At 41.8% G+C, this 216,846-nt stretch overlaps 17 protein-coding genes and 2 non-coding genes across 36 annotated transcripts; 9 read left to right on the top strand and 10 right to left on the bottom strand.

Annotated features, from left to right (window-relative positions):
- Positions 1-1,164: 1,164 nt before the first annotated feature.
- LOC118099849 (serine/threonine-protein kinase pim-3-like) lies at positions 1,165-2,769 on the top strand. Its single transcript, XM_035144627.2, has 2 exons — positions 1,165-1,324; positions 1,892-2,769. Exons 1-2 carry the CDS (start codon positions 1,165-1,167, stop codon positions 2,767-2,769), a joined length of 1,038 nt encoding a protein of 345 aa, XP_035000518.2.
- Positions 2,770-3,553: 784 nt separating this feature from the next.
- On the top strand, positions 3,554-4,021 carry LOC118099697 (glutamic acid-rich protein-like). Its single transcript, XM_035144412.1, has 2 exons — positions 3,554-3,615; positions 3,735-4,021. Exons 1-2 carry the CDS (start codon positions 3,568-3,570, stop codon positions 3,930-3,932), a joined length of 246 nt encoding a protein of 81 aa, XP_035000303.1. The 5' UTR covers positions 3,554-3,567; the 3' UTR covers positions 3,933-4,021.
- A 1,342-nt stretch (positions 4,022-5,363) lies between these two features.
- Positions 5,364-10,295, top strand: tcp1 (t-complex 1). Its single transcript, XM_035143600.1, has 12 exons — positions 5,364-5,521; positions 5,986-6,071; positions 6,157-6,285; positions 6,742-6,839; positions 6,955-7,065; positions 7,226-7,407; positions 7,790-7,916; positions 8,249-8,424; positions 8,560-8,683; positions 8,874-9,066; positions 9,172-9,335; positions 9,872-10,295. Exons 1-12 carry the CDS (start codon positions 5,449-5,451, stop codon positions 10,083-10,085), a joined length of 1,677 nt encoding a protein of 558 aa, XP_034999491.1. The 5' UTR covers positions 5,364-5,448; the 3' UTR covers positions 10,086-10,295.
- A 49-nt stretch (positions 10,296-10,344) lies between these two features.
- Positions 10,345-14,560, bottom strand: acat2 (acetyl-CoA acetyltransferase 2). Its single transcript, XM_035143603.2, has 9 exons — positions 14,280-14,560; positions 13,186-13,320; positions 12,895-13,076; positions 12,639-12,756; positions 12,403-12,546; positions 11,838-11,960; positions 11,593-11,747; positions 11,397-11,507; positions 10,345-11,117 (listed from the first exon to the last, which is right to left on the bottom strand). The coding sequence occupies exons 1-9, from the start codon at positions 14,326-14,328 to the stop codon at positions 10,947-10,949; spliced, it is 1,188 nt and encodes a 395-aa protein (XP_034999494.1). The 5' UTR covers positions 14,329-14,560; the 3' UTR covers positions 10,345-10,946.
- A 926-nt stretch (positions 14,561-15,486) lies between these two features.
- LOC118099211 (WT1 associated protein) lies at positions 15,487-21,964 on the bottom strand. 2 transcript variants are annotated; one of them, XM_035143601.2, is made up of 8 exons: positions 21,763-21,964; positions 21,163-21,200; positions 20,993-21,048; positions 20,831-20,889; positions 20,567-20,694; positions 19,294-19,472; positions 16,821-16,975; positions 15,487-16,701 (listed from the first exon to the last, which is right to left on the bottom strand). In XM_035143601.2, the coding sequence occupies exons 2-8, from the start codon at positions 21,190-21,192 to the stop codon at positions 16,052-16,054; spliced, it is 1,257 nt and encodes a 418-aa protein (XP_034999492.1). In that variant the 5' UTR covers positions 21,193-21,200; positions 21,763-21,964; the 3' UTR covers positions 15,487-16,051. The 2 variants fall into 2 exon arrangements, with proteins under 2 accessions (XP_034999492.1, XP_034999493.1); XM_035143602.2 differs by lacking the exon at positions 21,763-21,964 and adding an exon at positions 21,582-21,747.
- Positions 21,965-23,169: 1,205 nt separating this feature from the next.
- Positions 23,170-25,699, top strand: sod2 (superoxide dismutase 2, mitochondrial). The gene is made up of 5 exons (XM_035144518.1): positions 23,170-23,326; positions 23,818-24,023; positions 24,120-24,236; positions 24,850-25,029; positions 25,128-25,699. The coding sequence occupies exons 1-5, from the start codon at positions 23,298-23,300 to the stop codon at positions 25,271-25,273; spliced, it is 678 nt and encodes a 225-aa protein (XP_035000409.1). The 5' UTR covers positions 23,170-23,297; the 3' UTR covers positions 25,274-25,699.
- A 10,840-nt stretch (positions 25,700-36,539) lies between these two features.
- Positions 36,540-37,681, top strand: LOC118099446 (E3 ubiquitin/ISG15 ligase TRIM25-like). Its single transcript, XM_035144076.2, has one exon. The coding sequence runs from the start codon at positions 36,540-36,542 to the stop codon at positions 37,578-37,580; it is 1,041 nt and encodes a 346-aa protein (XP_034999967.1). The 3' UTR covers positions 37,581-37,681.
- Positions 37,682-48,060: 10,379 nt separating this feature from the next.
- fndc1 (fibronectin type III domain containing 1) lies at positions 48,061-81,556 on the bottom strand. 4 transcript variants are annotated; one of them, XM_035143740.2, is made up of 22 exons: positions 81,414-81,556; positions 74,918-75,112; positions 72,923-72,991; positions 69,044-69,289; positions 68,767-68,865; positions 68,447-68,564; positions 68,169-68,356; positions 67,507-67,614; positions 66,679-66,867; positions 64,218-66,587; positions 63,945-64,063; positions 63,382-63,493; positions 62,889-63,233; positions 62,317-62,391; positions 61,215-61,364; positions 57,546-57,782; positions 55,238-55,346; positions 51,416-51,495; positions 51,139-51,168; positions 49,595-49,756; positions 49,340-49,462; positions 48,061-48,827 (listed from the first exon to the last, which is right to left on the bottom strand). In XM_035143740.2, the coding sequence occupies exons 1-22, from the start codon at positions 81,484-81,486 to the stop codon at positions 48,712-48,714; spliced, it is 5,313 nt and encodes a 1,770-aa protein (XP_034999631.2). In that variant the 5' UTR covers positions 81,487-81,556; the 3' UTR covers positions 48,061-48,711. The 4 variants fall into 4 exon arrangements, with proteins under 4 accessions (XP_034999631.2, XP_034999632.2, XP_034999633.2 ...); XM_035143741.2 differs by having other exon boundaries at positions 61,215-61,361; XM_035143742.2 differs by lacking the exon at positions 62,317-62,391.
- A 3,546-nt stretch (positions 81,557-85,102) lies between these two features.
- otofa (otoferlin a) lies at positions 85,103-151,007 on the top strand. Of its 9 annotated transcripts, none has more exons than XM_035144754.2 (48): positions 85,103-85,448; positions 92,265-92,323; positions 105,216-105,304; positions 113,459-113,558; positions 116,676-116,875; positions 126,756-126,829; positions 127,026-127,152; positions 127,421-127,475; positions 128,905-129,036; positions 130,417-130,479; positions 130,849-130,933; positions 131,102-131,261; positions 131,391-131,577; positions 131,689-131,875; positions 132,645-132,868; positions 134,252-134,360; positions 134,465-134,654; positions 134,894-135,014; positions 135,200-135,300; positions 135,758-135,848; positions 136,428-136,544; positions 136,695-136,847; positions 137,597-137,789; positions 138,171-138,295; positions 138,402-138,536; positions 139,226-139,387; positions 139,786-139,857; positions 140,167-140,286; positions 140,375-140,536; positions 140,683-140,845; positions 141,325-141,491; positions 141,690-141,719; positions 141,821-141,958; positions 142,050-142,125; positions 143,143-143,288; positions 143,381-143,515; positions 143,605-143,742; positions 143,861-143,988; positions 144,140-144,310; positions 144,617-144,777; positions 145,002-145,144; positions 145,222-145,310; positions 145,870-145,968; positions 147,996-148,237; positions 148,374-148,552; positions 149,105-149,205; positions 149,655-149,842; positions 150,824-150,961. In XM_035144754.2, exons 1-47 carry the CDS (start codon positions 85,367-85,369, stop codon positions 149,833-149,835), a joined length of 6,162 nt encoding a protein of 2,053 aa, XP_035000645.1. In that variant the 5' UTR covers positions 85,103-85,366; the 3' UTR covers positions 149,836-149,842; positions 150,824-150,961. The 9 variants fall into 9 exon arrangements, with proteins under 9 accessions (XP_035000645.1, XP_035000642.1, XP_035000646.1 ...); XM_035144751.2 differs by lacking the exon at positions 145,870-145,968 and adding an exon at positions 145,574-145,672; XM_035144755.2 differs by lacking the exons at positions 145,870-145,968; positions 149,655-149,842 and adding an exon at positions 145,574-145,672 and having other exon boundaries at positions 138,402-138,533; positions 150,824-151,007.
- A 2,488-nt stretch (positions 151,008-153,495) lies between these two features.
- LOC118099848 (dynein light chain Tctex-type 1-like) lies at positions 153,496-157,176 on the top strand. The gene is made up of 6 exons (XM_035144626.2): positions 153,496-153,510; positions 153,827-154,015; positions 155,937-155,981; positions 156,473-156,596; positions 156,696-156,773; positions 156,986-157,176. Exons 1-6 carry the CDS (start codon positions 153,496-153,498, stop codon positions 157,054-157,056), a joined length of 522 nt encoding a protein of 173 aa, XP_035000517.2. The 3' UTR covers positions 157,057-157,176.
- On the bottom strand, positions 154,222-154,412 carry LOC118099963. Its single transcript, XR_004694395.1, has one exon. It is a non-coding gene; the product is annotated as a U2 spliceosomal RNA (small nuclear RNA).
- An 86-nt stretch (positions 157,177-157,262) lies between the features above and the next one.
- On the bottom strand, positions 157,263-157,453 carry LOC118099957. The gene has a single exon (XR_004694389.1). It is a non-coding gene; the product is annotated as a U2 spliceosomal RNA (small nuclear RNA).
- Positions 157,324-160,578, top strand: dynlt1b (dynein light chain Tctex-type 1b). 2 transcript variants are annotated; one of them, XM_035144766.2, is made up of 5 exons: positions 157,324-159,202; positions 159,380-159,421; positions 159,878-160,001; positions 160,101-160,178; positions 160,391-160,578. In XM_035144766.2, exons 1-5 carry the CDS (start codon positions 159,176-159,178, stop codon positions 160,459-160,461), a joined length of 342 nt encoding a protein of 113 aa, XP_035000657.1. In that variant the 5' UTR covers positions 157,324-159,175; the 3' UTR covers positions 160,462-160,578. The 2 variants fall into 2 exon arrangements, with proteins under 2 accessions (XP_035000657.1, XP_035000658.1); XM_035144767.2 differs by lacking the exon at positions 160,391-160,578 and having other exon boundaries at positions 160,121-160,176.
- A 3-nt stretch (positions 160,579-160,581) lies between these two features.
- On the bottom strand, positions 160,582-168,953 carry tmem181 (transmembrane protein 181). 3 transcript variants are annotated; one of them, XM_035144760.2, is made up of 17 exons: positions 168,600-168,953; positions 166,567-166,670; positions 165,520-165,587; positions 165,232-165,322; positions 164,977-165,095; positions 164,679-164,795; positions 164,461-164,541; positions 164,203-164,302; positions 163,905-164,035; positions 163,723-163,814; positions 163,566-163,623; positions 163,161-163,263; positions 163,023-163,074; positions 162,854-162,936; positions 162,676-162,765; positions 162,521-162,587; positions 160,582-161,890 (listed from the first exon to the last, which is right to left on the bottom strand). In XM_035144760.2, exons 1-17 carry the CDS (start codon positions 168,731-168,733, stop codon positions 161,806-161,808), a joined length of 1,575 nt encoding a protein of 524 aa, XP_035000651.1. In that variant the 5' UTR covers positions 168,734-168,953; the 3' UTR covers positions 160,582-161,805. The 3 variants fall into 3 exon arrangements, with proteins under 3 accessions (XP_035000651.1, XP_035000652.1, XP_035000653.1); XM_035144761.2 differs by lacking the exon at positions 168,600-168,953 and adding an exon at positions 168,329-168,503; XM_035144762.2 differs by lacking the exon at positions 168,600-168,953 and adding an exon at positions 166,980-167,126.
- Positions 168,954-170,337: 1,384 nt separating this feature from the next.
- tulp4a (TUB like protein 4a) lies at positions 170,338-196,530 on the bottom strand. Of its 3 annotated transcripts, none has more exons than XM_047338049.1 (14): positions 196,345-196,530; positions 194,219-195,138; positions 183,696-183,824; positions 182,622-182,783; positions 181,999-182,179; positions 180,463-180,570; positions 180,112-180,278; positions 179,579-179,803; positions 179,111-179,345; positions 178,034-178,178; positions 177,200-177,371; positions 176,933-177,026; positions 173,390-176,826; positions 170,338-173,283 (listed from the first exon to the last, which is right to left on the bottom strand). In XM_047338049.1, the coding sequence occupies exons 2-14, from the start codon at positions 194,468-194,470 to the stop codon at positions 173,167-173,169; spliced, it is 5,424 nt and encodes a 1,807-aa protein (XP_047194005.1). In that variant the 5' UTR covers positions 194,471-195,138; positions 196,345-196,530; the 3' UTR covers positions 170,338-173,166. The 3 variants fall into 3 exon arrangements, with proteins under 3 accessions (XP_047194005.1, XP_047194007.1, XP_047194006.1); XM_047338051.1 differs by having other exon boundaries at positions 177,200-177,344; XM_047338050.1 differs by lacking the exon at positions 196,345-196,530 and adding an exon at positions 196,035-196,107.
- A 623-nt stretch (positions 196,531-197,153) lies between these two features.
- On the top strand, positions 197,154-199,677 carry mrps10 (mitochondrial ribosomal protein S10). The gene is made up of 7 exons (XM_035144764.2): positions 197,154-197,294; positions 197,479-197,531; positions 198,074-198,143; positions 198,250-198,389; positions 198,506-198,614; positions 199,085-199,174; positions 199,295-199,677. Exons 1-7 carry the CDS (start codon positions 197,223-197,225, stop codon positions 199,373-199,375), a joined length of 615 nt encoding a protein of 204 aa, XP_035000655.1. The 5' UTR covers positions 197,154-197,222; the 3' UTR covers positions 199,376-199,677.
- Positions 199,678-201,343: 1,666 nt separating this feature from the next.
- si:ch211-51e12.7 (uncharacterized protein LOC336335 homolog) lies at positions 201,344-206,662 on the bottom strand. Its single transcript, XM_035144765.1, has 6 exons — positions 206,474-206,662; positions 204,197-204,282; positions 203,706-203,855; positions 203,410-203,547; positions 202,998-203,123; positions 201,344-202,458 (listed from the first exon to the last, which is right to left on the bottom strand). Exons 2-6 carry the CDS (start codon positions 204,280-204,282, stop codon positions 202,368-202,370), a joined length of 591 nt encoding a protein of 196 aa, XP_035000656.1. The 5' UTR covers positions 206,474-206,662; the 3' UTR covers positions 201,344-202,367.
- Positions 206,663-206,898: 236 nt separating this feature from the next.
- msgn1 (mesogenin 1) lies at positions 206,899-207,998 on the bottom strand. The gene has a single exon (XM_035144266.2). It carries the CDS (start codon positions 207,789-207,791, stop codon positions 207,360-207,362), a length of 432 nt encoding a protein of 143 aa, XP_035000157.1. The 5' UTR covers positions 207,792-207,998; the 3' UTR covers positions 206,899-207,359.
- Positions 207,999-209,382: 1,384 nt separating this feature from the next.
- On the bottom strand, positions 209,383-216,515 carry LOC118099071 (flap endonuclease GEN homolog 1). Its single transcript, XM_035143338.2, has 13 exons — positions 215,988-216,515; positions 215,696-215,894; positions 214,868-215,044; positions 214,409-214,519; positions 214,249-214,322; positions 214,066-214,151; positions 213,650-213,800; positions 213,415-213,451; positions 213,253-213,333; positions 213,031-213,161; positions 212,879-212,940; positions 211,758-211,907; positions 209,383-210,855 (listed from the first exon to the last, which is right to left on the bottom strand). The coding sequence occupies exons 1-13, from the start codon at positions 216,146-216,148 to the stop codon at positions 209,495-209,497; spliced, it is 2,781 nt and encodes a 926-aa protein (XP_034999229.2). The 5' UTR covers positions 216,149-216,515; the 3' UTR covers positions 209,383-209,494.
- Between the last annotated feature and the right edge of the window lie 331 nt (positions 216,516-216,846).

Here is a 216,846-nt window from a genome sequence, read left to right as displayed (position 1 = left end):
TGTCATCTAAACAAGATGGAGATAAAAAACACTGTAGCTGCTCATTAACTTTGTCATGTATTATTTCTTGTATTTACTTAACAATTTATTAGAACAGAAAAATGCACACACTATGACACACTCCGCGTGCCAGCGTGGAAATAACTGTTGGAGTATCAGTGTTTGTGTCTGAATCAGCTGTCGGGAATGTGAACTCGTGGTGGACGAACGCTGCATGGGGCTCACCTGCCGCCACGTGTGCTCTCGTCTTTGTTAAACTTTATTTCATTCGTCCTTTGGCACTCACTGTCAACAGAAACCCAGCAACCTGTCGCCAAATAAAGCACCCACACATTTTACGGGTTTCCAGAGAGGAAGGCGGATTCGGATTTAATTATTATTCATCATCAGTAAAGGCAGCTTCAGTGGGATTCCTGCCAAGTTTGGACTTATTGTACGTACATACTTTTTCGTCGTACCACAAAAATACCACACAAACATTTTGTAGTACCACAGCCCCACTGCAGTTCCATTTGTTCTCCTGCTGTAATGGCCTCGGCCCATAAACCACTCAGCAGCCAATTTCTTAGAAACACAAACCCCATATATTGAATTACATGTACTATAGAATACCAAAGAGTACATGCCCTGTGGTGTAGGGTTAGTATTCAGAAATATGCGGCACTAGAAACTAAATTGATATCATTTCTATGTGATTTTTAATCATTTTAAATTATTATATTTAAATTTAAATTTTGATAAAATATAAATGCTGTATGTTTTCTACACTTAGAATAGGGAGGCTAGTTATTTTAAGGAGTGAAAGTCTAGGATGAAGAAGTGCATTATTCAAATAGTGTAGCATCATGACTTTCAGTGGATAACCCAGACCCATTCAAATAATACAAAAATATATTTTTTGTATAAAACTAAGAACACTTCAAAGACAAATTTTGTTTGGGTTCTTAGCGTGGCAACCAACATTAAAGTCATCACAGTCAATGTTGGCATGGCGATCAACATTAAAGTCATCACAGTCACCTTCATTCATTTGCCTTTGAAGATTTTCCTTTAAATACAGGCCGACTGGACTCGGTTGGCTAACTTCACAAGTCTTCGTGAAAAGTGTTGGACTTGACAGAGATGGATCCTGATGATTCCCCTCACACACTCCCGACAGAAATAATGGCCAGTCCTGAGGCTGATGAACCCGCTCTGAAGGTTCCCAGTGTTAATAAAAGGAAAAGGACGGTCACACAAAATGGAGACAGACAAGCAAAAAAGAGAAAGATAGAAGCTGACGATGAGTCGGCGTCCTGCTTAGTGGACATTGCCACTACTAAAGGTAAGCTCATGATGTGAAACTACAGTTGGGAATGTATCATCGTTTTACATAAGGGTTAGAAAGTTGATTAACTATTGCAGAGAAACTGGAGTATTGGAATACGTCTAAATAGACTTCAGTTGGTTGTGTCTATTAGTGGAGAAAGTTTTGGTTTTATTTGTCTGGGTTCTGAGATATCTGTCCAAGACCTTTTTACATTGACCTTAGTGTAATGGAGGTGAATGAGATTCCATCTGTGATGCTCAAAACACTGAGAAATGACGTTGACAAATGTAAGAGCAACATCCATTCCCAAACCAGTCTCCTTGTTTGAGTGGGATATCCAATGAACCCACTGCAGATAGTTTTCTTTGTGATTGTTTCTTTTCTCTCACTCTTGAAAATAAAGTGAATGTATGCTTTCAAATTTATGAACCAAGCTAAGAAAAGACTGGTGTCATTTTAGGAGGCACTGAAAGTTAATTTACATTGAATGACTCATTCAATGTAGGAACATCAGCTTGTTGGCAGCGAAAGGCACATTTCGCTGCCAACAAGCTGATGTTCCTTGTTTTTGTGTTTCCTCAGCTGTAGAGAGAGGCAGAAGGTCTGGAGTGAAAAGAAGGAAGAAAAGGAGGATTGCCTCAGGAGACCGCCGAAGAGCTACCTTTGAGGACAAATACTGGCAGCTGGATCAGCTTGGCGAAGGAGGTTTCGGATTCGTGTTTGCTGGCTTCCGCAAAGCAGATTATCTGCCAGTGGCCATCAAACACGTAGAGAAAAAATGTCTCCTCAAACCAGTGTGCCTACATGGGAAGGAGCTCCCTGCAGAGGTGGCCATAATGTTGAAACTAGCAGCTGAAAAAACTGACTCTGCAGGGATGTCTGCACCAATAGAATTACTGGAGTGGTATGACCTGGGCCACGAGGTGATACTGGTGCTGGAGAGACCTTTCCATTCCAAGGACCTTTACGATTACACAATTGACAAAGGGCCTCTACGGGAGCGGAAGGCCAAGATCCTGATGAGACAGCTGGTGGATGCTGCTATTGGGCTGGAGAAGAGGCAAATCTTTCACTCCGACATAAAAGCCGAGAATATCTTAATTGATATAGGATCTCGTGTCCCAGGGGTTCGCCTCATTGATTTTGGTCTGAGCAAAATTGTAGAAAAAAAAGACACAATTTTCACCGAACTCGGTGGCACCGAAACTCACGAACCTCCAGAGTGGTTCACGCAATGTTTCCACAGGGCTGGTCCAACCACAGTGTGGCAGCTTGGGATTGCCCTCTTTGAAATGATCCACAAAGATGAATTTACTACCGAAGGCTTTCTCAAAAAGACACTGAAAATGTCCTCTAAAATGTCCAAAAATGTCAACGATTTCCTTCAACTGTGTTTGAGGGAAGACCCTGCGCTGCGCTCCACCCTGACAGAGCTCAAGCATCACCAATGGCTGAGATGAACTGCACCTCCCGACCCTGATCCCATCCACGGCCAGGATTCAGCATCATGCTGTGAGGATGCTTCTCTGTACAAGCAGAAGGTTGAGGATGTCGACAGGGAAAAAGATGAAGTAATTGCCACTTTCCAAAGTGAAAAGACCGCGCTGGTCGATAAGAATGATGAGCTCATGGCCAAACTGAAGACCACACAGACTCAGATCCTCCAGAGCGAGACTGACTGTAACCTCAAAGTCAACGCTTTGGAGAATCAGCTAGGGAGTGAGCAGTTGGAGAAAGACGTCTGCGTTCAAAGAATCAAGGAGCTGGAGGGTCTGGTTGAAACCACAGAGAAGAAGTGGCTCAACATGCAGGAGGACTTGCAAAAGAATGTTGAGCTCACGGAAAAACTGACGGCCATGCAGACTCAGATCCATCAGAGTGATACTGACTGGGACCTTAAAGTCAACACTCTGGAGGATCAGCTCAGGAGTGAGCAGGTGGAGCAAGAGACCTGCCTTCAAAAAATCAAGGAGCTGAAGAGTCTGGTTAAAGCCACGGAGAAGAAGTTGCTCAATTTGCAGGAAGACGTGCATAGGAATGTTGAGCTCACGGAAAAACTGACGGCCATGCCGACTCATATCCATCAGAGTGATACTGACTGGGACGTAAGAGTCAACAATCTGAAGAATCCCCTCAGGAGTGAGCAGTCGGAGAAAGAGACCTGCCTTCAAAAAATCAAGGAGCTGAAGAGTCTGGTTAAAGCCACGGAGAAGAAGTTGCTCAATTTGCAGGAAGACTCACAAATCAAATCTCAGAAGATGGATGAGGATATCAAGTTCCTCATTGTGAAGACTATTAAGCTTCAGGTAAGTGACCTGATCAGCTCAGTTTTATTTGAACAATAACTTGTTGGATTGTGAGTTTGTTTCAGATTTAGACTTTGAGACTGAAAATAATGAAACACGTGTCATCTCTGTCTTTTCAGGAGCTGGCCCTCATGTCAGACAGCGACAAGGCCAGAAGAAGAAAGGATGAAAGAAAAGCTCAGAAGGAGGAAGAAAAGAGACTGAAGAAGGAGCTGAAAGAGAAGAAGGAGCAGGAGAAGAGAGAGAAAAAGCAAAGAGAGAAGGAGGCGAAGGAGGAGAAGAGAAAGACAACTTCTCACCTCCCTTCACCCTGTTAACCCCCTTCACCTCTCCCATCCTTCCACGCCCCTAATCCTGTCTCCCATCCCCTCATCCCAACTGCCCTCCTCCACTTCCCTCCCCCCCACTCCACACAAACTTGTATGTATCCTCACTTTAAATAATAATAAATAAAAATGTTGAAATCACTGAAAAACGAGTCACACGTCAGCCTGATGTACATTTTGTTAATTATGGTTCCATTTGGAGTGTTGGGGAATGGGCAGGATCATTTGCTGAGGTCTGAGACGTACTTGTTTTCAGAAATACATATTTTTGAGGCATTCATGTAATCTGTAAAAATCTGTATAAGATACATTACTTTACGTAACTTTACGTTACGTAAAGTTACGTAAACTCAACTTTTACGTAACTTTACGTAAAAGTTATGTTAAGTTACGTAAACGTTACGTTATGTAAAGTTACGTAACGTTACGTAAACGTTACGTTACGTTACGTTACGTTACGTTACGTTACGGTACGTTACGTTACTCCGAACTACTGACCTATGATCACAATCCTGACCTGAACACATCCATATATTAATATTAGTTCAGGGTCACAGCGCCACCTACTGATCAGCGTGAAAATTAAGTTGTTGTAACATTGTCCAATTGACACAAAATTGCTCACGCTACATCAGAGCCCCTACTTGAAGAGATATATTAGTCTGTAGGTAATAATAGTGATGGTGCCACCTACTGGCAACAGGAAGTAAGCTTTGTTTTACAACTATCATTCGATTTACATACAATTTTGACAGTGTGATGTGCAATTGATAGCGTGGACCGTAATGAGCAATTAGCAGGCAAGGATCGACATCGCTCGACGGACACAGGAAGTGAAGCGTTTGTCCTTGCCGCAGTGCGCAACACACATGCAACGCGGAGACGTGCGCTTGGTCATTGATCGCTCTCTCCACCGACCGCAACAGGTTTCAAAATGCCTGTGCTCGGGCCCGTTAGTGCTACAACATAGCCCTAGTAATCCTTACAATTTCAATAGGGCCTCCCACTCTGTTCGGTGCTCGGGCCCTAATTAAAGCCCTCAAATTCACACCAAAGCATGTGCTCGGACCCATTATTATTATTTATTTATTTGTTCTTTCTTTGTTTTGTTTCTTCATCTATATGAAAATGTTCGAAATAAATAAATAAATAAAATAAAATCGAAATGTGCAGCAGAGGACGCTCTGACCAACAACCACAGTCTACACAGACCAGTCACAGAACCACGAAGAAGACGGGGGAAATGGCGCGGTGGTTTGGTTGCATGCTGGGAAATGTAGTCTTAAAGTAAAACGTGACAAACAAGTTATTTTCAGATTCTTCAAAGCAGCTGATTAAAGGAAAACTTTATTAACGCGTGTAAACTCGACCTTTGTGTAATCATCTGACGCGTCAACACTTTATAGTTCCTCGTTTTTTTTCCTTCTCGAACCTTCCGGTTAACGCCGGCTCACCCATAGTGCACCGCGCCGCTTCCTTTCTTCTCGGCTTCTGTGGTGTTTCCAAGATGTCGATGTTAGAAGGTCCGTTAAATGTGCTCGGCCAGAGGACTAGTGGCGAGTCGATTCGCACTCAGAATGGTGAGTTCTTCGACTTCTTTTCTCGCAGTTTGGTAAAAAGCGAACATCTTCTCCGTGCGCGTCCGAACTCGCTGCAGAAAACCCCGATTCATTCACTGCATGCGACACACGTGTGGCTAATGCTAATGCTAACGAGGAGTGACGTTTTCTTTTACTCGTTCCCCTGTTAATCGTCCATAGGGATATTCAGTTAGCTCGTGATGCTAACAGCAGCAATTGCATGTTGACGCGCCCGTGTTGGTACCTTTCATTCGCAGCTCTCTGAATGAACGGCTATGCTAATGGGCCAGATTAAAAACACTGTCATGGTCTGAAGGTGTGGTTGCTGTCTGTGCACCCCACTAAATAAATTGACAGACAATCTCAGCAGCAGCAGTGTTGCATGAAGTTAAACTTGCAACAGAAAGTGCTGTTAGTGTTTAAAAACTGCACAGCCACTATTAGCATCCTGATTTTCTCCCCAGTCATGGCCGCATCCGCCATCGCCAACATCGTCAAGAGCTCCCTGGGACCCGTCGGCCTCGACAAGATGTTGGTGGACGACATCGGGGTAACATTTAATATCCTAAATCGATATTTTATTGATTGTTTGACATGATCAGACATTTTTCAAAAAAAGGGTGTTTTTTTGACAGGACGTGACCATCACCAACGACGGAGCAACCATCCTGAAGCTGCTGGAGGTGGAGCACCCAGCCGCCAAGGTCCTGTGTGAACTGGCGGACCTGCAGGACAAGGAGGTCGGAGATGGGACCACGTCTGTGGTGAGTAAGGGGCTACAGCTGCTCCCGTCATTTAAACAGCCCCCCTTTTTTTAAAAGGCTGCTTCAGATCAGGGAGAATGAGTGTTGCTTTGTCCAGTTTTACTTATTTCTGGCTGGACACATGCCTTGATTGCTGTAAAAAAGAATAATCCTGTTTTAGTACCATGCATCTGCTGACCTTACGGGTGTGTGGCTATGCTAACAGGAGAGAGGAACTGTCCGTCAGTGTTTGAAGGGGTCGTGCAGCCTCATTTCTGCCAACCCTAACAAAACGATGGCACAGATTTGAAATCACAGCAAGACGTAGACAATTATTGTTGATGTAATGACCCTAACCATTGTTCTTGTTGAGGATTAAGGACAGAGGATGTCCCACCTTGTTAAGTCCAATGAGGCAAATTATGATTCATGAATATGTGCTATACAAATTTGATTGATTCACGTGCATTCTTTCAGGTGATTCTTGCCGCAGAGCTGCTCAAGAGTGCCGATGAGCTGGTGAAGCAGAAGATCCACCCGACGTCAGTCATCAGTGGATACCGTCTGGCTTGCAAGTAAGATACTAATGTTTCGCCCCACTCTTACATTCGCTCATTGATTTGCATGGAACGTTGGATCTGTTTAGGTTTTTCTGACATGCAAACTTGTTTTTTTCACCCCACTTTCCAGGGAGGCAGTGCGTTACATCAATGAGAACCTCACTATTGGGACAGATGACCTGGGCAGAGAGTGTCTAATCAATGCAGCCAAGACCTCTATGTCCTCTAAAATCATTGGAGTGTATCCTTTTGTCTGTATGAGGCAGGGTTGAAATGTTTTGTCAGGACTTAACCTCCAGATTCACTGGCTTTTGTACTTTTGTTTTTCCTAATTTCACAAGGATTTTCTTACATGTAAGTTTCTCTTTTCTGTGTATGTACCTTGACTTCTGACCCATCAGTGATTCAGACTTCTTTGCCAACATTGTGGTGGATGCTGCCCTGGCTGTGAAGTTTGTGGACGGCAGGGGTGTGGCTAAATACCCCATCAACTCTGTTAACGTGCTGAAAGCCCACGGCCGCAGCCAGAAAGAGAGCTTCTTGGTTAATGGATATGCTGTGAACTGCACCGTCGGCTCACAAAGTGCGTTTGTCATCAACTTACATTCACAAATGTTACTTTAAGTTGTGTGATTTCTTTTCCAAAGCCTCATTTTGTAATGGTTCATACATAATTGCAGCTGGTCAAACTCCCATTTACATTTACTGCTATGTCTTGTCTCATGGTGTATGCAGTGATACGCGTGGGAGAAAGAACATTGGTTTTGAAAAGAATAGTCACAGTAGTTTTCTCTACTGTGGCACCTCTTTTCTGGCCATACAGTTGAATGTTAACCTTAAATGATGCTATTTGTGTTTGGACACCTTAAGTGATTCAGTACTTGATTGATTTGTGTGGCTAAGTCAAATATGATTGCTCTTTGGTTATTTCTCATTAAACATGCTGTTTTCTGTTTTTTCCAAAGGCATGGTAAAGCGCATTGTTAACGCCAAGATTGCTTGCCTGGACTTCAGTCTTCAGAAAACCAAAATGAAGATGGGAGTCCAAGTCATTATCAGCGACCCAGAGAAGCTCGACCAGATCAGACAAAGGTTGGTCATGTGATATTTTCATGTTTTGCTTTCTCACACGCATTTCAAAATCTTCCCATTTAAATTTGCTGTGATGCTGACTCAATAGTTTACACAGTGATACGCGTGGGAGAAAACCTACACAGCCACGAGTCAAGGCAGCAGCTTCTCTCTGAACTGTTGGACGACTTGTGGCCTGGACACATTTCCTGCAATACTTTTACATGTGTACAATAAATCATGATTTAATCATTTTGGAAAATCTGCACAAATATTCCAAAGATTAACGGTATATGTTCTGTCTGATATTTAAACATCAATGATGACAGATAAAATATGTTTTGTTGCTTCAGGGAATCTGACATCACCAAGGAGAGGATCCAGAAGATTTTGGCAGCAGGTGCCAATGTTGTACTGACCACGGGTGGCATCGATGACATGTGTCTTAAGTACTTTGTGGATGTAGGAGCCATGGCAGTGAGGAGGGTCCTCAAGAAGGACCTCAAACGCATCGCCAAGGCAACAGGAGGTAAGAGGAGAGCATACAGTGTTTTTGTTTTGTGGTTTTTAAACGATTGGGCTCTGTATCTCAGCATGTGTTTGATTTGTTTTTTACTGTCTAGTCATGTTGTGATATTGAATACTTAGTTATTTCCATTCTCAGCTGTCGTCTGCCCATCCCTGACCAACCTGGAGGGCGAGGAGACGTTTGAGGCCACGATGCTCGGCCAGGCTGAGGAGGTTGTGCAGGAGCGTATCTGTGACGATGAGCTCATCCTGGTCAAGAAGTGAGAATTGCAACTACTTGAATCTCTTTGCTTTTGTAACATTAGATGGTAAAGAGTGTTGAACTGCTGAGCAATGTCGAGAAAACGGATTCTAACAAGTGCACCTCAACTGTAGCTCTGGCAGCAGATGTGAAAACCTGGTGAATTAACTGTGCTGCTTCTGTTTTCTCCTCTAACTTTTACTCCTCAGTACCAAAGCACGCACATCAGCCTCCATCATCTTGCGCGGGGCCAATGACTTCATGTGTGACGAGATGGAGCGCTCTCTGCACGATGCTCTCTGCGTGGTCAAGAGGGTTCTGGAGTCCAAGTCTGTAGTACCAGGAGGAGGCGCTGTGGAGGCAGCTCTTTCAATCTACCTGGAGAATTATGCTACCAGCATGGTGAGCTCTCAGTATATGCTGAGATAAAAACGTGCTTTCTTTGTTCGGTTGTTAACAGGTAAACTATCTGAGCTGAGATTTAACTCATCAGCTTTGTTTGTTCAGGGTTCTCGGGAGCAGTTGGCCATCGCTGAGTTCGCTCGCTCTCTCCTCGTCATCCCTAAGACGCTGGCTGTGAACGCAGCACAGGATTCCACTGATCTGGTGGCCAAGCTTCGCGCTTTCCACAACGAGGCTCAAGTTAACCCTGAACGCAAGCATCTGAAGTGGTGAGTATTTTGTCCCAGTCACAGTAATGTGTGTTTACAAATTTCCCCTTAGTTTCCATTTTCTGGAAAGACCACAGATTTAGCCGTCTCTACTGTGATTCTTGTGACTTGAGTCGATGCTGTTTTTCTGTTATGTTGCGTTTCTAGTTGTAAGGACCCCCTTGAAAACGAGATGACCAATCTCAAGGAGTCTATCCTGTGACAATAACATTTATTTACTTATGCTCGTAGCAGCTGGAAAGTAACACTGCCAAGTAGACCTAGATTAATACTTTGCAAAACTTGGTTGCCCATCAATGATTAATCAACAAAATATAATTATTAAATGATTTTATGTAGTTTAAGCAAAAAATAATTGGTTCCAGCTTCTAAAATGTGAATATCTGCTATTTTTAAAGTCCTAGGATGGTAAATCTTTGAGTTATGGAGTGTAAAATAATTTAGTTTCAGCCCCCATCATCAACCTCTTCACGGTCACCTGTTTGTAACTAAAGTGGAGGCTGTAGATGAACTATTTAACGTTATGTGTCCTATAGGATCGGTCTGGACCTGGTGAACGGCAAGCCTAGAGACAACCGTCAGGCTGGCGTGTATGAGCCCACCATGGTCAAGACAAAGAGCCTCAAGTTTGCCACTGAGGCCGCCATCACCATCCTCCGCATTGACGACCTCATCAAACTGTTCCCAGAGCAGAAGGAGGGCGGGCAGTCGTACCAGGAAGCCATGCAATCAGGATCTCTGGATGGTTGAAGAGGCTGCGATTGGTCCTGATAAGTTCAACACCTGTATTTATACATAAGGAGCTCTTCATGGCTGTAGCTCTAGTGTAGGCCGTGCACTTTGCCTGTTTACTGTTGTCTCTCTGCGCTCGTTCCCAGAGGAACTGTTAAGTGATTTGTGTTTTTGGACACTCAATAAAGCTTCAATGGTTGTAAATGACCACTGATTTGTTAATTCAAATTGGCTGAGTTGTAATTACTTTGAAAACGTGTAAAATACTCTTTGACAATGGCTTTTCATTTTTTTTATTCATATGTTTAACAGCTGGATGACAGGAGACATTTTCACAAACATCTGGTTATGTACAGGAAGCACTAGGTTAAAGAAAGGCTGGTGTACTTATCCTTATGGCACTTGACTGACTTAAGGCTGCTGCACAATTGATCAGAGGAAGAGGGTTGAAGATACTGGAATGTTGATTAGGTTTTTCAGAGCAAGCAAGATCTATTAAAAACTTGTCAAGATGATCAATAAATTACAGGTTAAAAATTAAATTAGGCTTTACAGAGAAAATACTATGTTTGCTAAACATAAGGATCTAAATCTTTGCCTTTACAGTTTTAGTTGTACAGTTAATAACTGAAAACGGCTTAGTTAGTTTCACAGCTGAAACCTGAGAATAAAAATTCACGGTGAGCTTGATGATCTGTTATTGAACATCTATCATTGCAACACATATTCATCACATCTGCCTCTAGTACAGTGAATGGAAGTACCCAGGTAAACCACAACCCTTTGTCCTGTAGTGTAAACAATGAATGTTCCCTTTGTCCTTTTTTAAAATAAGATGAGAGAAAAGTGCGATCTATATAGCAGCGTTAAATACTCCCCTCAGACCCTCTCCACACACATGGCGATGCCCATCCCCCCTCCGATGCAGAGGGACGCCACTCCCTTATGTCCTCCGGTCCTCTGCAGCGCGTGCAGCAGCGTCACCAGCACTCTGCAGCCAGACATGCCGATGGGGTGGCCCAGAGAAATGGCGCCGCCGTTCACATTCACCTGAGGAATGGACAAAAAGATTTGAATGTAATTTCAGTGTTGCCATGTGTAGATTAACTCCAGAGAGACACACACAAGAGAATAAACAATCATTTTAATTCACTAGATCAAGTTTTTGATAAGATTTTTTTCATGATCTGATCCAGATTGTCCAATTGTATGGATTCTTCCTTAGGTCATCCTCCACAAATCATTGGTTATGTAGTTTTTGCGTAATCCTGCTACATAAATGTACAAACTACCACAGACGAGAACAACATCCTTGGCTGAGGTAATTACCTTGTCAACATTCAGGCCGAGCTCTTTGACCACAGCGATGGACTGAGCAGCGAACGCCTCGTTGATCTCGTATAAGTCGACCTGGTCCAGCTGCCAGCCTGCTTTCTCAACCTGTCAACACGATAATGGATAAATATTAGGAACAGATAATCATCGTCTAGTGTGGTTTTACATTTAAGTGCCACCAACTTCTCACCGCTTTCCTGATGGCTGGTATCGGCCCAGTTCCCATGATGGATGGGTCGAGACCAGCTTGAGCCCACGATACAATTCTGGCCATTGGTTTGATGCCACGCCTCTCAGCCTCTGATTGGCGCATTAGGACGGTCGCTGCTGCTCCGTCATTTATACCTACAGCAAGAATGTCAATTATGAATTTAGTCATCTTCAGCCCAGACATCTCAATGTACATCATAGTTCACAAGCTTCCAACTCTCAAACCTGAGGCGTTTCCAGCGGTGACAGTGCCACTGCTGTCCTTGATGAAACAGGGTCTGAGCTTGGACATGCCGTCCATGTTGCTGCCGTGGCGAGGAAACTCGTCCACCTTCACCTTCACTGGACCTAAAGCAGAAGCACAGTGATTTCCACATGCAATGACTGTCAGCCAAAAAGCGAGGACTCACTGAATTCCAGCCCGTTACTTTATTAAGGCTCGTTGGGGCCTTGTGATTCTAATCCTCTGTTTGATTTGTATAGTAGGCCATGTTTTACTGTGTGGGAGAGAATAAAAGCCACCAGATGTTTAATAAGCACCTTAATAAATGTTAGATGTTAAATAGTCACCTATCAAACGCCACTGGCACGCGAGAGACAATAAGTGCATTTAATAATTCAGACATTAAGTGTGAGCCAAATGCTGTCGACTCGCAAGACACCAAGTTATTGCCCCCGGACTCCCATGACTTGCTGCTCTACATCTTTGTGGAAAGCTCAGGGCTGATGGGGTAATTTATTGAAATATAAGTATAACTTTAATTATAAATACAAACAAATATAAATAAACCTTTTCTGGACGGCACCATGACGGGGACAATCTCCTGATCAAAATGTCCCGCTTTCTGTGCAGCCTCTGCTTTGTTCTGGGACTGGACAGCAAACTGGTCCTGCTCCTCTCGACTGACGGCCCACTGCTTTGCCACGTTCTCCGCTGATGAAACAGAAACAATACATATCATCACGATGTCAACATAAAACACAAACCACTGGCTGCTTCGTTGGAAATACCACACAAATCCAGACCTGTGATGCCCATGTGGTAGCTGTGAAAGGCGTCCGTCAGCCCGTCGGCCACTATCGAGTCCTGCAGGGAAGCATCACCCATCCTCAATCCTGCTCGCATGTGCAGTGTGTGAGGAGCCTGAGAAGGTGAAGGAAACAGTAAGGACCTTTACACCCAAGGCTGACTGCCATTAGTTTTTTGCTTTTTAAATACTATTGCCGATTTAACACTGAACCTTTTAATACACACCCTGACAGTTTATGTCTTGTAACTTACCCTGCTCATGCTCTCCATGCCTCCTGCCACCACCACAGTGGAGTCTCCAGCCTGGATGGACTGAGCTCCCAGACACACAGACTTCAGCCCAGAGCCACACACCATCTGACAGCTCCATGCCGGGACAGGGTACGGGATACCGGCCCCAACGCTGGCCTGACGCGCCGGATTCTGCCCTTGACCTGAAGTCAATGATTGAATAGAGTTAGGTTCAAAAGAAACGCGGTCAAAGGTGACATTACTCAACACAAATGATAACATGACATGTGGATATGTGACCCTTTTATCTACCTGCAGTTAGGACGTGTCCCATGATAACTTCAGAGACCTCCTCCGGCTTCACACCGGCCCGCGTCAGAACGTCTTTGATCACCACTGAACACAGGTCATGCACAGGCACCGAGGACAGGGAGCCGCTCAAAGACCCTGTGTGGGGAGAAAATATGGTAACATGAGCACATGATAAGGAATGTTATGAATCAAAGGTTGTACAAGAGGAAAGAAATTAAGAGTATTATCTTAAAAATGTTGGTTTTTAGCCAATTAGTGATTATCTACATGTATAATTGTTGACTTTACTGAAAGAAATGGTCTAAACAATTATATTTATATTTAATACTGTTTTTCAAATGTTTTTATGCTTCATATCTGTACTTGTTCCTGCTTCTTTTATTCCTGTAAAGCAGGTTGAGTGAGATCTATGTATATATATACATATTTGTCTTCATTGAGGAACAATTGTCTCAGATTACAGACAGTACACGATACACATCAGGTCGTAAAGTCTTATCATTTGCACAACTATGGACTCACCACATCTAACTTGCATGTTGGGAACATTCACTGTGAAACTTTTATCATCGTCTATTTTAACACTGTGCAGCTCTTTACACGTATACACAGACACCCTTTTATCGTATATTTCTACTTAATATTTATAATATGATTTGTAACCATTTTTTACCACTTGATTATTCCTTAAATACGAATACAAAATACTTTGAAAGGGGAAAAACTACTTGAGTTTGATTCTGTGACTGTAGTTTTCCAGTCAGCCAATGACAGGAGGCTCGTGCGCTGTGGCACTATGACCAGCCAGCCAATCAACAGCCAGAGAATACTCCGGACACAAGCGCGAACCAATCAGAGCTCAGCGGCACTTGACGTGTTTACTTCAGCCACTTTAGTTAATTAGAAAAACAGAAATTAAACTAAAAGCGGCTCGAGCGGACACAAGCAAACACGAGGAGACGTTTTCGTTGCGGAAATAATTAATTACCGGCGCAGCTTTATTAGCAACGAGCTACAAGAGGATAGCATGAATCAGGAAGTGATGTTTCTGTCATTATGAATTAATAGTGGACAGGAAGATTGTGCGGATTTACCGATGGGTGTCCGGGCGGCGGAGACGATGACCACGGGATCGGGGTTCATGTTGGCAGGAGGCTGGTTGGAGGTGAGAGTCGCTGCTGCTGCTGCTGCTGGCGCTGGTGGTGATAGTGGTGATAGTGGTTGTGATGGGGTCCGTCCTCTGACTGAGCTCTGTTGACACCGTCTTCTTCTTCCTCCTCTCTCGCTTTACTGGCGGATTGCAAACAACTTCAGGTGCATACCGCCACCTACTGTACAAGAGTGTGTAACATCCCATCATGCCGTTTAACACGTTCCCTTAAATTCTACCTCTAAGCCTTGTGTGTTTTAAAAAGCAGTGTCTTCCTGATGTCTGTTATTCCCCAAACCCCCATTAGATCCCACACGTTCTGCTCTTTGTCTTTCTGCTTCGTTACAATCATCAATAGAAGATTACATGTGCGGTGTTTTCTTTAACCCAATAGTTACTGTTGTCACTGTTCCTCTTCCCCATTATAAACAAAGGTGTCCTTTAGTACTGTGATCTTAGTCATGTTTTGAGGACTTCCTCCCTTCTGTTTCTTTCTATGTAGTTCTTGGTTATGACTGTGTTTTGTATATTATATCTCCTTCCTAGCTCCAAATTTAAAATGTTAAATAAACATACACAGTAGATCACATTCTTGTAGCTGCGTTATTGTTCATTTTATGTAATTTCTCCACAGTCATGCTTGATTTTATTTTACAAACTAATGTACAACAAAAAATATTTATTTCAAATGTACCGTATTTCCTGTGGCATCAGAAAACTACACACTCTTACTTCCTATCAGTATTGCACAATTTTTCGACTTATTAGTAAACTGTTCCTGTATATTTTTCTGATCCTCTTATGCTGCTGTTGCTCTTGATTTCTCTTCAAAGAAAGTTTGCTTTTATTTAACACGGCAACATGTTGTATTTATTTGAGATTCATCTCTATGTAGGCCATGGTGAAAAAACATTTACATTTTTTTATATATAGTCTTTCATAATTCTTTGGTTGCAGTAAATGTTAATTACTTCCAATAAATACTGTAATTATTTTTCTTTAAAAACAAGAAGCTCAGGCTGCTGGTTTTCACACAAAACCTTTTTCATTTGTATTCTTCAGCTAAGACAGCAGCTTATATGTTTATATAAAGTACCGCCAAGTTTTACTACTACATGTAGTGATGTCTGGTAATAATGGCTTTCACTCTACTGTATTAAAAATCTTTATTGGTATTTGGTCAGTACATGAAAAGGACTGAAGTCAGAATAATATGAACATCGCATATAAACTACTCACAATTCAACTGAATTTTTGAACAGAATTTTTTTTTGTCAATGAAAAATTAAAACTGTATTAAAAAAAAAAAGAACACAGGCCAACATCTAAAAATGACCTTGAATACTGCGAAGCTACCGTAATTAAGTGATTTTACTGACTTTTGACGATGAGTTACAACACCAGATGCCTGATTTCAGTGTGAAGAGCTCAAACAAGAACAGCATAGACGTGCTCAAATAAACAGCAGAGAGAAAGGAACTAGTTTTAAATCATACACCCACGCAATTCAAATCTAACATTAACCCTGTCCCATTATATCCCCCGTTTAGCAACACAAATGTGACAGAGGCATCACGATAGGCAAAGGGGCGGAGGGTGAAAACAAAATGTCTTGGACAGCAGCGCTGTGTTACAGACTATGCATTTGTTGCCTTGTTTGTATATTGTATAAAAAAAAATTTAAAAAAGGAAAAGACAGGTACATGTCAACGTACATTACAAAACCGCACTGTCGCTCGTGCTGGAGTCCAGGCCGTTCTGGGCATGCCGTGACCCTGTAGTCCTCGTGCCCTTGGTCACCACGGCAGCCTTGTCCTCGTGGGGGTCGGTGGTGGAGTCTGTGTCATTGGAGTGCTGAGTCAATGATGTCTCGCTGCCTGTCGGAGAGTCCACGCTCTCGTATCCTGCACTCAGCTGGCTCCCGAAACCCACAGGTCCTCCAACTCTCCCCGCAGCAGTCTGATTCCCTGACGCCTCCTCTGAGTGGTTGGACAGTTTGGTCTCAGCTTCGCCGGGGCTGCAGACCATGGGGGACATGGGAAAGTCTTCCTCTGTGCTGCTCACCTCCCGATACAGGCTGGGTGTAGTGGTCTCACTCCTCTGGGATGAGTTGCCGTTGCTTGGTCCATTGGAGACCCTCCCGTAGTCTTTGCCCACTTCAGAGGGCGCGCTCACCTGCTCGGGCTGGGCGGACGGTTCAGTGGATGAGCTGGAAGCAGCGGGTGAAGTCCTGCTGGGTCCGGCCACAGCACCCTGAGTGTGAGTCAGCTGCTGTCGGCTCTCTTTTAACTGCTGCTGCAGGACCAGGATGGTGCTTTGCATCCCTTCTACCTCCTCGTCAAGCTGGATGATAAAGTCATTCAACTCTGTGGGGTTGACCAAGATCAGCGACAGACGCATGCAAAAGTCAAAAATCAAATAAATCAAATCAGAATTCAAGAAAAACGATGAGGGTGTGAGATGCAGATGTTGCTCTTGTTCTCACCGTCTTGACTGCTCTTGAGCTCCTCGCTGTACTTCTTCTGCAGGGCCAGCTCAGCCTCCAGCTGGGCAATGCGTCCCTGGGACAGCTGCCTGCCCAGCTCCTGATTTTCCTGAATCAGCATTCGACACTTGGCCATCAGTTTCTTCCCCGTTTGGCTGTAAGGGAAACAAGTCTCACATCACACAGTGAACCAAGGGACGAACACAAAAGGCAGAGATGGCATCTGATATGTTTCAGCTGTATGACCCGCTTTGCAGAGAGTCAGCACAAACCCTTTAAAAAGGACCATACCTTAATGACTCTCGTCACAACAGTTTTCCATGTTGACCCGACTCCAAATGCAAAATATAATTAGCAGCTACCAACAGACAGAACATGTATACAAATAGATGTTAATTACTTACTGTGAATGGTCTTAACTGACCTTTTCTGACTAAATCAAAAGCGCTATTATTCATAGTCATAATTTATGGTCCTCAATGTGGCTCACAACCCAAACAAGCAACCTAAACCCACACGTCTGTAAAACCAAAACACCCGTTACATTATGTATACATGTTAAAAAAAAAGAGACCAGTTGCAATTCTGTTACTATCAAGTTCTGAAATGCAAAAAAGTGGACTCGCTACATGACCGAGAGTGAAGCACAAGCAGAATAATATCTGAATGAAATACTACAAATGTAATTTGAAAGAGGACCTGTGGCTATGTGTAACAAAATAGGAGATACACACTGCTGAAACTAGGTTTGAGCAACCATCACTTTAAATACATAAGAGCAGGTGTTGGGACATTAAAATCAAATTGCTCAGGAAGCTTCTTTCTCAACTTTAGTCCAGCATGCCTCTTAATTCTAATTTTAAGTATTGTGATTAAGCTTTAAGGAGCCGTCATCAAGTTGCTGAATTTACACATAAATGAGATGCAAACAATTTAAAACCATAGTTAACTGCCACCTATAAATGTCTATGGAAGTCATCTGGGATGAAATATGAACAATAATGGCAAAGAATTCAGCAGCTGCACCATCTGAAAGCAGAAGTCATTAAACTGGTTCTTTCAAACTTGTTAAAATCCATGTATGTACATTACTGATTGTAATTTGCAATCATGCACCACATATCTTTAGTCAGTTGCTTGTACAACTTGTCTCCGCAATTAGTACTTATAAAACCATTAATATTATCCAAGATGCTGGGTAGATATGTGTCAACAGGCTGTACACACTACCACCTCAAATCTGAAAGATCTGAGTATAAATAAGTGTTTAAAAAACTGTAAAATGTAAGAGATTCCACTGTGTGCTCTTATTTTGAAAATAGTGGCTAAAGATTTGTGCCACACTGGTAAGAAATCTAACTATAAGTGAAAAAGGCTGAGGGAGAAATTGTGAGGTCAATCACAAAAATACACAAATACAATTAATACATTCTCATCAACTCATAACATGACTTGTTAAAAGACATTTGCATTCACAGCTTCAAACAGGACTCATTCACCTACAGCAGTGTGTTTCAATGTGCATCCAAAGAACTAAGCAAAGCTTAAATTGTAAATAGAGTGCAAATTTTACATTAAGTGTAAACAATTAAAGCCAATTGAGCACCTTGATTCACACACACACACACTGCAGTAAGTGTTTGTTTGAGAGAAACAAGAGAAAGAAAAATAAATACCAATAAAAAGAAACAAGTCACAAAATAAACATGTAAATACACTCTACCGTGACTGGGCCCCTGTTCAGAGACCTAGGCGACTGGACTCTCGTGCCTGAACCATAGTCCCCTGTGGACCGAGGATCTGGCTCCACCACAGTCTCATCATTTCTAGCCGCTCTTCCCCCAAAAGTCTTACTTTTAGAAGCCTAGAACTTTCCTCATGTTACTGCAATCTGACTAGACTGTCCAAAAAGTCTTTACGGTTCTCAGGCAGACTAGCAGGTATGTGTGTGGTGTAATCCACAGTTAAATGTCTTTATAAACCAAGTATAGGGATTGTCTTTAAAATGTTCAATTGCTGTTTAAGGCTAGGGATGCTCCCTGCCTGACTCAACCTCCACCATAACCCCCCTATTAAATATGTGAACTGTCTGGTTTGAGCTGAGGGGGCGGGGAGGGCATATCCATGTCGGGAAGTGAGTGACCACCTCTTCAGGAACAGTCCGGACTCCTTCGGGCCCTTGGACGGTGAGGGGATGCGAGGGGAGAGAGCTGAAACACAAGTGTCACCTGACCATTCTGTCTTTTCACGTTAGGTTATGTGATATGTAGCTGGCACAGTGCAAGAGTACAAAAACAGTTCTGTTCTGCAGTGACTGGCTTTCTGTAAAGTCTGAGTCTCGTGGTGAGTACAGCATGTGTCAGCCTTCCCCCCCACCATTGTTCCTGCATGCCTGCAGTGAGAGTGAGGGGCGTGAGGAAGTCTTGACTTTTTTTGTTTGAAGGAGGGGGGGGGTTATTTTGATTGTCTTTACCTATCAGGTGTAAATTTCCAGGCACTCAGTTCATTTTGGGCCTGCTCCAGTTTGTCTTTAGTCTGTTCCAGTTCAGCCTTCATTTTGAGGAAAAACAAGTTGATGGCTGGGTCCACCATGGATGACCGCAGTTGGGCCGCACTCGGTTGTTGGACTTGCTTGAGGTACTGGATCTGGGTCTACAGGATAAAACAAACAAGTGTTAGAAAGTTGTGCGATGGAGCGACATTTGCAATTTACCCAAAATCAGATTTGGTATCATTTTGATACGTTTTTCAAATTGTTTCTAAGTTCAATACTTGTAGCAATAATGTTGTAAGTTGTCCTTCTTGGACACACCCAGCAATTTATTTTGATTTAACACAGAGCTGACAAATTCAAATCAACAACAAACAAACCAAAACTCACCTGTCAGAGTCATAGTTAAACAAATAGTTATCTTAACCTTAACATTTCACTGGGCAAAGGGTGCAACTAACGTGTCAACAACCACTTCAGTCCCAGACGATCTCCTACTATTTACAGCTCACTGGTTAAAAGGAAAACTACTATCAGGCGTCAAGGTTACAATCTTTCCAACCTCTACCAAGCAGTGTGTGCTCACCTCAGCTACCCTATAAGAACGACAAACGCTGCTGTAAAGCCACAGGGTGATCTACTACTGATCTGTCAGTCTGATAAGAGCCGAGAAAGCCCTCCTCGTCCCATGAATGAATATTACGTACAGCACAGCGCTCGAGTGATGTCAGGTAATTGATTAGGTGCCTCGTAGGGGAGAATTTAAATTAGGATACATGACTACCATTTTAAGTTGCTGCATGTATGACACAAAGCTGGTTAACTGTTGTTTACGCTTTTGCATTTACATACAAGACACTTGACAGCTTCTTCTAATTGATCAGACTGAGACAGCAGATTCAACACTTTAGAGAATGTGTGCATTTGTCAAGAGTAGCAGTTAACACAAAATTAATTAAAACATAAAAATACTAATGGTGTAAATGATTAATAAAGAATGGAAGTGATGGTTGGATGCAGCCTCAGAGCAACTGGACTTCACTTAGTATTAACAAGTGGCCAAGTCTTCTACACTATTAATAATTCATAGGGGATCATGAAGGCCAGAGCATCACTAACTGTGGAGAACACAAGTTCAGTTCAGTCAAAGAGGAGCTGAGGGCACCAACAACTCATAGTGGAAAAAAAGACCCCAAAAGCAAATTCCACACCATCATATTAAAAACACTGAGAGAGAAGAGGATTAGAAACATACTGTGCACTCTTGCATCTCCTGCTCCTTGGTGGCAAGTCGCATGACCAAGATGTTCTCCCTGCGTGCAGACTCCTGCTGCTGCTGCTTGAGCTTCTCCTCCGACTCCTTCAGGCCTGTGACATCATTGGCTAAGACGTGGAAGAGGGGCAGAGAAAGCCAACGTGTCAAAAGAGAAATCATTCTCCCAGAAAACAGGCAAATATAGAGATGCGGTGTGATCACTCGCCATCAGAGACGCTGGCGAAAAAGCAAATGTTTACTTACAACACAGCTCAGCATATTTCGCCTCCAGGACCTGGACATATGCTTCATGCTGTTTCCATCTAAAACAAAAAAAAAAAAGGTGCAGAAGATTTATGTGCATTTGCTGCTCAGTTGAGCTTTCCCACAATTCAACTCACAACAAGAGACCGGGCAGTTATCTACCTTGTGCACAACTCCTCCCTGGTCAGGGTCTTCATGTCAGATTCACTGAGGCGAACCTGTGCGAGGAAAATACAAAAGCAGGGACTAGTTAGAGACTGATCGACATTAGGAGATAAAATGGCTCATTACACGTGACAAATCCAGGAGCAGAAAGCAGAAAAGACTCCCACCTTCTTCGGTAGAGGTTCCTCGTTGGTCATTGTGGACTCTGGGGAATAAACACGACATGAAAAACATCGTTAATCGCAGTTTGATGTCGTGTGTTTAAATCTGCTTCTTCTTCTTCTTTAAACAACAACGCAGTGTGTGACAGCTAATGCTAAATATGCTACATAAGCTACAGCTTCCAACCACCTACTGCAGATATATAAACACGCAGACACCAAGTTAGCAACACGAACACGTGAATTAACTTCAACATAAGCGCTTAGAAAGAGCTGTCGAGCCGGGGGTGTTAGCTAGTGAGGCGGGCAGCAGCGAAGGATTGGGAGGATTATCAAAATAAGCACGCCAACGTTAGCTATCGAGTGCTAACAACATACAGCATCCGTTGGGGGAACAAACGGCGGTTCCGAAGCTAACGTGTTACCCGGTGATAGTGTCTTAATGTCCCGCCTGGCAGCGTGCGATTCCTTGCTCTGTTTTCGGCTCCTTGTTATCACAAAATGGCGGTGAAGGAAATGACCCCCCTCCCCTGCGCTCCTTTTCCTGAAAGTAGCGGGCTCTCGGCTGCAGATCGCGGGCCTCGACTCCGCGGGAGAAACACTCACCAAGACGCGGGCGCTTCGTTGACTCCGTGACGCCCGTTGGCTTCTGGCGCGACTTCGGTCAAAAAAAACACACACGAGCTGTGGGTTTAAACGTGAGTGACTCGCTTCGGTGTGTCCACCATCGTCCTCCTCTCGGCAGACAGGACAGATCGAGTCTGTGCGCGGCTGCCGCTGCACCACAGTGCCGCCTCCACAGCTGCGAGCACAGACAGGAGCTCTCACTCCGCGGCGAGTTGCTGAGAACAACGAGAGAGGAGGGGGAAACGCTCCTGTTAAATGAATATTCAAATGTAAATAAAAGGGAATTGTTCGGGGATATATGGGACATGAAGAATTCAAGGTCTCACTTTGATTTAATTTCATCTTATTCTATTCTATTTCCACATTATGCTGGTTAATATTTTATCAATAGAGTTATATGAACACTTTATTAACATGTTATCTTCACGGTTCAAATTTCACATTAAAGACAATATACAAATACAGCACACTTTTAATAATATAACGTTGCTTCCTATTTTTTGACTTAGTGAATCCTTTAGATAGATATATATATAGATAATATATAGCTATAAACTGTTCTTGCTTTGCTGTCAGAGCACTTTGTAAACTCTTTTTAGTGCTACATAAATAAAGTTTATTCTATTATTGTTATAATTAATCAACTTAAGGAACAAACTGGCTGCATATATTATAAAGTAGCTCTAGATTTTTCTACACAATGAGTACTTGCAGCTTATACTACTTCTGTGTTTGTTACTTACTTGTGATCTTAACAAAGGCCTTATACTTGTTATACAGTGTGGTATTGGTACTTTTACTTGAATAAAAAGATCAGAAAATATCTTCATTCACTGTCGTTATCAATTTTGATAGTTGATCAATAGTTGTGAATATAAACTTTTGCTTGACGTCATTCTTCGTGGATTTTGGACTGGTCTCGTTGGTTTATTGTATTGAGTGACTCATTTGCCTCGACCTGGACGATCTCTGGCGTTACCTCCTATATGGCAGAAGAGGCGTTCACGTGATTCTTTGCTGTTTGTTTAAATACTAACTTGTGCTAATACATTAACATTTATTACGACTTATATTTTATTTTATTACGCACTGATCATCATTATCTTAACTCCGCGTGTTTCAAACCACAAACACTGTATCATTTTAAATGAATCGCCTGTACAATAACAGCCCCGCTGCACTTTTCCTGATGTGTCGAAGAATATCATAAAGGAGGGAGGCTTAAAAAACATCATCTATTATATTTAAGCATATTTTAACACTTTAAGGCATTTTCACCATATTTGTATTTATTTATTATGTTTAAATATTTCTGAGAGTTGCCCTGGCTTCGGTTGGAGCAGCAGATGTTTATGAAAACCCTGCACGCTCTCGTCAACACCCCCGCTTAGAGGAGAATGGTGCGGTCCACTGCACCGTCAAGTTGAAATAGCTCAGTTCAAGGGCAGTGATCTGATCGGTAGTTTGTGTGCGTCCCTCCCGTCTGTGCTGCGGACACTGACACTGACACCACCATGCTCTGCAGAGTTGCTCAGATACGCAGGTAAAACTGACACCGACATGACAGCTACTGACATCAGTGAATGAGCAGCTAACTCCTGCTGGCTGTCGTGGCTCATGCACTCCTGACAGTTTGTTATCAGAGCTAGCAGCTAGCTAGGCAGGATGCTAACTTGGTGCAGCAGCTCGGCTAGGTTAGCCTGTGGCGCACAAAATAAAAGTTGTGTTGTTATTTAACTGTCATTCATTCACTGGCGTGTGTGTGGCGTGTTGACATTGATCATAATGCTAACACAGGCTAATTTAGCTAGTAAAATAGCTAACAACAACATGAGGACACACACCGGTCACTTCCACACAATTGCACAAGCTCAACGAACCTTCAACTGATAGACCCACATGTGCGAGGACTAATGTTAGCTTTAATTGGAGAAGTTCTAGGAACCATGTGTTGTCTACCAGACAAAAAACCTCTGTGGTAATGTTGTGGTTGGCAAGTCATTCCAGTTGTTTCCTTTTATTATTGTTTTCCAGGTGTGCAGCCGGCCTCAGCCAAACCATAAGCCAGGCCACCACAGCGAGGCACAAGCACACTCTGCCTGACCTGACCTACGACTATGGTGCCCTGGAGCCCCACATCAGTGCAGAGATCATGCAGCTGCACCACAGCAAGCACCACGCCACATATGTGAACAACCTCAACGTCACGGAGGAGAAGTATCAAGAGGCACTGGCAAAGGGTACGGACGATTAATAGCATGAAGTAATCAGCCGGTTGCCACTGTTAGAGCTCGTATCCTTTTATTCACCTGGATGTTATTTGTGTTATATTTCAGGGGACGTGACGGCACAAGTTGCCCTCCAGCCGGCTCTGAAATTTAACGGAGGAGGCCACATTAATCACACCATCTTCTGGACAAACCTGTCTCCAAATGGTGGAGGCGAGCCACAGGGTGAGGTAGAAACATATCAGCGGTGGGATCAGCGTGTTGTCTTTAAACCTACACTGGTTTGTTGTGCAGTTAACTAACATTCACTTTTTATGTAAAAACAATGAACTCAAATGACCCTGTATTGGCACCATGTACAGATTGTTAAAGGGATAGTTCACCCATAAATGAAAATTCACTCATTATGTACTCACCACTATGCCGATGGAGGGGTAGGTGAAGTGTTTGAGTCCACAAAACACTTTTGGAGTTTCAGGGGTAAACGGCGTTGCAGCCAAATCCTATTCAATCAACTCCATACCACCAAAATCTGGTACCTCAGCATTTTGTTACACTTAAGCTGCTATATATATTTTTTTTCAGTCCCCTAGAGGTTAAAAGTCCTTTAACAGATTATCCAGGAAGCTTATTTACATGTCTGGCAAACCCGAAAGTAAATATTCTGTATTACAAATAAATTTCATATCAGGGATGATTTTCAGTAAATTGAGTCTGACATGGCAGCTCTCTTCTGAGGAAAATAGAAAATATAAACAACTAGAATGTTTGATTTCCGATTTAGCTTCTTTCTGTTAATGTTAAATATGACTCTACTTGTCTCTTTCACTTCTTGTAGGGGAGCTATTGCAAACCATCAATCGGGACTTTGGCTCCCTCCAGAAGTTGAAGGAAAAGATGTCCGCTGCTACCGTGGCGGTGCAGGGCTCAGGGTGGGGCTGGCTGGGCTACGACAAGGAGAGCGGAAGACTTCGCATCGCGGCTTGTGCAAACCAGGATCCTCTGCAGGGGACGACAGGTCAGTGACAAAAGAGCCATGAACAATATCTCTCTACATGTATTTATATTGTCCCCTCTTATTGTCACAGATGAAAAATTATCTTTTACATCCCTCAGGTCTCATCCCTCTCCTTGGTATTGACGTATGGGAGCATGCCTACTACCTTCAGTACAAAAATGTGCGGCCGGACTATGTTAAGGCCATCTGGAATGTAATCAACTGGGAGAACGTGACTGAGCGTCTTCAGAACGGCAAAAAGTAGAATCTAACCCTTGTGCATCCCTGACAACCTCTCCCATCCTGACCTGGACCTGGTTCAAATAGTCGCTGCAAATAATTCTTAGTTTTCTTAGTTTCAGTGGTGGTGTTCTGTGAATTTGAGATTGTCAGTTGCATTATCATCATTAAATGCTTTCTATATTGAAAACATACAAGTTGAAACTAAATTAATAATCATTTGCAAGTGCTTTTTTAATCTCAGGTCTGTCGTCAAACACCAGACTCTTCAAAGCGCACAAAAATGGCCGCCTTTCACGGCTTTTGTTACCCAAATACTAGCTGTCAGGTGACCAGAAAGCATGTTCAGTGAGCTGCGTCATTGTCAGAATAACTCACATTGAAATCAGACAATGTTATTGCAGTCCATGTTTTTGATGTAAAATAATAAAATTATATGATTTGAATTGTACAAGTATGATTTCTTCATTTGTGGCTTCACATTTACATGTAATGTATATTCTAAGTCTGTAAGATGCACTTTAAAGGTGCATTAGAGAGGAAAAAAACGGGGATTGTAGTTGCAACAGTGACCAGCACAGAGTAAAACTTCCTTCAGAGGACAGTAAAGTCCACTGTAACTGAGTGTTTTAACAAATCCTCGATGTATTTTTTAATGTTGACGTCAACCACCATTAGCAATTTCTTACCAAATTGGGCGAGGTATGTAAATTAGAGGTTGAGAAACATGTCCACAGTTTTCCCAAGTTATAACGCTCAGCTTTCATCTCTACTGCATGATGGCCTTCAACACTTATTTTGTACTTTTTAAGAGATTTTTCTAAACCACGGCCAAGTTGGCTTCGATCTAATCTAAAGGTTTTGCTGATGAAGTCAAGAAGATGTGCAAACATACCTCATACTCTGAGGTATTTACAGTGTGTTGATCAATGTAAAGTAGATGAATTAAGCCGCATAACAATCAAACTCTAAATAGTTAATCTTATGATCACTGTGCTGTGCTTCTTTACAGTATCACCAGAAGAGGTCAGTGTTTCCCAAGGTTTACATCTGGATGGTGATGCTTCTTGGGTCATTGAGTTGTGTGCACACGAAACAATAAAAAAAATCATAATCATATCACGTGCATTTATATTGATACAAATATGGGGGTTGTGTATTCATGCCACGGACATGGACATTCATTCATACCTCATGCTTATTGGAGAATTAACATTTTAAAGGGTCAACTTTTGAGTTTGTTTATGTTCGATAAAGGAGTTAAGCTTCAAAACAATATCGAGGATAAGTCTACTGTTTTTCCACAAACATGTCATCCAAGTGGCTCCTCTCTTCCTGTCACTGATTAGGATCGACTACAGTTTGCCAGCGGGGGATGTCACATTCCAGGGATCTCTCCCTTTTCCTGGAGGTGCTGTCATGATATGGAGGTGAACTCATTTTCGTTTTCAGTGGACGCAGTGGGTTCACGCACATGGTGACCAGACTCTTTTGAATGGAACCAGCCACCTTTTGAATTATGTGTCATTATCGCTAGGAATAGTTACTGAATGAATCAATAAAAAAGAAAATGTGTCATTAAAAGCCAATGTGGATTTAAACACTTTGTAAACAGTAAATTATCACATATTGGCGGAGCCTGACTGTGTCTGACCTACAAGCCTTCTGGGACTTTGCCATATCAAAACTACTGATGTGGCAGGAAGTCTGTGGGAACAGACAGAAGTAACGACAGCTCAAATTTAGACTCAGATTTATCAGAGCCATGAATTCGAGCACACAAACTTGAAGTAGTTTAATTTAGGAGACGCTGCCAACCGTAAGTCTCCCTCACTTATAAGATGATGGTTTTGTATAAATGTGGCCTACTTTTTCTGCATAAAAATTTGGGTGTGCCAAAAAATCATTTTCCTCTTCCACAACTCATAAAAAAGATGGAACTCGCTCAGGATAGAGTTTCTTTAACCTCTGGAAGGGAAGAGAGGAAAATATTGGGGAAATGTCTCAGTCACTGAGTCTAAGTCTTTTCTTTCTCCCTCGTCTCTGTTTCACTTTGTCACACTAACCAAAAACCTTATCCCTAAACTTAACCTAACCACAATTCACATCTTAACCTTAACCAGGACCTCAGAAATGACATTTAGCATCATTAGGACCTGGCTTTGGTCAACAGGAAAAGGTCCTAACAAACACGAGTACACACACATACACTGTCACAAACACATACATACCTCATAGGAAATATGAGCTCTGCTGTTGCGGTTTCTCAGCAGTTGAACTCAAGTATTCAGTGAGACTCACATGTGGCTTGGTTTTCCCGTCCTTTTATTTTCATTGTCAGTTTATAAGTGGTGGAAGTGCCTGCTCGTCCCATGCTGGATTCTTTACCGAGTGGAGTTGAGGCCTCGTTTGTTGTCCCACATTTCTGAAATAACTTTCATGCGGCTGAGAGAGAGAAGAAACACAGAAACCTTAATAAAAATAAGGATGTAAAATGTGGGTTCCTCTGCAGCGATGATTCCTAACAAGGGACACTAGATTACTTTGATTGAGACTGCATGGAGCTATAGAGAAGTTCAGTTTGCAAAGATAAATTCATAGAGATATTGGATAAAAGCTAATAGTGGATAAATGGTTGAACTGATATTGACCAATAATCAGCTATTGGTTGAGAGTCAGAATTCAGCTTCTGCTACAAACTGACCTTAATATCAAAAAATGTCATACGAAAGAAAAAAAGTATTTAATAGTGTAACGTAACATCCAGTTTTCAGGTCGAATCATAGATTGTAAATAAAGATAGACGACACATCCAGAGTCAGTCTCAGCTGTCAATCATGACGTTTCACCCCCCCGTTTTTACAATTGCAATCAAACTTACTTCAACATACGTCAGTGTGGTAAGAACTTGCTAAAATGACAAAAACTGTCTTTGTGAAAAATGTATTTGACCCGTAATTAGATTTCTTAGTTTGGTTCATGTCCCATCTACTAACATGGAGGAGACAGGGCTTATGACAATTCAAATGATCAAATTTGGAACTGGACAAGCGTCAATCAAAGGGTACTTATAGGCTTGAAACCACAGCTGTACACTCTTCTCACGGGCAGTAACACATCAACCTCCTACTATGCATAGTTGTCCCATGACTCCTTCCTGCAGGAACGTCAACATCTTCCATCTCTCTGTGCTTTGCAGCTCTGTCATCACATTTCTGGGCTCCACCAGACCGTCCTCCGCCCTGTTGAAGAAGCCGTCCCACATCACTCTCTGACGTGAATCAGCCTGAGCTGTTTGCTGCCATTGTCCCATTTGGACTGAAAAGCCATTAAAAAAAGTGAACATTAAGGAGGTAAAAGTTTCCAGCGCTCGCCGTCCGTTGTTCCTGGCAGGGAGGGTGACGGAGCTGAATCCAGCGCACCCGTTTGGGCCTGAGCCTGAGACTTTAGCGAGAGAGAGAGAGAGAGGTGCGAGCCAGGAACCAGACACCAGACATTTCAGTGGGTCTGGGGCAGCAGGGTTCTGTCGTAACCTCAGGTTGACAGTGTGATTGATTGACCGTGGCTGCTGAAAACACCAGACAGACAGAAAAGCATCCTGAAGGGCTCGGATAAAGTGTGAGTGCATACAGTACATTTCATCGACTCTGTGAGACTTGTTCTCTTCTGGTGTTGCATGCAAGCGATCAACATTTCCACACCTGAAAGCCTCTCTCTGGAGAAAGTCCTAAGAAACGAGAGGGAGAAGATTGTTTTAGCGAGAGGGCGTGACCGTGTCTGGATAATTCTCCTCGCTTATGTAACAGTCACTCACAGCCTTCAGGAGAAAAGGCTCGTTCAGGCAGCAGAGTGTGATAAATAACCGCTGGTCTGGGGTCATTTGGGTTTGTGTGGGATTGATCCAAGCTCGACAAATCCACATGGACATAACTGACTTTTCTCTTTGAAAAAATGAAAATCTCTGGCTCACAAGCTGAGAACTAAGACCCTTGTATTAGACGATTAAACGATTGCGTCGATCCATGAATAATTTTACAGGCTTGTGAATTTGTGAAGCTGGATCTAAAAAGCGAAAAGCTCTGTAATCCCAGCGCCTTGTTCAACACTTGTCTGGAAATTGTTGCTTTCTCTTTCCATATCCATAATTCCTGAAGCGGCCTCTTCCATTTCTGCACTGTTCATACTTGGCCACGACGCCTGTTGGATTTTGGTGCAATAATCCCTTTGGATTTAATCAAGAGAGCGGATATGTTTTTCTGTCAAAACCTGGCCCTCGTCCTCTCCCATCCTTCATCGAGAGTCAGCACTCTGGGGATCTGCTTTGGCCTCGGGACATCAGAGGGGGGAGAAGATGTGAAGAGAAGCTGGAGGATGCCCAAAGACTGTATCATCATGCAATAAGGTGCATTCACATGCTGTCTTCTTTCAGGGGTGATGGAGCTGCTCTCACTCCACAACCTTCCCACCGGGCTGAACTGAAAGAAACAGGTAGTCATATTTTAAACCATATCATCCTCTCGAGGTGGCCTCTTACAACAACAGACTTCCATAAACACATACAAAAATGACCCTCCTCCTTCTCGTTTCCATTCAGGTGTCCTCAAAAGTGCGTGAAGATGATAGACAGTAGCCAGACAAGAAGCTTCTTTGGTTCCTCTCGCCAGGAAAGAACCAAAATTGCCAAGAATCACCTGGTGCCTGAAGGATTTCCTGCTGATTTACTCAAATACAAACTAATTTAGGTGGAGATTATTGTTAAATGCTTGGTATGTATCATTCAACACAATGCCGGGTCTGAAAATAATCTAATAAAAAGATTAAAAATCTAGTTTCCGTCTGTATTAACTTCTATAGAAAAGACTAGGGACAGATTTTCTCATGTGTGCCTGCTCTTGCTCTCAGCGGTTTCTGAGTGAACAATCGCGATGTTGTTTTGGCTCCGTTACTTCAGATCACTTACACGCACATGTTGAGCTACAAAAAACGAATCAGATGGAATTTTTGGTTCCAGTCCAGCACAGAGTGAAGTGTGAGCGAGAAAATAAAACACCTCATCGTTTGTATCTGTGTTTTTTCATGGTGATTGGGCAACAGTGACAGTGCAGTGACATTTTGAGGGACCTCTATCAGCTCAGAACAGCAATACTGTGCAAACATGACAAGTTGCACCATGTTTTGGGAGCTTACATGTAGATTTTTATTGGATTGACATGTCAATGTTCATACACAAATAGTACATTTTTGTTTTATCTGATGGCCTGGATGATATGATATTTTAATAACATTTTTCTATAAAGATTCCTGAAATTTGATTTTAAAAGAACTTATTGAAGAACTTTATTTTATACTTCTTCTGCTTATTTTTATATATACTTTATCGTATTGGTCGTTATAACAGGCACAATTGGATTAGAGGATTACACATTTCATAATTACATCGTGCTTGCACAGTGACAATAAAGTTCTTGAACATCAAAAATATCTGCTGGTGGACACTCCTTTGCCAACATGATACACTAAATATAATATTATAACATTGATTTATGCCAGCTATGCTCTGGCTTTAAATATCAACATATGGAATAAAATGTTTTTAAAATACCCTCGCAACAAAAAGTGTTCAGGTAAAAGTGATGAATCTCCAAAGAACAACTGAATCTGAGCTGATTTCTGACATAAATCCTAAGTTTTCTATGTGTAAATATGAGCATCCTGCAGCTTATAACACAAAGCAACACAAATAGCAACTCATTCCAGTCCAACATACCGATGACTTTAACAGACGTGTCGAGATGTTTCAGCTTTGAACTCGACCTGTGGTATGCAGATCATAGTTACATGTTCATGAGATGAAACAAGACATAAATTCCATTAGCGGTTCCTGTGCACGCCAGCACGCAGCTGCGTCTGTACATTTTCTCTCTTAACCTTTACCAATGCACGGTGGAAAGCTGGCGGTGTTAGCAGCAGCAGCAGCAGAGACGTGGAATGAAGAAAAATCTCTGTCAAACATGTTGGCAGAAAAAACAGGCGCTTTGACAGATATGCATACAGGAGAAGTAAGAACATAAAGTGAGCTGAAGTTTACTGTGAGTACGTACATGTCAGGCCTTTGTCCTTAAACCTGAATCCTTTCCATTCTGTGGGACTATACTTTGGCAATGGGGTGCCATGTAAAGCACAGACTTTATTTAAAGATGGACGACGTGTCTCCACCTCCTGCAACTATCCTAACTATAACCGTTTAATGAGAGAGGTGCTAACAAACAGTAAAAACTACAGCTTCACTACTGTTGATACATGGAGCAGCCATCTTGTATTTCGAACTCGTGGGCGGTGAGGTTCCTCCGACCAGCCGAGTCGAAATTCCGACTTGAGGGGGGCGTTCCAGTTGCAACTTCCAACTCGGGGATCGGTAATTCCGAGCTCATTTTGGGGAGCTGTCATTTCGTCCATTTTTACATACAGTCTTAATTTCAAAAATAATAAAACCTTTGAAGTCGAATTTGTAACATGTTTTGATGCCAGGACAACAAAGTAATTTGAAAAAACGTCTCCTCGGATGCACGGTGAAGCATCTTCAAGATCAAACAGCTGCTCCAGTTGACGTCCAATCACTTGGACAACTGAGAATCTTCATAGAAAACGATCAAGTCATTATCTGTAACCCTGATGCATAGTGGAATTCAATAATCATAGCAAAACGTTTAACTTTGAAAGAGGCTCTTAACTGACTTCATATGTCATGTATGATGAGATCATGCTGGACAGCAGAGATGGTTGTCTGTTTTTTTTGCAAGAATCCATCAGAATCCATTCATCATTCTGCTCTGTTATATTTCATTGTCAGTCCAAACACATCTCCACATGGAAAACTAGGAGCAGAGAGCAGCATGGAAAAAATGACTGGGTCACAACAGAAGGTATTTTGAAAAGAGAAGAGAAAAAAACAAAAAAAAGAGGTCAAACGCTACTTCAAATGTCACAGTGGTAGGTTTTTCACCTCTTCTGCACAGATTTTGCAAAAACAAAGAGAAAAGATAAGAGACTTTGAATGATTATTTAACTCATATCCCTTCCTGGTCTTTATCCACCTGCTGTGGGCCCTCATGAGTGCTGTTTGAAATCAAGACAGAGAGAGTCCAGGATGATGAAGAAAGTCTAGACTGCAGCTCTGTTACTCAGGAATTGACTGTCGGTCAATTTAAAACCTGTGAACGTGGCATGAAGTGATGGTTACATACAGGGAACAAATGTGTGTGTGTATGAGGCCAGAGAGGATGTGGCAGGAGATGAGATCAGTGACGTGAAGGGGCAAAGGTCAAAATTAGAGTCACTTATATAAGAGATCAAAACCTAGATACAGAGAGGGTAATGCTCCGTATCTGTGTGGTGTGTGTGTGTGTGTGTGTGTGTGTGTGTGTGTGTGTGTGTGTGTGTGTGTGTGTGTGTGTGTGTGTGTGTGTGGGTGGGTGTGTATAATTCTTCCTGCCAGGGGATTTTCCATAGTCACTGCTGTGTTCAGAACCAGATGCAATATTGGCAGTCAAACCAGTAGTCGGGTAGAAAAATAGGCCCTCAAAGCATTCTTCCCGCTGTCCCAGCTAATTTCACACTCACCCTCTATCTTGCTGCCGTTCCCTCTTTTAATGCCACCTCATCAGCTCACTATTCTACTCCTTCTTCTCTCGCTCTTTTGCTTTTTCTTCTAACCATCCGGTTCAGGCCTTTTCTCTACAGGAGCAGCTCAGTTCAAACAAATCTCTGTATTCATGTCAGTATTTAAGAGACACATTTCACGCACATTATTCATTTTATTCACGCTCTTTGATTGAACTAATAATCAATTCACACTCTCACCTTTCCTCCCTGCTGTCTGTTTCTATCACTACTCCTCCCCCACTCTCTCTCCCTCCCTCCCTCCCTCCGTCGCTCTGCTGCTCTCCGTCCATGTGAGGTGATTCAGCATCAGTGGAAGTTATGAAGGCAGCACGTGAGTGACCTCATCCTCACACATGAGTGTTTCACCAACCAGGGCACCATGAAGGGCCCCAGCACTCTGCAGGGGTTTTGATCAACACATGCATGCACACACACATATATGCAGACTGCACAGTGGAAAATGCATATAGCATATGTGCATGGACACATTGTCATACACAGACACACACGCACACACACATAAATAATTACTTTCATATTTGCTGTTGATTTTCAATGAGGCTTTCAATGAGGCTTTGTATAAACAGTCAGAGTACTCATATAGTCAACATTACATCAGCTTTTTAATGCCTCATTAGTGTGTGTGTGTGTGTGTGTGTGTGTGTATCAAGAATGGTGCGACTGAAAAGCCAAAAGGGCAAATACCAGATGGGTTCACATCCCTTGAAATCGACTCTCGGCTGATCGCACCATTTCCTATCCATCTCTCCCCTATACTTTGATATATGGTAATGATTAAATAATTGAGCTGTTAGCAACATAATATATTCAGTTTCATATCAAAGTTATGAGACAAGAATTTACGTCATAATTATACGATAGGATGCAGGTTTTTTAATAAAGAAAATGCAATTTTATTGGTCAACTTTAATGCCACCAGGGGGCCATGAAACAATTGGATGTGCAAAACACAACATTGCCACATAAAGAGGGTCTGGTGGGTGTGTTCGCAAACAGTTAGCTTTTTACACATTCATCAGACATGGAGAATTTTTTCAGATTCTCTTTCCAAAGAGTTACAAATGTTTTTTGTTTATGTAAAAGTTATGAAGTCCACAATAAAGGGAACACTGAAGCTCCTGAAACACCCTATCGGTAGTGCGGCCAACACTTCTGCACCAATGAGACGTCACAATGACTGGGCTTCATCAGGAGGGGGGCCTTAAAGAGGCAGGATCTAGTGTTTCAGACAGAGGCTGAAAAGAGGGGCTGCAGCAATGGACAGTGAGAGAAAAGTGATGTGTTTTCTGGACATTAGAGCATTTAATTGTTTCAAGTAATAACCAAAATTAGAATTGTGAACCCGAATAAGAGCATTAAAGTCCCGTTTTTTGTAAAGTTGTATCTTTTGACCCCAGTGTGAAAGTTTGTTCAAAACCCTTTTGGCTCCATTTTGGTGTGCCATGATATTCATCCATTCATTTTAAGCCTCTAAACACTCGTGTTTTCTATCTGCTTTTTATTGCTGAAAATTGATTGGTTGATGAGAGCAATGAGAGTGTGCCAAACCAGTACAGTTGCGATCTGTAAAACTAAAACAATGAGCTGAAAGACGCTAAGAATGCTTTGTTGAACTGAATCAAACTGAAGGGACAGTGACTTTGATCCCATGTTCATATACAAATACTGACTCACAATCACATTATCAGAGTTGCCTTGCCCACTTTTAATGCATGAATTCAAATAAACAGGCACAGCAGGCGTCTTGTCACAATGAAGTTGCACCAGCAACATTCATAAACATGCAGTGTTGTGCTCCTTTTTGTCCCTCTATGTGCCTCCGTTCATTGGCCGTCGTCTTGCCTCAGCCAGCCAGTTCCGACGGCTCCTGTTGTGATGTGACTTTTCCAATCCAGAGCTGTGGGACTCAGCCAATCACCAGACGGAGCGGAGGGCCTCACTCTTTCACAACATCTCCTGGTTCCACAATCAAGCATGTTTTTCAATGCAGAGTGATTAATAAGACATTAAGTTAAATATTGCCTTGGACGCCTCCTTGGGAAACTGCATTCTAAATTTTCCATTTATGACTTCCCTTTAGTACGAGATGGCTTTTCAAGATGTGATGTTTTTCTCATTTTAAATAAAAAATCCAGATTTAGTGGTGATGATGTTTGTTGCCAACAGAGGAAGAGACCCGCAAATATCTCCCATCCCCAGTTTCAGGTTTATACAACATTGGACAACTATGATGTCTGGGTCAAATATCACATCCTTTGACTGAGTGGATGAGCGTAGTCAGGTTTGTGTTTGTGCTTATGTATTATTTTCGTGTCTATTTTGTTTGTGTGTGTTCTCTTTGCAGGCGCTCGGCCAGTGTATGCCTGCACACAAGGAAGCACTTGTCCTTCTGTTTATTCCACATCTGTCATTGTCCCTCTGCGTATATAAATAAATCACGTCCCTGAAGAGCTTTCCAACCCTGCTTTCTTTTCAATGAGTTACATAAAAAGACTCACATTTGCTATGACTTTACTCCTCTGTCTGAAATGATGATGGTGAGAAGCTGTTATTAATGTATCATTAGCCAATTAATGTTCGTGCCTTGTGAACTTCAAATATGTTTTAATATTAAGGTCACTTTAACCCAGTCCTTACAACAATACCTTTGCTATCTTTGATACATGTAAAACCTGCTGTATGTGTCTGTTATTGCAGCTCTGTAGCCCTTCTCAAGGTTCCATTATAAACATTTACCATCACTGACACAAAATATCATAACAATAGACAACACTATGATTTAATGCTTTAATTTAGTTATTATGATCTGCATTTGCACAATTTACTAAACTTAAAAAAATTAAAGGCGATTATTTACACATTTTGAATGTCTGTCATCAAAGCAGCATTTTGTTTATTTTTCAAGTTGTACTTGCTAACCTTGGTGGAGATGTACTTTAAATTACTGGTTTGCTTCAATATCAGTTCATTTCACTTTATTTTAACAGGATGCTTCAATATCAGTTCATTTCACTTTATTTTAACAGGATAAGCCAGCCTGTATCAATACTGCTGTCCATGGAGTCATTGTCAGTTAACTGAATTCATATAAATACTGAAGACACGAGAATAAAAATTGGTTAAAAAGTAGTAGGTCAGTAGCTGTTTGTTGTGTACAGATTCGTTTGTCATTTGTCTAGTATATGCACTGATGCTTTTACACCATATAGAAGTTCATAACACATAAAAACATATTTTGAAGTTGAAGGAGTAACAATAAGTCTATTTTAAATGTTCTTATGGATGTTAGTGTATTTAACTAAGAGTCCTTGGAGAATGCCTATGAGATCCTGTCATAAGGAAAACATTTGGGCCAAAGTCAACTTATGATAGTCAATTAAACTGTTAATGGTTTATATGCAGTCGCCTTTAAACAGTGTGGCAACAAAGGCAGCCGCCTTTAAACAGTGTGGCAACACTGGTGGGGAGAGGTAAGACCATACTGTTGCTCTTTTCAATAGTGTGTTAAAACGTGGTAAAAAGAGGAAGTGAACGAGAGAGGGAGGAGCAGAGATCTGTTTCTGTTCAGAGGAAGTGAACCTATTCTACAGTCACTGGCACCAGCTGAAATGGAGCAGCAAGAAAATGAACTGGACAGAAAATCATTCAACTGTTCGATCTGTCTGGATCTACTGAAGGATCCGGTGACTATTGGCTGTGGACACAGCTATTGTATGAGCTGTATTGAAACCAACTGGGACCATGTGGATGTAATAGGAATCTACAGCTGCCCTCAGTGTAGACAGACCTTCACAGAGAGGCCGGTCCTGGTGAAAAGCTTTGTGATAGCTGATCTACTGGAGGAGCTGAGAAACATTGAACTCCTAGCTGCTACTGCTGATCACTCCGTTGGACCTAAAGATGTGGCCTGTGATTTCTGCACTAAAAAAACCTGTAAAGCTCTCATGTCCTGTTTGGGTTGTTCGGCCTCTTATTGTGAAAAACACCTCCAAACTATTTTTCAATCACCTCAATTTAATATGATGGAGCCATCCGAGAAGCTCCAGGAGAACATCTGCTCTCGTCACAATGAGGTGAAGAATATTTTCTGCCACACTGATCAGCAGTGTATCTGTTATCTCTGCGCTGTGGATGTACATAAAGCTGCAGCTGAAAAGAATAAGAGGCAGAGAGAGCTCTGGCTCAGGAGAAAAAGAATCCAGCAGAGACTCCAGGACCTAGAGGAAGATGTGAAGATGCTTCCAGAGGATGAGGAGGTCGTCAATGCCAATGCTGATAAACTAGTGAAGTGGAGTAAGGAGATCTTCACTAACCTGGTCGAAAAGGTGGAGAAAAGAAGCTCTGAAGTGAAGCAGCAGATCAGATCCCAGAAGAAAACTGAAGTGAGGCGAGTCAGAATGTTTCAGGAGAGACTGAAGCAGGAGATCACTGAGCTGAAGAGGAAAGACCATGAACTGAAGCAGCTCTCAGACACAAAGGACCACATACAGTTTCTAGACAACTACCCCTCACTGTCACCACTCAGTGAATCTACACACTCCAGCATCACGATCCATCCCCTGAGGTACTTTAACGACGTGACAGCAGCTGTGTCACAGGTCAGATATCGTCTACAGGACGTTCTGAGTGAGACAGAGACAAATATTTGACAGATACAAGAATATCAGAAGAGCAGAGAGGTCAGATGAATGTGGATTTGGATACAATGATAAATCTTTATAAGTCGTTATATTATGTTGGAAACAGCTATAACTTTTTTTACAACAAGATCTTCAGTCCAGTGTCAGGTCCTTGGTCCTCCAGAGTAGGAGTGTACCTGGATCACAGTGCAGGTGTTCTGTCCTTCTACAGCGTCTCTGACACCATGACTCTCCTCCACAGAGTCCAGACCACATTCACTCAGCCTCTCTATGCTGGAGTTACAGTTGATTATGGATCCACAGCTGAGTTAGGTTAACTCAAATAGACTCGAGTCATTAAAAGCAGTGATTTCGATTCTGTGTTTAAATCTTTAACTTCTTTTGTCTCCATGTTTGTTGCTCAAAGTTCGTCGTGGTGACGTTTCTGCTCCGCACAGAGATCAGCTGTTAAATAAACACTGACCTTCCTTTATCACACATATTTAGTTCTCGCTTTGTAAAGACAAATCTATAATTACACTGACATGAATGTGTTTGAAAGAACTAATGTTGCTGTTGTTTTCTAAATCCATGTAGAAATAAGGTTCTCTGATGTCTCTGTCTTTTCAGGGTAGATCACAAAAATACTCAGGTTCTAACAAAAGTCCAAATTTCTACAAGTGCACCTTGAAAATGACAAATTTTACCAGCCACATTTATCAGTCTGTAATTTCAGTTTTCTCCTCTCCACTCGACCGTGATGAAAGATAAAATACTTCTTATTCACCATTTGCAGAGTTTGATCTCACACAACAATCAGGAAACTTCCTCAGTAGATACAGTGTGTTTGGATTAATTCAAAATGAAGTCAGTTTTCTCTGTGAAGTGAATGAGTCTGATGACAGCTCAGAGACACTGAGGACAGCAAAACTAACGGCCATAAATCCACATGGCCTCAATGAGTTGTTGTGCTGTCTGCCTGTTTCCTCAGCCAGTGGCAAAAGGGTGTAACATTTACAACCAGCAAGTCAGACAGGGCGGGAGTGAGCATAAAAGTGTCAGTGAAAGAAGGAGAGCAACGTGTTTAATTCACCAAGCCGAAGGCAAGTGTTGTGAGAAGCAACTCCTTGTTTGTCTTAACTTGCGAGAAGCAGCAGATGAGTTTTGACATGCGGGAAAACACAACGTGCCCTGAGTACGTCAGCTCACCCAACAAAATCTGAGTTGGACTTCTCTACCTGTGTGGCGCGCTGTACCAGTTTGAAACAAATGCTGATAATTATTTGCAGCGATTGTTTCTGTCCATTTCAGGCCGAGGGGGATTGACTCTGAGGGATCAGCAGCAGCTGTGAAGCAGCGCTCACGAGCCCAGAGACATATGGGGATAAATTCCAACAGTGTAACGCAAATATTCCACTTTAATCTAACACATGGCAAACAGGAATAAGTCAACTTGTCAGATTTTCTCGGGTCTATAAATGAGCTGAGAGGGAGACAGACACAACAACCCAGAACTGTTTCCACACCACACTCTCCCAGGCATGTCTACTTTATGTTATACCTGCTAGCCATGCCATGCCGTGCTGTATTTTACTGTGTGTTTACAGCTCGACCGATTCTAGTGACTCACTCTGTCTTACTGTAAGCACAATATATATTGTAACATCACCAAATGTGATAAAAGTTTTATCACCAATTAAACAGTGAATAAGAGTCTTTGCCTTAGACATTAGTCAACTACATAAAAAAAAGACAACCTCCTCATTCATTTCAATGAGACCACTGTGTCGGTGCAGAGGGTTTTGGCGTACCACAGGCATGGCTTAAGTTTTTGATACTGCACAGTCTATTATTGTCTAGCAATAGAGTGCATTGGCGGTTACAGGCCTTTACAGTGAAGCATTCAGAAGACTAACCTGTTCTGTGATGTGTTAAAACCTCCCTCCTGGCCAAAAGCTGGGTTGGTCCTATTGTTGTTTGTGGGGATGTGGGATATTAGAGTACACGCTGGCACCTCTACTGTCTCCAAATGGTGGAGAAAATGGTTGCCACACTGAAAACTTTCCACAAGAGCAAAATCCAATCTCAAAGCAGAACAGGCTGCTGTAAACGGTCTTGGCATCTGATAAGACTTCAAACTAACTTTTGGATTTTACCTTCTCACTGGCACACACCGACACATCTTCTTGTGTTTTTGTTAATGCCTTATATTTGGTCAGCCTAAAAGTGCTGATGACAAGGCAGAGGAAGACGAGAGAACTCTTAATGGCTTCTTCTCTCCCTCAGCTGAATAGGAACCAGGGAAGCCAGACTTCACCTGGCTGTTTTGCACTGTGGATCTTGGACAGATGAGTATTTGGTTCAGCCCAGTGGAGACCATTAAGGTGAATGCTTTTGATGGATTTGGTCCAAAATTCTAACCTTTTATTCAGGGAATAGTTTGACATTTTGTGAAATATGCTTTTTGGTTTCCTTGCTAAGAGCGAGATGAGAAGATAAATACTAATCTCGTAACTGTGCGTCTAATACGGAGCTGGAGCTTAAATATAGCTTTGCTTAGCTTAGCTGATTAGTAATAATCTATACTCTTGGCAAGTCACTCTTTTAATGCTGAACATCTCCTCAGTGATGTGAACTATTGGTTCGAAGCAGAGACACATTGGGAATAACTTGTCTCCACAATACTATTTGAGCACAGTCAATATGGGATGTTGAAGTGAGTTGGAGCAAAGGAGTCATACAAGAGCAGTGTTAATATTAACGTACCCTCCCTGATAACGATGAAATCATGTCTCTGAACAATAGAAGCCACCGTGTTGGAAAGTTTACGTGGAGGGGAAAAAAATGACTTCCAAAACAACAAACTTGTCAAAGGTACCACTGCCAACGTTGTGTTTTGATTATCAAGAAAAGCTGCTCCTGGCCTTGGCTTCCACTGGCATTGACTTTTCCAATGACGTACTTGTATCTGCTGCAGAGGTCGAGGATAATAATGAAGTAATAGAAAATCTGAGCAACTTGGCATTTGACAAGATCAGTGGAGGTGATTTACTGAGGCTTAATCCAAAGGTTTGTTACTGTGCCAGAGGTCTGGAAAACAGTGTCGGATGAGCTCATTACATAGATAGTTGGGTGTTTTCTCATGTTAGCTCACGAGCCATCACTCAGAAAATGATTCAAACGACATTCTTATGTTTGGTTTTTGGCATAAATTCTTGTTACGAACACATTCATGCTACCACATTAGAGACTGCTGTTTTAACTGCTGTTTAAAATGCACTAAAATCAATAAAGGGGGCAATTTCCTCTCCCATTTGCATTTCTATTTACCTTCTGCTTTCTTCTTGTTCTTATTCACTGTTTAATTTGCTTCTCATTGAGCTTTTAGTCTACATTTAACATTTCCATAACGATTTGGGCCTTGGGCTGGCAAAACGAGATAAAACTATCTAACAAGCCCTCCGATAGAGCGAGGATATGGGTGCAGATCGCTAACAAATCAGAATCAGAACTGACTTCCCAGCTTTGTCCGAATTTTCTTGTCAAGTTGCCACATTCCCAGCAATTATTTTGGTGAGAGCAATGCTACAGGAACTGGGAAATGTAGCCCTTTAAAACGTTGCCGTTATTGCTCTGTCTTTCTTGGTATTTAATTGGTGTCACTGGGATTATAATGATGAGTTTCAGATGTTACATTGTTTACACCGAGACAACAGCTGGAATCGTCAAGCAGTCGAGCATAAATTTAACTTCATGTTCCCTTTCTTAAATACTTGGAGCATTTAAACTTAATTTCCCTAACTACCAGTTCAAATTAATTACCTCCTTAGTCTTGAAAGCCAAAGAATGTTTCCTGTTCAGCAAAAGACCATCGTTGTTCTGTTGTTGTCACAGAACTGGATTTTCAAAGCTGTCAAGATAAAGGAGCAGATGAAGCTTCTTCCTCTCTCCGCTCAGTCGGGAGATTCAGAGCCTCGTTCATCAATCGCAGCGTCTACAATTGACTCGATTGGAGCTGTAAAAACATCACAACACGGCCACACCCTCTCACTTCCTCATTATCAGATCTGTATGAGCCAACAGTGTGCGATAAGATGTCATAGTGGTTCGGTCAGCCAACAAACCAACGCCACAGAAGCAATTACCCATAATCCTAAATCGCATTTTTGTGGTATTTGGTGCAATGTAACAGAATATTATTTAGGAGTTGCTGGATTAGGGAAGAAGTCCTCGTATAATTCAGTCGTGACATGAAGGTTTTGCGTGTGTGCTATGTAGTGACGCACGTGTAGGTGTTTATGAACAGCATGCATCGGTACTGGAGACGTCAGATGCGCCTCAGACCCCACACGTCGCCACAAGGGACAGTAGCAATCACCGTCAATGCTTTAAGTGAAAGAAAATACAGTGAGCTCACCAAGTCAACAATGTGTAACCGCTTGTGTTTGTTTCCATCACACAGAGTAATTTCAGACGTCCGTGTCATTAAATGAGTTCAGCCGGTGACAGAATTGGGATCAGAGCAGCACTTTCCTCCAGCCTGACCTGAAAACCTGGAAATTTGTTTGCCTTCAAAACATAATAGAACTGGTATTTACTTTTTTACACCTGAGTCAAAAAAAAAGTTTGGCAATATTCCCTGAGCAGCAGGAGCTTGAGTTTAAAGAATTCATGACATCAATATGTCTCTAATTTCTAAAGCTCCCTGTCCCCGTATTGTGTTTGACTCCCCCCCCCCTGCTTCTCTAATAATACTGGAGGTTCATATTTCACATTTCAAACGTCTTACGTCCTCCGTTGTAACCCCAGCACTTAAATGGAGAAAACAAAAGTCTCGGCACAATAAAGGAGATGATTTTTGACTCCTTCACAGTGACCTCTCACCTCCCCGCTGGACTCTTATTGGTTTATGCGTGACCCATTCGTGTGCCAGAAGAACTATATAATTGCAAACCTCAGCGGGCCGGGGCTTTTATAGTGAGCTCAGACTTGTTAACAACAACAAAACAAAAAAAAAGAGCCCCTGTGCTCTCGTCCAGATGCCATTAAAAGAACAGTGAGCTGAGAGCAAAACAGCAAAGTCTCAATCACTGCAGCCTGCCTGTTATGTCATCTTGGAGTTCAGTAAATATTATGTCTCTGGGCAATTGAGAATGCCCAGATCTGGGGATTGTTTTTCTTCTTCATGGCTTTTTTTTTGTTTGTGAAAAACTTTTTCAGGGGGACAGGCCATTTTCTCCATCTCTGCTGTTTACGACTCCTGTTTGTGAAGTCTGAAGTCATTCAAACTAATTCTAGGATATATCAAACTCCGACATTCACCCCCTCTCCTGCCAATAAGACTTCTCCTCAAATACAAGTAACGTTTCTTATACACCTCTACAGACCTGAAACCTTAGAACCGAATAATCCGAGGACCTTATAACTTCCTGCTCCATCATCAAACAGCGAGGGTGACAGATTCAGTGTTAAAATCAAGCAAACAGCTGAAGTTTGTTTTTCGCCAAAGAAATATTTCTGAAAGAAATTGAACTGGTCCTTGTTTCTTCCAGATAGTTAAAGGAAAATATACAACAGAGAAAGAATATGAGCTTTGGAATGAACGCCTGTGATTTGGTAATTTGCATTGACATTGTTATTACTTAGTAATTACACCACATAAATTAAGTGTATCTTTAATTGACCATGGATGATTTTTGTATATTTTTTGGAGTCCACTCGTTAGAAGTGGAGTGTCTCCAGTTGGCCTGCACAGACGCAAGCACCTGTGAACAACTCAACAGAAAATAATAGAGTCAAATAAGGGGTCTTGAACAAATAAACACTCATTTCTCATTTTGAATAAGCTGTGTGTGCACCTTTAAATCATTTTAATATCAGCTATTATTTCAAAAGCTTCTCTAATAAATATTTTTATATTTATTACTTTCATTGGCGAGATAAAAATGTGAAATATAGAAGGAACAGAGCTAAACGGATTTGTTTGCTGGATGTGTAAATGGGAAACATTCGCCATATTCATATAAACTTTATAAGATAATAACTTGGATTTATTGGGATTGAACAATATTTTAGGTTTACGACTTCCTGCACTGCCCCAGGTGGCCAAAAACCAACCAATGCACCTTTAAAAAATGTCAAATATGATTATTGAACTTTATGTTTTAGTGTCAGACCCAATTTTTTTTAAAATTTTGCTACGATTTTCAGCATCATAACAGTGAAACAGGTAGATGCCGATTCTTAGCTTTATTCAGAAGTGTGTGATATTTTTGATGAAACGCACTAAAGGAATTCACAGTCTATAAAGTATTGTCTACCCAAATATTCTCACATTTCTTTCCTCTTTTATTTTTCCCCGAAAACAAAAGAAGAATCACCCGATGAATCAACTGATTCATCGGGTGATTCACCTCTGCAGAATGAAGTCCAAACGTTTTCCAGCCCATTTCTATCAGGGAGAAACAAAAAAGGCAGCTCGTGGAAAACAGTTACCAGACTGCATTCTTTCACAACCACTAGTGTCTTTTCTCCAAGAGATCTTAATGTTCCTGTAATCAGGCAATTTTGTTCTATATATACAAAATAATAAATATAGAGAGATGAGCTCTTTCTGAATCAATTTAATAGGAGTAGCCTACTGGCACCGAGAGGCCAGTTTGAGAAGTAGCTGAATCTATAATGTAAGATCCACGTGTGGAAAGTCAGCTGGGCCTGGGCTCAATCAAGAGAGTGTGGCCTTCTGCCCTTTTTTATAGAGAGGATCTGGAGTTTGCTCTGTGCACAGACCTTGACTGAAAACTACAAAGGACCTGACACACGCTGGAAAAGCGCTGACGTGCGGATGTCTCAGTGCTGTGTCATGTCATGGATGGAAGTCACAGCGTTGGCTGAAAATAAGATACATTTCAACGTCTTTGGACGAAATTAAAAAAAAAGCTGTTGATATCGATGGCAGTCACTGTTTTCATCCTCCTGTCATCTGATGTCAACCGTTGGCGGCACTTCTTCATCAAAGCAGACGCAGCGAATCACAATCCAGTGCTACATCCAGAATGTAAAGTTTACAAATGACAAATTTAGATTTTAATGGGAAGAGAAAACCATCAGTGATTCGGATTCATTCCATTCGTGGAATATTTTACCTCCAGTGGCAAACCAAGGCCGACGTGCGTAGATCAATACAAACTCCTGAAGGGCGATATAATGCGAATCTTATGGTAAATACCTTTTAAATTGACGAGCAAATAGGGTTTGTCAGTATCGACTTCCCTGGGAGAACATAGTCATATTGTTGTTATTTGCAGCAACCAGCTGGAGCCTTTATTCGAGGTGGAATGTGCTTCTCCGAGCTGCGTGCAGGGAAACGTTTGCAGGGATAACTTTGGTTTCTTTTTCACTTGTACAGATTTCAAGTATAACATTCATGTTTCTTCTGTCCTGGTTCCCGAAAGAAGTTGGATCAGTTAATCAGTTTGATTGACGCTCTGATCAAGCATTGGCTACTCTCAAAACCTCCGTGGTTACCCACAACACCCTGCTCACAGTCGATCTTCTGCAGAAACTCTCTTACAACATGGCATCAACATGTTCCTTCAGTGGAATGTACACTGTGGTTTAACTGGTAGAAGGTTGTTCAACTTCACTGGCACTGAGTTCAGAAGACAATGATAATACTGGGATGTGGTAAAAACTTGTTTTTGTCTTTGAATAGGGGTATATTGCATATGTTTTAGGTTGTAGAGAAGTTTTCAATTGTTGTCTAAATCTTTGACACTTTAAGTTGAATTTGATTTTAGCGCATTTCCATAAATCCTAAAACTCTGAGTTTCACTTTTTTTTGCAGGTCTCTCTAAACTCTGTCCTCGTTTTTTTTCTTCTTTTTCTCAAATTTTATGCCACATCTGTGCAACTGTGGAAAATAAAACAAATGGTAGCCAGCTGGTGGTGAATTCCAACGAGCCAAAATATAACTTTCTCTGGTGTTAGTGGTCTTACTTTGTGATGAAATAGCCTAAACTTACATTTGACAGTTGTGAATCGATGTCATGGTCAAAAGTTAAACCAACTGTTTTTACCACATCAATTCATTTGTTTTCATTGAACTCTAAATCGCTTCTCTTGAAATCAATCAGTCCTTTCGTCAGAATTCTGTGTAAAATCCAAACTCCTTAATGTGAACGATGATTTTAGTTTTACAAGTTAAAATTTCTTGTTTGAAGCATTGATTTTTAACACATTGTCATGAAAAGGCTGTTAAAATACAAAAAGTAGGAGCAGCACTGTCGAGTTTTCAGTCTAGTTTCCTGCATTGTCCCGTTACATCGGTTACGCTTTATCTTTTCTTTTTCTTCCCTTTGACAGAACTCATCGAATCTGATCAGGACACACACACACAATTACTTTCTCCTTTAACGTCTACAGCAGATGTGCCAGCTTTCATGTACACGTGTTAGTTTGTCCTCCTTTCTCTTCTGTTCACTTTTTCCTCTCTTTATTGTGCATTACATTACCCAGTTTCTATCTTTAGTCTCCGCGCAGGACCGTGTTCCCCGTGAATGTCATTACTCCCGGCTCGGGTCAAAAGGCACCGCAGCCCCCGCAGCCAAGGAAAATATTTTGGGGCAAAGGGAGGCTCATCACTCACTGAACACACGAGGTCGGAGAAGCTTTCATCTGCACGCAGCATACCTGGAAAACATGTCCGATATCTGACAACCATCCACCAGGGTGTTGACAAATTGGTCTGCTATCATTCCAAAAACAACCACCGTCTTTCCGTCACTGCCCAGGGGATATAATTTATGTCATCTCAGGACTCCTCCCCCTGCATTTAATGTTTTTAAAATCTTGACAGCCACAGCACGTCGCAGCCAACCTCAACAAACTGTGCAAACTATCTGTGCTCCTCAGATAAGGGCTCTGGAAGTCTGGCTTTTGATAATGAGCAGAGTTAAAGGAAGAAGTGCATCAGCTCTGCATAATGTTGTGGAATAAAAGTAATACTTTCCCTCACTCGTACCCATAAAGTTATCGCACTGATTTAAGAAAACTTTGAATGACAAACAAAGCTTGAACATCAGAAAAGTAGCCTGGATTAGATTTTACATTCCATGTGATGGATGGATGGATTAATGACAGTTTCTTGAATCTCTTGGGTCATAAAGCTTCTGTTCCTTTCTCTAAACAATGATGGTGTGAATAAGATTAAGACTTTAGGGTTTGCATTTGTTGGAAAGTTCTGGTTCTGCCGTTGGGCTTAAAGGAAAGACTTCTCAATTTCAAAATCTTAACAATGATATAATCAATAATAAGCTAACTAAACCATTCCATTCACTCCATCGTATCCAAGAAATATTTTCCGACTGGTTTACTTTAGTGTTGACCCACTTTTGATTAAACTTTCTTTTCCTTTTCCACCAGAGTTCTTTTTTTGCTGATGGACCATAATTATTCAAACACTGTGAAATCTGAAAACCACAATTGGCTTTGAGAGTGAAAATGAAAATAAAAGGTTAAGTCCCTGTGAAAGATTTTATCGGACAACATTAACAGCAAATTCTAACAAATCCAACAGGATATTACATTTATATTTTGTTTCAAATTATCCAGAACAATTGTTCCAAATTTTCATTGTAGACGTTTCCAAAGCGAACACAATAAAACTTTTACTTGGGCGTCAATAGTAAAACTAATGTAGCACTGTCAAAATAGTAAAAGTATTCATAATTAGGCTTAGGTGAAAGAAGATATATATTATTGAAAAAATATCAATGGTGAACTAAGTATAAATATTTAAGTATGGAACTGAAGTACAAAATTTGAGTTACTTGAGTATTTCCAATTACAATTTATACACTTTTGACTCCAAAGTATTTACCAAGTATACATGTCACTAATTACATTTACAAAATATATGATTTCATAAAATAAAACTCTTTGTTTCAGGTTAAATTACCTTATCATTCGAATTAGCCTCAAATCAACCAACTACAAGAGTTAAAGCTGTTGGTAAACTAGAGTTTAAAAGGTATTAAGTTGGCAAAAAATTTAAATACTCAGGTAAGGTACAAATATATTCCCAGTTTTCGTAATTTGAGGTATACTTTTATTACTTTATAGAGTACTTTGTTACTTTTAACCAGTGATTTTAGATTAAAACTAATTATGGTATAAAAACCAAGCATTACAAATCCAGTTTGGATAATTATGGAGCAGGGTGTTAGCACTCTACACGTGACTGATGGTTCTCTTCATATTTGCTAACATGCCTAATGCCAATGAACTGGTATTTTCTTGTTTTTTTCCCTTTTCTTCTCTTTCCACAATATGCCGTTTCTCACGCCTCATCAGATTCTAACAGTTGCTTTTCCAACTGGCTCCAACAAACTCTCTGATCCTCACATCTTCCATTAGGCTGATGAAGTAGATCTGGATCTCGAGTGGAAGGTTTTAGCCGGAAAAGAATGTGTTCGAGAGAGAAGATGTTGTGATTCATGTTTTTGGATTGTTGTGGTTTCCTTAGCACCTTTATTCAATCTCCCACAGTTCCTGAGCAAATATTTGGTCTTTTATTCTTTTGTACGTATACACACAAAACTTACACAGTAACTCTTAATGAAATCTGGTGAATACCCCAAAAAATCTGTAGGAAGATTTAAGGACACATATAAACAAATCAAAAGTAGCTGTCAGAAGCCGTTACATTATGAAAGACAAATCTCATGATAGAAAATAAACAGACCTATACACACCTCAAGTGCCCATTCTTACAGTTTTCTTCGCAGCCTGTGCTTTGGTCCAATGTCACTGCTATTTGATAAATAACACTGGAGAAGGACCTGTCTCTGGCAGAGTTGGGAATAGTACAAGGACACTTTAAGACAAGAGTTAAACTAAGCGAGAGCACACATGCTTCTTTTTCCCTCATATACAGACTGCTTTATATAAAAAGTGCATTGTAACGATATACATTGAGTTGTTTAAAAAGTACTATATTCTCTTTCTGTGAAGCTGTAATAAACTTGTAGTGGTGTCTTTTTCTCGTGGCAGGCAAAAGTCTGTGTTTACGGGCAGGACCAGTGAAGGTGTGAGCCTGCAGCGGGATGCAGACCTGTTGCCCTTGATAGTAATGTCGCCTCCTCCTCTTCCTTCTCCTGTGTTACCACTTCCCAGGGATGGGCACACCGCATTCATACCAACCCACGAATGGATGACGTGTACGTCTGCCAACGACTCCGAATGTGACGGGCTCCTGTCGGTATGCACGATAAAAACCTAGAACGGAAAAGAATAACGAATGTTGTTCATAGCCATGACACTGGTTTCCATCCAAATTCAGCACAAGTTTCAATCTAATTTCCCCCCAGAATATTTACTGGGGGCATGTTTGGGTCAAAGGCTGTAAATCTAAAGATGGACGACACGTCTCTACTTCCTCCCACTATCCCGGATACAAATTGTGATGTATAAACAAGTTTCAATTATTCTCCTTATGCACAGATATGCCCTGAAACCAATAAGTAACTGCATTATCATGAACATTTAGAAGTTACGGTATAATCAGAAAAATGAGAAGCATGTGAGATTTAGACTAAAACATTCAAAACCCAGGTTGATCCTTTTGCAAGAATTCATTTAATCATTATTCTGCATTAATAAGATCGATCCAGCTGCTCCGCTACAGAGCCAGAGGCAGATCAAGGGGGATAAATAATAAAATTAATAGATCAGGGCTGAATATCAAAGCCACAAAAGGAGCCTTGTGTGTACGATCTGATGTTGTTTACCTTGTGCTGAGGGCAGATTATTTGAAAGGTAGGCCGGGCCTGTCCTTCCATCCCTGTAGGAGTCCACAAACTGGCAGTGGTCCTCTCCCTGTCCAAATGTATCTCCTATACTGTAGAAAGGCTCTGCAGAGGGAGGATAATGCAATTTTAAATCTCCACAAAAACAACCAATGCTTGGATGGAGGGAGACTGACAAACATGTCCCGGCAGTTTTCATTTGTAATCATTAAACGTGGCAGTCATGTGATGCGTTACCTCGAAGACCGTCTCCCATGAAAATCTTGTATCGCAGTGAGTTACACAGAACCACGCCCACAAACTTCCTGTACCACGTCCGCTTGACGTACTGGCTGCCCTTACAGCTGCTGTGGGCCGAGTTGTATTTGAAGGTGTAGGGGATCCAGATTGGTTCTCCACCTGAGGAGCAGAATGCATCATCCACGTATGAATATCATGTTTACTTGTACGTTATGAGCTTTGACCTTGTGGTGAGTTCTGAGATGGTGTCGCCTCAGGGTCGCCAGACGGCATGTGTTTCAGTTTATATCCGTAACCTTGATGTTATGATGATTTACACTGTTATAGGTTTATAAAGCACTGAATGTTTTAGGACCAAATCTCCTTTTCGATCTGCAGATACTAAATGACTCGTCCAGACATTTTAACATCTGGAACCAGTCTGCTTACTGTTTCCAGAGTCTAAATAAAAACAGGTTCTTGTGTCCAACATATCTGGAATAAAATCCACATTTTTATTATAGTTATAGGTCCGTTTTTCTCATTTCTTTCTTCCCTTTCATTTTAGTAGTTTCAAATATTTTTTTTAATATTATTTGATGTGTATTTTTTATTTACAATATTATGAAAGCACTTTTATAATAATAATATTACATTTTATATAGCACTTTTATCAAAGCTCAAAGAAACTTTACATAAGATTAAAAAAACTGAACGCAGATGAAAGTGAATAACTATAAATATACAAGACACATCATAATCGCAAATTGAAATATAAGATACACGTCACTTTGAATTGCCTCTCAGTACAAAGACGCTGCAGGAAAGGAAATAAATGAGGTTATAAGTTTAGATAAGTTTTGATTGCTAGATGGAGCCTTTCTGTGTGGAGGTTGCATGTTCTTCCCATATCTGCCTGTAGGTGTAAATGCAAAACCAATGTCAGCTCAGCTCCAGCTCCCCCATGACCCTCAAAGGATAAGTCGTATAAATAATGGATGGATGGATAGTTAAGTCTTGTTTGTATTTTTTAAAGACATGAAGAAATCCATATAAATACTAATAAAAATGCTTTGCCTTTTTTTATTTTTTGATAAAGATCCTCTGAATTTGGTTGTTAAAGAATAAGAGCCAAGAAATGTGCTGAGGGAGTAAACAAACTATGTAACCGTTTACAATTTGAACCATTTCTATGGTTACAATGCAAACTTCATTTCTTAAAGTGAGTCTTCTGCCTTCTTTACAGCGTGTGGGGAATATCGACAACATATCTTTGGCCTTTCTGCATAGTTATTATAATACATTTTTTTTCAAAAGAGAAAAACCTACACTGGATGAAATGTCTCCATTACACTGACATTGGCACAAACATCATCCTGGCCGACTCATCGGTCAAACTCTGTCTCAGTTATTGCGAGTGACGTCTAAATCCTTTCTGAGGAGTGTTACCGGGGGGGAATGATAGAGGAGGAACATCAATACTGAATCAGATCCAGACGGGTTGTTTAACAGGATGATGTCTCTCTCCTTAAAACCCCGAGGGCAGCTTCACTCGGACTTACCAGGTGGCCTTTCGATGAGAAGAGGATCGTCTGAAAGAAGGAATGGGATCATTTCAGCAGGGATGAAAAGCACACAGACAGCACTGTAAGTTTAATGCATTCCCCTGATTATAGGACTGCGAAAACCATAACACACATAACGAATGCAGCGCACATCTGGAAGTCTACTCCTACCTCGAGGATTTTCAGCATGGATATGTTGCATTGCAATAAAATAAACGTCACAGTGATATTTGCGTTTGAGCCTTTTCTTTGCAGGTGCTGATGGGATACACACCTGATTCAGTGACATAGGTGAGTGTTTCGCTGATTGGTCCCAAACCAAACACATTCTTGGCCTGCACTCTGAAGTAGTACCTGCATGAAAACAAACCACAAAGGACTCAATGAGAGGTTCTGTAGTTCAGTTTGGTTGCGACTGGGCGAAGGTGAGGAAAATGTTAATGTCTGTAGCAGATGAGCGGGCACGATCCAGTCAGACTGATTTAAGAGTCGTCTATTTCATGTCTGCACAAATCCAGAGTGAGTGCAGCACAATGAAATGGCTGTTTGGCTTTGGAGAGGGTGGTGGGTGGAGAAAGAGACAGTAGACGAGTGAAGAATAACAGATAGGAGAGGAAGGAAGGAAGGAAGGGAAAAAAAATGACGAAAGAAAGAAAGAAAGAAAGAAAGAAAGGAGGAAACAGACAGACAGAGAGACAGATGTATGGATTTTACTGATTCCAAACTGGGAAAAAAAGAAATTGAAAAGATTCAGTCAATGTAAAGCACAGGAATAGATGCTGAAAGAGAATAGATGGACGGATGAGAATGGAGGAGGTTGAAAAAGACAGAGTTTTTCTGTGGCGTGCAGTGAGCTCACTTTGTCTTCAGGTGGTGGATCATAAAAAATCCTATCAGATTAAAACCCAACCCACCAGTGACAACTCTGAGAGGCCGCACACTTTTTCCACTGATTCTGCGAGTGTGCGTCCACTCACGCAGCTTTGTGTGCGTGCTGGGCTTTCTTTCACTCTGCAAGGTCGCGCACAGTGAGTTCACGGCCCTGTCGGTTTCTGGCCAAAAAACTTCCACCAAGTACGGCCACGAGGCCTGGAACCAATCACCACGGCCACGTGACAACAGCGACCACAATATACATCAACAGAGCGAGCGAGGGAGAGAGGAGTGAGAGGAGTGAGAGGAGTGAGAGCACAGCAGCTGCAGAGAGATGATGTAATGAAAGTCGAAATTGGAGAAGGTAGAAAAAGGGAAATTTGAGCCAGAATATGAAAGCAGTGGATAGACTACATGAAGCCATGCTATAGCTATTTGAAACCCCTAATACAGAGATCTGTCAGCTTCATTCAGAGCATCGCTGCCGGGGCTTCTCATCACGTCAGATTCTGGATGTGGTAATTACACATCACGTAAGTCATATTCAGTCTGGCCACATTACATTCTCCTCAGTCAGTATCCGTGATAGTAGTGAACTTGAAGAAGTCAATTATGGATAGTTTGAAAGAAGAGGAAAAGCAAACGTGGAGTTTTGAAATTCATAAATCTGTATTCTGAAATGATGTCTTGAAACGTCTAAGTTGATGTCATCACATGTTTTTGTCAAATAAAATCCCAAGAGAATGAATTCAAGATAAAATAAGGTAACTATCAACTTCTCACATTTAGAAGCCAGAACCATCAGATGATTGGCATTTTTCCACTGAAAATCACTTAACAATTAATTGACTATCAACTAGAATTGTTCACACTCAAATATCAGTCCCCTAAACATGCCTGATTTTTTTCATCAAGATCCATGAAATTTTCTCTAACGAATCAAAGACAATGTTGAAAAACGTGTTGTTCAAATGTTAAAGATTTCATCCCTGAGCTTTACTTTATCATTCCATCAAGTTTCATGGAAATCCGTACATTTGTTTTGTGTGATGCTACTAACAAACAAATAATGAAAAGTTTAAAATCATGCAATGAGATAGACACAGATCTTTTTATATGGAGAGAGAGAGAGAGTGGGGAAGGCACGCAGCAAAGTGCCCGGTCAGACCTTTGGGGTGACCACTCTACCAGGTGAGCTACAGTGGGCACCTGAAAGCTAATCTTTCTCAGTTCAGGATTTAATTGTGGGATTTTTAGTTTTGGGATCTGTCTTAACAGTAGATTTAAAGCAGGAAAACCTTTGGATCCACTTTTGATATTTATCCACAATCTGTAAATGTCCATACGTGTGTTTAGTGCAGTAGCTCAGTATTTCTGGCAGCCAGGAGGAGCCTGCAGCACCATGGGAAATACCAACACTCTCCCATAAACCATCCTGGGATCAAGCGTAACCACGGGAGACACACGATCCTGAATACAAGCTGGTTGTCAAGGAGGGAAGCCCTTGTTGCAGCCTCTTGGAAAACTTTACTCCTACACACACACACACACACACACACACACACACACACACACACACACACACACACACACACACACACACACACACACACACACACACACACACACACGCTTGTTTGTGTTCAGCAGCAGGTGTGTGGTTGTGCGGCCACAGATGAGTCACCTGTCATAACACCTCAACAGATTCACACTTCTACCAGGTGAGAGGACACGTTCTGCTCCTGATGTTCTCTCACATCTGAACGAAGTTAACTGGTTCTCCGTGTAAACCGACAAGCTCTAGTTGGATCATTTGCGAAAAAAGAATAGATTTTTATTATGAGAACTGGCTTGAGAAAGACACATCTGGACTCGACAGACCTGTTGTTTGAAGCTGTGAAGGTTTTTATCTGGAACCTGACACAAACAATATGAAAATCGTGTTCTCAAAGACGACAGATTTTAAGTCTCCAGTGAAAACTTTGAGTGACTCTTTCAAAAACTGGAATAAAATCCAGTTTTCCAACGTAACAAATGCTAACAGCACCTTTCACACATGAACACAAAATGCTCAGAGATCCCTTCTCTCTGGGCCCAAATGCTAAGAGCTGTTTCCATGCATTTATTTTAAAAACCATCACCCGTGTCTCATAAGACATAGTTGTGAAAACACGCTCTAATATTGTTACTGTATTTATGATGAAGGGTCAGATAATGTGTGTAGCGTTTATGATCCTTTTTCAACATTCTGGTGCAGATTCAACTGTTTTTATTAACCTGTATTTTGTTTCCTTAAACTGATTTACTTCCCACAGAGGGTTTCACTGATCTCACATTCAACAGTTGTAGTTTCACTGCCCATGATCTGATTAGTGTCCGTCTGGTTTGACGTCACAAATTGCAACATATTCCTGCACAAACATGGCACAGCACCAACAGACTTACGTGAACTACGCATATATATATATATACATGAAATCACACACAAACATGTAGACAAGCTGTATATTCTGTGCGTTATATGATGACAGGATAATGATATAAACACTCAGCAGTAGAAATAAACAGTCGAAAAAGCCACAGCCAAGAATCTGCACCCGAGGCAGAAACCTGATAATAAATGTTACGCACAGATCGGGGTAAAGGGAATCTTTGTTTGTAAAATAAGGTTCTTTACTTCTGAAAGGATCGTGCGTGAGCATCATAGAATGTACATAAAGATGGACGACACGTCTACACGTCCTCCCACAATCCAGAAATTAAGCCAAGATATCCTGGATATAAACGCTGCCATCTTGCACTGATGACGTCATTTGGAGCAAAAGTCTTTGCAGTAGTGATCAGAGCCAAAGCATTGAGGTCAATACATCCGCTCAATCGGGACTTAGTCTCCTCTGTCAATCATGACATTTCCCCTTGATTTTATAGCATCAAATAACTAATTAAAATGAAACTTACGAGAAAAGTTTGGTAAGAATGACCTAAAATGACAAAAACTTACTCTGAGGAAAATGTATTTGACGTGTACTTTTTACTTTGGCCCATGTCCCATCCACTAACATGGAGGTTTATGAATTATACTGCAGGTAGCCAACAGGCGGAGAGCAAGACGATTTGGCCTCACTTTTGGGGAGTAGTCATGTCCTCCATCTTTATATACAGTCCATGATATCCAATCCACATATACATACAGTAATACAAACACAACAGCTGTTTGTCTTACCTTGAGTTGGGTTTGAGATTCTCCACAGGCAGGTGAGTCCCGCTGGAGGATCTAGAAGACCATCTATTGTTGAGCACATCATCATATGACGCACTGTGAACCATGTAGCCTGCAGGGAATGAAGAAGAAAGACATGAGCTCAGCACAGCAATGCTGTTATTTCCTTTCTTGCTCGGATTGAGTGGAGAAAATCAACACCCCTCTCATATCTGTACAGTAAATATGAAGGTACCGCCAGCAGCCAGTTAGCTTGGCAGGAACCTGGACATCAGCTGCCTTGATCTGTCCAAAAGTCACCTTACCCTCCTATAATGCTCACTAAGAGACACACTCGTGTATCTTCTTTGTTTAATCAGTCAAAAAAAACAAAGTTGAAGTGTAAAAACAACATGTTGTGGTTATGAAAATGATTTTGTGAGAGTTAGTGATTTCCCATATACATTTAACTCTGAGGAAAATGTGCAGTTCTGGCTTCTCTGTAGCTCCTGGCTCGGTTCCACCTGTCTGTCGGTTTTCTTCTTTTCCTCAGCCACTCAGACTAATCATCAGAATCAGGCGAGCGACCTGAGGTCACGCAGCCCACGATCATTCACTATAAAACTTGAAAGACCAGCTCTGCTGCTCATCAAACTACCAACCCTTTCTACTGGACTCTCAACTTTGAGTTTCTATTTTCACTGGAGCCGCACCAAGACAGCTGGCTGCCGACAGGAGAAAAGGGAAATACTGGAAATTCTCGCTTCTTTGTTTTTCTTCTTAGGTTTTTTTATTTTTATTCCAGCTCTCATTTTACTCCATTAGATTGAGGTTTGATAGAGTGGTAGTGCCTTTGCCCTCTACATCTGTGCTCCCTCTTCCCCTTTAGGTAGAAATTCATTAAATAACTCCCATAGAAGTTGGTCTTTTGAGCCAAAAGCAGCACTTACAATATATGAATAACGGGCCTGTTTTGCCCAAACACTTCAAGCTAAAGGTCCTGAATGCATTAAAGTAAAATGGAACCAGAGGTTTGTTTCCAGTAAAAAGAAAAAAAAATCACAAAACCTTCCACACGCTTACAGCTGTTTCCATACACTTGTTTTTAAAGCCGTGACCCATAACTTGTAAGACATGGTTGTGCAAACATTCCCTAATAACTTAAACAGTTCCTCGTGATTGGATATGCATGTGTGAACTGTACCTGCATGTGTGTGTGTGTGTGTCAGAAAAAACTTTATTTACAGTACGTCTTGGCCGGATATGCTGGATCCAGTCTTCTATAAAATCCCCAACACCACAACAACACTTAAAAATAAGTGGATTGTGATGTGTCGGATACAATATGGGAGAAAATAGCGATCAGGTGCCAAAATGTCCAGACTTATTTGCTACATAACACAGAAAGTGTCATGATACTGTGCGAGCAGAGAGGAAACGCTGAGGGGAGCAAATGGAAAGAAACAGTGGAAGAAATCACCAGTGACAGTAGAGACCATCTATCTGTTTTACACATCAGAGGACGGACCGGCCCACAGCATGAACAGAAGCTTGTGATTTCCTGCCAAAGAAAACATTCTGCCTCTGTAGCTGGCCAGACTCCTGCCCCCGGTAGTCCATCATGTCTTATGCAGCGGGCTGATAATCTTCAGTCTCTTCTCTGGCCCACTTTCAATGTCAGAGGGATTTTGGTTTTAACTGAGAAACAGTCTGACTCCATGTGTTCAATACAGTCTGGTTTATCATCATTTTATCAACAATCCCCTGCTGGAGTCAGTTCTGAACAGAGTAACATGTTCATGACAAATATCTAAAATCAATAATCAACTCAAATCTAATTCACACATTTGACAAAGTGGAAGCAGAGAGTATTCCACATTCAAAACAGTTACAAATAATGGTTAAGTTGACTTTTGGATTCCATGAAATATGGTGCATTGCATTATGGGATTGTTTGCAGAAAGCTGTGTACATAACATGGACACTGCTATTTTCATTTCATTGGGAAAGTTGGCAGGGAATACATACTACTAGTGCAACAACAATTATATATTTTTAGATTATATAGCAATAACAATCGTGAGGAGTCACTGTTTAACGTAGATAGAGCTCAATATGGGACCAAGCATTGGCTCCACATCAGCCCCACAGCTGGTTACCTCACTGTTTGGCCATTAGAGTTGACATGATGTTACGAAGTGCCTGACCTCACAGATATTGCCCTAATAAAACACCCAAGGTCTGAGTCGAAACCAAAAACTCAAACCTCTTGGGCAACATTAACGTACAGAGGAGCTCCTGCGGCAGACAAATAACAGCCTTCATTTCTTACCTGACACCATATCATTTTTCAGTGGGCGGGCCCAGTCCAGGATGATAAACGAATGGCAGCCCTCCATGGCGACCACGGTGAAGTTCTGGGGCTTGTTTTTGGGAGGCTGGTTCTGATTGGCTTGGACCCTGTCCTTCTTCATCAGGTCTTCCAGGACGTCCACCTGTAGAAACTCCAGAGCCTCCGTCAGGGAGCAGGGGGACCCTGGGTCCTTCCGGATGTAGTTCACATAGGGAGCTGATGGCAGGAAAAAGTCATTGAATTATTTTGGCGACATGATTTTCTGATGCATGCAATTTAAGATTAGCTCAAATATTTTTTGGAAAAGGACAAACCTTGATATGTCACAAAGAATTAAAATAATACCACTATCTGTTATAATTCTTTTGAAAGGAGTCAGATGTAAGGCTGGTCACTCCTTCCTGTCTTTCCTTTGCCACCCCTCCTCCCCTCCGTCCCTTTTCCCTCATTTGTTTTCGGTGATTCTTCAGTAACACCAGCTGGACCTACAGCTGCGAAATACTTCAGATATCCCACAATTCCTACACTCACTGGGATTTGGAAGGACCCGCTGGAGCCTGGATTTGCTCCCACCTCCCCAGATGATTGGCCCTCCGCGCAGGGCCAAGAGTCTAACACGTGTCACGATCTACACATCAACACACAGTCTGCGAGGCCGTGCGGGTCACAGACTCCTATTGTATGCAAATACGCGGCCATATGGATTATGTGTTACACATTCATACAATGAAATACAGGATCTGTCATCGTGGTGAGCAGATTTATACACAGGGCGCATGTAAGGATGTATTTCTGTACTGCATCCACATTTCCAGGGTCTGTGCAGCCTCGTGCACGTGGAAGATCCAGATGTATTGCTTTGTTCATGTGTTCATTTTTAAATGCTCAGAGCACCCCCCTACAGAGACACACTGTGTTCTCTCTGCTTGTTGAAAAACCAGATCCAAAAACAGACAACTGGCTTGGTGAGCCTGACATGGATGAAATGTCACTTGGAAGCAGCATCAGGACAGTTCGCATCATGTCGGCTCTAGTAGCTGTCTTGTCAGGCATAAATAAGCATTTCCATTGGTCCAAACATCTTGGTAGACATTTCATTATTTATTCAATGTGGCAAAGTCCATCCATCTGGGTCTTAATGTGAAGAAAAGTCACACAACTGCTAATAATTATTAGATAATACTGGGCCCTTGTAACTGGATTCATCCAAACCAAACAGATAAAGAGGCAAAGATATGCCTCTGCTAGACAGTTCATGCGGAGAATATTGTTGGACTGAAGTGGACCTAAAATAGAATAAACTAATCCATAGGAAAGAGGATGTCTCCATATGAAGCCAGCAGTCTCCTCAGTCTGTGCTGAGGTCAGCCGCTTGAACTTTTTATGATTTCCACTGCGTCTCTGCTCTTGTCTGTTTTTGTCTTGGAGCTTTGGGGAGAGTAATAGCTTTCAGATGTGTGTATGAGAGGTGTGCGATGACGAGAAGGCCGCAGTTCATCAAGACGGATGTGTCCAGAGTAAGCCGTGTTATTGTTCCACGGTTGCTCCTGGAGCAGATCACACCGATAGTTCTGACACTGTAGCGATAAAAGACCCAGCCATAAATATTATCTTCCCTTTTTACAAAAGGTTTCTAGCAAAGATCAGTTTAAGTGATTTTGACACGTTGAATTTAATCTTAAAATAAGTGATTGCTGAGCCGTGACTCAAGTCACATTGTTAGGTTGACAACAGGCAACAGGGACACACTGAAGCTAATGGCCCTTGATTCTGAAAGGCCAGAATCTGTGTGTTATTTTACGATGATCCGCGCGGCTCTGAAGTAGATGGCTCGCTGCTATTCTAAATTAAAGGGGCTCTCCAACAATTTTATATGTCAAAGGCAATTTACTCATCACAGAGAGTAATATACTGCCTGTGAAAACAATCGTGCAATTTCTTCTTCTCTGGAGGAACTTTGAGGAAAATTACTCAGGGGACATATTTGGCTTGACACCTTGGCTTGAGTATAGAATTTTTAAATGGAGAGAGATGAAAGGGTCTAACCAAAGATGCTGCACTGATTTGCATTCTGGGAAGTGTAGGATCAGGTGTTTTTGAGGCCAAAGATCAGAATACCTGCGATTTCATCTCTTGGGGGATGGATATAAGTGCAATACTAAAGCACTACTTTAAAACACATTTATGAAAATCTACAAAATTTAGCTGTAACAAGCCAATGTCCTCTCGCCTACTGCTGATGGATAAACAGTTTCTTACTGGCTGAGAGTACTGAAATGTCTATAAAAATAAATGAATGTAACAAGCAACAATTTGTTATCGAAGCCATATGCAGCAGTCACTATTTTTTATTATTATTTTACTATTTTTAGGACTGAAATCATCGCCATTAAAAACAGAATTATTAAAAGGACCTTTGACTTAGTGTAGTTTTTTTGAGGAGGTTTGAGAGTCCCACAGATTCTGTTTTTATTCTGTCACGAAAATATTTTGGTCTGTTTGTGCAACCAGATGAGGGGATAAAGTATGAGAGGCCAAAGGAAACATACAGGAACAGTAAAAAGAAAGGAGGGGGCGACTTGTCCTTAGTGAACTGTATTCCTATACCCTTAATTGTATTTACAGCCATTTACCAAAAATTAATATATGGTTCAGTCATATATTTAAACAGAGTGATATAAAACTAGATTTCGAATGTTCTGCTGTTTGACATTTTCCGATATGATAAGATGTAAAAGCGGGAAAGAGTGAAAACAAAACATGCAGGAAAATGTTTGTAGTTTTTTTTTTTACTTGGCTGATTGTTTCTGTAACGTCTGACAGGGACTTTTATTGTGAGGTATTGCCGAGAGAGCCAAGATAGCCGCACAAATTTATTGCCCCTCTACAAAACAAAACAGAACTTCCACTGACCTATCATTATTTACAGCACCAAGAGACCACCACATGCACACAAATGGGGAAACAGAAATAAATATGATACTCAGAAGTCACAGATGCATGTTCGATCATGCTTCTTTCCTTTCTGATGCTATTTAAGACATATGCTGTTCATCTGGTCAGCAGGTTAAGATCACGTGTCTTTCTTGTTTGTCTCTCTGACATCTGCAGCAGAGAAATGTTGGGTGAAGGATGTTTTTTCATGCGTATGGTGAAAGTACAATTTATTGTATCCCTGAGGAGGGTAGGATCATTTAAAAAGAGATTCATCATGCGCTATTGGAATGTGATATTAAAAATATCTGAGTTTAGAGCTGCACAGCAAACATAAAGTTAAAAGAAATGTATAATCTGCTACTTCTCCGGAGAAATAAAAAAAAAAAATTGTTATGTTTGTTGGGATTATCATTAAGAAGAGATGCATCTAGCATAATGTGAATGTGATATTTAAGGAGACATACTAGTCTCATATTCAGGTTCATAATCTTGATTTGGGTTATTACTTAATTACTTGATGGGCTTTTTAACTTTACAGACTTTTAGCTTACACAAAAAAACTAGTTCACACTAGATCTAAGAGAAAAACTTATTAAAAAATATAATATGTCTCCTTTAAATCCGAAATCTAAGGCTAGAGCTGCACAGGAAACAAAGGTAAATTGTGGACGAGATTATTTGAAGTTATATGAGGGTAGACTCTCTGCATACCTGTGAATCGTTTCTTCCCACTGAGGTCAAACTCAGATGAAGGTCCATGGTTGGAGGGTCTGGTTTGCGGCTCGGCAGTCGAGATCTCTGTGGTGGTGGTGGGATCGGTGGTGGTGGGCGGCGGCGGGGTGGTCTGCTCCAAAAACTCTTCTAACAACAATACATGTATCAGTGAGACTTTGAGAAAAATTGATTTATGTTATTTGCATCCTGAATCCATAAAATGCTGCTGTGTGTCTCGTTAATCCTTTGTGATCTGTGTAATAAAAGCGTTAAACAAGATTATGTGGTCAGATATGTGAGCTCACTCTGGAAAGACCCAACACCCAAGGCTGTATTCTTATGTAATGTTCTGCTACCCATATTTTCCATGCGAGGGGGCCTTGAAGACAACGGCCATTTCACAAGTCTCCAAGGCTGACAAATGTGAAAGGATTCAGTGGGTGCAATTCAATTAGTTCCTTCCTCTTTCATCACTGTTTTTTTCCGTGCGCTGCTCAAGTGGACCTTGGCGTTACATCATGGTCCACACACATGCAACCAGCTCTGAGCCGTGGCAGGGAAATGCTAAGAAAAATGTTGTGATGCTCAATGTGTATTTTCCAGCAAAACCCCCAAAAAAGAAAAACATGACATGCACATGCAACACATTGAAATTGATTGAAATTACAAACGCTGACAAACAAACTGCAGTTTTTCTATTCAGCTAGTATTTCAGCTGGGGTTCATCTATTACAGTACAAAGCACTGTTAATAACAGCAAATACATTACATCAAATCATAAGCCAGGGCATTCTCTTACACTTAGTCATGCAGTTCACATGCAGCCTGAGTCCACTTTTTTGGAATAAGACTGATTAAAAACAGCCAGAATGGAAAATATCCAAAATCCCAGCGATGAACCAGGACCAAACCCAAACAAAAACACAAGAGGAGAAACAACCACAGGCACGGCAAAGAGGAAGAGACGAGAAGAGCTAGCAAACAGATCCACTGAGGAATAAACAAGACGATGACCAACAAACAACGAGCATACACAGAGCAGTTTAGTACATCCAGCTCAGTGGCGGTAGGTCGGTCCGAAGCCAAACTCAGCCAATACCTTTCTTAAGAGCTAAAGCATCAGGCACCATGGTCACTGTAACCATGTAGTCCATTTCCAATCCTGAGGATTCCTCTGTCAGAGAAGCAGAACAAGCTGCAGCATCAATCTCACATGGCTTTGAACACATTTCTGAAGTATGTAAACATACACCCACACATCCACAGACAAACCTGCTTAGACACATATGTACAACCACTGATACATTTTTCAATTTTAAATGAAGCTTGGCTATATTTCAACTTCTTTCCAGTTTTAATTTCCAGTTTATACATGGTACTGTTACTAATAATGGATACTGGGTGCTATTCTTTTTAACTGTATGCTGTGTGTCATCATGAAGAAAATCTTGACATTATAATGAGAAGTATTTTGTGGGGCTTCATCCATCATTGTAAAGAGAATGATATCTCAGAAGCTGCATTAAGTTGGCTCTGTCTCCACAGATTAAGAATTTTCGTTTTTTACAAGTAGGGGTAGGGGGTTTCATTACTGTATTAAAAATGTATATTTATATTAATCTTTTATGATTATATCTGTAGCGTGTTGTGAATTTCAAGGGAAAGACTCACCTTCTGGATAACAGTCTAATATTCCTTCCTGGTCCATCAGTGAATACCCATATTCATCTGTTTTAGCGAAGGTTCCTGGTGGACAGGTTGGGAATATCACTGCAGTGGTAAACTCCTCTGTGGTCCATTCAGGGGTGGTGGGTTCAGGTGTGGTGGTAGGAGCCACGGTGGTGGTGGTGGTTTGGGGTTTGATCGGAGCCCTAAAGCGGGGTAGGTCCAAGCCAAGTAAAGGTTTCCCTCCGACCATGAGGAGCTTCTCTTTGGGGTTGACCACTGGCTGACTATCTCTGCCATGGCCGAACAGAGCCATGCCTTCATTGTTTAGCAGGGGACTGCCCATGTGGTCTGGTGGGCAGTGGACAGAAACAGAATATACATGACCTTGTCTTAAACAGCAAGATAATATTGAGAATGGAAAAAAGGTTTTAATTTTCACATTCAGTCTGTATACAGTATGTTTAAATATAATGTAAGATTTAATGAAGTATATTACCAAAAATTGTGCGTCCATCCTCGCCAAGAATGACTCTCTTAGGTTTGCCATCGGAGTCCTGGAGAACTTGTCCATCCTGGTTCATAAGAATCCCTCTCTCCAAGTCTACCACCTAGATAGAAAGAAAAATGTACCAAAACAATACAAAGAAAATGTGGATATGCCAGGATATGTCCAAAGGTAAAGAAATGGCACCTCTAAAGGTTCGATAATCAACATGCTATAGATGATGTATTTAATCCACACAAACAAATAAAGCTTGAAACTAGCTATTTTGGTTTTATGTGCCAGATAATTTCTTGGCCAGGTGCAGTTAATTCCTGAAGTCATTATCATAAGGTTGCCCGTCTGCCAGAAGAGACGACCTTCAGAGAGAGCCAGGCTAACTGCTTCCACATTTCAAACCTTTATGCTAAGCTACGCTAATCTTCTCCTGGCTGTGGCTTTGTATTTACAATAAGATGTAGTACTGATCTTTTCATCTAGCATCTTTCCAAAATGTACAGTATTTCATGCTGAAGCAAATTACAAAAAGAAGTTTCAAGACCATTATACACAGTTACCCATTTGCTTCCATCAGGTCCAGTGATAAACCTTTGACCAACGGCCTTACTGGTTCCATGAGAGGAGGAGGAGGAATCTTTACTGTTAGTTGCTGTCAGGTTGGGTCGACCATTTTTACCTAAACAATTGTATGATTAAAGAAAAGTACAATGCAGTATCTGAGTTACAAACTATCATTTTATATTCTTGCTCATAAAAAGCATTGCATCATCTGTGTAATATAGTAGCTGGCAGCAATTCTCAATATCATGCACTGAAACTACTGACTTTACCATTTCCATTGACAGCTCCTCCATTGATTGGTTTCCCTCTGATGATGGGATATCGAGACCTACCCCCTTGTCCCCTAAAGCTGTCCCTAGAGGAAGATGAAGATGATGAAGACGGCAGTGTGGACTGGGAGTTTCCTCCATTTATTCCCCCTGTGTTTGTCACAGCAGTACCAGTGCCAGCTTCGCGATCTGAGGTCAACACTGGTGAATTTGATGAAGAAGATTGTGATGCTGAAGAATCCAGCCTTGAGTTCTGTGCTGGTTGTGGTCTGAAGGGATGTCTAGATCCACCAACCTGCCTGTTAGCCAACAGAGGGTAGCGTCCCCTCCCATTCATTCCTACACCAGGACGACGGTGAGTTGAAGTGGCTCCTACAGACGTGCCTGTCCTGGTCCTGGAAGAAGTGTCCGTTGTATCCACACTCTCGTTGTCCTCTGTGTTTCTTTGAGGGTCTGCTGATGTTATAGCAGGACTCTTCTGGGCAGCTGTGGGGTCTGCAACTTCCTCATTTCTCCCACTGACTTCTCTACTTCCCTCATCCACATAGTCCTTATCATTATTGTCATAAGATGTTCCACTAAGGATAGGGTCAATTGTGTCTCTGTGTCCACCTAAAGAATGACGGGAATTTGAAGAAGAGGATGCTGAGGAAGAGGAGGAAGAGGTAGTTGGGTTTCTCGTGTCACTAGTTGCCATATTTTTGTCTGTCAGAGACGGCTTAGTCGAGCCCGCTCCAACCCCATATTTAACTGAGTCATGAGTGAGAGGAGTCTTCAGATCTTCACTGGTCTCTTGAATTGTGGACACTCCTGCAGCACCCGAAGCAGCTGAGACCCGAGTGGGTGCCCCCCTCAAGATGGGTCTGCCAGCCCCTACAGAGGCTGAAGTCCTAGTCCAAGGGGTCCTACCGTCCTGCCTGGAAGATGACACCCTTGTTCCTGAATTGAATCTGCCTGGATAACGACTTGCTAGCCAAGGGAATTTTTCGATCAAGGAGGGGCTAATTCTGGTCCGAGAAACCACAGGTTTTTTATCAGTTCTCTCCTCCTCTGTTGGCTCCTCGTCTTTGGCTACTTCTGCATCTGTGTTTTCATTTCCCTCGCTGTATGTGTGTGAAGTCTGTGAATTGTGCGGGCTGTGAGAAGTTGCAGAGCTGTGAGATCCTCTGTGTGATGTTGACGGAGAAGAGCCTGATGTGGCTGCAGTGGATGGGTGCTGTGGGCTGCCATGTGACCTGGACTGTGAGCTGCTCTGCGATTTGTCAGAGTGATTTGTTTCAGATGTTGTTTGACTGTTGGACGCCCTTCCTGAAGTTGGCTTTGATGTTGTTGGATTGAAAGTATGTAATGTTTCATGATTTTCAGTCTTTTCTGGTGTTGTTACTGAAGCGCGTGTGTTTGATGTTGCTTGGGTTAGAGTTCTGCTTGGCAAATTTGACTGTGAGGTGATGGCAGGTTTGTAACCATTGGACATTCGACTTGAATTCCCTCTAAACAAAATTCCAGGTTGTCTTCGTCCGAAACCAAAACTAGACCCACTGTGACGCCCTCTACCTAAAGCTGTGGCCTCTGACTGCTGTGAACTATCCTCCTTTACAACCGGAGTGGAAGGTTTGTTATATGTCATACTGGTCTTATCGTAGGTGTCTTTACTCTTTGGGTACGTAGAAGCTACATAGTCCTTTCTACTGGCTGCTGACTCTTGATTATGTAAGGAAGAAGATGATGATGAGGTTGAGCTGGATGAAGAGGAAGTAGAGGGAAACGAAGATGAGGAGGCATCAGAGGAGGAGGAAGCTGAAGACGATGAAGAAGAAGATGAGGAGGAGGCCCCCTTGGATACTGGTCTGTCATGGACCCTTATCTTTATGGGCCTTCTGGGTTGTGTTTTGGGACGAGCAGTAGCCGATTTAGTTGGTGAGGGTGTAATAACTTTGAGGTTGGGGGTCTCAGTAGTGGGCGGATCCTCATCATAGTCCACGTCATCCTCAGGGTCATGGGAAACATCGTTATCTGGCTCTTTTGTCTCCATGGTTGTTGTCTCCTCTACTGGAGGTGGTGTTGTGGGTATTGTCTCTTCTTCCTCCTCTTCATCCTCCCTATCTTGAGGCCTTCTTTTGGAGGAACCTCTGTTTCCTGTGTTCCTCACCGAGCCCCTCACAGAGGAGAAGATGCTGTGATAGACACGTGACTGGGAGAGCGGGCGTTGACGCCTGTTGATAGGTGCAGCAGGTCGTGGTGGGGGGGTTGTTGTTGGCTCCTCTGGTTCCTCTGTTGGCAAGAGGTCAGATTCGTCATGGTCAGTATCCTGTTCGGAAGGAGTGTGGCTTGTTCTGGGGGTTTCCTTGGTTTTAGAGGCCGTGCTGCTGGCTGACAGGGGACATAATTTAGAATGAATGAAGGATTAAACAATTTGAGTGCTAGAAACATGCTAGAAAAAAACTGAAAAAAAGGTGCTTACATCCTGGCATGGCAATACTGAAGGCCTTGCTCTGTGGTCCCTGCCCCCTCCTGTTGGTGGCCTTAATCTTGAAGATGTACCGTTCTCCCGGTTTGAGGCCATCGACGGTGGCTGTGGTGGTGCTGCCACGTAACGTCACACTCTTCATTCCAAATGGCTTCATAGCAGGAGCATACGACAGGATGTACTCTGTTGGGAGGCAAAGCAAAGAAAAGTGAAAATCCAGGAGAAAATCTCAACAGCCCTTGTTTTTCAATAAGCCCACACAGCAAAAATAAAACATCAGTCCTTTCACAACATTCAACATTTGGGAGGACCTAGTGTACTGTTAAGTTTGTACTTCCATTAGTCATCATTCAGATCTCTAAAGTACTGTGCTGTGTGTTTGTACCACACATAAATAGATAGCATGCGTTCGCACTAGTGTTATCGGCCTCTCATCTATGGGTCAAGTAGTGGTGATGATAATTTAACAGTCAAAACTCACAACGTTCAGTAATCCTGTTGTTACACTTTGACTTGAAACATTACATTAGCCTCTAAAATGAGTAACATGGGCTATTGAGTTTTCAAATCACAAATGTGACAAAGCATGTTATAAAACCTTTTTCTGCTCCCACCTATCTACCAATCAAATAACAATATCAACACTAACAGTTAGAACCCTCATGGACACTGGAAAACACGAATGTAGGGGGCACTGCCACAACAGAACGTGAATGAAATGTTTAAATAAGTCCACAAGTCAAACACTGGGGATATTTATTTACTGATTTCTAAGAAAAAAATACATTAATTTTAATTTGACTTTAATCCTCTTGGTCTCACCTCTTATCCTGCCATTGGCTTCCTCAGGTGGATCCCATGTTGCTACGACAGCTGTTCCTTTCCCTCGTAGTGGCTTGACTTCAAAGTTCTCTGGTGGTCCAGATGGTGCTGGTGAGCGAGGAGATCACGAGTGAGTGGAAAGACACCAGTTATGGGAGGAGCAGCGGGACAGAAACCAGAGGCAGCACAGAGGGAGCAGCGTGAGGAAATTGCTGCTTAAAGAATATAAAAACAGCAAGGGCATGTGTGCCAGGAGGCTTCAGCTGAGGAAAGTACTGCTGCCATACATTGTCAGGGACAATGTCCCTTGAGATCATGTATAGAAATGCAGGAGCAGAGCTGAGCTGCAGAGACAGGCAGTAAAGTCAGAATTTCCAATGAACCACAGCTCAGGAGCTGCCTATGACACCGGCAGCCAAAGCTATATGAAAATGGAATTACTAGGTAGTGAATGTGATGAATTGTCATAAGAAGAAATAAGTGGAAAACAGTGAACAGACACAGCTATGCAAGAATAAATCCTGTTCTGCAAGTATAATTGCTATTTTCAAAGTCTATGGAAAAAGCAGGGACTTGGCTCTGTATAGCTGCGTCTATAAAAAGAAAATCACTTTCCATCAGCTGCATTTCTGTATAAGCATTTCTCATGTGGCAGCACCTACCTGACTCAGGAGTCCTCTGAAAGACTGAGACGCTCCACTTGCTATGATTTTCTCCCTGAGAGATTCTGACGGAGAACTCGTACATGCCGTCAGCGGACAGGGTTTCGACCATCATTCTCCTCTGGGTGCTGTCCTTGTACTCCCAGCGTGCCGACTCACCCTTCTCCCTGTACTTAACTGTGTAGGATCTGAGTTAAGACAGAATGACAGTAGGAGGGGTTAGGGTTCTCGCTTTGATGGTCATTCTTTCTCTCTCTGTGCACTTCAACAGATCCCACCTGGATGCCCCGGGGGCGACTTTCCCCATCTCCACTGCAGGGTCAACCCAGGAGATGAGGACGGACTGAGGAGACATGACCCTGACACTTATGTCCCGAGCCTCGTACTCTGGTGGCTCTGGTCAACACACACACACATAGACACACACACACACACACACACACACACACATAGACAACAACACACAAAGGCACAGAGACAAAAAATGTTGAGCTTTGTTTACTTAAAATACAACAACTTAATGTTATTTGTGATATTTTTTTTTTAAGCTGACAGATGGGTAGACAAAAACAAACATAAAATATAAATCTGCGAGTACCTGGTGTGGTTCTTTTGGTTGCGACTGCTCTGCCGGCGGATGCGCTATGACCCAGGGCTTTCTGTGCCTGCAGTGACACCACATGAACGGACTCAGATGCTATGAATGAAAAGGGATACCAGGCACGGCCAGGGTTTACACTATGGACACTAAAGATTATTCTTATTCTAAACACTATTTACACATTTAGCTCAAAGTCATTTAAACATTTTACTGGAACCTAAAACGTTGTCCTTTAAATCTGGAAATTAAGAGTGTGAGATGTGGTTCCTCTTACTTAGTTTGTGTGCGTTACGGTTCCTCTGGTCCGACTGAGGCTTGGTGTGGTGTGGATATCTCCTCTGCAGCAGCGGGGTTCCTGGCAAAGCTCTCTCAGGCTGCCTGGGACCCGAGGAGGACTGAGGTGCCCTCCTGTGTGGCCGGGTATTAGACATGCCCGATGGATGAGCCGTCCTGTTCACCCTGGTGGCTCGCCTCACAGACGACTGCTTTCTGGCTGGATTGTGTGGAAACCTGAGTGGACCTGTCGGAGGATGATAACGGAGAGGACAAATTCAAAGTGCAATTAAGTTCATAACCTGTCCCCTGTGTTGGATTTGCCTTTGGGGCCTAACTGAGACGTTTAACTGCCATTGAGAATGAAAGATTATAACATCTCCACTCAAGACAAATCTGCTTCATTTAACCATAAACATCTTTTTGTCATGAAACCGCACCACGTCTCCTGTGATCTAATCTAACTACTGGTGTCCTGCTTCCTGTCTGAATCCCACCCTGGTGGTCACTCCGTCCTGGTTAACATCTCAGACACTGGCTCAGGCAGCCACAACAATCATCTGGTTGCAGTGCTGCTCAGTGATACCACTGGCAATATAACAAAACAAAAAAAAACTCTCCCTCTTTCGTCTCCTTTCTTTCCTCTCCTCCCTCCATCCCTCCTTTGTACGTTTCTCATAATCACTGTCAGATGAAAAAGAAATTGCCCTGTTCCCCATCAGGAGAGTTTCATGCAAAGCCGGGTCAGTTAGCTGAAGTAACAAAGTGGATTTGACAAAAAGCAACATTGTGATGTAGGGATTCTCCTTCAACAGGTAGACGAATGCCAACTGATAATAGTTTTCCATGAGAATTAACTTTACACAAAATATTTGCCGAAGCGATAAATTAAAAAAGGAGATTTTTAGCCCTGACAGGCCTCTATTATAACACGATATTTGTGTAAAACAAAGGGTTGTGAAATATGAAAGGGAGTAAAAAGCTCCCAGGAAGACAGAGTTGGTTTGTTTCAGAGACACTTAGAATGCTTTATTTATGTTTCTACATCTCAGTCTTTATCCTCTACCTCTGTCCTGCCAGCACAGCTGGATCTTTTGGATCAAGAAAGCATTGACTGCTTGATTGGTGATTCACCAACTCCCCTGTGAAACTTGCTTCTCCTCTCACCTTATTCTGTTTTCAAATCTTTATCTCTGCTTTGTGTCTGCACCCGTAGCATTTTGAGATTCTCAGGATCGAGAGGATTATTTTTCCATTCTGGTTGTTCCACTCCTGCCTTCATCTGTCTGCCAGCATGATAACAGACGCTTCAATGTGTATTTTAAAGGTGTAAAGAGTGGAAATTCAATATTAAGTTAATCAGAGTACTACAAATAAAGACTTGAGTCACTGTGCTGTGTTTTATCCATTCATCCTTTATCTACAACTAGATCCACTTAAAGATATATATATATATATACACCTACGCTCAATTTACAGTCTCCAATTTTCCTAACCCCAATCTGCATGTCTTTGGACTGTAGGAGGAACCCCGAGTACTCTGAGAAAAACCGACGCAGACAGGGGGAGACCATGCAACAGAAAGGCCCTGGCGAAAGCAGGATTTAAACAAACCATTTGTGTTTGCCTTACCATCAAGACTAGGGTTGAGTTTTATTAACTTTAACCTAAAGAATAAATCATGTTTATATGTGTATACATGTGGTAATGTAGCTGAAAGCACAGTTTTGGGGGAATTACCACACAATAAACACATGCTTTTGTCATGAGGGCACATTGTCCAATTATTTTACAGCTTTCTGTGTCACAGCTTTTGTGTAATGTTTTGGTTACTGGAGAGAAACTGTTAAAGCTCTGATCCAATGATGTGTCATTTCACACCTGTTTGACCGTCTCTCCTCGTTCTAGCTCTAACCTCAAACAGAAAAAAATCCATTTGGTTTGAATCTGCTGACTTCTCCTTTTTCCCCTATTTTCTTCTTCTTTCTCTGGAAAACTGTCACAGTGCATAGTTTGGCCCCAGGTCATCTCGCCGCCCGCGGACCACTAAACCATTGACTGCACAAAGCTCTCACTGCCAGATCCTTTCTGTCTTTTCCTGGAAGCTCAATAGTCTGCAGTGCTGCGAGGCAGGTCTCCAGACAGAGAGACATACCACTGCTGCAGCAGAGACCACCTCAGTGTGTCAGGCTGAGATGCTGTTGTCTTCTCACTCCCTCCTCATACCCATACCTGAAGAACGTCAGGTATCACCAACTTCGAATCTAAACTCGCAGATATGATTCGGTGAGTTTGGGCGTCACGGTGGATTACATTGCTCAGTTTAGCCACAGTTTCCTTTAACAGCTACACAAACAGTTCTCAGTGTCTGAGCTTTCCTGGAGGCAGAAATAATGAAATAATTCCAAACTGGCAGAGACATTCGCTAACTCATGTCTAAGAAACAGCTCCAAGAAACACTAATGGAAATATCTTTGTCATTTGCTCACTAGATTATCAACAAGTAGAGTATAATGAAATAACTTGAAATGTTATGGCAAATGAGCTAATGTTAGCTAAACAAAAAAGAACAGGATAAATGTATCTGCTAATTTCCAAATAAACAGATAATGATGAAGGTAATTAAGTAAGGTATTTCCTTTCTTGTGTGCCTTTCTGAGCTTCAATAAAGGTCATATGAATTTTACAGCTGTATTTTCAGTATTGATTGATGAGTTTAAAATTTAGTCCTAATAATGCATTAAAGATTCAGTCCGTAAATGTCCCAAAAGACGCATCACAAGTTCAGAGACGAAATTGCTTGTTTTGTCCGTCCATCTATCACCTACACAGGACAGGTTTATCCTTGAGGGCCTTGAGGTAACCGGAGTCCATCATAGTTGAGATGTGGGCACACCCTGGACGGGCCAGCAGTCAACCGCAGGGCTGACATGTGAGAACCTACTGTTTATGCTCACATTCACACCTACAGGCAATTCAAAGTCGCCAATGATCCTAACCTGCATGGACTGAGGAAACCGGAGCATCTGGAGGAAACCCACTCAGACACGGGGAGAGAACATAAAAACTCAACCCAGAAAGACCTCAACCGGGCGACAGGTTCAAACCCTGAAGCATTACTGATAACTCCACCGCTGTGCCGTAATATTATGCCTATCCAACAGGTTCAAATCCACATGTATTAAATCTGATGTTACAATGATTATTAAACAAAAATCCAAATACTTGCACATCTGAAAATTTGAAAGAAATCTAATGTTTAACATTTTGCTTGAGAATAACTGATTATTAATTATTATCTTCTATTTTTGGCAGTCAATTTTCTATTGCATGACTATTTGGTTAATTGACTGCACTATAATACATATAAAAGTACAGAGTTAAGTTAAGACTAAGGTATGGATGATGATGCAATCATGTTTTAAGCAATTCTACACATCTGTCTACAAGTAATTTCCTTTTAATTTTACAGTCTGCTGAAAATGGTGACAGGCTAATAAGTGATAATTAATGGCGCGGACACCACTGAAGCAGAAAACTTTAAAATAGACATTAAATTTGGATCAACTGCAAGAAAAACATACCTGGTTAAACACATGGAAAACTATGAGTCACAGAAAAGTGAGTGCTTTGTTCCCTACTTATCTACAGGGACAAAACAAGTGAGGGAATGATGCAACAGGAGACAGTCGCCCCGAGACACAGCCCCGTTAATCATCACCGCGTTAGATCCAGCGGCTTCTTTTACATCCACAATGACGGCAGATCATTTCAACGAAACAGCTTTTCATGGATTTAACCAGGTGGTTTTACATGAATGGATGTGAACTGAGACCACTCCCATGTGCTGTTGGTGAAGATGTTTTGAGTTCAGGTTTACCTGCTGATGAGTTGTTGACAGGTGCACCGCCCAACACGGCAAAGCCATCCAGGTTAACCCATTCAGGGTCTGAAAAAAGACACAGGAGTTCTTGTGAAATGGTGGAAACGAGAAAAGCAGGAAACCTCGAAGGAACTTTCGAATGTTCGAAGGAAAAGTTCATATTCCAACTATAACGACCTGCTCAAATTTAAAACATACAGCCTAGAAGTGCATCAGTGTGTTTGAAAGTAGCTTGCATCGGGATCCAGCAGGGGGCGCTCACTATCAGCTCTAACCTTTGTGTGCCCTCTTGACCGATCAGTAAAGTAAGCCAGTAGAATTCAGGCAAATTCAGAGTTTATGTGTCCAGCAGTCCGCTGAGGTCCGCTATGATCCATGGGATGTAAATGTCACCATCCACCAATCTGCAGGCTCAACAAATTTGCTTTCCACCCAAGTGAGGCAGCAGAGGAGGTGCCACAGACGAGTGGAGCAACGTGTTCAACTTCGTCTCACTGTGAGCGCCTAAAGTCAAATTAGTTCAAACTCGATTTTAGGAAAGAAACATCAGCCCTAGAAGCAGGTTAACCTCTTCTCTCAGCTCCCCTGTACCTCCACTCTCCATCTAACTCCCTGTGGCTCCGTACGAGTCATCTCTCAGTCTTTGTTGCTCTAACAGCGGCTGGCCAGTCACTTTAATGATGTGGAGGCAAACAGCGTTGTGTTATTTATGACGACTGACGCTGCTCTCATGCTGCTGAGGGAACAACAAACGATCTGCAAGGAATTTCTGGAGCGGCAACACTGGAGATGCAAGTCGGTGGGGCCAGAGATTTATGGCAAACTGAACCAGAGCTGGAGAGACCACAAGGTCCACCGCAACGCACTATGGGCAGCACACAGAGAGCCCCACACTCACATAAAACTCTATAGATGTTGTATTTTTGAACACAATACAAGACAATGCATGACTTCATCACTTGGCACCACCCTGTCCTCTGCCACAACCACCACCAAACACACACACATGCACACGCACACACATATGTCAAGTGACCACAACACAGGAAGCTAGGTTATAGGAGCTGGGCTGGGTTCAGATGTGGAAAAGAAGGGTTGGCTGCAGACTCCGAGCTGCTGATGAAGATGCCAAGTACAGAGGAAAAGGGAATAATGACAATAGCAGGCCTCACTGTGTCATGTGTATAGAAACATAAGAACCTGTTAAGTTTTACAAGGCGGAATTAGAAATTATCATAGAAGCTGTTAAGATCTAAAAATAATATTCTCCTCTGACGCCTAAAATAACCTCTGGTCACATACACACCACAACCCCCAGTGCTTTCTTCCTTTCTGTCTTGCCTGCTGGCAAACTTGGATGACAAAACATTTGATGATGAGAACAAAGCTATTGATGATAAACTTGCACATGTGTGTCAATAGACCTCATCTCCTGGCATCTTTGCTTTGGAAACCGCTTTGCTCATCCCCTCCTTATCTTTGGCACTTGGTTTGAGATAGTGCAGAACTCCAGAATCGGAGAACTCACTCTTGCAATTTAAGCCAAAACTCTTTTTCTCGCTCTTGGTCCATTGTATTTTCTTCACACCATCTCATATCTCTTTTACACCAAGTATATCCAGTTTTTTTAAATGCCAGAAAACCTGCTAAGAAAGGTGATTGACTCCTTACCGATTACAGTAGGTGTTTTCCGTGTTTCTGTTTTACCCGCCGGTGCGTCATGAACATGAAAACTGAGGCCTTCTCTCACCTCTCTGTCTTGCCAAATGAGCACATTCCCCCGTGTGTTTTGTTTCAATCACTGCCCATTGGAGCAGCTGATAAAAACCTGCAGAGTCATTTGACCCGGGAGTGAATGACGATTGAATCCATTCCCATCGCTGACAAAAGCCAGATGTGAGCAGGTGTTAGTTGGGTTTTTTGACCAGTGGAAAAAAGGGGCTTCACATCCCCGTGTTGCTCTATTGAACCTTTTCTCTCTTTCTGTCTTACCTACATCCTCCAGTAGATGAGAGCGACTGTCCTTGCCCGCTTTAGCGAAGCGGTGAGACCTCGTGGGTTTGTTGGAGCTGATCACGAAGCGGTCTACGGGTCTTCCGTCCAGATGGATAGAAGGCTCCCAGCTCTCCCTCAGGACCTTGTCCACAGAGGTCTGTTTCCCATTGTGTGTCCGCAGGGGCTTCTCTGCTGCAAAACAAAGGACATCTGGATTAATTTTTTCTTTATTAAGTTGATCTAAACAGTCATCATTTTGCACCGCTCCTCACAGTAAATACTAAGGTTGTGCCAGTAAGTAGTCGCACTGTTTGAGCTCTGGACGTGCTGTTAATACCTCTATTTCAGCGCCACCATGACAATTTCCTCTGTATTTGATATACGTTGCATTTAAAGTAACTTTGATTCTGATGAAGCACAAAAAACAAATGTGTAAGGCGGCCCTGAAAGATAGAAACTCATTTGATAGATCTGATAAATAAATGAGGATTTGGTTGTACGCTGAAACCTCAGGAAAATGATGAAATGATAAAAAGATGTACTCAAAATAGCAACAACAAAAAAAGAAAATAGTACCACTGTCTTTTGGAAAGCAACCGTGTCTTTGTCCTTCTTTTCATTTGCATGCAAGCACAATGCATCGGAGCCAATTTTCCAACAGGCCGACATTACAACCAGATAATAAAAAGAAGCATTGAGGGTGATATTGACACATCAATTTAAAATACGAATTTGGCTTGCATGAATGGAAAAGAACCAAAAAGGCCCCAGTGAACATGTGGGAAATAATAAACAAGCACTTGATATATTCGCCATCGCAGATTTGATTCGTCATGAAAAAAATAATGGCTTTGTATCAGAGAGCTTGATCAGATGCTGATGCTGTACTACAATCCAAAGAAATTTGTACCATATCTGAGCCTTGTAATGTGGAACTGTTTGTGTCCCAGCACTAAAAGTCGTAACCACGTGGCAACCCGCTGTGATGTCACCCCCTGACTTGTGAAGTGCTGTTTTAAAGCATCCAGTGATAATTTACAAAATGAACATCGTGCTGTATTGAAAAAGTCTTGAAATTAGAGATTTAGACCATAAACTGCAATTTTCCATCCTAAACCTGGCCGAGCCCAAGAGGGAATTAACCCAGGCCTTTCCAAACCTGATAGGTAATCTGATTTTTGTGTCAAAATGTTCCCCAATTACAGGCAGGTACAGCATAAAAAGTGAAAGAAGTAGCCCAGCTTTTTCTTTGGTATTATTTAAAAAGTAAACTGGCTTTAACAGCACTTTTTCTAGAGAGCGAGAGAAAAACATTTCAAATGTTAAGTAGTTGTAAGCTTTGGCTAATTAGAGACAACATGCAGCACATAAACAAATGTAGTTTAAGGTTTATTATCATGTTAATCATTCATTGCTGTCACATAACTGTCAGCATCATCTGTCCATCTCATAAACAGCTGCTTCTCATGTTGGTCTGTGCTCCCCAAAGGTTTACAGCGGCAGTTTTGCTTTTGCATTCGGCACAAAATCACTTTATCACTCTGAATTCTTGGGGTCTCCAGGTGTGCTCCCAGCTGTTCCTGCACTTTCATTTCTCCCATTTACAAACAACTCCTGACCCTCGGGTTTCTCGTTGCTGCAGTGCACGGATGGTGACAGCTCATCTGAGGCCCGAAGTGTTGCCTCTGCTTCTCTTAAAGTTTTTGGTATGTGCTGAGAGACTGTCTCCTCCTTGTTTCTGCTGAGTGTAGAGAGCACCACTCTGGCAGCAGGCCTTGAGACTCAGACTCATATCACACCGTGCCTGGCTCCATGAGGGAGTGTTTTTAATAGAAATAATAATTCCTTTTCTTTATTTCCTCATTAACTCGGGGTTCCCGTGGAGCCCGTTTTATCAGCTGTCTGTGGCAGACTCCATTGACACAAGTCTGGAAACACTTCAATCACTCGCACCCTGTTTCCAATAAGCCCGTGTATTACGTAGCAAGGGATCTGCTCCGTTGTCCAGATATCACTCTGTAATTTGGCCCCTTTGGAAAATGTATGATCCAAAAAAGCAGAGCAGATATTTCTGATTAAATCAAGACTCCTTTGACTCACAACAGATGCATGATTACCATCCAAGAATAAACAGTTTGGGAAGCAGTTAAGCAACTGAGTGGATGTAACATCATAATCCTACAGAGGGAGGCTTGGTTTCAGGGCGTTACCAGGGGAGACCGGAGCAACACTTTCTGTGCTGTGTTTGTGAATGTAAAACACAGACAGTATATGATTGAGTAAGACAGTGGAAAGTATTAAGTATGTGAAGAATGAGGGCAAGGCCTGAGGTTCGCTGAATTAAAAGACATAATGATGGCATAATGATAGTCAACAATGCAGATAGTTTTGTGTGTCATATATCCTCTTTGAAGGATATCCAGCCCATATGCTGACTGAAAGGCCGACCGACAGACACACACGTGTATGTGCATGTGTATATGTGTTTGGTATAAAAAGCATGTAGGTAAGCCCCGAGGTCAAAGGACTCCTGTAAAAGTGTTTGAGAAAATACGCGTGCACCTGCAATGTGCTCCTCTTTTACAAGCGCACCCTCTCGCCACAAATTCACAGACGCTGACCCTCCACTCACCCGTGAGGAGTTTGCCTTTGACCCTTAATAACTGTCATCTTCAAAGTCCCATCAATAACCAGATCACTGTGTGTGTGTGTTTGTGTGTAGGGAGAGGAGCTTCGTCAGATGTGAGACGCTGCAGTGTTGAGCTTAGATCATCAGATCTGTGAAACCAGATCAAAGTTCTAGACTGAGGCGTCTTTTCCTTCCAACTGCAAGTGACGCAAAAGTTTCCACTTTGCTATTTTTGACATATTTTTTACTTGCTGCAGCAAAAACAAGGATAACGTATCAGAGATGTCTGTGCAGTGTTTCATTGCTGGGCCTTCTTGAACTGTCTTACTATTCATCACCATGTGTATGGTCTCTTAAAACTTGAAGTTCAGTCTTTGTGGTGAGACTGAGCTGTATTTTCAGATTTGAGAATTCAAACCATCATTAAAAATGTTCTCCGTCACCACAGGTCAGCAATGCAGAGAGTTTTGGTTTTGCTTGTCCGGTGCTTGAGTCACCAGTCTGTAATTCCCTTTTGCCAAAATAACATGTGGAATAGAAAATGTGTTGTGGTCCTCACAGCACTAAACGAATTACAGCAACAGCAAAGTGTGCGTGTCCAGATACAATCTTCCAGTTAGTCTGGATAATCCACAGAACACACTGTCAACATTTTTTGTTATCATTTGAGTAAATAGCCCATGTGTAAACTGTTGATAGTCATGAGTATCTGGAAAACCTATTTTGAAATGAAATTTATGGCGATGAGAGTTTAGTGTTGTTATGAGCTCCACAAACAATTTTCCATTCTGCAACATTACTTTGGGTGGAGGCGAAAACCGAACAGACGCAGTAAACCAGGGCAAATAAAACCTAATATATCTGCATGGCAGGATAACTCAAGTTAGATGAGCAGATCAATATGAATTACAGACGTGAGAGTTTTCTCATCTATCTAAGTGTGTGTGTGTGTGTGTGTGTGTGTGTGTGTGTGTGTGTGTGTGTGTGTGTGTGTGTGTGTGTGTGTGTGTGTGTGTGTGTGTGTGTGTGTGTGTGTGTGTGTGTGTGTGTGTGTAGGCTACTCATTTTTGTTACCTCTTAAGGACCTTTTCTGGCAAAAACACTGACCTTGTTCGGACCAGTAGACTGAATAGGGTTAGACATGAATTAGTCATGTTTAAGGTTACGGGATAAGGTTTTTAGTTACGCTGTCCAAAATGAAACAAAATCCAAACAAGGATAGTTGCGCAAACCTTTGTGTGTGTGTGTGTGATTCAAGGTGTTGCACACAGCTCTATCAGATGAGTATTCAGTCCTTCAAGGAGGCATTTGCATTCACACTACTTCAAGACTGTGGTCACATGCGTCCCAGACCACATAGTCTGTGATTGGGACTTTCACACCTGTACTTAAAATTTCAATGCCACATCTGAACAGGGCCACAGACACATCTAGGTCGGGGGGGGTTGGAGTCAGACATTGCCGGGGGCTACAAAATTCTTAGTCGTACCTGTGTCTTAAACTCCTCCCCCCTCTGACCTTCAGTAACCTCTGCACTGATCAACTCTGTCATAGAGACCAGACTGAGGCCATGAGCATACCTGGCTGTTACCCTCCTCACACCAGCACGTCAATCACCAGACTGTCTGATTATATGTTGCTCTCATTGCATTAATGATACTGCTGCAAACATGCGGAGGTTTTCAGTGTTGGTGGCCACCAGCTCGCGTTCCACATGATTCTAACATCCTCACACGCCGACTTCTACTGTGCTGCTGTGACAAGTGCGTTCATAGCCCAGGCGCTGCTTGTTTAAACAACTGGAACAGCATCAAGAAATGACATCATGACACGAGACATGCCATTGCTGTCAGGTCTGACAGGCAGCCAAGTTGCAGGTGGGTGGGGGAACTGGGTCAAGCTCTGCCAGGTGATGAAGCACACCTAGTATTGTGGAAAATATTAGAAATATCACACACAAGCTGCCTGCGCCTCTCTGAAACTCCTGTGTTTTCCCAAGGCAAAAAAAAAAAAGAGCAGAAGATATGAAATTCCTGATTCTGAGAGCTTTCTCCGAGATCTGTCTTGAGTTGTTCCTGCAGAATTCCAGCTTGTTAAGTGGGGCAGGACAAATTAAATTCCACTGGCCTGCAAGGACATGATTCCCTCTTTCCCCCCCAACTCTCTAACCCAATTACTACCTCACTTTCCAGGAGCTGACGGACTGTGGTTGCATGGCAGACGTTGGCATTGTTTATGTTGCCAAAACACAGTGGGTTTCTGTTTTCACTTAGTGTCCAGAACCTCCCACGAGCCCAATTTCACCCTCGGTTCTGAAAAATTTGAGAGTGACAAGCTGATGGCATGTGAGCGGAGAAAGTTAATGAGTAACACTCTCCCCTCTCTTAACTGCTGCCGTCAAAATGCCTGAGAGGATGCCGTTCACTTCCAAATGGCTCAGCAGCGCCGCAGCAGTGAAATGCAGCCGTGCAAAGCAGCTCCCAGGTGAGAATGTAAAGACTTTCAAGACAAAAAAATGTCAGGGGCTGCTCTGTAAATACTTCCTGAAATAAGGAGGAAAAAAAACCCCAGAGGAAAGGACCAAAACAAATAGCAGCTGCCTATATTCAGAGAAAGCAATGACCTCATACACTAAGTGCTTGCAGTTGAGTCATATAGAAACTTATAGATCAGCAGACACAATAAGTGGAGTGAGCAAGTGCGCCCCCCCCCCAAAAAAAGAGAAAGGCATTTCAACTGAGCCTGAAGGCTTCGTTTACTCCCCTCCGAGACTCCACAGGCTTTACACCACTTTTGTTATTTGGGATATTTTTTGCTGTCTGGAGTTTGTAGACGTCTTTCCGCTGAAAATTGATTTTACAAACATTACTTGAGAATCTTTAAAACATGTGTGCAACTGTGGTTCGCACGAACTCCCTGCTTGTCCAAAACCAAAAATGCTATTTGACTTATCCCCGGTGCTGACATGCAGAATTCTCTGATGAGCTGAGACCAGAGCCCTGAAGCAGGTTGCATTTTCGTGTGGGTTTAAAGTATTTTTGACTCACTTTGATTCATTTATGAGGCAAATTTCACCCATTCCTGACTGTACTACCTGGCGGCGGATCTGGCATTCAAAGCATGCAGCATTGAAACACAGCCCAGAGGAAGTTTGATAGACAGAAAAACTTGAAACTCCTCCACTTCTATTCTCCCATGAAACTGCATTTTAGACGCAGATCATTTATCAGCACCCTCAGCCAGATTAGTCACCAATTTGGCAAGAAAGCCCTCAACTAAACACTTTCTTTTTGCACAATATCTCCTGATGTTGCCTGACGATTATCACCATTAGTTACTGTAAGATTACTCTACTGTATGTGGTGAGGACTCCCTAAACAATCCAGCATCACATTTTCACCCAGCACACACACATCACTGTCAAAAGCCCATACTTCTGTGTAATTGCTCACTTAAACCATGCATGTGCAAATGATGAAGCAAACACTCTAAATTAAATAGGCTCATTCTAATGCAATCTAAATGGCTGCAATTAATCTACCAATCTGCAATTGGAGGATTTGAAAATGTCTAACTCTCACACCCAAAGAAATGCATGTGCACGCGCGCACATAGACAGCCACTGTGTCTTCTTTCCTTGCAGAATAACAGTTGTGGCATTCTGCACAATCCCAGTTACTATTTCATGCAAATATAAATACACAGTCTACAGCAATATACTGATCACAGGGTGCAGCTGTCTCTGTCAATCCGTCCGGCTCCAAGAGGGGAAAGCAAACAGTGGCCCAGCAGTTCTCGAAAAAAAAAAAGTGCAAAACCGACCATGCACCTGCTCATGCAAACAGTCAAATAAGTCGTTAATACCTGTCCATCCGCATCCCGGTGCGCAAAACGTGACGAATAGTGTCAAGAGCGTCCTGCTTGCGCCTAAAGCCATAGTGAGTGTGGCGCGCCTGTGCTGCGGAGCGACGCACCAGCTGGATGCAGAGGGCTGGGACGCACCGGCCCTGCCCTGCCTCCCCTCCCCTCTGCCTCCGATGGGACGACCGCGCGCACTGCACTCACCCGCAGCTTGTGTGGGTAGAAAACTTGCAAACAAACACCAAACACACACAGATCAAAACTGAATGCCGAATTGGACAGAGAACAAACTTTAAACTGCCAAACAAAGTGTCTATGTGAGAAGGATCAGAGGTTGACATGATCTTATCTTGTTGAAATACTATTTTTTGTTGCAATCTATATATAAATGTGTCTTTATTTCGTAACAACAGCTTACTTAGACCGTTAAGCGTGCTTGTAGGTTTCCACATTCATTTTGGATTTAGAAAATTAGTAAAAACCCAAAAAACAACAACCCTGACACAATGTCTCCCTCTTCAGGAAGGGGCACTGACCTCAAAGCAGGTGGAGGCTGAGAAATACGACTGCAGATCAGTGACAGATTCATTCAGATATGCTGTGTTGTCTTTGAATGCTCCTCCTTTTTTATATAAAATTCACTTTATATCAATTTCTGCATGTAATTGTTATTTTTTATTGCAGACATCCGCCTCTGTGAAAGCATTTATGACCCACCTGTCTGTCCCGTCTTATCCTGCGCCAGCCTTGCTCTTGCAGACCCTATTAAACATTTCCATGACACCATCCCTGCAGCAGGTGTGAGAGAGCAGCGCTGTGGGCCAAGACTCCAACGAATGATCTAATCTGCAGAGATAAAAGTTCACAATTACATGCATTTTCCAAATAAGCCATTTGACCACTAGATGGAGCAACAAGCCACCGTTTTAAATATTACATACAGTTTTTTTTATAGTGTATATGTTGTATATATTAAATCAAGCTGATGTTTTCAGTAGAAAAAACAAGATACTTATTTGAATATGCATGTAAAAAGTGTTGGTATTGAATTGTGTAGTTCATCTGTCTTCTGTCTATTATTCTTATTATACAGTATGTTTTGTTCCACGAAGGCTGGAAGATAATAAATATGATGTATGATGTACAAACACACAGACTCACAGTGGACAGCTTTACGCCACTTCTTTTCTAATGTGAGCTCATCAGTTTTTACTGTTTTCTCTGGGTATTTTCCCATTAAATCTCTTGACCTCAAACATCCCATAATACCAGCAGCAATATGGCATAGCTGTCGCATTCCTTTAGCTGAGAGTCTTCATAGCTCACGGGTTAATGAGTAATAGTCTCATTCAAACTGGCAGAATTGGATCATATATACAGTATGTGGGTGATAAACAAGATATGATGTACAATGTGAAAAAGATTTGAGAATGTATATGAATGTGGTAAGTAATTGGCTTAAGATATTGATTAATTATCTATATATCGATTTGTGCCTGTATGGGCTCCAGAAGAGACAAGTCTTGTCTTTTTTACTACAGATCAACATCGCCCTCTGTTGGTTTGGCCCTTTACCTGCAGGGGAAAAAGATTTCAGTCAGCACCTGTTCATGACTGAATTCATGAATGACTGAGACAAGAAAGAAATAGTCAAATGGAAAATTCAGGGTTTGATATAGTGATCAGGTTTTCACACACAGTGACTGCACTTTGTAACAAGTACTTATATCTCAGCACAAGATAATCATAATGTACATCATGATTGTGATCTAATTCCATGAGAACCTGTAATGTTTGTCTTGCTCTTTGTGGAAATCATTATCTGTACCAAGTCAATACACGTGTCCCTGGTCATCTTCATGGCCCCCAGGGGCCAATAAAGTGACAGGGGCTTGTTTTTATATGGTCTCTGTCCATAAAACCTCAACTCCATAAACTCATTACTGATGCTGATTGAGCCTCCAACAGCCTCTCACTCCCTTCTCCTCTATTAAACAGATGCACAAGCACATGTATGCATGGACAAAGACACAAGTGCACGCACACACACACACACACACACACACACACACACACACACACACACAGCACACACACACACAGACACACACTGCAGCATCTTCCTGAGAGTGTATGCGTCAGCAAAAAGCACAACATTTTCAAAAAATAAACTTAGTGAAGCAGATGGTTGTCTCTTTCACTGCCTGCAGACCTGCCACACACACACACACACACACACACACACACACACACACACACACACACACACACACACAATGTATAGGCTGCCTTTCTTATGTCAGTTGAGGCTTCCCCTGCAGCTTTTATATTCGAAGCTGACAATTTCACTGGGAGAGTGGAGGAACAGAAAAAAAATGAATTACCAGTCAAAAAGAGAGCATGGAATATTCCAGTAAACAAAAGAATAGAGTTGCCCTAGATCCTCTATACGTGTGAATTTGAACTCAGTGCATCCAATTACATTTTTCTATAGACTGTAACCCCCTCTGCCTTAACTCCAGTGACACAGTTGCTGAATACACATGTTAAAGTGTCAGGCTGATGTGCTACGTGGTCACACGGTGAGTGGAAACGTTTTGGAGCAGACGATCTAGCTCTTTCCTGACAGTCAGTGTACGTTTGTTAGCAGATCTGTACAGTAAGCTGTGCTAATTGTCTGAGTGTGTCACTGCTGGTAAGCGCTGAGGACCGGAAGCATCGCAGAGCTGTCAAGAGGGAAGAGGAAGTCCTGGAAATACAGAAAAACATCTGATTATGATTCAATTCATTGTCATTGGAAATGACAGGTACATGGACTCTGTTTTGCCAGTTAACAGGTAAAACATGCTGTGGTTTCTGCTGTTTGTTGCCAGAGCAGAAAGAAGGACCAGCACCCGACGTGTACCACATCTGACCTCAGCCATCCTCCCCCATAACAATCCATCCATCCACTATCCTCGGAGGGCTGCTGGAGGCTGGAGGCCTGGTGCACCCACAGTTCACCAGCATATTACATGTCTTTGGACTGTGGGAGGACGCCCAAGTACCCAGAGAAAACCCACACATGAGGAAAACATGCAAACTCCACACAGAAAGACCCCGGCTTGGGGGATTCAAACCACAAATCGTCTTGCAATGAGGCAACAGTGGTGCCCATTCTATCACTGTGCCGTCCAGCACCCATAACTATAAGGGAAAAATAGGTTGCCCACCTAAAAAGAATAAAATCTATTCTAACAGTCTGTTAAAAACAAATCATCATTTAGCAATTCTAGAGGAGACTTCAAATTGGACAGAAAAAAAAATCTGTATTTAGTAATCAACTTTCTACTTTTTGACTATCTGCTGCTGTAAAAGTTAACCTCCTAAAAAAAATTTTTCAAAAGTTATCTGATCTTATCTAAGTTATTAATATGTAAATCTCTGTTCTTTAATTTACTCAAATAAGCTGAATATATTTTACACATTAATTGATTAGGAGGCTTGTTGCAGTTAAGATAAAGGACATGCATGAAGCTGGAAACGAGCACATGGCTGTATAGTGCATAATTGAGCTGGGGGGTTGAGCAGTCAGCCAATTCCCCTCATATCAGATCTGTAGTGAAAATTAGAGCATCCACCCTCATCTCGCTGTGGAAGAAGTCCCCCGCCCTTCCTGCACAACCAGCAGAGTAAAACCCAGTGCCAGCGAGGAGATGCGCGACAGACCCATGAGCAGGACGCACGGAGCAGGAGGAAGCGTGGAGCCCGCAGATTAATCCACACTGATGAACTGTATTACTGTTAGGTAACACGTGTAGAGTGTTTTACATGCTGTCCGTGCAGAAAAGGATTCTTTGGCTCCAGCGAATCCAGACACGAGGAGAGGCTGACCTGAACAAAACCACTGGGCACAGATTGCGCGTCTCAAGTTTGATCTGCGGGAAGGGGAGTCGCTCTCCTGTCACTGTGGACTAATGATGGCGCTAATGGTTCACCTGAGGACGGTCGATCACCTGCGGGGAAAAGGGGACCGGGTCGCCAAAGTTACGTTCAGAGGTAGGACATCAGACTGAAGCCCTGATTTTAATCATGTGACGGCAGGATGACGGGAGATCATCAGCGGACCTCGCTGCGTAAAAAGTTGGGGGAACCCCTCTTCCATCCCCGGAGACGCGCTGCATAATGCGCTTTATTTTAATCCAAGGAAGAAATTATTCTTTAGTATAGAAATCTATGATCAATAAGGAAAATATTTATTATAGAAATACAAAAATGCAAAGGCTACCTTAAGTCCTTAAAATGACAGCAATATACAAAAATTCTGAATCCCTATTGTTATTTACAATAACTCAGACAAGACTATTTGACAGTGTATCTATCACAAGTAACTTCTTGCAATATAGTGATATTACATTGATTGCACACAGTTTTCACTTGGTGTCTTTACAAGATGTTTATTTGAGGCGTTACCAGCCGTTATAGGAAAATGATATGAATATTAGGTGCTATTTATAGTAAAAGACATTTCCAGTCAGTGTTTAATGCTGCGTTTACTTTTTTACTCATAAAGCAATAAGGGCAAGAGGTCAAAAGGTTACAATTGACTATAAGCTGATGGCAATGATTACTGAAGAGCATGTTGGAGATTGGGATTTGTATTTGTGTGTGTGTGTGTGTGTGTGTGTGTGTGTGTGTGTGTGTGTGTGTGTGTGTGTGTGTGTGTGTGTGTGTGTGTGTGTGGGGGTCGTCTTCTTTGTTACACCCTAAGGGTAACTGCCCATCCGCTAGTTCTTTGGCGTTGTACAGATCCTACAGGGTCATTATTAAAACTCCTGTCCTGCTGCTCAGAGGAAACAGGAATCACTGTGGGACCGCAGGGACCATTTGAAACGAGCAGCACATTCATTCATTGACAGCCTATATTTTATTGTGTGTGAGAGAGAGAGAGAGAGAGAGAGAGAGAGAGAGAGAGAGAGAGAGAGAGAGAGAGAGAGAGAGGTGTGAGTGTTTCAGCACCTTGGAGAGCGATGACAGGTGCTTCATCCCGACTGATCTTTGATCAGACTCCTGTTCTCAGACAGCAGCATTGTGTAGGATGTTACAAGACCACTATCACCTCCCCCCCTTCTTCCTCTGCTCTATGGGTGTGAGTGTCTAAGAGCTCTCTGGGTAAACGATGGCTTTCAGTGGTGTGCTCTGTGCTGCAGTGAACTCACCAGAGTCTTGATCTTACAAGAAGCATGTCGAGGATTCCACTGTCTCCCCACGGTCCAACTGTCAGGACACTCGCTGCAGTTCAGCTGCTAATAAATTCAAAAAGCTTCTGTAACGATTTGTGTTCATGCGCGCCCTTTCTTCTTACCCCAATTTCTGCACTGCACAATCCAGATTCAGTTTCTGCTCAGTTTAACACACAAGTGCATTTCACTGGTGTGCACTCATGCCATGTTCATTCGATTTTCTTTTAAAAAGAAAAGGCAGAAGCGTAAATTAGATCTCAGAAAAAATAAAGAAGAACATTTGCAAAGATGTAGTTGTGAGAGAAATTGTGAAGGAATTAAGTTCCTTCTGGAGATTGACGGTGTCTTAAGCAGAAGTATTTTTTTTTATTACTGGCAGCATCAGGGAGACTGGCTGGTGAGCCGTATGGAAACTAAACAGTTGTATTGCCATCATCAAATCTGAGCTTTTATAATCTCCCCATGTCGCAGTGGTCACATACCATTAGTCTTCACTTTGCTCTCTTGCAGAGAGATTCTGCACCTTCCTCCTGTTGTTGCCTATTTGGCTTCCTAACTCATCCTTGGATCCCATGCACTGCAATAGAGAAAATGAGTTTCAGTATTATAACATAAACTGTGGTGGATTTAGATGATGATCTGACTTTAATCTATGTGCTGTCATCCTGGGTTACAGGGGCCTAAAAATAAGACAATGCATACTGTGGGAAAAAATGTAGAAATCAAGGAAATGGACCTAAACTATATTAAAAATTCCAAAGTAGTAATTACCATAAAAGATCTGTTAACATATTTTAGATGCAGTTTAAAAACCTAACGTAGACTTATTGTCACAGTAAAGGATTCATATATCAATTAATAATGACAATACTAAACAAACACAGCACCTCCAGACAGGGCCACACATTTAGACAGCACACAACCATTGTGTGTTTATTCAGGCATCAGCTGCAGAGACACAAACCTCAGTGTTAATGGTTCCTCATTAACCGGGTCACAGGATCTGAAGGGGATCACACAATCTGCTGTAACACCGGCCACTCGGGGGACTGGGGGCTGTGAACCAGGCATCGATCATCCCGCTTAAATTATTAATATGGGGAAGTTGTAAGCAAGCGGCTGCTAATTGCTGCTAATTCACACATCCAGCAGTGATGGAGGAACATTAACATTCACGTGGAGTAAGTAAGTAGAACATTTACTGTATGTGTGTGAAATTTTTCACCCTGTTAGCTTGATGATGCTAGGCTAGAAGCAGGTGGAGCTAATCATCCACATCCTCACAAAGCTTCCCAGTTGATTTACGATATTAGCAAAAAAACACTTACCGGTGTTCAGACGCTTCATTTCTCAAAGTCACGTGGAGGAAAAGACTTTATGTCCAATAAACCCGATAAAAATAAGGTTTTTAACCTGTTTCCCAAATTGCACCTACCTGTCATTTCCAGGTAGCAGCTGGTGTTGCACTGTTTTCTGTTACCTTTCACAGTTTGTTACCCTCAAAGAAATCACAGCAAGGTTTTTATCGTTCAACTTATTTGTTTGTTTAGTTGTTCACATTTTTCCATACATACTTTATCACAGGTTTGATTTTAAAAAGTAAAGCATTGATAAATTTAATTCAGAGTCAGAGTTGGGGGGTCACAAACTGTGTAACACCCGTGATTCGCCATCTTTATTTTGGTTTTACTTGGTAAAACTAGTTAAAATCATGCAGCAGACAAATGATTGTGTCGTCCAGGTGTTCAGAAGAGTCCTTGGGGATTTTAGAAATAGACCCACAGCAATGGAACGTGTGTTTAAATCACTTCCAGGGTTTGACATGGTCAGTTAATGGAGATGAAGTCGCCCTGAAGCTCCCTAAAGCTGCAGGTGATATTTCCCTGTAGGTTCATCATCACTATGAGCCTCCACCTTCACACAGTCATTTAATACGCCCTTCTTGAATTTAACCTTGTTGTAGAGATTTTCATCCCTTTGGATTCTTTTCCTCATCCCTAAAATCCCTACAAAAATGCAGTATTATGGCTGATGATAAACACAATCTCTGTTTTTGGAAAATGACTGGAATCTATTCTTCTGTAATCGTGCTGTTGAGCTCCATTGGCCTACTCAGAGCTAAATTCCGTGTGTTCTTGTTTCCTCCAGTTGTTTTCCTCCCTCAGGCCAAACCACATTTCATGAAGTTTTTCGTTATCTGGAAAGTAACAGCTTCTTTTTCATGTCATTCAGACTCCAACCTTTAATGTGTAGGTTACTTCCAATAAAACAATATTATCAGAGTGCTTCTTTAGTTCCTGGAGATTTTAAGTAAAAACCAGAGTTGGTTGGCGTGAGGTTAAATATAAAAAAAGAGACCACTTTATCCGAGTGCTTAGATGTAAAGTGTGTGTTGTGTTTTGATATTTGTCTCGTTAGATAACAGCTATAACAGAGAGTCACAGGAAAGGTGGGTTGTATGAGACATTTGAACTGCGATTAAACCTATCGTATATCGATTTACCAGGACGCCCACTTTACTACATAAATGAGATTAGAGTGATGACCTCAATTACATCCATGATGGATCTTTTTGCAACTGATGTGAGAGAAACTTAATTTCCTTTTCTCTACCTTTACATCTTTTTTTCCATTTCTTCTCATTTTGTATTTAATATATGTCATAATAATTTAATATAGATTGTTAGGCAGGTCTTCTATTCACTGTAGTTCATCAGTTTTGTGATCCCTGCAGTTAGTAGAGCTTCCTGAGTGCTTTCAGCTTAAACAACTTCCTGTCTGAAGAGGAAGAGGTCTGCCAGGAAGCCCCCCCCCCTCCTCCCACCACCACCACCACCTCCACTGCCACCACTGGCATGTCCAATCTAAAATGACCCGTAGAAGGACGGGTGGGAGATGTTATGTAAGGCTGACTCCACATGTTATTATGTTTGACAGGAAATGAGACCTAACGGTGTCTAACGGGGCTCGTAATCCAAATTCAAACGATTAATATCAAAGCCATAAATCAGTGCATTGACTGCGTTCCAGATGTAATATAAAGAAAAAGCAATAAAGCCTGAAGTTTTCTGCCCCGTCAACCTGGTTGATTATTATCTGATACTGGAGACGCTGGATAACGCAGGTCATGTTCAAATGTGAGGAGTCAGAACATTGATTACATGACAAGTCTTTGATGAATCCTCGCTGTTATTTGTAGCTCTCTCCAGCTCCTGGTGTTCATAGGCGGCTGTAGCCTGCGGGATTTAATCAGACAATTAAATGAGGAATTAAGGCATTATTTCCACTTTGGTGCCTGTGTCAGAATCACTTTTTAAGATATTCAACTGCAGCTTGCCAGATTAGCCATCCCTCTCTCTGCCCAGCTCTTTTCACCACTTATCAGCCCTCTTCAGTCTCCTGACATCCACACTGCTGGACAGTTTGTTTGTTATCTTTTAAACTCTGAATGAATGAATTATTTTTTGCGGAAAATAGAGCTTTTTACAATCTGCTGTATCCTGCAGACATTTTTTTTAATTTTCTCCCCTTTCCCGAGGCTCTTTTGTCTTTGTTCTTGTGCTGGAACACACATTTACTGTGGCGTTTTCTTAAATCGTGGCTCCTATTTGGGATGAAAGGCGTCTATTGCGCTGCTCACGAATCGGTCTGGAAATAGAGTAAAATGAAATTGCACTATGGAGGAGCCATAACGAGGCAGAAAGAGCGACTCTGATTATTGCCCTGAACGTTAAGGCAGATTAAAATAATGCAATGCACATTTATGCTTCTTTCTAGCTCCAGGAAAAGCTGGAGAAAAGCTGAAGAAGGCCACTCTGTGTTAGTTTGAGTCCTTCGCAGTGTTCTAGGTCATCTTCTGCTTCTTCTTTCATCTTTTGCTTTTAATCCTTTTGCTTCTTCCACCACAGGTTGGTTCTTTCTCTTCACGCTCTTTCACTTTCGTCCTCACTGATTCCAGCGAGGACAAAAGCCAACCTGATTAGCAGGATGATGTTGTTTTACTTTGGCGTGGAGCATCTTACATAAGCTTCACATGATCTACTTTGTAAGCCCACATCTCCGGTTAGATGAAAACACTGCTTTGACGGCGATGCCTCTGTTTTGAATAATGTAGGAGGAATATTCACTCCCTCCCTCTCTGACATGTAAGTGGTGCTTATTTAAAAAAGAATATTCCAAAGGATGTGGGTTTTATACTGTTGCAGAGGGTGGGACAGAGATTACAACCTCGAGTCAAAATAGGCACCATTGGAAGAAGAGAATTATACTGATTTGGTTGCATGAAGCTTTACGTATTTTCAGTAAAGCCCGACCGATATGGATTTTTGGTGGCTGATGACGATTACAATATTAGGGAGTAAACATTTTTCCAGTACAGATTTATTGATAGTTTATATATCACTTATCCACCAAAATATATATCGTTTTGTCTCAGATTTTCAGTTTTGCCTTTGTGTGTTTGTGTGCCTTTTTCTTTATTTGCTCTGTCAATGCGAGATAACAATCAGCACAGATACTAATTCAAATAAGAATAATAATAGCCAGGCACAAGCTATTTATTCCCATTCAAACTCATTACATCCTAACTGACAGCGGCTGCAATTAACTCTGTATGGCTCTGTGTTTGTGTGTGTATTTAATGTGTGTATGTAATGTGTGTGTGTGTGTAAACGATAGTCGGTAACACATCAGCTGTCCACATGCACCCAAACAGACATCAACACCCACACGAAGCCGCACCACAGATACACAAGGCAAATGCACACAGCAGCACGGCACCATTCATGAGCATCACAAAGCCACCAGGTGAGGACAGGCTGCAGCACACGAGTGGTCAGGTTACTGTGCAGCGAATGGCGCTGTGTATAACCTTGAATACACACTGCACCAACACATGATTTTATTTTGCTGAAGTCTCCTCTCTCTGTTTGTTGCTCTGTTTCTGCTCCGTCGCATTGTGAGTCATATCGTAGCCATTTAACTGTCTGCGTTTCTTCTCTGTCTCCTGTGGCTCCACACAGCCGCTCGCGTTTGTGTGTCTCCCAGGTGTTTAAGTCATTAATCTGTCGTTCCACTTGTCTCTAGTGTGACAAATGTACATAACATAAGTTTAATTTTAAGCAATATCTCTCAGAGAATTGACACGAGGTCTGGCGTTCACAATCCTAACTTTTGACTATGTTTTTAAGATTTCATTTCAATAGAAAACACAAGTGTACATTGTCAGCGCAGGAAACAAATGAGGCAAAGGAGACAAGATAAGAAAAGAACAGAAACAATCAAATATGAAATAATAAATGATTGTGACTGATGAATTATGATATATTAGGCCCCTCCAAAGTTTTTTAATGTGAAATTTTACCCTGATTATTATTAAATTCTCCATATCTGTTAGATAAATGTAGTAAAGTAAAAAGTGGGAGTATAAAACAGCATAAAATGAATATAATAAATTTAAGTAAATTGTACTTAAGCCTCTCTTGAGTAAATGTACAGCACTTTGTTACTTTCTCCAAATGGGTCTTGTCTCATGCTCAGTGTTCACCCTGTAAACTTGAAATCACAATAATCACAACGCCATTACTGAACCATTTAACTGTTTTTAACCTTTGAATTCCTCCTTATATTCTAGGTCTGCCCTCCTACAGTCGCGTGGCAGAGAACTGTGAGGAGGTGGCCCACTTCAATGAGGTTAGTATTTTCATTTCCTGTCCTTCACTAACCCACCTGGATAATGACCAATCAGAAATTATCTCTTAACTCAATAGAAGCGACAACATTCCCGGCTTAGCTGCAATTGACTTGCACTGATTTGACAGGATGCAGGTTTTGTTCGTGAGCGGAGGCAGAAAGTTAGTAATTACTGGACGTGTTGTAGGTAATGAAGTTTTTACTTTGAACATACAGTAATAGCGCACTTACTGTACATGTGATCACATGATGAAACTTACAGAACATACTTTTAATTTTAGAGATTCTGAGATGAGTTATCAAGATTTAAAATATACATTCACTCACATTCAAATCCTCTGTACGAGCACATTGAGAAACCCCATGAAGACAATAACTCAGCCTTATTGTAAGACCACAGTACTGACCTGCCCAACTCTTTCGTCTTATCTCCTCATTACTTTTCTTATCCAAATCCTGTGCTTCTTGCCTGCAAATGGCTGATGTCCTGCCAAGTGTCTCCTAATGGCTCTCTGCAGTTCACTGATGTCCTATCAGAGTGTGAGAGGCGAGGCAGAGGTAGTAACCCATGCTTGACCCCGAACCCTTGCTCTGGGCATAATTAAACAAGACACTCTACTACTGCTGCAGTGGGAGCGAGCTGCTGCCTCATTCTTAACTGTAGCCTAAGCACAAAACATGGCCTGAAATGGATGTGTAGAAAAGGATCTATAATTCAAATATGTACCTGTATGGAAATCCTGACCTAATTTGTATGAACATTTTCAAGATGGGGGAAAAGGGCAATGCAGGTGAGGAAAATAAACCTCTGCCTCGCCTCTCAGACCCTGATAGGACACCGGTGAACAGCTGTTAATAATAGCAGAATATTGGTCATTGGTCAAGGGACCATTGGATGAAAAGTATGAGGAGATGGGACGTGCTGTATGACACTATTAAGCTTGTATAATATAATGTATTTAGATAATAATATAATATACCAAGTCCTTTTCACTACAGCATTAACTCGGCTAATTGATTAAGTTATCATCATCTGTTAAAAGGGTTAGGGTTAGGGTTAATCCAAGCTATAGAACAGAATAGCCTATCTTTGGATCGGTCACTTTGTGGAGTTAGAAACTTGGACGTCCTCATTCAAAGTTGGGCTTATCATACATCATCAAGTACGATGATAGTTTATATATAGTTTTTGTGTGTAAAACCTGCTGCAGTGAACACAATTGTGCTGTCGGGGGGGGACACCCCAGTGGCTGCCTCTTGCTGGATGAGGTGAATGGAGAAGGGAATGTTCAGCACTTGCACATGTGGATCGTTCCACTAAGCAAAGTGCAGAAACCTTGATTTAGCCTTTGAGTCCGAAAAATTAATTTTCTTCTCTCTTCCTCTTAGTTGTTGCCATGATTGATCACAGTCGGTCTGCAGCCTCATTTCTGTGCATCAGTATTCATGAGGTGCTCTTTATTGACCATTTACAGTTGAGTGCGGGCTTGTAGAGGGCAGGATAAGTGGCAATTTCAAGGTAAACTTTATGAAGATTTAGTGATTTATGAAGGGAACATTGTCTGTAGGTGTGTGTGTGTGTGCACAGTTTTTTTTTTTACGAATGCAAGCCGTTGTGCATTGTTTTATAAATGAGGCCCCTGGTCCCCTAGATAGCTCTTCTGCACCAGAACTCATTTTAACTTGAAAAAGAAAGTTTTGTGCATATGAACTCATAAAGCATTTCAATTTAAGTCCAGCAAATTGAATATTCTGAGCAACAGCACAGACCTGAGTATTCTTTTCTAAACCTGAAAGGAATGCAGTCGAGCCGCTGGCTGGTCAGACTCTTTTCACTGTGGCTTGCAGCAAGAGGCTGGGAAATGTTCCCAGTGGGATTCCAGCAGGCTCCTGTCACACTGAGAAACATCCAACAGCATTATGTTGGATTCAAATGCAAAGAGTCGTATGAGGGAACAGAGAGGGGGGAGGAACAAGACAGAGATGAGGGCTGAGGGATCAAGAGAGAGGTGCCACAAGAAATCCTCACAGAGCAGAAGCAAAAGAAAGAGGACAGAGGTAGAGGAGAATGAAATGAGAAAAAAAACAAAAGAGAAAGCGCCTCAAACACACGTTACCTTCCTCAGGGGAAGTTTTCTTTTTGTTCTTTTAGCAGCTTGCTTTTTGCAGAGAAAACATTTTTCCTTTGATGGATTCACGGGCAGAGAGCTGCTTCCTTTACTGATAACAAGGGCTTTTGTTTTCAGTCTAATCAGTCTAAATGACGGTACACTTTAAGCGGCTCTCATAGCCCCCAACACACACACACACACACACACACACACACACACACACACACACACACACACACACACACACACACACACACTTGCACGCTCACTTGAGTTTGGCGGAATGTAAGACAGAAAAGTTGACAAAAGGGATACATTTGTCAGAAATATTTATAAGGGTGCATCATATTATCCCTGCAGCCCGGCTACAGTAACTGGTAAAGAAGTGAGTGGTGGGCACTGATGTGTGATCTCTTCCGACAGCCTCACCCGATGCTCCTGTAGTGCCGGGGAGGTCATTAGCATCACTCAGCATCAATAAACTGTCCGGGCTTCCCTCGGGACGACTTGTGCTACCACTAGTCCCTCAGTCCGTGTGTGGGTGTGTTGCATTCAGCCGTTGCCAAAGCGAACATGCATGCCCTGTTTTCCTAGCCGCTCCCCACCACCCCAAACACTGGGGCAATTCCTCATCACATCCTCCTCATCTGACAGCTTCATCCTCAGCACTGGAACTTGTGCACGGCTCAGTAAGCGCAGTCTAGCCCCTGGATTTGAGGGCCATTAGCATAGAGTTGTGTGTCTTGTTGCTTTATGCATGGACTGGCAGGACGCCTTTGAACTAGTCTGCGGATAGACTGGATGGAGAATCTGTATTCATTATTCATCCCGTGGTGCGACTTTGCTTTTAGCTGCAGTACACCAGGGCTTCCCCCTCACTAGTTAGACACAACTAGAGCAAAGAACAGGAAGCTCTGTGGCCACAGGGTTCACTGAGTATGGGCCTGTGGATATGGCAATGTTACGTGTTTGTGTGTCCACATCAAAATGTGTGGTTAGGAGACTTAGTTTGTGAATGTGTGTTTGTTTGCTTTACAAAACAAGGCATCAAGAGATTTGAACTATGCAGAACGAGGCAAAGGGAATTACTATTCAAACATAATGAGCACAGAAATATTCCTTCTCCAGCTGCTACAGTGGGAGTCGTGTGATTATGCAACACTCTGGAGGTCCCATGACTTTTTCATGGCGTTGTGTACACACTGTGATGGTGCCACAAATGGTGGCAGTGTTATGTTTAATGGATGAATGCTGCCCCAAGACATTCCAGACACCGTGCATCGTACTGCGATCGCTTTAAGCTTTTCTTTCCACTATGCCTCGAAACAAACAACTACTTTATTCCTGATATCTCTTTATATTATTATAGTTTTATGATTTAATTATATCATTTCCCTGGTTATTCTGTTATTGTGAATGATTTTTACACCGTATGATTTTATATGGGTTATTTTTTTTATATACGTGTGCAATTCTATGATGTGCAATCATGCTTACAACATGCAATAATGCTAGAGCATACTGGTATACATGTTGTGGTACATATTATATCATTTTATGAAGATGTTTATAGCTGTGTGCAGCGCCATAAAGTATATCTTGTCCCACAGGGTTGCGGTATATGTATGTAAGAGTCGCACTTATGGTCATTGTTTTGATTAGTGAATTATGTTTAAATGAATGATATGGACTGATCTCATGCTAACAGTGGCAGCTTGCACGCTGCAGATTTGGTGAAATGCATCCCTGATTAGTTTTAGTCATCATGTAGCGGATTCAAAAAGTCCTCCATTAAATTAAATTTTAGAATATAGGACAAGATGCTGAATGTCCCTTGTGCGTTTTAAGGTCCTCTGAACAATTTAAGTTACCAGCTACCAGTATATGTTAGCAGGTGTTAACAGCCACCAGCAGATGTTAGGGACATGTCTTCAGTTGTGTAGATAATCTGTGCGTGCTCTCTCTGAAGCAGCTGTGTTTTCTAAAAAGATGCCACAAAAAGCCTTCACCTGCTCTAATGTGTCACACCTGAGTTCAGTGATCTGGCCTTTTGTTGTGTATTGATAATCTCTGAGCACAACACTCTCCTCAGTTCTGTTAACTCATATGATGTTCCTTGTGTTTCCGTAAGCCATATTTAATATTTTCAATAACTCCACCTACACCTGCCTTTGCTTCCTTGCCTGTAATGGGTCCAATATTTATGAACCTATACTCTAGCCTGGAGTTTACATCCCTGTCTGTGGTTTGGAAAACAAAAGCCTGAAATCACTGAACTTTTCTGTCCGTGACCTTAACCAAGTGCTGTTAGTACGTAAACAAGCAGTTGTTGTTATACTGCAAAACTGAAAACAATCATCAAATACATCACCAGTGAACATTTTAATGACACCTTCAGTATCTACATTTTAGCTGCTTGTTAAATATGCTAATGTCCTTGCAGGGTTTCACCACTGGAAACCTCACCAGCCCCATCAGGCCTTTGAACTCTACGTGTTGTGTCTCACCAGAGAGAGTAGGAAGAGACCAGAGTGAGGTCACTTCCACAGAACTTCCCAGAATTCCTTAGTAATCAGATATGGGAAGATAAGCGAGCGCCTCTGGACTCGAATATGGTGCTGGTGCTAAAAACTTTATGAACTTCACCAGTTGTTAAGACTCAGTGCTGCTCCAGGGAGGTGCTTTACCCTTTCTGAGCACACTGAATAAAAGATGATCAGAACAGAATTTGTTCTTCGCTTTGAGTCGGAGGGACAGAGAGAGCAAAAAGTTGGGCAACCAGGAATTACAGTAACCAAACTTACTGGATAGAATCTAAGTCTATGGCTTTTGATTTCAGTGCAGTTTACAGATTAATAATGTGGATTTAGAATAAAAACACAGTGGAATTGTACAAGCATGCTTAACCACAACAAAAATATCCTGTTGTACTTTTTAACTTTGTAATTGAGAGCCCATAGGAAAAGAACATATTTAAGTTCTCATTTCTCCTTGACTGTGTCTGTGTGCCCATGTGCATCCGCTTGTATCTCCTCTGCTTTACTGCACCCCCCTCAGGAGTGACAAGATGCCTCAGTAAACACAAGAAATGGAAAAATCACTTAACTATAAAATATGATCTGGTACTTTAAGAACAAAAATGCCCCCAAAAAAAGAATAGGGCCACAGAAATAGGACAGTCTAGAAATAATAGATTAATTTGGCTACAGTTTCTACATCTGAACGTTTTCAAATTCCCAGCTATGCCTAAATGAATTTCTGTCTCAGAGCTTCCAACCTAGAAACCAACAAGGATAAAACCAAATAGAGAAAGATAATGGTCCCCATAGATGGGACCAGTGGATGTTTGATTTGCATATAATTGCATGATTCCAGTGAGCAGCAGGTGAAATATGTTTAGCTGTAAGTCTTTCGGGGGAACTATCCTGTGGAGCTTTGATAGGAATGCAGTGCTGTAAACTATTTGGAGCTACAGTCAATTTCCAGCTTTCTGTTGCGGCAGCTCTGCTCTAACCATCACCGTCCATTTTCATAGTTTCTTTTTTTAACGCTACAAATATATTTTTAATTAACAGCAATTCATTTCAACTCAGGGCTGTTGTTTTACCTCCTGTAGAAAACAACATATTTGGATAAATAACCACCAGGTTAACAGAAGCTTGAGTCTAATACGGGGGAAAAAAACGAGAAGAAAGCGTTCATCTCAGCAGAAAGGTTTTAATTGAAGGGTGAGGCCACTAAACTTGATAAGCATGTTGTTCATTATGTCTGCACCATCTGGACTTCCACAGCAGGAGCCTAGGAGTTAATTACACTTTTAGTAGAGTCCAGCTTGTAACAAAATGACATTTGGTTGAATTGAGTGGATAAAGATTGTCTTCCCTGCACTATACCTCAAGAGAAATGGCAGCTCGTCCTGCAAATTCAATTATCCACTCCTTTGGTGTAATAGACTGATAAAGTTAAGTATTTTGGAGAAGAAATTCAAATCCTCCTTTGTAATCATAATCACTGTTAATAATAGTTGTTTTGTGTGGCATTAATGCAGCAATAACACCTGTCACAGCAAGTTTGTAGCTGTCACAGTAATGTATAAACATGTGAAGTACTGTGAAATATTCTGATTGGATTCGTGCTGCTGTGTCGACACCCGTGACATTTCATCTGACACTGGATCTAAATCAGATTGAGGTGAATGGGGAAACATTGTGGCATCCAGAGAGAGAGAGTGACATATGAGAAACGGAGCGGGGGATGAAAATAGGGATGGACTGTCCAATAGAAAAAATTGAATTGAGGCTGGGTCAGTAGTGGTGGTGGTGTGTGTGTGTGTGTGTGTGTGTGTGTGTGTGTGTGTGTGTGTGTGTGTGTGTGTGTGTGTGTGTGTGTGGGGTATTCGTTTGCAGCATTGTCAGCAAATTGGACCAGATTGAGTTTCTTCTCCAGAGATGATGTTTCATCTCGACCGGCTGATGACACGTGTAGTTTCAAAATGAGGTGATCTTTGACCTGATGATGTGATTTCAATTAATCTCCAAGGGAACACGAATGCCTGCCAGATTTCACAGCAGTCCACCCTATGTATTCATAATTTACAGGTTCAAATTGTCCCTTGAGGTACAAACAGGGATTAGATCGGAACAATATGGTTTTATATTGAATACTGTAGATTCAAGGTTGATTATGAATTACTAAGTAATCTAAAGGAAGGCATAACGCAGACAGCATATGATATTCAAAAGGACAGCTTGTGCTCAGTATAAGTGTGCATGCAAACGTTAGGCCATAGAGTGGTGATAGATATTAAAACACAGTGTATAGATGTTTAGATTCGCCTAAAGGTTGCTCCTCAAGCTTTTGGAGGTATGAAGAGAACTGTAATGTAAAATAAGATGTTGAAGCGCTTCACAATGGCATGACATTCTTTTTTTTAAAGAAACACATTGATAAAAAGTAAAGTCTGGTAACTGTACGTAGGCAAGTAAAGTTCCATCATTAAATAATTTAGTGTTGAGGGGGTGGACTGCCTCTTGTGTTGCACATGACAGAAAAAAGTCCTTTTATACAATCTTAAATATGTGAGTTGACTGGCAGAGCCTGCTACTGGACAGGCTGCTCCTGCTGCCTCTCTTTCTCCAGTCTACCCATCTCTCTTTCATCTTTGCAGAATGCATCTAGACCTCCAGAGTCCATGTGCAAAGGGCTGCAGCGTCATAAGATCACAGAAAGCCTGGAAACTCAGCACAAAGGACCACGCGGTCTTACTTTAAATACAACATGTTACTCACAAGCCTTGTAGAGATGGAACATATTCTTCATAATTAATGATAGAAGTGATTTCATCCTCTGTGTCCATGGCAACAGTTATGAGATATGAAAAGAGGGTGCGCGGGGGAGAGCACTGACCGGTCATGCATCTGCTCACCGCAATGCTACAGCGTGGGATCACAGCAATAATAGCTGCTTTTCAGTCGAGCATTTAGCCCCTCTGATTGGCCAGCGTGGCCTCGGAGCTTCAGGTTAGCAAGATTATACCTGTCACTTTTAATGAGAGGCCTCACTCCGCCAATTAGGCTGTGTATCATCCAGTACAGATGGTTATAAGGGGGATCTGGGAGTAATAATGTGTCTTCTTCAGATAAGCTCAGAAATAGAGAAGAGGATATAAAAAAAGACCAGCAGTGTTATCTGCAGCAGTGATTGCCTTTCAGATTGCTATCACACGTCTTTATCCACATACACTCTGTGATACATTTTCATCAACAGAGTTAGACTTAATGTTCGAGAGGGCACATTGCAGCAGTTTTACATCAGTCTGTGTTTTAGGCTCAGTGGCGGCTTGACATCTTTGTGCAATAAGCCACAATAAGTGGAAACACCTGTGTGAGAGTACCTGGGGTGAGCAGGGCCTTTACTGAAGCTGGTAATATAGGAAACTAACTTTAATCTAATAGATTCCATGAGCAATTTGAATGTAAGTACTGCACATTCTGTTGAAAGCATTTTGTTTTATAAAGTTTTTTGATGCTCTCTGTGGAGCTTTGTCAAATTGAAGATAAAACATTTGAATGACTTAACAAATGCGGAACCAATGGCTCTGTCACATTTGTATTATTTTAGAATAAAACAGATGGGTTTCTGAGTGATATTGTGAGTAGCATGCGTACACAGGCAGTTTTTTTGGGGAAATCAATATAAAAAGTAATTTTTGTGCTAAAAACCGTGTTAATTGTGAAAATAAGCAGAGCAGAATTTGCTGTTGGCTGAGTTGATCTGCTCACAGCACTGGATTTGATGAAGTCTCTGGATGCGTTTTCACTGAAACTGCAGGAATAAACATCCGTTTAAAGCTCAGACAGCTCCCACTGAAGCAGCGTTTTTATAAATGCTAATGTTCAAAACAAGAACCTCAGTCAGCGCAGCAGTACTCTTAGCAGGCAAACAGCATGACAACGTCATTTTTCAATGCAAACGTTTTAAGTTAAACCCCCGCACTGTCAGTTGATATTTTTTGTCACGCAAAGGTCATGTGTCTCTGACTGTGGCGCGAACTTTGTGATTAGACTCCTGAAGAATTATCACAGCTACAAACTGCTGCTTCGTACTGTAGTGTGAGCGAAACGTGAGCAATCCACTCTGTGCGCCACGTTGTCAATTATATAATAAAGGCAAAGCAACAAACAGATCCAACTCTTAAAGGGCATTTTATTATTGATTTAAAAAGTTTTGGGGAATTTATACAAAATCTGCGTTAATATCAACCTTTAATTCAACATGTGACCAACTACCAAACTGGCTTTACTCCCCTGATGCATACACACCCAGTAAAGTTTATATACAAGAAACCTGTCTATCACATGCCAGTGGCCTTTATACACTTTCCTCTGTTGTTTAGAGGTCATAGCAGACTCTAGAAAATGATCGACCACCTCTGGGATTTTCATTCTATTGGCAGTTCAGTTCATCTCAACAAAAAAAGTTATTATCATTTGTCACGAGCAGCCTCAGAGCCTCCTGGAAAATATATTTGTCTGTCCATGATGCTCAACTGACAGGAAATATAGTCATCCCATAAAGGTTTTTATTAAGGTCACCATGACAACACCGAAACACAATGATTCCCAGTAAATGTGCGTGCATCTGTTCAGCAAGTCAACAAAGCATGGCTCTGTGCATCTGAATAAAATGTTGACGTTATGCTGCTCAGAGACTGCAGATTAAAAATACATATTTGGCTAAATCACAGTCATCACATCATCGTGTAATCTATTATTTATGTCTGTACCTGAATTAAATAAACAGAGCTGAGTAAAAGAAAATTGGGGCGAGTGAGCAGGCGAACTATCAGAATAAAAAGACTAGTCAACCTCTTCTGTGCAAATTTGCAGCCTAATGTTGCGTCACACCATCTGAAAATGCTTTCTGCTGAGAAATATGGAACCTTTTTTAAAATGCAGTGGTCGATATTGCAATCGAATCAAATTTTTGTATCTATTAAAAGTTTTACAGCTCATGCACACAACACCTTTTCAACCTGAATGGATTTTCTGCTCTCATTTTATTTTCGGCACTGTGTGGGAATTTAAACCACTGTAATACTGGGGATTCCTGTTTGTGTGTTACACTAGAGATAAGTAGTCTGGACATAAAAGCTGAGAATGAAGCAAAACAAAGCCCTGAGACATAATGGAATTCAAATGGCTACAAGTAGAAGTTATAATTATGTATTAATGTGTGTGTAGAAAAGAGAAACGAGGACACACTGCAGTGGTTTCATTACTCTGGGGAAGTCAATGCGGTCGCCCAGCGTCCCTGGTGTTAGATCAACAAAACATAATCACGTTTGCAGTTTTGGGTCTTTACCAATTAAGCTCCAGTGTATGTCATTCACTTGCATGTGTTTATATTAGCCGCCATTTCCTCCTTTAGCCGTTTGTGTGCGCCGTCATCCGTGGAACATTAACGCCACGCTGGGGCCTTTCCACTCTCTCGGCTCCTCAAACTCACCGGAGGACATTCAGCCCTAAATGAGAAGCGGCGCTGCTGTACGAGCCATAATCTCAGTCACCAAACATCACTCTGAGGGCGTTTGCACGCTCAATGTTGTGTGAAAAATAGCTAAGAAGGAGGTAGCTGCATTGGTCAGGCCTGGATGAAGTTTGGGAAGAGAAACCACAGCTTGCAGGGCCTTGGGGCAAAAAGCACAAACTGATGGGTGAATGCAACACACACACACACACACACACACACACCACAGATCTTTGACAGCAGCTCTACCAGTAGCAGGTGGGAACCCCGGGATTCGATAATGGGAAGGTAGTGATGGATCATTTGCTTGACAGCTGGCAGTATTTTCCAGAAGGAGAGGCCCATGTCAGCAGGGAGTGAATGAGTTTTAAATTACCTGTGCTACCTCTATCCCTCATATATCCCCTGCATCTTCATATGGTCATTTAACACTGAGGAGAACGTCAACTAACACATTCATCACAACGTTTGCGATGAAATATTTTTGTTTCTTTACTTTGTTTTGCAGCCTTGTCATAGTTAATCCTCGTGAGGGATCTGAATCATAATTTAGTTTCAGATTTTACAAAGAAACTTGTAAATATGATGTGCTGTCATGGTTTTAACACATCTATCGTAACTTACTTTTCTCATAGATATTAACTACGTCATATTTTTTCTGAATTTAATACATCTCAGTCATATTCCTGAGGCGGCCCTTAAAGGCAGTGCTATTAATCTAAATTACATTCATTCATGTTATGAATAATTCTGTCGACCAACGCTAAGTCAGCAGAAACAAACCTAAAGGGAGGTCCTTGCAAACTTGAGTTTTATTTAAACTTTTTAAGAAGAGGGTGGTTTATGCTTGTCTTCATTTTAAATGTATAATATTCATATTGGAATAATATACTTTGAATTCAGTTTGGTCTATAAATAATTGCACAAACAACTTGGGATGAATCAAAAGAAACGGTGCAGGCTGATGCTTTGAATCAAATCTTGTTTGCTGTTTAAAAGTAATCAATGTCAATTAATAGCAAAATGTAATTGAATGATACATTTTTCTTATCAGATTTGACCTTTAATTTAGACGTGGTTCACATTTCCGTATGTAAAGTTCTATTTGTATTCCCCTTATCAGAAATGCTAATATTTGTTCCTTTCTCCCGATCCTTTATTTCAATTACATTCATATCCTTTTATTTGGCCACATTATTTATGCTTTTTTAAAATCTACTGTACCGTGAAATTCACTCAGGGACGAAATCACTGAAGGGTTACACTTCTGCAATCTATGTTTCACAATTAATTTCTTCAAATCGTTCAAATGTAAAGTCACTTTATAGCTTTAGATCAACAAGTGTAGATCCTGTTACTAAATGTAGATTTAAAAAAGGCTTTGAAACTACCTCTTTGATTTAGTTTTTCTAAATTAGCAGCACTTACGTCTGTTTATGACTCTATTGCCTTGTTTTTTCCTATTAGCTGTTTGTTTCATTCTTTATGTCTTTTCTATTCTTACACCTGTTTTTTAATATGTGATGCATAAAGACAATTCTCAAAGAATGATGTAGTATTTTGGTAATAATGTCAGCTGTAAATACAAATTCTTATCATTTGAATTTACGTGATCACAGCTCATCTACTTATTCTTCAGATTAAATATCTGGAGGGTTCATATAATTTATAGTTGACAGACGCACTATGCACTTAGCATTGTTGGAAGAAAAGAGGAAAGCACCATACTGAGTGTCTGATGTGCCTGATAAAGTCAATTAGTCATAAGACATCACTGATGTTTTTGTTGCTGAAAATGAATTGGCAAAAACTAATTAAAAAAAAAACTTTCATCGTTTTTTTTACTTTTCCCGTCAAAGCTACGTGAAATCTATTATTATTTCAGAACTAATTAAAATGAAAATGCCAAATGGAGAGTCATCCCTCTGAGCTTCTTCCATATTCCACCATTACCATAAAATGTTGCATAGCAAGCTGTTCCTCCTTGTTTTACCCAGTAGCAAATAAGCAGATCCATATTCTAAGTCAGTGATATTCAACCTGCAGGTTTTTAGGGTAATAAATAAAAGCCAGTAGGGGGGTGGGGTTTGTTTTGAACTCAGTGGCAAGTCAGGGGAGCAGATGTTTGCTGACAGGAGGACTTGAATCTAGTCCTGGGGTCTTAAAGGAATGGGATGATATTCTGGAAATTGAGAATTAGAGAGTTAGGACATATTGGCTCAGTGCATATTAGTTCGGAGCAAAGGCCTCGCATGTGAGAAGTGTAGTGGTACCTCCAAAGCTCCCCTGTGAGGATTGATTTCTGTTGTGCTGTGTGCAGTGACTGTGGCTAATTTTAAGCCCGCTGTAGGTAGTCATGGTGAATATCACTGAGCTCCAGGCTGAGTTGTCTGTTAAACCACAAATTCTCGACATAGTTCTACGAAATACAGAAAGCGTGGTGTAAAGTTATGTCTTTGCAGTTGTTTAAAGGGGACAGAGTTATGAGAGTAACGTGAATCCTGTGGTTTTTTGCTATGAGCGACATGTACTGTATTGAGTAATCTACAAAGTGTTTCCAGCAACCTGCACGACCAGATTCATTTTTAACAAACTGTTCACATCTCATCGTATTGTAAATTAATATGTATTATTCTACATTAAATATATTTTGGTTTTAGACATGTTGCTAGACTATAGAAACATATATGTTCATTAATGTTATAGCTTCCGCCTACTTTCTATGATCTTAAGACCATTTCGTCTTTTTCCAGACATTTCGATGGCCCATTGCCAGCAGGCTGGATGGAAACGAGATGCTGGAGATCCAAGTGTATAACTACAGCAAAGTCTTCTCTAACAGGTGAGGCGTCCACCCGTCCCCAGCCCGTGTTTAAACCACATTTAGCACGCCAAACAGGATTTCAGAGTAAACTGTTTGTGGTTTCACTGCCCTTCCTGTCAAGGCCTCTGACCAATTCAGAATGACACACAGCATGTGTTTCTTACTGAAAGCAGAATAAGCCTCATATTCCCTGACAGCGTGTTCTAAATTGATTCAATTGTGTGTGTAACAGACTGCAAACCGCAGAGCTACGGCCACGAATGAGTTTCACATCAGGGAGAAGGTGGAGGTAATGAAACAGCTTTAGATCCTCAGTAATGGGCACATCTATCACTCCACACTCTGCAAGCCATCACATCATGAAAAACACAGCGTGTTGTTGTGGATGAGGCAACTGGGATCTCTTGTTAAACATATCTCATGCTTCAATTATCTGCAATGTGTGTGAGTGTGTGATTGTACTGTACATGTGTTTGATAGAATCCTGGCTTGAAAAGAATGTACACAATTCACCCAAATAATTAATAGATTGCTTTTTACCATTTATAGTGTATATAATGTACTGTTTATAAAGATGGATGACACGTCTTCACTTCCTCCAATTAAATGAAGCTAAAATAAAATAGCGAGTCAGTCTTAGCTGTCATTAATGGCGATTTACCTATTTTTTAATAGCATCAAACAACTAAACCAAACTTATCAGAAAAAATTATACTTAAACTACCTAAAATGAAGGAAAATATATTTGAGAAACATTTATTTGACGTGAGCTTTTGACTTTTTAGTTTGGTCCCTGTCCCATCCCCTTTTTATGAACGATACTGCAGCCAGCCACCAGGGGGCCACCAAGATGATTTGGCTTCACTTTTGGGGAGTTGTCATATCGTCCATCTTTATATTCATGTTTTTACTGAAAAGAAGGGTGAATTTCAGTCATGAGCCATTATCGGTTCTCTTGAGCAATGCTCTGACTCTGCTCTCAAACCTACTTCAGTGATCCTACTACTTCAAAGACATAATTTGTGTTGAGGCATTATATGGAAACTTTCTAGTTAATAAATTCCCATCTCTTCCTCCTCCACCACTTTCTTGTTATCCTTCATCTCCGTTTCCCTTGAGGTGTATCCTGCAGTGCAGCTACTCTGGCTGATGTTTCCAGATCAGAAAAGACATTGGTTGATTGGGCCGGGAATTGTGTCTGTCTCCTGTGTCCGTAACAAATCCAATTAGGTCGTTGACGTGACCAGACTAAGGACAAATTAAAATCCCACGCAGTCATTAGAACTTGCTTTGCCTATGTGTGTATGTAGGTGGTGATTTATGAGTGCGCACCACTGTCTTTGTATTTTATCTTACACCTTATCAAGTCTGCCACATGTGTGTGCGTAGTTGTTGTGTGTGTACTGTAGGGGGGTGCCCCGTTTCTCATCCACTTGCAATGAGAACTCGGAGCTAACAGTGTGTGGCAGGTGTGCAGGCAGATGTTGTATCAGCTCTACATCTTGGCAGCCTCTAACTGTCACCAGGATTTATCTGGAGCAACTGTGTGGGAGTGGGAAACAGAAGCAGCATGAGAATTCGTACAGGGGCAGAAAGTTCAAGAAGTTTTCAGAGAAATTCTCGGTTTGATTAGCCGGACAATTAGACCGAACTGGCACTTCTCTTTGTGAACCTTTGCCTCGGATGGAATATTTGCATACCCATTTCGAATCAAGCCTACAAAGCTCGGGTTGGCCTGGTAGTTAACCAGTCATAATAAAATGCATCAATAGGCAAACAGCGGCCACCTATTAATACATGATTTAAACATCATAAAATATGTTTTTTAATGTTACACTAAGGAATTTCCGTAAAATAAGAAAATAAAATGTTGTTACCAATTTAAATCATCTGCGATTAGGAAACTTTTTCATCCACTCGCTGCTTTTTATATATGTGTATTCTAATGTGTGCAGACACACACCAACTCTTGCACGCATCGACACTCTAACACAATCCAACACACATATAAGTGGTTAAATAATTCAAGGTGAGTCATAGCTGGTGTTGTTCTCACACCTGCTCCATATGTCCACCGGCTGCATCTTTAAGTGATCTGCTTCATCACTTTAGGGAGAACACACTGTGAGGTCAGTGTGTCAGTCCCTCCAACCACAAGCCCGATCCCATTACCACAACTCAAAGAGAAGCAGCGATGCGTGACGGTATCTTGTGCTGTAGCGGAATATACATCATGTTTTATAATCTGTTTTCCTCTGTGCCTTCACAACCAATTTCATTCAAGATTCAAATTTTCTAATCAAATCACAATCATACAAATTAAAACCAAAAGGTTGGCTGGCTTGGTAAAACCATGATGTGAAAAGTCTGTAAATACGTCACAAACTCAACTGACTGTCTTTCCTCTGGAGCCTCAGGTCCCTGTCTGCAATGGCCGACTCATCTCTAGTCTGTATAGTGTGAACAGTTAAATCCACAGTTATCTCCTCATTGATTTGAATCCACCAGTGCAGCAGCTTTCTAAAACAATGTAGGACAATTGCTGCTGTAGACAATTGAATACACTAACACACTTTCCTGCCAAAAAAAACTTTTAATGATAATGCTATATTCCCACTTCTATTAAAGTCCTATCCATTGTTCTGAACTAGACCTGCTGGACCTTATTATCACACTCAGTCTCACTTGCATTGTTTAAATGCAGGGATTTCTTATCTGTCTCAAAGAGGACCTGTGGATCTCTGTGACTCATATGGACATTCAAATCTCTCCAGTTGTCAGGTCATGAACTTACTCAAAAGTTACCAGGTAAACTATTAAAGTTTAGAGGGAAAGGTGACTAAAATGTGTACAAGCTGACATCACAGCATCTCAGCCAGTTTTTTACACAGACTTGTATAATTCTCTACTAGTATGGCCCCTAACGGATCATTGTGGCAAAACCAGTGCTTTGACTAACAGCTTTCATTTCCTTAACAAGGCGTTTGTGCAGTTACAAACTGTTACAGCTGTATTCACATTCAGAGTAATTTGGATCTGCATGATACAAAAGAAGATGAGTTGTTGTTTACTCATTCTTTTTGACATTCATGCAGAATTTATTTATGTCTTGAGTGTCAGAGGTGAACATCAGTTCTTGAATATTGACACTGTATCTGTTTTGCCAGGAAGAACCGTGCAATAGTTGATCCATTTAAAAGGAACATTATGAGTTTTAAATTACTGGGCGGGGGTGTATAAGCTCTGTGTACTCATCTCAAACATGAAACTTTTGATCTTCTTTCTCGTGTTAGATTGTTGTTTTCCTCTCTTTTATCCATAAAATTGGTTTCTGAGTTGAAATGCATCCAGCTTCCCCTGAAGTGAGAACAAACTGTTTACTATTGACAAAGCCACGCAAAGAATCCTCCTCTGTCTTTCTCTTCTCCTGGTTTCACTAAATTGAGTCATCCCCTTGATGTTTCTTTCCACTTCCTCCTTGAGTTTCTGTTTGTCTTGACATTAACTTTGTGATTTTCATTTGTAGCTCAGCAACTGAGCTTTGCTGGTGCTCAAAAAGTTTATAACTCTTTTGAAGACATTGAGACAAACTTTAGCCTGGTTTGAAATTGCAAGCTTGCGAACATAAAGTTGTAACTGTGGTGAATTTCATCTTGGTTTTCTTTGCTTGAAGTGCAGGAATGAACTGTGTGGATTTGTAGCTTTTTATTTTTTTATTTCACCATCGTACAGGGTTCTAACATTGCCCTCGTTTTACTTTTTAGTCATGCTAGGTAAAGTCAGTCCATTGGTTGGTTCACCACTTTGCTCCAGACTGAAATTTCTCAACAGCTGTTGCACTGCTTGGGATTAGATTTGATGCAGACATTCACGGTCCCCAGAGGATGAGTCAATATTGACTTTGGTGAAAATCTGACTTTTCATCTGTGTAGCATCCGCAGCAGGTTAATATTTTTGGTTTTGAGTGAGATGTCTCGACAACTATCGGATGGATCGCCATGAAAACGTTCATATTCCCTCCTCTTGATGGATTTGAATAACTTAAGTGATGCTGTTGTGCCACTGCTTCAACCCCAAGATGCTTATCATCGCGGATTTATCTAATTTATCCAAATGCTTCATCAAAATTTCCTCTTGTATGTGGTGTTATTTCATCAGCACCACAGACAAGATTAAGTTTTGTAGGTGTCCATCTGTGTATTTTCTTTCCTCCTCCTCTTTCTGTAAATGAAATCGGGGTCACACTGTATTTACATAGAATATTTTATTGTTAATTTCGTGCCATGACACAGCTGTTATGTTCAATAATTCACTGCTTGGCAGAGGTTTCTCCCCTGCTAATCAAAGGCCAAACACACAAACACACACACACACACACACGTCAGCTGTAACATTTCCATTTCACACTGTCCGTCCAGCTGAGTCACCAGCAGCTGAGCTGGATTAGAGCGACCTCGACAACGACTCTGTTTGACTTTTATGTTTCCGCCGTGCTCACCTTCTCTCCAGCTCGGCTCTGCCAGCGATTTCATCAGTCACATCTCGATTGTCAAAAGATACCCGAGGCTCGCAAATAACACGAATTGAAAGGGAAGGGATATCTGAATAATGGAGCAGATGAAAGTAAATTGTTTGCAGAACTACAATCAATAATGAATGCCACCTTTTGAAGTGCTAAAAAGTGCGCCAGAACATGATAGGCTCTGCTCAGCTCAATTATTCAACACTTGTACACATGTTACAAAGGCTGAAAGGAAATGACCGTCCCTTTGCTTCTCTTGGCAGCGCTTGACATAATGATCACCACAGTCTGGGGGAGGAAAGAGAGATGATTCTGCTGTGGTTTTGTACAGTCAGGGCAAGTCTTTACTCATCTTCAAAGAAAAAAAGTTTTCTGCACAGAAACATTTATAACCTTGCCGACTTTCTTCTTTAATCACGTTAACGCCTTCAAAGTTGAATGTGGAGTTATTCAGCGGCGAACATGGCGGATATACACCTACACAGAGAAAGAGCTTTTCTTCAAATAACTGGTAGAAGTCATATTCTGGAAGTCTGAATTCATCTCATTATTAAGTTTGGAAGCTCTGCTGACAAATGTAGCCTCACTTCCTACTGTAGCTTGAATTCGCCACGGCTGGCTCTGCAGGAAAGATAAAGTTTAGGCGAGGACAGAGATAAAGACGGAGATTAATCAAGCGAGAGAGGAAGAATAATAGCAGCTGATAAACGGGGACCACTCTTTATTTGCTCAGTGATAAGATGCCACGTGCTGAATTTTTTTTTATTTCCTTGGTTGTGCATTTAATAAGACTGTATGGTATGTTTTGTGTGTGTGTGTGTGTGTGTGTGTGTGTGTGTGTGTGTGTGTGTGTGTGTGTGTGTGTGTGTGTGTGTGTGTGTGTGTGTGTGAGTGTGTGTGTGTGTTTACTGTGCTCATTCACTCAACTTCTATAGTCGTGCTGGGACGCTCACATCATTAGCCACGATCGCTGTGTATTTTCTTTGTGTGTGAGTGTTTGAGTGTTTGAGTGTGTGTGTGTGTGTGTGTGTGTGTGTGTGTGTGTGTGTGTGTGTGTGTGTGTGCGTGCGCCTGTGTGTGCGTGCGCCTGTGTTAAAGCTATTGATCGTATGCCCATATTTCATGATATTATCTCTCCCTGCGGACTCATATCCAGCCTGGTAATTGTGTGTCTGCTCTTTCTAATGATTCTCTTGTTGTGCCACATGTATTTTCTTGCACCGTGTGTTACATATACGCTGGCATCTAAAACACAGCTGTATTTACAGCGTTTGTTAACGTGTGTGTGACCCTCATAGTATAAATTACATATGATGGAGGCTGGCCTACATGTTCTTTGTGTGTGACAGATTGCTCTGAGAACAACAAACTGTTTTGGGGGAAACTCTTTAAATTATTCACCAGCTCTAATTGCCTGGCTGAATGGGGATTGTACTGGGTTTCTTCCCACTGCTAAGCTCCTATGAGGGATCCCTGGGCAGCATAGCAGCAAAGCAATGAACCCTGTGTTTTATATTTATATATGTAACAACAATGATTTGCATCTTATTCTGTTGTGTTTGGTCAATCTTCTTTTTTTTTTTTTTGAGAGAAAGTATTAAAGAAGGGGACTGGATGTAATTTTGTCCTTCACACATTCTCAGTTGAGATTGTTTCTGGCCTTGTCCACTTCTTTTGATGTGTCAAAGGATTCTGCCATTGAAGCCATTTTTACCTCCGTCAAGGACGTTATGTTTTCAATGGTGTTTGTTTGCCTTTAAGCAGGATTACACAAAAATGACTGAACTGATTTTTTTTTACTTTGAGCAAGATCCAGACCTTTTTTTAATGAATTTCCCTAGAAATAATGCAGAGAATGATAATAAAAATCAGGCCCATTTAGAGTTCTAATATCTATGATCCGGTGAAATTTGGTGTGGATACGGATAATAAGCCGGGTGTATCTAATCTCAATGCATGTATATGCAATATCGTGATAAAGTGCCACTCAGCCTTGACAGAGGTTTGCATTCTCCCTGTGCCCATGTGCTTTCTGTTCCTAATGCCATGTTCATGTAATATGTTATTGAGTGTAGAGATTGGAAAGATATTCATGGTTTGCTTAGTTCACATAATACGACAATTTAAGATGATACAGCAGTCGGTGGTTCAAAATGTTGTCCACTGATAATGAAACTCTTTAACCAGGGTTTAATTACCCTCAGTGGTGGTCTTTGGCAGACACAAAGCATGTGTTTGCTTGGTTTTCTGTATTATTAGGTGCTCAACTGGATTTCTTGGAGCTTTCAGAAATAACATCCGAATTCCTCTGTGACTTGGATGTTGACAAGAATGCTGTTTACAAAATTTCGAACCGTTAATTACAGTAACTCTGGTCAAATGTGGAAAAAGCATAATGATGCTCAGATAATCCATTCATTAAACCCTGAGCTTTCATAAAGTGAAAAAGAAAAAAACTAATAAAACTTAAGTGAAAAATGGGTGCACATGCTGAAGTTTGCTCGAAGGTCAACACTGAGCCTCTGCAGCCTTCAGGTTAACTTTTAAATTAGGACAAACTGAGTAAACTTTCTTTTTTCCTTGCAAATTCCAAGTAACAGCCAACTTTGCCAAAACAAAAGCAAGGACTGATTCTTCACTTAGTGTTCTGGGTGGATGAATGGTGCATTCGTCTTCATTTAATTAGTTACCTGTCCTTAAGGGCTTTGATAAGAGCTTAAGATAAGTGCTGCAATGTATTGAAAGCTTTTGCTGAGTCACAGTAGAAGTTATTTAGTCCTTGTTATTTTTTTGCTATTTTCTTTGATGTGAATCCTAATTGATATAATTACATACAATGTGCTTTGCTAATTTTCACACCAGATATTTTAAATGTATTTTTAATGGTGCTACTTGTGTTATCTAATGAGACACGACAGATTACAACTTCAGACAGGGCAGGAAGATCATTATCAGTGGGATCAGTGTTGGGAGCGGTTGCCCCTGTTTTAATCGAGCAATAAAATAGAGCTCCCCTTGTCTTTTTACTGTGGAGGACAGCAGTATTTCTAACCATGCAGCACATGGTCTGCAAAAGAAATTCAATTGCTCATTGGGCAAATATTACAAACCAGTAGAGGCAGGTATCTGCATCATCCCCCAAAAATCCATAGTGGTCGGGCTCTAATCTTAAATGTTTCATGAGGATTCCTCACATCTGTAAATGAATGGATGGGGGTTGATTTAACTACAGTAAATGTGAGCCTCTGTTTGCTGAAGTAGGGGATTGATCGAGGTGAGGTGTGAAATACTGTAGTGAGAGTATAGCGACGATTGTAGTTTGGCACTCTCTCAATGTCTGTCACAGCCCATATCCATCAGCACCCACTCTCCTTGACTCTTATCTCTGACACACACTCAGCTACTCACTGTGAAGTGCAGCGGTGGAGAGCAGACGCTATTGGGGAATGTAAAAAAAGTTCAGTTTGTCAGTTTTCAGTAACAACAGAAAAAATATATTAAGTACCAGTGTGACGATTCAGACTTTAGATTTTTTTTAGGTAAACAGATGGTCAACAGAGGAGGAACAAAGAACAAAAAACGCATAACGCCACTTAGTGATTGATTTATTTTAACGACATGTGTTTTTCCCTGTCGATGTTTTCCCGCAGACTGGTGGGGACTTTCTGTATGGTGCTTCAGAAGGTGGCTGAAGAGGGACACCTGGAGCTGACGGACACACTCATCGATGATAACAACACATCGATAAAGGTGAGGCTCAACACTGTGAGCGCCATCCGGATATTAAAGCTTTGGGGAGCTTGCTCATATCACTGCATCCCTCAGTAAGAAATGTGTACAGAGGAATTTCCACCATGGATTTTTTCTGTTGAATCGGTGTAAATACGTCCATACGTCAGGCGTCCAATAAAGTAAGGCCAAGCTTGATATGTAGGACTGTAGTGGTACAGAGTTTTCCCTACATGATCATTGTGGCCAAAAGAATTCACTAGAACAATATAATCGTGATAGCAATGTACATTTTGACATTTTTTTTTTATCCATCAGTCAGATTCCACTTCAACATTTATAATGTGTTTTATCTCTTTTTGGTGGTAAAATAATTTTACACAAAATAATATGTTCAAGTGTAAACAAGATGGTTACTGTGTCACGGTTGAGCGAAACCTAAATATTTTTCGAGGATCTGGATTATTTACACGATTCTTTTACATGTGCATCATTAATGTGATAATTTTATTTTTTAATTTAGTGGTCATGTACTTTATAAAGCTTGTTGTGCTGCCCCAAGTGGCCATATGAATAATTGGGTCAGGTTTGACAAACCCGTCTAAATCTGTATAAAATTTTAATGGAGATATCCACATTTTTCAAGGATTCCCAACATGTCAAGATGTATTTGGTGAAGCTATCTATAAATAATTTACACTTTGAATACTGGTTGGAAAAGGGCACCAATAAACACATGGAATATGGAGTTTTTGCAATCTTTCACTCAGTGTAAATATCACATAGTTTCAATGATAAAGGTAAAGCAAGCTGCCACAGACACGATGGAATAAGAGGAGGTTTTTTTTTCAAACCGTAACACTACTTAAAAGAGGTTAGTCTAAACAACAGTGTGTTGTCTTAAAATTAGACAACTTACATAAGTAGGGCTAAAATGAATCTTTTTTTGACAGTACAATGCATTCACAAGCAAATAGGAGACATTAAGTGAAGAGATCAATGTTTCATTACACCTGCAGTGGTGGCAATAGAGAGAGAAGTAGCAGCCGCCATCAGGGCTATAAAGGCACCACCATTAAAGACCTGGAAATACAACATCAGCATTTTTAGATACTCCCCATGAACATTAATCCACACATTCTCTATTAATTGTATATTGTGTTTAGAACAGCTGAGGAGAGAGGAGCTCTGTGGGAAAGATGAGTGCGAGGATGATTTTGCTGGTGAATTAATAATGTGAGAGTGAATATGGATGTGGAAATGAGACAATAGGATGTGTGCAGGACAAATTAACCATGTGAGGTTTTAAAGCACCGCGGGTGGAGAGATGTGTCAGTGGAGCTGGCAGTGCTGATGTGATGTTTCTGATATGATGCCACGCAGCATGGGAGTGCTCACACACACACACACACACACACACACACACACACACACACACACACACACACACACACTGGAACATATACTGTCATAGTGCTTTTGCATGAAGACACATCAAAGCAAACACAGTACTGTACAGCCCTGCAGCAAGAAACTCGGAGCAACACTTTTACTTACAACTCTGCACTGGTATGGTTGCCATAGCAACAAATCTAACTCCTGGCGGACTACGGGGATTGTCTTGCGAGGGTGAAAGGAGAGCGACATGGAGACAGACGGAGGAGGAGAGGGGGAGCAGGAGCCCCGTGTATATTTACTCACATCTGTCTTTGTCAGTGGAATAAATTGGCCTTTTCATAATAAAGATCAGGTCGTTGTCAGGAGGATAATATTAGTCCAGACTCTCCTCAAGGCACCGAAGACAAACTCCATTGTCACCAATGTCTCTGGCCCACATTTAACAAACAGTTACTGTCAATCCAAAGTCCCCAAGCAAATACCAGGCAGAGGGGATGATAAACAGGCCTGTTAAAGTTTGTTGTGCATATTGAGAGTTTTCCAAACACAATTAAGTGGACTGGTGTAGACGTGCCACACAAGCCTGAGGGTGTTGGCTGGTCTGTAAATTCACTGGAGTCTTTCAGCACAAGTTTGGTTTGGCAGCAAGTGCAGAGTTATACTATAATTAAAAGGTAAAAAACTAAAATAAATAATAAATATAAAAATGTGAATATTCACAGTAAAGCACAGTAATGTTCCATGATGTCTTTTTATAGCATATTAATGATAAATGGGACAGTTTTTTCATATAGCACTTTAAGTGAGTCTGTAGCCGCTGTAGTGATACTGGACTGAGATGTCCATTAACCAGAAAGTAGGCTCCTCTAGTCCAAGTGCCGAAATGCCTTTGGGCAAGATACTAAACCGAATTGCAACTGATGACATGTGCATGGTGTGTAATAAGAAGAGCATTGAGTAGAGCTGTATAAACGTGTGTGTGAATTGGTGACTTGTAACGTGAGGCACTAGCGCTATATAGATACGGTCCACCATTCGCAATGGTGCTTGGACTTAAACGCTAGCATCCTCACAACGTTGTTTGCATTTCCTAATCAGCGCTAAACATTGCTGAGGTCGATGGGAGTTTCATTGGTTCGGCAAGAATTTGATCATAAAACAAATAAGTAATTAATTAATCAAGTTACTTTGAATTATCGATTTTTCCCTGCAGATGGCGCTACATGAAAATGTAAGAACTGCAAGTTATCCTGAGGGAAACGTGACTGCACCGAATTTGAATGAAAATCCATCTAAGAACCACAAGGTCAAAGTCATCGTGGCACCAGAGGAAAAGTTTTGCAAATCACATAAATCAATCTAGATCATTTTCTACGCTCCATAAACTCCTGTTTAAAAGTGAATGCCAATCCATCAAATAGTTGTTGAGGCCTTTCAACAGACTTGTGGTTTGGTAAAAAGAAGACAATATTTAAAATATGACAAGTGAATGAAACTGAATATGAACAGGCAATTGTAATGAATATATTTGTAGAATACCAGAGCTGCTAAAGCTTTATTAAACCAGGTCATAGATTTGTTAGTTGAAGGATTGTAGATACTGACACTGATAACACTGTCATCCGAACAAACAAGCCTTTTAAATTAGCGTCAGGAACGTTACTTGTGGCACCTACGAAAGTGAAGGTTTGTTGTCGACTGATAATATCAACTAAAGCTGTTCCTTCCTCTTCATTTCAGACCAGCGTTACTATAGAGATCAGATACCAGGCGATGGATGGCACAGTGGGAATGTGGAGCGACGGGGAGTTCCTGGATGTGCCTGACGACCGGGATGGGATGTTTACATTTGAAACCGACAGCTTGCTCTCCGGACGGAGCCACGGGTCAGGGACGTCCCCTGGTCGGACCTTACAGGGATCCATACCGACCTTCAGAAAGTGAGTCAAACACGGATATAACCTCCATGATAACATGGTTTAATTACAGTACAGTGAATCAGGCTGCGAAATGCTTTTCATTTGCTGGTTTACATTAATTTTATGCTATTATGATTGAAAAATTCCGTTTTTAAGACGTCATCAAGAGTAAATGGGTGAGAAAACAACTTGACGAGGTGGAGGTTGACAGATGGATCCAACATTTGTACATTGGTGAGGCGTCATGCTGATGTAACATCTGTTATTGTTATAAAGGGGAAAGCACAGACCCAACAATAAACCCACTTGCCAGACGATAATGTGATGCATAGAACAGCACAGAGAAGAGCTGATATTGACTTGCAAATTCATCGCCCGTACAGGATGCGATCATCACAGTGCACAGAGCTCACGGCATATAAACATTTGAATCTATGAGTCTATGATGGTGGTCCAATATTGGCGCAAAAATGTAATGAAATTCTCGTTTGGAGAATGGCGAGCCTTAGATCTAAATTTCTATTTGTTCTCATAATTTTCTCAAAAGGCAGATATGAGTTATGCTGAACAGGAGAACAGAAATGACCACGTGTTTGAGCTGAGCTGATTCTCATTTTCCTCATTCACGTCATGGCAACTGCGAAAGAGACAATAATGCAGTGAATTGAGCTCCAGTTCCCAACACATCTCATGGACACCGTGTGGATGAAAGCCTCTTTTCACTTGAGCTTAATCAGCTTTTAAATGAGGAAAATGAAAATCATTGTGACTAAGGTTGCATGTTGTGATTCGCACAGTATAGAGAGTATTAATAAAATTGGTAGTTCACGAAAATAGACGAGCAGGCCCAGGCTAAACTAGGTTATAGATTTAGTATTAATACTGTGAGACTGTCTGCCCTGCAGGATGCTCTCTTCCTCCTCTCTGCGCTGGCACTTGCTCTTTCTCTGTGGTTGCTTGTGGTGCTTTTGTTGAATAGTGTGTGAAATAATCTGTGGGTTGTATCGATTTCCACTGAGACTATCTGCATGGCCAGAGCCCTAAACCCATCATTACACTGCATGTTGAATAGCAGAGTGAATAACTCTGTGTGTGCGCGGCTGTGTTGTGTTCATGTTTTTCTTTTTGCTAGTCGACTCTGAAAGCCAAATTTCTCCGTCTTATACGGCATGAAGCTGTTCAGGGCCTGCTGATAAGAGACTCAAAGCTGCCGGAGGAAATCAAAAAGTTGACTCACTCAAGTTTTAGAACATCCCTCTGGTGTTATATAACACACACAGTATTCGGGTTTGGTCGACAAAGAAAAAGAAAGTATTGCCGTCAAAGAATTACTGTAAAAGCTGGTTGAAACGGTGTATTCAAGGTGCAACAGATTAGATTGTTAATTTTTCTAATCATCCTTTTCCAGGTGAATGAGTCTCTGTCCTTGCTGCATGATGAGGGCATCTCTCGTCTAGTTGCCGTGGTAGCACTGAGGTGTCAGTCAGACTTTGTAAGGAAAACCGTAGGGCTTTTGTCTAAGGCGGGGGGGGACAAATGAGCTCTAAGCCAGCAAATCCAGCTCTAATCCACCTCTCACCGGTCGGTGTTAGCCAGACTGACAGGCCGCTGGAAGGATTCTTATTGGCCTTGCCACTTTTCATCCAAACCTTTTATTTCCTGAAATTACCAGCAGCTCAGTTTATCTCTGCTTGAGAGGTTTCCAGAATGAAACACTAACCATTTTTCATTACCACCGGAATTCTGATGCTTTCGGTCATTGTCCTCCGGTAATGAGGCATGAATTTACAGGAGATAATAACCTGGCATGACTTTCTTTTTCCTCTCGGGAAGATGAGGAAGAGGAGAATGTGATTTGCAGTTTCCATTGCCTTTTACTTTACTAAAGGAAGTGATTTCGAGTAGCTTTAGCCAGAGCTTGCCAGAATGTGTCAAGTAGATATCAAGGAATACCTACAAGTAGAATGTCGACTTGTACATATGCAAGACTTTAGTTTTAAAGAATGGTACTACGTAAAAATCTTTTATTTAACTGTGACTGCATATTAACGGCTATTTAAAGCTATGTTCTATATGTATTTGTATTCGTTTTAGTTATGACTGTCAAATTCTATGGTTCTCATCACTTCCAGTTATATAACAGTTAGACTATGTTATATAAGTTGTTCTTTTTTGAATCCACTGGTATCAGATTGCAACGTTTTTTTGACGGTTAAGCAAAGTCCAGGCATCGGTCTCGGGAAAGAAAGAATTGTGTGGGAACATTGCTATTCACAGCCATGCTGTCAAAATAGAAATATCTAATGTATGCCTAAAGTCCCTGTCACTTAGCAATATAATCATAGACCTTCAAAAATGTCGTCATCAGGGGCTGGAAGTCTTTAAACTTCTTTCTAAAACACTTCAGAAGCAGCAAACTCAAACTGCTTCATTAATAATACACATTGTTCTGAGTTTACACATGAGCACAGAGGGGAAGAACAAACAGGAGAACCGTGTCTACTTGGCTCTACTTAGCTCCACCGCCTTTTTTGTCTATTTCTGTTGTGTCAGCTGAAGCCTAAAGGTCATGTGTGCTGCTTACAGAAGAGTCTGTGCACACGGCTGTTTTCGGTGGGCATCCAATTTAATTATAACAGCACAGTATGACTACGGTGGAGTGTAGGTGGCTTGTTGGGGCGTATCGGTTCCTCCTCGTCCACTTAATTGAGTGAAATTAAAGTTGAACTTCACCATCCCACTGCTACCACCTCTCCCTCCCCCCCTCCCTCCCTCCCTGTACTGCACAATGATTTATGGCAGAGCACATACAATATTTTGTGCTATCTGCGACACCACAATGCTTTGCAGGGATTTTGTAATTCCTAATGAATTAATCACCTCCTGAGTGGTTTTACTGCGAGTGAAGGAGATCTGCATGTGGAGAAGCCCATGTGTCGGTCATGAAGAGAATGGATCTAAGGCTCCAGTTGTCATTTCATCTGCGGACAAAAAACTGGGATGAAAAGGGAGTCCACAGATCTGATTGTCACACTGGTGCAGAGGCTAACAAGACACGATCTATTCCTACTGAAGCAACGCGTACATTAATCGACATAGCCCCAGTGAAACACAGTAAACAGTCATTATGTTTATTCAAACAATTACAATATGCATGATTAACTTGCAAATTGTCAAATTACTCTAAGGAGACTATTCAGCTTAAGCACTTTCTTTTGCAGCATAATTTACTGATTCTGTGATTCATTGTCCGTCGGAGTAAACTGCAGTGTTTTCACGGACAGCTCTGGAGTTACATATTGTGTTGTGTAGTCTTTCATCTTCATCTCAGTGTGTCTGCTCACTGCGGCACTGACTCCCTGTGGAAACAACAACAAGAGATATCAGCTAATAATGAAACCATGCCATGCATTGACCGTATCGATGTTGATCTTAGATTTCATTTTGTTCCTATTGCTTTTATTTGCAGAGGTTGGTAAATGCCTTATCAACACGGGTATTATGTTGCCTGATTAGACTTTCCAGAACGAGTAATGCTAATATTTCTTAGTGAATGTGCTCTCATGTGGCGGTCGCTCTTTTGACCGTGTGCAGTAAGTGCAGGGAAGGCAGTCATATGTTCAGGCCACCAATCAGCAGCCAGAATGACACCTGAATGAGCTGTACATGTGCCAAAACAACCAATCCCTGATACCCACTGTTTGGGTAAACTTTTTGTAAAAATAAAATACTTATTGTTCCTTTAATGTTAAAAGAGATCAGAAAATTGCTGATCAGGACAAACCAACGTGTTTGAAATATAATGCTATCTCGGGTGGCTATGGTTTCTGGAGTGCAAACCTAAACCTAAAAATCCAATAAAGAGCAGGACAGTATCTGCACAGTGAGTAAATGGTACACAGTGGACGAGCCTGTCATGAACAGGGATTCATTAATTTAATTAGAGTTAAAACACTGTTATTGCTGTACAGGACCTTTGAGAGAGGTTTTTATACCTGAAAGATAAGACTGTGTTTCTAACCTTGAACTCTATAAGCTATATACACTTAGGTGCTGCTTTATTATTGATGTCAAACAGAATCACAAGCTGTCTCCTGGTGCATTGTAATACACAATTATTGTGCACTGTAGCAAACTGTCATCTTTCAAATTTACAATCCCTGTCAGCAGATAAAAAATCTTGAGATCAGTGAATCGGGACATTGCTGACACACAGCAATAAAAGTTAAGGCTTCACAGATTCCGTTTGGAGCTCAGAGATAAGGGCCATAAAATGAAAAAAATATGTATCTTCAGAGTTTAATTTTTATGCCTCTGTGCCAGTGGCAGCCAAAGCCGGAGGCAGTAGATTTCCAGATTGTCCACGTACATCCATATGTCCACCTGTCCACCTGTCCACCTTTCCCATTCTCCAGAATACAATATCTCAAGAACCCTGTAAAGAAGGGATTTTCTTGAGTTTTTTTTTTTCACAAGAACCCTGAGAGGGATTAAGGTTCACTTGAATTCAAAGAACTGATTTGATTTTGGTGGTCAGAGGTCATCTAACGTTTTAGGAACATGATATGTGAGGAATTCCGAGAGGGAATTTGATCACATCTGGCACAAACACTACTACTCAAGGATAGTTAGAATTTGATGGTAAAAGGTCAAATTCACTGTAACTTTACAAAATTCAAAAATCCATTCACGTACTATGATAGAATACACTGAATTTCATTAAATTCCTTCTGAAGGCTAATTTATGCAGCCTTACACAAATAATAAATCTAAATCTGGCTATAAATCTGCCTGTTTCAAACGATGTACCCGTCAAAGCCCACATACCTCCATATGTCCTTTATGTTGGCATGATTGTAAAGCAATACCTCCACTAGAGGGCAGTGCACAGTCACGTGTTTCTGAGAACAACAAAGGAGGTCGTGACAATGTTGAGAAAATGGCCAAAGTGACTGTTTGTCCATGTGCCTGGGAGAAGTATAACATCATGTAGATTTAGTTTTTGTAGTTTCTAAACAACTCGCAAAGTTTTCCCTCAGTTAGCGTTGACATTGTTGAAATTCTTACTCCTGACCTACGATCGTCCAATTGATCTGTTGGCTATTCTGCCCCCGTAGATTTCTAGTAGTACTGCTCTGTTTTGTCTTATTTCATCTGTATCCATAAGCTTTCAGGGGATGAGCACAAATACGAAGAAATTAACGCAAAGTACGGACATCTCTAACATTGAGCATAAATGAGCCCGAAGGCTTCACTAAACATGTTAGTCCGGAAAGAAGTGGATGTAAAATGCTACTTGACTGGTTGGCCGAGGCGTACAACTTTGGCAGCAATTGTAATTTATCTATAAAGTCTTGCGAGTCACTTTCCATTCTTTAAGCTTAGTTTTATATAATCTGAAGGCTACATGTTTTTCTTTTCAGCTATTCTGCTTGTTTCCTTCTGCTGAGACCGATACTAGAGTGAAGCACTTGTCTCAGAATCATTTTGTTCTCGTGTAGATGTGTTGTCTCCAGGGACAGCTCTGTGCGTTCGCTCTGCAGTTTTGTTACTTTGTGGTTTGTCGTGGTTCTTGTTCTCACCTTATGAGATAGAATGGTGTCTAATGTGAACACTTTGTCAGTATCACTTATTGGAAACGTGCCTCTTGGGGTAAATACCAATTTCTTGTATCACCTGCGTGCTTGAACCAGATAGGAGTTGTAAAAATAAGCGGTTTTCCTTTGTGGCAATTACTTGAAATAATACATAAAAGGGAACGTCCTTGGAATCCCTGAGACTTTTTCTGTCCCGGTCTGGTTGATGCAATAACAGAGTAAAAAATGCAAGAGTGCTACTTGGAGTGGATATCAAATATTAAGTGATGTATCGTCATACCTGGTTGTTGTGTCATGTACATTCTCACTATCCTTCCCTCTTGTTCATTTTCTCCTCCATAGTTCTTTTCTTTAATATTGTGGAAGTAGATTTATTCTATATGCTGGATAAATGCACACACACACACACACACACACACACACACACACACACACACACACACACACACACACACACACACACACACACACATAAATAAATGCGTGATATGTCCCAAAGGAAAAAAAAACAATTTTTGTTTGCTGTATGCAGAACATGAATAGTTCAAAGCACTTTTGTGAGGGGGCATTAAACTTGCATAAGCTTCTAACTATGTGAAGCTAATGAGGCTACATTGTGAGGGAACACTCGATAGATCACAAGCAAAGAATGTCAAATACTGAGTTCAGTGGCGACACAAAAGCACACGAAAAGACTTTCATATCGCAGAGATAAATAATACTGACGTTCTGTTTCATCTTCGACAGTCAAAGTGGAAAGTTGGAGAAGAAGACAGAAAGAAATTGAGTTTTGTGTAGGAGAGACAGACAGATAGAGGACTGCAGAGCGCTCAATAAGGTTTTTGGATGGAGAGCTCTGGGTTTGCTTTTCGGTCCCTAACTGTGTTATCAGGTAGAGCTGATCTTTGTCTGGCTCCAGTTCAGGGGATCCTGGGAGCACCGGAACAAGTGCATCCAACCCATGTGTCAGAGAGGGAGAGAGATGGAGAGAGAGAGAGAGAGCAGGTGTGTGCAGTATACTGTATCTCATCCAGCCCCATTCTCCAGAGCCCTTAGAGCAGAACGTACAGTATATGTCAATGAATTATTGAATCTTCCCTTTATTTATTTATTTATTTTGATCTCAATGGGGGATGGGAGTTTTTTTTTTTTTTACAGTGGTCGAGAGTTCAACATGAAGACATCACATGCAAATAAGTAAAGGAAGAAAACATCACTAGTTGCTTTACAGCTGATAAAAACTAAGACCGTTTTCAAATCCCTGTTTTATGGAGGAGATGGAAATCAAGCTGCCAGGATCCAACGAATAACCCTGGAAATAAATCTGCTTCGAAGATGAATGAACTCCATTCATGTTGATGAATGACCTCATTCATCTTCGTTGCAATGTAATTTAGCAGTTTATTCATGTATTATTGATTCTCTCACAATCACCCACAGACACACAATACAGTTCCTTTTCTCTGTGCTGCAAAGATATGCAATAGTTGTGCTCTACATACAAGAGTGATCGTATTTCTTAATCTAATTTCTTGAGAAACAGCCTCTTCTGTCTGGTTTTTTTTTTGTTGTTGTTTTTTTTTACATTTTCTGTGATTTACCTCTGGTACATTGTGAATTTGCCCTATTTCTGTAATTGGAGACGACATGTGAACCATCTTTTCCTTTTAACTGACATCTGCGAGGTTAAGCTGATTTCGAAATCCTGGCGGGAGGTTTGTATCTGATGTTTGTCCTTGTGTTCATCTGCAAAGGGAAAGAAAAGGAGACAGAAAGTATGTGAAATATTTAGCAGCTCAGTTTGTTTCCTAGAATTTTCCAGTGTCGCTCTTTTCTTCTGGTTATTAATGACTGCTTGTGCACACAGGATATCTGTGCATGTCTACTCCAACTGCTGATCTATGTTTCCGAGGTGTGTTGCCTGTCTTCTTCACACTAATCACAGTATCAGTGACATGTTTCCTGACAAGTAACCTGATCTGTCTCAGACGACTGGAGGGCTGAAGATGTGTGATGTTGTGTCACATGTGCCTCAAAAGCTTTAAAGAAGGAAAGTTGAGTGTAGTTGCCGGCATGGTGGTAAAGTGGTTTGTACTGTCGCCTCACAGTAAGAAGGTTATTGGTTCCAATCTCTGTTTGGCCAGGGGGCTTTTAGTGAGGAGTTTGCATGTTCTCCTGATATCTGTGTGGGTTTTCTCCAGTTACTCCAGGTTCCTTTCACCATCCAAAGAGATGCAGACTGGCTTTGGGTTAATTGGATTCTCTAAATTGATTGTAGGCGTGAATGGTTGTTTATCTTTGTATGTTGGTCTGTGCAACAGTGGGCGAGAGGCCAATAAATGGTAAGCAGTATAGATAATAGATAGATTGAAGTCCAGTGTCAGTAAACGCTGGTTTCCTTTCACAATGACCAAATAGTTTTAGTTACTTATACTTATCCAGACTTTACCTCTTGAGGTGGCATCTATATGAATCATTTTCTAAACTCAGTCATTTGAACTGCAAAAGTTAAATGGACTGCATTTGAATTGTGTTTTTCTGCACATGCTATACGTTCTTGTATATCAGTCACATTCTCACACAGCCGTCAGGGGTCATTTGGGATTCAGGATTGCGGCCCCAGGGTAAGATATTGATGTTTCCTCTTAGTTATCCAACAATATTCAAGCACAACATTATAGAAAGTTCACATCAGTCTCTTTTAAACTCTTAAAATCTCAAGTTTTTTGGTGGTGGTGTATAGAGCCCCACCCACTCCATCTGTCTCCTCTTCCTCCTCCTCTCTGTGTATCTCCAACCATCTACCTCCACCTCTTTCTCTCTCTCCCTTCCCTCCTCTCTCCTTTATCATCCACTCACCTGCACCAGCTGTAATCTGCCTGGTTGGTTTGTTGCTACACTTGACGGGGGAGGAATGTGGAAATACAGTTCAAAATACGAAGACGCTATATGGGCAGATTTATATTGATCTGACAACTCTGTGGAATTGAGTCTTTCATGTGGTATGTATGAAAAACACATTTTACACATGTGTGAGTTTGATTTGATGCCTTGTTGGGAAATTACAAGGAGACAATGGGTTGGATTACTGGACCATCTCATTTTGCTGTTGCAGTAACCAGGGCTATTGATTCTTTTTTTTTTCCTACTGATACAATTTTTCATGTAGTCATGTAGAAATGGAGGAAATGTCCACCACAGTCAAAGGTGGTGTTTCAAATTGATATATTAACAAAACAAATATTCAATGTTTTATCATATAAAACAAACAAGCAGCAAAGGCTCACATTTGAGTAACAATTAGTTTGATTTTTTTTGCTTTATAAATTACCTAAATTATTTTGGTATCCAAATTGTTGCCAATCAACTTTCTATTAATTAAAGAATTGAATGATCCACTCACTTTTCCGCAGTTTTCTTGCCCATCAGTTGTAAACGTACCAGTATATAAGTTTACATGGCCTAGATTTGATTTGACTGGAAAAGCTTTTCACCTCTTCACTGATGAGTGATTCCTTAGTCCCCTCTTGACTTTTATTCCCGTTCTCTGGCCTCCAGGCTTTTACTTTTAAGTCATGCTCGGCACTCACCCGTGAACCTATGAAGTTGTCATAGATTTCTGTAAAACCATCCCCTCCTCCATATTCCATGAAATGAAGTTTGACTGTAGCCTCTGGAATAAAGTTGGACTGATCAAAGCAGAAACTGAACTCGACTCTGAAGGATCGCTCGAGGAAAACAAAAGGAAAACCTTTCATTAATTTCCTGACATGTATCCGCAGCAAATTGGACGGCCACACTCATTTTCAATTATTAAGGCCCCTCATTTGTCGTCCCGCCGCTGATATCACAAGCTCTTTGTCGTTGTGGTGATATGTGATCCAGATGATGTCGATGTGGAGACACCGGATACTCTTCTGACTGAGAGTCTGGAGAATTGGTGGTGATAAGGGGGGTGGGGATTAAATCCCCTGGAATTAAATGTCTAGCCAGGCCACAAAGATGTCTGTGATATATGGACATTACATGTGGTGTTGGGTTGCATGTTGATTATGTCCCCATGTGGGCAGTGGAGTTTTCACTGAAGTGAAGTTCAGCACTTGTTAATGTTAATCACTCTCCTCCGACTGTCTGATCTTATCGATGGAGAGTGAACTCGATGAGACACATGTTTGGAGTTGATTCATCTGAAGATGGATCAAAGGTGAATCAGACACAAGTTAATTTTCATGTTATCAATTCCTCTTCCTCTCTTCTCCTCCTCCTCCTCCTCTCTTATCTGCTGTCACGTTCTCCGGCACCAGAGCAGGGAAGGGGGTTTTCTCAGCCATGAAGCTCGGCAAGATGAAAAGCTCTAAAGACGATCACAAGAGAGGAGGTAAAACCACATTCAACACAAGACACATTCAACCTGAAATATATCATTTGATTATTTTGTTGATTCACTTTTGTTTTTTTATTTTGCAAGTTAGCTTTAGGGAAAATAGGGAAAATACATACAGAAACCTGTTTCTCGAGCTTTTATAAAACATATCAAGAGTCTGTTGGGGAACAACTTGATTTGACTTGTCCAGATGAGCCGGCAGTCCTGGAAATGGATGACCTGGACAGGAAGGCGATCCGTCTTGCTGGAACACTTGACCCAGACACCATCTCCCTGGCCTCCGTCACCGCCGTCACCACCAACGTCTCAAATAAGAGGTATGATGTGTATGCATACACTGACGCACCTGCTTTTGCAAATATGAAACTGCTTATGCCACCGCACAACACGAAGCAGACAGCACAGTGCTTCCATTTGACATAAATGTATTCATTTAAACTTTTTCCCTTTGAGAAGATGGAAAGATTACAGCTTTCATAGCTCAAGATTCAGACCTAACACGGAGCTTGTGCCCCTGTGCTCACTCAGTGTCCTCGTTATCTGTCAGTGAACTGTAGAAAAATCATTAATTTAGTTTTTCTTCAGGTCAAAGCCAGATATAAAGATGGAACCGGGCTCTGGACGACCAGTGGATTATCAGGTGTGTGCGTGTGTCTCTGTTTCCTGGTCTTTGTCTGGGATTGCATAAACCCTTTGTATTCCTTTGTGCCTGTATATATGCACATATATGCATGTTTTTGGGGGTTTGATATATTGGTGGTTATGATGTATCACAGGTATAATATAAGGAAAGGGTAGAAGGCGAAGTGTAGTTTCTTTGTAAGAAAAAAAATACAGACATTTTAAGCACAGCCAGATAGAGGTATCATTGAGATAATGTTTAATTATCTTATTCTCCATTTTGCCGAGAGAAGATTGATGCTCCTCTTCCATTTTTGTCTGAAGCCCGGAGCTGGAGCCTGGAGGTGATGAGCATAGATTATCATAAAGACTGGAGGCTGAAGGAAACAGCTAGCCAGCTCTTTTTTTTTTTTAACTTCAAATAATCCTCCACCCAGCACCTCTGTAATTTACTAATTAACATACTGGATCTCATAATCTCACTATTTCTTGGCAAAGGTGGCACAGAAGTGCAGTGCAGATGGAGAAACTGTTGCTTGGTCACATATGCAGCTCATAACCCCAGAAGACCCCATTTTATAATTTTACATTTGTATATGGATTAATGAGATAGAGTATCTCAACTTGTAACAGACAAGCTGGCCCATTCCCCCCTGCTGTCAGCCTTTATGCTAAAATAAGCTAAGATAATTTTCTCGGGGCTCTACCATCAAATTTACAGAATTGTTAGATGTCAATTGTTTTTTAACAAGACTATTGTCTTAATTGGAGTAATATCAGAATATTGGTGTCCATGTAAATGTGACTAGTAACATTTAAACTCGTTTGTTTAATCTGCACAAAAACAAAAGTGTAAAATGACAAGTTGCTGTTTAACTGCAGGATTATTTCCAAATATGTGTCACATCTATAGATAAGTACACAAGCCTTTGTCCTTCCTTACAATCAGAGCAGTTTATTTACAACAACATCAGTGAGAAGAAGGAAAAGAATAATAGTGGGCCCAGTGGAACATCCTCCTGTGCCTGCGCTCTTGGCCTATTTTCATGGCCTATTTAACTTAAAAACATCCATACACTTATAAACCAGTCAAGTGGAGACTTTTTGTAATTGTAAGTTGCAGACTCATCCTCGCTTGTTCTTGTTTCTCTCTGTTCCTATTAATCATCAAAAAGACTAATTAAACCTGTGGGATTTTGCTTTAATCTGAAAACTTTCTCAGAGTCAGAGTAAAATCACAGGCTGAAATAGGGAAATCGGGGGAAAAGCCCTCACTACCTGGAATCAGCATCCTTAGAGTCTGTGAAAGATCAATTTGAATCGTTTGACTCTGAGTTGTTGAACTGAACAGGGTAAATGATTAGTGATTAAAAGTTTGCCGCTGGCTGACTCACTGTTGGAGGAAAGTCGGTTTGTTTTGGACCGAATGTGTTGATCTCTCCCATCAGATCAGCATCACGGTGATCGAGGCCCGGCAGCTGATCGGCCTCAACATGGACCCTGTGGTGTGTGTGGAGATTGGAGACGACAAGAAGTACACATCCATGAAGGAGTCCACCAACTGCCCATACTACAACGAGGTGAGGAAATCCACTCTGCAAGAAAGTGAAGAATTAATAATTCATGCAATAACAACTAGCTTCCTTTGCTACCTCTGAATTTCGGCATCACTTTTCTTCGTATTGTGTTTCTCTCGTTACATTAACTAATGCCATTTTTAAATAATGGAAACTGACGCGTTCCTGGACAGCAGAGGAATCGCTCTTGTTAGTAAATGGTAGTGAGAATCACGCAGAACTCACAGCCTCAGCTCTGTGTCCTGCTGGGACAGTGAAGGTTTGTCTCCCATCGATTTGTTCTGTTTGTTTGAAAGTCCCCCGCGGACCGGGAAACCTGGAAACCAGAGTGATTGAGATAATCATTCTTCAAGCTCTCCGTCCTCGAACTGAGACACAGCAGTGTGTTCAGTGCCTCAGAAGTATGATCTCATTTCACTTATTTTTATTTGGTTTTGGGGGACAAGGTTTTGGTGCAGTGGCTTCATACATGTGGCTAAGAATTCGTGAGGTTATGGTCGGGTTTTTAAAATATAAGATTCCTACAAAAGCACAAGTGAGGCCCTCCCTTCACCACCTTTTTTCACATGACTCTGTTTCAGTTTTCATTTCGATTTACAGTTGTTAAAAATTTGTATTGCAATATTCAAAGACCCAGTCAAATGAAGGATTTTACTGGTCACATGTTTTTGCTCCTACTCCTAGATTATTGAGTCACAAATCATGATCTTAAGTTTATTTTTTGTTAATTTTCTCGTACCATAATGACTCTACATCATGTTGAAGGGGAGTTGCGTTCATATGTTAAATAGCACATGCAGTAACACATGCTGAACAAAGATATAGTGCAAACTGATCTTTTGGTGCCAGGAGTCCATGCAGTGTCCATGGAGCTCACTTCTAGCCCGTAGTTCTGTCCTGACCGAGGTGCACAGAAGCTGCATTATGAAACATTAACTACTGCAAAGGCATGAAAAGACTTTGATGCGGACGTGTGAACTAGTCATTTATTTTAAAGTCTCTCATCTCCACTTCTAAAGGATTGAAACCTGGAGGGCCTGGAGTTAAAATATGTGTTTTTAAAACTTCACTTCTCTGTTCGGGTCTTCACATGTTGACCTTTTCTGCAGATCATCAAAAAAAACTCTCACTGCCCTACAAAAGGCAGCAGATCTCCTGTGAGGCTGATAGGTTTGGATGTTTAAGATCACATTTTGGTTTGTTGCATCAGATCCTCAGGTGAACTCTGCATTGGTTGTTTTCTGAACCTCAAGTTTATCCAGAAACATTTGTTTTGGCACATTTTACTCCCAGAACCAAACCAAATGAAGTGTGTGTGTTTTCTCATGGAAGAATAAGTGAAAACATTTTAATAGTCAAACATTTTTTCTCTGTCTTCTGCAGTATTTTGTCTTTGACTTCCACGTCCCTCCTGATGTCATGTTTGACAAGATCATCAAGCTCTCAGTGAGTACTGTGCTGGTTTAGGTTCTATTGCAGAGCAGTTTGCTGCAGAAATATAGCTGAAATCAATATTAACTTTAATACCTAGTAAAACGGGGAAGAGTAGATATCACAGTCCTTTGGGACGTAAACCCATAAAAAGATATTGCTGGTTATTGCATTAACTAAGTTAAATGATGTTCCCAGAGGGTCACTTATGTTAAATGTATTGTTAAAGATATCATGCAGCCCCTTGTTTACCATTATGTAAATAGCCAGCTGCACTCACAGGTTTATGAATGATTTATGATGATTTATGATGATGTGCTTCAATACAATGATCCAGAGTTGGAGCCTTGTGCTAATACTTTATCCTCAATTCTGTCTAATTAGGTGATTCACTCCAAAAACCTCCTCCGGAGTGGGACCTTGGTGGGAACATTTAAGATGGATGTTGGGACTGTTTACTTTCAGCCTGGTACAAACTGTAGCTCTGATGATAATGACTGCTGATAGCATGTGTGGGCATGTGTGATTTGTCTTGTATGTTTTCACATTGATATTAAAGTTTGATTTTAGTTTGTTGTAAACTGACAACAGAATTTCTTTTGTTTTTTGGGGGGGTATTTATTGACATCTATCCCAGAACACCAGTTCTACCACAAGTGGGCCATCCTGTCTGACCCTGATGACATCACAGCTGGATGTAAAGGATATGTAAAGTGTGACATCGCTGTGGTTGGAAAGGGCGACAACATCAAGACCCCACACAAGGCCAACGAGACTGATGAAGACGACGTAGAGGGGTAATGAGCTGTTGATGATCAAATTGGATTCATTTGGAAAAAGACCGTGTATCAGTTATGAAATCAATATTATAATATACAATAAACATAATCAATAAACCCACAGTCTTGCTGTTGTTTGTCTTCCAGAAACCTCCTGCTCCCAGAGGGCATCCCAGCAGGGAGGCAGTGGGCGAGGTTTTATGTGAAAATCTACCGTGCAGAGGGACTCCCTAAAATGAACACCAACATAATGGCGAATGTGAAAAAGGCCTTCATAGGAGAGAACAGAGATCTGGTGGACCCTTACGTTCAAGTGCAGTTTGCTGGGCAGAAAGTAATTCCCTCCACATCCTGCTCTCCTCTATTCTCTGCTAGTTCAAGCAGTTGTAAACCTGGTGCTCTGTGAGCACTTTGAGTTCAGTGCTTTCCCTCCATGTTTCTCCAGGGGAAAACGTCTGTCCAGAAGAGCAGTTATGAACCGATCTGGAATGAGCAGGTCGTCTTTACTGAACTCTTCCCTCCACTCTGCAAACGCCTGAAGGTCCAGATTCGAGACTCGGATAAGGTCAACGACGTTGCCATAGGAACCCATTTTATTGACCTGCGCAAGATATCGAATGATGGCGATAAAGGTGAGTGAAACAAACACACATGTCAGCACTTTGTCTTACTAACATTGAGTAGCTGTCAGGTACATAAATTAGTCAGGACTTAACTAGTTAATATTTTACTGTATCTAGTAATTAGCAGAGCTAAATTGTGAATCAAGCCACTGACCTTTGGCTAATGGCTGTATGAATTTATTGGATGACATTCAAATCGACTTCTAGTCAATAAATACATTTGCATAAATTAAACCAAACCGCATGAATCATTGAGAGGAATTTATTTATATCACATTTGTGTTTCTGATCATTTTTCCATGAGAAGCCTAGTTTTATTTCGTGCCGTTTTTAAGTAAAACCTTCAGAAAGTATGTAATGTAAAGATAACACAGTCATGGAAATGCCTGAGATTTTGGATTTAATTATGATCTTTGCAAAGTGTTTTATAACAAGAGATTAGGATAAGTCTCAATAGTTCAATCAGAACAATTGATTTAAGAATGAAAACTTTGCTGTTAAAATGTGGATGAAAGAAATTACTTCCGCTCTGTGTTTTGTAAGAAAAGATAAGATTTGGGGGCCAGTTTTAAATCCTCTGGATAAAAATATTGACTCAAAACCCCCAGAGGAAGGATTGTGATTGCCATCAGCAAATATATAAATGATTTTTCTGCTGCCTGGCTTTTTATCTGTTGTCTGGGTGGGAGTGGAAGTGTTGGATGGTGTAGGTAAGACAAATTTCAAATATATTGTAGAATATCACATCATCTCCTTCTTTTCCGTTTGCCGTCTCCAGGGTTCCTGCCCATCATGGGCCCGGCCTGGGTCAACATGTACGGCTCCACTCGTCAGTATACTCTGATGGACGAGCACCAGGACCTGAATGAGGGACTTGGAGAAGGGGTTTCCTTTAGAGCCCGTCTTCTGCTCTCCATCGCCGTGGAGATCCTGGACACCACTTCCCCTGAGATCCTCAGCTCCACTGAGGTTCAGGTGGAGACTGTGTCCAACATCTCAGAGGTGAGAAGACCTGACTGTTAAAACGGCAAAGGGATTTTTCTGTGCCTGTATTTCTTTCATGCAATGGAATTACTCAAAGTCAAAGAAAAGCTGTTATCTCAACCTGTGATCCAAAAGAACACAGAGTTGTTTGACCTCCTCTGACTTCCTGACCTTAACAGTAAACATTGTATTGACACGTGTAGTTAACTGCTCACCAGGGAAATCAGAAACATCAGATGTGATGCTTCAGGGCCAGCTTGAAAGCTATTCAACCTAACATGTCTGTTAGGGTGTAAGTGTTCCCCCTGGGGTCAGTCGTTAATGCCAGCATGAGTGTGTGCAAGTTGTAAAGTAGAGTTGTTGTTTTTTGGGGGGGGCAGATAACTAATTAAAAATAATACCAAGCAAAGACATTTTGTAAATTAACACATTTACTTTGTCTCTTCTCTAAATAAATAACTTGAGTTCGGTTTTATTAATTAATTGTCACACTACGTAAAACGCTTGTGCCAAAAGTGCATTTGTCTTCCTAATTTCTAAGAGCAGGAAATTATGTTAATAACTGAGTTCAGAGAAAAACATATTGTCACAACAAGATTGCAAGGTTGACGTGGTCGGTGTTTGGAAAACAAATTTCCCCTGTTTCCTGACTCTTCTGGCCTTATAGTCCTATAGTTAAACACATTCATGAGGATATATTTACTTGATATAACTTGAACGTCACTCAGTAGAATGCATATTACATATAAATTCCCTAGTTACGGATTTTTATTTGGATCTGCTCTAAATTGCCCACGCTCATAAATATCAGTCAAAATCTATTCATCAAATCCTTGACCCTCCCCTGATCCAAATTTTAATGAGCTCTTCCCTGACCCTTAAGGTTTCCTCCCACCAAGTTTCATGGTAATTTCAGAAGTTTTCGCGTATTCGGACAAAACAAAGCCTTCTCAGTGGAGATAATAGTTTGCATGGTTATAGCTAAAATGGTTATTATTTTGAGGAAATGGAAATCTACTCCCATCATTGTTTAAAAAGTGTCTCAATGATGTGGTTTCCTGTGTCTATTTGGAGGAGATTAGTGTAATTGCTCCTCACCTGACTCATACTGTAAATGAGAAGTGACTAAGCTGCAAATAAGGCAAATACCTTATTTGCCGGTAATGGTCAAACAAACTGAATGAATAAAAATATGTCAGGAAATAGTGCACTTACAAATGTATAGAATAAGTAGCTCAGTAATTCAGAGATGAGTAGTGGGGTTTAAGTGTATACATTGGATTATAAAAAGCAGCTCCACAGACAGTAATCGCTCCACAGGCAGAGACAATAAAATGAAAGCACTCTGCTTCAATAAAATGTTCCCCTATATGTTTATTGCTGTTCTTCTCACTCCATCAGAGCGCCACAGGGAAAATAGAGGAGTTCTTCCTCTTCGGTTCCTTCCTCGAAGCCACCATGATCGACAGGAAGATTGGTGACAAAACGATAAGTTTTGAAATTACGATAGGTAAATAGAAAACCTTCTAACCTTCTTATTATTGACCGTCCCTCTGTGAGTGTAACAGAGTAATCTGACAGCACACACCTTAATAATGTTCTGCCGCGTTACAGGTAACTATGGCAACCAGATAGATGGTGTAAGCAAGCCCTCGTCAGCGAAGAAGAAGAAGAAGAAAGATGCAGAGAACGAAGAGGAGGAGAGCGAGCTCATTCACAACTCTAGCGAGGACGAGGCGGACGAGGACGGAGACATGGTCTCAGTCTCTTCCACTCCACTCATGAGGCCCGTCATTACAGACAGGTCAGAGGTCAAATGTCACAGGGGCGAGACAAAGGATGCTCTAAACTTAATGTTTTGCTCATTTATTTACAGTATAATAGAAAGTCAGATTAACCTTCTAAAAATGGATTTGTTAAATGCTTTACAATTATCAGAAATTATACAATTACCAACAGCCAGGGGCAGCGTCCTGGCTATAATATGATATATTGAGAAAGTAGTTGCACAATCTAACCCACATTCTACTTATATCTTTACAGAAATTACTTTCATCTTCCCTACTTTGAAAAGAAGCCGTGTGTCTACATCAAGAGCTGGTGGCAGGACCAACGGAGACGACTCTACAACTCCAATATGATGGACAAGATCGCTGACAAGCTGGTCAGTGTGCACATGTCAGGCAGCCGGACAGATTATAAGTCTGATGTGCTGTAGCATCAACACAAAAGTTGATGATAGAAGTATTAAGATGTATATAATTGAAATACTCAAGTAAAGCCCAAGTATCTTAAAGTTGTGCTTATATTTGAGTAGTACTCAGCTCCAGTGTTTTTGTGTCCTTGCAGGAGGAGGGTTTGAATGATGTTCAGGAGGTCATTAAGACGGAGAAGGCCTTTCCAGAGCGCAGACTCAGGGGAGTGCTGGAGGAGCTCAGCGTTGGCTGCAGGCAAGCTGCATAATAATATTCAAGAGTCATGATCCTGTATCAAAACTGACACTGGGACTCTGTGCCCAGCACCGATACAGAGTGCTTCTCCTTCCAGGGAAATTTGTAAAACTACTCACATAGTGTGGTACTTAATAACCAGCATTGCACTGAATGCTTTTCAAAGAAAACTTACACTTAAGAGTGTGAGCTGCCCTCTGCACTTTTCATCAACCCCCCAGAAACTACTGAAGACAGCAGCTTTCTGCACAGAGGTATCTCTAAAACCAAGTCATTATGGTTGTCATGGTGAAAGGCATCAGCAGTGTCCTCATTGTTTGTTTCTCCCTCTCGTTATGTGCTTTTAGTTCTTTATTCACTGCTAATTTGTTGCTTTTCAGATCACAGATAATATGTATAGAATTTATTCACAAATCATGCTCGCCTCTCATGTTCTGTATTTTCTGGTCATTTCCAGTCGCTTTGTGATTCTGGCTAACAAGGACTTGAACCAGGCAGGCAGAACCAAACTGGATCGAGAACGGCTCAAGTCCTGCATGAGGGAAATGGTGGGATTTACTTTTTCATACACAGATAAGAAAAGATTTAGTGTGAGAAAAAGACCCTGAATACTACTGTATTAAAGGATGTCAGGAAAGACTGAAAATTATAGTGTATATTTGTATTCATATGATTCCTTGGAATAGATTTGGAAAGCTATCTCATTGTTAGAATTTATATGAGCAGGGATTTAATGATGACTGAGACAGAGAAGGTTAGTAGGTTAGAAGGATCATGTGAAAAATATCCAATGTTTGAACAGTTTTAGCAAAGGCGTCCATACAAAGAAAAAGTAAAGATAGACTAATATTGCAGACTTGCCTGTAGCAGGTAAACTATTAGTGTAAAAGTTGCAGGAGAACACAAACTTGGTTGTTAAGGAAAAGTCATCGATGTGTAGAGTCTCCATTAAATAGGAATTAGTATCTAGCAATGTGTTTGAAGAGAGAAGCTTCTGTGTAGTTTTAAAAGTGATCCTTTGAATCAAAGCATTTTTTCATATTTTGAAAATCGAAGCACATGTATTTACAGTATTTACAGTATGTAATGTATGTAATCCTCTTCATCACTGATCTCCCCTCCTGCAGGACAGCATGGGTCAGCAGGCCAAGCAGATTCGGACTCAGGTGAAGAAGAACACGGTCAGAGACAAACTCAAGCTGGCGCAGAACTTCCTGCAGAAGCTCCGTTTCCTCGCTGATGAGGTGCAGATCTAATTTTGTTTTACTCTGCTTCTACAGAATATAAACTGTACACGACACTGTACCAGTACAGAATCAACATTTTGGTGCCCCAACAGTTGGGGAGAGACACTGGGGTTAATAAGAGCTATTCTGCATATTTATCTCCTCCAGCCTCAGCACAGCACACCAGATGTTTTCGTCTGGATGATGTGTAACAACAAGCGCATCGCTTACGCCCGGATTCCCTCCAAAGACATCCTGTACTCCATAGTGGATGAGGAAACTGGTAAAGACTGTGGTAAAGTCAAAGCCGTCTTCCTCAAGGTATCATCAGCTCTCCCCGCTCCTCTCTCACTCAACCTCTATTAGCTCCGCAGTTTAAAAACGCACTTTGCTAAATGTGAATCGCCTGGAAGAGACTCATTATTCTCGTTGCCAGAAAAAACCTGAACCATGTATGATTAAGTTAGACTTTGCTACTTAGTGCACATGGAGATAATCAGTATTAGTGAAGAGTCATGTTACAAGATTAGTATTGAGTATTGAGTGTTATAATGTATAGATTTGTAAATGTATGACAGCTGCCTGGGGAGGAGGTTGAAAATCAATGGTGATATTAATATGTATGGATTGGGCCTTGTTGTAGCTTTGTCTCCAGGGTTTAATGATTGACTTGTGGTAATAAAACTGAAGAGAGGATGTAATTCTGCAGTAATTTTTTGCTAACCATGGTTTGCTTCTGTTGCAAGAATCTCTTTATATAAGAATGACAGTAGAGTGCATACCTCCAGCAGGGCCCCTTAAATTCTATCAAGCTGCACCAAATTACACTTTCATAGATATTAGTCTCCTTAATATGTCTTTTTAACGATCCATGTGTCTCGCAATGTTAACGAAAGTGAGGGAAAAAATCCTGGTTCCACCTCAAAATTCTGTCCTGGCCCATGTCCCATCCTTCCACCCCAATTTAAACAAAATGGGTTCAGTAGTTTTTGCATAATCCCTCTGACACATGGACGAATGGCAATGAAATCGTAACCTCCTTGGCGCCCATGTCTCCCCTGTGTCCTCAGCTGCCTGGTAAGAAGGGCTTTGGTCCTGCAGGTTGGACCGTTCAAGCTAAGCTGGAGTTGTATCTATGGCTGGGCCTCAACAAGCAGAGAAAGGACTTCCTCAGCGGTTTGCCCAACGGTTTTGAAGAGATTAAAGCTGCCAATATGGGCCCCAGTCTTCAGCCTGTCCCTCCTGTCAGCCTCGTCTACAACAGTAAGTACAGTAAACACAGGAAATGACTTAATGAGACATCTCACGTCCTCTATGTAGCTGACACACAATTTAGTTTCTTGCACTGGAGTACAAAGTTTTGCTTCAACTTTTACTTCAATGTTTTTTGCATAAATTTCCCTCTATTTCATCAGATCGTCTTTCTTTACCATCAAATATAAACTCTAAAATCAATCAGAAGCAGAACAAACAAACTCAAACTGCAATCGATGGCTTTTACTTTGTTGTTCACTTCAATATGAGAGTCGTCACAGAGGGCATTGATTGTAAGGTTGTGTGTGTGTGTGTGTGTGTGTGTGTGTGTGTGTGTGTGTGTGTGTGTGTGTGTGTGTGTGTGTGTGTGTGTGTGTGTGTGTCCAACAGTGAAGCAGGTGTTTCAGCTGCGAGCACACATGTACCAGGCCCGCAGTCTGTTTGCCGCTGACAGCAGTGGCCTTTCAGATCCCTTTGCTCGGGTCTTCTTCTCCACACACAGCCAGGTCACCGAGGTAAGAGCATGACTGTGTGTGTGTTTCCATTTTGTGTGCTCGTATGACAAACAGTGAAAGTGTGTTATGAGTTTGTGTGAACTGTATTGATGTGTGTGTTCTTCAGGTCCTGAGTGAGACCCTTTGTCCTACGTGGGACCAGCTGCTGGTGTTTGACGATGTGGAGTTGTTCGGGGAGGCCAGCGAGCTGAGAGACGACCCGCCGATCATTGTCATTGAAATCTTTGACCAGGACACTGTGGTAGGGTCCTAAAGCTGCGTCAATGAACGGCTGCAACATAGAGAAACTGCTTTTGCGCTCATAAAACTAAAACTGCTTTGCTTCTCCATCCCTCATGTTCTGTCCATCTTTGTCTCGCTCATCCACCGTGTCCCTCACATTAACGCTGACCTCGCTCCTGCTGGCTTAATAGAGTGTGAAACCATTTGCAATTTAAAGCCTGTGGGAATTACAAATTCTAATAGAAACTGGTGGCATGACTTATTTGGGTTCATACAGCTACTAATGAACTCTGGAAAAGTTTAGGAAAAACTTGCATGCACTTTCTCCATTTTTTGCTTTTTTCTATTTATAATAAGAGTTTCCTCTGTAGCAGCTGCAGCCATAACAGTGGTGCAGTGGAGATGCTTGTATGAAACAAAGGTGTAGAAAGTTTATTGGGAAAGATATATAAACGTCTCTGTTTGACTCCTTTTTTTAAAAATTCTATTTTACTGTAATATTCACCCAATGTATTGGTTAGTTTGACATTGAGATTAGATTTTTCTGATTCACAAACATAATTTGATAAACTGCACTTCGACCACCCTGACCAATACTGACACCAAGTGGCCACTTTGCGCCCAGCACCTCTCTCACTCATGTCTAACTCCCTTCCCTTGTGCCCCCTGACTGTCTCGACTGCCCCCCTGTCACGATGTGGTGTTCAGGGCAAGGCAGAGTTCATAGGTAGGACGTTTGCGAAGCCCACCATCAAGATGTGTGACGAGCACTACGGCCCGCCGAGGTTCCCGCCGCAGCTGGAGTACTACCAGGTTTACAGAGGGAACTGCATCGCCGGGGAGCTCCTGGCTGCCTTTGAACTGCTGCAGGTACAGTAAGAAAGAACTCACATAAATAAACACGCACAAATGATCGAATTTCTTTGCATATGCATGCACACACAGAGGGCTTTTCCTTAAGAGATTGCATTTCACTACTTCATAGAAAGGTAGATAAACAATGGGGCGTGCTTTTCATAATGATGTGTAGCATGCAAAAAAACAAAAATAGGGCCTTCCTTGCTTTGTCTTGCAATCTTTTTCTCTCCATTTATAACTTATTTCTTGCTCTTTGCCGTTACCAGTTTGCCATACTCCTCTTTACTTGCTCTTTATTCTCACTCTACATTCCCTCCATCCCCCTCATCCCTTTCCATCCACTAACATGCTAATTCTTCCTTCTTTCGCCTTTACAATTTCCTTCCTGTGCCTCCTCCTGCTGCCTACAGATTCCTTTCGATGCGGAGGAGATCAGGCGAGCTCTCATCGCTGTCCATAACTTTGCTGTACCTCAAATAAAGGTGCTTTTTGCATTCTCTCTTTTCATCCCATCACATCTTTGGCTACTCTGTCGCAAGTGTTTGTACTGCAGTCTTTATTCTCTCTAATTTCTAACTCTGAAATTAACTTGTACTTTCTCTGCACCTCTTCAAAGTGGTCACATTGAGCAATGACAAAATGAATACAAATTATTAGGACTGTGGGGAAGATATTTGGTATGGTGCACATACCACAGTGCACCATACAAACATACACGTCACAATAAATGTCTCTTCTATCTGCTGCAACCTGGTGCCTGGTTTATATCCCCCTCACTCTTTCTGATACAGATTGGTCAAGGAGGCAGAGCAGACCTTCCTCCCCTTGAGGGCCCAACAGACTCAGAGCATGGGCCCATTCTTCCTGTGCCGTTGGGCATCAGACCCATCTTGAGCCGCTACCGCATTGAAGTGAGAATTTAATCCACCGACTCTTACGTTTTTATCTCTGAAGATGATCTTTCATCACCGCTGGACTCCTGTTTTTTCTGTTGTTCAGGTTTTGTTCTGGGGGTTAAGGGACCTTAAGAGGATTAATTTGGCTCAGGTGGATCGGCCTCGTGTGGATATAGAATGTGCAGGTAGAGGTGTTCAATCTGCCCTGATCCAGAACTACAAGAAAAACCCCAACTTCAGCACTTTGGTCAAATGGTTTGAGGTGGTGAGTGACTTTCATGTTTAGATTATTGAAAAGTTTGATTTTAGATTTGCATCCACGTCCATGAAACTCGACTTGAAATTCATCAGGTTATCTTTACTTTACTTGGAAGGTTCTAACATCTTAGCTGTTACTGTCTTCGTCCTCAGGACCTTCCAGAGAATGAGCTCCTGCACCCCCCTCTCAACATCCGGGTGGTGGACTGTCGAGCGTTTGGCCGATACATCCTGGTGGGGTCGCACGCTGTCAGCAGCCTGAGACGCTTCATCTACAGCGCCCCAGACAAGACCTCCAACAACTGGGCCACTGCAGGTGCTGACATTCAACCGAAAAAATATGAGTTAGCAAGGAGAACCTTTTGTTGTTCTCACAGCTGGAGTTTCCTTTTCCTCCTGAACAAACACATTGAATATTTAATGACAGTTGCCTTCAGTAATAACTTTCTTACCAGACGTGGGTAAAATAAGGTTTTCAAATCATTTTTTGATTTTGCTTTAACCTTTTTTGAAATGCCAGTTGGACCAGCCTCCAGACAGGTTTAGACAGTCACAGGATCCTGTATGTCAAGGAAGGTTAAAACAATCTTTTAAGAATCACATTTAAATCCTTCTGATCCAGTTCTCTGCTCACTAAAGAATGGACTTTCATTCTTTATTAACTTTGCTGATTTCTCTGCTTGCTTTTCCACTTTTTTCTGCCTCTCTCCATCTTCATCTTCTCTTGCATGTCCTTGGCTGTGCCTTCTGCTGCTTCCGCCTGTTGCTGTCTCTGCCCTGCGGCCTCACTTCCAGCTAAGCTAATGAACGGCTACATGGTCCTTGCAAATGGCGGCTCGCAGCCTCGCCCCTCACCCAGCATTTCCTCCCGCACCTTCTCTCGCCCCGCAGGTGACATCCTCGTCAACATGGACGGAGAACCTCTGGCCAGAAAGATGGACACATTCGTCAAGTTAGACGCCGTAAGCTTGTCTTTAAGATCATGTATAGTAAAGCACTGCCGGTTCATTTCTATAATAAACTGTGCATTTATATATGTAAATGTTGGAAGTTGTAGCAATGCTTTATGTCCAGTCCTCTTCACGTGTGCTACTCCTACCTGCATCATCCCTCGTGTGTATTAACCCTCGTGTTGTTTTATGTAATGCCCCCTATCATAGATGTCTGATGCTGTTGTAAAAGTTGACATGGTGAGTAATCGCTCCTATAGAAATTTGGCAATGTGCCCTCTGATGGCTCAGTGTGAATAAGAACTGAAGCTACTGGGAATCACTTGAGTGTTTTTTAACAGACTGAGGAGGAGAGCGACAAAGAGAAAAAGAAGAAGAAGAAGAAAAAGAAGGGAGGAGTCGAGGAAGAGGAAGAGACGGATGAGAGCGTGCTGGACTGGTGGTCCAAATATTTTGCCTCGATAGAGACGCTGAAGGAGGTGTGTCTGCTCTAGTCTAATCTCACAGGATCGACCTCGCTCATGAGGTTATTTCACAATTAAACCTTTTTGTTCTCGCTTGGTTTTCCAGACCCTCAGAGCTCAGGAGGCGGCTCAGGCGGAGGCGGAGGAGAGAGAGGACCTGGAGATAGCAGCAGAGGGGGCAGGTATTGAACTCCAGTGAATCAAACAGGCCGTCCGACAGTGTGCCTCTATGCCCGCTGCTTTGATGTCTGTTAAAGGGATATGTTGCCGGTATTGGATCTTAAATTGGGATTCAGCACGTGAACATGATCCAGAATTATTTGAATAGTTATTCTTATTGTTGTTATGTCTTTTGAATTGAAAATATTAGTAGTTAAACCTATGTCAGCCAAAGGATTGTGACAGTGAGGGAAATCTTGCAGGGTGGAGGAGGGTAGGAAGTTTTTTCTGGAGATGGACGATGTCAGCAGAAGTATTTATTCTCAATATCAGATGCATCAAGGAAAAGGAAGTTAACAGTTGATTTCTAGCAAAGAGTACGCAGAGGCTTCGTATGTGCTTCCTGTTCTTCGTCTCCATCATCCCATAAGTCCATCTTTTATTCACACTTTGGACTTTGGACTACGACACTATCACATTCATGACCATTTCCTCATTAGCATCACCTCCCAGCTCTGCATTACACATGAAAGTTGGCTGACACAGAATCACTGAATTAATCTTCTGCACTAACATCACTTCTATTACTAGAAAGCATTAATAATTTACTGTTGGACTGCAATTATAAAACTTCTTTGAAGGCGCTGCCTGTAGCATCAGAATAAACACGATTAAATTCAGTTGTAAAATGTAGCATAGACTGCGAAAAATTTAGAAGATGGTCGACATTAGTTTGTGGCAGGATGTCATCTCAGTGACAATCTTTGTCAGATGCAGTGATGGTTTATTGAAACATTTCAGATGTTTAAGATAGATTCAACAAGAATTTCACTCAAGGTTTTTGGTTCAGTTTTGTTTTTGACTTAATCTCCAAAATTATATCCAGGAGGCTGTAACACCCCTGACCAACCTGTCAGCTTTCATGTTAAGTGACGTGTGTAGTGACGTGTGTAGTGACGTGTGCGACCCTGCCGCCATTCCTCATGACTCCAACCCTACTTTGTCCACGTCCATCCCCACTCACCCACCCATCCAATCAGAAATCAAACCCGATGACCCTCTTCTGAAAGGCTCCAGGACAAAAGAGAAGAGCAAAGACAAGAAGAGCTCCAAGGACAAGAAGAAGAGTCATGCTGCGGACGGGACCGAGAAACGACCAGTGAAAGCGAGAGTGGACCAGCTGATGGCGAGTGTCATTCACTCAAACTTCACATACTTCAATCTTACCAGCGCACGCAGACGTATTCACACACTCTATGTGCTTGATGTCCCTTGCAGGTTTACAACAAGGAGCTGGAGAGTGAGTACAGCAACTTTGAAGACTGGCTTCACACTTTCAACCTGTACAGAGGTAAAGCCGGGGACGACGACGAGCAAGTTCTGGACGACGACAGGATTGTGGGCAGATTCAAGGTGAGAAAACAGTAAGAAGATAAAGAAGGCCTCAGACCGACAGACTGTGAAGAAGTTATAATCTCAGTCTGTTGTTTTCACCGACCCAGGGATCCCTGTGTATGTACAAGCTGCCTCTGTCGGAGGAGATCACCAGAGAGGCAGGATTTGATCCTAACATGGGAATGTTCCAGAGCATTCCGCATAACGATCCAATCAACGTCCTCGTCCGTGTCTACGTGGTCAGGGTGAGTTGCCGTATATCAATTTTTAACAGTTAAATTAAAGGTATACATCATCATTTATAGAATCGGGTAAATATTCTCTCTTTTCAGTTTCTTTGTTCAATCCTGTTTTTCTCCTCAGGCTACCGATCTTCATCCTGCTGATATCAACGGGAAGGCTGATCCGTACGTTGTCATCAAACTGGGCAAGTCAGAGGTCAAAGACAAAGAGAACTACATCTCCAAACAGCTCAATCCTGTGTTTGGCAAGTGAGTGGACAAAACGCTATTTCTCTCTCTGTGTTGTCAAGTTTTGTCATTTCTGTGCAGCAGCATTTTGAAACCAGAATCTGATTCCTTCATGTTTGAATTCTCCTCTCACTTTGTTCATCCATCCCTCCTTCCATTTATCCCTGTTCAGATCATTTGAAATCGAGGCCACCTTCCCCATGGAGTCCATGCTGACGGTGTCTGTGTACGACTGGGACCTGGTCGGCACTGACGACCTGATCGGAGAGACGAAAATCGACCTGGAGAATCGTTTCTACAGCAAATACAGAGCCACCTGCGGCATTTCATCCAACTTCTCTCTGTGAGCATCAGTGTGTCTTATGTCTTTTAAAGGGCTCATAATTTAACACACAGCAAATACAAAGATAAGAAATAAAAGCAAATCATAGGAGAAAAAAATCACATTTTCTTTAGTTTCTTGGAAGTTTAAGGGTAAAAATTCTCAACACTTGTCTTAGCATTTTGTAAAATCATGAAGGTGACAGTTTTGTGGGAGTTTTCTGTAAACAAGGCTTGAGATTGTCCTTGGATTATTATGGATATTAGTATAAAAGTCATTTTCTGACCACTGAGACTCAGTAACATCCTTGTTATGTATTGATGTTAGGCACGGATACAATGTGTGGCGGGACCCTCTGAAGCCCAGTCAGATCCTGGCCAAGCTCTGTAAGGAAGGCAAGATCGATGGACCTCATTACGGACCTGGAGGCAAAGTCAAGGTGGCGAGTCGAATATTCATGGGACCAACGGAGATAGAAAATGAGAATGGTACAGCTGCATACATTATACTTAAAAATATCAGTTTTACTGTCAAATTCCGTCATCGTGGAGGCTTCATGTCAACTTTTTGGGAAATGTAAACATTACATTTCACATATTCTTTGTTAGTTTTCTCCCTAGATTTTCCATTCCAGTATTTGGATGTTTTGATTTCTGTTTCTCTCCTTCCTCCTCCTCCTCCTCCTCCTCCTTCATTGGTATCGATCCCTCAGGTTTGAAGAAGCAGACCGAGGAGCATTTGGCCCTGACAGTGCTGAACCACTGGGAGGAGATCCCGAGAGTGGGCTGCAAACTCGTCCCCGAGCACGTGGAGACCAGACCCCTGCTGAACCCGGACAAGCCCGGCATCGAACAGGTAGGAGAGAAGCACGCTGGTCATAAAAAAGATTAAAGCGACGATTACACTGTGTTGTTTTCTGTGTGTTTCTACAGGGCCGTATCGAGATGTGGGTCGATATGTTTCCTATGGACATGCCGGCTCCTGGACCTGCGATTGACATAGCGCCACGGAAACCAAAGAGGTACAGCTGAAGCAAATGTCAGGAGCAAATCAGTGTTCTGATAATGAGAAAAGCACAAATCAGTGCATTTTAAATGAGAAATCTGTTAATTACTCTGCAAAGTGTGTAAATTTCTTTAGTTTTTCCAACAGAAATTGTAGTTTTATCCCCAGGTTGAATTATGGTGAGTCTGTTTGACGACTTAGCTCTTTTCATTTACTGTCAAATATACAGTTAGTCCAATTATATATGTGTGTATGTGTCCTTCCTCCCCCCCTTACCAGATATGAGCTCAGGGTGATTATTTGGAATACAGACGAAGTAATACTGGAGGACGATGATTACTTCACTGGGGAAAAGTCCAGTGACATATTTGTCAGGGGGTAGGTACAGCGGGTCGCGGCAGCCAAGCCTCGTCCCGTGGGTGTGAGCTGTGTGGATTTTTTTTTTGCTGTTAACCATCTTTTTTTTTGTTTTCCATTTTTTCTGTGTGCGTGTTTGTGGTGTGTCCTCGTCTGTCTGTCTGTCTGTGTCTGTCGTCCTCTCTCTCTTCTCTGGTCAATGCTCTGCTGGTGTCCAGCTTTGAGCTTCGTGTTGTTATTTGGAACACTGATGACGTAATTCTAGAGGACGATGCTTTCATGACAGGAGAGAAGATGTCTGACATCTATGTCAGGGGGTAAACACACGATCCCATCGCATGGCTCGTATTACGTCCTCCCTTCTTTCCCTCCCCCTGAAGCCCTTCAATCATTTCTTTATCATCTTTTCCCCTGTTTTATCTCGTCACGTCGCACGCTACCTGGCTTGTCTCACACTCTCCTATCAGCACGCTGTAATCTAATGACGAATGGAAAATTTGCACAGTAAGGACCAAACCACATAAACCACAAATTTTAAGAACTCTGACTGACAAGTCTAATCTAAGTCAAATCACCAAAACTAGAATGGAACTCAGTAGAGAGCGAACCAAGGCCCAACATGTCCCCTAAATCAAACTGCATCAAATTCCACACACTTAAAGATAAGTAGATTGTTTTCATCAAGATCCATGAATTATTCCCAAGCAGATACACATACACATCCAGCAGATACAGAGAAATATCAGAATTCACTTTTGAGTTGTGTTTCTGGTGGTCCTGATTAATTTTAGTCCCAATTTTCACTCCATTTTTGCTCCATCAACTCTTGAGGGAAATGTCTTAAAAGGTGCTACAAAGCTCCATGAAGGAAAGGGAAACTGAGTCTGTGGGTTCATCTCTACGAGCAGCACGTGTTCACATCACAATTAGTCTTATAATCCACTGTTGATATAAAAACGATCACATGTAATACCATATTAATAAATGATATCTCCGCCAAGGCCCAACACTCCCCTCAAGTTCAATCAAGCTCCACCAAATTTCCCCAAATCAGTCCCTTAAACATGCCTGATTGTTTTCATCAAGATCCAAGAATGTAGAAATACACCCTATCTCACAATGTTAAGGAAAGTGAGAAAAAAAAAATCCGGAAACAAAACAAACAGGGGTGAAAACACACTCTCCTCGGCGGAGGTAATGAAATAATCCTTGTGGTTTGGTCCTGTACTGCAGTTGCTACCAGTAAATACTTTAAAAACAGATGTTTTGTCAGATGTTGTAAATTAAAAAAACTGATTGCATGGAAGAATACTGAACAACGTGCACGCCTGTATGACAGAGCTCCAGTGTTTTTAACAACACTGTCATTCTGCAGCCTGGGTATGTGATTATTATTTGAAGGTAATGACGTTGGTATATTTTCGTGGGGCCACTTCACTCCTGCATCTCGTAACCAGACTCACTCTTCCCTCAGCCCACGTGGTGTCACCTGTGGATGTGTCGCCTCGGACGTTACTGTAGCAAACAGGGTGGCGTCTTCAAACAACCCTAAACGCCTGGAGGAAGTATTTTAGGAATCAAATGTGCTGTAGATTGTCGCGGCTGATCCAAAACGTCCAGCGGTAAAGGTAGAAGAGCTGGGGTTTGTTTCAAATGGATCCAGTGCAGTGATACAGTAGTGACGACCGTTCATTCGGACGAGCTCAGGCGTGTGTCGGTGACATTGTGTCCTCACTGCAGCCTAAAGTCTGCGAGGGCATCTCAGTTTCCAAACCATGGCACATTCTTTCATGTTTTTCCCAGTATTGATTTCAGGCTGACGATTATCTTTAGTCAGTTTTCAGGATTTGAGAACTGGGAGGGCAGCTTTCCTCCTGCTCCTCGCCAGCCTCACTCCACTGTTGATGAAGGAGCTCCAGTGGAACTAACCTCGTAGCCTTTTATCGGATCAATTTCGCTAATGACATTTCTGCAAGCTTTGTGTTTGCATGGCTTAAAAAAATCATGTGACGCTCCAACATCTAATCAGATTTGATGTCTTGTTCAAGTTCATTTATCGTAATATCACACACACACACACACACACACACACACACACACACACATTTATTAATCTGATTTGCTGTTGGAAAGTCACATGATGTGTTTTGATTTTGACCTATTAGCATCATCTCTCTTGTTCTATTAAATTAACCAAATTAATACACAGCAACTGACAGACCAGTGCAATTTCCTACATATCAGACATTATAAGTGCATGACTGAAGATTTCAATCTATCACTCATTTTAACAATCCCCGATCCTAAAGTTCAGCTCTGATCTCTGTGACTCCGTGACCCGCAGGTGGCTGAAGGGGCAGCAGGAGGACAAGCAGGACACAGACGTGCACTATCACTCGCTGACCGGCGAGGGCAACTTCAACTGGCGCTTCGTCTACCCCTTCGATTACCTCATGGCTGAGGAGAAGATCGTCATCTCTAAGAAAGAGTCCATGTTCTCCTGGGACGAGACCGAATACAAGATCCCCCCTCGCCTCACGCTGCAGGTGTGGGACGCCGACCACTTCTCTGCAGATGACTTCCTGGGTGAGGACTGATGGGAGCAGTTGCGCCTCCTCTGTCTTTTACTGCTTGTTGTCAGCAGAGTTTTCCATCTGCTGAACTATAAAGAAAGTATCATCGCTCTTACCGTCTGACTGCTTCATTCATCACCACTCTCCAGGTGCAATTGAGCTGGACCTGAACCGGTTCCCCCGCGGCGCCAAGACGGCCAAGCAGTGCTCGCTGGACATGATCCGAAATGAGCAGGAGCTTCCCACCATCTCCATCTTCAAACAGAAGAGAGTGAAAGGCTGGTGGCCATTCGTGGCCCGTGATGAGAACGATGAGATGGAGCTGACGGTGCGTCATGAGATAATTATAAACGCTTATGACTCTCTGTAAAAAACAACAGTTAAAGAGGCACTGAAGGGAGTAAAAGATGAAGTAAAATCAGCCGAATCAAGAAGAACGTAGGTAAAGAAGGAATCAACGAGAACATGATACACAAAATACACGACTAAAACACTAATAACAGTAAATTCTATGCAAATATTTCTGTCCACACCTGAAACTTTCTAAAACAGTGCCGTGTGTATCTTAATCCAGTTGTTCCAAGCTAAATTCTTTCTTGTTACTTAAAATAATGTTTATTCTTTTCATTCTTTTCTTGTAAAATACTGCAAACTTCTAGTTTTCTATTAAAATCCTTCAAATAAAAACATTGTAAAGGAAATTTTTAGTTTAACTACAAACTATCACAGAAAGGCCTTAAAGCAACAACTTTCCCTCAAAGTAACGTTTTGATGTTACACTGACTTGTAACAGGGAGGACGGTTCCTCTTTCGTTCCCACCCTGGGGACACTGAGTGAGAGAAGCGGTGCCTGTGACTAACGTCATCGCTGTCGTTTCAGGGTAAAGTTGAAGCCGAGCTTCACCTGGTGACTGCGGAAGAAGCAGAGAAAAGTCCTGTGGGACTTGGCCGAAATGAGCCGGATCCACTGGAGAAACCAAAGTAAGATACCGACACATATTTAATGAAAAAACAACACGTTTAGAATCAGTCTGTCATAAACACTCATACGATTGCATGTGTTACGTCACGATTAAGCCCTGACCAGGGTTGTGTGGATCAGAATCAGGCACAGACATTAAGACTTGAATCATTCGTACAGTGCAAAAAGCAGTGTTATCAAAAACAGTCCTGACTTGATACAGTTTGATTTGGTCTCGTTTGACCGCGACACTTCTTTCTGCTCTGTCAAACAGTCAGTGTTACACTTTCACTCTCTCTCCTCCGACCATCTCTTCAACTGTCTCCCTCTGTCTCTCCCCCTCCTCTCGTACCTCCCCTCCTCCTCTCTGTGTGTGTGTGACTCCTCCTCCTTGTCGCCCCCTTTCTCCCCGTTTTTTGCCCCCACACCTGAATTCCTCTCCTCCTGCGCTCCCTCCTTTGTGAAAAAGTCGCCCGGACACCAGTCTAATGTGGTTTCTGACTCCCCTGAAGTCCATTCGTTACTTCATCTGGCACAACTACCGCTGGCTGATCCTCAAGGCCCTGGGGCTGATGCTGCTGCTGCTCATGCTGGGCCTCTTCCTCTACTCTGTCCCTGGCTACCTGGTGAAGAAGATGCTGGGGGCCTGACGCGCTGGTAGCCTCCGCCCCCTCCTCACTCTCTCTGCTTCTCTATTTGACCCCTCGCTTCCTGGATTCTCCGGTCCTACCTGTGGCACCTTCTCCTCTGTGCCGCCAAACTCTCTCTCTCTTTGACTTGTGTCTTTCTTCTCTGTCCTCCGCTGTCGTAGCAGTAGAATTGTCTCCTCTGTGTCGTGTCTTGCAGATGTCATTCACCACAAAGTGCCATCACACATCCCATAAGTGACCAACTGTCCAGACCCTCCTTATAGTTGAAATCATACAGGAGCATGAACAGGTTATATTTCATATTTTAAATATGATTATAACCAGAATAGCATTTTGGAATAATATTTCCCAATAATTTCTTGACATTTTCTTGGAAAGAATCTTCTAATTTTGCTCTAAACATGGGAAACCCCAGTGAATATTTACCACTTGTATAAATTAATAAGTGAATGTATTCCTTTTGTATTCTGGTTTATTTGTTGTTTGGAGACATATTCATCTCAGCTCATCTGAATAGAAATACTTACCAGATTATACGATTCTTTTCAAGACACATTTTAAGAGATTAATGGGAAAAAAACTGGACCCACAAAATGAAAAAAACAAAAAACATTTTTTTTTGTGTTATTGACAATGAAATGTTCAATTCCCTCGAGGCATGGGAACTGTTTGGAGCTGTTGGTCGATCATTCATCCATTTGATCAACACTCTCATTGTGCACTTGTTTCTAATGTGAAGCTTCTCCTCTGTGGTGTGATCTCTGCGTCCTCGGAAATGTGAGCATGCTGTTTTAAAACTGACTCATGAATGCAACGTGGCGTGCTTACCACTAATGTGAGCTTTCTCTCTCTCTCCCACTCTCTTTTACTTTCATCCCATTCCTCTCTCCCTGTCCTACATCCCCCCCCCCCCGCACCACGTCTGCACCACATTGGCCACTCTCCTCCTCTTTAACCTCCACCAAACCCTCCCCCCACTTCCCTCCAGCCGCCCAGACACCACCTTCCTGTGGTTCCTGAGCCCGCTGAAAGCCATCCGCTACCTGGTGTGCAACCGCTACAAGTGGCTGATCATCAAGATCGTGCTGGCCCTGCTGCTGCTCATCATGCTGGGCCTCTTCCTCTACAGCATGCCGGGCTACCTTGTCAAGAAGCTGCTGGGGGCCTGAGAGGGCTGCTGGGAGGACAGGGAGGGCGGGTGGCGGGCCGGATGGGGCGAGGAATGAGGGGGTGGTGGGGGGGGGGAGCACAGAGGGAGTACGAGGAGTTTCTCTCGGTCTCAGAAAAAAAGGCACTTTGGTCGTCCTGTCTATTATTTCTCCTCTGATCCGTTCTGATCTTCCTGTACAGCTCGCCACCTAAGACTACGCCCCCTCCTGGAAGTCACGAGAAGCGCTAACACTCTCATCCTTTTCGGCAGCGACATAACGCTTCAGCATCTCCACTCCATCTTTGAACTGACCACAGCGCAGTCACATGACACAAATGAACCCCTGATCTGACCAAAACTTCCTGTTTTCAACGTCACCTGACAATGAATGTTTCTTTATCCGTTTATACAGCTTTTAATTTAATTATTTACTTATTTATTTATTTATTTATTAGGCTAAATCTGAGTGTTGGGTTCGTGGTCAGGCAAATGCATGGACGTACATTACAAGTGATGCTGTAACATCTCCCATTACCGCTACAGTTTCGGCTATTGATCTAGGTTAATAGGGAACAAGTATTTATTGTTAACACTTTGCTTTGAGTGCCCGTATTTAGTCGTTATGAGAACTATATAAACATTTAATAAACAGTTTACACGTTATAATGTAGTTGAGGCACATAAGGATAAAAATGTACATTATTTTTCTTGTAAAGACATATTTTATCTGTTTTAATATGTCGTCAACGTCCACTCATGTTTGCCCACAAACACTTAAATCTACATTATACTGTTATAGACTAATAATGTTCAGATTAAACTTATAAATGCTAAATGTGGGTGCTGAAACAAAGTGTTGCTGTTTTTTTAAAAACTATTATAGCTCTTGCAGTCTTTGCACACTTCAAAAATAATAATGAAGAAACAAAACATAAAGATGTCTATTTTCCTAATGAAGTTCAACGAGACACAGAACAAGATGACTTCCAAATGAAAAACTAATAACGAAGCGATGAGTGAGCTTTCTACGTGGTTTAGTTCAACTGTTGATATTGAAGCACTTGCATCAAAGCAATTAGGCAAACTTTGGTCGAACGGCTTTTGCAAATAATTTGAAGAACAATTTCTTTAATTCCATTTATTTAACACGTGGACTGTACAAGCACAGTTCAGCCGATTCTCCCAGAATGCCCTGTGCTTTGTGAAAATCCTCACAGGACAATACAACAAATTTAAAGCAAATCAAATGCAACAAATACTTCGGGGTTTCTACCTAAATGTAGAACTACACTGTTTGTCGACGTGCATGCATCATTTTGATAACCGACCAGAGGTCATGTGTGTTGCCATGGCTCGTCACTCCAGCCTGATACAAACCAAATCACCACCTCTACTGTGTAAAAACTTCAGATAAAGTGAAGATGGAAATATGATCAAAGTGCACTTGAGTGGGAAAGTGGCTCAGGGTTGACTCTGGAAACTCCGGCCCTGTCTACGTATGAGATGACATTGTTTGCAGTGTCCGTTAATCCCATTTAAAAAAAAAAAACTTTGCCTGTGCTTGACTTAATTTGTGTTGCAGTCTCTGTTTGTGATTCTGTGTTCCACTGATTACAGAGTTATCGGTTGCACTAAACTTGCCTGTTTTTACGATGAACTTTGTGTAATGTATGATATATCTGTTCAAAGGTGTGCGTTTATTTTTTGTGTTTTGACAATTTGAAATAAACTGGATTCCAAGGACAACGGGTTTGAGATGTTTTGGGTTTTTTTTCATCTTAATTAATCATCATTTGATGCTTCAACTTCTTTCAGGTTACATATTTAGACTATTTCAACTTCCGTCGGTATCTTTTTTCAATCACTTCACCTATTACTTCAGTGTTTCAAATGTTTCAAATTTGAGCACGTTAGGGTTCTTATATGTTGGTGCTGCTCTATCTTCCACGCTGGGAATTCATGGGATGAAAAAACACTTAGTGAAAATTTGACGATAAAAGCTCCAACATCCAGCATCCTGGTTTCAACTGACGGTCCAAGAGCTTTGGGCCGTTGGACCTTCTTTGTGCTTTCTGCTGTAATTTGATTGGTAAGATGCCGCGTGGCAGAAATCCAGTGAGAATGTGGCTGGAAATATTAGATCACAGAGAGGATATTTTTTTTAGCCATGGACCAACAACAAAAATCTATAAACTGCTGAAAGAGAAGGGGATTAGTAAAGTGATCCAGTAAAGTATAGTAAAATGACTTGTCTTATGTTTCTTTGTCTCATTCTTCATTGCCACTGTGAGGATGAGTGATAAGTGATAAGATAAGATGAGATTTACCTTTATTGATCCTTAGTAGAGGGAATTCACTAATGACACAGCAGCACCAGAAAGTAGCAGCACAAGGAGATATATAGTAAGAATAAAAATACACAATAAAGTTGATAAAAGAATACAGTATATAAGTCTGTTTTTCAAAAATGTGTTGTGTTATTGTGCAATTTACATTCTTGATGTGAAATGATGACCAACGACACAGTAGCTTTCATACGCTTTAATGTAAAAGATTAAAGCGTTTACAACATTCAAAGCTGCAAATCAGCAGCATTAGAGTTCAAGATAAAATAAAAGTATGAAGTTTGAGGGCAGCAAATGAACACGAGTGAAAAATATGAGGAGCCTTTTAAATCATCTCTCAAAAAGTAATTTGACCAAATTGCTTTTCACTTCAAACCAAAATATTTATTTAAAAACAAAACAAATTGAGGAAAATTGATGGCAGTGTTTTAACACCAACAGTCCCACAGCCACCACTCTCCCAAATCTGCGTCGGGGACAGGCTCCAACACCCTAGTGCAGGCTGTCCTGCAGGAAGCAAGCACTCGGCGGATTCGGCTGCAGGTTTGAAGAATCAGACCGAGGAGCATTTGGCCCTGACAGTGCTGAACCACTGGGAGGAGATCCCGAGAGTGGGCTGCAAACTCGCCCTGAGCACGTAGAGACCAGACCCCTGCTGAACCCGACCAGGCCCGGCATCGAACAGGTAGGAGAGACAACCCTTCACTACAGGATGACTTTATAGTAAGTATATGGATATTTAGACACTAGTGCAGAATCTACTGATATATAAATCCAGACTATTCTTGGAGCTATTTCCATGTCGACAAGAGTATTACGAATATTTCTCACAAATACGGAAGGGCTCTGTCAAGAATGGATATTGGTAGAAATTTATTTTTTACATCAAGAGGGGGGTGCACCGTTCCTGGAGGTACTGCAATACCAGGTCGATGCGTGGAGTGGACGGAGCAAGCCCCTATTCCATCTCCCAGTTCCAAAAATCAATTTAATATATGGTCCCCGGGTAGGGGACGTATCAGATATTAAACTGATAAGAACAGATACTACACTTGATCTTAGCCAAAAGGCCGAGAAGCGATAACTTGCACTGTGTTCACGGGGGAAGTGATTCTCCTCACCGCTACTCTCAGTCACGGTTCAATACATTTTAAATAACAGGAAAACTCTACCAGTAAAGTAGAAAACACAGTTTTGATGTCTAGGCGCTGATCGGAGTCAAACAAACACAGGATCGTACGTTAGAGCCGCAACATTAGGAAACTTAAAGAGTGTCCATGCTGCCACGTGGTCTGCTGTCGCCCAATAGGAGACCGCTACGACCGAGCATCGCGATCTCTTATTTAAAGCTGAAGTAGCGAGTGGAATGATTTATTTATCAGGTAATACGACATTATAGAGTTTATTTATAACTGTCACTGATCACAGGGTCGCGTGTGTTCGTGGAAATAACCTAAACACACGTTGTGAAAGCGGAAGGGTTCACGGAGATAAAGTGGGCTCTGTCGCCCTCTGGTGAGGAACCAGGAAACCGCACTCAGCCCGAACCTTCAATGGCTCTCAAGCAAACTACATAATCCACATAAGGCTAAAAAACATTTCAGTTTAATTTCAAATATATCATGGGGGATTTTTATACATATATCTGATGATTGGGTCGATTTTTTGGGTGAAAATTAGCAAAATACACGAGTTTACATTTGAGAGTGGAAGGTTCACAGAGATAAATTGGGCTTTGTCGCCCCCTAAGTGAAGGAGGAGGAAACTGCACCCAGCCTGAAACTTCAATGGCAAACCAGACATCACACTTATATTGACACCTCGCAGCAGTGGGATCGAACTATGGGAGGGACAGCAAGCTCAAATCGTGTCAGCGGCAGCTCGTAGAGGCACTTCCGGTGGCAATAGAAACTGCCACTGATTTGTAGAGGCAGTTGCTGCGATTTGAGGCAGCTGTCACTTTCCACTGCTGCCACCCTGTTTGAGGGCAACTACCACTGTTTGTGACTTATTCTCTGAGATTTATATGTAGTTTATGAATGTTTATCAGCGTGTAACTGTTTTGAGCACCAAGAATAATTGATCTGTATTTCTCTACTTGTATTGTGAAATATGCTCATTTATATGGCTGTTTTCTTAAAGTAATAAATATATAGTTTATTTAAATTTATAGTAATAAATCACAAACAGCTTTAAGTTGCTCTCAGACAGTGTGGCAACTGTGACAGCTGCCTCCAAACAGTGTGGCAACAGAAGCAGATGCCAAACAGTATGACATCAAGGGCAGCTGCCTCTAAACAGTGAGGTATCAAAGGCAGCTGGTTTTACATATCAGTGGCAGTTTCTGTTGACACAGGAAGTGCCTCTTCGAGCTACCGCTGCCACGATTTAAGCTTGTCCTTACTGAAATATGGAGGAGGATCATACAGAAGAGGTTGGTTTGATTCCTTAAACCTGTTATTTGCGTGTATTTTTAATTTGTCACCAAATTATTAGTTTTACGGGTTTCTCTTATATCGTAGCTAACAACTCATTGCTTCGCCTGAACGCTTAAAACGAGCATTAGCGTCACTAGCTTCATCTGCACTGTTTTGTTTTTCTCCCAGCACATCGCGTTTGTCGATGAAGAAGTGAGCAAAGTTATTAAAGAGGTAATGTTAACGTCTTCATTACTTATTCTCAAGATGTGGGTTTTATCTGCTCAATGCTTGAGCTGCTAACTTTGTGCCTAGCACTTTAGCTACTAGTTGGTTGCCAATGAACACTTTAACGGTTGCTAGGCACCGAGCCCCACAGTTGATGTCACACCAAACAACAGATATTAGAGTAGTTTTTATTCAGTATTTTACTGGTTAAGTTTTATGTTATCGATTATAGATCTTGTTTTTGTAACATGTATTAGCTTTATTACAATATTATTTTAAGGCTATTAAAAGTATGGTATTGTGGGTGGAGGCTTGTTCTTGTTTAAAGATAACTTAATCATAATAATAATAATGATATTATATTTTATTTATATTGTGTTTTTTAACAAAGCTCAAAGACACTTTACATAGGTTAAAACAGAGGAAGCTAATAAAAGCTAATGACTGGAAATGTAAAATATTCACCTTTGTTTTTCTCTGTTAAATGGTGTCTATAGTCAGTGGAAGCAGCCATAGGAGGAAATACCTACCAGCACAGCAGAGTGAACCAGTGGACCACCGGTGTGGTGGAGCATTGCCTCAGTCAACTCAAGAGGCTGGGAAAGCCTTTCAAGTACATTGGTATGTGATGCGCTCCCTCAGAATCACATCATGGTGCTGGTTCTAGTGCTCTTCTGAAGTTGAGGTCTAAAGTCAGACTCTGTTTTCTTTCCCCCTCAGTGACCTGTATTATCATGCAGAAAAATGGAGCGGGACTGCAAACAGCCAGCGCCTGCTTCTGGAACAACTCTACTGATGGTAAAATAAAATGAACACCTCTGTGCATATACAGACTTTAAATAGTTGGCTCTGTGATTAGTGTTATCATGTGTGCAGGAATGTCAGCAAATGTCCGTTTACTCACGAGAAAGATCGTCTGCCTGAGAAATGCTTGTCAAACTTTTAGGTTGGACATTTCTCAGAAACTGCGCAAATGAAATATGTAATTTATTGTGTCTCTCTCCAAACAGGAAGCTGTGCAGTGAGATGGGAGAACAAGTCCATGTACTGTATCGTCAGTATCTTTGGTCTGTCCACCTGAACTGACTAAGTTACAACAACTATTTAAAGTGTGTAGGATTTGATGTATTTCTGAAAACCTGAATCTGTTCTGTGGTTTTTATGCCAAATGAGATCGATTAAAACTGGGAAACTATGCAAATCAGTAGTGCTTTGATAATGTCTGTTAATAATCGTTGTATCCAACCACTAAAAGGTATCTTTGATTTTTTATATTTCACAAATACAGGGGGGTGCACCGTTCCTGGAGGTACTGCAATACCAGGTCGATGCGTGGAGTGGACGGAGCAAGCCCCTATTCCATCTCCCAGTTCCAAAAATCAATTTAATATATGGTCCCCGGGTAGGGGACGTATCAGATATTAAACTGATAAGAACAGATACTACACTTGATCTTAGCCAAAAGGCCGAGAAGCGATAACTTGCACTGTGTTCACGGGGGAAGTGATTCTCCTCACCGCTACTCTCAGTCACGGTTCAATACATTTTAAATAACAGGAAAACTCTACCAGTTGAGTAGAAAACACAGTTTTGATGTCTAGGCGCTGATCGGAGTCAAACAAACACAGGATCGTACGTTAGAGCCGCAACATTAGGAAACGTAAAGAGTATCCGTGCTACCACGTGGTCTGCTGCCGCCCAATAGGAGACCGCTACGACCGAGCATCGCCATCTCTTATTTAAAGCTGAAGTAGCGAGTGGAATGATTTATTTATCAGGTAATACGACATTATAGAGTTTATTTATAACTGTCACTGATCACAGGGTCGCGTGTGTTCGTGGAAATAACCTAAACACACGTTGTGAAAGCGGAAGGGTTCACGGAGATAAAGTGGGCTCTGTCGCCCTCTGGTGAGGAACCAGGAAACCGCACTCAGCCTGAACCTTCAATGGCAAACCAGACTTCACATTACACTTATATTAGAATTGATTTATCTTCATTTAATTTAAATCATCAGGTTAGTTTTCGCTTTTGTTAAAACAAACTATTGATATCCGGACACGCCGGCTGTGGGACTGACGCAGACAGAACTTCGGCATCAAACCAGCGGCGGAATTGTTACAACTTCCGGAGCTTTGTCGCCAAAATAAAAGTTATTAAATGCAACATTGACGTGTAATTCGAAGCTGATGGCTACAAACGAATTAATTCCCCAGTTTGACTATTTGAAGCTGCTGTCATTATTCCAGGTGAAATGTTTTAAATGGAAACAGTTCAGGCTAAATACAAGCGGTACATATAAACGTTTATATCTCATATTAGTGAATTACCACCATTGTGTTGGCTCAGCCGGGACATGTTTACTGTAAATGAATGAAGCTAATAGTCAGTTCAACATTTATGCTACTTGAAGTAAACACTGGCAGATGGTATTAAACGACAACTCCCACAAACTCACCTGAAGCCTGAGTATTGAATAACATTATTTAAAGAGTTAGTAAAAGAGCTACTGTACCTGGAGGGGCCATCACGATACTTTCCGGCTAACGGTTACCTAATGTTAGCAGGTGAGACTTTAAGTCACTTACATTAATTTAAGGTATAATTGACCAGCAGAGGGCGCTGATTCCCTTCGTGTGTAAAATACATCAAAGCACGAGTGGTTCAAAGTATAGAAACAAGTTCTTTTCTCAAGTTGTACTTTAGTTTTTCTATTATTTTATACTTTATTCTTCATTACAATTCAGATAAATTTATTTACATATTTCACACATTTCTCCTGTTTTTAAAACTGTATATATTAGTTTATATACATTGATATTTGTATATTCCTACGCTTAAGTATTGCGTGTTACTTATTATTTACTGGTGCCTATTTTGACTCTTGCTGCTGTAATACTGCAGATTGTGGGACTAATTAAGTATTATCTTATCTTATCTTATCTTACTTCAAAATAAACAGTGGTCTCAGACAGTATTCAGTCCCATTACCTGTCCTGGTGCATGTTTTACTGTGTAATGCGGGTTAGACTAATTGGCGACTCTACAAAGAACAAATCACTCTGATAACAATTGGGAAAAATTACAGCAGAAACCAATGATGTCGAGTTTAAGTCTGAAAAGTGAAACAACGTGACCGGAAGTGTACATCCTGGGTTTACCCAGCGCACTTGACACCTCGCAGCAGTGGGATCGAACTATGGACGAGTATCAGACAGAAGAGGAGGTGGGTTTGATTCCGGTTTGATTCCTTAAACCTGTTATTGCGTGTATTCATAATTTTGTATTCGCTTCACGGTTTTCTCTAATATCGTAGCTAACAACTCATCGCTTCGCCTGAACGTATAAAACAAGCTTTAGCGTCAGTAGCTTCATCTGCACCGTTTTGCTTTTCTCCCAACAGACCACGTTCGTGGTTGATGAAGTGAGCAAAGTTATTAAAGAGGTAATGTTAACGTCTTCATTACTTATTCTCAAGTTGTGGGTTTTATCTGCTCAATGCTTTAGCTGCTAACTTTGTGCCTAGCTCTTTAGCTACTGGTTGGTTGCTAAGGAACACTTTAACGGTTGCTAGGCACCGAGCCATGTCACACCAAACAACAGATATTGGAGTTTCTATTCAGTAGTTTGCTGGTTAAGTTTTATTTTAAGTTATCGATTATAGATCTTGTTTTTGTAACATGTATTAGCTTTATTACAATATTATTTAAAGGCTATTAAAAGTATGGTATTGTGTGTGGAGGCTTGTTTTTGTTTAAAGATAACTTAATCATAATAATAATAATATTATATTTTATTTATATTGTGTTTTTAACAATGCTCAGAGACAAGCAAATAAAAGCTAATGACTGGAAATGTAAAATATTCACTTTTGTTTTTCTCTGTTAAATGGTGTCTATAGTCAGTGGAAGCAGCCATAGGAGGAAATACCTACCAGCACAGCAGAGTGAACCAGTGGACCACCGGTGTGGTGGAGCAGTGCCTCAGTCAACTCAGCAAGCTGGGAAAGCCTTTCAAGTACATTGGTATGTGATGCGCTCCCTCAGAATCACATCATGGTGCTGGTTCTAGTGCTCTTCTGAAGCTGAGGTCTAAAGTCAGACTCTGTTTTCTTTCCCCCTCAGTGACCTGTATTATCATGCAGAAAAATGGAGCGGGACTGCAAACAGCCAGCGCCTGCTTCTGGGACAACTCTACTGATGGTAAAATGAAATGAACACCTCTGTGCATATACAGACTTTAAATAGTTGGCTCTGTGATTAGTGTTATCATGTGTGCAGGAATGTCAGCAAATGTCAGATTAGTCATGAGAAAGATCGTCTGCCTGAGAAATGCTTGTCAAACTTTTAGGTTGGACATTTCTCAGAAACTGCGCAAATGAAATGTGTAATTTATTGTGTCTCTGTCCAAACAGGAAGCTGTGCAGTGAGATGGGAGAACAAGTCCATGTACTGTATCGTCAGTGTTTTTGGTTTGGCCATCTGAACGGACTACTGTACAATACGTATTTAAAGTGTGTAGGATTTGATGTTTATCTGAAAACCTGAATCTGTACAAACTGTTCTGTTGTTTTTATGCCAAATGAGATCGATCAAAACAAAACTATGCTGTATATATTTGTTTTATTTACACATGACATGACAGAGTGCTACATGTACAACTTGTATCTCATAAAGCAACAAAAACTGCAAGAATTTCCAAGACTCACAACAGCCAAATTCAACCAGCTCCAACCAACATACCTCACATTCACACTCAAAGAGTCAACTTATCACAAAGCATTTGCAACTTTAAGACTGCAGCCCATTTAGAGGAAAACTGTGATGTAAAGACAAGGCACCATTTTGATAAGAATCCATGTTGAGATGTTATTCGTGAAGAACAGTCACACACATTTAATTTGGCTGTTATTGTCCATAAGCTGCAGTTTCATAAAACACAGCAGAGGGCAGCAGGTCTCACATTGGCAGCAATATGAAGAAAGTTAAAGAATTTTAAAAAAAGTTTACTCAAAACCATATGCCCTACATAAGGCAAAATAAAATTGGACAATGGTATAACTGCTGTATGTGCTGGGATATGAAATGTTCAACATAACAGATTAGTAATCCATAAACATAACTTCACTTAAAATCCATGCAACTCATCGGAAACCATCCATCCAAGTCATATCAGATAATACAGTATCAAATGTCATCACTTTTTCTGCAAAATAAATAAAGTCCTTAAAGAAGTGCAATTACAAAGCTGCTTTCCAACAAAAGACGTGGAAGGGGAGTGGTAGGGATCAGTAGTACCTACTCCAGTTAAGGCTCTCTCCGCATTTCTTTTTAAAACATGTTTGAGGAAAAAAGATTTGTCAACAGCCAACACTGCTATTATTCTCAGCTGGTCAGAGAGCAGAACGGAATGAACAACACAGGATAAGAACAGAAAGACAACAGTGTTCCAACAAAACCCTTTAAAAAGATTAAAAAAACAAAAAAATCCCTAATAATTATTAGTATTAGCACTTTTCCCGATCATTCTTAACTACGGTTGTGAAAAAGAGTTTTCAACTTGGTAAAATTCTATTGTTTAACATCAGTATCTCTTGTTTTCATCGAGACTGAAAGCATAAACAATGGAGAAAAGAAGTACTCTCAGTGAAATTACAGTACATTCAGTAGACGTGGAACGTATCTTTTTAAAAAATATATTTATGTACACTTACAGTATATCAATCCATACTAACAATCCAAATACTCCTCTTGTACACACAGACATGCGGTTGTTAGTTTGAAGGTATTCTCGTGGTTTTCAACAGGGACACAGAGGAGGAGCAGGGATTCAGTCGCTGTCACTCCCATCCTGGTACTTGGCGGTTGCTTTGATGGCACGTCCGTTTTGCAAAGGCATGTCCTCATAATCACTCCTTCACAAAGACAAAGAAACATCAGTGGGGTTACGTATGTTCATCCTGTGCATAATGGTGCATACATGATGGAGACCGGCACACATAATGCTTAGCAGTGGTATAAAACAAAAGCAGAAGAAATGAGTGTGGATGAGGAAGTGGTTGGGTAGAAGCAGTCAACAGTTTCATGTGTGAAATTATACCAACACGCCTTTCCTCCTGTTCACTGCACACGTACAGCAGCTTGTTCTGGCATTTTGAAGCTCATCTCTCATTGGCAGAAGGCACTGACATAGTCGTTAAGATTTAAAATCCTAAATATTAAACGTGTTTGGTAATTATCAGGCGGCCACAGTTATTTTACGGGTCGTTCAGGAGGTTTAAGAATGGCTGTGACTCCTCACACTACCAGATAATCTAGTACGAAAATCTGTAAGATTCCATCCAGATCAGATTTTCCCTTTGATTCTCTGCCAAATCAGGGTTAACAAATCCGAAATACCAGTTGTCTGATCCCAGCTCACAAAGCAATCATCACATTAAAATGGTTCCGTATGAAGTCAAGTTTGCTTTTAACTTTTAATCTATCACAAAAAACTAAAAATGCTGTGTAAAGTATAGAAGCTATGAAATATTCAATGGACTCACCCATATATAACTTCATCATCCGAGTCGTTTAGCATGGAGAAAGCAGGATTATCCTTCAACTGGGAGTCTGGGAAAATGAAAAAACCAGGACTCTCTGTTAATTATCATTGCAGAAATGAGAGAAGAATTACCAGAGGCTGAGTGGCGTTAGTTACCGTAAAGGGCGTTTTGGGAGGGTGAATACACAAACGCTAATGTGTACAAGTAAAAGTTGAGCAGACCATAGAAGGATAAAAATTCAGCTGGTAAGTCTGGAGTCAAGGAACAATAACTGGCTATGTAAAGACACATGGTATATGGAAAGTGATTATAAACATTAAAAAGAAAGGATATAGTTTTGGTAATGAGTCGACAGTTCAGCCACAAAATTGTCTTGAAGAGCTCTGGAGCCGAACCTCAGGTACAGGATGACCATGCTGGAGGACAAAAAGAGCAAAAAGAACTTTTAGATGAAATTAAACCAAACCCTTTAAAACTCTTTCCTCCTTTCTGATAAACACACCTTATAATGAGCACCACGAGCGTCAATGCCGTCAAAAACTTTAGCCGGAGATCTAGTGTTTGGGAACACACAGCACATTAGTGATATCATAGCAAGATGTGAAGCTGAATCATGCACAGAAGGGGGGTGGTGGTCTACCTGTGTACGGCATGTTCTTGAGCTCAGAGCAAGCTCGGACAATCAGGAAAATCAGGTAGAGGATGTAGAAGGCGACTACAATCAGGAAGAAGACCTTCATGCCCTAGAGAAATGACACAGGATGTTATCAAATATACGTCAGGTCTCAATATCAATGCTGTCCGAACGTGCATTGAATTTGGGACATTAATTCTATAGCCTATTATACAAACATATCTTTTAGGTAGCAAAGTATTTTATGACACCAGAGTATGAATTCATACTGAGTGGTTCGACCGGCACGTCATTTCAACCCAGGGGATGATGTGTCATGGACCTGCCATCAAACCTGGTTTCACCATCTTCTCCCTTCATAAGAATGACTCAACACATTGCTCAGAGCGTGATTAGAGCCAAGCTGCTCACCTGAAAGTTCACGATATCCACTTTATACTGATAGGTGGGATCCTGGAGCTCGTTAACCCTGAACATTCAGAAAAGAAGAGCAGACCTTTTTTTTTTAGTCCAGTTGTAATTTAACAGTTTGATTCCGTCTAGTTGCAGCGAGCGAGGTCAGACTTACGTTTGCCAAATGCCCAGAGTCACCGCTGAGAGCCACAGAAGACCTACGACGATCAACTTAGGAAGGTAGAACGTCAGACATTTCCTCTCACCCTGTGGAAACAACAAAAACGAATGAAATAAAATTCATAACTCGCAAAAATGAAGAGGGAGTGGGTATTATGGGAATACAATTGGACCCACCTGAACCCTGATGCCGTGGTAGACGCAGAGCCAGAAGAGCAGCAGAGAGCACAGGAACAGAGCCTGGAAGAAAGCATCCAACGTCCCTGGAAACCAGCTGTTCACCAGGAATGACAGTGGGAAGAATGGATCTGAAAAACAGAAGCGGCGCACATGTCCATCACATTTGACTTCTTTTAACTGGTACAGGACAGAAAAAAACACCACAATTCTCTCTCAGTCAATCTAAAAGCTACTGTAATTAACATGGTGGGAATAAGGTAAATCGAGTTGTGAGAGGCAGAATATTCAAACTCACCATTGTAGAGAAGCAGCAACGGGAGCAGGATAGACATCCACTTCTGCTCTATGCCCCAGTCCCTCATCGAAAACTTCCTCAGAGAATGAGCAAACATACACTGGAACATGAAGAGAGGGAGATTATTTGTCATCCGGAAATTCTGGAAAAGTCAGTTTCAGTTTTCTGAATCTGGAGCTAAGATGTTACGCTGTCAATGACTAATGACTAATAAATCAGTTGAAAAAGACCTTGACTAACCAGCTCCAGGGCTCTTACCGTCACCATGAAGGTCAAAACCACAAAGACGAAGCGGAACCAGATTTCAACTTGCGAGAAGGTCGGGTTATACGTTTTCCACTGAGGAGGAATTTAAAAATAAAATCACCCGTGAGCTCAGGCAATAAAAACCCAAAATCCAAAAACAGTAACAAAGAACAAGAGTGTTGGCTTTAAGATCATGAAGAAAAATCCTGCCTGGGTTTTTTATCACTTACCACAAACTTGACCTTGATTTCATATGTGATGTTTTCAAGGCCCTTGAAACTGACCACAACCTGGTACTGGGTGTAGTTGAGATAACCCAGATGGAGAACAATAATCTCATCACATTTCTGTAAGGAGACAAAAAGAGAAGCATCAACTATCAAAACGTAAATTCAACCCTGCGCTCGTCTCTACACATTACATTTCATAAACTCACACTGCCGCCTGACTAAATGATTAACGACTACACAGCATGCCAATGGGGGAAAAAAAAGGAGAGAGATGGCTGGGTTGTTGATTGACACTCACTGTCCCGCAGTGCAGCGTCCGGGATTTCTGGTGCACGTTGTTGATGTGCATCACGCTGGCATCCTGCGTCACTCCCTTCAGCTCCACGTTGATCTCAAAGGGCTGCTGGAAGTCGCCGACTGACAGAGAGGAGGGAGAACGCGCTGTTATGAACAAGCCGAGTGTGTTTTACGACTTAAGGAGAGATGAACTGTCAGTGGCGTGTCACATGTTGCAGTACACGGCTGTCGACTGGAGCTCGGTGTGTCGTCTTACTGTGGCTGTTTTCAGCTCGCATCACACAGGTGAGCCACAGCTGCTGGTTGTAAGTGGTGAGCGGAGGAGAGACGAGATTGTAGGGTCCAGTCTGAAAAACATGCAGCGAATGACTTCATCAAGACGTCAATCATTACTCCTAACTATTAAATATTGTTAATATATTGTTATATATTAATATAATGCAATCAGACCAAACACACACTCTCAAAACATATACATCTGTTCTATCTTTCAAAAGCCCGGCAGCTAAAAACTGTACAAAAAGACTTAAAAATGTCTTCTTACCTTAAGTGAGACATTTTTGACCAGTAGCTGATCACCACTGTGCTCCTGCTCAGCAATAATCTTAGGACCTACACAAAAATGAAGGAAACACATATACACAATTTTTATTTTAAGGCGAAGCCCAAGAAAAGTGAAAACACAGACAATAGTGAAGAGATTTACACATCACCGGACATCTTTCTACTGTCCGTCCATCATCTCTACCACTTGTCCTCTGGTCAGAGAGTCAGAGTGCAGCCTGGACACGTCACCAGAGTATCACAGGGCCAATACAAGAGACAAACAACCATCCACATTCACAACCATGGTCCATTTAGAGACGCCAATCAACCGTGGATGCTAAAGCTGTGCTACCGGGTTTGAATAAATCTGATTAAACAATACATGAATACAAGAGAGATTGGGATCCAAGAAACATTATCAAGCCTCACTTGTCTCAGGCCTTTTGCCTATACATTTTGATGGGATGGACAACTTTTGACAAGACAAGACAATTTTCAGCAGCCATCAACTATTGGGGAATTCAACAAAGAACTGGGGCTGATCTTTCAGCTTTACTTGTGTGATTCTTCTTTTCGAACACAGGACAAGACAGTGAATGTCCCTTGTACGTTTGTCTGTCTCCTGCACAAGTTTGATGGTAAGAAAGTCAGGGATCCCCAGCCGCCGGCATTTGCTGATGGTCGACAACGTATGATCAAACTAGTCCAGAAGACAGACAAACGTACAAGGGACATTCACTGTCTTTTACTGTCTTCAAAGCTGAAAGATCAACCCCACTTTTCCCCCAAATAGTTAATGGCTGCTGAAGAATGAGTACAGCAGGTTGTTTCACAGGAGGGTGGCGTGGACGCTGATGTTTTTCTGCTTGCGTGAGACAGAAGAAGGACGAGCACAGCTCAACTGTCCAGTAAAGAAGCAGAGACGTTGCAAAGGGCAGGTCCACTGTTATCAGAGCTGATAACACTCTGGTGGTCACACAGACTGACTCACACACCTGGTATCTCAAAACTCACAACTCTGCAGTAGAGGTTTTCTCGGACCTACCTGCGATCCCAATGAAGACGGTGAGGCCGAAGCATATGAGGAAGACCACGAAGACCAAAACAAAGTGTCTCTTAGACAGAGTGTAGAGCCGCATGGGGGCCAGCCTGTGGCAGAGAGAAACTCCATGTTAGAAACACACAGTCGCCAGGGACACAGGGAAAGGAAGCAGGGGAATTAAAACTCTGTGAGTAATGTTTGTTTTGTGGGAAACGCCGTTTGAGCACAGCCTGCGGCTCAGATGCGGATGTGTCAACACTTCTAGCTTCCCATGCTAGCTTCCCATGCTAGCTTCCCATGCTAGCTTCCATACCTTCCATGCTAGCAGTAGCAGATGCCAGGAGAGAGCAGCCCCACTGGGGTTTTTTAAATCCGACACAGCCCGAGTGTCTCCCGGGGACTCGTCTTCTACTCACTGCTCCATTGGTGTCGCTCTGGAGTCTCTGGGCTGTGGAAGAAGCTGCTGGAGGGACTCAACTGATCCAGAGTCTGTGGTGGAGACACATCTGTGACTCCAGCCTGCGACAACACTGGAGTGCTACGTCAGCGAGGGGGCGGGGTGGGGATCACGTGCCAGCGGTGAGGAGGAAAGGGAACGCGAAAAGGAGACTAATGTAGGGGGTAGGAGAGATGGAAGGATACATCCCGTCCTGCCTCCTATCGTAGATGTAGGTTTGTCTATTAAGATGTTATGTATGAGACAATGTTCTGCATTTGCTCGATTTTACATATGAGGCTATATAATAATAATAATAATAATAATAATAATAATAATAATAATAATAATAATAATTGTAATAATAATAATAATAATAATTATTATTATTATTACAATTATAAATATGATTATTTAATCAAATTTTGTTTTACATATGTCAGGAATGGACGCATTATGAAACAAAAGGTGCATAGGCTGTAATTAAAGAAACTAAAGGGTGTTTATAAAGATATATAGAGATGTAAATATCTATATAAAGATATGTAAAGCTGTCTCTATGTATGCACATAAAGATATATAGATATTTATATATGTGATAGGTGAAGATGTATAAAAGGATATATAATTCCCTCTTGCTGCTTTAACATTGCAAATTTCCCAGTTGTGGGACTAATCAAGTATTATCTTATCTTGAATATGTATATAAAGATATGCAAAGCAGTATATATGATGTACACAAAGATATGTAAATATTTTTAACTGTGAATAAAGATAGGTGAAGATAAATTAAGATGCATATACAGTAAGTATATACGGACATATACACGTGATTCTGTCAGGTCGTTTGTGTCGCTGTGGTTCTCGCATGTCTAACTATTTCACTATTTTGTGTTGTTTCTATTTGTTTGGACAATTTGTAGTAGTTTCACATCTCTTTGTGTTTCTGTCTATAATTTACAGGTGAAGCCCTCCAGCAGCCCCCCGGCCCCCCAGGCCCCGGCCCCTCGGTAAGCACATCTTTTGTTTTGCGCATGCGTAGCAGGACTCCATCATATAACAACATCGACTTCTAATTCCCACTGAACCCGCCACCAGATATCAGCTCCTCTCTTACAGCGTGAGAGACAAACATCTGCATTTTAAACCAGGGAACGTGTTGTACATTTCACACACACATCTGTGTGAAGGTTTGTCCACAAAACACTTGTTGCCTTGGATTTCAAGGCCTGGGCTTCCTCTGCAATTCTGCCATATAATAAAATAAAATAAAATGTTGTAATATATAACGACAGCCTGATATATAAATGTTAAATAGGATTGCCTTACCTGCTTTTTCCACTCATGTTTTCATGCTATTTATCTTGGATGCTTCAGTTTAGTCTCTGATGTAAAGCCAATAAAACATACAGCTTTTCTTTGACATATCCTTCCTCATACAGCTCAGTGACGGAGCTTTGTTTTTGCGTCTGCCATCATAACACAACAGGGACAACAGGGACAAATGACATGAGAATATCTAACAGCGTGGATATAACGCAGCAGCAGGAGGAGGAGGAGGAGGAGGATCATGGCTCCGGCTCCGTGTCGGTGGGCCCACCTGTAAAAGCGGTCATCTCTGTAGGGAGTCAGCTCCTCCTTCAGCTCGGTGTAGGCCTCCTGGATCTTCCTGCAGAACAGCTTCAGCTCGCCGCACAGAGGGTTCTCCAGCCCGGACGAGAAGTCGGCGTCCATGATGTCACGTCGAGCCGACTGGCGGCTGAAAATGGCGATGGAGGAAAAAAAAAAACAAGCCTCGGCCTCTTTTTTTTTTTTTTTCCCCACCAGAGAACAGCGCGGCGATGTGTCCGTATTGTCACATCGGTTAAATTGAAAGTGCAGATCGAGCTGTTTTGTTTGTGTCGCTTCAATGAGAGAAAGAAAAAAACCCACACAATGATGAGAGAGGGGGGGAGGGAACACGTGGGAGATGGGTGGGCGGGGTCACGTGTTCAGACTTCAGCACCACGGACAGAGACACACATCAGTGAGGGACCCGTCTCCCTGCAACACCCCGGAAGTAGACCTGTCTGCCTCCACATGGGAAATGTAACACAAACGGATTTTTATTCACCCCTGAAGGTCTAAACCCAAATTATAGAGTAGGCACCATATAATAATACACCATGTACCACATGGGTTGAGTATATGAAGTATTTCCTGTGTACAGCCACCTGTCAGTTATACTCAACCTGTTACATCCAAGTCCAGTCCACGTTGACCAGGGGCGGCTGTGGCTTAGAGCGGAAGGACAGCAGTTCAGTCCCAGTCTTCCTCATTCTGCATGCGGAAGTGTCTTTAAGCAAGATACTGAACCCCAAACTGCCCCTTAAATGTGGAACATAGATGCAGTGTGTGAATGGGTGAATGTATATAGTGCTATATATATATATATATATATATAATCTCTGATATTTCTTTTGTTACACTCAGGTCTTTAAAAATAAAGGTAATAAAAACAAAAATGCCACATTTCTCAAGATTGTCTGACATGTTTATCCTACTGGGAAGATGTCCCTCTACAAGTCTATATAGAATGTTATAGATTAAAGAAAAAATCGAATTACTAAAGTGTTTCGCATTATTACAAACTAATAAACCATAAATCCCTTTTTCGTCAATTTTAAAACATTATCTGACACTAATGAGTCATATATACTAGTAAGCTTTCTGATATTTACATATATCAATATGTTGATTTGATCCCCAAAATCCAACTAATACTTGGGAGAAAGTTTTTCTTTCTGTTCTTCCACTCATTGGTTCAATTGTGCAGTTTTTTGGATGAACTGCTCTCAAGACACTAAACCAACCCCGATTAATTTTAAACTGTACTTGCTATGTCACTGACAGTATTTTTTTTTTCATAACCACAATGAGCAGCACATTTTAGTGTATGAAACAGTTTTTCTTACTAGTTTCAAGAATGTGCCATTTTGACACAAATGGAAAGCATTTCATTTATAATGCTGCAGTGCATTTAGCTGTGTCAGTGTTAGGGCCCTGGTGTTGTGCAAGTTATCTCACTGTCATGAATTACAGACACTTAGATGGAAAAGAGAAGTTGTGCTTTTCCTGCTATGACAAGTCAAAAAGGTTAGTAGGTTTATTTAGTATATCATTGGTAGCACCTTTCACAGAGCAAAGTCACAAAGATAAACTTATTAAAACCCATAATAGTGAATACATTCATAAATAAAAAGCCTTAACTCAATACCTGGTTAGCTTTAAACAATGCCACCTCTGAATTCAGCAACAGTACTGAATATACTAATGAGACAAAAAGAAAAAAAATTGGGTGTTTTTTTTTCCGGAAACAATGACGTTTTATTCAAAAGATGCGTGACATATACAATTATAAAATAATTTACATGGCATGCCTTACTATCCATTCACTATAAACATTCAGTCACCAAATCAGACTCAGATTTTTTGTGGGGGTTTTGTCATTTAAGTCTACACCTACAAATACAAAGCACATTATCTTTTCTAAAGAAAAGCCAAATCCTATAATATCTACAACAGGTCATCTCATAAAATCAGTTTAAAGTGAATCCTTAGGCAATTCTGAACATGAACTCAGTGGCTTACACTTGTGAACTCGTGTGAATGGTGAGTGTATGGGAAAGAAGCCATGACCACACACCTCTGAAGATAGATTTAACACTGATGGGATTGGTAGACTGCACAGTTGAATACAGACACACCTTGACTTGACAGTTACACTCTACACGACTAGTCTACCAGCTACACTAAACTGGGCATTTAATCATTCACATCGTTTTCCATCCAACGCAAACTTCACAAAACACAGAGAATCTGCCCCTTCCCGACCCCCACCCCACCCGGCATTCCAACCTCACAATGTGGGCTTCAACAAACTTTTATCAACACAAAGAAATGTTTGGAAAACTCCACAATATACAGTATGTATAGATACTATATCTCCTTTAGGAAATAATCTCATAAATAAAATGTACAGACCAGCAATTGCGATGCTGAACAAAAGAACGGTATCAAACTGTGGTCAAAAGTGATGACAAAGGATTGATTTTCTTTTCCCAAACAAAATATTGCACAACTAACACAAAAAAGGTGGGTATTTTCTTTATGCCATGCTCAGGTTTTTAAAATATTTTTTTATTTTGTATTTTTTTTTTAGGATCAGTCGAGATTCCTTTTCAATCTCCATCCTTCCAACTCTCCTCTTACAGACATGCATCTCAATGTGATATGGACAGATCACACTTAAGTATGTAATAATCTCATAAATTCAGAGACCAAAGCAGAGCTGGTCCAAAGTGACAGCTTTCTTTTATAACAAGAAGTTACACTTGCCTCTAGGCCCATTTTTTTTTTTCCAAACTCTAAATATTCAGCAAATGCATATTTTGGCACAAATATTTGAGGTGACACCAATCACATTGACCTCACGTAATCAAGCCTAGCATTTTTAGTGATTTTGGGTACCGTCTCAAACAAATAAAGCTTATAGCAGATATTTGCAAATGTGCCTACTCTTGCACACGTTCCTATCAACCGGCCCTGCTCCGTCCTTAGTTTAACACGAACACAAGCTTCACTGCCTGAAAGAAAAAAAGAAAAATAAACCAGCTTTTCAGATTTCAGTGTCAGCTTACTAAATGAACAGATTTCAATAGCTTCATCCTTCATTGGAGTTCTGACTTCAAAAGATTCAGTGACAATGATTTCAGCTTCACAACATGTTTGTGGTCGAGGCTGTGGAGTTTAAACAGCACTACACAGCTCCGCTCCACACCTGAAGTTACACTTAAAACACAATGGAGACAGGCGTTGAACAGACATCTTTCAAAGTCACCATCGTCTCTACGACATTTACACATGACCAATATGTATTTACATGACTTCTGTAAAGAGTATGAAATGGCATAGGTGAAATATACAAAAATATTTCCTGTACCTTGCTTACATGTTTAGTGTGATCTCTAAGAGCAGGGTCCCCCCCCCCCCAAAACTACACACTCACTTCACAGAAGTGACAGCAGGTGACAAATCACTTCATCCCAGAGGTTTAGTTGTTCCATCTGTGCCTGTGTCACCATGTATATGTAGATATTTCAGTAAGTACAGGATGTCAGTCAAAGCTATTCTTTACACCACTTCCACCTCAATACTCCAGACTACGCAGCAATATTCAAATTCAGTAACCAGTCTCCCAAATAAAGCAGGTCAATTGAAATCCATGACGACAGGGTATGAGGATTGTATATCACAAACAATCATGATAATGTTTAAATTTATATCTGAATAGATAAGAACAAAATGCACGTATAAATTAATCCATGGAGCAGAGTAACATTTCTTCGTCCTTCAAAGTCCATGTGGAAAAGACTGCAGCTCATCTCAGACATATTCACTCCTTGACCTTTGACACACTTTTCAAAGTTGGGAAACTCCTAGTAGTGCTCCTAAATGATGCATATATCTAAGCCTCAATTCCAGCCTAGACAGACTGAGCAGAAGGAATGGCTGAGAGCAAAAACTAAAAAAGTCCCTCCTGCCCTCCACCACGTTTAGTCATTTAATTACATCCTAAAAGCAAAAAGCAATATAATAAAGTGGTAACTGTTTCACTGACGTTTTTGTACAGCAATGGATTTCAGTGCCCAGTAGTACCTGTGCGCTCTGGGATTAAAAAAACAACAACAACCCATCTTTGATATCCAGAGTGGTTTTCAAGTATTACTGCTGCCTCGTCTGAAAACTGCCCCTCAACACTTCCTCTCTCAGTCACCCCATCAGTTCTCATGTCTTTAAGCTTCTTCTAGCTAAAGCAGCATTTATTTGCATGATGATTACCAAAGCTCAACTCTTTGGCCCTACATGCATTGCGAAGGTGCCACCGACTCCCAAATGGAGAGAAATCTGAGGGCATCCTTAGCAGATGCAGCCAATGCTTATTGCACCAACTCTAGTGGCAGCATTGTGTAGTGCAGCATGATTGTATCTCTTTCTATGACCAGGGCGGATTTTACTCTTCTCTCCAAAATCAAAAACGATTACTCTCAAATGAAACAACTGTGCCCCGTTCAAAAGATTGCATTTAGATCCAACATAAATCTCGGGGTGAGTATGGATAGCACTTTTCATTTGAGGCGTTGAGTGACGTTGGCTAAAGCCACAGCAAAGGCCTGAACAGCAGAGAAGGGGTACTGGAAGTCCAGGATGTAGGCGTTGCCATCAATCCTGCCGAACTGCATCACCTGTGTAAACAAAAATAGGGTTAGAACAGACTACAGGAAGGTGCTACTGTATAAATAGGAGAATAACATGTAGTGAGTGGTGTTTTTTGTACCGGCCCTCTCTTACCTGTCTGCCCTCAAGTTCTATTTGAAAGTTCTTGGCAGACTCCTGAGTTACGCGTCCACCAAAGTCCAGCTGGTAGACCTGCGTGGCCTCATTCCACAGTGGCTGCTTGTTGGCCATGACGTACACAAACCCCTGGCTGCCCAGCCCTCTGTCCTCCTTCTCGTTGGCCTTTCGACACTTGATCTCGTCCAGTTCACTGGCAGCCCGCAGGTTCCTCTTACTCTTCCAGCCCTTCTTACTGCTCTGACACTGATTGAGCAGCTCATCCCCGCTGATGAACAGCTCCGGCTCACTTTCTGAACTGTCTTGGAATTCGCTATTGGCAGTGGCTTTGCTCAACTTCTTAGCCTTCAACTGCTGCTCCTTCTGTCCCTTCAGCTTCTTCTTGTCCCTCCCTCCCAGCCGCGGACTGGAGATGAGCGAGTTAAAATCGCCCAGAGCTCTGCCCTCCTTCTTCGGCTTGCTCCCTTCAGCTAGTGGTGGCACGTTGGCTTCGTCAGCCCGACCATCCCCCCGCTTGCGGTTCTTCTTGCTGAACTTCTCAGACCGCTGTGGCACAGGGCTCTCAGTCAAAGACAACACTTCCTGAAAACCTTCCCCAGCCTCAGCCATGGCCTCTTGCAATCCTCCATGGCTCTGCAGTTCTGCTGGTGGTGGTGGAGGGGGTGGCGGAGGAGGTGGAGGGGGAGGAGGAGAGAGAACATTTTTGTCTACTGTCATGTGGGAGGCTTTCGGTGGGAGCGGTACTGCAGGACTGGGCATAGGGGGGCAGGAGTTATAGGTACCCCAAGGAGTGTGAAGAGCAATGGGAGGAATGGGAAGCCCGGAACAAGCGCTTCCTCCTGGATACATGGGTGGGAGGGGGCAGCAAGCCAGGCTGGCCAGATTTGCTGCATAACCTGGCGGTAAGACAAGGGTTGCTTCCTGCTGGGAGAAGGGTACTGGTGCCACCATCTCCTTTGGAGAGGAGCAGGGGCGTGGCGACCCTGGGATGGCCTGAAGCTGGGCACCAGAATAGGCAGTTGCTGGAGGGTACTGGAGAGAGACTTGGTAGCCTGCAGCTGCTGCAGCAGCTTGAAATGAGGCAGCACTGGGGCTGGTGGGTGACTTTGGAGAAAGTAAAAAAGGCAGCCTGGACACATCCAAGTGCTGAGCTGGGGTTAGAATAAGAGGGGGTGGTTTGTGGGGTCCGGGGGGGCCAGCGGGGTTCAATGTTGCTGTCCGCTCCTGAGGAACCCACACCTCCTCTGTGGCAGCTGGGTCCCACTGATAGGGAGGTGGGCGTTTGACAACCAGCCCTGATGCATCACTTCCTCCTAATGCCAGATGCCTCAGAGTCTGATTCAGTGTTTCATCCTCAGTAAAAGCTGAATTAACATAATCAGCCCTGTCTCTGTTGCTTCCTCCTCCTGCTGAACTCCCAGATCCTTCAAGAGCGCTCAGCAGGTTGTAAGAGGACTGGGAGGCCAGAGGAGTAGTGCTGTTGGAGTGAACGATAACTGTGCTGTGTGGGGCCCCATTCCTGGGAGGGAAATCTTGTCTGATAATAGTCCCTCCAGCTATTCCATTAGCGCTTCCTGGAGCAGTACCTCCAACACTGGATCCACTGCTACACTGACTGCAGGTATATAAGGCTGTTGGAACCCTCTGCTGGAATGAGGCTGCTAGTGCACTATTTTTGGCCTTGGGAGGCAGTGGTCTAGGTGGTTCCAGCATCTGGGAAACTTTGAGAGCAGCCTCTCGGCTGTTCCTCCTGAGAGTGGCGTGGATCAGACTGCTGTCAAGCCTCTGTCCAGGGTTCCTGCCAACCGCACTGTTCTGATTGGCTGTGTCAGGGTATGGGGGCGGATCTCCGCTGGGTATGGAATAGCGAGGTGCAGTAAGTCTGTTGAGAGTGGCAGAGGTATAGGGCAGCTGGATCTTCTTCTCAGCTGAAGAAGAGGATGATGAAGAGGTGACCCTGAGAGTGGCAGAGCTGCCAGGTCCCTGGAGTGTGTACACATTCTGATTGCAGACAAGGCGCGTTCTAGGACGACATACTTCCTCCACATTCCCACTGCTGTCAAATGTCGTTATCCTTTCATATCCCAGTGGTGTGGGGTACTGTGCTTGTTGCTGACCTGAAGGATAAAGTGGAAACTCTCCCTTCTTCAGACAAAGGTCACCAGGAGGAGGAGTCCCACTGGTGCCCCCTCCTGTTCCAGAATTGGAGGCTGTGGCGGAGGCTGATGCTGAGGCAGCAGCTGCTGCAGCAGCCACAGCAGCAGCCACCGTCCCTGGGTAGGGGGGTGGGGGGTTCATCTTGCTGAGCTCCAGCGGGGCACTGAACACCACTGTATCCCCCTCAGCCAGCTGTGGAGTTGAACGAGTGGTTTTGATTTTCAGTAGGTGCTCGTGTTCACCCCCCACTGCTCTCTCAACCACTAAATCAGCAGGTGGATGAGGAATCTGTATCTGCAGCGCCCCCGACTGGAGCTGGTGCACAGCTGCACCTGAAGGCTGTCCTGATGACATGGAGGGAACAGGGATTTGAATCTGAAGCTGATGCTGAAGTTGATGGTGATGCTGCTGCTGATGCTGCTGCTGCATCTGATGCTGCTGCTGTGATTGCTGTTGATGGTGCATTTGTTGCTGTTGCTGCAGTTGCTGCTGAATCTGTTGTTGTTGCTGTTGTAGTTGCTGTTGCTGCTGAATTTGTTGTTGTTGCTGTTGCAGCTGCTGTTGCTGCTGTATGTGCTGCTGCAGCTGCTGTTGATGCTGTTGCTGCTGCTGCTGCTGCATGTGTTGAAGCTGCTGCTGAATGTGCTGTTGTAACTGTTGGTGCTGGAGCATCTGCTGCTGTTGTTGTTGGAGTTGCTGTTGCTGCTGAAGCTGTTGTTGGTGATGCTGCTGAATTTGTTGTTGTTGGTGTTGCAGTTGATGTTGGTGCTGCTGCTGATGGTGATTTGGTTGTTGCGATGGATGATGAGAATGCGGAGGTCCCACCATTAGGCGACCAATTTCCAGCCCTCCAAAGATTACCTGACCAGGATTAGAATACCTGGTGGGAACTGTGTACTGGGCTGTCAGGATGGTGTCCTGACTTTGGTCTGAGCCACCGGCAGCTGCACCAGCAGTGGTTGCGGTGGGATTTGTGAGGATGTCCAACTGAACATTTTGATTGGCTAGGAGCGACTGGACCAGACCAATGCTTTGAGCAGGAGACATGGCCTGTGCAGGGCTATGAATGGGGGCGATGGGGATGTTAACAGTGCAGGGAGGGTTGTCAGCAGCGCCACCAGCAGGGCCTGTGACAGGCAGGTCATCTTCATCCTCACTGAAGACATTGGCACTGAAGACGGGAAGATTTATGTAGTCCATGGAGATCTTACGCACCTCTGGCAGGTATATGGTCATCTGTCTGGGCTGCAGATGGAGGAGGCTCGTCTTGTAGATGACTGAGGGGCAAGGAACAGGGTTCAATTAGCAAACTAAAGAAAGGACATTTTAAACCAATTAGTCATTAACTTTAAATTGACAAAGACACAGGTGTTGATTGGTTACCTGCACCCAGATTGGTCGGCAAGAATGCGGCTAGCCCCACTATCTTGAACTTTGTTCCCCAAATATTGGATGTGACCTGAGCAAGGTAATTTTGCTGCAATGACCAAAAGAGAATCATATTATGTAAATACATGAGTTTAATATTAAGCAATATTACCCCCAACCCTGGACAAACAGTGACATGACTGATCCATACATGGCAGCACTGACATGTGAGATTGATGCAGTTAATAGGCAAATTCATTCTGCTCAAAGATCAACTTTTACCTGAGTGATGTCATCTAGAGGGAATTCCCTCCGTGTTAGACTGGGCGAACCAATTGAGGGCTTCCGTATGGGTAACCGTGGCGACCGGGAGATCTCCTGTGTAGCACGAGACAGTTTGGGCGATTTTCTGGGATCAATGTTGATCCTGTTGGTAAAGGGACAAACTAAGTCTCTACAGAGAAGGTAGCAAATAAAAAAAGAAAGTTTAGGCATGCAGTGACACAAAAATCAAAGTAGAACAATCCATTAAAATGCACTGTGGATGCAAAGGGTTAATATAAGAGGGTTAAGGGCTCAGATATTTCTTAAATTCGTTCCTGAGATACTATGCAAAACTAATTCTATAAAAGGATTAAATTCTAGTACCATATTGTATAAGACCGAAAGGTTAATTAAAATCGAACTAATTTAACATTATTATGTTTTCATTTGTTGTAGGATGACGTAAGAGAAATGACAGAAAAAAAAATCAAAATTTAAGTAACTTAAAGTTCATATGGGAAAATAAGTGTTTTCAAAAAGTTCTGAATTCGCATTAAAATGTTTCTTGATTCAAACAAAATAACTGAAACACACACACACACACACACACACACACACACACACACACACACACACACACACACACACACACACACACACACACACACACACACACACACACACACACACACACACACACACACACACACACACACACACAAAAACTCCCTTGATCCCAGTCTTGTGGAAATGTGCAGACTGTTTCCCGTGGACTGTTGCCTGCTAATGGATCAGAAACCCATTAAAAAAGGAAATATAAGCTAAAGAAGACATGCTGCAGGGTCTGGTTACCGGGGCAGTTTGGGAGATTTGCTGCCTCTGGATATCTTTGGAGATTTTTTGCCAACCCAGTCATCGCTCAGCTCGATGTCACTGGAGTCCGAGCAGTTACAGCTGTCGATCATGGCGGATATCAGACTGTTTCCGTATATCTCATCTGGGGAGAGAAAACAAGATGATGGATGGAAAGAATAGTTACTTTGGGGCAAATGGGTTATTATTATCGGTGTTTCATCTACAACTCTGGAAAGGACTAAATCTCCATACAACAACAGTTTTTTACAATCATTACAATAAAATTAGCACTGCAGGAATCTACTACTTTGAAGCAAAAACCTAAATTTTAACAAAACATGATGGTACTGAAGTTGTTTTCCACCATTTCTACACATTTAGATCATATCAGTCCAAATCAGTCTCTTTTCTCGGTTTCCTTATTCATACAGTTTGTGAACCAGTGCTGCTCTGGTTTAGGCTGAGCTCATTTATTTGATGAACATTAAAGTGTGAATGGGCTGGAACCATTTCATGGTTGGCTTCATTTATCACTGCAAGCAGAGAGAGCGCACTTTGATTTATGAGGAACCCAGGGGCCATCAGAGCCTCCATTAAGCAGCATTTAATTAACACGGGCCCAATCTGCCCAATGTAACTAGAACATACTAACTCACCAAGCGCCAATGCAAGAAACTCAAATAACCAGAAAAGTAATGGAGCAGACAAATGTGTCTGAGAGGAAGACATTTAGCATTTCAAATTTTCTGGAACGCCAAAAAATGTTTGGATTAAAATACAGTACAGTTACTACTAATCAAACAATGACTACATGGGAGTCAGAGGCGAGTCAAATTCTGATATATTTTACTGTTACGAAAATGTCAACCACTTTTAATAGTCCATAATATAATAGTTTATATTAGCATAGTTTATATTTAAGTACCTGCTGTATTTACATTTAACAGCAGACTTAAATGTCCCAGATTTTACTGCTTGGAATATACACTCAGCAAACATGTCAATTGGGAAATGATCGACTGTTTGTTTATTATGTTCTATCAGGTAAACAACATGAAGGAAGCTCAGTTTTACCCGTTTTCCCATCAGTCTTGGGGTCCATAATGACAAACTCCGGCCGCAGTTTACTTATTCGTCTGCCCTTGAGGATCGGCACCAGACCTCCGAGGTACTCCAGGTACAGAGTGTAGCAGGGCCCCCCCACCTCGGGGTTGTCCTCCGTACGTTTCATCGTACAGTGCAGACGCTCGTTCCCAGCTGTTGGATAGCTCACAAAATCGCGCATGTTGTTGGGATCTGGGATGGGGGGCTGGAAGAGAAAGTGTAGTTTAAAAACGTTGCTATTACCACAGTTTTGCTAATAAATTTTTCTTCTGCTGTCAATTTGCCTGGTGTCTATTTTATAGAGGATGTTCACCCAAGTCAAATGAGGTCTAAGAAGGTGAAATCTATGACAACACTGGGATGCATAGATTACATTTCCTTTAAGCACTTCACATTTATTGTTTTAATGGGTCTTCACACCCTCCTGCCTTGAGTTACCTTGATGGTGGGGATGAAAGCGGCAGTGACGTAGGAGCAGAGGCGGGAAGGCATGGTGAGCTTGGCAACATCTTTTTCCTCTTTCACTGCTGTGGCTATGCTCTGCTGGCAGAGGAGCTGCAGGCTGGCTACGCGGTGTTCCACTCGCACAACATAAAGCGCTGGGCCACACGCCAAGAACAGACGGGAGTCCCGGTGACCCCAGCAAAGCGTTGTGATCGGACGCTGCAGGATAATAGAGCAGATACATTACAGAAGGCACCACGTCCTTTAATAAGGTTAATGTCAGACATTAAAATAAATCTTGTGGTTTTTGACTGTAACAACTGTGATAAAATTCTTTGTTGAACTTTGCAAGAGCTAATTTCTTCTAGATTCTGAGGAGAGCAGTCTTCAATGAAATTTACAAAGAGATGAGGGGATGTGCATGCTTGTGGTGAACCGCTGAACAGACTTTGGTCACAGCCACGATATCCTCAAATAAATTGTATTCTTTATTTTATTAAAATTCATAAAATGCTGAATATTATCACCTGTGCTGGTGTGTCCAGTGTGTAGATGTGTTCACCCTGAACATTGTAAAACTTGACAATGGCGTTCCTGGTGGGGGGAGGACAGGAAGGGTCAGGGGAGAGGACTGTCCTCTCCATCCCTGCCACTGCCAGGAGGTCTCCCTGTGAGCACCACTGGACCACCACATCTACAGCACAAGAAATAAAAGTACTCACAACTTTATTAACACTAACATATGCAGGTAATTTAAAAGAAAGAAAGAAAGCCCAACATTCCTCTGGGCTTTTTCTGTGAGAGAAACAAAAGATAGCTGCAACGACACTATGCGTTATATGAAACAGTATAAATAATAAATAAAGAGACCCACTCACCTTTTAGACTGGTGTGGATGAGGGTGGGAGAGAGGTCATCGTAGTTGTTCATCAGGTTGATGTCACCAGAGGTGAAGCTGACTGTCAGCAGTGGCCTCTGGCTGTGCACTGAGGAGAGACAGAGAACAACACAAACATCTCAGTGTGGCAGAAACACAGTGAGGTGACAGACAGCTGTACTGACTCACATGTTTGTACACTAAAGTAATGTGGTGCCTACAGTGGATGTTGATAAATGTCCATTAAGGGACTAGAGCTAAAATAATAAAAATTTGTCATTTAAATCCTGGAGATTTGACATTATACATCAAAAATTGTCGTGTAAGTAACATGAAGAAAATACGGAATATCAATTAATTAATTTGAGAAAACTGTGACGTACGTTTATTTATATTGTATTTATAAACGAGACGAGTAATCGAGAAAATTATTGGCAGTGAAAAGAATTGTAAGTTGCAGCCATAAATGAGGCATCACACTGGTAACCTACAGAGGATTAGGTGATCAATATTCATCTCCGGAGTGGGCCATAAAACCAGCCTGGATGCACGGAGGGCTGTGTGCGTTTATTGTCGGTGTAGTCGAGGGCCGTTATGGGAGACAGTTCCATATCCTGGCAGTTGTAATTCATTTTAAGTGTGTCCCATTCACAGGAATACAAAACTGCACTATAACACACTCAGCACATTTCACTGCTGCACACAACTGCCATTCCCAGTTAAACTGCTATAAATAACACACCTTCACACAACGGCCCATGTGTTTTGCATTAAAACAAAAAATCCTTGAGTGTCCTTTCACATCGTCCGGCAATGACCCAAATACTAACACCGGTAAAATATCCACCTCCGCTCAACTCTCAGCCCAATAACAGTGACTACATTTATACCTCATCAAAATGCAATGGGTTTAGCATCAAATCATATATACGATACTGCTGTACATTCAGTGTGTTGTGCTGTGCTTTGCAGCAATGACAGGTCATAATCATATATCATGACAGAGAGATCTGGCGGGGGGGGTCTCAGTCAGGCTGTTGACTTGAGAGATCATTTCTATCAAGCTTAATCAAGCCCAATCAATTACTATTGACTGGATTAATTAGTGAGTTAGAACATTATCAGTGTTCTAGCTAAGGCAAGCACTTTTTCAGCTTTACCGCTTGGCTCATGGTGAAAGGGAGGGGGGGGGGTGCACCGGGGGACAATGACAGACCATCATCAGTTCAGCCTCAGCAACTGGGAGGTGCTGAGACATGGACGTAAAAAGACAAAACAGGAAGCAATTAAGATGGGGTCCTTACATGGGCTGTTGTGCACACTGAAATCATGAGGAGAGTGAGGAGAGCTAACTACATGAAACTCGTTCCTTGTGGGACTGCTCACTTTTTTACATTTAAAAGAGTTGCTTATTTGATCTTATTTCAAGACAACCCACTTTCTTTTCCAGGTTAACCGGGTGATTGTTCACCTGAGTCGACTGAACATGTGCATAATTAAGAATTTAGGTTTCAAATCAAACTCTGACCGGACGAACCTTGTGGTGGGGAGTAGTCGTCAGAGTCCGTGTCGCTCTCGCTGCTGTCCTCCACCAGAAAACTGGGGTAGTTCCAGGACATGCCGACGATGCCATCCGACTCATGCAGCAGTATGTGGGCCAGCATGCGCCCATGGCAGTCCATCACTATCACCTGTCCGTCTGCTGTACCAAACAACACCTGGGACAGAAACGGTAAAAGGGTTATTAAGGAGAAGAAGAGACAATTAAGTAGGACACAATCACAGGTAAGCAGTAATGGAAGAAGAGGTGCGCTTTGAAAAAGGAAAGGAGACGACAGATAAAGATCACAAAAACAGTGTGCATATCACAAGGAAAACAAGTCAGAGAAATGGATATAAATAGGATGAAGGTGATGAACAGACAGAGATACGTGTACGGACTCAAAGCCTGATGATGTCCAACCCGACAATGTAAAGGCATGAAAACAAAAACATAGCCCAACGAAAACCCAACACATTCAAGACAGAGAATGTTTCCTGTCGCTCACAGCCAATCTCCCCCAGGGCCTATCTCTAGTCTACCTACTAAAAGTGGAAAATCTAAACTGAAAACTTTGTACACGTTGTACCATCAAAATTCAGAGGGAATGTGTGTGTTACCTGCTGGTCGTCAGGGGTCCAGATACCACAGGATATCTGGCTTTCCAGGTTGATCTCGGAGGACCAGTGTCTCTGGCCGCTGACTGATCCCACCAGGACGAATCCATCGCGGTAGGAGATGAGAGCCTGGGTGCCATCATGGGACCAGGTGAAGTCACTCACCTGCAGCGGACAAGACACGTCAGGTAAGATTGAAATGCTGCGAGTGAACGATTACCACGTTTATTGAAAAGAACCATTTATTCTTATCCCTGTTATGTGCAGTATCAACACGCTCTGATGCTTATTTGGATTTTATAGGAGACCTATTGTGCTTTTTCAGTCTCTCCCAGTCCTCTAGTGGGTTCTATATGTTTTTTAGTGAATGTATATGGTGTGCATGGCTCAAAATCCCAAAGTCCGCAGCAGAGGGAGCTCCTCTCTCCCACAGTAAACACTTTTCTGGAGGCTGCTGAAACGCCTCATACTGAGAGAGGACAGAGGAGGAGATATATATATATATATATATATTTTACTTGTATGACATAAAAACTTCTCTGGGGGGAGAGGAGTGGAGCCCCCAATTTATACAACATATTTAACAAGTGAGGCAGTTGTTAAGACTCTCATCTAGCAGATAAATTGATCACAAAAGAGGAGAAGCTGTCAGGATGTGTCAGACTCAGCTCAGAGCGTGACAGTGATTGATCGATGAAGCCTACGCATCACACTTTTCCTGGAAGTTATTTTTTAATCGTCAAGTGAAATGTTAGACGTAAATGCCTCCATCAGCCACATTATGCTGGAAATGTGGGAAGAATAAAGCGTTATCTTAACTTTCCTTGTAGATGAACGTGAGTTACATTCAATCATATTCACGGACATATTGTAGATCACTATTTTTCAGTTTATTTATTGTTGCTGCTGTGTATTAGCTCCCATTGCAGTTCTGTATTATGCTTTTGACTCTTTATATTCAACCCATTACATTTTCATTTCTTTGATTGCTCTCTAATTTCTGTTAAAACTTTACAAATGAGTAAAAATGCATTTTAATTGTTGATTTCTTTTATCTCTTTTTACATCGTCTCATACCTGAGCTCCACGGTCATTGACCAGCTCCACAGACCAGCGTCCCTCGTACTGGATCCAAACGAAGATCCCTCCATCAGTATCACAGGTGGCCAATTTCTGGAAGGGCTCATTCCACCGCACCAACACCACCTGAAAGACACACAGAAAATAAATCAAAAGGGAGAGTTAGAGGCAAAGACTTGGAGACTAGCATGCATCGTCATAGGGAGCTAATGTTTCTGCCTCTGTCCGCTAGTGAAACAAGTATTTTCTGAATGATGTAAATTATATTCCAGATTTCATAGTTTGGAAGATTGTAAAGAATTTAGCAATGGCCGTCCTGTGACGCAGCTTCTCTCTTACCAACAGCAGATAATAACAAGGTTATCCTAACCTATTTATCCTAATCATATAAATAGGTTAGGATAAACTAGTACAGCAACATTAATGATAGCATGCATAGTTTATTGTTTGCCTGTTGACTTATATACTCCATTAGTTTTATGTAGGTGAACCTAATGAATGTGTATGTATGTATCACAGCATGAAATCATGGTCCAGTATTTCCTGATAAGATCTGTAATTAATATTAATTAATTAATGACATGGAAAATTATAAGATAATTAGATATTGTAATTGAATATTCAACTATTAATGAGATACGGTTTGGAACAGGCACCGTACTAGTGGCTCTAAATGAGAACGTCAGCTGAAAGACTAAAATGCAGAAAGTTCCCAGTGAGATAAAATTAGTATCAAACCAGACGGAAATATATCCCAAAGTGGGTTAACCTCATTTTGAAAGAGTCGCAGAGGAGCTGCTAATATCCTGAATATTAAAGACAATGAGATTCAATTATTCCGTTTCCTGTCCCTGTGCCACATATTCCTGATTGTTCCTCCTGATTATAGCTCGACAGTGATGGCGTATGTTATTAATTCTCATTTTGTTGAAAAGTGTTTAATTTGCTGAAAAAAGGACTATGGAGAAAGTAAAATATATAAAGAGGGATGTGACTTTAAAAGAGAAAGTGATAGCAAGAAATACAAAGAAAGGAGAGAAGCAGCGAGTGAAGGGAGGGCACAGAGTGACCTGGTGCATGACCGTCCCAACAGAGAATACAACAAACTGTACAACCACTTACAGCAGTGACTCACACATGCATGAGTTTCTGTATTTGCTCTGAGTTGAGTAAATAGAGATCTCCGTTGCCTTGAGGGAGGATCTGCAGAGGAGGTCAGTGTTGATCACTGGCAGAGAACAATAGAGATCAAACTGTTCATAACCTCTTTCTTTGTCAGTGTCACACCACCATTTCAAACTCCATGCTGCCCCCCCCGCCTTCTCCCTCTGTGTCTCTATCCGTCTAGTCTTCTGTAGCGTGACTCAGCCTATTCCCAGAGGAATAATCCTAAGCAGGGAGCAGCTCTGTTCTCACTGAGCGAAGCACGTGGGTTGTACACGCTAGGTCACACAACACAGGGCCGGTTTTAGCGTGGTTTACGCTCTACGAGTGCAAATCCAACAGATCAGTGGCCGAGAGTTGGATATGCAAAAAGTCTTGCTCTTTTTAAAAGCATCTCCTCGTCATACCCCGCAACAATCACACAGTCTTAACGATCCGTGGTCCAGAGCAACAGGTGAAAATTATATTTTCCTCCAAAGAAAACAATCATTTCTCCAGAGTTATACAGTGCAAAATGTTGACACCAATGCTCCTGATTGTTTGCAGGCTGCATCAACAAATCTGTGTCAATAAAGAACTGTTTTTAAAAGAGACAAGGTGCCCTGGGAGCTGTGGTTTTACTCCTGCTCCCTGTGGTATAAAAACCTACTGGTGCTCCATAGGTGTGTCTCAGCTAGCAACCTGCAGGACACAATGAGATCTGACCTGGTGCAGGTCTGCAGGTGGGGTCTCTTAAGGTTTCTGTCATTCTGACTGAGGGGACCATGTTCACGGATCATTAAAGGCAACCTGCTATCCATCATTCAGTCACCTAATGCAGCAGTGCTCACTGTTTGCAAAGCTTCGACAGTAGTATTGTCAAAGATCAATTTTCATGCACAAGGATCTCATTTGGGGGGAATAACGATCCGTTACTCCATCCACTGGATTCACTGTCTGCAACCTCTGGTGAACTAAATATTATACAACATAATTCAGCTCCAGCCAGTGTAGACATGAGGCTTTAGATTAGGTAGAAAACTACAGTCTGCATAATTGTAACATCCAACAAGGAAGGGCCAAACAAAAACAAAAAAAGAAATAATTAGCATAGGGTTTACACACGATTCATGTGAACACACTTATCTGCATCCCTATGAAGGTGAGTATAATAATGCATGTGTCAGTGTGTTTATGTGTATAAATTTAGCTCAGTGTGGAGATTAGTGTGAGCTAGTCAGGCATCCCGCAAGGGGGCCAGCTGAGCACCTCACAGTGACGCAGCGATCTGGGAGATCAGACGTCACATGGAGACTGACGGGATAAGAGTGAGAAGCCACAGGACAGCGAGCGCCCAGAGAGCTCAGAGGCAGAACAGACACATGCAGATTTCAGTAATTCTCATGTGCAGCATGAATGGAAAGATAAAAACATGTGGTAGGTGATTAGAACCCCCCTTTCTCATACATCTTCAATGTACCTTATAATCAAATATAAAAACTAGAATAGGACTGAGACGAGTGCATATGGATGCCAAGGTCTAACAATGATTACATTTGATCAAGCTGTACCAGATTACACACACATAGATAGATCCATGAATTATTGCATTGGAAAAATGGTGAAAAGGTTACCAAAAAAAGCTATCTTGCTATGTTAAAGAAAGGTAAAAATAAAATACCTGTCTCATGTCCTTTCACTACCAATACCTCATAAGAGTGGGAGCAAGTCCATGTTTGCAATCCCTTTAATTCTGCTCTTTGGCCCACACACGGCCATTGACAACTTCTGCTTGGCAAGTTGGCACCGTCTTCACCCCTGCGGTGCCATGCTGTTGTCACTGCAGCTCCGGGCCCCTTGCTGAGACTGGGAGCTGAGCTGACCCCAGCAACTTAACTGAGAGGACTAAATCAAATCAAGGGACAGCTTTGGGTTGCATTGGAGTCAGCAAAAGTGAGAGGACACTGTGACAGTGCAGTGTCACCGTGGTGCGGTCGTGAGCTCATGGGTCCATGGCAACACTGGTCCTTCGCATGGGAGACCTTTCTTTTTGCAAGGTTACAAACAAACAGGCTGGACTAGTAGTACAGGAACGCAGGAAAAGCAAACGTTTATATTCTTAATGTCTGAGAAATGTTGGCCCCTCTACACTCTGAAGCTGCTGGGATTTCCTGACTAATGACTGAACACCCGACTGAAAATAAAATCACAGAACAAGAAAGTGGGAAGGAGATTCCCTGCTTTACCTCCACAATCTCTTGTACCACCCCTGAAACTGCGTCTAGCGTGCTATTAAATCAGATGATAAACTCAATTAAAGAAAAATGCTGTGCTGTGCTGATACAAAAGCAACGAGGCCAGAATGGGCAAAGTGGGACATAGTGATTTACAGCGTGACAGAAGGGGCAATGGGACGTGACCTTCAGGGGAGGTATAATCTTCATGTTTATGAGTAGAGGAAGCATGTGATAAAACTTTAATTAAATATGATTTTGATTATTTAGCAATTCATTATTTTATGTATGTAGTAAATTTGGTGATACTTTCTCTCTACAGTGCTTCAGTCAACAGAAGTTAAGTATGTGGCGGACATTAACTGGTTTTACACCAGATTCAGTGACAATAAAATGAATCAAATGTAAAAAGAAAAGAAAATGTTTTTAGTTTTTTTAGCGGCACATACATTTGAAGTGGTCCATTACGTTGAGGTCTGGCGGCTCAGACTTTACCCAATTCCCCTGTACATGGCTCACACGGTGTGCGTTTTAAACATCAGCATGCAGAGACTTCAGTCACTTACAATAATACCCTGAGGATGTTTGTGATACTGAATCGGCTCTTTGTACCAAACATTTTTTCTCTTTCTCCGGGCCGTACCACACAGATTTTGTTAAGTAAATACTGCACCTCTCTGGAACATAACAGTGAATATTAAGTGAGATACACAGTAAAAAAAAAAGACCAACAAGAGGAGAAGGTTTTTAGCTTCTTTTCTTAGCCATGTAGGATGAAATGAGGAGTTTGTATCTGAAAAAGCACAACTCTAAAAACAAAGTATGCAGATATGTCTGTCTGATCCCTGACTACAAATGCTGCTCACAGCAAAGAGAAACCACTGTACAGGCCACACTGTCCCTCTTGGAAAGTACACCTGGATCTGAGGAAGCAGCCCGAGCTCGAGTGTTACGCAACATGTCCTCTCCAACGATGGATTAGCACACTAAAGCCATTTCCACTAAGCACATTTGGTTAGACCATTTTAATGCATCGGAGGGTTCATGTCCCCTTCAATCCTGAGCAGGGCTTCAAATGTCAATAGGTCAGATAAGGAGAGAGGAAAGGAAGGTAGTCAACAAGAAGGAGATGTGTAAGAGCAAAGACAAGGTTAGTGACCGGCACAAGGGAGGATGCATTGTGATAGACGGGGGAGGAGGGTGCAGAGCTGTGGTGCAGAGAAAGGAAGTAATTAAACAGTGCAACAAGACGAGGGATCACAGATAAGTTTGTGAACACAGGTGGTGATGGGTGTGGAGGTTAGCAAAACTGACGAAAAACTCAGAAATGCAGCACAAAGCATCAAAAGCACCACTTTACTCAAACTTTCCTCAGCTTGTTTCAGGAAGCTACTTTCTGCTTGTCTTGCAATTTATTACCATGTTCCCCACTGAATCTGAACAGATGCATTTGTTGAAGTCCCTCAGTATCCTTCTTCTCCTCCCTGCCCATTTTAAAAAAGCGGTGCAGGTCCCAGATCAGTGCTGGTTCTTGCACAGGCCCTCTAACAGAGATGTAAACTGATTTATTTATGCGGCTTCGCCAGGACACAACCTTTAATGCATGAAAACATCACAAGTAAAAAATGAGGCAGAGAGGGAAACATCATGTTGGGCTAGAAAAATAGATTCACTCTAACCGATATATTACTCATTTGTTAAAGTTTCCAAGGACCTCATGAAGTCGAAATACAAGACAAAAATGGGAAACGAAAGAAAAAAACAGAAATTAATCATACTTCCATTCTGGAGTGCTTTTGTTAAAACCTGGGTGTCACTTGACATTTGCAATATTGGTCACACCAAATTACACAACACAAGTTTCTGAAGAATAAAAACCTAAAACATGCTTGGTTAATACCTTGTAGTTTTCTTCTATTCTCTATGTATGTGCCAGATAAATTGGTATTGAGGATTGACTGAGCTATTATTTGGGTAAGGAACATCTGATCAAAACAAATCAGTGCTGGGCTCAGCATGTAGGGCACAACAGCTTCACTGGGAGTTCAACCTACACGGTGAGGTGGTAAACACGAGCTGGTGTCCTGGGGTCAGTGGTCCCTGTTGGATTAGGGCCTTATAGACACTTGTGCCTGAGCAAAGAGCCTGGATCTGGCCTCTGAGGGAAAAAACAAGCAGGTGGGACTCAACCTATCAGACTCATGGGAATGGTGGCCAAGTGCAGATATATGTAAACAGTTTCAGAAGTCAAAACTATAACACCATCACTATAAAGGGTTTTCAGTTGTAACAATCCATAGCCACAAAGACAATGTGCTGAGGACATTGTCTCCGTGCATATTTTCAACAACCTGTCCTCTCCTGAGGCCGTCACTCAATGTTCTACTTTCTGACTGCAACAACTACAGCTTATTGTGACAAACACAACAGGAGCCAGTGATGCTGCAGCGATAAGGAGGTTATCACACTGCATACAAGAGGATGTAATGTATTTATGTTGCTGGACAATGCGCCGACAAAATTGTGAAACGCAAAGGAGCAGATATATAACACAATATTTACAGTTTTGTTCCCTTTCAATTATGTAATACTATTCAAAGTATACACCAATATGATGTGATTTTTACTTTAAAACACAAACTGCATTACATCAACTAAAGAAATGAGCAAATGCTTGGATCTGCAATGGAAGGAACCCGCAGTGGTTAATATTTTCACTGGAAAAATAAATGTATTTCTCTAAGATGATTCTACCTCTCGACATGGCACAACTAACGACAGGATACTGACAGACAATTTTCCCTAAACCTATGCTGCGACCGACATTTCATTGTCAACATGGTGACGTTCATTGTCAGGCTTCTCACGGAGAATGAAAGGACACCTAGTGACTAGCTGCTCACTCTGTTCAGCATCTCAACACAATGTACTGGGGGGGGAGCACTTGATTGTCAAAAGAGGCGTTGATGTATTCTGATGTACATCCCAGGGGGACTACTCTGCGGCATCAGAAGTACAGTCATAGAAAAAGACAGAAAACTCTCTTTCATCTATTTTCAGTTTGATTTAAGTGTGATGCAAATGACATGTCTGCTGCTGAAGGTTAGCTGCTCTGTTTAAATAACATCATAAAAATAGTATCAGGACAGTTTTACTTGTCAGGTTGATTTATTTTTAGTCTGAAATAGCTGTAACTCAAATGTGTATGCAACAGCATCTATATTTCGGTGCTTTTTTGTTCTACATTGTTGTAAACAAAATATCTTCGGGTTTGGGACTCCTGGTTGGACAAAGACGCTATTTGAAGATGTCGTGTTGGGCTCTGTGGAATTGTGATGAGCACTTTTTCACTAGTTATTTGACATTTCAAACACCAAGCAAATCTATAAAAAACATCTATACATTCATCAGCAATGAAGATAACAGTTTACTGCAGCTCTGGTTAAGACCAACATTTCAGACAAATTACCTCCACCAAGGACGTTATGTTTTCACCGCTGACCGTTTTTTGTTTGTTGGTTGGTTTGTTTGTCGTCAGCTGGATTAAGCCAAAATACAGATTTCTGCAAAACTTGGTGAAAGGATGGCACATGGGCCAAGAAAGAACCCATTGGGCGGATCTGCACAAAAGGGATGGATCCAGGATTTTTCTTTATCACTTTCTCAGAATAGAAAACTGACCTGACAGTGTAATGTAGGCCATGAAAATACAAAAAGCATAGACTAGTATGACACATGTGGCAGTGGGAGACTGAGACAAAAAGAGCAGGGCACCAATACATGTATACATTACTCTCTTTGAAGCGGTTACCTTGTAATTACCTGTCACACTCACCGAAGGAGAATTAGACACAGGAGGAGGACAAACCTTCCTCGGAAATGCATCATAGGCCTTGAGAAACCTTTTAATTATCTGAAGGAGACCGTGAGAGCTTTCAGAATAGATGATATGGCTAGACAACAGCTGAGCTTCACCAACAACATAAGACGCTTTTATCCAAGTGCCCTTGTAAATCAAACCCCTTTATCCAGGCAGGGGCAGAGACACACTCGACAAGAATACAGACCTCTACCCGTCCACCCTGTTCTTAACAGATATCCGACAGATTAAGATCTGCCCTTTACCTTAATGCATTGCCTGTAATGGTCCGCGTCCAAAAAATACATCCCTTCAGACGTTCGCTTACATTAGCTATGATCACAGGACACTCGGGTCTATCCATCAACAGGAATAATGGTCCAACTCAAGGATGCTGGCGTGTGTATTGATCTTGGCAGGAGCAGACACCTAAGAGATGAATTCATGTTGCATTTCTTGTGCGTGTGCTCATTCATAAAATGACTTGAGCCAATTTACATGAAAGGACACTCGTCACAAGCAACGACAAGTGGTCAATGACGGCGCTGTCATTCAAAGGACGGGACGGTGAGGGGAAGTGACTGCCTTTTCTGCTGAGTAAGCAGCTTTAGAAGACAAGGGAAGGTTGTCTAAATGTAATGAGATAGTTCTTTGAAAAAACTACACAAAAAACTAATGAGAGATGAGTTTTTGCCTGAAGAATTAAAGAGCCCAGTAAGATGAACTGAGTTTCTGCATGGCTCCAATTTGATACAAGTAAAAAAATGTAAATGTTAAAATGACTATAAAAAGAAAGGAAAGAACACTTTCAGATATTTTTGCCTTGTCTACACTACTGTGGGTATTTCTTTGATCAGATATTTCCCGCGCAGTTTAAATAATAAAATAAAAAGTCAACGACCTGCGTTTTACAAAATATCTCCGTCCAGACAAGAACACAAAAAACGACTATATTGTGGCACATTCATTTGCAAGAGAGACTGAGGTGTCACACCGACACCTCCTCAACCACTGGACCTTGACTCTGCTCCTCATATTCCTTTTGGCCATAAAAAGGACCAATATTACTAGAAATGAGATTGTGACCTTCGTGATAGTAAAGTGAAAATGTGTCAGACAACAGGATGAACAGATCCCTTTCTTCAGGCAGGTCAAACAGACTGAGAAACAACAAAGCAAATAACAAACAAGACAGACAGAAGAGTCCGGCGTTCTCTGTTCTAAAGCATATTTTAGAACTCGACAGGACACTATATACCAAATTCTTTAAGAGTCCCTTTCCTTGGTGTTTTGACTGTATACAGCAAACTGCTTTTTCTCCTGCCCTCATCTGAACTGTGATGGAAAATGATGTGAGTGAGTGAAAGCACAGATCTATCATAAATTTGACAGAATTCATTGGCCGATGTGATTTCCACTTCTTTCAGAAATCCCAAATTATGCATTGGCTGGACAAGTGATGGAAATCACATTTCTCAACCCATTTATTTATTGCTTTAAATCCAATTTAGAAGCAGAAGTGGAGAGGACATTACTACAGATGGGCAGACGGCAGTGGGGAATTGCGTTTTACTCCGAGTTGCAGCATTAAATATGAAAACCATCTTGATAGTTAAAATCAAAAGTTGTATGGGTTTATTAAATGCAACTCGATGGTACAATTTCTATCTTTGCGAACGCACAAAAAAATGGAGGTGCTGCAAGATGAGCTTCCATTAAGTCAATTAGAATTAAAACAGGTTGCATATATCTCCACCAGATGAAGGGAAGAGAGTCAAAAACATTTGGGTGATTAAAACATTGTGTAAATTGTGATGGTCTCATAGATGAATGGCAGCCAAATAGTAAAGTTGTAATATATTAAATCTTATATAAAAGGCATGTGCTATTAAAGTTATGTTTGAATCACTGGTAGGAAAGCTGTTGCAACTGCATCAACAGGGATGCAATTAGTAAACCCAACAGCAAACCCTATTATCATGCAGCTTCTCTAACAGTGAGATTAGTAATTTTAATACACAAAGTCAGTGTGAATAGGGGGCTGATGTCAAATATATATGTAAAAAGGTGTGTAAATTAGAGTTGTGCAGGTTTTAAGCTCCTCTGCAGTGTATACACGAGAACAAAAGGGAAATTTCAGTACTTGGACCAGATTCAAGTGGGCAGCGTTAAATGACATTTCTGCTTCAGTCACTCTCTGTAGGGATTCATCCACTCTCCCCTCAGCTGCCGTATGGAATGCTGACTCAGCACCTTGCTCCATCTGACGAAGAGCTATGCTCACTGAAAGAAATAAAGCAACCTGTGTGCAATTTCCACTTGTCCCAGCCCTGCTTTACACCGACGGGAATATTCAAACACGTGGTGGGCAACAGACCCGGACATTACTCCGCTGACCTTTCGAAAAACAACATAAACGGTCTCCAGTGCACTGGTGTTGGGAAACTCGGGAGGGTATAACCATGGTAAGAGATAAGATCCCAGGGAGTGAAGCACTGAAGTACTTTGACTGAGGAACAGCAGGGAGAGCTAGCGCAAGGTGTCAACCACGAGTTAGTCATGTCTAGTCTAGTCAAATTAGTAAATTTGCCGGAGGTAGAAAAACTAAAAACTCAGGACACTTACTGACAAAAACCTGCCCTAAATCTGTCAAGCTTAACAGCTTCAAGGACATTGTTCTGCACCTGACACTGCAGTCCGACAAGCTTGGATAAGGAAATGTTACACTTCAAATCCATTTCTTGAGCACCCGAGTACCAACAGTAAAAAAATAATCATTTGCAGTGACTTGCATTCCTGGTGTAAAGGGGGGAGAGGGTTTGAGAAGCATGTTCTAAGAGGATCAATGGGATCAATAACCTATCACCATTAGGCTAAATGAAGGAATCTGATGTTTTGCTGCAGTTTATGGTGAAGATTTTAATTTGAAGAGGGTCAGATGAGCAACAAGACTAAGTACAAACGCTGTATTGTGTTATTGAGAAGATTTTGGAGGTAATGATTCATATTTAAATTATGATGGTTGCTTAATTAATACTTCGAAACTGCTATTGAACAGTCAGGAATACTGCGTAACAGTTATGGCCCATGATAGAGGTTATTCCTGTAGAAACATTTATGATCATGACTAATGACCGCCACTGAAATGGGCAAGTACTAGTTGGTAGGGTATATCTACATTAAAATAAAGATTGACAATAATTTCACTCAGATTTGTCTTTTGTTCTTTACCTGACATTCTTTTCAGCGATCTTGCATACATTTTCTCATTAAACTCTTCTTACCTCGCTGTTGTGTCCTCTGAGGTTAAAGTTTACTCTCTGTGGAGTGGGCCGGTCCCGTCGACAGTGGCTGGACGTGAACGTGACCCCGACGACTCCTCGGCCATTCCCAGTAGCCAGCCAGCCCTCCTCGTAGTACCGCTTCCTGCACACCGGCTTCTCCTTCTCACTCTTGGGCACCCGGCCCTTCCAGGACAGGCAAAGGATGTTGGAGTCGCTACACAGGACAGGACCATGCTCCACGGCGGCGAACATCCCTGCAGCTCTCTACACCCCAGTGGATGACAACAGTACCAGGCAGGAGGTCAGGAGGTTCTTTGAGGGAGGGTCGGTACCGTTATGAGCGCCTCTCCTCCGCTGAGGTTACTGGTTCGGTGTCGGATGCGAGACAGCGGCAACGGTGCATAGTACTGGCGCTTTCCCTCTGCGGTCTTCTTGATTTGCAGTACAGATTGAGGGTGATCAGTGAAAGCACAAATGAGGTTGTTGAATTGGGGACATGTACCCAGATGGGATGCATACACAACAAAAGGCACTCATTCAAGTCATTGTGATGTGTTTGATCAGTAAGCTGCCTCGCTGATGACGTCTCAGTAACAAGGCAACAGACGGGAGAATCGCAATAAATATTTAGAAATCCTCTGTGGTAAATTCCAGACTAGTGTCAGCTGATCAAAAACAAACATCCACAAAAAAGCTCGTAAACTCTCGCAATCCATTCAACACAACCCAGTGCTTCCAGTTTGACGTGAGTGAATTGTCAGTCCGGTTCAGGGTGTCATTTCTCGGCTCCACATCCTCCTCATACGATCCAGGCTGAGTGTGAGAGAGAGGAGGAGCAGGGTCTCCTCTCCATCAGCTGTCAACTCCTGGTAACGTCATGGCATCTTTTTAACCCGCCCCGGGGATCCCATGGAGGACTGCTGTAAAAAAAATAATAAAAATAAAAAATACATAAAGGGTGTCGTTATCACACAGAAATGGCCGCTCTCAAATAAAGAAATGTGTCATATATACAAATGGCTGAGTCTTATTATGAAAAAGGGGCTGAAAGCACTCACCTGCCGCCTACAGCCATTAATTGAAATACTAATGCGTTTGCCTAAAACGCCCTCACTTACCATTACTTATATCTCCCTGAGCAACCACTTTACTTCGAGGATTATCCTGCTCGGCGAAAGGATATTTAACAAATTGATGAATTATTTAAAAAGGACCATGTATCATTTTAGCTCTCGTTTCATTAAGATGCCGGATGGAACTAAAAGGGCCTTAGGGGCTAAAGTGGGAAACCGAGGAGCTGTAAACAACAACAACAAACAAACAACGTGATTTAAAAAAAAAGAAAGGAGGGAAATTAAATCCAGACAGTGGCAGTGGTGAGAAATCAAATGAGGACAAGACAGAGACGGAGCAGCAGGCACTGACTAATAAAATGAGAAGCGATGGATGAAAATATAAATGCCATTTGGATGAAATCACTGTCACTGAAATACAAGATCACATCCACATACATTCAAGTAAGCAGACGAAACAAAAACACGAAGATGTGCCCGTCTGGTGGAACGGTAACGTCAAGTGATGCTACATGACAACCAAATACAGCTGAAGCCCGTGAGATGATGCCCAAAACGGACATCCCCGCGAGCTAGCCGCAGCTAGCTAGACCCTGGATCCAGAGCTCCGCGGGTCTCCACAGACCAAAACATGTCCGCTGCGGGATTAATACGTCCACGTTTGATTAATCTACTTAAACGCAGAGATGCCAAAACAACCTGAGATGCTACGGGGAGGGAGGGATGGGGGGGAAGGTAGCTACCGTCGGCTGCCTGTGTTGTCTCCTCCACAAAGAGCAGCAGCAGTCAGGGATGTAGCTATCCGGCTAACCGAGCAGCTAACGCTAGCTGAGCCTGAACCCACCTCGGCGGAGAGGCTGGCTCCGTCCAACCGCCGCTGGCGCTTCGTTCGCTAGCCGGGCGACGGTTAGCCCGTTAGCCGACAGTTTATCCTGGTGGTTCTTTGCGTTAGCAGACATATAGTCATGATAACTGTGAGAGGGTGGCGTGGGGGACAAAGAGGGGAATCGTGTTGTCAGCGGGAGAACCATGAACGGCCGGTGGAGCGCTTACCTCGGTCGTGTGCTGCTGCTGTTGCCGCTGCCGCTGCTGGAGGTGGTGGAGGTGATGGTGGTGCCGCTGCTTCCTCTGCCCGCAGACTGCTGCTGCCGCTGCCGCTGAACCAGGGCCCAGACAGCTGGGTCACGTGACAGCCACGTGATTCTACCCAATTAAACGCTCACGGCTCCCATCGGTAAGTGTTTTAACTTTAAGCTCATCTTCTGTCGGAGGAGGAGGAGGAGGAAGAGGAAGAGAGAGGAAGAGGAAGAGGAGACGTGTTTTTCCTCCTCATCGTCAAGCTGGGGACGATTCGTCTGTTTAGTCTGCCCACTGTCACAGGTGGAGAAGAAGTATTCACGTCTTTTACCCGAGTGAAAGCAGGGGTTACTTTCTATATTCATGTGATTTGAATGTTAATTATTGATCTAAAAGGTAACTATAACTCAGTAACTATACTATAACTATACTATAACTATACTATAACTAGAAGACAGTTTTTGATATCAGTTTTTTAAATAAAGTTTATCATTATTATTATTGTTCTTTTTATTTGGTTGCAATCGTAGCACAAGCACTACGAAGTGTAGAGTTGTACTTACATGACAATGACAGATGTTTTCGGTTATTATTTGGTAACATCTGAATTTTTTTCTCCCCAGTATTTTTCGAGTATTTTTTATTATTATTTATGTAAAACTATTCATTATTATTATTCATTTAGCTTTATAAAACTATTTTTATAAGTACTTATGAGAGGTGCCCTGTTTCTTACTTGAGGCCCTGTCCCCCAAAACATAACGTGCACGTAGCTGTAAACCCTCCAGTCCTCACGGGGGCAATGTTGTAACGTGATCATTTTCTCATGTCCTTCCTTTCCTTCTCCAAAAAACATGGCGGCTCCCATGGCTCTCAGGCGAGAGATTATTTCTCTGGCAAGGATTCTCACAGGAATCTCACATTTGGTAAAGTAACAATTAACGTATTTGTTTTTCACAGCGACTAGGAACAAATAACTTACCTGACGATTGTTTCGGTTGAGAAATGGTCATTTAATCTCACAATTTGGTCACTGATAGCAGTTGTAAGGTGGTCACACAGCTAATGTCATCTCTTAATGTCATCTAATGTAAATGTATTTGTTTCCAGGGACCGACAGCTTTCGGCGCCCGTTTGAGTCACAAGAGAAATAATGTTATCAGGTCAGTATCTGTATTTATTAGTTATCCGCTTGGGGCTTGTGTAGTCTGTGTAGAGATATCACGGTTATAAACACAAACAACCTTTTGTGCAGTAAAGACTTTTCCATTTCTGGTAAATGAGACAGCAGTCATCACTAAAGCCCAGTGGTTTATAAACGTGTGCTTTAAATATCTATAATATTTTTATGAATTGGTTACAAATTGTCTGAGTAGCCTGGCACTTTTGCTATTATTATTGATTTTATTTTGATAGCAATTATTTGTAATAACTGAATTGAATAAAGCAGTCCTTAAACGCAGAAAGAGATACAAATTGTAATCTTTATTACCAGTGTATGAGGCTCTATCTAATCTTTGCATCATTTAAAATATCCTATTATCTGTTCTGGAATGAAAGAGAAGCAATTTACAATTGTTTGCATTTACAGCTGCAGTCAGTAGTTTGAAAATCAGGATTGTCTGTAAAGCCAAAAATAAGCTATGTAGCATTTTGGAAACAATCGTTAATGTGGCAGAAATGATTCACTGCTCTGTCTCTGCAGGTCCCATCTGCCACTGACGCCCAGCACTTCCTTCCACACGGCAACAGTGTTCTCATCAACACCTTCATCAGTAAATTATCAGCAGAACACTTTATTTACTCCATGCTGTTTTTAACTGCTAAATATTAGATTAATTAAAAAGTGGGAAGTTCACTCGTTATTTCCCCCCTATGCAGATCACTGTCACAGAAGAGCCTGATGCGCTGTTTCAGAAGGTGTCAGTTATGGTCAAAGGTCATGACACGGCCGTCTTGGACAGCTACAAGTTTTTTGCCACCATGGCAGCTGAAGAGCTCGGTATCACCATCAGCAAAGTGTAAGTCTTAACAGAGTTAACCGGCTCTACATTAGAAATGATGGCTGTTTAATGATGTTCATAATGTGTAACCTGATTAATGCTGTCATTTTAATGATGCTTTTCCTCTGCAACAGTTATGAGCCTGCCAAGGAGATAGACAGACTCACACTCCTGAAGTCAGTACACATCTTCAAAAAACACAGGGTCCAGTATGAGATGAGGACGCACTACCGGGGCATTGAGGTAAGGAGTTTAAACCCGGTTGGATTTAGTAACTTAAACATTGACAGTTAAAAAGTGCTTAGGCTCCATTAAAGCAAACAGGCATTATTCAACTGAAGACATTTTGTCTCTTCTTGAAACTTGAACCCCTATATACACATTATACATCCTATATTTGACCTTGTTAGTCTTCTCAGGACTGTGTGTTCATCTACCATGTTTGATTGCCATATTGCTCATCTGTCAAGATTATTGCACCGATTACAGCAGGACCACTTGCACCTGTTATATTGTAAGTCTGATTCCACTAAAAATCAGTTTGAGTACAAATCTAACTGGGCAAAGTAAATAGAAACAAACCTGTGTGCACCTTTAGAACAGGACCCATTAAAAAGAGAATTTGTGCCAGAAAATTATAAAGCTACATCTCAATATTTACAATGGTTCATGATAAATAGGTCATGTTTAATTTGTCCTTTCTCGTTTTGTAGTTGTCTCATATTACTGGCTGCACAGCACAGGCATACCTCGAATACATCCAGAGGAACCTCCCTGAAGGAGTCGCCATGGAGGTGACAAAGGTGTGACACTGCAGAGTCCTGCTCTGCCTAATTCTGAATCAGACAAGTTTCATTTGGCATGTGGACCACAAATGTCTTAATTTATTAATTTCTCTCATCTTGTTCTGTTAATGTTGTCAGACTGCCATGGAGAAGGTTCCAGATCACATCCTGGAGCCCATGTGGAAGGACCACCCCATAGAGGACACGCCCAGCCAGTGAATGAAGGGATGAACAACAGGAGCTTATTGGATGTCTTTTTCTCAAACAGCAGTGAATATGTTGGGGAGACATTAAAAATGCAATACTATTAAACACAAACTCCTGAATTGCTGAAATATATATTTAAGAGACATTATCAAACAAAGACTGAAATGAAAAAGGTCCTTCGGCTCTGATGTCCCCATGTGTTGTCACGTGTCTTTATGCACTCGTCGTTTTGTTGTCATCGTCTGTGGCAAAGCAATGTGAAATCACTTGTATGTTTCTTTTCCCAATAAATAACATTTTGCATTTATTGACAACTTTGAATTGCATTTAAACTGTTTCTGCACATTATTCTAGTAGTTATACATTAATAACACAATTTCTTTCTTCTGCCATGATATATAGATTACTCTGTATACAGATGTACTGTAAAACAAGACACAGCACACAAGATGTTTATTTTGCATTTATTGAATAATTAGCAAACAAGGGTTTAAGGTAAAACAAATTCAACTGGATTCAACGTTACTTTCTGTAAACGGTGACAGCAACATGAAATACTCTTTCTGAGCAGCTGACGGCTCAAACTTCAAACTTTAAAAGAGATTTACTGGAAGTTTCCTGAATATCCCTGTATTTATCATCATATACACTTGGTTGTATCTATGGCTCCATTTACAGGGTGTTTAGCACTAGCTCCTTCCCTTACATTTCATGCTGTCAATTAGAGAAAACACTAAGACATAAATCATAAAGTAGGTCATACTCTAAAAGGACGTAAGGTGTACTGACCATTCTTGTTAAGATTTCATGGTATTTTCATATAAATCATGCAAAAATCTTTTTTGTCTGTCTCTTTATAAATAACTACAAAGTACCTGAATGTCTGACCTGACCGGTGTAAATCTGTAGTTGTTCCACCTTCCATTCTGAAAGAGAGAATCTCCAGAAATGAGAGAAAGAGGGTTTTAGGGATTTTGACACAAGAGGAGGCTCACCTTTTCAAGTGAAGAGACGGACCTTCCACTGTCAAGCCACTGTTGAAGTAGGACAAGAGATGTGAGGAAGGGGCCTGGGGTTCCTGGGGGCCCCGGGAGGTTAACTGTACTGTGTGCCCCCCTTCAGGAGACGACAACAACAGTCAGTCTGTATATATCAACCAGAGGGGGAAAGGAGAAGGGACTGCAGAGGCTTACAAGTCAGAAAAATGGAGAGAAAGTGTTGAAGAGAAAGACAGAGACAGAAAAGGGTAGAGTGCAACACCTGTCTGCTTGTCCAGTCTGGGCTACTGTAAAAAACATGTCTGCCTCCGTAGAGAGGACCCGCTCCTGATGTAAATATAAAGTATTTAAATATAAAAGGGCCCATTCTAGGGTCTAGAAAACAACAATCTGATTGGACAACGTTAGCTGATTACAAACTGGTAAAGACACCACTAGTATTATTTTATACACAGTTTCTGCCAATAGATCTCTTTTACCTAAATCTTACACGCTGGAACTTTAAAGTCAGTCTTTGGTCATATCAGAGTGATTATCCTTTCCAGATGATGTCCTCCTTTTAGACATGCTACCACTGAGTTTTAACTGTAACATAATGTTCAGTTATCTCCAGTCAGATTTACATATGAAAATACGAGGTAACACTTCCTGACGAAAATAAACTCAATTTTTTGTATTTCTGCAACTAAAGACTCAAGTAATGAATTTTGTTTTCTCAGCAAGTCTACAGACATGACTCAGTAAGATCCACTGAACGCTTGTTAACTATTATGTTCATTAAGGGCTCTTGTTCTTCCACACTCACCCAAACAGTTCTATAAAATGATGTGCATCTTCGCAGTGTCATGGTCTTTACATGGATCAAATGTTTACTTACAAATACACTGTTACTGTGCCACTGAGAGCAGCACTAGTTCAGATATGTTGTAAATTGTAATGACAACTCTCAGACTTGTTTGTGAACAAACAAAAAAAGCAGAGGTTGAGTTTATTTGAATTTTTATTATTTTTCTTCTTCACGACTACGTCATATGCCTTGACGGTTCTCATAAAACACATTCACAGGTTCACAAAAGTTATGTTAATCACAGTGAATAGAGTAGTTGTGACACTTCAAAAAAACTCAACACAGTAAAGAGTTATTTCTTATCCTTAACTGAAGCAAATGCCAATAGAATTTGCTTTCATTTATAAAAGCCACTAGATATATATGTATATATTTCAGTATACTAATCATTTATAATGCCTTCTGCTTTTTTGTCATTACACAATAGACTGCTGGAGACCAACATGAAAGTTCCAAACAGCAATACTCATAACTTAAAATAGCTGCACATTAATGATGTAATATATAAAATTAAATAGAATACTTGACAAGTGGAATATTGTCTGATCACTTGGAAGTGTGGGAGTGTTAAACAATTTGTGCAGTACTGCTTGGTGAGGTTATAATACATAAGTAACAAAAGGAAAGGTTAGGGAGGTCCAAGGTGTCCAAAACTAGTTAACATTGGTGCCTGGGGCTGTTGTGCATTCTTTGATTATTTTCCCTTCACCTTCAAATGAACATCCTCACCCATTTTCTTTATTAAGAATCAGGAAATTTTCTTAAGGCTTACAGGGTGACTGTTACAAGAAGTACAGAACATGTAATTCTATTCGATCATAATTTCCCTCCCTCTGAGAACAGCAGCTTCAACCTTGTTTTTAACAGCTCTTTCTCAACGATTTTCAAATCATTTCTACAGTATCAACAAGACTTATAGCTAACAGTAAGGTAAGAATGCCTTTACATTAAGTTTGGAGGCATTTCACAAGTCCTGGTTTTGTCCTTAGCCATTTCACATTATTTCTTTGCCAGTAGACAATATCAATACCCAGACATTTGGCCACAGAGTAAAGATACTTATAGACTTTGTATAACACATAGTTCAGGGGTGTTTCATTCACTGTACCACTTTAGGCCCCTTTAACAAGTGCTTCGTTTTTGTTTTTAGGACAGGCTGTTAAAAGCGCCGGCCACCAGGGGGCCCTGGCCACCTCTGGCCTCTGCCAGGTGGGGGGTGAGGCGGAGGAGAGACTGGTCCATTGTGATAGCTGTGTAAAAGGATAAAATCACACATTGGATTCTTGGCTTAGGCCAATAGTGGTACACTCTGATAAGAGCAGCCATCTGAATGATTCCAGTCAGGGAGGTTGTCCCCTCTGAACTAACTGTGCACGTTTGAAAGGTAAAATACAGTGAAATGTCTGCTCCACTTTCATTCTTTCATGCACTATTTGAGAGTCTGTCTTCAAACAGCATTGAGGATGTTTTTTTATTTACAAACTAAATTAATATACTTAAACTCAACAACTGTTGTAGTAAGACTATTTGGGCATCCTTTATTCTTTTTGGTAGACAAACTGCCGGAGGAATGAAATGACTAAAAGTAGAAAAATTAAGGGACAGAAAGGGCTGTGCATTGATGTGCAACCCTCAGTCATTTGTTCACAGTATCCTGGATTTAAAGAACACTGGTGTAAGCACGTCTCAATTAAAAATCTTAAATTGGCTCAAGCAAAGTGTAGAGAATTGTGATTTGCAAAGCTTAAGAATGATACAAAAAAATAAATACAAATCAAGTAGCTCTTACCCTCTCGCGCCACGGGGGTGGAAGTGGCGTGGAGGTCCGTGAGGTGGCATGCCACGCCCTCGCGGGTGAGGTGGTCGTCCTCTGAAACCAGGATGACCCAGAAGAGGTGGTGGAGGGGGTCCGTGCCTACCGACAAACATAACAGCAACACAAGAAACTATTTTCATGCACATTTTGTCAGGTAAACTAACCCAAAACCTGATGTAGTGATAAAATGAGACACGTCACGCAAGGTAAGTTGAATGACACCAAACATCCACTCAATTGAGGCAAAAAGCATGAGAAGGCATGGCTAATAATTAGTATGCCAACTCTGGCTACTGTACCCAGATATAACAAGTCACCATTTTGGGAGCATTTTGGGTCCATTTAGCTGCCAAAGCAGTTGTACGTGTGTGTGTGAGGTGGTTACCTGGGCAGGGGTGGGAAGAGGCCTCTGAGGTGCATGGGAGGCATTGGTGGAGGCGGAGGAGGAGGGCCCATACCCATTGGTCCACCCCTACCACGATGACCTCTAAGGTCTGGGTAAGGACGCATCCGCCCCATTCCCCTGCAAAGGGAAAGGCAGTAAATGTAATTCACCTCAACCGATAAGGGTTAAGAATTTGAATGTTAACCAAATAAACCTCTCATCAGTGGTAGTTTTAAAATGCACTTCCTTTTGTTTTCTTACCAGACTCTTTGTATACGATAAAAGAAAAACTGTACCTCATGGGTGCAAGTCCATTCATGCCTCCATCCTTCATTCGACCCCTTCCATGTCCAGGTGGACCGAACCCCTTCATGATGCCTCGCCCACCACGCATGACACCATGACTCATCCGACCCCCTCGTCCACGGCCTCTGAACCCACGACCCCTGAGGAAATAAAAAAAATATATATATTTGTCCAGGTTTAATTTGAGTGTCTCCATTGACTGCTCTCTGCATGCAGGTTAAAAACCATTGTGTATCGTTACATAAGATGCTTGCAGACATGCTCTGAACTCCAGAGATCCTCCAGAGTTTCTCTACAGGAGGTGTATGTGGCAGAATTAATATGTTACATCCTGCCTCTGCCTAGTGCACCTGAATCCTCTGGACGATTTGTTGCTATTGTGAACATGTTTTAGCGGAGAATCTCTAGCTGCATTGTTCATGTGTGAAAGGAGTGCGAGTTACCCTGGAGGTATTATGATTCCCAGGACAACAGAACAGACCTGGATTTTTCGGTTACAGGTTTCTCAGGTTCATCCTTGGACATCTTTGAAGTTTCTGTCATCTTCACTTCTGTGTCTGCATCCATCTGTAATGATTCAGGTCAATAATTACAAACAGAACACAACCACAATGCCAATCTATTTAACATCCTTTTCTTACAAGCAAACCATAATAGACAAAACACTAAAACATGTGACTTTCCCATGAAAAAGACTTGTGCATGTAAACGTACGCTCTGCAAAATGTCTTAATCAAGCTCTGCAGAAAGAAAAGAAAAAGGGCAAATGCATGCCGAGGTTAATTCTGAATTCCCTGCAGCAGGAAGGTAATCAAGCGTGATGTGAACAAATGGCAGCCTCCTTCCCCCAAAATGTTTTCTTGTGAATGCAGAAAAAAAAAAAATCCAGTAAAAGACTTGTTTTGTGTTTTACTCAGGTCTGGTGTTATAATGATATATTAAATTCATCAAACAGGCCAAATGATCAAAGCAAAACACGCCTCAAACCGATTTCATGAACAAAACACATTTGGAATGTGGAAGTGCAGGAGATGAGCAGTATGAATCTGCAGCAGCTGTCAAGATAAACCAGAATTCTAAAAAGGAATGTTTCCAACATCTTGTGTAATCTTTGCTTAAGATTTCCGTAATTAAAAGTTACGTTTAAACCAAATGAACAAGATATTTTATGTTGATTCCAACATTCACATTTCCTTTAACACAAATTGCTTCATTCAATTTCAGTCACTGCAATATATTGCATTGCATAAAAGTGTCAGTGAAAGCAGACACTTGCTTTCCTACAATAACTTTTTGATGTTGCATGGGATAATTTGTTACAATATTCACTGAACATCAAATGTAGACTTGTGGTTTAATGATGTGATGTGTTGTTTCAAATGTCACTCAGCAGATCTGGGAAACATAGAACCTCCATGTCGCACTGTTCCACAACTGAATGTGCCGTACGTATAATGCCTCACAGCGAAAACAGGTGACAAGTTTGCAAGTGAAGCACGGAGATCTGCAAGTCAAACCCAACTACAAGCCAATTATTCATAATCCTAAAGCCTAGAGAACTAAAATGCAGAATCAGCCACAGCTAGAGTGGAGAGGGGAGATTTTTGTGATAAGTGAGAAAGCTGCGGAATGACGCTTGGGCTTTAAGCACGAAACTGCCACTTAACATATTTGGAGAAAGGGGCCTGAGAGTGTTTGGTCTTCCGGAGTGTGTGTGAGTTTCATCAACACCTTCGTACACACTGTCTTAAGTTGAAACGACCAATATGGATTTTTGAGGGCTGATGCCGATACAGACATTAGGGGATAAAAAAATAAAGATGGTGCCAATATGAATTTATTTTTAAAAAGCAAGTTACAAAAAGATTTAATTTGATCTTGAGTTTATCCCTGAACTTCATTATAAATAAAAAAGCAAGCAATATATACACACACACACACACACACACACACACACACACACACGATGTTGATGATTTGTATTATGATATAATAAAAAGGCATTTAGAATATTTCTAACACTGAAATGACTTATTGATAATCAGATATCAACACATTGGACTACTGACTGCAGTTTGTCTTCAACCTGCTGTGCTTGGTCTCACATGTTGTGTGGTTACTTGGTGTTATTTATTGTACCTGTCTGAATACTAGTCTGTATATAGACTAATAAACAAGTCATTTTAATTACAGGTTGCCATTTTATAAACAGTCCAGGGACAACTGATGGAAATTAGCCTGTTGAGCTAACTCTGGCTCATTTACAGTCATTTTGCTGTTAATTAATTAGCTTTGTCTCTGTCAGATAAACAAAATACATTTTAAAAAAGGCAACGAGGAGCGTCATGGAAAACATTTCTGCCCTGAGCCGTTTGAATCCGTGTGTGCTCTTAAACATTAAGCTGAACAAAACACACTTCAAATCTATCATAGTGCTACGTTAATGCTGTTTGACGCGTAGGAGCTAATGGGGGCGCACAGCTGGGTGCGCACAGCTGGCTGAAAGGGCAACGCAAGGTGCTTAGGAGGCCCCGTCTAATTCCTGGAATTAACATCGCAGACGCACCGTGGTGTGTCCAAAAACAGTTGCTCCATTACAAACACTGTTCCGGGCGGTGTCTAATACTTGCAAAGACCTTTTTCATTATTACTAATAGGAAACAATTAGCTTGAGAACAAGTGTGTGGCTAAGTGTTGTGCATGAAAGGGGCGTTTCTGTGCTTCTTTAAAAACGCGTAAAAAGGCAGAATTGACTTACTTCAGTTGGTGTTGCACGCGAGGTAGATTCGACTTTTAAGCCAATTTAATTGTCCCAGTTGCTAAGAAAAATAAAACTGCATAAGAAAAATAAAAAGATGTAGAAAAAGGCTGAACAGCTGGTGTCGCCCCCTCAGCTTTGAAATGGCGGCGTCGGGAGCAGACTAATCCCAGGTTGAGATTTCTTTGTGAGGAACCACATTATGTGCAAAGTGGGAGGAATGCCGGGGCCCGATTGGTTGTTCGTCGCTGTCACTCAAGGCTGTATTTGCTATTCTGGCCTTCTGATTGGAGGAACGGGTTTGACGCGTGTTCCAGCCCTGAAGACGGTTCATTAACACAGAACACACATTTATTGTAGATGTTTCAGCAGAAAACACGTGGATTCGTTTGAAAACATGAGGAATTCAAAACAAGCATTATGTGTTTTATGCGTGGGAATGAATATTTAATATTTAACAACAGCACATATGATTTAATATCTCTCACACACACACAACACCTCAATAATCACACAGCTATTACAGATCTAAGGATTGTTTGAATAAATATGATGTTTCTCTACATTATGACACAAACATGAGGATATTTCATTTCTCTGTGTTTCATATTCATCAACATATGCATCTCAACTTTGTTTCCAAACACTGAATTCATCATTTCAACAAAGGCAGTTTCATGTCCAAAAATACTCGCCAAGTGCCCGTTTAACAATATTTACATCATGGGAAGGGCAAAAAAAACAAAACATAACACAATGGATGACATTCATGTTTTCACAAAGATGTGGCACTGTTCATCAGAAATATAAAACCAGCTCCATCAATCCATCCAAATGTCCAGGAGAGGATAAGCCTAGTGCGTAAAAGTGGTCCATGACGCGTCCGTTACGCGCGGCCCAGGATGTCTGAGAGCTTGTTGATGTACTCGATGGTGTATTTGAGGGTCTGTATCTTGGTGAGGGGCTGGCCCCTCTTGCTGTAGTCAGGCGGCAGGTAGTCGCGGAGATGGTGCAGAGCCTCCGCGAGACTCCTCATGCGCATCTTCTCCCTCTCGCTGGCCTTCATGCGTCTTTTGGTGGACATCTTGGGTTTGCCCTGCCGCTGCGCCGCCAGAGCCCCACCGCGTCCCCCGAAGCCAAACGAGAAATCATTGTCGTCCCGATGATGCCCGCTGGAGTAGCCCATCTCCGGCGAGGAACACATGGAGTCCATCGAGGACACCGGCGAGGCGGACTGGAGCGAGTCCCCTTCTCCAAAAGTGCCCTCACAGCTCTTCCACTCGGACAGCATCTTTGCTGCAACCGCCTCCATGTCCATGTTAGAAATATCCAAAGCGTCTCTATGACATACAGGCGTCTGTGAACTGGATTTTGCCAAAGGGTTCTTATACGTACGCAGATCTCCGGAGGTTTATGGGTTCACAGCTCAGACGCAAAGGGGGTTAAAGAAAAAGTTCAAAGAAAACCCCAAGTGACAAAATGCAACCTTCCCGAAGGACGTCGTTCTTTATCACTGGGGTGTGAATAAGGCTAAATAGACGGATAATGTGATAGAAAGAAAAATAATTAGATTCCTTTGGTGGGAAATTACTCTTTAAAGTCTGCACGGCGACAATTATCACTCTGATGTGATGTGTCTAATGAAGAAATAGGAGGCTGCACTTTCACCTGAGACCTTCACACCTCTCTGACAAGTCAGGCCTGCGTGTGTCTTCAGTCTGGAGGTTTTATGTGCCAACACACATCAGCCAAAATGATTCTAAACCAATTTGAAAAGCCTTTCAGAAACAATATAGAAAAAATGCATTATATTAGAGCAGCTGGAGGTTCAGTGTCAGTAATAATTATTGTCCTGCATGTCTGTAGCATAAAGACAAATTATTTTCAATTCGTCCTTGAACTGAATCTTAAGCCTGTTTCCCATTAAATAAGCACAGATTTGGTTATTCTCAATGTGGAATAATGCGACTTTACCTCCACATAAGAGTCTGTCTGTAGTGGAATCTGTTTATTATGGACATGGAATATTTTATTTTATATTTGTATTATATTTTGCACTTTAACTTGCTATTTTTCCTGCTTCTTTTTGATTGCCTGCTGCTGTAACAAGTGAATTTATCAGAGTTGGATCAATAAAGTTACTTATCTTCTTTCCAATGCAGCTTTACCTGTTTGAGCAAGTGTAAAAACCCTTAGAAGGAAACTGTATTTCTCAAGGTTGAACATGCAGGTTGTAAAGTAAGTTTATTTATCTGGACAAACTGTTAGATTTAGGAATAAATACGATTTAAGAGCCGGTCCTGGGGCTGGGTTGTTATTTGGGCAGCTGTCACCAAGCTCCTGCCAGACCTTTCATGTCTGTAAAGGTGAGTAAGGCCTCACTCACGATCAAGGGGCGCCACACTAGTGGGTTGTAAAACCAGTGGCTCAGTGTCCTACGCGCTCGTCAAAAGAACAGTGGGAGAAAACAAGCACATGTGGTGTCATTATATGGTATTTAATTCTTAAAGCTGTGCTAATCCGCAAACATTTACCTGTTAGAGAAACAGGCCGTGGTGAGACCAACTGTTTGTTCGAACATTTTCATGTTTTCTGCAGTGTCCTTGTAACCAGTCATGGTTTTCAATCTCAAAACATCATCCAACAAACATCTATTTGCACTCCATTAACAATTAATTAAAATAACATAAGTAGAGGAGTGAAACCACATTTAAATCCACTAGATCCTGATTATTTTAGGGATCATCACCGAATTTCACACACTCTTAAATATAAATCTCTTAATATAAGTTGTTTTTGTTATCCAACTAACAAACGGACACAAACACAGACTAAAACATAACAAGGAGGTAATACATTTTCTCTAATTGAATAATTGTTGCAGCTCAACTGTAAAAATCTCGTGAATGGACCTTGAATGAATTTTATTATTTTATCAAATAATTTCTTAAATCATAAAAAAAACTGTTCACATTTAACACAACTTAAGTGTCCTTGTCCATCGTCCTGCATCCACGCTGCTCACTTCAGGAATTTCAGTCTCAGCCTCTCGGCCAGTGGCAGTGGACTGTCACTACAAATCACTGAATCGTCCAACACGGTGACCGGTGAAGCTGGACTCAGAGGCAGCACATCGCCATCCACAGTCGCCAATGCCGCATCCTGGCATTTGCTTTTCATTGATACAGGTGTTGTGTTTATATCGACATCTGTACTGTGTCTCTGAGATTTTGGTCCTAGCTGATGGCAATGAGCCGGTTTCACCGTCTGTTTGGTCGTTTTGGGTCCAGAAAGTGGTTTCAACGAGATGCCTCTAATGTCACCGTCTTTCATCTTGTTTATGGGTTTCATCTGAGATTTGCCCCGAGGTTCAAACCGCCGGTTCTCCGTGTCGCTGTCCTCGCTGGATGAACACACGCTCAAACAAACACTCTTCTTGGTGGTCCGTGGCACGTCCCTGTCTTTGTCTCGTGGACCTGGGTCAGAGTGGAGTCTCTGTGGTGGGGCAGAGGATGATGAAAGGGCCGACCTGACAAATTTATATTTCTGGGGAGGCTTTTGGGAATGATTACGTTTGTCCTTGACTTTACGTTGATCTTGTGCTGCAAGATTGAAAGCACGAGTTTCTTTTTCTGCTTTCTTCTTTGCACACTGACTTCCATTACTGAGCGGGTCTGTGTTTTTGACCTCACATTCCTTTTCAGTCAATTTACCGTCACCACCACCTTTACTGGAGATTTGTCGGTTTGGTTTTGAGATGGTGTTGTGAGGAGCAATGTTTTCGACAGATGCTAACTCAGGATTTAGTCGTTTTGAGACCGCATCGTCGTGTATCTGCTGGTTTATAGCTTTGGCCGCATTCCTCATGAGCACCCTGTCCCTCAGTGGACACTCTGTGGAACACAGCTCCGGAGCAGATCTTGAATCTGCTTGTCTGACATCACTTGAGTTTTCCTGCTTGGTGCATTTGACCTCTGTTTCCTCTATGGATTTATTTAGCCGGGGCTCAGTGGCGTGGTTTTTAGCCACTTGTGGAGGTGGAGAGGACGTGAAGGACGGAGCCTCCCAGTCAATATCACTCAGGTGTAGCGCATCAATAACAGCAGAGACAGACGGTGAAGCCGCAGCCTCTGATTCTGGATGAGACAGAGGAGTGTTGGGGCAGTCACCCACTCTGATATGGTCTTCTCTTACTTTTCTATGCTGCGTGTGGTTCACTGGAGTGCACAGATCCACCACTTCTGTTTGTTCTGTGTTTGAAATGATGGGAAGCAGCATGTGTGGTTGAGTGGAAGAACTCTGAAGGCACATCTGAGCCAAGAGGTCTGTGATGCCGTCAGAGACATCAGATGGCTTCTCTTTTTTACTCTTTGGTTTCTTTTCTGTAAAGGAAATTGAGAGAGAGTGTCAAATTTATTACAGCATGACAATATCTAATATCATTGAGACAGAACTACACGCTACAAGATCACTAACTATGCATGCTGCCAAAAGTTCTTCTTTTAAATTAACGTTAAGATAACTAAGACCGACCTAAACTTATTTAATACCCAGTATGCAATAGTTTAACATTCAAGACTGTTTAAGGGCTAGACTGTATTTGAGGCTTGATCGGGACTTTTTAAGACCTGGTGGAAACAAGGGAAACAGCAAACTAAGTAATGAATAAATAAAAATAGCAAAATGATATACAGAGTAACAGGATAAATACAGTGTAAGACACATGGGCATTTATTTAAAAAGTCAGAATCTGGATTACGTGGTTGACTGGGAAAGTTAAACACCTTTAGACTCTTCAACTTTATTTTCAGAATGAATTTGCAGCTACTCTGAATATATTCACTCCGTTATCTTTTGAATTGTACTTTTGTCCATCTCAGTGGCCACTTCTACAAAACGACGTATTAGAGCGTGGAGCTCTACAGCAGTGACAACCAGGCGGAGCAGAGGACAACCTGCAGAAAGTGACAGCTAGGCCTGTGAGACAGACGCCTCTCGGCTGCATCAAAGCCTTTGCTGTGAACAAGCCGAGCTGCCAAACTCTATAACTTCAGGTGTCAGAGCAGCTGTAATAGACAGCTTGGAAAAACAAGCCAACGCTCCACGTGGCTTTGATCAGAACACCCGTGTGAGCCCAGCGTGGGAAGTCTGCTAGCCTGTTAACGGCTGCGGTGTGACGGGACGTGAAAAAAATGTACTGTCAGATATGGTTAACTTTCCAAGACTAAAACACAAAAAAGGTACATTGATCTATTGAGATGAATATTATAAAGTATGGTCTTACTCTTTGTCTTGTTTTCTTCAGCCAGAGCTTGGTCTCTCAGGTAGCTCTCCACCACCTCTGGGAAAGCCACGTGAAAGAGAGACTCTTCCTCTACTGTCCTCACCTCATGTTGATCCTCTGCAGGCCGATCCTCAGGAAACACGTAATGCTCTGCAAAAAGAACGAGGAAACACCACGGTCAGGTCAAATCTGCTCACAGTAAATAGCTGCTCCTTCTTTTTGTCTTAACTGCTGCAGAGAGAGAAATTTAAGAAAATACGCAGAATTTTGCTGTGACAGTAAAGCAGTCAGAGAAAGATACAGGCCTTAGTATAAACATTAACATTACGGCAATAGATCAAAATAAACAGGCAAACTGGAAATGTAAATAAACTATGTGGAAATATATATTTTTTGATACAGAAACATTTAAACAATTGCATCTTTTTAATCATAAATGTAATCAAAGCTTTTGCAACAATTGACTTCACAAATCATGCATATTGATATCATTAGGGTAATATACTTTTTTTTTTAGGGGTGATTCACAAATCAATCAATTTCCACCCAACAACCCAATATCTGTCTGAATGTAGACAGGTGACAGTCAGGGATACTTTAACCAGGGGACCAAAGTTTACATTAAAGCAGATTCTGATAAAGGAACTTAAGAAAAACTATGCTTCCATTGCAAAACCGTGCATTTCTAACAAGGGACGTTTGTGATATGAGAAATGATCAGATATATGCCCATTATCTGCCCTGTATTTGGTCTCTTTTCTAATGATGTAAAACAAGTGACACGGGACCACGTTAGTTATTTGCTGATTGAGATGTTCTCGGGCCAATCACGTCAGACAGGCTTGTTAGTGAGTTGGACTTTGATACGACAGATTTCCCAGCCTGGGGAGGAAGCCACTTTAGCACCTAGTGGCTGTTGTGACTGATCTGCCACCTCTGAGCCCTACCTCACAGCCAGGCACTAACAGACAACCCGGTGACAAACACCCCGCACCCCAGCCTCCGCTTAAACGCAGCAGTCGCGTCACTCACGTCAGAGGAAGTCCTGTCGGATGTAGTTCCTTCCTCTCGTCCTCTACGACGAGAGGAAGGAAAACTGGTTAAACATGATTCAAACTGACCTGGTGTGCTCCAGATAACTTCGAAGCAAGCGATGGAATTCCTCACTCTTGGTTTCCATATTCTTTTGAAGGAAAAAAAATGTAACAATCTTAAATTACAGTACTCAACAAAATATATTTTTGTGTGGTGAAAACAGAACTTGTGAGACTACCTGAGCGGTTTGATCTGGGAGGACATTCCTCTTCCATATTTCCTGTTCATCAACTCTGTGTAGGTGATCAGGACTAAAACCTTTTCACTGGTGTAGTGCTTGGGCCACTCCATCTTGTCATAGGCAAATTTCTGGAAATCAAATCAAATAATTTGACACGCAACTCATCAAAGAGTCAACTAAACAACTGACTGAACGAGTAATCAACAACAAACCAATTACCTGCATCAACAGTATATTTGGCTGTCTCCTCTTGAAATGGGCCACAGGCTTATCTTTGGAAACCAGAAACTCACAAATGATCTGAAAAATGAAATGAACACATATATAAGTTATTATGATATTATATATGAAACAATAACGTATAAACCATAGCAGCCGTACCTCTGTGAAAGGGAACTGTTGACTTGCCAGGGTTTTCCTTAAACAGAAACCAAACAGTTGAATAGACTACTCATGATTATTGTCATTTTTGATCATTCTACGAATTGAAATTCTGTGAGTCAGTGCTGATGTCTTGTGCCCAAAACATTTTTAAAAACCTAAATATATCAAGTTAAACTGCAAAAAAGAGCCACTTGAATGTTTGTTAGCTAAGTGTTTTCAGACGGTCACATACTTCCTGATATTAACCTCCAGAGAAAAAGCCTGGCGGGTCTGCTCGTAGCGGTGCCAGTCACAGGGACACTGGTAATCAAAATCCTGAGGTTGGCAAAAACGTTTACTGTCGCAAAGCACGCAGCCGCCGCGCTCGTGTGTTTTCGCTGAGCCTGAAAATAAAAGAAGACGAGTCAGAATAAACATTTTACAGGAGCCGGAGAAGCGTGAGAAAGAAAGAGGAGAGGAAAAACAAACACTTAACATACGACTCCAACGTGGGTGTAAAATCAGAGGTGTGTTCAGAGATCTCTCACATACGTGTGCGTGTCACCGTGACAGGTTAAATAGCTTTAAGATCAGCTATAGTGTGAGAAGTTGGACAGAAGCATATTGCTCAGCACCTCTTATCAAGTTCAGACACAGGGCAACACTCACCAGGATGTCGACATAGGAGGCAGTGAGGAACTTTTTTTACAACTCGCTCAGACACATCGGTGTTATCCTCCTTCCACTGGATGAATCTGAAGCAGCCAGAGAAAAGGGACAGGTTCAATGCGATACAAAAACACATGTTATGTCCAAGAAATACAGGTGAAATGAGCGGATTTAGTCTCTTACTTCTGCAGAAGTGTTTGTTCTTTCAGTGTCTGGATAAGTTTAAGCGCTTGCTCTTTACCAACACCTGGTATTCCCTTTGAGGAAGCAACAAAATGAAACGTTAGCATTGGTCGTTGGTGTCAGTGAGTTGAGTTTGCAAACTTCAAAGGGTCGTCCCTACCTTAGGAATATAATCACATCCGAGGAGGACGGCCAGACCCACCAGGTCCTCTCTGGACAGCTGCAGCTCTGTTTGCACACGAGAGGTCCGGTAACAGTCCACCTGAGGGTCCTGGAGGAAAAAGTGAGTAAATACTGTGAGGAGAGGAACAGACACGGATAGTTACAGAGACGGGTGAAATAAACATAATAGTAACGGTGTAAGGCTGCGGCTAACGATGATTTAAATTCTGTCTTTCTTTCAGTAAATAGTCAAATAAAATACCAATGACCAAATCTGAAATTCATTCATTAGTGGTCAAACTGGTTATTTTGCCTATTAGTAAAACAACAACGTTGGTTCCAGTTACCAATCACAGAATAGTTTGAACTGAAGAAGCCTCCAGTCCAGTGAACTAGGATCAGCCTTCTCCAGCTGCTGTGCACTGTCCGTCACTGAGATCAACTTTGACAAACATACTCTGCTGTTCATGTTGAAGTTCCTGTAGACAGTCCGGGCTCCATACAGGAAGGCATCTCCATCGTTGGTGATGCAGCCATCCACCAGGCCCTGGGAGTCCAGGTAGGCACACATGGCCTCGGCCTCCCCAGCAGCCGTCACCCACGGCACACCCAGGTAGTCCAGCATGTCTGCACACTGCAGAAGCAAGGACAAGACAAGAGAGAGTTATTAATGACATGACTTGATTATGACTTAAAGAGATAATTCGCAAAAATGAGAATTCACTCATTATCTACTCAATACTTTGCCGATGGAGGGCTGGGTGAAGTGTTTGAGTCCATAAAACACTTCAGGAGTTTCAGGAGTGAACAGCGTTGTAGCCAAATTCAACACAATTCAACACAACGCAAAAACAACTGCTCGTGTGGTGTCATCCAAGTGTCTGTTAGCACCGACATTCAAATTCGACTCGAAACTACGTCATTTACACCATGTTTTTAGCCTAAATGTCCTCTGATATCCTCCCTTAGATGGATCACAGCGGACATTTAGGCTAAAAACATGGTGTAAATGACGATGATTATGCATGTGGGGGCTTATGGACACTTGGATGGAACCACAGGAGCAGCATGGAGGCATTTTATGTTTGTTTTCTGTTGTTTTTTACGTCTGAAGAATTTATCAACATTTACTTCAATTGTATTGAGTCCATAAAACTACGTCATTTACTTCAATTGTATTGAAGTAAATGTCGGCATAGTGGTGAGTAGATAAGTGCATTTACATTTTTTGGTGAACTATCCCTTTAATATTTAGAGGTTGCAGGAAAGAGAAGGAGCCACCGACCTCTCTGAGCACAGCATTGAAGCGCCCCCTGCTGGTGCTCGCTGCAGACTTGGGGGCAGAGGTCTTCTTGAATCCCCCGAATCTCGCACCCGTCCTCTTGCTCATGGTCTCTGCTTTGAGTTTGGGGGCTTCTCCCTCCATGACGAAGACGAGCTTCACCCCCATCAGCGTGAGAGAGGACACCCGGAAGAACAAGTTCCTGAAGAAGACAAGACAACGTGACAGATCAGAAGTGAAGCTGCAGATTAAACAATGGAGATCAAACCGCAAAGTGTAAAACACGGGGGGTCACCTCAGGTGGGGCTTGGTGACCCTCCCCATCATGGCCTGGACGTGCTGGGCCTCGCACACCCACAGGCTCAGATCCACAGCCAGCGTCTTTCCGCTCAAACTGTACAGAGGCACCGACTCGTGGACCGGCTCCACGATGGACCACAGGCCGTGAACCCCCATAACGACACCGGGATCAGGGCTTTTAAACCGATTTACCGGAGAGAAGAGTGTGAACGAGACATCAACGCGACACAAAACAGAGAACAACGAGCTGGAGATTTCAAACTGTGGCGCCGCTGGGCCGCGTCCCGCTTCGTTGAGCTGTGCCGCCTTGTTGTTGTAATAACCGTAACACTGGCACTGAAAAATAAACTAAAACAACAGCTATGAAACAATTACTTAATAAAACGTATGTACAGTAGAAAACAGTGCTGATTAACTCGTAAACAATGTGTTCTTTGGAGAACGAGGGGTAAGGAAGGATGCTACTTTAACAAAGTGGAACGAGATTCAATATATACGTCATATTAACGCGCCCTCGGGTGCTTGTTGCCATAGATACGGAGAGACAGCCAGCTCAAACCGTGGCAGCGGCAGCTCGTCGAGGCACTTCCGGTGGCAACAGAAGCTGCCACTGAGGTGTAAAGGCAGATGCCACAGCTGCCTCCCTGTTTGAGGGCAACTACCGCTGTTTGTGACTTGTTCCCTCAGATGTACACGTAGTTTATGAATGTGTATCATCGTGTTATTGTTCTGAGCACCAAGAATAATTGATCTGTATTTCTCCACTTGGCTGATTTCTTTGTCATAGTTGTACCGATTCTGCTTAGATGTTGTTAATGCCTTGCTTTTGTTTTGTGTCATTGAACTGAAGCTTG

This window comes from Hippoglossus stenolepis, chromosome 20, assembly GCF_022539355.2.
Source record: "Hippoglossus stenolepis isolate QCI-W04-F060 chromosome 20, HSTE1.2, whole genome shotgun sequence".
Lineage (NCBI taxonomy): Eukaryota > Metazoa > Chordata > Actinopteri > Pleuronectiformes > Pleuronectidae > Hippoglossus > Hippoglossus stenolepis.
This window is presented reverse-complemented; position numbering and strand designations above follow the sequence as displayed.

Coding starts and splice junctions, on each gene's coding strand:
- LOC118099849 (XM_035144627.2), top strand. CDS start 1,165: ATGGCCAGTCCTGAGGCTGATGAACCCGCTCTGAAGGTTCCCAGTGTT. Junction 1,325..1,891: donor GGACATTGCCACTACTAAAG/GTAAGCTCATGA, acceptor GTGTTTCCTCAG/CTGTAGAGAGAGGCAGAAGG.
- LOC118099697 (XM_035144412.1), top strand. CDS start 3,568: ATGGATGAGGATATCAAGTTCCTCATTGTGAAGACTATTAAGCTTCAG. Junction 3,616..3,734: donor TGAAGACTATTAAGCTTCAG/GTAAGTGACCTG, acceptor CTGTCTTTTCAG/GAGCTGGCCCTCATGTCAGA.
- tcp1 (XM_035143600.1), top strand. CDS start 5,449: ATGTCGATGTTAGAAGGTCCGTTAAATGTGCTCGGCCAGAGGACTAGT. Junction 6,072..6,156: donor TGTTGGTGGACGACATCGGG/GTAACATTTAAT, acceptor TTTTTTTGACAG/GACGTGACCATCACCAACGA. Junction 7,408..7,789: donor CTGCACCGTCGGCTCACAAA/GTGCGTTTGTCA, acceptor TTTTTTCCAAAG/GCATGGTAAAGCGCATTGTT.
- acat2 (XM_035143603.2), bottom strand. CDS start 14,328: ATGAACCCCGATCCCGTGGTCATCGTCTCCGCCGCCCGGACACCCATC. Junction 13,321..14,279: donor CGCCGCCCGGACACCCATCG/GTAAATCCGCAC, acceptor CTCCCCACACAG/GGTCTTTGAGCGGCTCCCTG. Junction 13,077..13,185: donor GGGACACGTCCTAACTGCAG/GTAGATAAAAGG, acceptor CATTGACTTCAG/GTCAAGGGCAGAATCCGGCG.
- LOC118099211 (XM_035143601.2), bottom strand. CDS start 21,192: ATGACCAACGAGGAACCTCTACCGAAGAAG. Junction 21,049..21,162: donor AGGAACCTCTACCGAAGAAG/GTGGGAGTCTTT, acceptor TTCCTCGCACAG/GTTCGCCTCAGTGAATCTGA. Junction 20,695..20,830: donor GAAATATGCTGAGCTGTGTT/GTAAGTAAACAT, acceptor TCCACGTCTTAG/CCAATGATGTCACAGGCCTG.
- sod2 (XM_035144518.1), top strand. CDS start 23,298: ATGCTCTGCAGAGTTGCTCAGATACGCAG. Junction 24,024..24,119: donor TCAAGAGGCACTGGCAAAGG/GTACGGACGATT, acceptor GTTATATTTCAG/GGGACGTGACGGCACAAGTT. Junction 24,237..24,849: donor TGGTGGAGGCGAGCCACAGG/GTGAGGTAGAAA, acceptor CACTTCTTGTAG/GGGAGCTATTGCAAACCATC.
- LOC118099446 (XM_035144076.2), top strand. CDS start 36,540: ATGGAGCAGCAAGAAAATGAACTGGACAGAAAATCATTCAACTGTTCG.
- fndc1 (XM_035143740.2), bottom strand. CDS start 81,486: ATGGCTTTAGGCGCAAGCAGGACGCTCTTGACACTATTCGTCACGTTT. Junction 75,113..81,413: donor ACCGGGATGCGGATGGACAG/GTATTAACGACT, acceptor TTTGTTTTGCAG/CAGAGAAGCCCCTGCGGACA. Junction 49,757..51,138: donor TCTCATCGAAAGGCCACCTG/GTAAGTCCGAGT, acceptor TCTGCTCCTCAG/GTGGAGAACCAATCTGGATC.
- otofa (XM_035144752.2), top strand. CDS start 85,367: ATGATGGCGCTAATGGTTCACCTGAGGACGGTCGATCACCTGCGGGGA. Junction 142,126..143,142: donor GATAGCAGCAGAGGGGGCAG/GTATTGAACTCC, acceptor CCATCCAATCAG/AAATCAAACCCGATGACCCT. Junction 145,969..147,995: donor TCTGACATCTATGTCAGGGG/GTAAACACACGA, acceptor CGTGACCCGCAG/GTGGCTGAAGGGGCAGCAGG.
- LOC118099848 (XM_035144626.2), top strand. Junction 154,016..155,936: donor CCAGGCCCGGCATCGAACAG/GTAGGAGAGACA, acceptor TTTTTCTCCCAG/CACATCGCGTTTGTCGATGA. Junction 155,982..156,472: donor TGAGCAAAGTTATTAAAGAG/GTAATGTTAACG, acceptor TGGTGTCTATAG/TCAGTGGAAGCAGCCATAGG.
- dynlt1b (XM_035144766.2), top strand. CDS start 159,176: ATGGACGAGTATCAGACAGAAGAGGAG. Junction 159,203..159,379: donor AGTATCAGACAGAAGAGGAG/GTGGGTTTGATT, acceptor TTCTCCCAACAG/ACCACGTTCGTGGTTGATGA. Junction 159,422..159,877: donor TGAGCAAAGTTATTAAAGAG/GTAATGTTAACG, acceptor TGGTGTCTATAG/TCAGTGGAAGCAGCCATAGG.
- tmem181 (XM_035144760.2), bottom strand. CDS start 168,733: ATGGACGCCGACTTCTCGTCCGGGCTGGAGAACCCTCTGTGCGGCGAG. Junction 165,096..165,231: donor GCGAGCTGAAAACAGCCACA/GTAAGACGACAC, acceptor CCTCTCTGTCAG/TCGGCGACTTCCAGCAGCCC. Junction 163,075..163,160: donor CAAGAACATGCCGTACACAG/GTAGACCACCAC, acceptor CCCAAACACTAG/ATCTCCGGCTAAAGTTTTTG.
- tulp4a (XM_047338049.1), bottom strand. CDS start 194,470: ATGTTCGCCGCCGTGGAGCATGGTCCTGTCCTGTGTAGCGACTCCAAC. Junction 183,825..194,218: donor TCAGAGGACACAACAGCGAG/GTAAGAAGAGTT, acceptor TGTGTCTTTCAG/GTGGTGTTGGTGCGGTGGAA. Junction 173,284..173,389: donor TAGAACTTGAGGGCAGACAG/GTAAGAGAGGGC, acceptor TTGTTTACACAG/GTGATGCAGTTCGGCAGGAT.
- mrps10 (XM_035144764.2), top strand. CDS start 197,223: ATGGCGGCTCCCATGGCTCTCAGGCGAGAGATTATTTCTCTGGCAAGG. Junction 198,144..198,249: donor TCTCATCAACACCTTCATCA/GTAAATTATCAG, acceptor CCCCCTATGCAG/ATCACTGTCACAGAAGAGCC. Junction 198,390..198,505: donor GGTATCACCATCAGCAAAGT/GTAAGTCTTAAC, acceptor CCTCTGCAACAG/TTATGAGCCTGCCAAGGAGA.
- si:ch211-51e12.7 (XM_035144765.1), bottom strand. CDS start 204,282: ATGGATGCAGACACAGAAGTGAAGATGACAGAAACTTCAAAGATGTCC. Junction 203,548..203,705: donor AATGGACTTGCACCCATGAG/GTACAGTTTTTC, acceptor TTCCCTTTGCAG/GGGAATGGGGCGGATGCGTC. Junction 202,459..202,997: donor CACCCCCGTGGCGCGAGAGG/GTAAGAGCTACT, acceptor CCTTTTACACAG/CTATCACAATGGACCAGTCT.
- msgn1 (XM_035144266.2), bottom strand. CDS start 207,791: ATGGACATGGAGGCGGTTGCAGCAAAGATGCTGTCCGAGTGGAAGAGC.
- LOC118099071 (XM_035143338.2), bottom strand. CDS start 216,148: ATGGGGGTTCACGGCCTGTGGTCCATCGTGGAGCCGGTCCACGAGTCG. Junction 212,941..213,030: donor TCCCAGATCAAACCGCTCAG/GTAGTCTCACAA, acceptor TTCCTTCAAAAG/AATATGGAAACCAAGAGTGA. Junction 210,856..211,757: donor TGAAGAAAACAAGACAAAGA/GTAAGACCATAC, acceptor TTTCCTTTACAG/AAAAGAAACCAAAGAGTAAA.